Source organism: Heteronotia binoei, chromosome 11, assembly GCF_032191835.1.
Source record: "Heteronotia binoei isolate CCM8104 ecotype False Entrance Well chromosome 11, APGP_CSIRO_Hbin_v1, whole genome shotgun sequence".
NCBI lineage: Eukaryota > Metazoa > Chordata > Lepidosauria > Squamata > Gekkonidae > Heteronotia > Heteronotia binoei.
This window is the reverse complement of record NC_083233.1, coordinates 83,718,826-83,968,986: the sequence shown is the minus strand read 5'-3', so window position 1 is coordinate 83,968,986 and position 250,161 is coordinate 83,718,826. Positions and strand designations below refer to the sequence as shown.

At 51.3% G+C, this 250,161-nt stretch overlaps 4 protein-coding genes across 4 annotated transcripts; all 4 read right to left on the bottom strand.

Moving 5' to 3' along the window:
• Positions 1–12,289: 12,289 nt before the first annotated feature.
• Positions 12,290–18,472, bottom strand: LOC132579491 (beta-crystallin B2). The gene is made up of 5 exons (XM_060249892.1): positions 18,405–18,472; positions 16,902–17,020; positions 16,632–16,764; positions 15,443–15,585; positions 12,290–12,497 (listed from the first exon to the last, which is right to left on the bottom strand). Exons 1-5 carry the CDS (start codon positions 18,450–18,452, stop codon positions 12,329–12,331), a joined length of 612 nt encoding a protein of 203 aa, XP_060105875.1. The 5' UTR covers positions 18,453–18,472; the 3' UTR covers positions 12,290–12,328.
• A 16,761-nt stretch (positions 18,473–35,233) lies between these two features.
• On the bottom strand, positions 35,234–41,158 carry LOC132579490 (beta-crystallin B3-like). Its single transcript, XM_060249891.1, has 5 exons — positions 41,022–41,158; positions 38,409–38,524; positions 36,357–36,489; positions 35,962–36,104; positions 35,234–35,430 (listed from the first exon to the last, which is right to left on the bottom strand). Exons 1-5 carry the CDS (start codon positions 41,094–41,096, stop codon positions 35,265–35,267), a joined length of 633 nt encoding a protein of 210 aa, XP_060105874.1. The 5' UTR covers positions 41,097–41,158; the 3' UTR covers positions 35,234–35,264.
• A 4,815-nt stretch (positions 41,159–45,973) lies between these two features.
• On the bottom strand, positions 45,974–173,699 carry KIAA1671 (KIAA1671 ortholog). Its single transcript, XM_060249843.1, has 12 exons — positions 173,668–173,699; positions 144,864–145,012; positions 142,212–143,937; positions 137,525–137,618; positions 130,423–133,452; positions 130,027–130,152; positions 59,847–59,965; positions 57,999–58,242; positions 57,727–57,904; positions 56,569–56,720; positions 55,392–55,531; positions 45,974–47,066 (listed from the first exon to the last, which is right to left on the bottom strand). The coding sequence occupies exons 3-12, from the start codon at positions 143,882–143,884 to the stop codon at positions 46,982–46,984; spliced, it is 5,841 nt and encodes a 1,946-aa protein (XP_060105826.1). The 5' UTR covers positions 143,885–143,937; positions 144,864–145,012; positions 173,668–173,699; the 3' UTR covers positions 45,974–46,981.
• A 13,207-nt stretch (positions 173,700–186,906) lies between these two features.
• On the bottom strand, positions 186,907–249,344 carry SGSM1 (small G protein signaling modulator 1). Its single transcript, XM_060249189.1, has 24 exons — positions 249,192–249,344; positions 231,738–231,813; positions 229,196–229,358; positions 224,089–224,241; positions 223,487–223,554; positions 221,873–222,018; positions 220,604–220,735; positions 219,497–219,621; positions 217,725–217,792; positions 216,053–216,216; positions 214,181–214,310; positions 208,685–208,823; positions 205,794–205,858; positions 203,746–203,891; positions 203,527–203,655; positions 203,246–203,428; positions 201,974–202,045; positions 199,487–200,038; positions 196,840–196,964; positions 196,576–196,658; positions 195,279–195,388; positions 194,860–194,956; positions 192,393–192,560; positions 186,907–187,021 (listed from the first exon to the last, which is right to left on the bottom strand). The coding sequence occupies exons 1-24, from the start codon at positions 249,342–249,344 to the stop codon at positions 186,933–186,935; spliced, it is 3,336 nt and encodes a 1,111-aa protein (XP_060105172.1). The 3' UTR covers positions 186,907–186,932.
• Positions 249,345–250,161: the final 817 nt, after the last annotated feature.

Genomic DNA, 250,161 nt, shown 5'->3' with positions numbered 1-250,161 from the left:
TTTAATTCTGGGCATGAGCTTTCCTATGCAGGCACACTTCTTCAGATACTACCTGCGCATGAAAGCTGATAGGCAGGATAAAACTTTGTTTGTCTTAAAGGTGCCCTGCTGGACTCAAATACTTTGTCTTGCTGCTTCAGCCCAACACAGCTCTCCCCCTGAATCCATGCCAGGCGATGGAGGGGATGTTGTTCCAAACTGATGCTCATCAGGTGAGCTGCAGTTAACAGTTAATAGTCTGACTCCCTGAATTATTTTGGCAGGTGCCTGTGCCTTGGCTGGGGGTAGCAACTGGGACAGAGTGTGTCCTGGCCACCAGGCTGGGAAAACGCAGCTGCTCTTGAGCATGAACATATTGGATTTATATCCCACCCTATACTCTGAATCTCAGAGTCTCAGAGCAGCTCACAATCTCCTTTACCTCCCCCGCCACAACAGACACCCTGTGAGGTAGGTGGGGCTGAGAGAGCTCTCCCAGAAGCTGCCCTTTAAAGGACAACTCCTACGAAAGCTATGGCTGACCCAAGGCCATTCCAGCAGCTGCAAGTGGAGGAGTGGGGAATCAAACCCAGTTCTCCCAGATAAGAGTCTGCACATTTAACCCCTACACCAGACTGGGCTGACTCACCACTGCTCCCCTGATTCCTCTGAAGCCCACCAAGCTCTCTTCCCCCAAGCCAAAGCAAACTTTGCAAGGAGCCCTGGGTAAGTGGCTTTGGGAAGCGCTGATGGTGCCCCAGCCAGGCCCTGCTGAGACTCAGGAATGGCCCCCCCTCTAAGGCTTGAGCAACATCCCAAACTGTCCCCATAAAGCCCCAAGTCAGTCCATAAGAACAGAAGAGAAGCCATGTTGGATCAGGCCAATGGCCTATTCAGTCCAACACTCTGTGCCACATAAGAGCAGAAGAGAAGCCACGTTGAATCAGGCCAATGGCCCTTCCAGTCCAGCACTCTGTGCCACATAAGAACATAAGAGAAGCCATGTTGGATCAGGCCAATGGCCCCTCCAGTCCAGCACTTTGTGTCACATAAGAACAGAGGAGAAGCCATGTTGGATCAGGCCAATGGCCCCTCCAGTCCAACACTCTGTGTCACATAAGAACAGAAGAGAAGCCATGTTGGATCAGGCCAATGGCCCATTCAGTCCAACACTCTGTGTCACATAAGAACATAAGAGAAGCCATGTTGGATCAGGCCAATGGCCCCTCCAGTCCAACACTCTGTGTCACATAAGAACATAAGAGAAGCCATGTTGGATCAGGCCAATGGCCCCTCCAGTCCAACACTCTGTGTCACATAGGAACAGAAGAGAAGCCATGTTGGATCAGGCCAATGGCCCCTCCAGTCCAACACTCTGTGTCACATAAGAACATAAGAGAAGCCATGTTGGATCAGGCCAATGGCCCATCCAGTCCAACACTCTGTGTCACATAAGAACATAAGAGAAGCCCTGTTGGATCAGGCCAATGGCCCATTCAGTCCAACACTCTGTGTCACATAAGAACAGAAGAGAAGCCATATTGGATCAGGCCAGTGGCCCATCCAGTCCAGCACTGTGTCACACAGTGGCCAAAAAACCCAAGTGCCATCAGGTGATCCTCCAGTGGGGCCAGGACACCAGAAGCCCTCCCATTCATGTCCCCTCCCCCAAGCACCCAGAGCCCTCCCAGCCCCCCGAATCCTGAAGAGCAAGTTGCTGTTTTCTTTTATTGGGGGGGGGCGCTTTGCAGAGATTTCATCAGAACATCCAGAGCAGCTGCTCTTCATGGCAGTAACATAATATCCCTCGCTAGACTTTAATCCCATTATGTTGCCATGTGCTTCCTTAGAGCCCTCCTCCCCCCCCCCCCCCCGCAGTCAGAGGAACAGATGTTGCTGAATTGGCCGGTCTGTCTGCCTTCGCCTCTTCTGCCTGCTGCCAGAGGAGGGACAAAGCCGAGGCCTTGCTTGGGGGTGGGGGCTCTGCTTCTTGAGAGTTTGGACCGGGCAGGCTGGCCAACCGACCTAAACCTCAGTAGCTGGCGTTGCCAACCCCAGGCTAGGAAATTCCTGGAGGTTTGGGATACAGCCTGGGGAAGGCAGGGTCTAAGGCAGAGGTGGCTAAACTTGCTTCACATAAGAGCCGCATCGAATAAACATCAGATGTTTGAGAGCAGCAAGGAAAGGAAGGAAGGAAATAGATGGGAGGGAGGAGAGATGAAAGGTGGAAAGAAAGCAACTTTAAATGCCTGCTTTGAACAACTGCCTACCTAACAGGACACCTGCGGGCACCTTTAAGACCAACAACATTTTATTCAAGGTATAAGCTTCTGTGTCCACACACACTTCATTTATGCTGCTGCTTCAGACCAACATGGCTAGCCACCTGAGTCTGCCTACAAACAGGCAGATATTGATAAACTTCCTCACTGCATATTTTTTGTTCACTAAATAATTCTTCACCTGTGTTCATGGCAATGCAGCCTATGCAGGAGCAGTGACTCAAATCAGGGATTGGGAAATGGCCCACTCAGGTTGCCATCCTCCTGGTGGGGCCAGGAAACCTCCCAGAATTACAACTGCTCTCCAGTCCCCTTGGAGAAAATGGCTGTTTTTCAGGGTGGATTCTATGAAATTACAGCTCCTACTGTGTTCCCTCCCCAGATCCTGTTCTTCCCACCTGTCACCCCCAAATATCCAGGAATTTTCTAACCTGGAGTTGGCAACCCTAAACCCCACCCCGGTCTTTTTTAGCCCTGGCACCAAAATGTTTTGGAGAAACCCTGGTAGCTCTGATGTGCTGATGGGAAATGTCTCTCACTCTTCTTCTGACACCTGCGTGCGCACATGCACACACCCTCTCCGGCCAGCACAAGAGTCCCACACAGCTCCTTGGCCCAAGAGGGCTGCCCCATGCACCACCCACAGAGGACCAGAATCAAATGGCATCTCTCTGACTGCCTTGGCGACCAGCCCAGAGGAAGTCAGAGGGCAGCCGTGCCCGCATCAAAGCGGTTCCGCGCCCCCAGCCGAGTCACGGCTCATTTCCTGCTCAGCTTTAATCTGCAGAATTGGCTGTCATGCTCAGACTGTGAAATGGAAAATTATTGGGGGGGGGCGCTTCACATGAGGAGGGGGAAGAGGCTCAAAGCTATAAACAAAAGGGGGTTACAAAAATAGCCCTGGGCTGGGCTGCCGGGACCCTAGAATGGCAGGCCACAGTTTCGTGCAGTTTCTACATTCAGGCAGGATCCTGTTGCCCTCCTCGAGTGTCATCCCCACGGGAGTGCATCAGTGCATCGTCTCCTTCACCCTCGTGCAAGTTGGGGAGGGAGGGGGCCGCCTCGTGCGAAAGGTGAAGGAGAGCAGACCACGCTCCCCCCCAGCAAGCACCACACTGCCTCACTTCTCAAGGCAGCGGCAAGTGTTCACATCTCCTCCTTTCTCCCAACAGCAGAGTCCTGGACATTTGCAGAGTTTTCACAGAATCCATCTACTAATACAAACGCTGATGGGGTTGGGTGGGGCTGGGAGGGGAGGGGAGATGCAAGCAGCTGGGCTGTGCTACTCTGTGAGATGGCCCCGGAGCATCCAGAACCAAGCTGTGTGGCCTTGGGGGCACTCTGCCCAGCTGAATCCTCTCTCACTTGCTCTCACTACATTCCAGACCTCACAAACAGCTTCTTTCTTGGGCAAATGGGAGGGGCTCGAACCCACCAGCCCCCCAAAGCCCATTTCACCCTCCTTGGAGAAACATGGCTAGCTATTCCCTCTGCAGAAACAGGCTAGAGAAGAGGGCCTCTCCTGCCTCACCAAGCACTACAGAACTGGCACAGCTGCCCCTCTTGGGCACTTGGGATGCCCTGATCCAGGGGGACACTTCCTTCCTGCTGAAAGCACTGAGGCCCTCTGTCACCCTCTGCTAGGTATCTGGAGCTCTGAGGGAGCTGTTTTTTGCGATAGAGGCACCACATTTTCAGCATAGCAGTCAGTTCCTCTTCCCAAAATACTCTCCAAGTTTCAAAAATATCAGGCCAGGGGGTCCAATTCTATGAGCCCCCAAAGAAGGTGCCCCTATCCTTCATTATTTCCAATGGAGGGAAGGCATTTAAAAGGTGTGCCGTCCCTTTAAATGTGATGGCCGGAACTCCCTTTGGAGTTCAATCCTGCTTGTCACACCCCTGCTCCTGGCTCCGCCCCCAAAGTCTCCTGGCTCCACCCCCAAAGTCCCCAGATATTTCTTGAATTGGAATTGGCAATCCTACTTTCCACTCATTTTCCAGATTTCTCCCAAGACAAGAGGGCAGCTGTTCCCGATGCAGCCCATTCTGCTCCTAGTGACACGAGCTAACCAGAGATGGAGGGGAGCTCCAACTGCCTTCAACAGGCCCACGTTAACTGGCTACCCCAACCCAGGCCTGAAGTCAGAGAGGCTCTTTCACTGGTGGAGCCTCCCACAGTGCCAGAAAATGTTCCAAGTATATCTGTGGGCAGGCAGAAGACCTGCAAACGTGGAAGAGAACTGGCTTCAGGGACTTGTTCCATCCTGCCAGGGTAGGTGAGGGCCTGTGCCGGTTGTGGGCACCCTCTTCGTCCTGTTGCATCCCATTGCTCACGCTCAGCTGAGCCTCACAGCAGGAGTAGCAAACGGCCTCTGGAGCACCAGGCCGACCAGAAACGCTTCCTCTGTCGGAGGTCCCGGGGCCAAGGCAGGAACGGCTCACGGCTTCTTCTGCCTTAGCCCTGTCTTGTGGGGGGCGGGCTGGGTTCCACATGTCCTTGGCTCACCTGCGGCTTCACAGCAGCCCTGAGAAACACACAGCACCACCACGTGCAACTTCAGAGCAGCGCCAGAACTGAAGCCGCCTCTCCTCCCGCTGCACAAGAGGCCTCACTCACCTCGCACCAGCCTCTGTGGCCTTTGCCAGGCATGGCTGCCGCCGCCAATCCAAGAGGCACCTTGAGAGACGCTTTCTGCCAAAGCTTCCTGGCCTGTCACTGGTGGTGATGAATGACAATCCAGGCTGCTGTGCTATTTTCTGCCTCCAGACAAGACACAGCCGACCCCTCCTGCATACCAATGAAGGCCTGGCCAAAGCAATCCTGTCCAGGTTTTTCTGGCTCCGCCCCCCTCCCCCGCCGCCTGGGTGCCAGAAGGGAGGCAAGACACACAGGCAGCCTTTCTGGGAAGGGAAGAGCTGTGCTTCTTTTAACGCCCCCCCCACACACACACACTGCTGCCCTCCACTTCTGGGGTTCTGATTTTATTGACTTTCTTTGCAGCCCCTTCCACCCCCCACCCCCCATCTCTTAGAGGCAAGGCAGCTGACAGAATAGGTAACAATGCAATTGGGGCAGAGTGGTGAACTCTAGCTTGGGGAATTCCTGGAGATTTGGGGGTAATCCCTGGGAATGGGGGACTTTGGGAAGGATGTGATTCCATCGGATCCCCCCTCTGAGGCAGGCTGCCCGGGGAAGGAACTCAGCTCTGTGGTCTGGAGATCAGCCGTCATTCTGAGAGAGCTCCAGGCCCCACCTGGAAATTGGCAGCCCTAAATCAGAGGGTAGAAGGCAACCAGCGATCAGGTTAACTGTGGCGGAGGAGAGAGGCCGGCAGGTCATGAAGGGGTTGATTTTGGGAAGACCCAAAGCAGCAGCAGCAGCAAACAGCCCAGGTGCCTCTCCTGGTTCCCAGGGCTCCAGTCTGACCTCCCAGGCAGAAGGGCCGCTCTGGATGTCTCCACCCTCAAGCTGAGCTGGCCAGAATCTGCTCCTCTTTCAATCCCAGAGCCTAAAAATACATGACTGGAGGAAGCTGAACTGTTGTGTCTTGCATTCCGATCCCTGAATTTACAACACAGTGCAACTAGGTGCGCTGAGGTGACCCTTGGGAAGCTGCGGGTCACCTGACTGCAAGGGACAAAGGCATGATGCTCCGTGGTGGGAAGTTTAACAGGTCAGGATTGGACCTGACCAGAATGAAGAAGATATTGAAGATATTGGATTTATATCCCGCCCTCCACTCCGAAGAGTCTCAGAGTGGCTCACAATCTCCTTTACCTTCCTTCCCCACAACAGACACCCTGTGAGGTGGGTGGGGCTGAGAGGGCTCTCACAGCAGCTGCCCTTTCAAGGACAACCTCTGCCAGAGCTCTGGCTGACTCAAGGCCATTCCAGCAGGTGCAAGTGGAGAAGTGGGCAATCAAACCCGGTTCTCCCAGATAAGAGAGCCATTGCTGACCCAAGGCCATTCCAGCAGCTGCAAGTGGAGGAGTGGGGAATCAAACCCGGTTCTCCCAGATAAGAGAGCTCTGGCTGACCCAAGGCCATTCCAGCAGGTGCAAGTGGATGAGTGGGGAATCAAACCCGGTTCTCCCAGATAAGAGAGCTCTGGCTGACCCAAGGCCATTCCAGCAGCTGCAAGTGGAGGAGTGGGGAATCAAACCCGGTTCTCCCAGATAAGAGAGCTCTGGCTGACCCAAGGCCATTCCAGCAGCTGCAAGTGGAGGAGTGGGGAATCAAACCCGGTTCTCCCAGATAAGAGAGCCATTGCTGACCCAAGGCCATTCCAGCAGGTGCAAGTGGAGGAGTGGGGAATCAAACCCGGTTCTCCCAGATAAGAGAGCTCTGGCTGACCCAAGGCCATTTCAGAAGCTGCAAGTGGAGGAGGGGGGAATCAAACCCGGTTCTCCCAGATAAGAGAGCTCTGGCTGACCCAAGGCCATGCCCGCAGCTGCAAGTGGAGGAGTGGGGAATCAAACCCGGTTCTCCCAGATAAGAGAGCTCTGGCTGACCCAAGGCCATGCCCGCAGCTGCAAGTGGAGGAGGGGGGAATCAAACCCGGTTCTCCCAGATAAGAGTCTGCACACTTCACCACGACACCAGACTGGCTCTCCAGGGGAATGTATAGAAGAGCAGCCCCGCCCCCGCCAGGGTGTCTTTGTGATGTACTCGCCAATGAAGCGTGTTGCCTTCAAAAGGTCTCCAAACTCAGAACATTCCATGAACAAAGACTGCATCTGTCATGGGGGAGGGGGGAGGGGCTGCACTCAAAGCAAGCTGTAATTGTCTCCTCCCCTTTCGCAGGCATGCAACTCAGCTAGAGCACATGTCGTTTGTGAGCTGCTGGTTGCCAAGAAGTAGCTTTAAAGAGTGCAGCCGGATGAGACCGGAGGCCCCACCTGGGCAAGTCCCGGCAAAGCACAATCAGGCCTGAGGTAGGGAGGCTGGAGTGACACAGTGGCCAGCCTGGAACCCCCGGACTGCAGGGCAGGAGCAGCCAGGGAGAGAGAGGGAGAGCTGCAGGGGGGGGGGAAGGGTGGTTTGGGAGTGGCCCAAGAACTCCTCAGCTGGACTCTGGAGGCTTCCAGGGCAGGCTGCAGCAACCCCCAGCCCTGACTGCGCTCCGACTTGGGCTTAGGGTTGCCAGCCTCTAGGTGGGGCCTGGAAATCTCCTGCTTTTTCACCTGATCTCCAGCTGGCAGAGATCAGCTCCCCTGGAGAAAATGGCTGCTGGGAAGGGTGGGCTCTGGGGCACTGGACCCTGCTGAGGCCCCTCCCCCATCTGACTCTGCTGCCCCTTCTGCCCCGCCTCTCTGCTGCCCACTCCCTCCCTCGCCTTCAAGATAATGAGCCACTGAAATGTCAGGCGTGCAAATAAACCTCTGGGTCAATTTTAAGCACACAAAACCGTTTTAAATCTTAAGTATGTGTAAACTGTTTACTGGGACACCAAAATATTTAACAAGTATATCATATCCCATTTCAAACATACGTGGCCCTTCCAAATAATACAGAAGAAGGGACCCAGTTACAGTTCACTGAAGTAGTACTTTAGGGACACCAAAGGAGAATCATAGAATCCAAAAGGAGAATCCTAGAATCCGAGAGTTGGAAGGGACCTCCAGAACAATCTAGTCCAACCCCCTGCACAATGCAGGAAACTCACAAACACCTCCCCCTAAATTCACAGGATCCTCATTGCTCTCAGATGGCCATCTAGCCTCTGCTTAAAAACCTCCAAGGAAGGACAGCCCACCACCTCCCGAGGAAGCCTGTTCCACTGAGGAACCACTCTAACGGTCTGGAAGTTCTGCCTCATGTTGAGCTGGAAACTCTTGTGATATAATTTCAACCCATTGGTTCTGGTCCTACCTTCCGGGGCCACAGAAAACAATTCCACCCCATCCTCTATATATGACAGCCCTTCAAGCACTTGAAGATGGTGATCATCTTGTGTTCATTTGGTCCCACAGGTAATACTTCTTTAAAGCAGGAGGCTGGCCTGGCTTCCCACCTGCGGCTTCAGAGAGCCAGTTTGGTGTAGTGGTTAAGTGTGCGGACTCTTATCTGGGAGAACCAGGTTTGATACCCCACTCCTCCACTTGCAGCTGCTGGAATGGCTTTGGGTCAGCCATAGCTCTTGCAGAGTTGTCCTTGAAAGGGCAGCTTCTGTCAGAGTCCTCTCAGACCCACCCACCTCACAGGGTGTCTTTTGTGGGGGAGGAAGAGAAAGGAGATGGTGAGCCGCTCTGAGATTCAGAGTGGAGGGTGGGATATAAATCCAATATCTTATTTATTTATTTAGTGGACTTATATCCCGCCCTTCTCACTGAAGTGTCTCAGGGCGGCTTAAAGAAGAAGGGTCGGCACTTGTTTCCCGCCTTTCGCCGCCGATAGGAGCCTCAAAGCGGGTCACAACCACCTCCCCCTCCTCTCCCCACAACAAGCACCCTGTGAGGTAGGTGGGGCTGAGAGAATGTGACTGGCCCGTGGTCACCCAGCAGGTTTCGTGGAGTAGGAGACGGGGATTCGAACCCGGTTGATCACGCCAGATCCGAAACCACCGCTTTTCCCCACTACGCCACGCCGGCTCTCACGCCACGCCGGCTCTTCTTATCTTCTTCTTCTTTAGAGACTCCTTCGCCTGCCTCTTCACAAAGGGGCACCCCCAGCACAGCTTTGGAGCTCCTGGAGCCGGGTGGCAAAGCTGTGGCCTTGGCTGGCCAAGGGCTACGAGGAGGAGGGGGAGGAGGAGGATCCAGCTCCCTCCCCCATGGAACTGCGGCCTGGGGGGGGGGATTGGTCCCTCCACATTCCTCCCTCGCAAGCTGCAGCTCCTGGTCCTTGGGGTCCCAGGCTAGCCTGGCCCCCTCGGAACTTGGAGGTTCAGCAGAGGACTTGGACAGGAACCCCCCGAGAAAGTCCAGGGCAGCTCTGCAGAGGCAGGCAATGGGAAACCGCCAAGCCCCTCTCTTCATCTCTTGCCTTGGAAGCCCCGCAGGGTCACCAGAAGGCAACTGTGATCTGATGGCGTTTCCCAAATCCTACCACCATTCGCAAAGCCACTCATAAATATTAAGAATACTTAACAACAAAAAACAAGTGTTGAACCCCCCCTCCCCCCCTTTCTGTTCAGCCTCATCTTCACCTCACCTCTCCACTTCCTTCTCTCCTTTCCCTCTTTCTCCCCTTAGCAGCCTCTGCCCCTTCACTCCCCCAGACCCCTTTTTCTGTCCCCTTCCCTGTCCCTTCCCCCTGTTTTGCTCCCCCCTCCAGCTTCATTTCCTTTTCATCCTTTCCCCCTTTTTACTTCCTCTCTGCCTCTTCCTTTCCTTTTCGAGCTGATGCTCAGAACCCTCAGCCTGTTAACTGTGGGCAGCCTGGTAACATCCTCTGGTGAGACTGTGGCTGGTGGCGGCACACTTTCCCTACCAAAGCAGAAATGGCTTCTCCGATGTTGGTGTTGGTATTGACTTTTAAAGCCCTTTATGGTCAGGGACCTGTCTATCTGCGGGACCGCCTTTCTCCACATGTTCCCCAGAGAGCACTGCGTTCAGGGACAAAAAAATCTATTGTCCATCCCTGGACCAAAGGAGGCTAGGTTGCATTCGATGCGAGCTAGGGCCTTCTTGGTGGCAGCACCAGAATTATGGAATGCTCTCCCAGAGGCCATAAGGGTCCTTTCCGCAGGGCCTGTAAGACCGAATTGTTTCGACAGGCCTTTGATATCTAACCGGGAGAGAACCGCCACCCGACATCATATAGAGATTTAGGTGATCACCGTCAGAAAAGAAGAACTCGCTTATATTGTAGTGACACAGCACCACGAAATTGGTTTTAAAAGTTTAAATTGTAATTATGTTTTATTGGTTTTAAATTGAGAATATGAATGTTGTCAGCCACCCTGAGTCCGCTTGCAGAGAGGGCGGGAGAGAAATTGAAAATAATAAATAAATAAAATGAAGTTTCTTTTTTCCTACTCGCCACCACCCCCAGGGCACTTCCCCACCCACCACGGCACACCCCTCTGTAATGCTGGGGCTTCCTCCAGGCTGGTAAGAGCAACACCCCCACTAGTCCCTGGCCCCATTCGGGGGGGGGGGGAGTGTTGCACTCAATGGCCTGGGTCAGGATTATTCCTGGGGACAGCTGACTTTGAAGCTCTTGGTGCCGGAACTAGCATTTGGACTTGGTGCCAGGTCCAATTCAAGAAATCTCTGAGGATTTTGGGGGTGGAGCCAGGAGACCTTGGGGGTGGAGTCAGGAGCAAGGTTATGACAAGCACAACTGAACTCCAAAGGGAGTTCTGGGCATCACATTTAAAGGAACTGCACACCTTTTAAAGCCTTCCTTCCAATGGTCCAATATTTTTGAAACTTTGGGGGTGTTTTAAGGAAAGACACCAGATGCTATGCTGAAACATACATCTGCTCGCTTCTGGCTTACCTGCTTGTCTGCGACCCTTGACCTTTGCTAGGATCTTGCCAGAACAGGGTCGGCGGAGCACCAAGCTGGTGGGAAATGCAGCATTATGACCTAAAGAAGGTAAGAGCTGTAAGTAATGTCCTACAATGCCGTGAATTCTGCACTGACGTGTTTCTTGACAGGAGAAGTGTGTGTGTGACAAATAAAGTGACAGTTGGAGTAACAGAATGAGAGAGAGCTCCAGGTGGGCGGCTGTGTTGGTCTGAAGCAGCAGAACAAAATTTGAGCCCTGCAGCACCTTCCAGAGCAACAAAGTTTTATTCGGAATGGGACCTTTTGTGTGCACACAGACGATGTCTGATGGAGTGTGCAAGCACACAAAAGCTTCCATCCCGAATGAAAGAAGGAGAAATTGCCCAAGGAGGCCATTGAAAGCCCCGCCATCTGCTGCTTCTGCCAAAGTGTCTTTCTGTAACTGATGGAGTTTTTGTTGGGATTACTGAATGAAGGCGCTATTCCACATTTTACACCACTATTGTTTTAGAAAAGTAGGTTAACATTCTCCTAAATGAAGCCAATTGTGCAATTAGAGCCAAAAGGTGAGAAAAGCGCCTGGCATGTCTGTCCCACGCGGGGGCACTAGGAAGCCGGGCTTTTGTCATGTTCGTCGGAAATGCTGGTTCTGCTGCGTTGTTCACAGACACTTCCCTGCTCTCAGTGCCAACAATTGTGCTTGACAAGAAAACAGAAGCTTGTGACATTTTGAAATTCCTAAGAAAGAGCGTCCACGGTTAGGGAAGACAAGCATTTTTGACACATCCGTAAAAAGGCATTTGGGGGAATGAAAGTTAAACAGATCTTGTCATTTAGATCCAGGAAAGTCCCTTCAATGGCTCTGAATCATAACAGAAGCCATGTTGGATCAGGCCAGTGGCCCACCCAGTCCAACCCTCCGTGTCACACAGTGCCCAAGACCCAGGTGCCATCAGGAGGTCCATCAGTGCGGCCAGGACACTAGAAGCCCTCCCACTGTGCCCCCCCAAGCACCAAGAATACAGAGCATCACTGCCCCAGACAGAGAGTTCCAACAATATGCTGTGGCTAATAGCCACTCATGGACCTCTGCTCCAGATGTTCATCCAATCCCCTCTTGAAGCAGTCTATGCTTGTAGTCACCACCACCTCCTAAGAACATAAGAGAAGCCATGTTGGATCAGGCCAATGGCCCATCCAGCCAACACTATATGTCACACAGTGGCCAAAACCCAGGTGCCATCAGGAGGTCCACCAGTGGGGCCAGGACACCAGAAGCTCTCCCACTGTTGCCCCCCCCCCAAGCACCAAGACAGCTACATGGAACCTTCATGTCCAGAGGCAGTCTGGGTACCAGATATAGGAGATGAGCCCCATCCCAGTCATTCCCCCCCCCCCCCCCGGAACAGAAAGAATCACCAATACTCTTAGAATGGCAAAGCTTTATTCAGCCAACTGGCCGCAGTAGCAAAGATGAGAGTCACACAGCCCTGGGCCAGAAAACGAGGACCCCTGGCGGAGGGGGGAGGCAAGGGGGCCGGGAGGTCTGGTCGTTCCCTTGGCCCCCTCCCCCTCTTCTGTCTGAGGCAGGCAGGGGGAGGGGGAGGGCTTAGCTGGTGGGGTGGAAGGCACCCCGCTGGTGCCACTGCATATCCCGGATGCGCCGCACAGACTGGATCTGGGGGTGCTGAGCCCCAAAATCGGCACTGTCCTTGTAGTCCCCTTTTTCAAGCAGGTACTGGAAGCCTCGGTAGCCGGGATACTGGTACCCTACCCACCTGCAGTTGGAAGAGAAGAGCAGCCTTACAAACTGGCCCCTGCCAGGGGAGCAGATGACCAGTGCTGAGGCCGGCTGGAATGCAGCTGCCCTTGGACACCATCTGACCCAGGGAGCTTTGACTCTCTCAGAAGCTCCTGCCCCAAACATCTCTTGGGTCTCCACAGTACTCCTGGGCGGAACTCTAGTTGTTTTCCTGCAGACCGACATGGCTCCCCTCTGAATGCTTGCTATCTTGTAAAATGCCTGCAGCATCTCAATTTGCAAAAGAAGAACAAAGTCAAGGGGTAAGAAAATATCCTTCAGGAGCCCCGTGGCGCAGAGTGGCAAAGCTGCAGTACTGCAGCCCAAGCTCTGCTCACGACCTGAGTTTGATCCCAGTGGAAGCTGGTTCAGGGTTCAGGTAGCAGGCTCAAGGTTGACTTCCATCCTTCCGAGGTTGGTCAAATGAGGACCCAGCTTGCTGGGGGGGAAGTCAAGATAACTGGGGAAGGCAATGGCAAACCGCCACGTAAAAAAGTCTGCCGTGAAAACGTTGTGATGCAACATCACCCCAGAGTCGGAAACGACTGGTGCTGGCACAGGGGACTACCTTTACCTTTAAGAAAATATCCACTTGGAAAGTAAGCCCACAAAACCCTTATTTCAGGGATCACTGGTGATCTAGGCCTCTGTGAGCCTCACTACCCAGCAGGTCTCACAAGCTCTTCTTCTTCAGGGGAGGGACAGTGGCTCAGTGGTAGAGCATCTGCTTGGGAAGCAGAAGGTCCCAGGTTCAATCCCCGGCATCTCCAACTAAAAAGGCTCCAGGCAAGTAGGTGTGAAAAACCTCAGCTTGAGACCCTGGAGAGCCACTGCCAGTCTGAGAAGACAATACTGACTTTGATGGACCAAAGGTCTGATCCAGTATAAGGCAGCTTCATATGTTCATAAGTTCTAGTCAAAAGAGACGGAGTTGCCACCCAGAGCCCCATTCACACATGACGGTATGTTTACACCTTACATCAGCTGCTGCCTTTGCTTGTGCTATCTCCGTGTATGGAATGGCTTGCCTAAAGAGGCCTGGAAGATCGACGCACTTTTATCACTCTGTGGACTGCACAAAACCAAAATATCAGGAGGACATTTTTGTGAAGGTCATATGGAGGGAGTAAAAGGTGGGGGTTGCTTTTGCAGAGGTGCTGGGGCCGTAGTTTTGGGTGCTGATTATTATGGCATAGGTCCTCTAAGGCCTGAAAATCCAGTCTTATTACACCATTTATTATTTGTCCTACACAGTTCTTATTGCATGATTTTAAATTTTGTAATCCACCTTGCTAATGCTAATGATTACCGCCATCATAAAGAACAAATAGCATTAGCACTTTTATCAATTTAATTAATTAATTTTAAACTTATCAGAATTTTAATGTTAATGTTTAATGTTTAATGTTAAATGTAACTTTGTCTTTTGTATAATGGAAATTTGAATGATGTTGTTAGCCGCCCTGAGCCTGCTCCGGCGGGGAGGGCGGGATATAAATAAAATTATCTATCTATCTATCTATCTATCTATCTATCTATCTATCTATCTATCTATCTATCTATCTATCTATCTATCTATCTATCTATCTTGAAAGGTGGACTATAAATTAATTAATTAATTAATTAATAGAAATAAATATAACTATAAATTAATTAATTAAAGACCCTTATCCAGGCCTGCACTAGAATCAGTTTGCAAGCGCTGTTGAAGAGAGGACATTTTGAAAGTCCTCCGTTCACAGGGGGGCCACAGGTCAGAAGCAGCTTGAGGGTGCTTCCCATTCACACACACACACACACACACACACACACACACACACGTGCTGCTGAAGAAGATGAAGAAGATATTGCATTTATTTCCCACCCTCCACTCTGAATTTCAGAGTCTCAGAGCGGCTCACAATCTCCTTTACCTTCCTCCCCCACAACAGACACCCTGTGAGGTGGGTGGGGCTGGAGAGGGCTCTCCCAGCAGCTGCCCTTCAAGGACAACCTCTGCCAGAGCTCTGGCTGACCCAAGGCCATTCCAGCAGGTGCAAGTGGAGGAGTGGGGAATCAAACCCGGTTCTCCCAGACAAGAGTCCACACACTTCATCACTACACCAAACTTGCTCTCTTACAATCACCTTCTCTTCCTCCTTCACAACAGACACCCTGCGAGGTGGGTGGAGCTGAGAGGGCTCTCCCAGAAGCTGCCCTTTCAAGGACAACTCCTATAATAGATCTGGCTGACCCAAGGCCATGCTAGCAGGTGCAAGTGGAGGAGTGGGGAATCAAACCCGGATCTCCCAGACGAGAGTCCGCACACTTCACCACTGCACCAAACTGGCTCTCCAGGTGGTTTTCAATGCCCTTGCAAGACCCAGGTGGCCCAATTACAGGGCGGGGGGGGGGGGGCCCGACGGGATCCAGATACCTTGTTTGAGAGACCTCTGGAAATGGCTTCTATGGAGAGTGTTCAGTGGCCCTGTGAAGCTGAGGAGAGTTTTTAAAGTTTCCATTCAGTCCCTATGGATTGGGGCCATGCTGCTGAGTAAGACAGGGTGTAACTCTCCCTCCATACCCCTTCCCTAGTCAGAAAGGCCCCCCAACTCGGACCCATCTCAGGGGAAAAAGGCATCCCTTGCGGACAGTTTGTCTCTCTGGCTTCCTGCTGGGCAAGGGGGCTGTTCAGCACCCCCCCTCCCGTGGCTCCCTCCTCCTTCCCCATGCCTGGCTCTCCCTCCCAGCACACACCAGGGCAGCTGCCGAGGTCATCTGGCCTGCAGAGAACCTGATTCTTCCTCTGCCTCATCCAGGCAGGCCACTGTGTCCCCTCCCTGCCACCAAGGCCTCCCCCTGCAGAGAGGAAGCCCCAGGAAGCTAAACCGCTCAGTGCACAGACCCCAAGCTCACTTGCCGCGCCCCCAGTGCAAGACTTACGTGCCACTCTGCACACGCACAGAGGAGACCTTCTCCTGGTAGCCGTGAGCGTGGAAGCTGGGCACATCGTCGTCAATGATCTCAATCTTCTTCCCGGTGAAGCTGGGGTTCTCATAGAGGACGATTTTATGCTCCTGGCTGTCCTAGAGGGGAGCAAACCCAACCCAAGTTCTGCAGCAGCCCCCCACCCAAGGCCCAAGGCCAGGAGAGGGGTCTCAAGCAAAGGAACAGGGAGCTGCTGGGTTCTGGAGCTGCTCTGAAAGCCTCTCCTTCTCCCTGTGGGGGGGGGGGGGGAGAGGCAGCCCGAAGGTTTCTGAAAGGGAGGCTGGGGCCCCAAAAGGAGGGCGACAGGCAGGAGAGACGTCCAGCCCGTGGAAAGATGCCCCCCCCCACACACTACACACACACACTTGAGGTTTTACATAAGATGTTGCATGGTATGAACCCAGGTGGGAGGCCTTCCCTCAAGGGAAAGCACACCTGTGCCTCTGATGAGCCTGGATGGAATTTTACACTTCACTATTCACACTGCCCCGTGGTGGCGCAGAGTGGAAAAGCTGCAGTACTGCAGTCGGAGCCCTCTGCTCACGACTTGAGTTTGATCCCAGTGGAAGCTGGTTCAGGTAGCCGACTCTAGGTTGACTCAGCCTTCCATCCTTCCAAGGTCGGTAAAATGAGTCCCCAGTTTTCTGGGGGGTGGAGGTAGATGACTGGGGAAGGCAATGGCAAACCACCCCGTAAAAAGTCTGCTGTGAAAACGTTGTGAAAAGCGTCACCCCAGAGTCGAAAACGACTGGTGCTTGCACAGGGGACCGTTCCTTTCCTCTAATATAATTAGTGCCCTGTGGTGCAGAGTGGTAAAGCTGCAGGATTGCAGTCGGAGCCCTCTGCTCATGACCTCAGTTTGATCCCCGGCGGAAGCTGGGTTTTCAGGTAGCCAACTTGAGGTTGACTCATCCTTCCATCCTTCCAAGGTTGGTAAAATTAGTTGCCAGCTTGCTGGGGGGAAAGTGTAAAAGACTGGGAAGGCAATGGCAAACCACCCCATAAAAAAAGTCTGTCGTGAAAACGTACGTCACCTCAGAGTTGGAAACAACTGGTGCTTGCCCAGGGGACTACCTTTACCTTTTTATTCTTGCACAAAAGCCCCTCACCCCCACCCACCCAACCGCACCGGCCCCCTCCTCACCACTTTGATAGGCCTCAAGGCGGCGATGCTGTCGCTCTTCCGGCTGTTGGTCCAGGAGTCCCAGCGGGGATATTCCCCCTTCTCAAAGACAAACTGCTCCCCTTTGCAGCTGGGCTGCTCGTAGCCCACCCATCTGGAAGAGACACAGGCAGGTGAGAAGAAGGCTGGGCCTGATGCTGCTGCTGCTGCTTCTGGAAAGGGAAAGCAGGTTCACCTGGCCTTCCTCCCCCCCCCCCCCCCGTCTCCAAGCCCTGCTCCCTGGCCACCTACGGGCCCGAATGCACCAGGATGGAACCGACTTTCTCCAGCCCAGCCTCCTTCACATTGTTGCAGGTCGCAGTCAGCTCATGACGGCGGCCCTGGAAGTTTTCCTGTTCGAAGATGACGATCTGGAATGGGAAAGAGGGAGGCTTCTGAAGGGGAGCGCTGGGGCCTGGGGGAGAAGCCTCGGGGGGCCCCCTTGGCCCCAGGGCTCTGCAGGGAAAGGCCCCCTGCCTGCAAGGCCCACCCTCCTGTCCCACACAGCCTGCGGCCCAGTCTTAGCAGCTTCTACTCTCCAAAGAAAACCAGACCTTCGTCTTAAGTCATGCCTTTGGCCAGGGCTTTTTTGGCGGGAAAAGCCCAGCAGGAACTCATTTGTATATTAGGCCACACCCCCTAACATCACCACACAAGGCTTTTTTGGCGGGAAAAGCCCAGCAGGAACTCATTTGCATATTAGGCCCCACCCTCCTATGCCAAAGCAGCTGGAACTACATTCCTATGGATTCCTGCTCCAAAAAAGCCCCACCTTCTGCCCTGTTGAGATGTGCCAAGATGTGTGTCAGAGAGGGGGCTTGTGGTCATGGCAGGTGGGAGTCCCGGGGGATCCCCAGGCTGGCAAAACCCCCAAGAGAGACGGGGCAGCCTCCCTCCAGAGGGACAGGAGTGGAAGCAGGCAGGGTCACTCTTGCCACCAAGTTTGGGTTGCCAACTTTGGAGATCTGGAGGTGGAGCCAGGGGAGGGTGAGGTTTGGAGAAGGGAGGGGCCTCGGCAGGCACATTGCCCCAGCGCCCCCCTCCAAAGCAGCCATTTCCCCAGGAGAATTGATCTCTGTCGCTTGGAGGTCAGCTGTCTTCTGGGAGATCTCCAGGATACACTTGTCGGCGGACAATTGCAGCGCTTCGCCCCTGAGCTGAACCCCTGGCATGGGTCTCCCTCCTTCTCTCCACCCCTCCTTCTGCTCTTCCCCAGGGAAAGGGACCCCCCCCCCCCCAGTCTTTTCCTACAGAGTGGATGGGGTGGGAGAAGGGGGGGGGGCAGCTGTTCTTCATTCTTCAGGAGGGGGGTCTTCAAGCAGGAGGGGGCTCTTCTTCCTCTCCTCCTCAGGAGGAGAGGGAAGTTCTGGGATTCCAGCTTCAGCCAGTGTTCCCTCTACACTGAGTTAGTGTGAGCCAGCTCACAAATTTTTAGCCTCCAGCTCACACCTTTTTGTCTGAGGCTCAGGAAGGCTGACCCCAGAGCACGCCAATTGATGCAGTAGCTCACCACTTTAATGCCAGGAGCTCACAAAGCAGAATTTTTACGCACAAGACTCTGCAGCTGAGAGGCAGCGTTGCCTTTGGTATGCTTTTGACAAGCCTCCCTCCCCCATAACCTTCTCAAGGTGGGTGTTTCTGAAAGACCAACATGTGCAGAACTGGGAATCCAGGTGGTTCCCCTCCCTCCCCAATTAATCAGGCCTCAGCAGTGGCTGCCCCTCCAATACACCCCCCCTCACCCCCGCCACCAACCTTAGAGGCCATTGGCTGCTGCTTGGAAGCTTGGTGGTCCGAAGCCATGATGGCCCCCCCCAGCTCTTCCCTGCGGAGAGAGAAACGCAAATCATTGGATGAGGTGCATTGGCGGTGGGAGTCACATTCCACCTTGCACCTGAGTCACAACGCAATGGGGCGGTGTTTCTAGCTCCAGTGGCCAACTGAGCTCAAGCAAGGAATGTGGCACAGCTGACCGCCTCCCCGCCCCCCCGCCACAAGGACTCCCCTCTCTTGTGGACCCTGCTCCCCACTGGGTTCTAAGCCACAACCCAACACTAGCTCCATAACATTCCCCCCCCTCCAAGACAGATCATGCATCGGTAACACCATTTCCTTCCAGCTTGGGGATGGATGTCACTAGAACAAAATCAGACTATCAAACATGTCCATTTGCCAAAAAGTGGTGGTTTTGTGCTGAAATACAAACACACACATACCCAGGGGGCAAAGAAATCCTAGCTGATGAGCAAATCGCACCCCACCTGAACTTTCTAGCCTGGACAAATGGTTCCAAGCAACCCACGTCGATGGGCACAGCGGGCAAATTCCAGGTGCAGCCGTCTGGAAAACGGAGCCAGCCTCCCTCCCCAAAAATCTGCTTGGCTCCTGGGCAGTCACAGCCAGAGCTGTTGGGACGCAGGCTGCTGACCCACCACTCTCTGCCTCCCTCCCTCCCCTCATACTGGTTCTGCGTGAACCTCTGAAAGCCTTTTCCAATGATGCACCTGGCTGGAAAGTTGAGACAAGGCAGACCCTTCTAAAAGCCAGACAAAGAAAGGGCAGATCCTTACCGGTTGCACCAAAGCGCTTATGCCACTGAAAAGTGTTGTGGCTGAGTGTGAAAATTTATACCTGCCAGCCCCATCAATGTGCCAGTGGTGCACCAAGCTCAGGGACGTGTGATCCGTATGGAGAATGCTGGATTAGCGAGCTATGAAAACCAAGACCAGCTGACCCCACACTGCCTTTTGTCCTCCTAAAGACCCAAAGGCCCAGTGATTTCATGAGCTGTCACATTTGGCCCGGGCGCCTTTGTCAGGGATGAGATATCAGGATTTGCCAACCTCAGCAGCGTCTGTGCCAAGCCCCCGGGGCATCCTCTGGGAACAATGCTGCTGCTGCTGCCACGCTGGCCAGCTGGAATCTCTCCCTGTGTGACAAGACCAAAGTGCCTCCATCAGCAGTTGTCACGACACAGGGCAGCGGGGGAGTGGGGGGGATTGGGTTTTGCTAAGGGTGGGCACACCCTCCCCAGGGTGGAAAGTGCAGGCCCTGCACCGCAGGCTGCCTTAAACGTGAGCACTCGGCTCCTCGGGGTTGGCTCCAGAGAATACCCTGCTCTCCAAACTCTTCTGTGCTGTTTGAGAGGCACCCCCAGTCGGCCCCTCAGGCTCAGCCTCGCCATGGTGCCTCCCTTGGCCCAGCCCTGCAGGGGGCCTTTCTGGGATCCCAAAGCAGCTACTAGAATCTTCTCACCTTTCACAATATTTCCAGGTGGGCAGCCAGCTGCCTTGGTCTGAAGCAGTAGAACAAAGCAGGAGTCAAGTATCACCTTGAAGGCCAACACATTTTTATTCAGCATGGAAGCTTTCGTGTGCATGCGCACTTCTTCAGAGGAGGAAAGAGGTACAGTAAACAGAGCTACATATAGCTGGTGAGGTTTAGAATGCAAAGTTTTACAAAGTTAAAATCCAATAGGAGAATAGTAAAATTAACAAATTCAGAAAACCTTTGATCTGGGTCCCATTGGCGTGGGAAACCAATAAAACAGTAATATGTGAGAATGTCTGTTAATTATTCTATTGCTAATAAGCCTGGGTCAAAATAAGGGCATTTCTTTCCCAGACGTTTTTCCTGTCCAACTAATTTACTTTTTAACATGTAACATAAATACATACATCATTCTAGTTTGCCATTAGAAAAAAAATCATTAAAAATAGTGGAAGATGGGTTTAGCATATGTAATGAGATAAACAGCCAATATCCCTTTTTGAGTATGTCAATACAAAAACATTATTCTGATACACTATCCTAAAAGAGAAATACATTGGAATACTATGGATATATAGCCATACTTGGTGAAAGTTCTTTTATGATATTCATAGAATCCTAGAATCAGAGTTGGAAGGGACCTCCAGGGTCATCTAGTCCAGTCCCCAGCACAATGCAGGAAACTCACAAATACCTCCCCCTAAATTCACAGGATCTTCAGCGTTGTCAGATGGCCAGCCTCTGTTGAAAAACCTCCACGGAAGGAGAGCCCACCACCTCCTGAGGAAGCCTGTTCCACTGAGGAACCACTCTAATGGTCAGGAAGTTCTTCCTAATGTTGAGCCGAAAACTCTTTTGATTTAATTTCAACCCATTGGTTCCGGTCCTACCTTACGGGGCCACAGAAAACAGTTCCACCTATTGATACCTCAAATATTGTCATTATTGTTTAATCTATTATTTAATTTATACATAGATTCCACTTTCTCTGGGTGGCTTACAAGGCACAGCCATAGGGGAAAACCCAGAGGACACCTTCCCAAGGCTTCCGGAAGAGCTTCAGGGTCAGGGTTGCCAGTTAGGGTTGCCGGGTTGTACCTTGATGCCAGCAGGGGGATCCCGGAGGTGGTCCAGGGGTCTTCTGTCACCTGCAGCACAAGAACATAAGAGAAACCATGTTGGATCAGGCCAATGGCCCATCCCATCCAACACTCTGTGTCACACAGTGGCCGAACCCCGCCCCCCCCAAGTGCCATAAGGAGGTTCACAAGTGGGTCTAGAAGCCCTTCCACTTTGCCCCCCTCCTCCCAAGCACCAAGAATACAGAGCATCACTGCCCCAGACAGTTCTAATAATATACTTTGGCTAATAGCCACTGATGGACCTCTGCTCCATATTTTAATCCAATCCCCTCTTAAAGCTGGCTTTGTTTGTAGCTGCCACCACCTCCAGTGGCAGTGAATGTCACATGTTAATCACCCTTTGGGTGAAGAAGGACTTCCTTTTATCTGTTTTAACCTGACTGCTCAGCACTTTCATTGAATGCCCACGAGTTCTTGTATTGTGAGAAAGGGAGAAAACTACTTCTTTCTCTACCTTCTCCATCCCATGCATAATCTTGTAAACCTCCTTCATGTCATTCTGCAGTCGACGTTTCTCCAAGCTAAAGAGCCCCAAGCGTTTTAACCTTTCTTCATAGGGAAAGTGTTCCAAACCTTTAATTATTCTAGTTGCCTTTTTCTGCACTTTTTCAAATGCTATAATATCCTTTTTGAGGTGCAGTGACCAGAATTGTACACAGTATTCCAAATGAGATCGCACCATCGATTTATACAGGGGGCATTATGATACTGGCTGATTTGTTTTCAATTCCCTTTCTAATAATTCCCAGCATGGCGTTGGCCTTTTTAATTGCAATCACATACTGTCTCGACATTTTCAGTGAGTTATCTACCACGACCCCAAATCTCTCTCTTGGTCAGTCTCTGCCAGTTCACACCCGATCAACTTGTATTTGTAGCTGGGATTCTTGGCCCCAATGTGCATTACTTTGCACTTGACCACATTGAACCTCATCTGCCACATTGGCGCCCACTCACCCAGCCTCAATAGATCCCTTTGGAGTTCCTCACAATCCTCTCTGGTTCTCACCACCCTGAACAATTTAGTGTCATCCGCAAACTTGGCCACTTCACTGCTCACCCCCAACTCCAAATCATTAATGAACAAGTTAAAGAGCATGGGACCCAGTACCGAGCCCTGCGGCACCCCACTGCTTACCGTCCTCCACTGCGAAGACTGCCCATTTATACTCACTCTCTGCTTCCTATTAATTAGCCAGTTTTGATCCACAAGAGGACCTGTCCTTTTATTCCATGACTCTTGAGCTTACTAAGGCAGTCACTCGGCAGTGACATCATTCTGCTGCCAACATCATGTGTGATGCTCTAGGTAAGGGGTGTCGAACTTATTTGTTGTAAGGGCTGGATCTGACATAAAGGAGACCTTGCCGGACTGGGCCGTGTGTGTCATCAAATGTAATGCCAAGTAGCAGATATATAAACTTTATAAAGGACACAGACAAACACAAAGATTTTTTTAAAAAAACTGAAACTAAAACATGCTTAAAACATTAGCACTTGTTGGTCTCAAAGGTGCTTTCTTTGTATCTCTCCAGTGCAATCCAGGCTCTCTCAATTGCACAGCAGAGCTACTGAATCAAGCCTCTCTACCTTCTATTGGCTGAGGCTCCTCCCCCTCCTTGTCCCTGTTTGGGGGTGGGGGTTCCCCTGACTGGACTGGGGGTCTGGCATCCCTCATGCCAGTTCTAAGGACCAGTCTCACTCGTGGCCCAGCTGACCTTGGGGGGGGGGGAGCTGCTGCAGCAGCCGGGGTGCCTAATGCCCTGCTCCATGGACTCCAGGCCCTGACAGCACCTTTCCTGGTTCCCACTCAGCGTTTTCAGAAATGGGCGTGATGATCAAGAGGGGCTCTTTCCAGGCAAGGTTTCTGATTGGCCACTGGAAATTTGGCTGCTTTGACAGCAGCTGCTACCACAACACAAGGAATCTTGGAGGTAAGTTGTGGCAGCCATTTTGCAGCTGGCTCCCCTTAGGGCTGCCAAGTCCAATTCAAGAAATATCTGGGGACTTTGGGGGTGGAGCCAGGATACTTTGGGGGTGGAGCCAAGATCATGGCTGTGACAAGCATAATTGAACTCCAAAGGGACAGCACACCTTTTCAATTCCTTCCTTCCATAGGAAATAATGGATAGGGGCACCTTCTTTTGGAGCTCATAGAATTGGACCCCCTGGTCCAATCTTTTTGAAACTTGGGGGGTGTTTTGGGGAGATGCACTAGATGCTATACTGAAGATTTGGTGCTTCTACCCCAAAAAACAGCCCCCCCCAGAGCCCCAGATACCCGTGGATCAATTCTCCATGATTTTCTATGGGAATAAATCTCCATAGGGAATAACAGAGTTCCCAGCAGACATTTCCCTCCCCTCCCCCCGCTTTCTGATGACCCTGAAGCAGGGGAAGGGCCTCCAAACCAGGGGATCCCCTGCCCCCACCTGGGAATGGCAACCCAAAGGCTCAGAAAGGTTGAGGCCTCTGTCCCAGGCAAGAGGACAAATTGGGTCAGGGAGAAAGAACTGGACTCATCAGAACTCAGGTATTAAAACACAATTACAGTTAAAAATGTAATTGTGGACATTTTAGCCAACAATTTTTAATTTAAAAGAATAATGTAAAGTGCATTTTAACACACACGCCCCTTCCTTCCTCTACAGAGCTCAGGGTGGCCTTCATCTGTCTTCTCTTTTGCACTTTACCACCACCACAACCCTGGGAGGTAGGCGAGGCTGAGAGCGTGTCAGCCAGCCAGCTTCTGGGGCAGAGTGGGAATTGAAGCCCGACTCTCCACCCAAGAGTCTGACCATGAGACTGTTTAGGCAGCCTAGCGAATAAAGAAGATGAAATGCTTACAGGCTGGCCCTTGCTTCACCTTCAGATCAGAACCCCAAAGTCAAGGTCACCAAAATACAAGTGGCCAATTGATTATTGCTTTCCTCAGGAGAGCAGCTCCCCTCCATTAGCCGGTCAAAATCCCACTTTGGGGACAAACGGAGCAGCCCCACTGCAGGCACAAACTCACCCCACTGGTGCCCAAGCAGCCCGCACCTTCACAGACCGCTCTCAGCAGTGGCACCACAGGGAAGATGGAGGATTTCTGAGTTGGCCATGCAGAATGGAGGTGCTTTGGGGGAGGGACCTGGAGAAGCCTCCCTCCCAGTGCAGCCTCCACCTCTGCAGCCTTCCCACTCACCCTTAGACCTCTAAGCTGCAGAGTCTTGGGAGCAAAAATTCTACTTTGTGAGCCACTAGCATGAAAGTTGTGAGCTACTGTATAATTAGTGTGCTCAGAGGTCACCCTTCCTGAGCTAAGACAAAAAGGTGTGAGCTGGAGGCTAAAAATCTGTGAGCTAGCTCACACTAACTGAGCTTAGAGGGAGCCCTGCTGCCTCCCCAATTCTATGGCAAGCTGGTACTTGGGTGAAAGTCATGCAAATCTGTCAACCACTCTCCCTCTCTCTCAGGGGGCTTGAGGCCCAAAATGGGGAAGCAGCACTTTGGCCACGTCCCTGCTTGTGCTTGGATCCTGCCCACTTCCAGCCAGCTGGTAGAAGATGCCCAGGGAAGGCACCACCCGACCAGCAGTGGGCAAGGGCAGGCAGGCAGGCAGAGAGTGCAGGCTGTCTCAGGGACCGAGCGGCCACTGGAGCTGAAGGTCAGCTCTTGCCTCTGCTGGGCAGAGAACTCTTTGGGGTGCCCCCAAAGCTGGCTTCCCCCTCTCTTAGGGGAGGGCCAGGCAGGTTTCAGTTCTGCCTCCTTTCTATCAAGGCCCTGCAGGCCGGACAGTAGCTGCTGCTAAACCTCCCAAACAGGAAGGCCTTTGCGGGATCGAGGGCTTTTTGGGTAGAAAAGGCCCAGCAGGAACTTATTTGCATATTAGGCCACACCCCCTGGCCCCAAGCCAGCATTCCTGTGCTCAAAATAAGCCCTGGCAGGATCCAAAAGCACAACGGATGTCCTGAAGTCCCCTTGCCCTGCCCTGCCTGCCTGGCCTCAGCAGATCTCGGAAGTGAAGCAGGGTGTGCTGGCCCCCTGGCTGGTACCCCCAAGGAAGTCCCGGGTCGCAACACAGAGGCAGGCCTGGCTCACCTGAATGTCTCTTGCCTGGGAAATCCTACAGGGTCGCCATGTTGGCTACAACAATGGGGTGTGTGTGGGGGGGGTGGTAATCTTGAGCCTGCTGCTCTCTTGGCCAAGAACTGGCCTGGCAGGGTCCAGGATCCCACAGTGCCAAGCAGTCCCTGCTGGAAGCTCTGGCTCCACGGGGGCCACCAGCCCCACCTGCCAGCTCCGGAGGGCAGGAGCTTCTGTACCTTGTTTTATTTTCTAAAATTTCAGATTTTATTTTGTAGGCTTATATTCTGCCCTTTCTCTTAAACGGGCTCAGGGCGGATCACAACATGGTTTAAGTAACAATAAAACCCCACAAATCAAGACTAAAAACAATGCAATAAAACTGACAAATCAGAAACAATCATTCAAGTGCACTAAAGGCGGGAAGGGCACATTTTACAGAATAAACTATCGGCCCAAGAATAAAATGATGGTAACAATCAGGGCTTTTTTTGGCAGAAAAAGCCCAGCAGGGATCATTTGCATATTAGGCCACACCCCCTGACACCAAGCCAGCCGGAACTGCGTTCCTGCTGGGGAAAAAAGCCCCGGTAATAATAAATAAGGTAGCACAATAATACAGCATGAGGTCACAACAAGGGAGACCATCTGATGGAAGAGTAGCTGGAATAGGACGGCTGCTGCCTGGCAACTGGGCAGCTGGTCTCTCCCCCACCCATGGATCAGGCCTGCTGAAGAGGGCACTTCCCAGCAGGAAAGGAGAAGGAGGAGGAGGAGCTGTCCTTCACAAAAGGGCCCAATACTGGAGGGAACCTGCAGCATCCAGCCCCGTCCAGAGCGGGTTCTCACCACGGGGCTGCGATTCTCAGTGTGGAGGGCTGTTCATGAACATTGAGTGGCCCCGATCCTTCCTCTCCCCAATGTTTGTTTCTGGGTCATCAAGACATGGACCTCCTGATGGCACCTGGGTTTTTTGGCCGCTGTGTGACGCAGAGTTTTGGAATGGATGGGCCATTGACCTGATCCAACATTGGCCTGATCCAACACAGCTTCTCTTATGTCTGAGGCAGTGATGCTCTGTATTCTTGGTGCTTGGGAGGGGCAACTGTGGGAGGGCTTCTAGAGTTCTGGCCCTCCTGATGGCACCTGGATTTTTTGGCCACTGTGTTGGACTGGATGGGCCATTGGCCTGATCCAACATGGCTTCTCTTACGTTCTTATGACATTTTCATGGCAGACATTATTATTTGTAGGGATTCAGTTTTAACAGCAGAGAATTTAACTGCGCCACAGAATGTAATGTATTGAAGCTTTGTTATGTTATGATAAGGAAACGTGCTGTTTGTGTGATTTGCGCAGGCGTTATCTGTGGTTACGTTGACCAGACACATATAATTAATTGGCTAATGTTGGTGGAATGATGTGAGGTCATGGTTTCAATAAAAGCTGGACGGACAAAGGCAGGAGGAGTCTTCTGAGAGGAGTCTTCTAAGACTACAGATGCCCTCTCAACCTTTGTGCGCACCCCCTTTCCTATAGTCAGACGTCTCCCGGAATTTTTATTGTCTCCTAAATCTTTCTTTCCACACCTCAATGTCGGAGCGGGTTCTCTTACATTTTGGTGCCCCTCAGCGAGGCTCAGAAGAGATAGCAAGACAAGATAACCTGATTTATTGATCATCACTCACCTCCCGCCCGGCGAGGGCACCGACGTTGAATTTACCTGCTCAAGGTTCCGGCGGTGAGTTGGCTTGTCAAGTTAGACCACACACACACTGTAGTGAAGATGGGGTCTACGTTATGTGCTGCTCAGGCTGATTTATTGCTTGAAAATCACTCCACTCTGCCCGAGGAAGGGTTTCAAAGACATTTTATTCATCCGGTCAAGGATCCCATCGGTGGATGTGATTTGTCAAGTAAAGAGCACACAGACCCTGAAAAAATGGGTTGTTCCTTATCAGCTGGCCAAGCCAGCCTCAGAAAAGATTTACACTGTCTTCTTTCCAAAGAAGGACTTGTTGTTAGAAAGTCTGATGTTTTTGATTTAGTTACAGCTATTACAGATATTTGTCTGTGGGTTCCTGAGAGTAAAATTTTAAATATACAAGACTGGCAAAGAATAGGGAATGCTTTTCAGGATCATCCAAAAATCACAGCCAAAGTTCTGTGCACCTGGGGCAAAGTGAAAGCTTGTTTAGAAGGGCTTAAGCCTACCAACATTCTATTTAATCAGCAGACAGAGGCTGGAGCAATGCTTTCTGGCGTCTTATCTCAGATTCTGTTACAATCGCCTTCAGAGTTTTGTGTTACATCTTCTGGCTGTGATGAAATTCATCTACCCCCTAAATCATCAGATGGCTCAAATAAGCAGCTACTCAACAGCATTGCTCTTGTTCCAAAAATGCAGAGGCCAGCACAATTAACTACAGATCTCCAAGCTGCTGTGCTGGAGGAGGGGGATGAAAATATCAGAGGAAGCCCAGATACAGAACATCAAGGCCAAAGTGAAGTTGTTTTTCCAGAAGGCTCATGTGAGGGAGGACAGCTAGCTGTTTGTGGCAGATTTGATACATTCCAGAACACAAGCCAAGGTGCCATAGAATCCTATGCTGAATCTGTTAATGGACTTATGAGGGCAGTGCAGAGGCAGATTGACAGTACTGGGGCTGGAAAGCAATTGGCTTTTGAAAATGCTAATGAGGATTGCAAGGCAGCTTTGACACCTATCTACAGCAATCCCACCACTGATATTCAATCTATGCTCAAAGTGTGCCAAAATGTGGGGTTTTGCCTCCTGGCAGCTGCAGTTTTAACTGCTCAAGGATCATTAAATCCAGCAGTGTCATTACGTGCCCTGCCTATACACTGGAAATATGGATGACATTCTGCTAGCTGAAAGTGGACATTAAGTCATCATATGGATTTTTTTTTAGTAACAAGTGTTTCAAGAATATGGCCTTATGATTGCACCAGAAAAGATTCAACGTCAAAGTCCTTATATGTATTTAAGGCACAAGCTTTCCACAACTTTATCAATTCCAGTTTTTCTACAAGTACAGCTTTTAAAAGACATTGACATTGATACAATTACAAAGTACATTGGGAAACATTAATTGGGCTAGGCCTTCCTAGCGTTTACAACCATGGAACTGTCACCTTTATTTTTAGCACTGGCTGGACATTCATCTCCTGCAGAAAAGATTGAAGTCTACCTTTGAAGAAATTGCTGTCGTGGAATGGATTCATCTACCACATACTTTTTCAAAGAACTTGTACTCAAAGATTATAGCAATCTCTGACTTGTTTTTTAAATCCAGAAGTAATCCAATCCAGTTAACAGGAAAAGATATTAATCTTGTTTATTTTCCCTTTTCACAGGTTGTTGCAGACTACTCCAGAGTTCCAAATAGCTTTTGAGGGTTTTCTGGGAACAATTCTTTGTAACACCCCCAAAAAGATAAATGTTTGTTATTGTTTTTCCAAATGCCTTAAAACTAACTTGTTTTTTCACACCCTTTGCAAGATGTGTTAACTTTCTTTTTACAGATGGATTTCCAGAGTGTGGGAAGTGAACTTTACTGATTTACAGTCATCAGCCCAGTGGTCAAAATTGGCTGCTGTAATTTTAGCATTTCAGTTGTTTGAAAATAATGATTTTACTCTTGTAGTAGATACTTAATATGTGTTCAGATTAATGATGCATTTACCTTTGTTTTATTTGGTTCCATCTATTGACAAAGAGTTGTATGAAATGTTTTGTCAGTTGCAGTTTTTATTGCAGGAGAGAAGAGCTTTCTGTTTTGTCACGCACATTCGTTTCTGCTCTGGCCTACCAGGGATGTTGGTGAAAGGAAATGCACGTGCAGATGCATCTCTTCAGAATAATGTTTTTTCCTTATTTGACAATCCTATTCAGTCACATGCTGCATTCCATCAGTCTGCAAAGACCTTGCACAGAATGTTTTTCACCTCGATGTTACAAGCAAGAGACATTGTATCTGTGTGTTTTTCTTATTGTAAGACTTCTATTAGCTTTTTTTTTGATGCAGTGAATTTTCGAGAAGCTCAGGCCAACCAGGTTTGGCAATTGGTGATTCCTGTGTCAACATTAGCTCCTCTCTACAAGTTACATCTCACCATAAACACATCTTTGGGTTTTATCTGGACTATGCCCATGAAAGAAGAAACATCATGTCATGTTATTCAACATTGTATTTGAGCTTTTGCAGTTATGGAGGCCAGGATGTTTAAAAATGGACAATGCACCTGGCTATGTTTCTATAGAATTTGCAGATTTTTGTCAATTGTGGGGAATGAAATTAACTCATGCTATTCCTTTCAATTCAACAGGTCAAGCTATTGTGGAGAGAGCTCATTTGATCTTTATATCGTTATTGTATTGCCATTGTATTGCCAGACGGAGGGGAAAGGGATTCCAACGGCAGATGTTCCCACAGTCATGGCTAAAATGCTTTATGCTTTAAATTTTTGTTTATTCCCCATAACAGGGTCTCATATTCCTGTTGAGCTTTATTTTAGGTCAGAAGAACAACTGCCTAGATCACTTGTCACCTATCAGAAGTTTCCTTATCCTGAATGGAAAGGTCCTGTCCCCCTGATCACCTGAGGAAGATAATATATTGCAGTAGTATTAGAGAAAGGACCTCTATGGATCCCTGCTCGATGTGTCAAACCATGGCGTAAAGAATTTGGATTGTTTTTATAATCTCAATGTTAAGAGTAACACTTGGAGATGGAAATGTAATTCTGAAATGAAAGACAAACGTGGAAACAACTGAAAATTATAGTTATGGTTTGAAAGATGGTATTTTTGTTTGTAAACATAGTGCTTATAAGGTTTTGTTTTCTTATTAGAGAAGCAAATGTACTCTAATTGCTCTTAGTCCTTATGACATTTATACTGTTAAGCATTCTGATATTATGGTATCATATAATCCTCACTCACTCACACATATATATGTATAAGCAAGCACTGAATAAGTTACAGATAGTATTATTGGATATTATAAGTTTTTATTCCTACTATGATTTTTGTTAGTAATGATTTGATATTGTTAACCATTTCTAAAGATATAGAATTATTTACTAATGCTTTAAAAATAGCTATTGCTGCTTTGCTAATTGAAATGAATTTTGTAATGAATACTGTTTTTTAGAATTGTCTTGGTTTAGATTTTCTATTTTTATAGAATGAGGTTTTATATCTTTTTAAATCAATCTTGTTGTTTTTTATAAATGAATCAAGGGTTATAGAGGAAGCCATAGTTAAAATATGATCCTGGTTTCCAAATTGGGAGTAGTTGGGAAATTTTGTAATAGCAGTGATTATGATATTCATATTACTAATAGCTTGTTTTTATATTCAATGTATTCCTTCATTAATCAATGTATTTAGATTATGTAGTTAATGTTTTCCTTTAGCCTTAATAGTTGACAAAATAAATAAAAACAGAGGAGATGTAGGGATTCAGTTTTAACAGCAGAGAATTTAACTGCGCCACAGAATGTAATGTATTGAAGCTTTGTTATGTTATGATAAGGAAACGTGCTGTTTGTGTGATTTGCGCAGGCGTTATCTGTGGTTACGTTGACCAGACACATATAATTAATTGGCTAATGTTGGTGGAATGATGTGAGGTCATGGTTTCAATAAAAGCTGGACGGACAAAGGCAGGAGGAGTCTTCTGAGAGGAGTCTTCTAAGACTACAGATGCCCTCTCAACCTTTGTGCGCACCCCCTTTCCTATAGTCAGACGTCTCCCGGAATTTTTATTGTCTCCTAAATCTTTCTTTCCACACCTCAATGTCGGAGCGGGTTCTCTTACAATTATTATCTGTTTATTTATATTCCGCCCATTCCTCAAAGGGGCTCAGGGCAGAGCACAACATGAATAGTAAAATCACAATAAAATCAACATCAATCAACATCATTACAGCGAAGCCAATTCCAATATACCGTCCAACAGAATCGTCCAGCAGGACCAGATGGCATGCAGCCAAACAGCACAGTAGGATAGTACAGCAGGGGAGGCCAACCAATCTAATGACTAGATGCCCGCCACCTCACCCAAAGACCTGGCAGAACAGCTCCATTTTACAGGCCCCACGAAAGGCTAATAAGCCAGGTAGGGCCCTGATCTCCGTAGGGAGCTGATTCCACCAGGTCAGGGCCAGGACCGAAAAAGTCCCGGCCCTGGTAGAGGCAAGACGGGCATCCCTCAGGGCAGACAGCAGCCCCCCCCCCCCCCACACCAAGCCTGAGTGCTCTGAGATTCCTTAGTGCAGAGGAAAGGAAAGGTCCCCTGTGCAAGCACCAGTTGTTTCCGACGCTGATGTTGGTTGATGTTGCTTTCACAGCATTTTCACAGCAGGCTTTTTATGGGGTGGTTTGCCCTTGCCTTCGCCAGTCATTTACGCTTTCCCCCGTGTTTGCCCCGTGGCGCAGAGTGTTAAAGCTGCAGTCGGAGCCCTCTTCTCACGACCTGAGTTCAATCCCCAGCGGAAGCTGGTTTTTCAGGTAGCCAACTCGAGGTTGACTCAGCCTTCCATCCTCGGTCAACGGTCAAATGAGTCCCCAGCTTGCTGGGGGGAAATTGTAGGGTAGAGGAAAGCAGGGTATAAAAACCTACTCTTCTTCTTTGGAAAAACATTTATAGTATGAGTAGCTGAGCAGTGGAATGGGCTGCCAAGGGAGGGGGTGAGCTGCCCCTCCCTGGCAGTCTTGAAGCAGCGGCGGGACGAACCCTTGTCAGGGATGCTCTAAGCTTATCCTGCATTGAGCAGCGGGGTGGACTAGATGGCCTGTGTAGCCCCTTCCAACTCTATGATTCTACTGCCACAAGGTAAGTATGACCACTTCCTTGGGAGAACTGCAAAGTGGAGGCAGTTGATGAACAGAGAGGTTGGGGGGGGGGCACTCTCCCAACTGTCCGCCTTACCCTTGGCAACCAGAATTTGGTGTTTGGTGTCACCTGCTGGCACAAGAGCTGATGTCTAGGAGGGCATGGGTGGAGGACTCACCTGTTGAGGGGGGTGGTCTTTTCATGCCCCCTTGGCCTGGCTTAATGAGGAGGGGTAGTGGATGAGTGGCAGAGCATCTGCTAGGCATGCAGAAGGCCCCAGGCTCAATCCTTGGGAGCATCACCAGTTAAAAGCAATAGGCAGACAGCAGTGTGAGCAGACAAGACTGACTGACTGTGATGGACCGGAGTGGGGGGTGGACTGATCCGGTGCAGAGAATAATGACCAAGGTCGCTCCATGTGTTTACCAGGCTGGCTAGTGGGACACAACTATGTGGCCAAGTGCAAAGTAATGCACATTGGGGCCAAGAATCCCAGCTGCAAATACAAGTTGATGGGGTGTGAACTGGCAGAGACTGAACAAGAGAGAGATTTGGGGTCGTGGTAGATAACTCACTGAAAATGTCGAGACAGTGTGCGTTTGCAATAAAAAAGGCCAACGCCATGCTGGGAATTATTAGGAAGGGAATTGAAAACAAATCAGCCAGTATCATAATGCCCCTGTATAAATCGATGGTGCGGTCTCATTTGGAGTACTGTGTGCAATTCTGGTCACCACACCTCAAAAAGGATATTATAGCATTGGAAAAAGTGCAGAAAAGGGCAGCTAGAATGATTACAGGTTTGGAATACTTTCCCTATGAAGAAAGGTTAAAACGCTTGGGGCTCTTTAGCTTGGAGAAATGTCGACTGCGGGATGACATGATAGAGGTTTACAAGATTATGCATGGGATGGAGAAGGTAGAGAAAGAAGTACTTTTCTCCCTTTCTCACAATACAAGAACTTGTGGGCATTCAGTGAAATTGCTGAGCAGTCAGGTTAGAATGGATAAAAGGAAGTCCTTCTTCACCCAAAGGGTGATTAACATGTGGAATTCACTGCCACAGGAGGTGGTGGCAGCTACAAGCATAGCCAGCTTCAAGAGGGGGTTAGATAAAAATATGGAGCAGAGGTCCATCAGTGGCCATTAGCCGCAGTGTGTATATATATGTATATATAAATATAAATTTTTGGCCCCTGTGTGATACAGAGTGGTGGACTGGATGGGCCATTGGCCTGATCCAACATGGCTTCACTTATGTTCTTATGTTCTTACAACAGTGCTTCTTAACAGGACAGAGGGAAAAGCGGGTTGTGACCAAATCACTCCAAACTCATCTTGAAAACAGATCCAAATAGACAGCCGTGTTGGTCTGAAGTTTCCCACGCTAATTCAACCCAGATCAAAGATTTAGGGGGAAGGGACGGTGGCTTAGTGGTAGAGCATCTGCTTGGGAAGCAGAAGGTCCCAGGTTCAATCCCTGGCATCTCCAAAAAAGGGTCCAGGCAAATAGGTGTGAAAAACCTCAGCTTGAGACCCTGGAGAGCCGCTGCCAGTCTGAGAAAACAATACTGACTTTGATGGACCAAAGATCTGATTCAGTATAAGGCAACTTCATATGTTCATATGTTCAAAGGTTTTTTGAATTTGTTAATTTTACTATTCTGCTATTGGATTTTAACTTTGTACCACTCAGCATTCCAAACCCCACCAGCTCTATGTGGCTCTGCTTACTGTACTTCATTCCTCGTCTGAAGAAGTTTGCATGCACACGAAAGCTTGCGTTCTGAATAAAACTAAGTTGGTCTTAAAGGTGCAATTGACTCCTATCTTGTTCATCTTGAAAAGACCCAACCCCCCTCCGGGAATTCAAGGCATTGGTGATGTTGTGTGCACCCCAACCTCCATGCCCCAGTGGAGTTTCTCTCCAATGTTCTCACTCTTTTGTGGCATTAATAGCAGAGAGGTGGGATACTTGGGCTTATCTGGCTAATTGCCCAGTGTACTTTGCCCCTCCAGCTGCAGACAGCAACTCTGGTCTGATTGTTCTCTGCTCCAGTGGAAGAAGCCAGATGCTCCTGACATTCCATGGAAGTTTGTGCACTCACCCCCCCCCCTTCCCCCAGTCTGGTGAAGGACCCAGCCGCAAAGCCATTCTCTCAAAGAACCCATCTCCCTCCATTTGGGGCTTTTAAATAGCAGCCCTCCCCCAGCAATTCAGGCCAAGGGGTGGGGCATGGAGGGGGCTAGTTTGCCCCACATACCACAAGCTTTTCTTTTCTTGCACTCAGGCTTGGTGTGTGTGTGGGGGGGTTGCTGTCTGCCCTGAGGCAAATGTTCTTCTCCATCAGTGGAGACTGTGAAAAGAGAAGGGAGGGCTGACCTCTCCCCCACCCCACCCAGTCTGAATCCTCTCCCCTTCCCTGAGTCTGCTTAGAAGGGAGGGGGCAAAGACCAGGGGGGCCCCTGCATCCCCAAGGCCCCTTTCCTCCTTCCATCACCCCTTTCTGGACCAGTCTCCTTGGGGGACATTCAACAGCCCCCCCCCTCTTCAAACCCGAGCAAACTCAGCTCTAGCTGATGCTCCCCAGCTGGAGGAGTTCATTGAGAAAGGGGGTGTTGCTGATGGGCTGGGGCAACAGGGGCCACTCCCAGGTGGTGGAACCAGGCCCTGTTCAGGAGAGAGTCCCCTACACACCTGCCAGAGCACAGAAAGGCCGACCGGATCCTGGCCCACCCAGCCACGGCTGAGCCCTGGAAATGAGAGCAGGGTTCAAAGGCGAGGCCGGGCACCCACCAAGCCCTGTGGGGATCTCCCCAATTAGGCATGCCCCCACCCCCCCAGGTGAATTTAAACTGGAGCAGCCCACCCCGCAGCAGTCACTCCCTTGTGTGTGTTCCTAGGGCCCTAAGAAAACGCAACAGTCAGGGCGGGGGGGGGGGGGAGAGAAGGTTGCCCCCCAAAAGCAAGGAAGTGCTGGGTAGAGGGAAGTGGTTTGCCAGAGACTGCTCCGAGAGTGAGCAAACCCAGGCAAGAAGGGGCTCTTCCCTCCCCCTGGGTGAGATCCAGCACGGCCTGTGGTGAGCAGAGGCCCCCACACCCCAAAGGGGTCTCTTGCAAGCAGCGAAACAGGAAGACCACAGCCGGACAGTGGAGTGTCTGCGACCTTTATTGAGGGTCTCACAGCACCGTTTAGGCATGTCCCTCGGCAGGGGTGGGAATGGGGGGTGTCTTCTTCTGCTCCTCCTTGGCCCCGTCAGGCACTGCCCGCTTAGCTGCCCTCAAAGCAGCCCCGCCTGTGCCACTGCTGGTCCCGGACGCGCCGCACGGACTGGATCAGGGGCTGGCTGGCGTCCCACTCGTTCCAGTGCCGGTATTCCCCCTTCTCAAAGACGTACTGCCGGCCACGGTACCCGGGGTATTCGTAGCCCACCCATCTGTGCAGCCGGAGAGACAGAGGCGAGAGGGACCCGGGTCAGTCACTGCAGCTGGAGAGCCCTCGCCGCCACGCCCCCCCCAGCCCCGAAATGCCTCGCCCAGGCAAGACCCCGAAGGCTCCTCCAGCAACAGGGAGCGCCGGAAGAAGCAGGACGTGTCCATCCTATCCTCTGCTACTCCTGCTTGCAGCGTGCAAACGGGGACGCTGGTCCTGGGTTCTGAAGACTGGGATTGAAGCCCCCCTTCCTCTTTCTCCCTCACTGCACGTGGAACCCCCACCCTGGGCTGCATCCCTCCTTGCTCCTGGCCAGCTTGGCTACACTGGGCAGCCTCAGAGGAGGCGGGACAGGCCCACAGGCAAACCTCATGCAGGCTGTTGCTGCCCCGCTGGACAGCCTGGCCTCTCCCCCACTCCCAGCTCCAGAGCAAAGCAGGCAGGGGGAGGGGAAGCCTGTGTGGGGCCAGCAACTGTGGGGCTGCCTGTCCCGGGGAAGCGGCTGCACCGAGGGCTCCCCCCCCCCCATGCTCACATTCCATCCAGTGCCTTGATGCTGGCCACGCGGTCCTGGAAGCCGTGCGACCACAAGCTGGGGACGTCGTCCTCCACGATCTCCATCTTCCTCCCTCCGTAGCCGGAGCTTTCAAAGAGGTGGATCTTGTGATCAGAGCCGTCCTGCAGGGGGGAGAGAAAAGTGCCAGGGGTGGGGGGCAGAGCTGCTCTGTGATGCCCCCTCTTGCACACTGCGCTTCACAAGCGTCATCCTGCCTCCCGGCATTTACAAGAAGGCAGCATTTCGCAGAGGGCAGCCCAAGGCGGAGAGCGCATGCCTTGCCCAAGGCTGCCAGAGCCGTCTGTGCCAGAGGGCTCCTGCAGAAACCAGCCTGGCCCCTGAGATGGGGGGATGGGGAGACCCGCAGGACTTACAATGGGCAGGGGCCGGATGGAGAGGAGGCTGTCGTTGCTGTGGCTGTTGGACCAGGAATCCCAGCGGGGGTAGTCCCCCTTCTCCAGCACAAACTGCTCCCCACTGAAGGCCTGCCGCTCAAAGCCCAGCCACCTGCCAGAGGAGACAAGCCGGAGTCACTGGGAGGCCCTCAGCTAAGTGCTCAGGAAACAGCTTCAAGGAGGATGAAAGGAAACACTTCTTAAAAAAAAAAAGGTAAAGGTCGTCTCCTGTGCAAGCACCAGTCGTTTCTGACTCCGGGGTGACATTGCTTTCATGTTTTCACGGCAGACTTTTTACGGGGTGGTTTGCCATTGCCTTCCCCAGTCATCTACACTTTCCCCCCAGCAAGCTGGGTGCTCCTTTGACCGACCTCGGAAGGATGGAAGGCTGAGTCAACCTCCAGCCGGCTACCTGAACCAGCTTTCGCTGGGATCGAACTCAGGTCGTGAGCAGAGGGCTCCGACTGCAGTGCTGCAGCTTTGCCACTCTACTCCATCATTAAACTGCGGAATTCCCCTCAGTGGAGGTGGTGGCGGCCACAAGCAGAGATGCTTTTCAAAGGGGGTTCTACAATTTCATGGGGGGAAGGTCATAGTGACTGAGGGGAACCTCCACCTGCAGAGGCAGTCAAGCTTGGAATCCCAGGGCCAGGAAGCAACAGCCGGGGAAGGCCTCCACCTCGACATTCCGTTTGCAGTCCCTTCCAAGGCAACTGGGTGGTCACTGCAGAAGACAGGATAGGCGGGGCTAGAAGGGCCCTCCCAGGTCTGATCCAGCAGGGCCCTTTTTACATCCTGTGTCCTCTTGTGGGGAGAGATTTGCTTGGCTTCAGCACAGCAACAATCCGCTCTCCCTTCCCTTCATTGATACAGGCAGCAGATTAAGAACAGAAGAGAAGCCATGTTGGATCAGGCCAATGGCCCATCCAACCCAACACTCTGTGTCACATAAGAACATAAGAGAAGCCCTGTTGGATCAGCCAGTGGCCCATCCAGTCCAACACTCTGTGTCACACAGTGGCCAAAAAAACCCCAGTTGCCATCAAGAGGTCCATCAGTGGGGCCAGGACACTAGAAGCCCTCCCACTCTTTCCCCCTCATCCCAAGCACCAAGGATACAGAGCATCACTGTCCTCGGCAGAAGAACATAAGAGAAGCCATGTTGGATCAGGCCAATGGCCCATCCAATCCAACACTCTGTGTCACACAGTGGCCAAAAAAACCCAGGTGCCATCAGGAGGTCCATCACTGGGGCCAGGACACTAGAAGCCCTCCCACTCTTGCCCTTCCCCAACCTCCAAGAATACAGAGCATCACTGCCGTAGGCAGAAGAACGTAAGAGAAGCCATGTTGGATCAGGCTAATGGCCCATCCAATCCAACACTCTGTGTCATACAATGGCCAAAAAACCCAGATGCCATCAGGAGGTCCACCAGTGGGGCCAAGAGACTAGAAGCCCTCCCACTGTTGCCCCCCCAAGCACCCAGAATCCAGAGCATCACTGCTCCAGATAAAGAGTTCCATCTATACTCTGTGGCTAGTAGCCACTGATGGACCTCTGCTCCAGATGTTTATCCAATCCCCTCTTGAAGCTGTCTATGCTTCCAGCCGCCACCACCTCCTGTGGCAGTGAATTCCACATTAATCACCCTTTGGGTAAAGTAGTACTTCCTTTTATCCATTAAGATTCCACTGCAGGGCACACGCTTCTCAGATATACATCTAGGCGCAAGAGGGGGACTGCAGTTGCATGGCCTTTTCATGGCACCTCCCTTCCCACAGGGCTGCCTGTATCATCTACAGGCTCCCCCAACTGCTGAATGCACCTCTGGGGGCCAGCCGGAAGAAGCCTTTGCGTTGGGCCAAAAAAGCTGGCCAGGGCACATTCGGCTCCCTCTGCTGGTGTCTCCTGCCAGGTCACCCAAGACAACTCAGACTTGAAGAGCAGGGTTCCTAGTCCTCAAGACAGCAGACAGCTGGGCCCCATTGTCTCTTGCCTCGCCACCCCCCACCCCCCAGATCAATACTCACGGGCCGGACTCCACCTGAATCGAGCTCACTTTCTCCAGCTCCTCCGTCAAATTGGGGCTCTCGGCTGTCAGTTCACATCTCCTGCCTTGGAAGTTCTCCATCTCAAAGAGGGTGACCTAGACGGGCAAAATGGAGGAAGAGCTCCAGTGGGGCCTTGAGAGCAGCAATGCAGCCCCAAACCAAGCTGCGGCTGGAGGGCGGGGAGAGAGAGGGGGGGAATGCGCAGCTGCCGCCTGGCCCCTCCACCCAAGAACAAGCTGCTGGCCTGGCCAGATGAGACCAGGCAGCCTTTGGGCCTTCCCCTCTGCCCAAGAGGCCTACTTGGTCCTTCTGTTTAGAGATCGTCTCCAGGACAACCTCCAGCATCTGCCAGATAAAATCACAACCAGCTTCTGGAGACTCCATGAAGTTCTCCCTTGGGGGGATTTCAAGCAAGGGGGGTACAGAGGTCACCATTGCCTTCCTTGGACGTCCGGGGGTGGGGGGTCATCTCCCATCCCAGAAGCAACCAGGACTGACCCAGCTTAGCTCCCAAATTCTAGTCTGAGCTCTTGAGGCTGCAGGCAAATATAGAAGTTTAGTCTGAGACCCCCGGGGAGAAGTGCAGCTTCCCCAGGGTGGGGGTGTCTGCACAGGAGAGGCAGGGCCAGGCTTTTGCCGGAGGGGGGGTGTGGAGCTCAGAGATGGAGCCCCAGGCCCAGTTGGAAAGCCCACTCAGAGCCGGGGGTGGGGTCCTCTTTGCCTCCTGATTCAGCAAGCACAATTCCAGGGGGGGGGGGGCATACGGGTAAAGGGTACACTTTGGCAGGGTGTGCTCTGTGCCAGAGGCGGGCGGGGAGGGGAGAAGAGATGCTTTTAAAACCATGTTAGTCATGAAGTGCTTAATTGATTTCAAGTGCTGTCCACCCACACACAGCCTTGAAGGGTTCGCTGGTGGCAAGAATCTAAACAAAAAACCCGCGCAGGCTTTGCCCCATCTCACGTAGCAAGGCAGCCGAACTGGAGCTTCCGATGGCTGAGCTAAAGAAAGGAAGGACCAGGAGCGACCTGGGAATTGGGGAGGGGCTGCTGTGGCTCTGTGGGAGTCTGGCAGAAAAGTCCCCGGTTCAATCCCCAGGTGAAAGGGCAGGCAGGAGGGGATGGGAAAGACCTCTTAGCCGGAGACCCCCAAGAGAGGCTGCCAGTCGGAGTGGACAAGGCCGACCCTGAGGGACCAGAGCGGGGGGGGGAGGGGCTGTTGGTGGGAGCTTCAGGTGTGTTCACCTGTGGGAGCTCCCCAGTGCTGTGGCTGCCCAGGGTCGCTCTGTGCTCACAGAAGCAGTGGCCTCAATACCGTTGCAGGCACCATTTGTGCCAAAAGCTGAGTCCTTGCAGCCCAGTTGAAGAGACTCAACAGCCAGAGTTGCAAGTGAGTTGATCCAGAGATCCCTTTATTACCACCAGTGGCAGGAGGAAAAAGCCATATCCTTTCTGTACCACCATCCTTCCTGCGTTTTTCCTCAAACCCGTCTTTACAAAACATAGCATATTTATACAATTCCTGACAACAAAGCAGGTCTAGTTGACTGGTTACAAATCCTCGTGGCGTCTCGTAGGCTTAAGGAAACCTGTCTCTACCAGGGTGAGGAAATTCCTTGGGGATTCTTTGTCCTCTGCTCCCAACCTCCCGCCTTCCTGGCATCCAGCATTCACACAGTTTCTGGTTTGGCTCCAGAGAACGTGTCAGTAAGTACAATCTCGACTGCGCGGGCCTGACGGCTCCTTTCCGGCTAGGGGGTCCTTCCTTGAGGCAGGGAGAAAAGCTTTCCTTATCAAACGATGCTAACAGAACTTTGATGTCCTCTTGCTAGAGAAATGTGCTTTGTGATATGCAGTGCGCTTCCTTTCATATCTATTATCCTTAGCAAGGACTCTAACAGAGGCCCATTGTTCTTTGTTTCCCAGACTTTGGGCCTAGAATCCATAGGAAAAGGCACTATACACTTTAAGGCTAGTTCTGCAAAGATAATACTTTAAAGGTAATAGTTTTAAAGGTAACAGTAGAGCAAGGCAGGTTAGTGCAAATGAGTTCTATGATCAGGATTAATGGAAATCTATCTGGCACTCTGTCCGTGCTCAAGTGCAAATCTAAATTTACATTCTTCATTGCAGCCACTGTTCCTCTTCAAGGCGTGACGAGACTCAGCGATGTCTGCTGCAACAAACTCAGCATAGCAAGGCATCGTGAAGACCAAAGCGATGGGAAGAGGTGTGGGAACCAGTAACGGCAGCCTTCCTGCTGGCTGGCAACCGGTCCCCTCCCCTGGGGCAGATCCCAATGTCAAGTTAGGTCAGGTGCTTTTGCAAGAGGACGCAGGCTGTTGCACACACACACCCCCCCCTGCTTTCCCTTTCACCGCATAGCATCAGGCCTCCATGGAAAGGTTTCTTGGAAAGCTGCTTGGGAGAAGGCGGCAGGAGTGCCCCCTCCTGGAGAGCTGGCTGTGCGCCTGTCCCAGCTCCTCTGCCTCCTGTGGGCTCGTGGTGTGGGGCATGCACGTGGTGGCACAGGGGTGAGGGAGGGAGGGGAGAGACTCACGAAGCCTCCGCCAAGGGTGGCAGCTCAGGACCTACCTTGAAGTTGTGCCCCGCTTCTTCTGGGCTCTCGGCAGCCGCCGTCTCCCCCGGTGGGCTCTGCTGTTCGGCCATGGTGCCTGAATCCCTCCCCCCCACAAATGCCAGGTGGTTAGTGCTTGGCCTCCAAGGAGGAACACCTGCTCTGCCACAGGCTGCTCTTGGGCCTCACTTCCCCGGGAGGCCGGAGGGCGCAGCTGGCTTTGGCTGCCGCCTCTTGAGCATCCGGACTGCAAGGGGGCCCCACAAAGAGGAGCTCTGAGTTCAAGGAGGGAAGCGGAGCCCAGAGAGAAGAGCCAGACTGGGCTGGGGCGGCTGAAGACGGTGGGAACTCTCTTGGCCAGGAAGCGGAAGCCCTCCCCATGCCTCTTGCAGTGAGGGCAGGCCGATGTATGGCCGCATGTGACCCTCAAGCCCCCCCTCCACCTCCATCTCTTCTGGTATCCCCCTCTGGTCTCAGAGCTCTCTCTGCAGTTCACACCCTCCCCCCCCCCATGCAATGGGGTGAATACATACAGCAGCCTTGGAGATTGCACTTCTCTGCCCCCCCCCCCAGTGCCAGGCCACCCACCACTGGGGCAGCAATATGAGGACTCAGCCACAGGAAGGGGGGAGCCTCAACTTCTCCCTTTCCCTTTTGTGGGGCAGGGTGCCCACAGATTTCACCACCCAGAAGTGCTCAGTTCATCCAGCAGGATCCTTGCTAAAGTTGCTGGGGGGGTGGGGGGGCTGCAGGTGCTGGGCCCCTTCCTACCTCCTCCTCTGGGACTGGACTGGATGCTCTGACAGGCAGGCGGGCCAGGCAAATGGGCAGCGCTATTTATGGGGCCTTCTCCGCCTGCAGCTGGGCTTTGGGGGGGGGGGGGATGCTGAGGCAGCAGCTGCCCATTCCGCCCAAAGCTGCATTTCGCTTCAATCGCGAGGGCTTCAGGCCACAATACAGGGCCATTGTGCCGGGTTCTCCGGCCCGCAGTGAGGGCAGATTAGCAGCCGGCGAGGCGGCCCGTCTGCATGTTGGCTCTGCTCCTTGCCTGAGCCTCATGAAACTTCTGGGTCAGCAGCTCTTCCAAGGGTTTGGCCAAGGGCCCAATGCAGGCAAACGCGCCCCCCCCATCCTGGCACATTCTGGGGAGATGCTGCTGCCCAGGGCATGGCTCTTGGAGCGCAAAGAAGCTGGCCTTGGGCTTGGCAGACTACTCCGAAGCACCACTCTGCTTCCAGAGACCGTTTCTTTCCACAGGGGGGAACTGGGTGGAGCCATAGAGGTCTGCTTAGGGGACACCCCTTGCTTGGTGGCTTTGGTCAAGGAAGAAAGCAGGCAAGCAAAAGGAAGCTTTTTGAAGCTGCAACCGAGTGGGGAGCTCCTCTCTTTCAGGTAGCCTATGTCCAGGTGGCCAATGAGAGCCAACTTGGTGTAGTGGTGAAGTGTGCAGACTCTTATCTGGGAGAACCGGGTTTGATTCCTCACTCCTCCACTTGCAGCTGCTGGAATGGCCTTGGGTCAGCCAGAGCTCTTGTAGTTGTCCTTGAAAGGGCAGCTTCTGTCAGAGCTCTCTTAGCCCCACCCACCTCAACAGGGTATCTGTTGTGGGGGAGGAAGGCATAGGAGATTGTGAGCTGCTCTGAGTCTCTGATTCCGAGAGAAGGGCGGGGTATAAGTCTGCAGTCTTCTTCTTCTTCCACACACAGGCCAGCAGGACACCCCATGTTTTTATAGCCTAGAAGAGCAGCCCTCAACCGTTGAAACTGATAAAGTCTCTACTAGCTTGAGTGTGCGCAGCCGATGCTTCTGTGAACTGGCAGCTTCAGCACATCAAGGGCCCATCCGGACAAAGCCAAAGGGGAAACGAACCATCAGGTTGACTATGAGATTTCTGTTGCCTCCCTTACATTGTGTGGAATACAATTATGTTTGGAAGGACTGAACATTTTTCTGGAAGGCTATGGAGTCTGAAGCATGGATTTATTCCTTCTTTGGAAGTGACATTTACTCACAACATCTGCTTGTAAGTGAGGATTGCCTTTGAAGAAGCTGAAGACTATTTCTAATAAGGGCATGTTTTCTGTAAGCTTTCTAAGCGATCGGTAGCAGAGGAGAGGACTCACAATAAGGGGTTTAAATTAAGGACGGGGAGGTACTGGTGAGATATCAGGAAAAGCTTTTCTATAGTCAGAGGCATTCAACAGTGGAATCAGCTGCCTAAGGATGTGGGGAGCTCCCCCTTATTCAAGGTCTTTAAGCAAAAGCTGGGAAAGCGCTTGTCAGGGGTGCTCTAGTTCAGCGCTGGCCAACGGTAGCTCTCCAGACGTTTTTTGCCTACAACTCCCATCAGCCCCAGCCAGCATCTGGAGAGCTACCGTTGGTCACCTCGGCTCTAGTTTGATCCTGCATGGAGCAGGGGGTTAGACTAGATGACCTCTATGACCCTTTCCAACTCTATGAGATTTGATGAACCTGCCCATAGTCACAGGAGGTGGTGGCGGCTACAAACATAGCCAGCTTCAAGAGGGGATTGGATAAAAATATGGAGCAGAGGTCCATCAGTGGCTATTAGTCACAGCATTTTATTGGAACTGTCTGGGGCAGTGATGCTCTGTCTTCTTGGTGCTTGGGGAGGGGGCAAAGCGGAAGGGCTTCTAGCCCCACTTGTGAACCTCCTGATGGCACTTGGGGTTTTTTGGCCACTGTGTGACACAGAGTACTGGACTGGATGGGCCATTGGCCTGATTCAACATGGCTTCTCTTATGTTCTTAATGAAGACAGACTCAACAGTGTCTTTCGGAAGATTCTGTTTTTAATCATACTTAAAAGTTCAAACATCTCTTTGTAGTAAAACTATAGGATTTCAGTGCCCTGCCCAAGCGCACAGAAGGGACCGGGGTGTACATCGCCCGAGGGGCCTGCCCGGACCCCGACTCAAGCCCCCAGCTCCTCAGGGAAGTCCCAGCCCAGCTTCCCCCTCACAGCCACCCCCCCCACAGTAAAGAGATGCTGCTGGCCTGCAGGAGGCACACAATGTGTCGTCCCCCCCCCCCGCTGGGCTGCTGCCAAGAGCGAGAAGGACCTCGCGGGGGGGAGGGGAGGCGGTTGTGTGCACGCATGGCTAGATGTTCTCAGTATGGTCAGAGGAAAATTGCTGACATACACTTTACAGGTAAGAGGGAAGTCACACAGGCGCATAAAATAAAATGCAAGAATACAGACACCTACACACACACCCCAGCTAATGAAGGGAAAGGTGGCCAACACCTTTAGGAACATCTTGGTGTCCATATGAGGGCACACCACACTGATAGACATCTCACACACACACACACACACACACACACACAATCCTGGGCCAAAGAGACCCTCTCACTGAGCGAACAGGCGGCAGCCCGTGGAAAGGAGGGAGAGAGGGAGGGGCTGACCGGCAGCATCTCTTTAACTTTCAGAGGAGCAGCCCCCTCCCTCCCAGTGCAGAAGGGGCTGCCCAGCAGCAGAGAGGACCCAACATCAGGCACACCCGGGGGGGGGGGTGCATGCGAGGGCCATGCGTGAAAAGGACAAAGCACTATGCTTCGGAATACATTCTTGGTTCCCAGAACAAAATATATGGGGGAGGGGGGTGACGACAAAATATTGGTGGCATCTTTGGAAAAGTTCTGGTTCAGGGGAGGGAGGGGGGAGGGAGGAGGAAACCTGTGCTGGATGGACTGCAACCACTCAGCCCCCCCCCCCTCCAGAGCACCGCAGGGCTCACAGGGGAGCAGAGCAGCAGCTTCCCAAGGGGGGTGACTGAGGAAAACCCTCCCCTGGTGTGAGAGAAGAGGGGGGGCAGGGGCAGGAAGAGTCCAGCGACCAGCTGAGTGGGAAAGAAGCCTCTTCCTCCACACGGATTGGCACAAGCTTCACGGAGGCTCAGAGTCGGGGGGAGGGAATCAAGCACTCCACTGGATGACTTCAGTTCCATCTCTAAGTTTTGGGGTGGACGAGTCCTGCAGTCCACTGTGGGGGGGGAGGAAGGGAGGCTGGAGAGGGGGACATCTGTGCAATGGAAGCAACTGCTAACATCCAAGCTCTGAGATAGGAAAATATAAAATTTCTGCCAACATATAGGGGAGACTAAACGGTGTAGCCTTCAGAATGCAGCCCTTCATTCCAGAAAAGGGAAGCGGGGGGTTTCTGATATCAGGAAAGGAAACAAAACTGGGCTTGGTTCTCTTGTGCAGAGAAATCTCACCGGGGGGGGGGGGGGGGGGTTGAGAACATCTGGAGCGCTTCCTTGGTTACTTGTTCTAACAAAGATACTCCCAGTAGAGTGGGGGGGGGGTAAGGGGTCAGAGATCCAGCCACAGAAAATGGACCGGGGACCTTTGTGCAGCTGCAAGTTCACCTTTGCCACTTTGGGACACATCTTTAAGAACAAGTAAGCCTGGATTTCTCCAAGAGATCCTCAGAAACTGCCTCCAGAGACCACCAGGAGGCCACAGAGAGCAGGCTCAGCAGGCTGGGAGCTTCTCTTTGCCTCTTCCACAGGAATGAAGTTTGAGTCCAGTTTAACTCTGGGTAAAAGCACTCGTGTGCATGCGCACTGCTTCAGGTTCATCCTCCACAGGGTTAGTGATGGTGAGAAAAAAATACGCTTCTGCTCTTGAACTTTTGAAACACAGGAACAAGAATTAAATGAGTAAACAAAAAGGAAGAAAACCCTGTTATGTACAGAAGGAAGGTTCCTGGCAAGATGGCCCTGATATCACTGCTCTAGTAGATTTCCACTCCCTTCCTTTCTTTTGCTGGCCGAGCAGAAAAGAAAACTGATTAGTTACAGCTAAGTTCATGTGGGCTCTCTGACATTATTGCTTTGCTCCTCCTAGGACCGGGAAGCTCATCATAAAGCAATTACCTCTCATGTGCTGACACAATGCGCACAAGAACACAGAAAGGAAAACAAAATCTCCTTTGAGCCGGAGGAAACAAAAATCACTTTATCGTGGTCTGGGCAGCAGACCTCCCAGTCACGTTATCCTGACCCAATCCAAAATAGACGTTAAAAACAGCCAACAGTCAAAATTTCCTTTTCAATGTGGCAGTAAACGTAGCCTGGTTTCCTCCCCACCCACCCCACAGTCCCACAAGGCCACTCCAAGACATCACCCGTTCGTTCCACTGCTCTCTTTTGCAAGGCCTGGACCCCGCCGGCGCTCTCAAGGGCACCCACCCCAGGCCCCATAGCTTCGCAGTGCAATAGCGCCTCCTGCAGGCACCCGGCAGCAGCAGCACCTGCAGAGGCCCAACCCCACAGCCTTGGGGGGACCAAGAAGAGCTCTTCATCTCCCGCTCTCGCTCTTCCTCCTGTTGGCTTCCTGGGGAGAGGCTTCCTGCACCAGAAGGGAAGGCACTGAGCGCAGAGCGGTTGAGGCTGGAAGCAGCAGGCCCAGAGGCTGTGGGCAACTTAAGGCTTCTGTTACCATGTCAGTGTCTTCCCCGCAAGGAAGGCCTTCCAGCTGCTGAGGAGGGAGAGGCAGAGAGGGTGGGGGTGAAGCAAAGCAGACGTGTCTTCTGGAGGACCACCCCACCCCCAGGAGCCCAAGAGAGCCACGTTCGAGACTCAGCTCCCAGGATCTCCAGCTGACTCATCTCCTGTTTCTCATCTGGAAAGGAGTGGTGTCTTCCTTTGCCTTCCCTTCCGAAGTGGTTTGCTTGCTGGAGTCAGAAGCGGGCAAGGTGGATCACGCTAAGGGCCCACCCACACCAATGTCCTCCTTCCCATGGAAGCAAGCCAGGGAGGCCTCTGGAAAACCCGCAAGCGGGGCCTTCCTTCCTTCGTCCCCCAGATCTGGCGCTCAAGAGGTAGACTGCCTCCAAATGTGGAGGTTCCTTCCATTTAACTACCACGGCTGATCTGCCATGAATTGTCTGGAGTTCTTTGCGTGGCTGCCCCTCAGGTGGGCTCCCCACCATCTCCAGACCGCCTCCTCACACTTGGTTCTCGTACTGGCTCTGCCTCTTCTTCGACTTCAGCTCCTTCAGCCACTGCGGAGAGGGAGACGCCTCCTCCAGTCTAGAAGCACAAAAAGATGGGCTCAGCTATGCCAGGGAAGGGAGCGGTTTGCTTTCCCATCCCCTGGGGAACACAGGGGTCCGTGATTGATTTGCACTGCCCTTTGAAGAAGGGGCGGGAAATGTATTTGGGAAAGCTGGGGGGTTTTCCGGGGGGGGGGGGTTGTGTGTGGAGAGAAAGAGGCATCCCTCTGACTCAACACTGCCAATCTTGGAGGGGGGGCAGGGCTGGGAGTTGTCCAGAATTAGAGGTGATTTCCTAACTACAGAGGAGAGGTCCCTTGGAGGGAACGACAACTGGAGAGGGCAAACTCTACGGCACGGCCCCTCCTCCTCCACAGGCACCACTCTCAAGAACTCCCCAGGCCAGAATCAGCCCCCCTAACCCAGGTCAGTCAAGGAGGCCTTCCCCTCCAGACCAAGGCACAAAGGCACAGCCCCTGGCGGCACTGCCCAGCAGAATGGGCGCATTGGTGGCCCTGCTTCTATTCCTCCCCCCCCCCAACCAATGTCATCCCAAAGCCAAGCCTCATGTTGGGAAATACGACTGAATTCAGAGAGGTGGAGTGGCAATAACTGGAGACGAGGCTTAAGCTTAGCAAAAGAAATGACGTTTACTAGAAAAACATCAGGAAAAGGTACTTGGGATAAAAAGAAATACAACTTCGCTTACTAGCATGGCTAACTACGTCTGGGAACAGGAAGACAGACAGGCCATTCAGCTTGCACACAGGAGCAAAGCTTTTCACACCTGTCGTCCTCTCTGACCAATGTGACGTTTACACCCCCTGACTCCATGACATCACTGACACGGTCACTTCTTTGCACTTGCAACCCAAAGGCTCATCGAGAAATCATATTTTAGAAGAAGACTGCAGATTTATACCCCGCCCTTCTCTCTAAATCAGTCTCAGAGCGGCTTATAATCTCCTATATCTTCTCCCCCACAACAGACACCCTGTGAGGTGGGCGGGGCTGAGAGGGCTCTCACAGCAGCTGCCCCTCCAAGGACAACCTCTGCCAGAGCTATGGCTGACCCAAGGCCACTCCAGCAGCTGCAAGGGGAGGAGGGGGGAATCCAACCCGGTTCTCCCAAATAAGAGTACGTGTACTTCACCACTACACCAAACTGGCTTTTACATTCAGAATCACACCAGAATATGGAAGACATACCGATTAGGCATCTAGCATCTCTGTATTAGAGTTCCTTTTCATGTGTAATTCCAGCTGGATTGTTGAAACCATACAGATAGCTGGTACCGATGACTACGGAAAGAATATCTACAGCGCAAATCACCGGTAAACAATAATAATTTCACACTGTTTGTGTGTACATGTGTTCTTGTTTAGTGCAATATAAGACAAAATAAAGGAACACAAGGAGTTATTCCCTCCCCCAACCAGTCACTGCAACATTTCGTTAAGGCAACAGCCCTTATGCAGTAAGCAACTGTGTAGTGTTGGGTGGAGTCCTTTGTTGTTCCGCTCGTGATTTTGTGTTCCTTCATTTGGTCTTCTATTGCACTAAACAAGAACGCATGCACACACGACTTCCGAGGTTGGAAAATGCTGAGCTGAACTGCTTCTCAGAAGGGGAGCAGGCTGGAACTTCTGTTCGGGGGAGTGGAAGGCAATCTAATGCCTACTGCCTACTTTTCTCAGTCAGAGATTAGTCCAAGATATGCACAGAAAACTTTGAGGAGATTTACCTTGGCTAAAAGGGAGTCCCGGGGGGGGGGGGGGGCTCCTTTGAGGCTTTGAGGGGTCTACAGAGACGAGTTGCATTTTCATAATCTACAGAAGTTTCCAGAGTTATTCATTTGACATAAGCTCGACAGGATCCTAATCTTCTTTGATATTGCTAAACATCTAAAGCTACACAAGACCGGTGTTGATCTGGATAACTACAGAAAAGGTACAGATCGCTGTCTTTCATTCCGGGACTAATTAAAGTTAAACAAAATAAAATCAGAAGGTGGGAAATTGAAATCTAGAAGGCTTGGAAGAAGCAGGAGAGATGGGGCAAAATTTGGACTTTGTGAATTTAAAGGACAGTGCTAAAAAGTGGAAAGGAATTTATTGTTTGGTCTACTTGGGGTTTTGAGAAAAAGCTCCATTGTCATAGAACTGCAGCTCCCACAGTCAACACAGGAAATACGTCAAGTATCGTGAGATCTCTCTACCAGCGAAAACAGGATTTGGTGGCAAGTAAAGCAGGAAGCATTGGATGGAAAAGGGAAGTCATTGAAGCAGACAGCCTACTCTAGGACTATAATAGCATAGAAAAACATTGGCGGCCATTGCAAGGAGGCTAAAGTTTATATAAACTTTTAAAGTGTTTGGGATGGGATGCTTATAAAGCAGTAATGAGAGGAATATTGATTACTTTGAATAACAAAGAAAAGAAAGCAAAAGAAAAACAGATGCTGGACATTCAAAATGAAATAAAGGAAAAATAAGGGAAACTGTGAAAAAGGCCAGGGAAAAAGACATTTGTTAAATAAAGAACTGGAATGAAATCTGAAAAGATTGCAACAGAAATCTTTCAAGGGAGCCAAATAAACCTGGAAAATATTTGGCCTGGCAACTGAAGAAAAAGAGAGAAAGCAAAATTATTAATAAAATTGTGGTTGATGGAAGAGAGGTGGTAGATCAAGAAGGAATAAAAAGAGAATTTTTTAAATATTATGCCAAATTATTTAAGGGTGTTAAAATAAAGAAAGAAAAGATGGAGGAGTACTTACAAAACATTAAAATAGCACCCTTATCAGAAAATATGGGAAAAGTTTTGAATGATCCAATTGAAAAAATAGAAATTGAAGCAGCAATTAATACAATGAAAATTGGAAAGGCACCTGGGCCAGATGGATATACAGCTAAATTTTTTAAAACTTTCAAGGAGGAGTTAATACCGAAACGTCAGAAATTGATGAATATGATAAGAATAAAAGGGAAAATACCAAATACATGGAAGGAAGCTGTTATTTCGTTGATTCCAAAAGAAGATAAAGATGTCACGAATGTAAAAAATTATAGCCCAATCTCACTATTAAATAATGATTATAAAATATATACAAGAATATTAGCAGAACGGCTTAAACAGCATCTGACAAATTTTATAAAGGTGATCAAGTGGGGTTTCTCCCCAAAAGGCAAATAAGAGATAATATTAGAATTGTTGTAAATATTGTAGAATATTATGAAAGACATCCAGAAAAGGAAGAAACATTATTCTTTGCGGATGCGGAGAAAGCATTTGATAATTTAAATTGGGACTTTATGTTTGCAGTAATGGAGAAAATGGAGTTGGGGGAAAACTTTACAAGGATGATAAAAGCAATACTGTTGTTTATAATGACTCTTGAAATCTTATTGATGCAAATCCAAGAAGACAAAGAAATAGAAGGATTAAAAGTAAAAGGATTTACTTATAAATAGAGCATTTGCAGATGATATAATGTTTATAAATGAAAATCCTACACAAGTAACACCTTTGTTGCTAGCTAAAATAAAAGAATATGCAGAACTGACGGGACTTTATATTAATAAAGAAAAATCAAAACTTTTATGTAAAAATATGCAAGTATATAAACAAAAGGAACTGCAGAAACTAACGGGTTGTGAAGTTACCTCTAAGGTAAAATATTTGGGTGTGGAGATAACAATGAAGAATATTGATTTGTTTAAAAACAATTATGAGAAGCTATGGCGTAAAATGGATGAAGATATGATAAAATGGAATAAACAATTTGTCATTGCTGGGCAGAATAGCTGCAATTAAAATGAATATTCTGCCAAAAATAATGTATCTGTTTCAAACTATTCCAATTATGAAAGATAGTAAACAATTTAATAGATGGCAAAGAAAAATCTCAGAGTTTGGGTGGGCTGGGAAGAAACCAAGGATTAAAATGAAAATCTTAACAGATGCAAAAGAGAGGAGGATTTCAACTACCAGATTTAAAATTATATCATGAAGCAGTTTGTTTAGTGTGGATAAAAGAATGGGTGATGCTGTTAAATAAAAAACTCTTAGCGCTGGAAGGTCATGGAAATAAATTCAGCTGGCACACTTATATGTATTATGGAAAAAAAAGATGGATGTTTTTTTTCCTCACCATTATATAAGAAACAATTTGTTAAATACTTGGATGAAATATAAGAAATATGGGGATGAAAGAAAGCCAATATGGATAGTGCCAGCAGAAGTAATAAAAATAACAGCTGAGACGGGTGAAGAAAAGTGGTTGTCATATAATCAACTATTAAAAATACAAAATGGCAAAATAGAATTGAAAACTGCTGAAGAGTTGAATAATAAATATGATTGGTTCCAAATGCAGCAAATAAAGAGCTTGGTGGAAAATGATATTAAAACTGAAGGAATAAGAAAAGAGTAAAGAGAAATGGAAAAAGTTCTGCTTGGAGATAATGAAAAATTAATTTCAAAACTATATAAATTGCTTTTAAAATGGTCTACAGAAGATGAAATAGTGAAGTCTCAAATGATTAAGTAGGCAATTAATGTAAATAAAGAAATACAGATGGAAACTTGGGAATATTTGTGGGAGAATTCTATTAAGCTTTCGACATGTCACAGTATTAAAGAGAACTGTTTTAAAATGATGTATAGATGGTATATGACTCCTAAAAAGTTGGCAAAAATGAACATTAAGATGCCAGATAGATGTTGGAAGTGTAAAAAACATGAAGGTTCTTTCTACCATATGTGGTGGACTTGTGAAAGAGCAAAAAAGTATTGGCAGATGATTCAACAAGAAATTTCTAGGATCTTGGGATATGAATTTAAGAAAGTTGCAGAGACTTTTCTGTTGGGATTACAAATGGAAACATTTCCAAAAGAAGACAGAACTATAATTTGGTACTTGCTTTCAGCTGCTAGGATATTGTATGCGCAGTTGTGGAAGCAAGAAAAAATACTAGAGAAATGGGATTGGATTGTGAAAGTTACGCCATGGAGTGAAATGGACAAATTAAAAAGAACTTAAGAGACTATGACTTAGAAGTCTTTAAGATGGAGTGGAAAAAGTTTAGAAGACATGTAGAAAAAGAGTGGAAAATAAAAGGACATTGGGCAATTTTTGATAATGACTAAGAGGGAGCAGGATATGAATTTTGGTTCTTATTAATTAAGGGTACCTTTAATACTAATATTTTAAGTATAGTACACCGGCGGGGGTCAAGTAATGGGGGAGGGGTGGTTAGAAAGTAATATATGGGATAGATAAAAAGAAGTTATTAATGATATAAGAAATAGATATTGTTACCATATGTTACTAAATAAAATTGTTTTAAAACATAAGAACGCATGCACACACAAACAGTGTGAAATTATTATTGTTTACCGGTGATTTGGATTGCTGAAACCAGCTTCCCGACACAAGACAGCCGCCAGCATGCCTGGGGGGCCCATTGCCTGCCACAGGAGCTGCTAGGGAGCATGCCTAATGGAGGCCTCCTGGCAACAGGATAGGGTTTTTTTCATACACATTTTTATTAATTTTTCTAAAAATATCCACAAACATTGAACAGGATAGTTCAAGAGGCAAGAAAAAGGCAGGAAGAGGACAAAGAAATGTGCCACCTAGAATCGGCAAGCAAAGTTAAATTTAAAAACAGATCCAGGTGGGCGGCAGCCGCATTGGTCTGAAGCAGCTGAACAAAGCAGGAGTCAAGTGGCACCTTTAAGACCAACCAAGTTTTATTCAGAATGTATGCTATCGTGTGCTCTCTAAGCACACTTCATCCGACGAGGGGATCAGGTAACTGATCCCCTCGTCAGATGAAGTGTGCTTAGAGAGCACACCAAAGTTTATGTTCTTAATAAAACTTGGTTGGTCTTAAAGGTGAAACTTGACTCCTGCTTTGTTAAATTTAAAAGTTACATCTTGAACTTGCAAGCCGAAGTCCTTTGGGCTGAGCCATCTCGGGCCATGAGTGTCCGTTCAGTAGAATGTCCAACGGGGCGTTTCCAAGTCTACAGATTTATATCTGATTAACCAACCAAGTTTGCTTTGTATAATTTTGGGTGGTGTCATTTGAAGTATAAAACGACCTGTGCTTCCTGCATTCCTCAGAGAACGGTTGGCTCCTGAGGGTCTTTATCCCTCTGCACAGTTTCTCCCTTAATTAATGAATTAATAAACTGATTTATGCTCACAGGACACCAAGTGTGCTCTGAATTGGGCAGGGCAGCATGTTTGGTTGTGTGCAACATCATCAGGTTTATTAGGCCCTCTCAGATCACCTTGGAACGTGCAGCAAAGCTCCCAAAAGGGGCCGGAACAATCAAAAGACTGAGATTGCGAAAAAGACGAGGGGGGGGGGGGAGAAGTTGCAGTGCCGGGGGGGGGGGGGGGGCTTTTATGCCTTTGAAAGGTCGCTTTTGGTTTCAAAACATCCAGTGTGAGGATTTCTGAACAGAGAGAAACTTGCCTTCTTTGCAAGGGAACAGAGAGTGGTTCTGCTTGGGTGGGGGTGGGGGGAGTCTTTTCCCTGGGCTCAAGGTTCTACTTTAAAAAGAAATTAACAAGCTGGACATCTTGTGGTAGCAAAAGAATAATATACTTAATAAAATGTGCTTGTTCCAAGTTATATGTCGGATTTTCCATTAGAGCTGTGAGAACCAGAATCTGTGAGCATAAGTCACGTTGAAAAATGAAAAAAAAAACTGATGCTCTCCTCTGCCAACATTTTCTGGATATGGGCCATCCCCTACTGACTTTTCTTTTGTTGTACTTGAAAAATTTAATCCACATCCTTTTGTGAGAATGGATATACAAAAACATCTTCTAAAATGTGAATGCCATTGGATTTACACATTAAAAAGTATGGCGCCAATGGGTTTAAATCAGAGTTTAGATTGGTCAATGTTTCTATGAATTTCTTATGTGAATAAGCAAATGTGTATTGGATGTTAATGAGTTGCATGCTCTTGATTGAGTTGTAAGTATTTGTGATATCTCTTTAAAATGAATTGTAACAGCTGTAAGTAATTAACAGAAGCAGTAAGACAAGTAGTATTTGAGTCAGGTCAGTACCCAGCCATAGCAAGGGACGGTACCAGTGAGACGAGTGTAAGCAGGCTGAGTCGATCAAATTTTTGGACCGGTGTCCCCATTTACAAATAATTATCGCTGTTGGTGAGTGTTAGTACAAACCTGTGTAACTATTTTATGATTGTTAAGTATGGTGTTATGTTTTTAACTGTCACTGAGTCTTTGTTTTATGATAGGGCAGGGGTGGCCAACAGTAGCTCTCCAGATGTTTTTTGCCTACAACTCCCATCAGCCCCAGCCATTGGCCATGCTGGCGGGGGCTGATGGGAGTTGTAGGCAAAAAGCAACTGGAGAGCTACCACTGGCCACCCCTGTGATGGGGAAGCCATGATGCATTTGTTGCTGTAACAGTCTACAATTGAAAAAGGTGTGACCGAAACCAGTATTGTGGACTTATCTATTGAGGACATATTTCTTGTTGCATTGATGGATCCTGGATTCAAGTCAAGGAACGGCGGACATTGAATATTTCTATTACAGACTTTTCATGCATTGACATTGTGGAAATCCTGGAAATTCTGCTTTGGTGTGGTACTGTGTCTTTAAGATTACATATATTTGTGCTACTCAGTTTCTACTGTTCTTCCTTATCCATACTGAGTATCCACTTTTTGCATCACTGAATTGGGCAGGGCAGCATGTTTGGTTGTGTGCAACATCATCAGGTTTATTAGGCCCTCTCAGATCACCTTGGAACGTGCAGCAAAGCTCCCAAAAGGGGCTGGAACAACCAAAAGACTGAGATTGCGAAAAAGACCGGAGGGGGGGGGGGGAGAAGTTGCAGTGCTTTGGGAGGGGTGGCTTTTGTGCCTTTGAAAGGTCGCTTTTGGTTTCAAAACATCCAGTGTGAGGATTTCTGAACAGAGAGAAACTTGCCTTCTTTGCAAGGGAACAGAGAGTGGTTCTGCTTGTGGTGTGTGGGGGGGTGTCTTTTCCCTGGGCTCAAGGTGCCAAAGAACCTTTTGCCAAGGGAGGGGAGGCTCCCAGAAATTGGACTCTGCAACATCACAGAATAGGATACCGGGAGTTTGGCAGGCTTGTTTTTATTTTAATAAATGCCAAGTCACCTTGAAAGTGAAACCTGCTCGAACTGCAGAAGCCAGAGAGGCAACAACCTCTTCTCTGATTCTCACGCACAAACAACCCTCACAACACAGCAGGAGATGCAGAACTCTGCAGACCGGCTCAGTTCTTGGCACAGGATCTGACCCTTCCTCACAGCCCCGGGCACCCCACCCCCCGCTCACCTCTCCTCCTTCTCTGTGCCGGCGGGCAGCACTCTGACCCCGGGGCCTCCTGGCTGGTACACGGACTTCGGAGACCTGGACGCCTGTGCAGGACTGACGTCCCCTGCTCCCTCCGGCTCCTGTCTTCTCCGGAGCTGAACCTGGAAGGGGCGGGGGGGGGGGAGAACTCCCTGTAAATCTTTCAGCTGGAGAAGAAGCATCGAAACACAGCAACAATGGAGCCCAACACCAAGGCTCTTCGGCTCAAGAATGGCTAAGCCAAACTGCGGAACATCCCCTGCAAAACCATGTGCAGCCTCAAGGGCCGCCCCTCCCACATGAAGCTCCCCGCTAACCCTTCGGAGGCCCCGCTCTGCTGCCCCTGCACTCTGAAGTGAGACAAGGGGCGATCTGAGACGGGGCCTGCTTGGTTGGGGCACCCAAGCCTCAGATCTCCCTCCCCAGGGCGATTGGTCCGTCTCCCTCTATCAGCATCTCCTGCCAGCAGGGGAAGGAGACTCTTTTGTTTCGTTTGGCACATCCCCAAACACAGATCCCCCTCTCTGATTCTGATGGGTTTTTCAATGTTTTCAATGTTCTTTTTAATGGCTCATTTTATGTTCTTACATTTGCTGCCTTGGGGACCCTGACTGGGTGGAAAGGCAGCATAGAAATGCTTAAATAAACATAGCGCCCCTGGGCCAGCACATTTCAAAGGAAGTATTAAAGGCCCCTGCTTTTAGTCCTCCTGCCTCTGCTGTTTCCAGAGACTCTGAAATGTCTCTTGCTTAAAAACAAGTCTAGTTTGCCACCGAGTGGTGCATAAACTCAAAAAAGCTGCAACTTCTGGCTGCCAGACAATCTTAGGCTCTCCTGGCTATACCACAGGCAATACCATAAGATGATGGCAATGGTCTGAATAGTTAGTGGTCAGCTCTGGAGCACCCGGCCAGCCTGGCACCCCAGGGAGCAGGAATGGGCTCACAGCCAAGGAGAACACAGGCCCGCTGCCCCCCTCCAGAAATTCAGCACACCCTTCTAAAGGGCACCATGTTTTGCAGCCTGGCAAGCAAACGCCGGGACCTCGCCCAATGTAGTGTGAGCGTGTTCAAATACAATGCCCCCCCTCCACACACCACTACAGGCCCCAGCTCAGCTGCGCCTGACGGGAGGGGGAGGAGAGCAGGCGGGGAGTCACCTTGAGGGCAGAGTGGTCCAGGCCTGGGAAGACAGGCAGTCGCTGGGCTTGGGAGACGGGCGGCTTTTCTGAGGGTGGGGGCTGCTTCCCCTCCGCCTCCCCCTCCGCCACTTCAGGCTCCACTGACTTTTCTTCAGAATCCAGGTGTGGTGCTTGGGGTTATTTTTAGAAAGCAGAGATGTCAGAGAGAGAGGGAGGGGGGAGAGGGGAGAGAGAGGGAGGGAGACAGAGAAGGGGAGAGAGAGAGGGAGGGAGGGAGAGAGAGACAGACGGAGAGAGGAAGGAGGGAGAGAGGGAGGGGGAGAGAAAGAAAGGGAGAGAGAGAGGGGGAGAGGGGAGAGAGAGGGAGGGAGAGGGGAGGGAGACAGAGAGGGGGAGACAGAGAGGGAGGCAGAGAGGGAGAGACAGACAGAGGGGGGAGGGAGGGGGGAGAGAGAGGGAGGGAGAGGGGGAGAGACACAGACCACAAAAAGAGAAGCTGTCAATCTGGACCCTCACACGAAGCAGCACACGTGTCCCACCCCCTTTGGAAGCAGGGACCAATGGAAAGTCCAGTCCCCCCAAAGCGTCCCCTTCCCTGGGAAGGCCAGTTGGCCAGCTGGAGCCCTTCCTGCTGCCAGCCGATCCCCCCCCCCCAGTCTTGGGGCCACAGCCCTGACCTTCACCCCACCCCCAACATTCAGACAAGGCCCCTTCTTCTTCCCTACTCTTTCGGCAACTCCCTGCACCCAACTCTGTATGGCTTCCTCTGCTATGGGCCCCTAAATTCCGATGCTGGAAAGTGCACAGTTGCAGCCAATCAAATTTTTGGGGGCAGTGAGACTCAGATCCAGCAGAACCTCAGAGATCAACCTGAACTCTGGGAAGCTTCTACACCAAAGATCCTGCTGCTCCCTGTGGTGCTGCTGGACCTCAACTGAGCCGTTCGACTGCAGAAAAGCACAGCTGCCCTCTAGGACCATCTCTGGGGAGGGGTCTGCAATGAGTCGAGCCTTCCCACTCGCTCTGGGCTTGCTGGTCCCGGAAACAGGCCGGGGATTTCTCTGCTCTCTCTGTAGGACACAGCCAGGCTCACTTCCTTGGTCTGTTGTTTTGCTGAGTAGATGCTGAGAATGTGGGATAACTCCCCCCCCGCCCCACACCTCCTGCTTCAGCTACCTGTAGAATCCTTGAACATCCAGGCACTGCTTGCCTCCTCCGTCACGGAGGGCTGCTCCTCGGCCTCTCCCCCGCTGCTTCTCCGGAGCAGGTGGGAGATGGGAGCCCGATGCTGGCGCCGCCTTTTGCTGAGCTGCACCCGGGTCTTCAGGGCGCTGGAGTCCAGCACTGGTGTTTGCTTGGAAAGGGGAAATACAAGGCATGCCTCATTCACCCCGGAAGTGCGGCTCAGCCTGCCAAGGCCTGCGAGGGGCCCGCTCACAGCAACTCACCTCCAGGAAGGAGAAGTCCGGGCAGGCCTCAGCTGGTGCTGGGCCTTCAGTGCCATCAGCAGACTCCACGTCGGTGCTGGAACGGTCCAGACTGGTGCTCCTTCGGCCCCGGGAGGAGTCATGCGGGTCAGTCGTGGAGGCCGGGTCGGTTTGGGAGGAGAAGGAGGAGAGCCGGCTGCTGGGGGGCGGCTGCTTCCGGGCTGAGGCCACGTTGCTGTCGGAGGAAGGCGATTCTGGCACCAGGCTGCAAGGACAACGGCCCCGGCCAGTGAGCAGTGCTGTGCGGCCACCGCTTTGGGACGACAGGAGGACAAACCGCAAGTGGGTCCCTGGAGATGGGCTAGAACTCCCGTGCTGGCTCAGGGCCATCCGGAACTCCTCCCATCCTTGGAGCCAGGCGTCGGAGTGCCGCTGCTCCGAGGTGGCCCGGCACAGCCAAAAGGAAGGGGCGGCAGGCTGGCCCTGCTCGTCTTGAGGGGCTCAAGGCAAATTTAAACCCCCTCCCCTCACTGCACACTGAAGGACACCCCCACCCCCAAAAGGGAATCCCAGGAAATGGGGGAAGGGCAGTGACAGATGTGCACCAGAAGCCCCGGAGGGCTGCTCAGGAGCCCGAGACCTTTTAAGAAGGGCCCTGCAGTTCATCAGACAAGGCCTCACTGAGCCCAGAAACCTCCCCCCCACCCCCCGCCAGCACTGCACCAAATGGACCCAGGAAGCCCCACGAGCTTCTCTGCAACTCAGAGGATTCGAAATATCCACTGATCTTTCCTCACCCCAGCAAAAGGCTATATGGGAATGCCCTCATTGCCCAGCAGGTGGCACCACAGTCTCTCCTTCTTCACGCAGGGAAGAAGCCTTCCCCCCCACCCCGCCCCATGCTGCTCCTCTTGGATGGTGGGGGCATCTTCACCATCCCCCAGAGAGACAAGCAGGGCCTTGCTTCCATCCGGCCTAGGGACTGGGGAATCCCACAGAGCACCTGACAAGGCCAGGCCAAGGGCCTTTCTTTGCCAGGAGCCAGGGAGCCTGCCAGGGAGTGGGGCCAGTCACTCGCACGCCCAGGGGGCCACTGCTGAAAAGGCATCTCCTCAAGCACTGGAGGAAGAAACCCCACCGGAGCTGAACAGTCAAGGAGCTGCCAAGTGCTCCTGAAGGAGAGCCCCCCTCTTTTGGGCTCTCCTTCAGGAGCAACTCCCCCCACCCCCTCGCCCGGCAATTCCAAAGGTCTCCCCCCACCCCCGGGAGGAAGGCTGGGAGAGGAGCAGGGGCTTCCACGTGGACGTCCTCCAGTCTGGGGAAGCCGAAGGCTGCTGCAAACACACCGGGGAGGGAGGGAAGAGTCAGAGGGCCATGGGGGGTTGAGGCGGGGGGGGGGGCTTGGCTGAAAGGGAAGGGAAAGAGAAGGGAGAGGCAGCTGCGTCTGTAAGAGAAGGCAGTTCTGGAGTGGGGAGAGGCAGAAAAGAAGGGGGGTCAACCCGAGGTGAGCTATTGGGCAGGGGAGAGGCAAGCAACGTGGGTTGCTGGAAGCTGGGAGCAGCCGGCCAGGTGAGGCCTCAGGCCAAGAGGTGGTGACGCAAAGCAGGTGAGTTTTCAGCGGAGCCCCTTCAGCAGGGAATGGAGCCCTCAACCTTCTGAGGTCTGAGTCCCCAAACCAGTCGTGTGTGCCTGCTCTGCAAACGGGACCTGGAACCCAGAGCGCACGTGCCTCTCCCTCCAAGGACAGGCCAGGAAGAGCTCCTCTCCAAAGGCCTCGAAGCAAGAGGGGCCCTGCGGAGAGCGGAAGGAGAGCCTCCTCCCAGGTCAGTTCCCGGCTGCCTGCCTGCCACTCCCCCCATAGGGCTTCACCTGTCCCCACTGTGCTGCCGGTCGCTCCAGGTGCCATACTGGCTGTCAGCCTCTCGCACCAGCGTCTCGGTGTCCTTGGCCTCGGCTGCCGGCCTGCCAAAGCATTGCTTCAGCTGATCCTGCAACAGACAAAGAGGAGGAAAGTGTGAGTGGTGGCAGGGTCTCACCTGGGCACCAGCAACAGGCTCACACACACACACAAACACACACACCCTGCTGCCTTTTCGATTTAAAATTTCCACAGACCCCCCGCCCCACCTCCGTCCCAAGCCCTCCTCTGTGGCTGGGCCAAGCGAACTGCTGGAGAGCCCCTCTCAAGGCCATGGATGTCCTGCAACTACGGTTGCCAATCCCCAGGTGGGGGAAGGGAATCTCCCAGTTTGGAGGCCCTCCCCCCGCTTCAGAGTCACCAGGAAGCAGGGGGAGGGGTGGAAAATGTCTGCTGGGAACTCTATTATTCTCTATGGAGACTTATTCCCATAGGAAATAATGGAGAGTTGATCTGCGGGTATCTGGGGCTCTGGGGGTGTAGTTTTTTGAGGTAGAGGCATCAAATTTTCAGTATAGCATCCGGTGCCACTCCCCAAGATACCCTCCAAGTTTCAAAAAGATTGGACCAGGGGGTCCAATTCTATGAGCCCCAAAAGAAGGTGCCCCATCCTTCATTATTTCCTATGGAAGGAAGGGATTTAAAAAGGTGTGAGGTCCCTTTAAATGTGATGGCCAGAACTCCCTTTGAAGTTCAATTATGCTTGTCACACCCTTGCTCCCGGCTCCACCCCCAAAGTCTCCTGGCTCCTCCCCCGAAGTCCCCTCATAATTATTGAATTGGACTTGGCAACCCTCGCGTACACAGAGGCCCTGGGTGAGCCGTTCCTGGGGTCTGCCCAGGGCCTGTACAGTCACGCCCTCCCTCACACAGCTGCTGCTTTCAGGAGCTCCGGCCAGGTGAGAAATGGCGACAAACTGGAAAAACACTGTCTCACTGTCTATTTCGAATTGGTTCTCTAAAGTAACTGAAATTTGCACATTGGATACAATTACTGAGCCCCTGATCCAAAATGACTCTGAGTCATATGAGACACAATCTGCTTCACCCCATGCCAAGGTAACCAACAGGTGTGGTCACGGCTTACAAGAGAGTTAACACCAGGGCCACTCCCAGCTAGAGACACTGAACGAGGCAGCAGCGTCCAGACTTTTTGAAACTTCTTGTAGTTTCTGCACAACTTCTTCCCTCCCTAGAATAAGGCACAACAACTGCCCTTCTGTTAACACCCAACAAGTGCATCTTTTTATGCTTAGTGTCCAGCATTCCTGGGCAAAAGGCTGGAAGAGCCTTGACCCACTTCTGGGTCTCTTAACGCTGCCCCAGACGGCAAGGCAGGAGGAGGCCTCTGCAACTGGAAAGGCTTTAGGAGCACAGACCCCACACCCTGAGGGCCAAAAGGACAGCTTCCAAGGAGGATCAAACCCCTTTCCTGTTCCAAAGGCATCGGGAATCATAGAGTTGTGAGAGGATGCAGAAGATCCATTCCCCCGGGGTTCCTGGCCTGGGAGGAGCCGAGGCAGCTGAAAGTCTTTGCCACCCGAGGAGGCAGGTGTGTCAAAGAAGAGTCCTCAGGTGGTCCCTCTCCTTCGTCACATGGGCAATGTTTGCAATAGAAGAAGATGATGATATTGAATTTATAGCCCAACCTACACTCTGAATCTCAGCGTCTCAGAGCGGCTCACAATCTCCTTTCCCTTCCTCCCCTACAACAGACACCCTGTGAGGTGGGTGGGGCTGAGAGGGCTCTTACAGCAGCTGCCCTTTCAAGGACAACTCCTGCAAGAGCTGTGGTTGACCCAAGGCCATTCCAGCAGCTGCAGGTGGAGGAGTGGGGAATCAAACCCGGTTCTCCCAGATAAGAGAGCTCTGGCTGACTCAAGGCCATTCCAGCAGCTGCAAGTGGAGGAGTGGGGAATCCAACCCGGTTCTCCCAGGTAAGAGAGCTCTGGCTGACCCAAGGCCAATCCAGCAGCTGCAAGTGGAGGAGTGGGGAATCCAACCCGGTTCTCCCAGATAAGAGAGCTCTGGCTGACCCAAGGCCATTCCAGCAGCTGCAAGCGGAGGAGTGGGGAATCCAACCCGGTTCTCCCAGATAAGAGAGCTCTGGCTGACCCAAGGCCATTCCAGCAGCTGCAAGTGGAGAAGTGGGGAATCAAACCCGGTTCTCCCAGATAAGAGAGCTCTGGCTGACCCAAGGCCACTCTAGCAGCTGCAAGTGGAGAAGTGGTGAATCAAACCTGGTTCTCCCAGATAACCCCCTTCAAATATGTTAAACATTTCTCTATTGGGCACTTCTCCTCCTCCCCCTCCCTGATCTGCCACACGACAGAATGATGTCTGGAGACCCCATTCCACCCCACCCCCACCCTTGCTCTCCCTGTCTGTTGGCAACTCTCCTACGATGAGGTCACCCTCAGTAGGCTGGGGGGGGGGGGGGACAGGATGCCTTAATTAAGGCAGGCGGAGCAGCAGGAAGCTGGCTGAGTGCAAGAAAAGGGCCGCTGGTCCTGCAAGCCCCCCCCCTCCCCCAGCCATGTCTCTGCAGGGTTCTGCTCCCTTTTTCCTGCTCCGGGATGGGAAATCATGTCTCACTAGCTGGGACTCCCTTCTCGAGGGTGCTCCTTTCAAGCTCTGAAGATCCCTTTGACTGGCCAGCCTCCTGCCAGGAGGAGGAGAAAGATCCAGGAGCAGTTTCAGCTTCTATGTGCCAGCAGAAGAAAACCCATACTAATTTCTGCCCTTGTCTGGAACGGTGGCAAGCCTGCAAGGCTTCAGAGCAGCCACCCGCTGCCAGCATTCAGGGCCAGAGCGAACGGTGGACTGGCACCGCAGCCACAGCCGCCCACCTGCCACAACAAGAAGCCACCTCAGCAGTTCCACGGGGCAACGACAAAAGGCAGCACGCATCCCTCAGACTGGTTCCCACAGAACAACAAGCAAAGCTCCATGACCGCCACCACCGGCTCCAGCCCTTACTGAAAATGAGACCGGGAAAAGGGGGGAAGCAACCCACGTTTACTGGCTCTTCACATTTTGAGATTTCTCAAGTGTACAGAGTCAAGATTTTTTCCAAGTGGAAAAGCATGATTTCCATCCAAGGCAATACCCATTTCACAGGGAACAAAGCACACATCCCTTGCTGCTTGGCACTTTGAAGTTTTGGTGTGTGTGTGTGTGTGTAGGACCATCAAGTCCCTTCCGCCTGATGGCAGCCCTATGCATGAATGACCTCCAAAAAGCCCTCTCCTGAACAGCCTTGCTCGGGCCATGCAGAGGGAGGGCCCGGTGGAGCATCCTGGTCACCCACCCACAAGGAGAAGCGAAGATGCCACCTCCTCCTCCACAGCCCAGGCCCTGGAGGGATGCAGGCGCTTTGTGCCACCCACCGCAGAAGAGCTCTTTATGGAAGGCCATGCCCAGGAAATGCCTCTCTGAAAACAGAAGAGGAGAAGAGGTGCAGCCAGCAAAGTTCACACAAGAAGCACTTGCAGCAAATGCAGAGAGATGGAGATAGAGGCAGAGATGTGGAAGCTGGTGGGGGTTGGGGGTTGGAAAAACATTTGTTCATCATTTCTCCCAAGGACTTTTTTTTGGGGGGGGGGAGGGGACACTAAAAAAAACTCCCAACAAATATTTTCTCTTTTAGAATGAGTAAAGATTTCCCTAAGATAACGTTTTTCACACTTAGAATGTACAGCACACAAAAAAGGCTTTTTCAATTCTTCCAGTGGGAAAAAAATGGGAAATATGGGGGTATACGGGGGGGGGGGGGGAACCTTCAAACACACAGTATGAAAAAGTTTGTTGGTTTTCTCAATTTTTTGAATAGAAAATGTGGAAGATTTTGGAGAGCACTAAAAAACCCCTGATACATCCTTTTAAAATGTTCGTGATTTTGCCAACAATACGCTAAAATGCTTTAATGATCATACACTACTACAAGTTCATTATTTTTAATGCAATAAAATTCAGCTTAATATCCAAACCTGTGGCCAGTCTTCCTGTGACTCTAGGAGGGAGTTTCAGTCCAAACAATAAACTTCCTTTTGTTTACTCCAGATTTTGTTTTCTGCCTTCAACTTTTATTTCGCCTGCCTCTCAGATAGCAAAAATGAAAGATGATGTGCTCCAGTAGTACAGGGTGCAGCAGTTTGCAACTCCTCAAGTACAGGGTTATTCTTGTGATTTTCCTTACAGAAAATGAAGATATTTCTAATTTTAAATTCCATAACTAAGCCCAATAGTGCAATTTTCTATGCTACCAAATTTATAAATGATGCACCTAATATCATTTTGCCTCAGTCCAAGAAGTTTAGGCTTGATAGGAAACTACTGCATATATTTCAATCCCCCACTCCAAAATTTCCACCCCCCCCAAAAAAAAAGTGTGGGGGGGGGGCTTGGAGAGGACAGGTCTTTTCCATGGCTTCAAACAATTCTGAAAATGTTATGTCTCAAAGCAACCATCTTCGCATTTCCTCCTGAAAGCAGCTGTTCTGCCAGTGAGCCACAGCCCACCCCCCACAGGGGAGGAAGGAAGAGGAGGACCACCCACCTGTCCTCAAGCCCTGCCCTGCCACAGCAGCCCCATCTTCTAGGTCAGGGTCTCAGGGCCCTCCTGTACTGCCCTCAGGCCTGGAGGCTCCAACACGGACCTGTCCACTTACGAGGACTCCTCATAAGTAGAGGAGCAAAGTCAGCTTGCAGGGAATTCTCTGCCACAGGAGGTGGCGGCAGCTACAAGCATAGCCAGCTTCAAGAGGGGATTGGATAAGCATATGGAGCAGAGGTCCATCAGTGGCTGTTAGCCACAGCATATAGTTGGAACTCTCTGTCTGGGGCAGTGAGGCTTCTTGGTGCTTGGGAGGAGCACAGTGGGAGGGCTTCTGGTGTCCTGGCACCACTGGTGAACCTCCTGATGGCACCTGGGTTTTTTGGCCACTGTGTGACACAGAGTGTTGGACTGGATGGGCCATTGGTCTGATCCAACATAGCTTCTCTGATGTTCTTATGTGACACGGAGTGTTGGACTGGATGGGCCATTGGCCTGATCCAGCATGGCTTCTCTTATGTTCTTCTGTGACACAGAGTGTTGGACTGGATGGGCCATTGGCCTGATCCAGCATGGCTTCTCTTGTGTTCTTCTGTGACACAGAGTGTTGGACTGGATGGGCCATTGGCCTGATCCAGCATGGCTTCTCTTGTGTTCTTCTGTGACACAGAGTGTTGGACTGGATGGGCCATTGGCCTGATCCAGCATGGCTTCTCTTATGTTCTTCTGTGACACAGAGTGTTGGACTGGATGGGCCATTGGCCTGATCCAGCATGGCTTCTCTTGTGTTCTTCTGTGACACAGAGTGTTGGACTGGATGGGCCATGGGCCTGATCCAGCATGGCTTCTCTTGTGTTCTTCTGTGACACAGAGTGTTGGACTGGATGGGCCATTGGCCTGATCCAGCATGGCTTCTCTTATGTGACACAGAGTGTTGGACTGGATGGGCCATTCATCTGACCCAACATGGTTTCTCTTATGTGACACAGAGTGTTGGACTGTAGGGGCCATTGGCCTGATCCAACAGGGCTTCTCTTATGTGACACAGAGTGTTGGACTGGATGGGCCATTGGCCTAATCCAACATGGCTTCCCTAATGTTCTTATGTTCAGGGAAGAGCCTGATGTGAGCACCAGAAAGACACATTGGGAAGTCCCCTGTATAAGGCTGCAGAAAGGTGGAGGGATAAGCTGCCTGACCTGTTTTATACTTCCCACCTGACCTTTGACTTGCTTTTGGCTCAGCTTTTGGAACTCATAAGCTGACCCTGGACTGAGACTGCCTTCCGACATCGCTTTCGATCCTGTTCCTGGACTCAGGCCTGTGACCCCTGCTGTCGGGCCCTGTGGCTGATGGGACCTGCCTCTTGCCTGGTGGCCAGGACAAGTGGGGCTACTCATAAGAACAGAACAGAAGAGAAGCCATGCTGGATCAGGCCAATGACCCATCTGGTACAACACTCTGCTGTGTCACACACTGGCCATCGGCAGGTTCACCATATGAACTTAAATGTCCCAACAAGCAACAATAACAAAAAGTTGTGGTTAAGAAACCAGCTTCAAACCTTGGCTTGAAATACAAGTTTGGTGCCAAAGCAGGTTTCAGTTTGCTGGTGTACCAACAGGGGCACATCTTACAGTTTGTCTAAATGCAAGCTGAGCTCAAAAACTCCTTCCTTCCTTCAGCTCTCTGGACTATATCTGCTCCAAACTACCACAGCCCCAGCTTTTGTCCAGTAGATGGCACAATGCTACTTCGACACCTTTAAATGCCTGCTTTTAAATTTCTTCTGCTTGCAAGTATAAGCAATAGGAAAAGCCTGGGAACAGGAAAACGTAATGTGCCCAGGAGGCTAAAACTACAAAACACAGAACCCTGGTGATCTGAGTGATGGCTTTCCATCTGGCAAGGGAAGGCCCCACCTGTTTCTCCATGACTTTGGGCAACAGCCAACCTTGGAGAGCCATGGTTGTCACTGCAGGCGTCAAGAGGCCACGAGCAGAAAGGCACCCTGCACAAGACGCAGCAAAAGGCACCCTGCACAAGATGCAGCAAAAGGCACCCTGCACAAGACGCAGCAAAACGACAGCACTTTTGTACAGCTCCCCTTTGCTCCAATGGGGCATGCCCAGGAGATGTTTCTGACTGCTGAGCCCTCTATCTGTCCCAGGTGGCACGATGAAGCACTGCCCAGCTGGGCCAAGATATATCAGAAGTGACAAAGAAGGGAAACCATTTTAGAAGTCCTTCTGATCAAGCGTGAGACCGTGAGAAATCCTAGTGGCTTTGAACTGTTTGACCCAAATCATCTCCTCCCTTCTGCTTAGGAAAAAGAGCCAACACAACAGAGATGAGTGGCATGATGACCCCTCGTGGTTCTGGGCCTAGAGGCAAAAGCTGAATCGCCAACGTACTCAGGGTCCTGCACAAAGAGCCATCGCCGTGCCCAACATACCTCCCAGCTGAGGCCTGGAATATCACACACCTTGATATGCTTTATATCTGTCAGAGCTTGTGCAGGAAATATGGAGGGGAAGGATTTAGCTTGGTGTCATGATCCTAGGCCTAGTGAGGCCTACAGGCTCCAGAGAAGCCTGCAGTAAAGTAGCTAGAGGACCTACATTTCCCAGGATCCCTTCTGTCCCTCTGATTGGGTGGGCAGCAGTTCTGGAGGGAAAAGTAGCCTACAGGGGTGGGACTTGGGAGGAAAGGACAGAAGGCCCAGCTAGAGACAGGGAAGTGGATTTCCTCCGGGGAGGCTTCTGTCTGGAAAGGCTGCAGTAGGAGGGTTCCCTTACCCAAGGGGGTGGTGAGTCTGTTGGCATTAGAGGAAGGGAATGTTTGGTTAGTTGCATCAGGGCTGTTATTTTCTTTGCATCACCTTTACTGTTTCAACCTTTCACTGTTGCACTTATAATGAATACTCACTTGTTGTTCTTGAGCACTTATAATAAACCTGTTGTTATACTGCCTGGGTCCTCACGTCTCTTTGGGCACAGTAAAAGGTGCTTGCTAATAGGCAACATACAGGGGTTGGGCGTGTGCTCTGGGCCCTCCCAGACAGACCCTTACCAGGGTGGTGGCCAGTAGAGGACCCTCCCTGATCCCCTGCCAGTGTGACACTTGGGCACCCACCACATTCTGGCCAAACTTGGAGAGACCAAACAGACGTGGAGAAGCCTTCCAACAGCAACAGAGTAAAGCAGGACAACAAGAGGATAGGCTACCTGTCCCCATGCTGCTGTGTTCCCCATAACTGCCCTACCTTGCGGGCAATTTGCTTTGCCTCCGCCTCACCTTGGCCCCTGCCCTACTTTGACGGGAGCTGGACTGACTGTCCTACCAGGGTGATCCTGTATGCACCATCAGGAACGCAGATCTGAATCCCCGCCGGAAGAACACTGGGAGCAGTGTTCCCTCTAAGCTGAGTTAGTGTGAGCTAGCTTACAGTTTTTTAGCCTCTGGCTCACACATTTTTGTCACAGAGGTCCACCCTTATGTCCACACCAACAGAGATTCTAACAGGGATTGTGGAAGGAGATAAGCCACTCACCCAGGCTGGAACTGAGGGGAAGGGGAGATGGCCAGGCCCTCTCCAGCAGTACAGCTAGGACCTCCGTTGGGCTCCTCGCACCAGAGGTCTCTTGTAGTGGTTGTTCCACTTGAGCACTGGACAGAAGGTGGTATCGCCACCGAATTCCCACCCACCCACCAATACTCAATTCTTGTTTTCCTTTTCATATGCTGTCTTGTATTACATCATAATTTAAAAGTGTGACATGCCTTGAGCCCACTGGGTAGAAAGAATGCATGCAAATGGAATCCATCTAAGATGGTGATAAAGAGGTGATAAATGGCCTTGACTTTAGTTGGCAGGTGCTACTGAAACTGTGTCACTGAGCTGACAGGGAATGTGAAGACATGTCCCAGAAACCCCCAAGCTGCAAGTTTCAACAAAGGGACGTGCCCCCAAATTGTGGTCAAAGAACACGGAGGTTTAGGGGCACGCAAGCACTGAGCTCTGCTAAGCAGGGCCACTGCTGTTCCCTGACAGGCAAGAGTGAGGGGCCCAGAGAAGCCTTGGCTCAAGCACAGACAGACCCACTCCTTCCATTGTCCAAATGGCAAGCTGGAAAGATACTTCCCCATTTTCTCTTGAGACAGGCCGCGTTTGGCTGCAGTGAAGCTTGGAAAGGGTTAAAGTCTACTGGCTGGCTCAGGCTTGCCTGATCTTGTCAGAAGCTCAATAGAATCAGTCTTGCCTAGTATTCGGATGGGAGAGCAGCAAAGAAGTCCAGGGTTGCTTGCCTTGAAAGCCCTACGGGGTTGCCTTAAGACAGCTGCCATTTGGTGGCCCTGGGTGCGCATGCAAGCATAAAGGATAGAGGGGCGCGCACATAATTGTGCCACGCTGGTTTCCAAAACTGGCCCTTAGCTAGCTTGCCCTGAGCTTGAGAGACAGCCCGCTCTTTCAGGCCTGCCACTGACTGCAAAAAGGCACCCCAAAGTCATCCCTCTCTTTGCCTGAACACACCGCCATGTCCTCAGCATTCCAAGGCAGATGAGCACACACTTCACGGCATTCGTCTCCCCCCCTTTTTTGCTACCACCACAGAGCAGTCCAGCAGCCCCTGCAGACACCTTGCCGGGGGGTGGGGGTGGGGGGTGGCAGTGCAAGCTGTCCCTGAGTTGCAGCTCAGAAATTTGGGGGGCTGCTTTGCTGAAAAGGGATGTGGGCACCTGGAAAGGGGATGCGTGGCTAAGGACCAGCTCAGACAAAGAGCTCCTCTGTTGTGCTTCTGAAACAGGTCCAGACTTGAGGGAGTCCTTCAGCACCAGGAAGGTTCGTCAGGGGTGCGGCACACCCTCCAGGTTCTCCTGCCTTGAGCTAGGAGGTGATGCTTCCAGGTGGACCACTGAGACAAGGAAGAGGCAGCCTCTAAGGGAGGCAGAGGAGACTTCCAAATGTCTGCTAGCCAGCTTGCTCACCAGGATCTCACAGCAGGCAGGAAGCAGCTTGCGGGCAGCGGTCTCTCTTTGTGAGTGGCTGCGAGGGGCCCTTTCCCCACCCCCCACCCCAGGTTCCTGCCACTACTCTTTTATCCACTTAGAAACCTAGAGTAGGAAGGGACCTCCAGGGTCATCTAGTCCAACCCCTGCCCAATGCAGGAAACTCACAAACCCCTCCCCCTAAGTTCACAGCATCCTCATTGCTGTCAGATGGCCATCTAGCCTCTGCTTGATATACAGCTATCCAGCCTCTGCTTAGAAACCTCAGGGGAAGGGCAATCGGCTCAGCACGGCGGAAAAGGCTGTGAGGCTGGGGTGCAGGAGCCTGCCATTCAAAAGCTGTGCCCTGGAGATCCCAAATGCTACAGGCTGTCTGTAAGAGAGCCTACACCTGTTGCATTTGGGTTTTTAAGAAGATTGCTGAGGGAGAAGCAACAGAGAACTGCCCCCCTTTGTCTCAGGACAAAATCCCCACCTGAGACACAAGAGCCAGCACACGACAGCAGACACACAGTTAGAAACAAGGCTTCCCAAATACTCACTATCCGAGAGATTAACTTTGCATACAAGGAACTGAGCATCTTGCCAAGCCTCCAGAACCACTGCTGAGACTTCTCTGGAGTTCCAGGCCCTTCCTCTGCGTGCTGCTGCTGCTGCGGTGGCGGCAGATAAACAGTTCCTAGAAGTGGGCAGGATCTCATCCCCCGTGACCTCACCGGTGACAGTGGGGATCTGGAAGGATTCCCGCAGCAAGACGCCACAGCCTTTTCTTGAGCAGGCTGACTCCCTTCCAGAAGCCAAGGTGGAAAGCAGCCAGGGGGCCCTTTGAAACCAAACCTCTGCTCAGCAAAAGAGGATTCAGGGGCAGCTCGACCCAACGGGCCATCAGCTCAGCACAGCAGAAAGGGCTATGAGGCACCAATGCAGGAGCCTGCCATGCAAAAGCTGTGCCCTGGAGATCCCAAATGTCACAGCCTATCAGTAGGAGACCCAGCACCTGTTGCAGTTGGGTTTTTAAAACCATACTCTTCCTTCCCCCACAAAGTGAAGAGGCAGTGCCTGCAGCTCTCTCTTCCTCCGTCTTACCGTGCCAAGAACACCACGAGGCAGGCCAGGTTGAGAGGGCACAGCTGGCCCACACTCGCCCAGCAAGCATCAGGGTCAAACTGGGATTCAAACCAGTCCTCAGCCAACAATTCAGCTCTTAGGCCACACTGCTGCCCTACCCAAAGGCTTCCAGCGGAGCTGAGACAAGCAAAGCAGCAGGGCGGGGAAAACCAGAGTCCAGGAAGACAAAGGACAGGGAGAGCGTCTGTCACAGATTCAACCCCCCCTCCCTCCCCAATGCCTTGGAACCTTTGCTGACACCCAGTAAGTGAGCACATACGACATCTTCATCCCAGCCTCTCTGCTGGAAAAAATGTGGGTCAGACCCCTCTAAAATCACATTTCTAGACTTCTGGGTTGCTTGGGACATCACCATTCTACTGATAACTGCGAAGACAGCGATAGCAACGAAATGGAAACATGACAAAGGCCCATCACTGACACTGTGGCGCAAAAAAGTTTGGAAACTCCTTAGGCTTGAAACGTTACTAGCAAATGGGAACTCTCTCAAAATTGTGCAGACTGGACCTCTTCTGATGTTAAATGGTTCCCTACGACGGCTTATATGGAAGAGGATGTAATTGCACCACAATCCTTAATTACTCTGTCATATTTCCTGTTCTATGTATTAGACCCGATTTGTGTACTACTTAACTTGTCTTCTGCAGTCTCCTGTTGGAATTTGTGCTTACTTTTACTTATAGCTTTGCTGCATCAGTCATGAATGTAAATTGTTATTTTTGTTTTGTTTTTGGAAATAGTGTTTATACTGTTGCCTACAACATCCACTGGAGTGACTTTGTGACCAACACTGAAGTCCTCAAGCAGGCGGAGGTTACAAGCATCGAGGCATTGCTGTTGAAGATGCAGCTGCGCTGGGCAGGGCATATCCCCAGGATGGAAAACCACCGCCTTCCCAAGATTGCCCTGTATGGCGAACTTTCCACCGGCCATCGAAATAGAGGGGCACCAAAGAAGAGGTACAAGGACTCCTTGAAGAAATCCCTTGGTACCTGTTGCATTAACCATCACCAGTGGTCTGACCTAGCCTCAGATCGCAAAGCATGGAGGCACACCATCCACCAGGCTGTCTCTTCCTTTGAGAATGCACGCATAGCTGGTCTTGAGGACAAAAGGGGATCGAGGAAGAATCGTACTGCTACAGCACCAACCCCAAATCAGACTTTTCCCTGCAGTCACTGTGGCCGGACCTGCCTGTCCCGCATTGGTCTTGTCAGCCACCAGCGAGCCTGCAGCAGACGTGGACTACTGCACCCTTCTTAAATCTTCGTTCGCGAAGTCAAGCCAAGAGAGAGCGAGAGACATTTACAGACAACAAACAGAGACAGATTCAACATGGCAAATTTAAAACCCTCCTCTCCCACCCCAGTCCACAATGCTCTGGCCAAGGCAGGTCTATACAAATGAAGGATAAAATCTTGTTGCTGGACTTTCTCACTTTCCAGGGCAAGTGAAGGCACGCGTACACACACACACACACAAAACAACATGCCCCATTCCAGACATGCAGGAAATTTACTTATCAAGAGTTTTACCCTAACCTCTTCTAGCGTGGATGAAGTTTTCAAACTTGATGCTAACCTCCCTCATCACCCCCACTTGTATTGGTTCGGTCTGGGAAGAACATAAGAACATGAGAGAAGCCATGTTGGATCAGGCCACTGTCCCCTCCAGTCCAACACTTTGTGTCACATAAGAACATAAGAGAAGCCCTGTTGGATCAAGCCAATGGCCATCCAGTCCAACACTCTGTGTCACATAAGAACATAAGAGAAGCCCTGTTGGATCAGGCCATTGTCCCCTCCAGTCCAACACTTTGTGTCACATAAGAACATAAGAGAAGCCCTGTTGGATCAAGCCAATGGCCCATCCAGTCCAACACTCTGTGACACACAGTGGCCAAAACCCCCCAAGGGCCATCAAGAGGTCCAGCTAGAAGCCCTCCCACTGTGCCCACCCTGCCCCAGCACAAGAATACAGAGCATCACTGCCCCAGACAGAGAGTTCCAGCAATAAGCTGTGGCTAAGAGCCACTGATGGACCTCTGCTCCATATGTTTATCCAATTCCCTCTTGAAGCTGGCTATGCTTGTAGCTGCCACCACCTTCTGTGGTAGTGAATTTCACATGTTAATCACCCTTTGGGTGAAGGACTTCCTTCTCCCTTCATCTGCTCTCTGTGCAGAGTGGAACTTAGACTTGGGGACAGCAGTGCTGTATTTGTGGGGCAGTAAAACCCAGAAGGCATTTGCTCCCCATATTTAAAACCATGTGGGGCATGAAAAGGAAGATGGTCAGGTTTGATGGGGGGAAACTGCTGGATTCAGGCGTATGCTCAGGATGGCTGCATGGAGAAGCCAGGAACACAAAGACCTGCGAATGACCAGGTACGTGCTTCACACTTGGTCTCTGGCTATATTTAAGCTACACCAGCTCTGCAAGTGCCCCTCGTTTTCTCCACACCTAACTCCACACCCCGCCCACTCCCTCGCCTGTGCGCTTGATGCTCTCGCCGCCAAGGATATGCGAAGCTACAGCTTCACAGTTGCTATGCAACCCAAGGCTGCTTGATCGGTCCATGTGACGTATTCTCTCCCACAGTATCCTAAAGGATGCAGCGCTCTGTGGAGATCCAGGCGTGAAAGGCTCTGTGAACACTTTTTGCGTCTTAACCAGGGGTGGCCAAACTGTGGCTCTTTCACACATATTGTGGGGCTCTTGAAGCCCCCACGGTCCCTGCTCACCAGCCTGGAGAAGGTACTGGTTTATTCAAATCACTTCTCCAAGCCAAGTCAGCTGGTGGATTGGAGAATGCATTTAAAGTTGCTTTCTTTCCTCCTCCCTCCCCCATCTTATTTGCCTTCCTGCCTGCCTTCCTGTCTGTCTGCTCTCAAACGCCTGCCATTTATGTCCTGCGGCTCTCAAACATCTGATGTTTATTCTATGTGGCTCTTACTTTAAGCAAGTTTGGCTGCCCCTGCTGTAAACCCCTTTTGCAGATTCACGGCCTCCTCAGGTTGGGGCTCAACATCACTGACATGTGAGAGGTGCCCGGGGTAAATCACAAAGCCAGCACTTGCATCCCCCTCTACACAGTGCACAGAGGAAGGCCAGTGGCCAATCTGCCCTGTGCCAGTAGCCCAAGGAGTGTGTGTGTGTGTGTGTGGGGGGGGGGAACGTGGTGGTTCAAGTGGAACAGGTGGGGATGGGGCAGGGAAGGAAAGAGAGATGGCTGGGCAGTGCCAAGCCACAAACCTCCTGGCAGACAGACAAGGAGTGGTGCTGTGGAGACCCTGGTGGGCAGTAAGTGCAGAACACCTGCCCCATGGAAGGACCAAAGAAGCGACAGGTAGGCAGCAAGAAAACCACCTGGTGAACCCACAGGGACCGGATGACCTTCCAGCCTCTTCAGCAGCAGAAGCAAGGAACCATTGAGCACAAGAATGCAACAGCAACCTCTCCCCCCCCCACCCCCCGGAATCCAAAAGATCACATTTCTTTCCTTTATTTAGACTCCACCATCTTTCTGCCCAGCGAGGATCCAAAGCTGTTCCCTTCATGACTCTTCCCTCTATTTTATCCTTCCAGCAGCCCTGTGAGGTAGGCCAGGCTGAGAGGGAGTGATCCGCCCCAGGCCACCCAGTGCGCTTCCATGGCAGAGCAGGGATTCGAACCCGGGTCTCCCAGATCCCAGTCTGACACTCTAACCACTTCACTAGACTGACTCTCTAGACTCGAACATGCCAACGCGCTAGCCAAGTTGGTTTTGCAGAAGGGGGCTGCCACTCTCAGGCAATTCCAGCTGCGCCCCCGTGTGTTAACGGTGCTAAAAGCGCCCAGCCGTGGAGAGAGAGAGAGACCCCGCTTGCTGGACAGACACGGGCGGGCGGACGAGGCAGCCGAGTTAAGAAAAGGTAATGACCTCATTCATTCAGCCTTGGGAAACAGACAGAAGCTGGAGGCACGAGGGCGGGAGGCGGGTTCCACTACGCTTCTAGAACAACTTGGTCTTGCACCAAGATTCTGGCTAGAAGAAAAAGCCAATGGACTGCTTAAAAGGAGGTGTCCAAAGCCCAGCTCATCCGTGCTTGCCCACTGCACACAAAATAGTCCTCCGTATCGCTCCCGCTACAAGGGATGGTTTGTGCCTGGCGTGGCTTTGCAGAAGAAACAGCTGGTGCCGGAGATAAGGGTGCTGCTGACACACGAGTAGAGCTGGGCTGAGCAGACCTCCCCCCCCACCCCCAGTCTGAGGGAGACAGCTCCAAGGACAGCTGTTCACCATCTCGCTCCCTCCCTGTGTGAACCAGGTTCAGTGGAATGGGAAGATCCAGGCAAGGGGCGTTCTGGGCTGGCCACCAGCAGTCTCCTCCACACGCCTTAAGGAAAGAGCAAAGATGAGTCTCTGTCACCCCCCTACCCAGCCTCTGGAGCCTCTCTTGAAACCCAGACCCATTTCTCTGGGCCTGCCTGATCCATCCTCCACCCCCCACCCCCCTTCCACTCCACCTCAGGGCTGTAGGACCTGCGGGACGAGGACAAGAGGCCATGGCTCCTGGGAGGCAGAACTTCTAGCTGCCAATGTTTTGTCTGCAATTTTAGATTTCATATATTTTAATCTGGTTTTGATTGTCTTCTTCTGTGATGTAAATCTGCCCTGAGCCTGTTCTACAGGAAGGGCAGGCTATAAATCAAATAAATAAATAAAATAGCCTCCACTTATGGTTTGGCATGAACATAAGAACACAAGAGAAGCCCTGTTGAATTAGGCCAAAGGCCCATCTTGTCCAACACTCTGTGGCACAAAAGGACATCAGAGAAGCCCTGTTGGATCAGGCCAATAGCCCCTCCAGTCCAACACTCTGTGGCACAAAAGGACATCAGAGAAGCCCTGTTGGATCAGGCCAAAGGCCCATCCAGTCCAACACTCTGTGGCACAAAAGAACATCAGAGAAGCCCTGTTGGATCAGGCCAATAGCCCCTCCAGTCCAACACTCTGTGGCACAAAAGGACATCAGAGAAGCCCTGTTGGATCAGGCCAATGGCCCATCCAGTCCAACACTCTGTGGCACAAAAGAACATCAGAGAAGCCCTGTTGGATCAGGCCAATAGCCCCTCCAGTCCAACACTCTGTGAAAGGACATCAGAGAAGCCCTGTTGGATCAGGCCAATGGCCCATCCAGTCCAACACTCTGTGGCACAAACGAACATCAGAGAAGCCCTGTTGGATCAGGCCAATGGCCCATCCAGTCCAACACTCTGTGGCACAAAAGAACATCAGAGAAGCCCTGTTGGATCAGGCCAAAGGCCCCTCCAGTCCAACACTCTGTGGCACAAAAGAACATCAGAGAAGCCCTGTTGGATCAGGCCAAAGGCCCCTCCAGTCCAACACTCTGTGGCACACAGTGGCCAATATACGTGCGTGTGCACACACACACACACACACACACACACACACACACACACACACAGTGGCTAAGAGCCACTGATGGACCTCTGCTCCATATTTTTATCCAATCCCCTCTTGAAGCTGGCTATGCTTGCAGCCGCCACCACCTCCTGTGGCAGTGAATTCCATGAAGCAGCGGAATTTATATTGTCATACAACTCAATAATGAACAGCGCCCCCCCCCCCGCCCATCCCCAAGCATGCAGGGTAGAAATCTCGCGCCAGAAGCAGACTGCAGGGGTGGGAGGGGGGAGAGGCACGTTGACCAGGAAAGACAGGCTCCTTCGCTGACATCCCATTCCCAGCTCAAGGCCCATGTTCACCTTACCCTCCAGCAGAACTCAGCAGTGGCAGCAGGCAGCACCAGAGAGGCTGTGAGGCCTGACTTCAAGTTCCATTTATGAAGAGGCCCTCAAGTGAGTTTCCCACTGGTAAAAGGAGAAGGCCCTCTCCAAAGTGTGGCCCAAAATGCCCCTGGAGAAACAGAAGCAGAAGGGCAGAGCCCTGGGCGTATCAAGAGGCACCAAGGCCCAAACCGGCACAGACTCCAGCCATCCCTCACTTGGGCCAGCAAGGAACTGCTCCTTGGAAGATAAGAGCATCACCTTTGACAACTCAGAGAGTCATGCCTGGTTGCGTTTAAAAGCCTGTAGGCTTGTAGGCAATGCTTTTAACAGTATCACGCCTCACCTTAAACATTCTCCCATAGAATCTAAGACTTCTCTAATGAGAGAAATGAATCAATCCCCCCCCCCCCCATTTCCTGGCAGAACATCCAGCAGGCACTTACAAGAGCTAGAAAAGTTTTCCAATAGCGAGAGAAGTCCTGGCAATAACTAAAAGCTACAACCTCAACTGCTTTTAACATTTTTTCAACAGTACAGAAATCCTGCTCTGCTTGAAATTAGTAGCGACGCGAAACTGATCAGCAAATCAGCTGCTGCTGCTGCAGGCCAGAACAGGCCTCATTTGCACATGCGCCATCATTGTCTCTGTCTAGCCTCACAACTACCCTGCGAAGTAGGCTACAGACAATGACTGCCCCACAGTTACCTGCTGAGCATCTTGGCTGAGCAGAATTTGAATCCAGGTCACTCTGGGCAAAGTCCAGCAATTGTGCCACAAGGCTCCCCCCCACACACACGAGCCTCTCCCTCCATTTCCCCTGGGCCATCAGGCGTTCTCAGTGGCTTATAATTGAAATAAGTACAATAACCACAACAAAATGAAATAAAAAGAACATCAGAACAGCACTTCCTTCCCCAAGTTTCCTATTAAAAACTAGGCTAAGAAGAAGAATATATTGGATTTATATACCGCCCACTCTGAATTGCAGAGTGGCTTACAATCTCCTTTACCTTCCTCCTCCACAACAGACACCCTGTGAGGTAGGTGGAGCGGAGAGAGCTCTGGCAGAAGCTGCCTTTCAAGGACAACTCCTACGAAACCTATGGCTGACCCAAGACCATTCCAGCAGGTGCAAGTGAAGGAGTGGGGAATCAAACCTGGCTCTTCCAGATAAGAGTCTGCGCACTTAACCACTAAACCAAACTGGCTCTCTACACCAAACTGTCAAGGTGTTTGCTGGCTTCCTGGTGATTAGGAGGGCAAGGGGCATAAGCAGACCCCCCCTCAAAAAAAGAGAGTTCCCAAAAGGCATGGGGAGGGGGAAGAACCATCACAGATGAAACTCCAGGGCTTCATGAGCAAGGCAAACCCACCACCTGGTCAAAGTCACAGAGTTCATCTGTGGCCAGGATGGGGCCACCTTGTGCCAGATCTGGATTCAAAGCCCACCTCCTGCCTGTTCCTCACCCCATAGCAGCCTCCACTGCCTTGACCCAACAAGGCCCCCAGCAACCATCAACAACGCCACTGTTTGGGATTTTCTCCAAGACTTCTCAACAGCTGTCTGAAGGTCACTTGCTCTGCAAGGACTTTGGAATCACTCCTAATAGGTACACCTGCTGCATTTCCAGGTCCCTCTTCTCCTAGCCAAGTTCTCGGAAGCCTTTGATTCTATTAAATATCCCACAGAACAGAAAACACTGTGTGTATGCAGAGACATACAGAAATCAAACACCCAAATCAATATTCACAGGAAGTAGCCTTTTGAAACATACCTTGCCAGTAATTTAAATGCTCCGCAGCTTCCCAGTTCTTTTCCAGGCACAATTTAAGGTGCCAGGCTGACAAAAAAAGGCTTGGGATAGTTTGAGACGAGGGTACCGGAAAGACTGATCTATTCACATATGAACTCAAGATTTCTCTTAGAGGTCTCATTCTGGGAACCCCCCCACCCCCATCCGCACAGGTGGCAGCTGGAGATGGGGCCATCTTGATGGTGCCCTCCCCCCTGCCACAATAGACATCCTGTGAGGCAGTTGGTTCTGAGAGAGCTCTTACAGCAGCTGCCCTTTCAAGGACAACTCCTTCAAGAGCTATGGCTGAGCCAAGGCCATTCCAGCAGCTGCAAGAGGAGGAGTGCAGAATCAAACCCGGTTCTCCCAGATAAGAGAGCTCTGGCTGACCCAAGGCCATTCCAGCAGCTGCAAGTGGATGAGTGGGGAATCAAACCCGGTTCTCTCAGATAAGAGAGCTATGGCTGACTCAAGGCCATTTCAGCAGCTGCAAGTGGAGGAGTGGGGAATCAAACCCGCTTCTCCCAGATAAGAGAGCTCTGGCTGACCCAAGGCCATTCCAGCAGCTGCAAGTGGAGGAAGGGGGAATCAAACCCGGTTCTCCCAGATAAGAGAGCTCTGGCTGACCCAAGGCCATTCCAGCAGCTGCAAGCGGAGGAGTGGGGAATCCAACCCGGTTCTCCCAGATAAGAGACCTCTGGCTGACCCAAGGCCATTCCAGCAGCTGCAAGCAGAGGAGTGGGGAATCCAACCCGGTTCTCCCAGATAAGAGAGCTCTGGCTGACCCAAGGCCATTCCAGCAGCTGCAAGTGGAGGAGGGGGGAATCAAACCCGGTTCTCCCAGATAAGAGAGCTATGGCTGACTCAAGGCCATTCCAGCAGCTGCAGGTGGAGGAGTGGGGAATCAAACCCGGTTCTCCCAGATAAGAGAGCTCTGGCTGACCCAAGGCCATTCCAGCAGCTGCAAGCGGAGGAGTGGGGAATCCAACCCGGTTCTCCCAGATAAGAGAGCTCTGGCTGACCCAAGGCCATTCCAGCAGCTGCAAGTGGAGGAGGGGGGAATCAAACCCGGTTCTCCCAGATAAGAGAGCTATGGCTGACTCAAGGCCATTCCAGCAGCTGCAGGTGGAGGAGTGGGGAATCAAACCCGGTTCTCCCAGATAAGAGAGCTCTGGCTGACCCAAGGCCATTCCAGCAGCTGCAAGCGGAGGAGTGGGGAATCCAACCCGGTTCTCCCAGATAAGAGAGCTCTGGCTGACCCAAGGCCATTCCAGCAGGTGCAAGTGGAGGAGGGGGGAATCAAACCTGGTTCTCCCAGATAAGAGAGCTATGGCTGACTCAAGGCCATTCCAGCAGCTGCAAGTGGAGGAGTGGGGAATCAAACCTGGTTCTCCCAGGTAAGAGTCCACGCACTTAACCAACTACACCAAACTGGCAAACATATAAAACAATCCATTGTTTACAGTCAAGCTCTGAGTTACATTTACCCTTGCCTTGAGCCCAGAGACAGGGACTTGCTCCTGGAGGAGTTACCAATTTTTAAAAAAAAGAATTACATCCCCCCTCCCTGCTCTGCAACGTATAGGAGAAGATCAGAGGCAGGTTGCTGCGCCAGATCGACAATGGCTGTCACCCACAGCCCAACTCTTGGGCCCTTCAATGCATCGTCTATGGCCTACAGACCCTCCTGGATGTTTTACAGGCCTTGGGCGGGGGTCCTTTTCTCACTCACAGACAGCCCCCAAGATAAAACAGCCTCTCATCTACAAAACGGATCATGCAAGACAGACATGAACCCAGGAACCACACCCTGCCACAGACGATGCCAACCGAGTCCCCACGTACACGACACAGACTAGTGACCGCAGCATCCTGGGCTCATCACCTTGAACATCACCCGATTTAATAGCTGCCATCAGTTGCCAACAATGCCCTTCTACTGCTTACATTGTACGAGCAGGCCATGTAAACACATGAAGCCGCCTTCTACTGAATCCGCCCATCAAGTTCAGCATTGCCTGCTCAGACTGGCAGTGAAACTCCAGAGTCTCAGGTGGAGACCTTTCACATCACCTCCTACTAGGGACCACGGCCCCCCATCCCTGGCAGGGGATCCCTTGATTTAGGCAGGGCTTCCCTACTGGCCGGTCACCTGGCTGGCAGGGGGAAATCCCACTGCAAAACAATGTTTTGTGCCACTTCCAATTTTACCTGAAAATCCGGAAGTAAAGCCCCCCAAAGCAGCCATTTGAGTGGTCTCTTTTGCTTTGGAACCACTCAAATGGCTGCAAGCCTTCAGCAACCTTGATCATTGAGAAGGCAAGTTTAGCCTAACAGCCTAAACCAGCTGCAAGTCTTTTCAGAAATTAGTTTCGGTCCCTTTCCCAGCTTAGAAGCAGGGGATGAGCAAAACTGGCCATGAAATGGTTGGATGCCATTTGAGTGGTCCCTTTTGCTTCCCCCTAGGGACCACTCATATGGCTGCATCTCACTTCCTGTTTTTCAGGCCACTTCTGGAAGTCATTTTGGGGGTGGAAGATCCCTGGCTACCCCCTAGAATGCCCCCCATTGACAAGGTAAAGGGGCCTGGCAACCCTACCTCCTACCCAGCCCTCCACTAGAGGGATCAGGGGTTGAACTATCGGCCGTGCCAAGCAGATGCTCTGCCACTGAATCACAGCCCCTCCCCATGTGAGAGAACTAATGAACACAAACTGGACAGAATGAACCACAACATCCAGCAGTTAGCGGGCAGATATTTAAAGCTTCCTTAACAGATCTGAAGTCACTGTTCCCCCAAGCCCTCAAAAAAAAAAAATCCTTCAAAGAGAATATACAATGTGAAAGTGCTGAATTAGAATGCACCAAGAACCGTCTCTCACCCTAAACAGAGACTTGGATTTCGTTATTCACTATAACTGCTAGTACCGCAACAGGGCCCACGTTTTAGAAACTTTAACTGGCTTTTCTTCACATACTGCATCACACTGTAACCTGTTACTGATGCCAGTTAGTTTGTTCCTAGGTTCCTTGATTAGTTGCGTTAATCCTACAGCAGTTCCACTTTGTTTATCTGCACCACAAGAGAGAAAAGGCCGGAACCTCTGACCTCCCTCATCCTCCCTTGCGTGCAACAATCAAGTCCATTCCAGCCCCTTTGACAGTCATCACCTCAGCCTCTGCAGAAGAAGCCAGCTCTGACTCATCAGAGCTCCCTCCTGCTGGAATAGAGGTGGATCCTCTTTCCGCTGCTGCTGGACTTCTCTTTCATTTTGCTGTGATAGGCCGGCACAGGGACCCCTCTGGAATTCTGCATTACGCAGTTAGTGACGCTTTTACATTTTCTCTGTTAGCTGCCACAGGAGTCTGGGCAGGAAGACAGGAGGGAGTCTTTTTAACTGCTTTTCTGCAATGTTATACCGTGTGTGATTTCTAAGATACAACCAAAGATCCAAACTGCAAGAAATGTGCTGGAGTAAAGCAAGTGCTGGGAGTCTGAAAGCTAAGGCTGAGATCTGTGTCAAGCCTGCATATCTCTAAGCACAATGGTGGGTTCTTAGACAGAAAGGAGACCATTAGTATCCACAGCCTCCCTCCCTTCTGTTCCAAAGGTTGGGCAAATAGTAAATCCAACTAGCCCAAGGATGTTTACGCTGCAGCCGGGCTGTGAGGTGCCTCTCCTCCACATTCACACACACAGTTCTTATCAGGTTTGGAAGAAGTGTGAGAAACAGAGATATTTTTAATAACCTAAATTCCTTAGTAGTAAACTAGATACTATGTACTAACCTTTGAACCCGTGACTCAAAATGCATCTGTATGTTATCCTTTGAACTAATCCTATATAGTAACAGTATAATCATGTATGCGTCATTACTTCCAAGGATTCTGTCCCTGGTAAAGCTTCAGAGTTTCTACAATAAAGCAACTTTTGATTTAACAACAAAAGACTGATTATTGAGAAATATCGATGCCTGTGTGTCTTATTATAACAAAGATCCTCAGGTAGTATGTATAACCTTTCTATATTAACTGCTTCTGGCCAAGCAACATGAGGTTTTCGATCCAACTCCACAATCTGGCCTTCTGCACATCAGCTTATTTAAACCACAGTAACTCCATTAAAAAAGAGTCCCGTGGCACAGAGTGGTAAAGCTGCAGTACTGCAGTCCTAAACTCTGCTCACGACCTGAGTTCAATCCCGGGAGAAGCTAGGTTCAGGTAGCCAGCTCAAGGTTGACTCAGCCTTCCATCCTTCCGAGGTCGGTAAGACGAGTCCCCAGCTTGCTGAGGGGTAGGTGTAGATAACTAGGGAAGGCAATGGCAAACCACTCCATAAAAAGTCTGCCATGAAAACGTCGTGAAAGCACGTCACCCCAGATTTGGAAATGACTGGTGTTTGCATGGGGGACTCCCTTTACCTTTTAACTCTATTAAATGCTGAGAGTGGAAGGGAACTTGGTTCCCCCAGTGCTGGGCAGAATGTCTGTGTTTCAGCTCTCAGCCCCTGCTCAGGGGAGGCTCCTCGTGATGCCTCCCCTCCCAAGAGGCTCAAAAGGCCCCATGTGGCCTCAGGGCTCAAGCAGGCATTTTGTGCTTAATGCCCACTCCACTCCGCAGCCCTTTTGAAGAGCGTGTGCGGAGTGCGTGAGGTCTCTCATTCACTGTGCGCCACCAGCCTGCATCGAGTGCCTTTGGCTTTCTTGCACAGCAGAAAGGAGGAAGGCAACACAAAAGGCCTCCCCCTTTCCCTGGGAGGCCTGGCCTCCCCTCCGGTGCCAGCAAATTCCATGGCGTGATTAAGAGGTTATTAGCGGTGGAAAACCACAAGCTGCTTCCGTGCTGGTGCAAGGGCTCTTGTTAATTCCACTCGGCTGGCTCCTTTAGGCCTGGAGAAGAGGCAACCCACCCAGGTGGCTCCACCAGCCACAATTCTCCTCGGCCCAGTCTTGAAGCAGAAGCAGGAGAGGCGTGTTCTGAGCTAGGCCAGCCCATCTAGTCATTCCCAGCTCTCCTTCAGAACTGCATCGCTCAAGGCAAGTTATCAAAGATTTCAGGTTTTCACGGCTGGTAACATCATTAGGGATTGTAGAATCTTTCAGGCTCAAGTGCCGTGTTCTACTGGAGAAAGTTTTCCTTCCAGATGTTTCGTTCTCAGCTGCGGAGAACATCCTCAGTGGCGCTGCAGCCGGAGCAGGCGCTCTGACCTTCTTGGCTGCTGTGCATTGAGAGCAGCCAAGTGCTGTGCCACTCAATGCACAGCAGCCAAGAAGGTCTGAGCGCCTGCTCCGGCTGCAACACCACTGAGGATGTTCTCCGCAGCCGAGAACGAAATGTCTGGAAGAAAAACTTTCTCCAGTAGAACACGGCACTTGAGCCCGAAAGATTCTACAAGCCCTAATCAAGACAAGTTGCAGGAGGCTGAGGCAGCCGCTCTGTACGCGAGCCTGCAAAACAACGGAAAGGCAGCCAGAAAGAATCCTAAAACAAGGGCATTTCTATCAAGGAAGCTACCTTGTTCCTGTCTGGGAAAGTCGCAGGGTCCACGCAGTGCTGTCGCACCCCAGGAGCCCTCAACCCCACTGCCATTAAACTTCAGAACGCAGCCAGAGGAACCAATAGGAGGTGTTGCCACCATGGGGCGTGAGGTGCCACGAAGAACCAGGGTCCCACTTTTGCCAGGAAGCTAGTCCAGCCAAATACTGAAGATGAGTTGATGGTGACGGGGAAGAGGGACATGCAGCTGAGGCCAGGCAGGCTGGAATGGAAGACGCCGCCAAGACCAACGTGAGCACCAGAGAATCTACAGGACATGCTCTGCAAAGAGCCTTTTGCCAAAACCTGTCCTCTTGTTGAAAGCAGGAAGTTCAAACTGGAAGTCAGTTCAAGCCAGGAACCGCAAGTCAAGTTCAGAGAGATCGTGGGGCCCTGCCAGTAGACAAACCAGGCGATTGCCCAGGGTGCCAGCCTTCTGGGGGTGATGAATTGGGCACGCCCATGTGACTCAGTGATGTTATCAGTGCGGGGTGTGTGTGTGTGTGTGTGTGTGTGTGCCAGAAGGAAGCCTTGCCTGCTGGGGCTAAAAAGCAGGAAGTCAAGGGCAAGAAAGCAGGCGTGGATCTCATTCAGAAGGTGCACAGCCAAGGCTCTTGTAAGACAATTCTCCAGGGAGTTTCTGGACTAAACATATATGCCAGTTTTCTACCAATCCATTTATCATGGACTCCTACAAGGCATCCTGGGACTTGTAGTTTGGAGCAGAAGTGCAGCAATCTTTCTCAGGCTTTTTTTTTGGTGTGGGGGGGGGGCATCGCTAAAACTGCCTGTTCTCTTGCAAAGTTCCTGCTCATTTCAACAGGGCTTGCCCATGAGAACTTGGCACAGGGCAAGTGAAAAACTTTGGCCATTTCTTGTTTGCTGGATTTCAAGATCACGTGCAAGAGTCCAGCAGCACCTTAGACTAACCAGTTTGGAGTAGTGGTGAAGAGAAGGGACTCTTACCTGGGAGAACCGGGTTTGATTCCCCGCTCCTCCACTTGCAGCTGCTGGAATGGCCTTGGGTCAGCCAGAGCTCTGGCAGAGGTTGTCCTTGAAAGGGCAGACTCTTATCTGGGAGAACCGGGTTTGATTCCCCACTCCCCCACTTGCACCTGCTGGAATGGCCTTGGGTCAGCCAGAGCTCTCTTATCTGGGAGAACCGGGTTGGATTCCCCACTCCTCTGCTTGCAGCTACTGGAATGGCCTTGGGTCAGCCATTGCTCTCGCAGAGTTGTCCTTGAAAGGGCAGCTGCTGTGAGAGCCCTTTCAGCCCCACCCACCTCACAGGGTGCCTGTTGTGGGGGGAGAAGATATAGGAGATTGTAAGCCGCTCGGAGTCTCAGAGAGAAGGGTGGGGTATAAATCTGCAGCCTTCTTCTAATGAAATCTGTGGCAGGGGAGGAGGTTTTGTGAGTCACTGCTGTATCTGAATAAGTGACTCACAAAAGCTCCTCCCCTGCCACAAATTTTATTAGTTTTGAATTGCCCCTGGGCTCTGGCTCGTTTCTGCTGCTACAAACAGACGTAACATGGCTTCCCATCAAGATCATGAAGGTGACCCGCGTTTTCCAGAGAGAGCCCTGAGCAGGAACAAATATTTGCAGGTCCAAACATTAAACTCGTCGCCGCCAATAGCTAATGCTCTGCCAAGCACCACCCATATTGGTTTTCTGCAGGGCTGAGAGAGAAAGCCCTCTTCAGCTAAGAGGAAAGACAGGAAAGAAGAAGAAGAAGAAGAAGAAGAAGAAGAAGAAGAAGAAGAAGAAGAAGAAGAAGAAGAAGAAGAAGAAGAAGAAGAAGAAGAAGAAGAAGAAGAAGAAGAAGAAGAAGAAGAAGAAGAAGAAGAAGAAGAAGAAGAAGAAGAAGAAGAAGAATTGCAGGTTTATACCCTGCCCTTACAATCCCCACAACACCAAGACCACAATACCAATATTTACATCAAGAAATCAAACCGTGTCTCTTTGCTGCTGCATTTCTCCGAAGGCAAAGCCTGCAGAGACTTCTAGGCAGCCCCCATTCTGGGTCTCCAGCCAAACACAACCCCCCTTTGCCTTCAGAAGCACCTCCAGTTCTACAGCTCCTTCCCTGGAGGCTCAGCTGCATGAGGGAGACCCTTTGCCTCTTTGCTGTTTCTTTGGCAAGGGCCAAAGACCAGGTGAGGAGTTATTAAAAACCATGTTCCTCTCCAACCTCTGGGTCCAGAAGCCACCCATGCCTTTGCCATGGGACACATGCAACGGAACAGGCTTGCTTTGACTTGCAGCCCTTGCTCTGCTCACCCCTCCTTGGCACTGCCAGTTCCTGGAGGAGTCTCCTGTATCCTTCCATTGAGGTCCTCACGGTCCCCACCTGCTCCTTTTAGGGATTCCCCAGTTCCCCTTCCTGGTTCGGAGGCCTGGCCTCAGTGCCTCCAGCTACCCAGCAGCTAGTTACCATGGGAACCAATTACAACTCTGGGGCTCCCCCGTGGCTGCAGCTCTCCCAGCCTGGGGGCCCCTCCTGCACTAGTGGATCTAGGTAGCACAGAGACTTGGAACCAACCTTCAAAGTCAAAGAAGATCTACTGCAAAGAAAATATTTGCCAGTGTCCTTAAGCACAGCACTAGATCAGCAAATGGATTTCAAAAGAAAACTGGCCACAAACACGATCCTCTTTCCCTATTCTAGTCATACCCCAGCTGGTGTTAAAACAGGGCAGGGGCTAACCGTCTTAAAGAGTTACAACAAGGTTGTCTGGCCCATTACCTGGAAGACCGCATGGTCAGCAAAAGATGGCCGCCATGATGGACTGTTGCGCAGAAATTTGTTCCCTTCCAAGAATGAGCACCAAGATAAAAGCTCTTCAGAGGAAGGGCTTTTATCGCCACCTGTGTCTTCACCTCCTTTACATCCCCCCACCCTCTTGACCTCGTCCAAGTGCATCCTGGAAGGGATTCTGGGAAGTCTCCAGGAATCCTAGCACTGAATTCCCTGTTCCTGCAGGGGGTGGGACTAGATGACCCTGGAGACCCCTTCCGACTCCATGATTCTAGGATTCCCTCATTTGTTTTCCTACTAGGGCCACTAGCTGCCCTATGGAAAACAGCTGCACTAGCTCCCCACCACTTCCAGAGGCTCCACCCCATGTTTTAAAACCTCTGGGCGGGGGTGTTTCTCCACAATGTGACTACAGCAGTCCCTGGCAAAGGGGTCACTCACCTGGCTTCTCAGGATCATCCCAGGGACATGCGATGATGGCAGACGGGGCCTCAGCAACTATCTTCTGGGCATGACTGTCCCTAATGGACATGTGGCTGCTCCCACTGACTGTGACTTGAAGGAGATGGGGGGAGGCGGCTGGGATGAAGATCAACCTGGCCTGAGCAAGGAATAGCAGCAGCCAGACTTCCCAGGAGGACACTCCTCCCAGGAGCCAGTCGAGCGTTTGGAAAAGGCAAGACCTGGCCAGCCCAGGCAGAGACCTTGCAAGAAGCCCTGAGTCAACAGAGGGCACTGGGCGCCACAGATAGCAGGAAGCAGACCAGGTACACTAATTGCATTACTTTGCTGATTGTGAATTTCTTTGTTATAGTGTGTTTTGAAACTTTACATGTTCTTCCTAATTACAATAAATTCCTAAAAGTTTTGAAGAAGAAGATGATGATGATATTGGATTTATATCCCGCCCTATATTCTGAATCTCAGAGCGGTCACAATCTTCTTTACCTTCCCCCCCCCCCCCCAACACACACACAACAGGCACCCTGTGAGCTGGGTGAGGCTGAGAGAGCTCTCCCAGAAACTGCCCTTTCAAGGACAACTCCTACAATAGCTCTGGCTGACCCAAGGCCATTCCAGCAGCTGCAAGTGGAGGAGTGGGGAATCAAACCGGGTCCATGCGCTTAACCACTACACCAAACTGGCTAAAGTACCTTAGAGTTCTGTCACCCTGGAGCAGCTCTTTAATTCTGTAACCACATAATTACTCCAGGACTCATTTCTATTGCAGGTATAGCAGGAAGGGCTTGACCACTGCGCTCCAGGAAGTCTTGTGTCTGCGTTTACTGATGAACACGCTGCATGGCTTCCAGGGCTGCCACACAACGTGCTCCAAGACCATTTTCTGGGGCCGCTCTTTATGCATGGGACTCAGGGAGGAATATTCTCTTCCTGAAATCCTGCTAGAGCATGCCACATGCAACTCTTTCCTTGCACACATGGCACTGTTAGAGAGCCAGTTTGGTGTAGTGGTGAAATGTGTGGACTCTTATCTGGGAGAACCGGGTTTGATTCCCCACTCCTCCACTTGCACCTGCTGAGATGGCCTTGGGTCAGCCATAGCTCTGGCAGAGGTTGTCCTTGAATGGGCAGCTGCTGTGAGAGCCCTCTCCAGCCCCACCCACCTCACAGGGTGTCTGTTGTGGGGGAGGAAGGTAAAGGAGATTGTGAGCCGCTCTGAGACTCTTCGGAGTGGAGGGCGGGATATAAATCCAATATCTTCATCTACTTCACAGGGTGTCTGTTGTGGGGGAGGAAGGGAAAGGAGATTGTGAGCCGCTCTGAGACTCTTTGGAGTGGGGGGGCGGGATATAAATCCAATATCTTCATCTACTTCACAGGGTGTCTGTTGTGGGGGAGGAAGGGAAAGGAGATTGTGAGCCGCTCTGAGACTCTTCGGAGTGGAGGGCGGGATATAAATCCAATACCTTCATCTACCTCACAGGGTGTCTGTTGTGTGTGTGTGTGGGGGGGAGGTAAAGGAGATTGTGAGCCACTCTGAGACTCTTCGGAGTGGAGGGTGGGATATAAATCCAATATCTTCATCTACTTCACAGGGTGTCTGTTGTGGGGGAGGAAGGGAAAGGAGATTGTGAGCCGCTCTGAGACTCTTCGGAGTGGAGGGCGGGATATAAATCCAATATCTTCTTCTTCTTCTTCTTCTTCACTGTCTTTCTCATGAAGTCCATGTCGAGTCTTGCACCTAGGGTGTTCTAGGCTTTCTGTGCTCACACTGCTGCCCAGGGAGGCAAGAGGTGCCACAGTGATGCTCACATGCACTGTGGTTTCTAACTTCCCTCGATTGGAGCACATTCAACCTGTGCTGAAAGAGCTGCACTGGCTACCTATTGTGTTCCGAGTCCGCTTCTAGGTGTTCGCATTGACCTTTAAAGCCCTATATGGTCGAGGGCCTGCCTATCTATGGGACCACCTTTCTCCATATGTTCCCCAGAGAGCACTGCGTTCAGGGATGCAAAACTTACTATCTATCCCTGGACCACAGGGCGGCCAGACTGTGTTCCACACAGGCTAGGGCCTTCTCAGTGGCAGCACCAGAAATGTGGAATGCCCTCCCGGAGGCTATAAGAGCCCTGCGGGATCTTTCTCAATTCCACAGGGCCTGCAAAACTGAATTATTTCGGCAGGCCTTTAACACCTAAACTGGGAGAGGACTGCCACCCTACACTGCTGAGGAACTACAATCATTAGGCCTTGGATTCAGCGGAAGCTCACAGGAGCACAGCTCCTGAACCTTTCTGAGAGTTCTACCTCCTTGTCCATTGAATAGTAGGTGCAGCTGCATAACAATCCCTGGATGAACTCCACCACCTATTTTTCTACCAAATGACCCCTGACGATCATCATAGGATCACTGCCAGAAGAGAGAAGATCCCGCCTATACTGAGGTTGAACAGCACCTTAAAATGTATTTGCGCCGTCTGCCTTCTTCCACCTATGGCAGATCAGGCAGCTAGCGCCATACCGATCCTCCCAAGATTTGGCTACAGTGATCCATGCAATAGTCACTTCCAGGCTGGATTACTGTAACTCGCTCTACACTGGCTTGCCCCTGAAACTGATCCAGAAACTGCAGCGGGTGCAGAATGAGGCAGCTTGCCTGCTGACTGCATCACCTACCATATTCGAGTGAGCATACGGCCGGCACTCCGCTACCTGAACTGGCTGCCTATAGAGTACCGGATCCGTTTCAAGGAGTTAGTTTTGACTTTTAAAGCCTGACATGGCCTGGAACCAACATACCTAGAGGACCGTCTCCTTCCATATATGCCCCAGAGGTCGCTTCGTTCGGCCTCCCAGGATCTTCTGACAGTCCCCGGCCCAAGGAATGCCCGTCTTGCCTCTCCCTGGCTCCGGCCTGGTGGAATCAGCTCCCAATGGAGATCCGGGCCCTACCTGGCCTACTGGCCTTTCGCAGAGCCTGTAAAATGGAGCTGTTCCGCCAGGTCTTTGGATGAGGCAGCGGGCATCCATAGATCGGTTGGCCTCCCCCTACAGCCCGCTGCATCACTGTATTGTGGAGCTATACCATCTTACTTCATATCGCCTTGATGAATTAACTTACTGCACTTACTGAATGTTGAACTTGGTTTTTTTTATTATGATTTTATTGTGATTTTAATTTAAATTGTTGTACTCCATTCTGAGCCCCCCCAAAGGGGGAAGGGGAGGAAGAGAAATAAACTAATAACAATAACAACAATAATATTTTAAATTGTTATTCTATCATTTTAAATTACAATTGCAAATGTTTTTTGAATTGACTGTCAGCCGCCCTGAGTCCACTTGCAGAGAGGGCGGGATATAAGGCTGAAGTAATAAATAATAATAAATAAACTAAGGAAAGATGCTTTCAAAAAGAGGTGCAAGAAGGCAATCAAAGCGTTGTATATGCAGAAAAGGTGCATTAAGAGGGAAAGGGGGCTGTGCAGCGGTGACAGCAAGAGGGGAAGCAGAGCCAGCTCAACTGGTTAGCCACCTCTTGGAATGGCCTCCTTGCTTGCTGACAGCAGCAGAAGTTTGCCTCTCATCCTCTGGCACATGTCAGCAAATGGGGAAACGAAGCTCAGCAACACTCAGCATGTTCATGATGCTTCCAAAGGACACTGGTCATGCAGAGCTGGGCCACGCCCTCAAGCTGCACACCAGAACAGATGCCCACCTTTCCCCAGGCACACCACTAGCAGGGTGGTGCGGACTCGAATCAAGGATCTTTGCCATGGTGACCTACCATTTCGCACCTAGAAGAAATCTGGCAAAAATAAGTCATGCCAATTAATTGGACTTGGACAACTTTGCACATTTTGCATTATTGGTTTGGCTTCCAAGAGATCTGGGGAGCTATGAGAGGAAGTCACTACTGGATCACTAGAAAGTCTAACCCAGCTGCTGGGATGTCGCTAAAGACTGGAGCTGATTTCTGCATCAGAACTAGAAACTTGCTTCTTAAAAGAAATACAGATGGAGAGCTGAGATTCTGGATCCAGCCTGTTCCACATCCAAACCCAAATTCTACAGGTGCACAAGCACAGCACATGCACAGCCCCAACCTCAGCTGCAGCTTTCTGCTCTCCTCCCAACACTTTTCTACAACTAGTCAGGAATATCCCTCGGAATGGAACTTCCAGCACAAGGCCCGCTTGCTGGAGACCCCCCCCCCAACAACTTAGAGGTTGGCTGAGCCTGATGGTGGGAGTGGCAACCCTTTAAGAGGCTGGGAGCAGGCAGCCTGGCTTTCCTCCTGGCTTTTTTTTGCTGGGAAACTATTCCAGTAACCACACATGCACGAGATTGCCCTGTGGTGTTCACTTCACTAGGGAGGCCCCCAGTCGAGGTGGAGTCATTTGTGCCTCATAATGTGTCCCTCCTTCAGTGGCCAGTGGAAGAAGACGACAACAACGACATTGGATTTATATTCCACCTCCACTCAGAGTCTCAGAGCGGCTCACAATCTCCTTTGTCTTCCTCCCCAAAACAGACACCCTGTGAGGTGGGTGGGGCTGGGAGGCTCTCTCAGAAGATGCCCTTTCAAGGACAACCTCTGCCAGAGCTATGGCTGAGCCAAGGCCATTCCAGCAGGTGCAAGTGGAGGAGTGGGGAATCAAACCTGGTTCTTCCAGATAAGAGAGCTCTGGCTGACCCAAGACCACTCCAGCAGCTGCGAGTGGATGAGTGGGGAATCAAACCCGGTTCTCTCAGATAAGAGAGCTCTGGCTGACCCAAGGCCATTCCAGCAGCTGCAAGTGGATGAGTGGGGAATCAAACCCGGTTCTCTCAGATAAGAGAGCTCTGGCTGACCCAAGGCCATTCCAGCAGCTGCAAGTGGATGAGTGGGGGATCCAACCTGGTTCTCCCAGATAAGAGAGCTCTGGCTGACCCAAGGCCATTCCAGCAGGTGCAAGTGGAGAAGTGGGGAATCAAACCCAGTTCTCCCAGATAAGAGAGCTCTGGCTGACCCAAGGCCATTCCAGCAGGAGCAAGTGGAGGAGTGGGGAATCAAACCTGGTTCTCCCAGATAAGAGAGCCATGGCTGACCCAAGACCATTCCAGCAGGTGCAAGTGGAGGAGTGGGGAATCAAACCCGGTTCTCCCAGATAAGAGAGCCATGGCTGACCCAAGGCCATTCCAGCAGGTGCAAGTGGAGGAGTGGGGAATCAAGCCCGGTTCTCCCAGACAAGAGTCCACACACTTTACCACTACACCAAACTGGAAGAGTGCTGGTCACTGGTTTACATCAAACTCAGTCTAGGACATGGAGAATCTTGTGCATGCGAGGTTACTGAAATAGTTTCACATGTTATTGGTTTTAAGCTGCATTGTTTTTATGAATTGAAATGTATTGGTTTTAATGTTTAAATGTGAAGTATTTAATTGTTTATATTTAAATTGTTAAATTGTTATTGTTGGAAGCCGCCCTGAGCCACTCGTGGGAAGGGCGGGATACAAATCCCGAATAAATAAATAAATAAATAAAAAACAGTAAAAAAAAAAAGCCACAAGAAAAACCAGGCTTAGATCCTGATGCTATTTCATTCGTTCAGATTCTCAGCTCTGGATAATGGAGCAAGAACATTAGAGCAGCCTCAGAGTTCCCGGCTGCCTTATTTGGGAGTCACGGAGAAAGCTGAGAAAAATAACACTTCCACGTGGACCTGAACTGCTCATTTTTAAAACAGCCCTCGGGGAACCATCTCCCACTGATTCCGCATTAGCCTTCGTCCTGGTCTCGTTCTCGGCTCTTGTGTTTGCATGGGACAGGGAGCAAGAAGGGAACATGCAGCCCCGTTCCAGAGATGCCAGTGCAGAATCTGGAAAAAAGAGCCACTGTGAGGAGCCCCACGGAGAAGGGAGGAAAGTGCTAAGTGCAGAATCAGTGTCCTTCTTAGTGTCATAATCCCACCTGAATGCGGCTCCTGCTAGGACAAGCCGTCACTGAAACACCTTTGGGACGGGGAAGCTTCTGGCGTCAGAGGAGGGGATAAAACTATCTACGCCCTCGAGGGCTACTTTCCCTTGCAGCTGGCTGAACAGAGACACAGAGACACAGCAACACCAGCAGCAGCACAAGCATGGAGAGTCACAGAGAGACCCTTCCTGGCTCACTCTACATCGGCCACCCCCAGCCCTCGGGCAGGTAGAAAGATGCTTACAAGGTCAGGCTGCTCTGAGCTGGCTTGCCTCTTCCTCAGCGAAGAAAGCCTCTGTTGACTCCGCACGGAAAACCTCCGGAAGGACTCTCTGCTCCGGGACGCAAAGTGCCTGAAGGAGGAGGTGCGCTTGAGGGGGGCTCTGCTCGCCCCCTCCCCAGCCGTCCGCTCGTGGGTGACTGCTGTGGTGACCAGATTCAGAGCCTCCTGCAGGGACCTCCGCACCGAGCCCACCCAGTGAGTCATGTGCGTCTGGGCCACTGTCAGCTTGTCTCCAAGGTAATCCATGGCTGCCGGGACCCCCAAAGACCAAGAACTCCACGGCCACCTGCCTGGGACCTCTGTGCTTCTACAACATTCTCCAGGTCTAGAGACACTGAGGTGACGAAAAGAGTGGGAGGCTACGATTGGTACAAGCAAACAAAATAATCAGTCACTCTTGCTCAGTTGCAGGCTTGTCAATTAGCAAAAATTGCCCTATAAAAATATATCTGGCACCAAAAATAGAGACCTATAGTTTTGTTTCCTAAGCAGGGGAACATTTTGTCTTGTTCCAGCACAGCCTCAGAGAGGAAGTCAGAACTTTGCAGTGCAAAAACTCTCCATCTTCTTCTGCTGGCCCAGCGGGGCTTCTGAGGTGCCACAGCTCTCTGAGGGGCCGTTCGCTTGGCGTCCCATTAAGAGCTCCAGAGAGATGCGATCCTCTAATGCCAGGTATCGGCCGGTCACTGCAGGTTGCGTTTAATCCTCAGCTTCACCACCACCTCTCTTCATTTCTGCAGCCACATAAATCCGAGAGAGAGAGAGGGGGAGGGAGGAGGTGATGTTGGAGCAGGCTCGCTGTTGACTCTCGGCCAAAAATCTTCTGTACGGCTTGGGAGAGGGGGGCTGAGGAGACTTCTCTAGAGAGGAAGGGTTTCCTCGCAGCACCACACAGCCAGTTCCCCTCTGCCTGTGTGCTTTTCGCAGGCATCCTCCCCAGATGCTGGCTGCCACTGCCTGGGCATGCCCACCGGGGTGCTAGGAAGAAGCAGAGAGGCGGGGGAGACTCAGCACGCAACTCCCCGCTTCTGCCCCCTTCTGCTCTCCTACAGGAAGGAAAACAATTGAGCCAGGTGAAACAGGCAGGCGCAGAGGTCTTTCCAAGGAAGAGGTTGGGCTTGATTACAGTACAGGCGGGGTCGTCATGGCAACCAAAGGAACAGCATCTGCCCGGTGACTGGGCAGGCAGAGTTGAGCAGATCTATTGGAATGATTCACAGTTTGCATATCTGTCATGTGCAAACGGGGCTGATTTATTAACCATTGCCTGGAAGTTCATGGTGGCTGCCTGTGCGTTTCCTCCACTGGGGAAACAACAGCCACGGGCTTTGAAAAACTCCATCGGCGTTGCTTCGCAAAGTAATCCCATCGAACCTGGGCAAATCCGGTCCTCCTCGCCTGCACCGAGCATTGCTGGTGCTTTCACACCTGTGCTCCTTGCCACAGATACGCGTGCGACTGATGCTCTCTCTCCCTCTCTCCTAGGAACCTCACCTGGAAATCATAAGCCAACTGAGGATTTGTATGGACAAAATGCAGGGCGACCAAGGTTAGTCAAGGTCACAGACTTATATCATTTACAGACAGGCTGTCGGAAGTCTTTCACCGACAGCAGAGGGAAGTGAAGCGACCCAGCATGAAGAGCCGAACCTCGGGGATTTTGAATTCTGTTGCAAAGAACTCTGGGGAAGAGTGGGGCTGGGGTTGGGCTTCACCAGGCTGCCCCTCCCCCCCTTCCAAGTCAAAGCTGGCTGTTGTCCTGGAGCGAACCTCCCCCCCCCCCATCTACCTTCACTGCTCTCCTCGTAAGCTCCTCACAAAGAAGCTCAGGACACAGTTGAGAAGCTGCCAAGAGATAACACTGGCTTGCCCTGGCTCTACAAGAAAGAAACCACGCAATCCCTGCTCCCCTCGCCTCTGACTTGCTATCAGGGGGACCTCCAAAAAAAAGAACAGTGTTGCTGGTGTAGCTCTCAGGCTTCCAAAAAGAACAGGACTCAGGGACTGCAAATGTCAGCAGTTTCCATCGAGCCAGACTGATGAAGAGAGCGGGGGGGGGGGGACGGGGAAAGGGGGACAACCAAGAGTTCAGGTTTTCACTTCTCAGTCAAAAGGTCAAGCCCAGCCAAAGTCCTTCGGGAGTCATCTGCTGGTTGGTTGGTGGCTGGCATGACAGATATCACAAGACAAACATTTCCTTGAGCAATCAACAATTCTGTATACAGCTCTTGTGTTGGGAATTTCCACTCAGAATACCTTTAGCATCAGGATGTACTTGGCGTGTGATCTGGGTTTGTTTGTTTTTTGCCTGGCCTGGTTGTGTTATGGTATACCATACGGTATACACCTCAAGGCAGCCATTTTCTGTAGGGGAACTGATCTGACTTCAGCTTTCCATCTCCTCCCCACTCCCTGCAGCCTCTACCTAGGAAAAGTATAGTCTTTCTCACAGTATGGACCAAAACAGGAGGGAAGCAGCCTCAGCAGGGTATAATGACCCAGAATCTAGCCTGCAAAACAGTCATTTTCTCCAGGGGAAGTGACCTCTGCCATCTGGACAGCAGTTGTAATTCTGAATGATCTTTAGCCCTCACCTGGAGATGGCAACAATTCCCCAGGAGGAAATGCCTGACTTGGAGGGTGGAATCTATGGCATTGTACCTGTCTGAGGTTCCATCCCTCCTCAAACTCCACTCTCCCCAGGCGCCACCCATCAAATCTCAAGGAATTTATCAACCCTATCTCCTTCCCAGCCAACCCTCAATCTACCTTTATCTGTCCCTCTGTCTTCAGCTTTCTTTCCCCTCCCTGCAGCCTCTACCTAGGAAAAGTGAAGTCCAAAGCAGCTTACATCAATTCTCCTCTCCCCTTTTGATCTGCATAACGACTCTGTGAGGCAGGTTAGGTGGAAGTCTGTGAATGGTCTGAAATCACCCAGTCAGCTTCCACAGCAAGATCCTGCTCTGAAGCACTAACTGCTATGCCACACTGGCTGTTATGAGGGGCTGCTGCTGAACAGTAGCAAGTGGCCACACCCAGTTAAGTCATGCCAATCAGGTGGCATTAAGTCCCCCAGAGGGTGCTGCCAGGCCTAGGGTAGCCAATCTCCAAGTGGAGACTGAAAATCTCCTGGTTTCACAACAGAATTCCAGACAACAGATCTCTCTCCCCCAATTGCTTTGGAGGGTGGACTTTATGGCATTATAATCAGCTGAGGCGTCTCCCCTCTCCAAACCCTGCCTTCTGTAGACTCCACCACAAAATCTCCAGGAATTGCCCACCAACCTGGAGCTAGCAACCCTAGTCAGGACTGGCCCCAATGAGTTCTCCCTCAAAAGCCAAAATAGGCCTGGAAGGGGCCTCCCCCCCACCTTTTACTGATAGAAGCAAGCTTGGTTGCCTAGCAGTTTCCCCAGTGGCCCAGTCCTCGTCTGTCCTGGGGGTGGAGATGCTCTAAGTGACACACGGTTCAGCCAAAGAAAGGGTAGGTGGGTCATCCCCAACATGACTAGGCTTTAATATATATAATATAAACTTCCATGTACATGCAGAAGTGTGCTTCCACATGGAAGTTTATACCTTGCATAAAACTTTCGTTGGTCTTAAAAGTGCCACTGGACTCAAACTCTGTCCTGCTGCTTCAGACCAACACAACAGCCCATCTGAATCTAGCTCCTCCCCCTTAGCAAAGGGGTTAGTTCAACTAGTCCGTGGGGTGAAGGGGGCAGGATTATTTGGGCACATCCATTCCGTCCGTTTCAGCCCAGCTTTGGCCATCAAGAGAGGCAGCAGCGGAGGTGAGAACATTTCTGTTTTGGGCTCTCCTTGTTTATATAATCCCATCAAAATATTTCTAGGACATTTTGAAACATCCATTATTTCCAAAACATCCATTATCCAAAATATTTCTAGGATATTTAGACACATCCATTACGAAGGAGTAAACAAGCTCATTCAAACTGTAAACGTGTTGTGTTCAACTATCCATTTGCAGCAGCTCTGACTGATGTTCTCAGTGCATGCTTGAAAGGATCCCTGTTTTCCTCAAGAGGAGAGGTGGGGAGACACTTTGCTCAAAGCTGTAACTTAGCAACCACCAGGAAAGAAACAGACTTTTCAACACAGGCTCCTTTGAGCAGACATCCACTGCCACAATTCTCTTCCAGGGGCGATAATCTGGAAATGACTGCGTCCCAAAACAGGAAGCCCTAAGAAATGACTTGGGTTTAGCTCATTTCCACCACTAGCAAAAACATATCTGGCAAAATTTTATACAGGAACACCAGGGAAGCTGCTCAAGGCATTGCAGTTCAGACAGAGAAAAGAAATAAAGGTCAACAACATATTGGAAGAGGCAGCAGAGGATTCGTTTGTATCACTAAGTGGAACATGTGCAATAATGAGAGAGGAACATTAAAAAAAAACCCTGTGTGCAACAGGAAATGGACACTTGTAAAAAAAGACAACAAAAATAGCAGTTTTCTTCTGTAAAATAATGAGTTACACCCCCACCCAAAACACAGGTGAGCAGAAACTTCACTCCAGGTGTGTGCTTATATTTAAATGCTAGGTTTGTGCATATGGACTGTTCTCTCTTCATTTTTTCTTAACCATGGCAACATATGAAGCAAATATGAAAGATACAAGAGGATTTTAAATAACTTGAGTCTTTAAACAGAGGCTAGATGGCCATCTGACAGCAATGTGGATCCTGTGAACTTAGGGGAAGGAATTTGTGAGTTTCCTGCCTTGTGCAGGGGGTTGGACTAGATGACCCTGGAGGTCCCTTCCAACTCTAGGATTCTATGATTCTCCTTTGGAGGCTTTTAAGCAGAGGCTAGATGGCCATCTGACAGCAATGTGGATCCTGTGAACTTAGGGGAAGGAATTTGTGAGTTTCCTGCATTGTGCAGGGGGTTGGACTAGATGACCCTGGAGGTACCTTCCAACTCTAGGATTCTATGATTCTCCTTTGGAGGCTTTTAAGCAGAGGCTAGATGGCCATCTGACAGCAACGTGGATCCTGTGAACTTAGGGGAAGGAATTTGTGAGTTTCCTGCCTTGTGCAGGGGGTTGGATTAGATGATCCTGGAGGTCCCTTCCAACTCTAGGATTCTATGATTCTCCTTTGGAGGCTTTTAAGCAGAGGCTAGATGGCCATCTGACAGCAATGAGGATCCTGTGAATTTAGGGGGAGGTGTTTGTGAGTTTCCTGCATTGTGCAGGGGGTTGGACTAGATGACCCTGGGAGTCCCTTCCAATTCTATGATTCTAAGTGTGAAAATGAATTATTTGAAATTACAAATGTGAAAATGAACTACTTAAAGGTTCTGTTAAAGGGGTGCAAATGGGACAGGTTGCTCTTAATTCCCCTTGAGAGAGCTGGGGAAAAGGTAGCAGTTTCAGGAGTCTAGAGGAGGCATTCCCCGCAGGGCTAGATGCAGCCTACAAACTGTGATAAATGTGCACATACTCGAGACCACTCAGTGGAACAGACTGTATGAAAATATTACTGGGACTGAAAACCTTTTTCTGCCTTAACAACAAGACATTCCTTGCAGCTTTCACAATCCTTCTCAGGAGACCAGAAGACAAGTCACCCCACCACATTCTGTGCCATTTGCAACAGGAAGGAATGCCTATCTTTGCCTTCACAAAAGACTGGAGTCCAGAGCTTAGAAGGAAGCGACAGGAGGGGTTGCAAATACAATAGAAGACAGAAACAGGATACAAGATGATCTTGACAGGCTGGAAAACTGGGCTAAAACCAATAAAAAAGAAATTTTAACAGAGATAAATATAAAGAACTGCATTTAGGTAGGAAAAATCCCATGCATGGTTATAGGATGGGGGAGACTTGACATGGCAGTAGTCTGTACGAAAAGGATCTCGAGGTCTTAGCGGATCATACACTGAACATGAGTCAACAGTGTGATGCGGTGGCTAAAAAGGCAAATGCAATTTTGGGATGTATTAACAAAAGTAAAGCATCCAGATCAAGAGCCCCGGGGTGCAGAGTGGTAAAGCTGCAGCACTGCAGTCGGAGCCCTCTGCTCACGACCTGAGTTCGATCCCAGCGGAAGCTGGTTCAGGTAGCCAGCTCCAGGCTGACTTAGCCTCCCATCCTTCCAAGGTCGGTAAAATGAGTACCCAGCTTGCTGGGGGGAAAGTGCAGATGACTGGGGAAGGCAATGGCAAACCATCCTGTAAAAAGTCTGCCGTGAAAGCGTTGTGAAAACGACTGGTGCTTGCACAGGGGACTACCTTTACCTTTTTAGTGTCCAGATCACGTGAAGCGATGGTATCGCTTTACTCTGCTCTGATAAGACCTCACCTGGAGTCTTGTGTTCAGTTTTGGGCACCACATTTTAAGAAGGATATAGACAAGCTGGAACGGGTCCAGAGGAGGGCAATGAAGATGGTGAGGGGTCTGGAGACCAAGACCTATGAAGAAAGGTTGAAGGAGCTGGGCATATTTAGCCTGGAGAGGAGGCGGCTGAGAGGTGATAGGATCACCATCTTCAAGGACTTGAAGGGCTGTCATCTAGAGGATTGTGTGGAATTGTTTTCTGTGGCCCCAGAAGGTAGGACCAGAACCAATGGGTTGAAATTAAATCAAAAGAGTTTCCGGCTCAACATTAGGAAGAGCTTCCTGAGCATTAGAGCGGTTCCTCAGTGGAACAGGCTTCTTCGGGAGGTGGTGGGCTCTCCTTTCTTGGAGGTTTTTCAACAGAGGCTAGATGGCCATTTGACAGCAATGAAGATCCTGCGAATTTAGGGGGTGGTGTTTGTGAGTTTGCTGCATTGTGCAGGGGGTTGGACTAGATGACCCTGGAGGTCCCTTCCAACTCGATGATTCTAGGAACCATCTTCTCCTGAGTTCTCTGAGGCTCCCATGGGACTTGAGGAAAAAGTCTTCATCCAGGAACACTTTCCATAGGTGGGAAAGGAAGGTCCTGTTAGTGGCTTGGTAAGAACATAAGAACATAAGAGAAGCCATGTTGGATCAGGCCAATGGCCCATCCAGTCCAACACTCTGTGTCACACAGTGGCAAAAATTTTTATATATACACACACACTGTGGCTAATAGCCACTGATGGACCTGTGCTCCATATTTTTATCTAAACCCCTCTTGAAGGTGGCTATACTTGTGGCCGCCACCACCTCCTGTGGGAGTGAATTCCACATGTTAATCACCCTTTGGGTGAAGAAGTACTTCCTTTTATCCGTTTTAACCTGTCTGCTCAGCAATTTCACCGAATGCCCACGAGTTCTTGTATTGTGAGAAAGGGAGAAAAGGACTTCTTTCTCTACTTTCTCCACCCCATGCATTATCTTGTAAACCTCTATCATGTCACCCCGCAGTCGACGTTTCTCCAAGCTAAAGAGCCCCAAGCGTTTCAACCTTTCTTCATAGGGAAAGTGCTCCAGCCCTTTAATCATTCTAGTTGCCCTTCTCTGGACTTTCTCCAATGCTATAATATCCTTTTTGAGGTGCGGCGACCAGAACTGCACACAGTACTCCAAATGAGACCGCACCATCGAAGAAGTTATGTGGGATCTTGTACATCACACTGTGTATAAAATGTAACCGATTTAAAGCCTCAGAAATGGGAAGCCAGACACCCAAAACATTCTCTAACTTCGGAAAGCATTTCCCATTTCCATCTGCGGCAGGTACGGCAGCTGGCCCTTTTCCTGGGGCACCACAACTTTGCCATGGTGATCCATGCTACGGTCACCTCCAAGACAGACAACTGCAATGCCCTCTACATGGGGCTACCTTGGACTCTGACTTGGAAACTGCAGCTAGTGCAGAATGCTGCGGTGCAGTTGTTAATGGGGCTCCCTCGATGGGAGCACATTCAACTGGTGCTAAAAGAACTGCACTGGCTACCTATTGTGTACCGAATCCATTTCAAAGTGTTGGTATTGACCTTCAAAGCCCTATATGGCCGAGGACCTGCCTATCTAAGGAACCGCCTTTCCCCATACATACCCCAGAGAGCACTGCGTTCAAGAGGGCAAAATCTGTTCTCTAAACCTGGACCAAGGGAGGCCAGACTAAACTGTACATGAGCCAGGGCCTTCTCAGTGGCAGCACCGATGTTATGGAATGTTCCTTCAGAGGCCACGAGAGTCCTGCGGGACCTCTCCCAGTTCCGTAGAGCTTGTAAAACCAAACTTTTCCATCAGGCCTACAACAACTAATGTGGGATGAGGCTGCCACTGTTATGTCGCTGAACAATATCATCTGTAGCACCACTAATAGAGTAATATAAGGAACAGAGAACTGAGATATGGAGAAGCCGCCTCTGTTATGAAATCTTTTTATAGCACCTAATAATGTAGTTTTAAATTGCTTATATGTGTTTTATCTTTTATAATTGCATTTACATTGTTTTACTATGACTGTTAGTCGCCCAGAGTCCGCTCGCAGAGTGGGCGGCATAGAAATCTAAAGCAAATAAATAAATATCTTCCTCCGGAAACGTCTGACAGGGGGACGACAATGAGGAACATAGTCACGTACAATCCTGGCAAAAGCCACATTGTGGAACACTTTCCCTATGAAGAAAGGTTAAAACGCTTGAGGCTCTTTAGCTTGGAGAAACGTCGACTGCGGGGTGACATGATAGAGGTTTACAAGAAAATGCATGGGATGGAGAAAGTACAAGAACTCATGGGCATTCGCAGTACAAGAACTAATGGGCATTCGATGAAATTGCTGAGCAGTCGAGATAGAACGGATAAAAGGAGGTACTTCTTCACCCAAAGGGTGATTAACATGTGGAATTCACTGCCACAGGAGGCGGTAGCGGCTACAAGCATAGCCAGCTTCAAGAGGGGGTTAGATAAAAATATGGAGCAGAGGTCCATCAGTGGCTGTTAGCCACAGTGAGTGTGTATATATATCCAACATGGATATATATACATGGCTCCTCTAATGTTCTTATGTGACACAGAGTGTTGGACTGGAGGGGCCATTGGCCTGATCCAACATGGCTTCTCTTCTGTTCTTATTGTGTGGTATCAAGGCTCTACTTCCCCTACGGAGCACTGTGGCGGAACCGGCCCGATTCTGGTTTCAGACCCGGTCCCGTCAGCTCCCTATTGAGTCGCCAACTCCTGGAGGGAGCTATTTCTCCTCCTGCCCCTTGGGCTCGCTGCCACCACCTGCTCAGTCCCGGGGTTCAGATTGAGAGGAACAGGACTCCCAATCCCCCTCTCCAGCTGTGAGGCCAGGCCTCAAGGTCCTCTGCCACCCTGCACTTGGGTTTCACAGAGACCTCAGCGCTTCTTTGGGGCACCCCTGGAGGATTGGCACCTTATCCAACTGCATGCCTTCCCACTTCCCCGGGGCCCCCTTCTCAAAAACAGCGTGGTCTAAAGCGGTCTGGGGATCTAGGTGGTACAGAGATTGACTGCCAGCATTTAAACAGTAAAAATATATTTATTTAAAAAGAGAAAAAGATAGGAAAAGAAAAACAAAACAAAAACAGTTGCATCTACCAAATTAGCACAGCACAGCCCAGCTCAGCACAGCCCAGCACAGCACAGCCCAGCACAGCAACCAGTATAACAAAGAAAAGGTGATTATAAACGCATCCGGCTGGCCCTGCTCTAAACTTGCCCTGTCTTGTGAATTACTTACTTAGTCTGCCTGCCTGGGCCTTCCCAGGCAGGAGCCTCCATTGCTCACCACATGCTCGCTCGAGCCCCCGTTCAAATCTGGCTTCTCTTCCTGCCTAACACATGCAAGGAACAACAGCACTTCCTGCCTCTCTAGGAGATTTTCCCCCTAGCGTTGTTGGTTTGGCTCTGGAAGGGAGGGGGGGAGTGAGGGGAAGGCTACAAAGCCCTGCTGAGGGATTTACTGACCCCTGCCAAATGAACCACCACCAATGCCTAAAATGGCGTTTCTCCACACTTCCCCCTCCTTAAATTCTGAGCCGGAGGGGTTGCCTCCTACAGAGGTGACCCCGTAGCAGAATCCAATCAAACAAGGAGAAACCCATTAACCAAAATATTACACAAACATTCAGATATTTCTCCAATAATACACAAAGTCCCACAACCTCGGTGTCCATGTCCTTTCTGGACAAAACGTTGCATTGCTGCATGCAGAAGGAATGTCCAGTCTTTAAGATGTACTCCTCCATCTCCCAGGACCACCTCTGGAGTTTGGTGCTCTCCCTCCGTTGCTGCTGTTGCTGGAATGAGTGGTCCATCAAAGGAGGAAATTCCTGGCCCCACATATGAGTTTGGAAACTGCCCAGTTCCCACAAAGTTGCTTCTTTATCCCTCATTGGTGGAATGTTCCCTCTGTCCACTCTGTCCTCCCAGAAAACCACCTCTGGGGCTCCAAACAATTGCTGTCCCAGCTTCTTTTTGTCTCCTTCCTTCCTACCTATAGGCAACACCATGGACCTCGCAGAGAATGGCTGTGGTATATTCACCTGCACCACTTTAACTGCCTTTCCCATTTCCTCCATAGCCACCACATAAGTAGCCTCGTCTAGGTCATCCACAATCACATGGGGTCCCTCCCATTCCATTTTCCATTCACCAGTATGAAGGGGCAGGAAATCCATCACCCTATCCCCTGCCTCAGCTTCTGCAAACTCCACTTTCTGGTCCCTTGCCACCTCACACCGTGGATCCAGCCTAGGGTCACTTTGAACCTCAGAAAGGAACATTTCTGGCTCCCCCAGACTTCCTATCATCTGTTCCTTCAAGCCACCCCTAGTCCCACTGTTTCCAGAACACCCAGCCAACGTTTGATCTGGGTTCTCCGCCCCCTCAGTTGGTTTTTCAGTGTCAGCCAACTGAGCTCCTTCCTGCCTGGAAGACTCCACAGCATCCTGCTGCCCTTGCGGAAATTGGCACCCCTCTTCCCATTGGGCACACCCTCCTGCAGGGCTTGAGACAGGCTGGTCCTCCCCCTCCCTGGTTGGTGGTGAGGTGGCTTCCCTAAAGTTGCCTTCCTCCCCCCACCTTCCCCTGAGGGTTTGGCTTGGGTTCTCAGTCCCCTCGGTTGGTTTTTCAGCACTACCCAACTGACCCCCTTCCTGCCTGGAAGGTTCCACAGCTTCCCAGGATTCCTGTCTGCCCTGCTTCAAGACGACCTGTTTTGAGAGCGTCTCGGACGATCCCACTTCCTGATCCACAGCTACTTGGTGAACCGGTTCCCACCTAAGGCCGCTCCGGACCCCCTTCTGGAACCGCTCCCGTTCCCCCAAGCCTTCAGCTATGTGCTCCTCTGAGCCCACATTAGCCTTGCTGCTCTCAGAACCTCCTGTGAAATCTCCACTCTCCACCTTGGCCTCTTCAGCATGCACATCCTTTATGCTAGACAGGTTCCTTTCCTTGCTAGGAACATCGACAGCCTCTTGCTGCACTTGGGGAAAGCTACACCCCTCTTCCCCTTGGGCACATCCTCCTGCAGGGCTTGAGATAGGCTGGCCCTCCCCCTCCTGGGTGACTGCCCTCTCTTCGTCCTCAGTAACCTGGGTTATTTCCCCCTCCCTGGTTGGTGGTGAGGTGGCTTCCTTAAAGTTGCCTTCCTCCCCCCACTTTCCTCTGAGGGTTTGGCTGCGGGTTACAGCATTTATAGAGTACTGGCCAACCAACAAATCCCGGCCCAATAACACTGGAACTGTCTGTTCCTTCCTTACCCCACATTCAGAATAGGATTTACCTTCTTGTGGAGCCAGACCCCTGAACTGCTTTCGGGAGTGGTCTGGCCCCAGTTTAAACCTTTTAAATACAGTGGCTCTATAGGCCGCAAAAGTTATCCCCCCATCTTCCATAGGCATGCTGTAATAGATGGCTGAAAGCTCTCCAGTCAGGTTGCTACAGAGGTAAGACATATAGTCCTCCTCTGCAATCCCCCACTGTTTGGCTGCCCTCTCAAAGTTGGAGAGGTATATGGAGGGGTCTTCTCCCTCTTGGTACACTGCAAAGTCCTTGGGGGTGACTTGGATCTCTTTGCTTAGTTCAGCTTCCAGACGTAGCACCTCAAGCTCATGGCGACGTTGCTCTTCCCGCTCCCGTCGGCGGAGCTCAGCTTGTCTCAGCTCCCTCTCTCTTTGTCTTTCCTCTCTCTCTCTTTCCTCCTGTCTGCGGACTGCATCCCTCTCTGCTTGTCGTTCCTCTCTCTCTCGTTCCTCCTGTCTGCGGATCGCATCTCTCTCTGCTTCCTCCCGTCTGCGGTCTTGGTCCGCCTCGATACGCATTCTCTCCAGTTCCATCCGTAGCCGCAAGGTTGCGTCTGACTGGGTGGGGTGCCCTTCTGCAGGTGCCCCTGCCTGCTGATGACACTCCAACAGGAGGACTTGCATATCTGCTACAGTCAGGTTGTCACACTCCAGCTCGAGCTTTGCACACTCTTCCTGGAGCTGTGGCTTTGTCATCTTCAGGATTTCCAGTTTCTTAGCACGCTCCATCCTAACTAACTAAACTTTCCCTACTCCAGTTGACCCGAAAATAAAACAAAACCGCTGTTGCTTCCTCTGGGTGCTTGCAGGTATCAAAAAAACAAAAATGCCTGGCCAATCAAGTTCTCTGTTTGTTCTTATCCCACCGCTGCCGCCAAGTGGTGCGGAACCGGCCCGATTCTGGTTTCAGACCCGGTCCCGTCAGCTCCCTATTGAGTCGCCAACTCCTGGAGGGAGCTATTTCTCCTCCTGCCCCTTGGGCTCGCTGCCACCACCTGCTCAGTCCCGGGGTTCAGATTGAGAGGAACAGGACTCCCAATCCCCCTCTCCAGCTGTGAGGCCAGGCCTCAAGGTCCTCTGCCACCCTGCACTTGGGTTTCACAGAGACCTCAGCGCTTCTTTGGGGCACCCCTGGAGGATTGGCACCTTATCCAACTGCATGCCTTCCCCCTTCCCCGGGGCCCCCTTCTCAAAAACAGCGTGGTCTAAAGCGGTCTGGGGATCTAGGTGGTACAGAGATTGACTGCCAGCATTTAAACAGTAAAAATATATTTATTTAAAAAGAGAAAAAGATAGGAAAAGAAAAACAAAACAAAAACAGTTGCATCTACCAAATTAGCACAGCACAGCCCAGCTCAGCACAGCCCAGCCCAGCACAGCAACCAGTATAACAAAGAAAAGGTGATTATAAACGCATCCGGCTGGCCCTGCTCTAAACTTGCCCTGTCTTGTGAATTACTTACTTAGTCTGCCTGCCTGGGCCTTCCCAGGCAGGAGCCTCCATTGCTCACCACATGCTCGCTCGAGCCCCCGTTCAAATCTGGCTTCTCTTCCTGCCTAACACATGCAAGGAACAACAGCACTTCCTGCCTCTCTAGGAGATTTTCCCCCTAGCGTTGTTGGTTTGGCTCTGGAAGGGAGGGGGGAGTGAGGGGAAGGCTACAAAGCCCTGCTGAGGGATTTACTGACCCCTGCCAAATGAACCACCACCAATGCCTAAAATGGCGTTTCTCCACAAGCACCAAAGACACAGGGGCTGCTGCATTAATGCCAGGGAACAACCCACACGTGTTGCTGAGCCACTGGCAAAGAGCTCATGGTTACCGTCAGGGTCTGCCTGCAACTAATTTCACCACCCAGTGGGGCTCAACCAGGTCAAGGCATTCCAGACCCCAACTTTCAGCCACCATCCCTCAGATTTTAGTGCTTTGAACCCTGCACGGCCTTCCATTTTGTAAGCAGCCAGTTTTGCGACTGCTCGGCAGGCAGGTCAGAGAACGGGCTGGTGCCCAGGACAGCATGAGGAGCCCTCCTGGAAAAACTGAGCTTTCAAAAGGGGGCTAGTGGTGAGTCTCAGGTTTCTTGCACCGCAGCCGCATAAGCTCTGAACAAACTGGTTTTTCTTGTTATCTGCTCTCAGCCCCAGATCCCTGGCAACCAAGATGCTCAAAGGCTACCTTTGAACCTCTCCTCTACTGTGATTCACAAGGACTTTGCTCATCGAGATAAGAGAAACTGAACTCCTGTTCTTGGAACTGCAGAGAGGGTTAAAGAAGGGTCTACAGGTGCCTCAAATAAGAAACTACCCTCAGTGCAAGCTGTTACACTGATCAGACCCAGAGACCTTCTGGTCATGTTAGCAGTGCTAAACTAAGGTGGGCTAATGGCTGACTTCAGAGAATCACTCTGGCAAATGCAGCACCTCTTCGACAAGGAAACTGCACACCACTTTTCCCACCTCTACGCAACACCACCATAGAGCAGAGGTGGCCAATGGTAGCTCTCTGGATGTTTTTTTGCCTACAACTCCCATCAGCCCCAACCATTGGCCATGCTGGCTGGGGCTGATGGGAGTTGTAGGCAAAAAAAAAAACACATCCGGAGAGCTACCATTGGTCACCCCTGCCATAGGCATCTATAGTGCACATGCTGAAATGTGGAAATGTTCATGCTCTTAGAGACCTCATTGAGTAACATCTGATTTGTTAGCACCAACTGTAGATTGTTTTAACTTGTACTTTAATGGTTTTATTGATTTTATGATTGCAATCATAGTATACTATGATTTGATGTAAGCCGCCCTGAGCCCACCTCGGCGGGGAGGGCGGGGTATAAATCGAATTCACTATTTTCGGAACTGCACCACAATGATCTTAACAAATTGTGTTTAAAACAAACGTGTTGGGCATAACCTGGGGCTGTAATGTGGGGAACAGAGCACATTAACCATTTTGTTCACACCACCTCAGTTGCCCAAACAAGAAAAATGAAAATAGATATTCTTCCTGTATACAGAAGGTCCCCTCTGCTTGGTCACTTGCAAATATTATTTATTTATTTATTTATTTATTTCATTAGATTTGCATCCCACCCTCCCCTTACAGGCTCACTGGGTGATCAGACAAGAGGCTCTCTGTCATTCTGATGCTAGTTAGTGCCAAGGCAGCTTGGATTGGGGATGCCCGGGCCATACAGGGCAAGGGAGAAAAAGAAAGGAGGAGGAGACCGACAGCAGAAAACCTCAGGGAGCTGAAAACCTTTCCCCTGCTGGTTGGGAACTGTGCGCCAGAGTTCCTCTGAGCGGCAGCCTGATTTGGGGCTGGAATCTAGGCCTAGAAGGCGGCCAGAGCTTCATCACAGCCTCAATCCAGCCTGTGACTCTGGCTCTGTTCAGAGAGGTTCGAAGCCTCCTCCGCTTTTCCTTGTAAGGCTGCAGAAATCACACATTCCACAACGATCATGGGTCACGTTTATTAGAAAGATTACTTCATTCCAGCCGGTTGGTTTGGCCGGAGGCAGTTTAAAAATAGCTCACCAGCCTGCGTGGAGCTTCATCTTGGCAGAACAGGTGCTCAGAAGCCCCCGGCTCCTCCTGCGTCAACAGCACACGGGGCCACCCATATTCCACCCCCGCCCCAAGGCAGATTGAGCGCATCATTAAAAATTACATCAGGGATCTAAATGCAGGTTACAACATTAAGCCCCAGAGGATATTTGGAAGCTGTGCTCAGGCTTTTCCATAGCTGCAAGCCAGGGAAACCAAATGAGCCCATTTTTACTGATCAGTTAGATTCGAACCCAGTAGCACAAAGGGAAGTCGAATTAATTTGTTATTAGGGCCGGATCTGACATAAATGAGACCTTGCTGGGCCGGGCCGTGCGTGTCGTAAAATGTAATGCCAGGCAGCGGAGATATAAACTTTATAAAGAACACAGACAAACAAAAAGATTTTTTTTTAACTTAAAATAAAACATTCTTAGAACATTAGAACTTGTTGGTCTTAAAGGTGCTTTCTTTGTATCTCTTTCATGCAATTCAGGCTCTTTGAGCTGCCCAACAGAGCTACTGAGTCAAGCCTCTCTTTCTTCTATTGGCTGAGGCTCCTCTCCCTCCTGGTCCCCTGGGGAAGGAAGGAAAGAGCCAGAGCTTCCTTTGAAGCAAGCTATCCCTCTCTGCCTTTCCTCCCCAAGAAAGAAGCCTCAGCCAATGGAGAAAATCAAGGCTTTGCTTTGTAGCTCCTGTGTGATTGAGCAAGCCTGGCAAAGCAAGCTGTGATGCAGCAGGAAGCAAGAGAGAGGGAGAAGGAAGGAGATGACAGCCAGTTGCTCGGGGGCCTAATAGGAGCCCTCCGCGGGGCCTGATTTGGCTCCCGGGCTGCATGTTTGACACCCCTGCCTAGCACCTCAGAGATCAACCGAGTTCTCGAGAGTCAACCCTCCCCTTGCCAGATCCTAGCATCTGATGAAGGCAACCCTGACTCTCAAAAGCTCATCCCACCCCTCCAAAATCTTTCTGGTTTCTATGGCATTCCTGGACTCAAATCTAGCTGTTCCACTGCAGACCAAGATGGCTGCCCTTCTGAAACCATTTTTACTGTCCACACTTAGGCATCGCTCCCTCCCTGGTCTCCAGGCGACATGCACAGGGTCCCCAAAAGCACTCCCACCCAGGCCTGTGCAGCTCCCCCTCTCCCAGCCCTCCCTCCTCCTGAGCGTGAAGGAGCAGGCCCTGGGTATGCCCACCCCAGCCATGAAGCCAGGCTGCCTACTGACAAGACAGGGGCCAGCCTGGTGAGGACTGAGTGCCTCCTTGGAAGAGGATGGAGGTTGGGGGCAGGCCGTGGGGAAGGGGGCCTGCACCAGACCCCAGAGTTCCTAAAGGACCCGAAGGGGAGGCTGACAGGGTAGAGGGGAAATGCCAAATTGTTCTAGGATCCCTGGAGGACCCTTGCTTGCCAGTTGAGAGTCAAGCCCGCCTGAACTGCCTCCCGAGCCCCTAGCCCCTCTCCCTTGCGGGCAGCTGAGAGAGCCCCTTGTCAGAACAGAAAGGGTGTGGTGGGGTCAGCAGCAGGCGAAAGGACTTTGGACAGCAGTTAGCCTGAAATCTCTTTGGTAAACAGAAACAAAGACAAGCCCAGTTAATAGTTAAGTCAACACCAAAAAGAGATTCAAAGAGCGCCCAGGGAATCTGAAAGGGAATCCAGCCTTTTGCCCAACTGGTGGCCAGGGGCCTACAAGGTCCAACGCCATGTATTGGGTCAGGGTTCCTCAATCAGACTGATCTGCTCACAGTCAGATCCAGCTGCTGAACACTGAGTTCCCAAATGATTCCGAACACGGTTCCGATCAGGCCTTCATCCCCACCCTCAAAGATCACTTCCTCCCAAAGCCAACAGTTGTACCATTGATCCTCACCCTCTCCTCCCTGCATTAAGAAATGGATCCTATTTAACTTTCAGTGTGGAAAGGAGACATCCAACTCTGAAGGGTTGCTGCATTCAAAAAGGATCAGAAAGGACAAACAGAAGAAGATAGAAGAAGAAGATATTGGGATTTATATCCCACCCTCCACTCTGAATCTCAGAGCGGCTCACAATCTCCTTTATCTTCCTCCCCCACAACAGACACCCTGTGAGGTAGATGGGGCTGAGAGGGCTCTCACAGAAGCTGCCCTTTCAAGGACTCCTACGAGAGCTATGGCTAACCCAAGGCCATTCCAGCAGCTGCAAGTGGAGGAGTGGGGAATCAAACCTGGTTCTCCCAGATAAGAGAGCTCTGGCTGACCCAAGGCCATGCCAGCAGCTGCAAGTGGAGGAGGGGGGAATCAAACACAGTTCTCCCAGATAAGAGAGCTCTGGCTGACCCAAGGCCATTCCAGCAGCTGCAAGTGGAGGAGGGGGGAATCAAACACAGTTCTCCCAGATAAGAGAGCTCTGGCTGACCCAAGGCCATGCCAGCAGCTGCAAGTGGAGGAGGGGGGAATCAAACACGGTTCTCCCAGATAAGAGTCCACATGCTTAACCGCTACACCAAACTGGCTCTCTGCTGGAAGAGGAGAGCCCTTCCAGCTAAAGGACTGAAGCTGCAGAGTCTGCCCTCTGGTCTCTGTGGTGTCCCACCGTCATGCTAGGAGAACCCACTGCAGAAATTCCAGTTCTGCCAAGATGGACTCCCTGAGCACCTCCAAAACTGAAGTCTTCGTTGACAACCTGAAATGCTACCCATCCAAACACAGGCAATGAACAGGTCTCTTAATGAACGAACCAAAGCGGAGCCATGGGAGGAGTGAGAAAAGGAAAAATGTGTTTTGAAATGCTGTAGACCTCCTTGAGGACCTTCTGTTTGAAAAGCAGGAAACAGACACAATAAGGAGACACTCCGGGCGTTGAGGGCAAAGCTCTTTTAAGCAGGTCAACAAAATGGCAGACCAGCATCATGCCAAAGAGACTGCTGCAATCAGCACTTCCATGCCCAGGAACACAAACACCCAACAATTGTGAGTCAGGAAACGTCTGCTAGTTCCATTTCCTGAGAACTTGCAGGGAACAATTCAGGAGGCCTTACAAGCCAAGCACGCGCTGGGTGCAATTAGTCGAGGGCGTGATGTGAACCACACAACTGAATTGTTCTTTCTCCCCCCCCCCCGCCCCCACAGTGACGGAATGCCACCCTCAGTTTTCTAGGGGGGGGAGCCCCCAAGAAAGACCAAGGGCTCTCCCAGCAGGCAGGCAGGCTCCTTCCACCCACATCAACATACAAGATCACCCAGAGAAGATCCAACTGCACCAGGAGCCTCCTGACGGAAGGGCACACAAACACCCTGCCTGCGGCTTCAACTGACGTGCAGGAAAGAGCTGCCTAAAAGTGGAGGGGCCTATTTATTGATCTATCCATTTACTATTAGATTTCTATCCCAGCCTCCCCGCCAGGGCGGCTCACAACCTATAAAATCACAATAACAATACAGCTAACAATTACATTTAAACGAGTTGAGGTTAGCCATTAATTAAAATAATCTAAAACACCTTAAAACAATATGATGCTAATATCAGGATATCCTTTCAGTTCAGTTGGATGATGGATGTTCTTCCTGCTACTGTAGCGCCATGTCTGGATCAATTACTTCACTGCCACAAGAGGTGGTGGCGGCTACAAGCAGAGCCAGCTTCAAGAGGGGATTGGATAAAAATATGGAGCAGAGGCCCATCAGTGGCTCTTAGCCACAGTATGTATATGCGTGTGTGTGTGTATGTGTGTGTATATGTATGTATGTATATGTGTGTGTGTGTATATATATATATATATACACACACACACACATATTGGCCACTGTGTGACACAGAGTGCTGGACTGGATGGGCCATTGGCCTGATCCAACATGGCTTCTCTTACGCTCTTATGTGACACAGAGTGCTGGACTGGATGGGCCATTGGCCTGATCCAACATGGCTTCTCTTATGTTCTTATGTGACACAGAGTGCTGGACTGGATGGATCATTGGCCTGATCCAACATGGCTTCTCTTATGCTCTTATGTGACACAGAGTGCTGGACTGGATAGGCCACTGGCCTGATCCAACATGGCTTCTCTTATGTTCTTATGTGACACAGAGTGTTGGACTGGGTGGGCCATTGGCCTGATCCAACATGGCTTCTCTTATGCTCTTATGTGACACAGAGTGCTGGAATGGATGGGCCATTGGCCTGATCCAACATGGCTTCTCTTATGCTCTTATGTGACACAGAGTGCTGGACTGGATAGGCCACTGGCCTGATCCAACATGGCTTCTCTTATATTCTTATGTGACACAGAGTGTTGGACTGGGTGGGCCATTGGCCTGATCCAACATGGCTTCTCTTATGCTCTTATGTGACACAGAGTGCTGGACTGGATGGGCCATTGGCCTGATCCAACATGGCTTCTCTTATGCTCTTATGTGACACTGAGTGTTGGACTGGAGGGGCCATTGGCCTGATCCAACATGGCTTCTCTTATGTTCTTATGTGACACAGAGTGTTGGACTGGATGGGCCATTGGCCTGATCCAACATGGCTTCTCGTATGTTCTTATGTGACACAGAGTGCTGGACTGGATGGGCCATTGGCCTGATCCAATATGGCTTCCCTTATGTTCTTATGTGACACAGAGTGTTGGACTGGATGGGCCATTGGCCTGATCCAACATGGCTTCTCTTATGTTCTTATGTGACACAGAGTGCTGGACTGGATGGGCCATTGGCCTGATCCAACAGGGCTTCTCTTATGTTCTTATTAAAGGCGAGACAGAAAAGTATAGTCTTGCAGACCTTGCGGAACTGGGCAAGGTCCCTCAAGGCTCCGGCCATCTCCGGCAGCTAGTCTAGCCTTCCTCGGGTCGGGGATTGTTAATAGATTCTGCACACCGAATCTAAGTACCCTCTGGGGAACATGTAGGAAGAGACAATCCCTAAGGTAGACAGATCCTCAGCCATATAGGACTTTAAATGTCATAACCACCATATTGTAGCAAATCCAGTATACTAATGGCAGCCAGTGCAGTTCCCACAGCCCCAGCTGAATGTGCTTCCACCTGGCAAGGCCCAGGAACAACCTGGCCATCGCGTTCTGCACCAGCTGTAGTTTCCAGATTCGAGACAAAGGCAGCCCCAAGTAGAGGGCGTTACAGTAGTCCAGGCGACCGTAGCATGGATCACAGTTGCCAGGTCGTCGTGCTCCAGGAAGGGAACCAACTGGCTCACCCGCCTAAGATGGAAGAAGGTAGATTTAGTGGTGGCTGCTATCTGGGCCTCCACTGTCAAGGAAGGCTCCAGTAGTACCCCAAAGCTTCTGACCCTGGGCGCCGTTGTCAGTGGCGCACCGTCAAAAGCTGGAAAGAGAATTTCCCCACCTGGAGTGCTGCGACTCAGGCAAAGGACCTCGGTCTTTGTCGGATTCCGCTTAAGTGACTCAACCTAAGGCATCCTGCCATGGCTTGCAGTGCCTGATCCAGATGTTCTGGGGCACAGCCAGACTGGCCGTCCATCAGTAGACGGGTGGGTGTCATCCGCATACTGATGGCAACCCAACCCAAACCTCCAGGCAATCTGGGCAAGGGGACACATATAGATATTAAACAGCATCGGGGAAAGTACAGCCCCCTGAGGCACACTGCAATTAAGCGAGAGTCTCTGGGATGACTGTTCCCCGATCACCACCCTTTGTCCCCAACCATATAGGAAGGAGGTGAGCCATTGTAAGGCCAGCCCCTGAATCCCTGTGTCAGTGAGGCGGTGGGTCAGTAACTGATGGCCGACTGTGTCAAACGCAGCCGACAGATCTAGTAACATCAGTACCGCCGAACCACCTCGATCCAGATGCCGCTGGAGGTCATCCACCAGGGCGACCACTAAATCTACCTTCTTCCAAAAAGGGTATGTCTGAGATGGGTCGATAATGTGCCAATTTGGCCAGGGCCAGTGTTGATTTTTTCAAGAGAGGCTTGCTGGCCATTAGAAAGCAGACAGACCCCAGGCACTGAGCCGCCTTCTTCAAAATGTACTTCTGTCCTGTGTCTACCTTAAGAGGCTCTGTGGTACCCCAGCACACCTCGGCAGCAGCCTAGAGGGCTTCTGAGCTGCATTTCTCACCCTGAAACACTTTCCCCCAAGGTGCAATCTGCAACAAGGTTAACATCACAGCCCCACGGCCTCCGAGAGAACCCCAAAGGCCAGAGGGACCCCGCCCCCACCGTTGCTCCACCGGCAAAGGAAGCCAGAGGGGTCACCGTGACCACAACGCGCCACCAACACTTGGGCATTTTGTGTGTACCAGAGTGAGAGCTGCAGGAGCTTCTGTGAGCTACCCAGGGCACAATAAATCTCTGGAAGAGGTTAGGCAGAACCTTTCTGACCCAGCGTCTCACAGCCCAAGGCACCAGAAGGCAAGTTGTTGCCGTGTCCTTCAGTTCAGCTTGATTCAAATCCAGGAGCGCATGAGAGACCAACAAGATTTTCAGGGTCCACAAGCTTTTCAGAGTCAAAATTCCCTTTGCCAATCCAGCTGTTGCACATTAAGAAGACAATATTGGATTCATATCCTGCCCTGTACTCTGAATCTCAGAGCAGCTCACAATCTCCTTTATCTCCTCTCCCCACCCACAACAGACAGTCTGTGAAGTGGGTGGGGCTGAGAGGGCTCTCCCAGAAGCTGCCCTTTCAAGGACAACTCTGCTAGAGCTCTGGCTGACCCTAGAAGGCCATTCCAGCAGGTGCAAGTGGAGGAATGGATAATCAAACCCGGTTCTCCCAGATAAGAGTCGGCGCACTTAACCACTACACCAAACTGGCTCTAAGGAAGGGGGTAGAGATAAGATAGGTGGGTGGGTGAGTGAGACAGGCTCTGAAAAGAGCAGCTGCCTTCTTCACCTCATGCGAAGGCTTGCAGGCTATCAGGTCCACCAAAGGAAGGAGCTTGTGACACCCAGAGGCAGGTCCAGCTCTTTGTCCTTCACTGGGGGATACGGGACCTTGGCTGGCACAGTCCATGCCCGCCCCACGCACAGGGTCAGGGGTACAAGGCAGGCACACCTGTGTCTGCATGAACGTCCTTCACATTTATTTATAAATGTATGATTAGAGCACAGTGACTCACAGGCATCATCATCATCAACAACAACAACAACATGGGGAAAGGAGAAGAGGGAATACCATCCTTGGATTTATAAATATCTCTCATGCAAAGATGTATCATCAAACAAGAAGGCGGGAGAGAGACATCCCACACCATGCTGAGGAGGCCAACAAAAATGGGGCAGAACTGTTGGCACAACAGAAACTGAGCGGAGGAGGGCAGAGGTTCCAGCCAACCCATGCTTCCTGGGGAGGATTCCCTCACCCCTGCCAGAGTCCAAAACCTCATCGCACACCTGCAGCAGAACACCTGCCTCAGCTTTTCATCACTATGCAGAGAAAAGACACAGCCAAAGAAGAACCAGAGCTCTCCAGCTGGAACCAAAGTCATGCCCCTCCTCTCCCCCACATGCAATCACAGCACATAGAATCATAGAGTTGGAAGGGACCTCCAGGGTCACCAACCCCCTGCACAATGCAGGAAACTCACAAATACCTCCCCCTAAATTCACAGGATCTTCATTGCTGTCAGATGGCCATCTAGCCTGTTTAAAAACCTCCAAGGAAGGAGAGCCCTCCACCTCCCGAAGAGGAAGCCTGTTCCACTGAGGAATTGCTCTAACGGTCAGGAATCCTAAAATCATAAGAGTTGGAAGGGTCATCTAGTCCAACCCTCTGCACAATGTGGGAAATGCACAAATACTTCCCCCTAAATTCACAGGATCTTCGTTGCTATAGATGGCCATCTAGCCTTTGTTTAAAAACCTCCAAGGAAGGAGAGCCCGACACCTCCCAAAGAGGAAGCCTGTTCCACTGAGGAACCACTCTAACGGTTAGGAATCCTAGAATCATAGAGTTGGAAGGGACCTGTAGGGTCATCTAGTCCAATCCCCTGAACAATGCAGGAAACTCACAAACACTTCCCCCTAAATTCACAGGATCTTCATCGCTGTCAGATGGCCATCTAGCCTCTGTTTCAAAACCTCCAAGGAAGGAGAGCCCACCACCTCCCAAGGAGGAAGCCTGTTCCACTGAGGAATCGCTCTAACGCTCAGGAAGTTCTTCCTAATGTAAATATATATATATATATATATATAAGCCGCTAGGAAACCTGGCTTTCTCTATGCCATGAGGCCAGGAAGCCGGACCCTGCATCTGGGAACTCAGCGGGGGGGGGGATGTCACCAGGCTCTCTGAGCTGCCTTATGGTAAATGCTTATCACAGGCATAACACTGTTGGGTCATGTTTGCCCTAAGACCCACGTATCTCCCACTCTTTTAAAAATACAAAGATGTTGGAGAGTCACAGACCAAATTTAAGAGATCCTAAATGCAGATTTTTGTCTATTAATTTGTATGACATTCATATAACATTCTGAACCAGGCCATTCTGAGGATGCCTGCTATTTTGAAAGATCCACCATAACTAGATTTTTTAAAAAATCCAATTCAGATCTTGAAATGAATTTTTTTTAAACTATCGCTTTGCTTTAACCCCTTGGACTTTCCTAAAGCCGCAGGATGAGTCTACGGCAGAGGAGCTTTTGATCCCCAAACATGAACCCACCCCCAAGTCCGCTTCTGCCTGGCTTAAATCGGAGACGGGTGACTCCTCCCCTTCCAGGGCTTTCAGCCAATAGGCTGCTGGTGGTCCTGAGATTACAAGGCCAGAACTCAGCTGCTGAAGCCAGACAGGCGTAAACTCTACCTGCAATGTTAGTCTCTTGCCTCTTCACTCTGCTATTAACAGGTAAAAGAAGGGCTGCAGTTTCGATTGGACTGAATTTGCAGATGATCACTGAGGAATGACCTACAATAATTTTTTTTAAAAAAAAATATATATCTAACTTCCAACTGCAGAAGCACTGCTTCAGGGAGCATAAAAGGACACAAATAAAACCCAAACATCCGAGAAGCAGTGGCATTTGAAACTAGCCCCCCTGCAGCCCCCAAACAGCCAAGCCCAGGCTAAAGCACTGAAGCAGAAAAGCCTCTCTGGAAGAAGCTGGGAGTACCCAGTTTACAGGCCTAAACCAGAGAAGCCAATCTTTGCCCTAGCTCCAGAAGGCCACTCCACAGGGCGAGTGGTCCCAAAGAGAAAACTAACGACGGCCAACAGGTCTTCCGGAAGAAAGGTGTCCTTGTTGAGGACATGCTGGATTAACTCACCTGGGCAGCCCTTCAAGCAATGTGGGCCTCAGCTCCTTGAATTGCACCCCAGTAGCAAACTGGCAGCCAAAGTTGCAAGTTTGCTTTAAGGTTAGTGCAGTGCCATGGTGCCCTCTGGTGGGCAAATCACAATGTCCCTCTGCACAGATGATCACCCTCTTCAAGTACTTGAAGGGCCGTCACATAGAGCAGGGGTGGCCAACGGTAGCTCTCCAGATGTTTTTTGCCTACAATCAGCATGCTGGGGCTGATGGGTGTTGTAGGCAAAAAAACATCTGGAGAGCTACCGTTGGCCACCCCTAGTATAGAGCATGCTGTGGAGTTGGTGCTGTGGAGAGCTGGGCTTTTTTGTAGCGGGAGCTCCTTTGCATATTAGGCCACACACCCCTGATGTAGCCAATCCTCCAAGAGCTTACAGGGCTCTTCTTATAGGGCCTACTGTGAGCTCCAGGAGGATTGGCTACCTCCGGGGTGTGTGGCCTAATATGCAAAAGAGCTCCTGCTACAAAAAAAAAAAAAGCCTTGCCCAGAAGGTTGGACCAGAACCAACGGGTTGAAATTAAATCTGAAGAGTTTTTGACTAAACATTAGGAAGAACCTCCTAACAGTTAGAGCGGTTCCTCAGTGGAACAGGCTTCCTCAGGAGGTGGGTGGGCTCTCCTTCCTTGGAGGCTTTTTAACACAGGCTAGCTGGCCATTTGGCAGCAATGAAGATCCTGTGAATGAGGCAGATCATGGGAAGGAGGGCAGGAAGGGCTGCAGCAGGACTTAGTTCTCGTGGCCCTTTCTTACATCCCCAGGGAAATGCTGCTTGCCACTTTTGGGTCAGGCAGAAATTTTTCTCCAGGCCAATTTGGCCAGGGATCCTGTGGGTTTCCTGCACTGTACCCCTGGAGGCCCCTTCCAACTCTATGGTTCTTTTCTAAAAGGAATAGACATTCACCCATTGCTCCACAGGGGTTCCAGGAAGTAGCACAGACATTTTCAGACTGCACTCAGAACAACATAGTAACTCACTGGACTTATGAAGCCCTAGATGGACATTCAGACGGCAGGAAAACACCCATTTGGGAAGGGAAGGGCAACACACAGGCATGGAGCGTTATGGGACACCTGAGCCTAATGCGGGGGAGCTCCCTCTGCCCTGGGAATGGCAAGGCCGGCCATGACAGGCCCCCGACTGGACCCATCCCGGCTTCACTCTCCAGCCTCCAGCAATATCCAAAGTGCTTCGGAGGATTCCTCGATTCACTGCTGGGATTTATCATTTGGCCATTTTCATGTTGCGATTTTATGTGCTGTTTTACATTATGGTCATTTCCAAAGGTCTTGTGCAAGCAGGTTTGAAAAAAGCAAGGGACAAAGAGCGCCAAGTACCTTTAAAAGGAAGGAAGGGAGCTCCCTTTGGACCACAGCCACTGCCTTTCCACATCCCCAGTGCCTGCCAAAACATTCTCAGGCTCTCTTCCAAGCTCCCTTTGGACAAAGGGCAGTCAACAGCCCGCCATGACTCTCCACCCCCCACCGAGCTGGTTCTGGGCTCTGACCGGGGGGCCACAGACATGCCTTGGCCTAGGGGGGAGCAGAAGACCTCAGCATGGTAGATGGCTCTGCCCCACCTGTCCCAGAGGCTGCCCCCTCCCAGGAGCCTGCAGTTGAGGCTCCTCCCCCCTCTCCGCCCAGACCTTGGAGGAACCAAATGTCCCCCCACCCGGGCCGGGTGCCTGTGCCCACCAGGATCCACCTCCTCCCAGCAGGGGAAGCCAGAGGCCCTGGACCCCGAGAGGAGATGCAGTGCCAGGTTAGCCGCCTCTGTGCCAGCCGTGGGACCAGCCCAGACTTCCCTCTCTGCAGGATTCTGGCCCAATAAGAAAGACCTCCCCAGGGGGGTTCCTGAAGCTGCCTCCAGAACACCTGGGGCTCCCATCCCTCTGTCTAAGTGGAGGGCAAGGAAGGGGGGGGGACTCTACCTGCCCCTGTGCTCCAGATTCTGCCAAGTCATGGTCTGTAGGCCACGCCTTGGTCTCCTTGAGAGCCATGACTTGGCAGACTCTGGAGCACAAGCCTGAGCTCTGCTTTTAACTTAGTGTCAACAACCTTTGCAAAGTTATCTCAAAAGGTGGCCCTGGGTTGGAATATACTGCAGAGGATAAACCCTGATCTGACCACTTGGACATCATGCTGAATCTCAGTCCAGGAGGGGGCCGTGGCTCAATGGCAGAGCCTCTGCTTGGCATGCAGAAGGTGGCCCAGCTTCAATCCCTGGGCAGCATCTCCACCTGAAAGGACCAGGCAGGAGGGGACCCTGGAGAGCCCCTGCCAGTCTGAGTAGACTGATGGACCCTGGGTCTGATTCACTACAAGGCAGCTCCATGCATTTGGCTTCCTTAAGAATAGTGCGGCATTCTGCCTAGAGCCTCCGAATGAGAAGAATTGCAGATTTATACCCCGCCCTTCTCTCTGAATCAGAGACTCAGAGTGGCCTGCAATCTCCTATATCTTCTCCCCCCACAACAGACATCCTGTGAGATGGGTGGGGCTGAGAGGGCTCTCACAGCAACTGCCCTTTCAAGGACAACCTCTGCCAGAGCTATTGCTGACCCAAGGCCATTTCAGCAGCTGCGAGTGGGGAATCAAACCTGGTTCTCCCAGATAAGAGTCCGCACACTTAACCACTACACCAGACTCACTCAGAAGACACCCTGTGAGGTACATGGGGCTGAGAGAGCTTTTTGCAGCAGATGCCCTTTCAAGGACAACTCCTATGAGAGCTCTGGATGACCCAAGGCCATTCTAGCAGTTGCAAGTGGAGGAGGGGGGAATCAAACCCGGTTCTCTCAGATAAGAGTCCACACACTTAACCACTACACCAAACTGGCCAAACTGGTGGGCAAGTCTGGCTTCTTGGTTAGTAAAAACCTTGGAGCTCTTGGGCAGACGCCACTGGCTCCCTTCCCCCACCCCCTCCACCAAGGCTTGGCTGAGGCTTCCTCCTTGAGTGATGGTAAGCTGTCCAGATGGATGCAAAACCCAAAGCACATTCCCGGAGAGTCCATTTTAGGGAACACTTCTGGAACAAGGCATGACTGGAGGAAAGCAGCCTGCGGAAAGTAACTCAGGGCAGTGCAGGTGCCTATAAGTGACCTAGAGAAAGTGAAACGTCTGGTAAATTCTGCAACTACCAGGAGGGACGGGAAGCCGGCCAGCAGCCAGCCCATTTCTGCAGCGCCCCAGGCCGCTGGGAAGGAGCACTAAGCCATTCCCCCCCCAGCCGACAGAAGCCCATACCTTGCCCGGCCAGTGCCCAGAGGGTGCAGGCAGCCAGTGCTAGGAGGGGGCTCTGCTATTGCAGGAGGTTAACAAAATCCGGGGGGGGGGGGGGCGGATAGGCAAGGAAGATTGGAGACTCGGCAGTCGGGCAGAATGGCTTGCATGTACGGAAGCTTATCAAGCACAAAGCCACATCACTCTGAGCCATGGTTTGAGTTGTGCCTGGGTGGGGTGGAGGTGACGGGGACATCTACCTGATGCTTAAAGACCCCCTGAGCTCCTCTCGTTGGGAGCCCCCAGCAACGCTACAAGGTATTCCTCCACTCCATGGGTAGCATCCAGTTCAGGGGTGTCGAACTCATCTGTTATGAGGGCCAGATCTAACATAAATGAGACCTTGTTGGGCCAGGCCATGTCGGATTGGGCCGAGCCATGTTGGGCCAGGCTGTGTGTGTACCTATTTAAGATTAGGTAGCAGATATATAAATTTTATAAAGAACACAAACAAACACAAATGTATTTTTAAAATAACTTAAAAGATGCTTAAAACGCTAGCACTCATTGGTCTTAAAGATTTTTTCTTTGTATTTCTCCCATGGGATCCAGGGAACTGGGCAAAGGAAGCTCTGGCTCTTTCCTTCCTTTCCCAGGGGACTGGCGGGGGGGAAGCCTCAGCCAATAGAAGGAAGAGGCTTGGCTCAGTAGCTCTGCTGTGCAATTGAGGGAGCCTTGCAAAGCAAGCTGTTACGTAGAAGGAAGCAAGAGAGAGGGAGAAGGAAGCACGCGACAGCTAGTTGCTCCGGGACCTGATAGGAGCCCCCCAGGGACCTGATTTGGCCCCTGAACTGCATGTTTGACACCCCTGATCTAGTTCTTTAGAGAGCAGCATGCCTTTCAATGGGCTGTTTTTAGTATTCCATCCCAGTGAAGCTGCTTCCGAGTGCCCCTTTCCCCACTGAGGCATTAAGCAGAAATAGCTGCCCTCCCTCCCTCCCTCCCTTCTGACAGACTTGCCCGAGAAACACAGACATACTTCCAGGGAAGTGACCGCAGCCTGGCAGCCAACCCACCAGAGGTGAGAGAGAGAAGAGGAGGCGGGGGCAGAAGCAAGGTCCTACTCACCCACAGCCACTGCAAAGGCTTCAGCAAGTTGGGGCAATAATAATACTCCATTTGCAACTGAGCAGGGGCGGCTTCAGCCTCCCTCCCGGCCTCTGCTGGTCTTTTGGTCTTTAGAGAAAAGTCGCAAGTGGAAAAAGACCACCTGGGTTAAAGGCAGGATGAATAATTCAGAGGCCTGCCCTGCGGGGTGAAAGGCACTGCTGCGCACGGCCGGCCTCTTCAACAGGTGGGGCAGCTTCCATCGCAGCAGACAGGAGGAGGAGGTCATATGACTCCCTGCTTGCTCTGCGACCAAACTGGTGCTTCTTTCCACTCACCAGCAGTGCTGGGGGACGGCCAGGAAACAACTTCTCATCTGCAGTCACCAAAATGTGTTCAAAAAAGCACCTTGTGGAGGGAAGGCGCCCACAGCCCCGTCTCTGCTGCAGCCTTTGTGGCTGGCTGGCTGACCTCATTTCCTCTGCTGCTGCACCGCAACGAGGTCACATAAAAAGGCAAGGTGTGAATTCAGGAGGGGGTCACAGCAATCGGACAGCGTGGGCTCTTCCTCCCCCTCCTCCCCCATCCCCAAGCAAGCAGCATTTGTAAAGCAGGAACCAGCACAGTAGCAGCAGCGAGTCCTACAAATTATTTATCAGCAGCTCTGTGATCCTTGGCTGGCTCCCTCTGAACAAACAGGGGGGGGGGGGGGGGAGAGGAGAGAACAGAGCTGCCTTCTCCGTCTGCTGCTCTCAAGTAATGTGACCAGTCAGTTGTGAGAGCCAGTTTGGAGTAGTGGTTAAGTGTGCGGACTCTTATCTGGGAGCCCTGGGTTTGATTCCTCACTCCTCCACTTGCACTTGCTGGAACGGCCTTGGGTCAGCCATAGCTCTCGCAGGAGTTGTCCTTGAAAGGGCAGCTTCTGAGAGAGCTCTCTCAGCCCCATCTACCTCACAGAGTGTCTGTTGTAGGGGAGGAAGGGAAAGGAGATGGTAAGCCGCTCTGAGTCTCTGATTCAGAGAGAAGGGCGGGGTATAAATCTGCAGTTCTTCCTCTTCTTCAGCCAGGGCGGTGCTGCTGGGATTCTCTGCTTTTAACTAGTGGGTGTGTCAACAGACAGTGCTGAAGCCCTGTGGGCAGAAGCCGCAGCTTCTCCAGGGGTCACGACAGATATCCTGGGTTCAGAGAGGGGTCAAAGAAGCACAGGAAGCTGCTTCCTCCTGAGCCAGAACCTTCCCCCCCCTCTGGTCCCTTGAGGCCAGCACCCTCTGCTCAGACCTCTGCAGGGCAAGTGGCAAAGCATGTCTGCTTGGCATGCAGAACAGGGCCAAGCTGTAGGTGAACTGAAAGGTCTCCGTCTGCCTGAGACCCTGGAGAGCAGTCAGAGCAGAACATACTGCCCTGAAGGGGCCGCGGGGGGGGATGTCCGATGCAGTGCAAGGCAGCTTCTTGTGTTTGTGGCTGCCTCCCGTCTGATGCTTTCTTAACCGGGCAAGACTTGAACCAGGGGCCTCCCCCACAACACACACACACACAAAGAACCACTCCCTGCTCCACCTGCTGCCCTGGCTCCCTCTCGGATTTGGGGCACAATTCAACAACCCCACGCTGGCTTTCAAAGCCCTGCACGGCTTGGCTCCAAGGTACCCCGGAGGCCACCCGCACCCACCTGGACCTGCCCAGTTCTATGAGAACCATTTATCTTCCTGTGGATCTGAAGATAACTTTAGGACTTCTGTCGGCACAATCCATAGCGGTTTTCTCTCATCACCATATTTGTTATATTTTTTCCAAGTATTCAACAGATTTCTTCTTATGTAATGATGTGAGAAAAATCCATCCATCTTCTCCTTTCCGTAGTACATATAGGCATGCCAACCAAAAATATTTCCATGGCCTTCTAATGCCAGTAATTTTCTATTAAGCAAAGTTATCCAGTCCTTAATCCATACCAAATACACTGCATCATGATATAACTTAAAGTCAGGCAATTGGTATAGATTAAGGACCGGATAACTTTGCTTAACTGGACCTGCCCAGTTCTCATGTCAGACAAGGCCTTGCCACGGGGGGGGGCTGCGCAGGAGCAAGGGCCTGTGGATGAGGCTCACAGGCAGCTACAAGCCTGGAGGGGGGGAGGGCTGCATCACCTGTCCGTTTTTCCCCAGATTTAACCAGCTGGCCCGGATTAGTGCTTGCAAGGAGTGGCATCAGCAGGGTGGCCGTGAGGAAAGATTAAACCCTGCTGAGATTAAATTTGCCTTCTGCTCCCACTGATCCCAGCAGGCAGGGCGCAGATCACAGAGAAGTGGCCACGGCAAGTGGCAGGCAAAGCTCAGGGAGGAAAGAGCTCCGGCCCACCCTGCTTTCCTCCAGGAGAAGACCGGATGAGGGCCACAGTGTCCCTGGAAGGCCACTGCTTGCCTATGGACAGCGCTCGAAGCACATGACTGGCACCACGGAGGCCAACACGGATGGCAACACACTTAGGACATCCTGTGCACACCGACTGTTTTCAGAGGTCGTTCCATAGAAAAAAAGGTGGTGGAGCTCATTAGCATAACTTATTAGCATGTCCCCCCCCCCGCCAAAAGCAACCTGATGCAAGAAAGGAGAGCCCTGGGCAAGCGAGGCCTCTAGCCAGCACAAGCAGGCCCCGTTCGCCTGGGGCTCTCCTGCCCCCCTCCCCCAGTCAAAAGGCCAACAAGCTCTTGGGGGTGCGGCAAAGCCCCTGGTGGCTGGCTGGCTGCCCGCTCTCCTCATCCAGGGATTGTTATGCAGCTGCACCTCCTATTCAATGGACAAGGTAGGTGGGGAGGAGGAGGGGGAACCCTCAGAAAGGTTCAGGAGCTGCATTCCTCTGAGCTCCTGCTGAATCAGAGGCTTGACTGTGCTTCAAATATGGTTGTGCTCCTGCCTCTTTGGAGTCTAGGGAGCTAAACCTGGCCCAGCCCTCCCCGTTCTACCCTCATGACCACCATGGGTGGCACACGAGGGGGAGAGAAGGTGACTGACCCATGGTCTCCCAAGGAGTATCGCAACAGGAGGGGGGGGGGAGGAATGCCAGTCGTCTCCCTGCTTCAGCACCCTTAACTGCTGCACCGGACAGCTTCAACAGTCTTTTCAGTAGACCTTATTTCCTTTCTCAGCATCTCCAACATTTATCTAAGGAATTGTTACAATCTATGCTTATAATTTTAACAGAATATTCTTTTTAGAATCATAATGTTGGAAGGGAGCTCCAGGGTCATCTAGTCTAACCCCCTGCACAAGGAAAGAAATTCGCAAATACCCTCCCCCCACACAGACGTCCCCCAAGTGACCTCTGTTGCACTCCCAGAAGGTGGCAAAAACCCCTCCAGGATCACTGACCAAACTGGCCTGGAGAAAATTTGCTGAGTGATCCCCAAAGTGCCAATCAGCACTTCCCTGAGCGTGCAAGATGGAGTCACAAGAACTAAGCACCGACACAGCCCTTCCCGCCCTCCTTCCCATGATCTGCCCAATTCTCAGAATCAGCATTGCAGTCAGAGGGCCATCCAGCCTCTGTTGAAAAACCTCCAAGGAAGGAGCGCCCACCACCTCCCGAGGAAGCCTGTTCCACTGAGGAACTGCTCTAATGGTCAGGAAGTTCTTCCTAGTGTTTAGTCTTTTCACTGGATTTAATTTTCACTTGTGCACTACAAAATATTGTCACACAAAAGGGAAAACGGAGCTTCCTGACCTCTCTTTGTTGACACCTCCACACACGCCAAACAGACTCTCTTGCTTTTTTGTAGTCCTGGATGCAAATCCCTCCAGCAACTGAACATAAAACTTCTTGCAGCTGACCAGGTGGGCTTTGGATCTCTATGCATCTTCTGCAACCAATCCAGTAGACCAGGGGTGGCCAACAGTAGCTCTCCAGATGTTTTTTGCCTACAACTCCCATCACTCCCAGCCATTGGCCATGCTGGCTGGGGCTGATGGGAGTTGTAGACAAAAGACATCTAGAGAGCTACCGCTGGCCACCCCTGCAGCAGACCTTAGGGCAAGAGTTCCCATCCTTTTCAGAATGGTGGCCCCAAAGTCCAAACTTACTTGACATGGTAGCTAATCCAAGCCTTGGCCCAAAGCTCTCCTGCGCCCCGGGCCAAGTGGCATTCCAGCCCCCACAGCCTTGGCAGATGGAAGCCACATCCCAAGCTCTGACCAGCCTCTCCTTCTCCTCCCCACTCCAGATTCTTCAGTACACGTTTTACTTGACTGATGTGGCAGGGTCTCCGTTAATTACTCTCAGCATCCCACAATTAAGGACAGATCTGCCCATCCAGCTCCAATTTGGCATATTTATTGCCATGTCTCCCCCCGCCAATTAAACCCAAACAAACAGCAAAAATATAAGAAGATGAAGAAGATATTGGATTTATATCCCGCCCTCCACTCCGAAGAGTCTCAGAGCGGCTCACAATCTCCTTTCCCTTCCTCCCCCACAACAGACACCCTGTGAGGTGGGTGGGGCTGGAGAGGGCTCTCACAGCAGCTGCCCTTTCAAGGACAACCTCTGCCAGAGCTCTGGCTGACCCTTTTCCCTGCAGCCACTTTGGCCGGACCTGCCTGTCCCGCATTGGTCTTGTCAGCCACCAGCGAGCCTGCAGCAGACGTGGACTATTGCACCCTTCTTAAATCTTCGTTCGCGAAGCCAAGCCGAGAGATGCTAAGTGACTGCTCACCCTCTGCCTATATGTATGGACTGGTAACTTCCATGTTACTGTATCCGAGGAAGTGTGCCTGCGCATGAAACCTTATACCGCAAATAAAACTGTTTGGTCTTAAAGGTGCCACGGGACTCAAACTTTGAACAACATGTCTATGCGGTGAAGAAAAAATCTCACTGAATATACGACATGAACCTCTTTCCGGGGTCAGATCCTGGTTTTCAAAATACAAAACAACAACAACAATGGAAAGATCCATTAGGGAAGGCTGGCCCCTGACCCACTTTGGGGTCCTGATCCGCAGGGTTGGGAAACTCTGCCTTAGCCTCCCACAAGACACTGTTCTGCTCCAAAGGGCATCCCTGAGTCAGGAGCCATCAAGCTCATGAGGAGGCAGGATGTGATGCTGTGAGTGTTTGAGGGCTTCACCGCCGACTGGCACGATAAGGCTTTGGCTCAATCCACTGTGGGGAAAGGTGGCTGCTTCGTATGCATGCAAATACATCCAACGAGCACTTGAGAGATAAGGTTTTCAAGGGAAGCCAACAAAAACAGTGCACACACTGAACTGACAATATGCGGAAAAGTCGGGGAGGGGGTGGATTCTGGACCGAGACAAAAGACAGCCGCAGACACCTGAGGAGGGGCAGAAATCTCCCCGGTGCTCACCTCTGATGTTCTCATCTCTCCATGCCAGAGAATAGCTCATTCAAACGGCGGCTGAATAGGCCTGGCTTTTAAAAGCAGACCGGGGCTCAGGCAGTTAAGATGTGAGTCCAGGAGCAACCGTAGGCAGCAGCACTCAAAGGCAGCAGCCCTCCCCATCTTGCCCAGCACAGGGCCAGACTCAAGGGAGCTCACCAGCATCACCCTAAATCGCAAATGTACAGTGAAATAAAGAAAACCACCTGGTGCCACAGCCTGCACCCAAATGCAGAAAGGTAACCGAAGGCTGAGCTCTCCTCCCCTTCAATGCTGCAGAAGCTGCAATCTTTCCAGTCACCACATGGTGGAGTTAAACGCCCCAAAGGTCAGAAGTCGTGGATTCCTCCACATGCAGATCCACTAGCCGTGGGCCCTGCTCTGAAGATCTGAATTACGCCACTTTGGGCTTTCACAGATGAGGCGTTTTTATCACAGCCACACCAGTGACCCGAAAGAAACCCAAATGGCCACCAAGGCCAAGAAACGACAAGACACCAGAATGCCAGGCAGGGATCATCTTGGAGGGTGGCCCCTCTCTGGTCTCCACGGTGAGAAGCCAGGCGGCCTGAGGCTTCCGTGAAGCAATTTCCTGGCTAATTACTGCATTACAATCAGCACTGAAGATCAACAAATGCAAGACGTTTACCAGTCAAATCTTGATTAAACACACATTGGTTTGTAGCAAGGAGCGTAAAGAGCGTTTGCAGTTAATTGTTGGTTGTCAAAGAAAGCTTATTTTTATATAAAAAAGCATCTAAACATCTTCCTTCACTGTCAGATAAGAACTCTTTAATCATGCCATGTATATTTTACATGTAAATAGTGACCCTCTTGATCTCTGATTGGAGGATACAAAAGAGACTGTGCCTGATTTAGGGCACTGCAACTTATGTCTTTGAGAGATGTTAACATGTGTTTCCTGCAATAAAAATTAGATTAGTGTTTTTGCTCCTTACATTTCTTTTGCAAGGTTCATTTAAGCTGTTAACATTCCATGACATTCAAAGTACACACTGCATCATAAGGTATCAATTCTGTATTCATTTCGTCCCTTGATCTTTTTCCTATTTTTTTTTTTAAATCAGTTGCATTCTTCAGCTTCTTCCGGAGCCTTCATGTATAATCTTCCCTGAAACCTAAATGTTAATGTAAAGGAAGGACCCCACTTAAAATCTGTGTTTTTATTTCTCAATAGCTGCATGAAAAAAAACAAATTTCTTCTTTTGGGGGGAACATGATCGTAACAGATCACGATTAATCTTCATCAGGTGAACTTTCAAATGCTGTTACATCTCTACAGATCTTTGTACCACAAGCAATTTCTGAACTGACATGCTCTCTCAATTGCTACAAAGCATTGAAATCTGAGGACGAGAGACGTGTCACAAGACTGGAGTCAGACAGACGTTACCCCATTTTTCAAAAAAGCGAGGAGGGATGACGCAGAAAACCACAGGCCAGTCAGTCTGACTTCTGTCCCAGGAAAGAGATTGGGGCAGATCTTAAAGGGATCAATCTGCGAGAAATCCAGGGAAATCAGCAGGGATTTGTCCCAACAGGTCCTGCCAGACCAGCCTCATTTTCTTCTCTAATCAAGTGATGAGCTTACTGGATCAAGGGAATGCTGTGATGTTGGTAGCCTGAAATTTCAGTAAGGCTTTTGGCAGGGGTTCCCCATGATGTTTTGATGGGTAAACTAGAGGACCATGGACTGGACTCTAGGAGAGTTCGGTGGACAGAGAACTGGTTGGAAAACCACACTCAAAGAATAGTTGTGAATGGCATTACATCTGAATGGAGGGAGATGTCCAGTGGAGTGCCACAGGGCTTGGTTCTGGGTCTGGTACTTTTCAATATTCTTATCAGTGATCTGGATGAGGGTGTGGAGGGGCTACTCATTAAATCTGCAGATGTCACCAAATTGGAAAGAGGAGCAAACACACCAGAAGATATAGAATTCAACAAGCATGCAGATCTCTCTGCCCGCAGCCAGCTGTTATAGGACAACTACAACACACACACACACAGCCTGTAAAACCTCACAAAAGGAAGCATACGTAACACAAAAGCATTCCTCCCCCAGGTGTGGAACTGGGGTGAGCAGCCCAGATCAATAAAGACCCTCTGCTCCAGATAGTCCAACCATTTGAGACAAGCCCCGCCTGTCTCCGGACCCTCGTGCTACCTGAGCTGCGCTCGAGGGGCCCTGCGACCCTCCTGGTCCACAGGGATGCAGGTCACTGACACACAAGAGGTTCCAACTATCCTCTGAGAAGCTCAGAAAGGAGTGATTCTCTCCTCCACCAAACTTGTGAACTGAGACACTGACAGCAACAGACCCAAGCCCCACACCCCAGCAAGCTTCACAGCCAAGGGAGAATCTGAACCCCCCTGCTGTTCCGGCACTTCCACCAAGACAACGAAGCAGCTCTTTCAAGCCAGCCCTGCAGATACAACAGCAGCAGGTTCTGCTCACACTCGTGTCACCCTCACGAGCTCCTCCTGACGGTGGACTCTGCAGGGTGTCATCCAGATGCACAGAACAGAAGAGGAGCAACGGACCAAAGCAAGTGCCTACCGTTGCCCAGTGGTCCACCCTCCGGTCCCCGTAGAAGCTGCGACTCCTCCGCTGGAAAGTCAGGTGTGGAGAGCTGCTGGCTCCTGGGCTCTCAGGGTCTGGCCGGCTCCGTTCTTTTTCCAGGTCCTGGGAAAAGAAGACACGAGGGAGTCTGCACAGAGACCACATGCCTGCCTGCAATCCCCCGGGGGGGGGGGGGGAGGGGGTAGCTGCTGGAGTCTCTCAGCCACATCCAAGCAGGGCATGTGCTGAATTGCAACTGTGCCCAGAAAGATGCCCCAGGGTGGGCACAACATGGCATATACTGGGGGGGGGGACTGAAATGGAGCTCTATCAAGCGTTCACAGGTCTGCCCACCCATCCCTCGCAAGACCCAACTTCTTCCTTCATACGCACCTTTTTCTCTTCACAAGGCAGGAAGCGCTGTTGAGAGGCACTCCTTTGTCTGCTCTGCCGGGCGTCGTCTGCCTGTTCCGGTGGGAAGCTTTGGCGGAATCTGTGCTGCTCCCGCCTCTCCCATCCTTCAGGCCCACCCGGGCGGCTGCCCTCCGCTTTGGCCAGGTGAGTTTTTCCTTTTGCATCTGGGGAGGCACCTGCCGAAGCAGCCGTTGCAGCTGAGCTGCTCTTCCGAGGGCTTCCGGCCAGACTGCTCCTCCTCCTGCTGTGCCCCTCACCCTCTGGAGGAGGCACATCGGCCGCCTGCTGCTGCTGCTTTGGCCCCGGTCCTTTCTGCAAGAGGCTGTTGGTGAGCGCTGAGGAGGGGTGAGGAGCGAAGCCAGCCTCCCCTTGCAAGTCCAAAGAGAGGGGGCTGTACTCTCCGTGTTTTGCCCCTGGGGACCACAGCATGAGGCTCGCTCCCGGCTCCTCATCCAGAATGAAGGTCTTCTTCTTCTTGGAGCTGGTGGCATCTGCAGGCAAGCCCAGGCCAGGAGGCCTTGCCCCGGGAGAGGGGCTGAACTTCCCACCCCTCTGCTGGAGGGAACTCAGCTCCCGGCTGTCCAGCCTCTCTTTCTCACTTGCGCACATGGTCTCAGGCCTGGGGACATCCTGCCTAGGGCTTCTCGGGGAATCCTTCCAGCCGTGTGACTCTTTCCGGCTGTAACTGAAAGATGTTTTCTCCAAGGAACTCCTTCTCCCCTTCTCCCAAGGAAACAGGCTGCTGTCTTCCCCCTCTCTCCTGTCCCGAGTCACAGAGGGCTTCAGAGAATCTTCTTTATACTCTGCCATCAAAGCGTCAATGTCAAGAACCCTTGAGCGGTAATTATCAGCGTTCTTCTCCATGGAGCCGCCATGGCTATAGTCACTGGGCTTCCTTTGCCCTAAATGGTCACCACCACCTTGGTGGAGAGGTCTGAAATATGAGGGGGACTTCTGGTCGCCTGGTGAGGAGGAAGAGGCCACGACTGCGTGAATGAGATGTTCAGTACCTGGAGTCCTATCTTTAGCATCCTCCATCTGCCTCTCAAGAGACCTCCAGCTCTCCTCTCTCCCCTCGCTTACTGGATATTTAAATGGCCCTTTCTTCAGAAGAGCTGATGCATCTCCTCCTCCTCCTCCTGCTTCCTCCCAGTCCCTGCCAAAGTGCCTACCCAAAGAGCCTGGGGCCTCAGAAATGGCGGCACAGGACCGGAGATCGGATGATGGATGGGATCTTCTGGGAGCGCCTGCATTAGAAGCAAACGACGCGTGTTCCACCAGTGAGGAAAACCATCTGCTTTGGTGAGCAAATTCTTTGTCAGAGCTCCCTTCAGCTTCATTCGGGATCTGGTACGTAACGGCGAAATAGGTGACCTTTGGAGTCGATGGAGAGGGCTGATCCTTAAAACGGCCCTCAGGACTGCTGGGAGAAACCGAAGTCCCCTCCCTCGGCTCCAAGGTGCCTCTGGGCTTTCTGCTTTTCTTCGCAATCGAGCCCTCGTGGAATTGCAAAGAGTCTCTTCGAATCAGTGCTTTGGTGCCCTCTTCAGCCAGGGTCCCCCCCGCACCCTCAAACCTGAAGTCGTGAGACAACGTTTTCCGCCGCCATCTTTCCGATGCCTTCCCAGCAGAAGCACAATGGCCGCTTCTCTTCCCCTGCTCTTCGGCCTCGAAGTGAAGATGCGAGTGTCCTTCGGGTCTGTGACCTGCAGCATCTGATGTTTCTTGTGCACGGCGTGCAGTTGGGCATGTCCGGAGCCCAGAGACTTTGGCTTCTTCCTGCTCGTAGGTTCTCCTGTCTGTGCTATGGTGGGGAAGCACCTTGCTGCCAACCGTTTGCCACGGGCTATTCCCACTGCCAGAAAGATGCCCCTCCGGCTTCCTGGGACTGCCCGAAGCCCAGCTCTGACTGATGTCGGCTCCAGTGTCCCCACCGTCCATCCTGCCAGGTCCTGCTTCGGAATTCCCAGGTAAGTGTTTCAGCACTTTGGAACCTTCTGTCTTCCCTCTGCTCTTCTCTTTCTCCACTTCTGCAGATGCCACACAGACTCTGTCTTCCGTCGCACCTCCACCTCTGTCTCTATTTGTCAAGCATGAAACTTTTGCAGTCACATGCTTCTGTCCAATCTGATTTTTGTCCAACTCTGCTTGCACAGAGAAAGCACGCTGGCCAAGGGAGGCATTAAATGCTCGCGAAGTATCTGCTTCCGCAGTAGTTGGCACCCCATCCTTCCTTTTGGAAACAAAGCCATCCTCTTTCCAGCTGTCCCGCTTGAGGTCAAGGCTACGCGACCAGGAAGCATCCACAAAACTCTCCCCAAGTCTCCTCCTCTCTTTCAGGGACCTTCTGCTTCGCAGAGTTACCGCTTTATCCTCGCAGACTGTAGCAATGGCTTCACTTTGAGCCCTTTTGCCCACTGTCTGGAGAATTTCATACTTTGGCTCTACCCTCTGGCACACTAAGGAGTCTCCCGCGTGCTTTGGGGAGGGGTACTCCCACTTCTCCATGCTGGTGGGTTTTTTCCACGTGGTCTCCTGCAGGACTCGCTCTTTAGTTAAGGCGTTTGCTTTTCCAGGTTTTTTGGCATCCACTAATCTATCGAGCTGCCTTTGGGGCATTTCCTCGGAGAAGACTGCGGACTCTGCTGCTTTTCCCATCCAGGATTCCCTACAGTTCCCAAGCGCCTCATTCGTTGGCTGGGATGGGGGCTCAGCTGCAAGGTGATCAGCAGTTACGTTGTGCCTTTGCATGTGATGCTCAAACATCGTTGCCCTGACAGTTTTGATGCATGCTTTTTCTGCAGGGAACGTGGAACTTGTGTGCACGTCGTGACCTGCAAGTGAAGCGGGGCTGTCCCCCTGGAGAGCGCCGCTCTGCCTCTCTCGGGCCAAGCTGCCATCTCTCTGCAGCGGCAGGATTTTCACAGGCGGCTGCTGCTGCGGCCTCCACGGCACTCCTCCAGCGTGGGCTTCTCCAGAGTCTGTCCCAAACACCAGAGTCGCCTTGATCTGAAACAAAGAAGCAAACAGCCCAACGGTTTAGAAAAAGTTTTTGAGACAGTGCCACCGAGGCAGGTGGGGCAGCACCGCTTCCAAAATCCAAAACTGATGGCACCATTTAACACCCAGTGCAACCTCAGCCCCTGCTTCAGGACTCCTACTGGGAGGATTAGATCCACTGGTTTATCCCAGAGGGCTTCAGGCTTGTGCCAATCCCCTGTGACCGCTGCAGGACCTCCACAGTTGACACGCATGGCTCTCCATGATAAGCGCAGCAGCCAGCAGTGGAACGCCCTGGTCTTTGCACAGGAGACGTCAGGAACCCACCAGCCCTGAAGAAGAGGGGCAGAACTCCAGTGTGCCTTGTCGGGCAAGGCAAGAGGCTTCTATCTGGCCTGCGACCCCTTTACAAAAACAAACTCTCTCAAGCTTTATAGCAATGAAACTGTAGTTCATCCCCCTTTCTGCACTCAAAGCATTTTTTAAATAAACAGAACGCTCCAAAACTAGGGCTATTGAGGGAAGTGATTTTGATGCTTGAGCTGAAGTGAAACCCAGTGTGCAACGGTTAACTTTAGCCAACTGAGAAGCAGGAGTGAAACTTAGGGATGCTGCATATTATTGTGACGTCTCTGTGTTAGACAGAGCTCGATACATCTCAAGTCCATCTTGACAGCGAGAAATTAAAGTGGGACCACTGAGCATGTTTAATAGCTTTATGCATATTCAGCATAGGCAATTGCTTCATTTGCAGGGACATGGAATACATGTTGAAGGCGGGGCTTCATATTAAAGAGCTGATATGTAAATTGTGTGTGTGAGGTGTAACGGAAAGTTGCAAACCTTGCTGTCTCACCCAATGAGACGGCAGGGGAGGGATCTATCAGTTGGGATCAGGATAAATTGCACGGAATTTTGTTAATGAGCCCAGCTTGCCTGTTGTATGCTCCTGCTGATATCAGTAAAAACTTTAGAATGGATCTACTTGACTGGCTTTGTTTTCCTTTTGGAGGTTCAGGGGGAACCCGTTTATAACAATATGAAGGTTGGGGGCGGCGGGAGAACACCACTGACATGGGGGGAGGTATATTCCTATCATCGCCCCCCCTGGCTTCTCCACTGTTTTCAAACTATAAAAGAGGGCACTATCAAATCCTATCTTATCTTTTGTAATAAATGAAATTGTTACAGACACAGTCTGCAGACCTGCCTGTGAGGCAACCTGTGCACAGGGCGGGGCCCTGCCAGCACCATCCACCCTGCCCAAGGTGTGACCTGCTGCTGAGCACCTCCAGGTCTCCAGGTCTCTGAGGTTGCCCAACGGCCTACTGCTCTCTAGACCTCACCTGGTGGCTGGCAGCCTGCAGCCTTGCTGGCCAAAAGACGGTCTCCCAAGACCCCGTCACAGGCAGCTTCAGCCCCGCAGCACATTTCCTTCTTAGGAAGATTATCTGCATTCGCTTTTTTCTATTATTTCCATTTGGACCCTATTGTGAGGTTGGGCCCCCCCATCGGAGGGGAAAGGGGGATAAAAAAGGCTCACTTAAATAAGATGAGGCCACTGTTTCCAGTTTAATTCCATATCCAAGCCGGCTGACGGTCTCACTAAGACTGTGACTGCACGATCACTCCTTCCAAGTCCAAACAATCGGCCTTTTTTAATTACAAAATTTATAGCTTCTGTTCTTCCCACTTCCCGGAGGGCAAAAACTAAGCAATACTTGTAGTTTTGTTAAGGCATTTATGGCTTTCAGATTTCTTCCATATGCCAAATGTAACGTTGCTGCAAATGACTTAGGTTAGAGCAGTAAAATATATTTCTTTTATAAGGAAGTAAATATTGTGCCTCCTTCTGTTGTTCTCCCCGTAAACAGCCTGTTTCTTAATAGCATCAACATTTCCAAGTGTTTAAGTCTCCAGCCAGAGCACTTGTGATTTCTCTCCACAGTGTGGTGTAACTGATCAGGGCGTTGCAAGGTCCTGAGAACACGAAGTTGACTTCCACTGAGTCAGATCACTGGTCTACCCAGGTTACTAATACCCCTGCATCGTCTTGGCAGAGAAAGGGAGGGGCCATGGCTTAGTGGTAGAGCCTCTGCTTGGCATGCAGAAAGTCCCAGGTTCAATCCTCAGCATCTCCAGTTAATAAAACCAGGCGGTAGGGGATATGAAAGACCCCAGAGAGCTGCTGCCAGTCTGAGCAGACAATACTGACTTTCATAGACCAATAGTCTAATTCAGTTTCCCACAATACAAGAACTTGTGGGCACTCAATGAAATTGCTGAGCAGTCGGGTTAGATGGATAAAAGGAAGTACTTCTTCACCCAAAGGGTGATTAAGTGGAATTCACTAACAGAGGAGGTGGTGGCAGCTACAAGCATTGCCAGCTTCAAGAGGGGATTGGATCAACACATGGAGCAGAGGTCCATCAGTAGCTATTAGCCACAGTGTGTTGTTGGAACTCTCTGTCTGGGGCAAGTGATGCTCTGTATTCTTGGTGCCTGAGAGGGGCAACAGTGTGAGGACTTCTAGTCTCCTGGCCCCATTGATGGACCTCCTGATGGCACCTGGGGTTTTTTGATGACTATGTGTACAGAGTGTTGGACTGAATGGGTCATTGGCCTGATCCAACATGGCTTCTCTTATGTTCTTATGTTCATACAAGGCAACTTTGAAGGACAGCCAGTTTGGTGTAGTGGTTAAGTATGTGGACTCTCATCTGGGAGAACCAGGTTTGATTCCCCACTCCTTCACTTGCAGCTGTTGGAATGGCCTTGGGTCAGCCATAGCTCTCGCAGAGCTGTCCTTTAAAGGGCAGCTTCTGTGAGAGCTCTCTCAGTCCCACCTACCTCACTGGGTGTCTGTTGTGTGGGGAGAGGAAGGGAAAGGAGATTGTAAGCCCCTCTGAGACTCCTTTCGGTAGTGAAGGGTGGGGTATAAATCCAATCTCTTCTTATTCTCCATGTGTTCCATTTGTTAAGTCCAAAGGGATTTCACATCACCCGCTACCTTTCCACAAAAAATGCATGCAACCCAGATCCTCTGTCACTGAACCGCAAGCCCTCCTGAAGTCCTGAAGTCCTGGGTACATCTTGAGCCATAGGAACCTTCCATTAAGTTTACTGGACTACTGGGCCTCAGATCCACAGAACTGCGCACCAGAGCGAGATTCAAGTCCAGCAGCACCTCCAGGAGCAACCAGATCTTCAGGGCATGTGATCTTTCGAGAGTCAGAGCTTTCTCCATCAGATACCTAAAGCCAGTGTGTGCCTTATTTACATGACCCTATAAAGGTAAAGGCAGTCCCCTGTGCAAGCACCAGTCATTTCCAACTCTGAGGTGACATTGCATCACGATGTTTTCACAGTTTTTACAGGGTGGTTTGCCATTGCCTTCCCCAGTCCTCTACACTTCCCCCCCCAGCAAGCTGGGAAGTCATTTGACCGACCTTGGAAGGATGGAAGGCTGAGTCAACCTTGAGCTGGCTACCTGAACCCAGCTTCTGCCAGGATTGAGCTCAGGTCATGAGCAGAGCTTGGACTGCAGCTGACCACTCTGCACCATGGGGCTCCTGTACATGACCTTATATACCCTCACAAATGCTTATACACATTTGTGTACCCCCTACAAGTCAAACAGCCCTCTTTATTTACATAGCAAGACTTCTTTAGGAATCAAATGTTCCTACAAATTGAACAAAACCAGGTTTTGGGACTCCCTGCAGTCTCCGTGCCGTATCTGGAGATAATTAATTAAGGGTATAGTGGTTAGAACAAACAAAAGTAAACCATAGGAGGTATGTGGGAGGAGAACATGCATTTGGGACACTAGTTAACTAAATGAGAGATTGTTTTTTTATGATTAAAACACGTGAACAAAGTAACCACGGATCCTGCATACAATTTCCCGGCACTGTCTCGTTCAGCAAAGGGATTAGCCATCTAAGCTTATTAGGATTAGGTTGTCCTTAAACTGCAGCCGGCCCATTTCTTGTACGGCCACCTGGGTCAGCAGAGCCCTACATGACACCTAAATAGGATTCGGTTTGTCAAAAGGCCCCGATTCACCAGGCTCTCTCACCTCTGGACTCTCCTGCGTTTTGTTTGCTGGCTTCTTGTTCAGCTCGGCCAGTTTCTCAGCCTTCAGTTCGCCGGCAGTGATGTGGCTTGAAAACCTGTCAAGCAAAGAATCACACAATTCTTTTTTTAGATTTATGGAGAGCTTCACAGCCTCCCACTTGACAGCTCCATCCTCTACACCAGAAGTGCAGCATTTGACTGCACACGCTACCAAAACTGTAGGCTTCTCATACGATTTGGACCCCACAAATGCCATCTGACAACAGTTTCCTGCCGCTCAAAGAGTCTTCCCCCCTCATAAGCTGAGCCTCTTGAGACACAGCCGGGCTCCTTTCTCCTGCAGAAAAGGCCAAACTGGCAGAACAGATATACAGGATCAGACCCTTTTAACAGCCATACTTTCCCTTATTCCAAGGCCCTGGTTTCAGCCTTGCTAATGTGCCCATGGATCTCACCCTGCTCACACTTTCCCAGGCCTGGACCCTATTTGAGACGGCCTTTTTTAGAGCTGTAAGAGCCCCGTGGCGCAGAATGTTAAGGCTGCAGTACTGCAATCCTAAGCTCTGCTCACGACCTGAGTTCGATCCCCAGTGGAAGCTGGGTTTTCAGGTAGCCGGCTCGAGGTTGGCTCAGCCTTCCATCCTTCCGAGGTCGGTCAAATGAGTACCCAGCTTGCTGGGGGGGAAGTGAAGATGACTGGGGAAGGCAATGGCAAACCGCCCTGTTAAAAGTCTGCGGTGAAAACGTTGTGATGCGACGTCACCCCAGAGTCGGAAATGACTGGTGCTTGCACAGGGGACCTTTCCTTTCCTTTTTAGAGCCAACCCCCTTTCTTAGCCTTCCTCTGGACAGGGGCTGTGGCTCAGTGGTCGAGCATCTGTGAGATATGCAAAAGGCTCCACACTCAATCCCTGGCACCATCTCCAGTTAAAAAGGACCAGGCGGTAAGTGATGTGAAAGACCCCTTCCTGAGACCCTGGAGAGCCGCTGCTGGTCTGACTGGAGGAGTCCGACTTTGATGGATCAAGGGTCTGATTCAGCAGAAGCGGGGTTTTCTTTCTAGCAGGAGCTACTTTGCATATGTGGAAGAACCAAGCACCACCACCACCACACACACACCCCAGTTCTGAGCTTGTAATGGGGAGCCTGCCCTGTTTGTGGGGAGGTGAGAGGCATTCCCAGCCACATTTTGGCAGGAGAGGCTGGCAAAGTTGGTGACTGCCTCTCAAAGACTGATCCGCTCAATGGCTCTTTCAGCACCACTTGCAAACTTATCTCAACCGGAAAAGAGTTCTGAGGCACAGGGAACTTTGTTTAGCATCCTGCTCCTTTTGTTTTTAGGTGTCTTATTACATGACACCTTTGCTCTTCTTAAGCCATTATGGACTGCGCCTTTGAATACGCTGCTTCTGAGTTTTCACTGAATTTTACTGTACGTTTGTTGCTTTGATTATGAGTTTGCTATAATCTTTCTGTTGACTGCAGTTTGACCACACTCTGTGCTTTATTGCAAGTGCTCCCTCTTCTAAGCAGCCCTGACCTTGTTAGGGCCTGAAAGCCAAGCTGGGTCGGCCACGGCCAGTAATTGGATGGGAGGTCACCAAGGAAGACCAGGGCTGCTACGCAGAGGCAGGCAACGGCCAACCCCCTCTGAACGTCTCTTGCCTTCAAAACCCCATGAGGGGCCGCTGTAAGTCGGCTGTAACTTGAGGGCACGTTATTATTTCACCCTGCCCTGGACGGCCCAAGCCAGCCTGATCTTGCCAGACCTCAAAAGCTAAGTAGGCTCAGCCTGGACTGGACTCAGATGGGAGACCCTCCCAGAAGCTGGGGCTGCTACACAGAGGCAGGCAGCGGCAAATCACCTCTAAGCATCTCTTGCTTTGGAAACCCTGTGGGGCTGCCACAAGGCAGCTGCAGCCAGACAGCAGAACACAACCACCACCACCTTCTCTTTTAGGATATACTCTAAATAAGACCCAGGTGGGTAACTGTGTTGGTCTGAAGTAGCAGAACAAAGTTTGGCCCATTACACAGGCACATCTTACTGCAGGTTTTCAGAGCAGGAAGCCTTTAGCCTTAACTTCAGATTCTGTGCCCATCGTAGAATCCTAGAGTTGGAAGGGACCTCCAGGGTCATCTAGTCCAACCCCTCGCACAAGGCAGGAAACTCACAAACACCTCCCCCTCAATTCACAGGATCCTCATTGCTGTCAGAGGGCCATCTAGCCTCTGTTGAAAAACCTCCAGAGAAGAATCCTAGAATTGGGATCTCCAAGGTCATCTAGTCCAACCCCCTGCCCAAGGCAGGAAACTCACAAACACCTCCCCCTCAATTCACAGGATCCTCATTGCTGTCAGAGGGCCATCTAGCCTCTGTTTAAAAACCTCCAAGGAAGGAGAGCCCACCACCTCCCGAGGAAGCCTGTTCCACTGAGGAACCACTCTAAACTCACAAACCCCTCCCCCTAAATACACAGGATCTTCATTGCTGTCAGGTGGCCATCTAGGCTCTGCTTAAAAACCTCCAAGGAAGGAGAGCCCACCACCTCCCGAGGAGGAAGCCTGTTCCACTGAGGAACCGCTCTCAGGAAGTTCTTCCTAATGTTGAGTCAGAAACTCTTGATTTAATTTCAAAACACACCATTCTTTTCCCTCCAGCTTCAGCTACAGTTTTAAAAAAAAACTTTTCTAAATTGGGGTGGAATGTCACTTGTGATGAGTGGGGGGTTGTGTCCAATTTTTTTTTTTAAATTTACGCAGTTGCCCTATTGCAGAGGTGCTCAGCAAACACTTTCCATTTAAATCCTTGTGGTTTGGGTTTTACGTATACATTTTAGCCTTAATTTGTAGAATGAAAAGGAACAGAAAGGAAGGAAGGCAAAGGGGGAGGGAGGGAGAGGCGGAGAGAGAAATGTTGAAACTGACAGGCAGTTGCCATATTGTGGAGCACTAAGGGATTCTCTGCTGTGTTATCAGCTACTGGGAAAGAGTCACACAATCTCATAATATGGGGGGACATGTTGAGTCTACAGAATGCACGGCAGAACCTACTGGCTGACATTGCAAGCTGTGATCATTGGAACATGTGCATGTGTGTCTGTGTGTGCACATGCCTGTGCAAAGTCAACTGCAACTCCATAAGAACATAAGAGAAGCCATGTTGGATCAGGCCAACGGCCCATCCAGCCCAACACTCTGTGTCACACAGTGGCAAAAAATTTTATATATACACACACACTGTGGCTAATAGCCACTGATGGACCTCTGCTCCAGATTTTTATCTAAACCCCTCTTGAAGGTGGCTATACTTGTGGCCGCCACCACCTCCTGTGGCAGTGAATTCCACATTTTAATCACCCTTTGGGTGAAGAAGTACTTCCTTTTATCCGTTTTAACCTGTCTGCTCAGCAATTTCATCGAATGCCCACGAGTTCTTGTATTGTGAGAAAGGGAGAAAAGTACTTCTTTCTCTACTTTCTCCATCCCATGCATTATCTTGTAAACTCCACCACATTTTGCACAGGGCTGCATTTTGTACGGGGGAGGAATCCTCTGGCAGAAGCTCTGGAGCGTTTTTTAATCCTGGGCCACTAAATTGAAAAAAAAAATGGAGGGGGGGGGGGAATATTTTAGCCAATGTCCTAGCATAAAAAGATAAAGGTAGTTCCCTGTGCAAGCACCAGTCGTTTCCGACTCCGAGGTGACGTTGCTTTCACAATGTTTTCACGGCAGACTTTTTACGGGGTGGTTTGCCCTTGCCTTGCCCAGTCATCTACACTTTCCCCCCAGCAAGCTGGAAACTCGTTTTACCGACCTCGGAAGGATGAATGGCTGAGTCATCCTTGAGCTGGCTACCTGAACCCAGCTTCTCCCGGGATGGAACTCAGGTCGTGAGCAGAGCTTAGGACTGCAGTACAACAGCTTTACCACTCTGCACCGCAACTGCATAGTAATGCTAATTTTTTACCCTTCCTTGCAAATTTGTATGGTTTTCTCTTTGTGATTCTCTAATTTGATCTTGCAAGGCGGAGGGTGCAGAGTGGACAGAACGACCGCAGTGTGGGCAGGGGAGTGACCTTCGGGGAGTGGCAAAGGGACCGGGGGGTGGGGGTGGGGAATCCAAGGTTTTTGCTTTTGAATTACCTTTGGCTTGGAAGCAAAACAAGGGGAAAATTGGCACAAAGGCACTCTCAGAAAACCCAACGAAACAGTAACCAGAAAGCAAATTGAATGCTGAAAGGAGAAAAATTTGTGCAGAACAACAAAGAAAACCTGGCGGACATGCAGGGTAAAGGTGAGGGGAAACACCTGTGCATAACAGGCCTTTGAGTCCAATGGCACCTTTAAGACCAACAAAGTTTTATTCTAGGTAGAAGCTTTCTGAAGAAATGTGCATGCATATGAAAGCTTATAACCAGAATAAAACTCCGTTGGTCTTAAAGGGTGCCACTGGACTCAAACGTTGTTCTAAATAAAGAACACCAATACCATCATTAATCAGTTCTCCCTCTAGATATGCACAAAGACACAGACAACTAAGGTGTCAACTGAAGTGTTAAAAATAAAATAAAAAATAAAAAAGCCTCAAAGGAAATCGTAATTAGACCACAGAAAACCTACTAAAGAAAAACCTGATAAAGAACTGTTCAGGTAGAAGGTTTGTGTCAAACTTTCCCACAACTCACAGTTTGGTCAAGTCTGCAGAAAGGGGCCGGGACCGGAACGACAGGCGTAGACTTCCTGCCTTTGCATCTGTAGTTTCTGCGGTTAGTTCTTTGATTCTCTGCTGAATGTTCAGAATTCTGCTTTCTTCCCCAGGGCTTTCCGGCTGAGATTCAACATTCCCTGAAGTTGCATCATTTGCTGATCTATCTGGCACATCAATGGGCTTTTCAACATCTCTCAAACTCTGGTTTTCAGTGTCTGAACCGTGCATGCAGTTCTTTCTAGCTGCACCTGGATCCTTCGGACTTAATGCCGCCCTCTCTTTAACTGACTGGCCTTTGACACTGGATGGCTCCGGGACTTTTTCTGCAGTGGCTTCGGCCTCCATTTCACTTGCATTTTGTTCCTCGTGCCTTCTGAGCCTGGACTCCCACAGGCATTTTCTGTCCCTGGCAGAGACGTGGGGAAAGTCCTTCTGAGTGCCCTGGTGTGAAGAGGCCTCCTCACTTGGGAAGGGCTTTGGGTTCAGAACACTGGCAAAGCCGGCAAATGGGCCAGGACTTTTCAAAGTGGATTTTGAAGGCTCAGCTCTACCCAAAGCCCCAGTCTCATTCTTCGTCCACCTCTCGAATGGCGCGACGGAACCCTGTTTGGTGGGATCAGGGCTCACGTTCATCTCCTTGATCTCAGTGGGACAAGATTTCCTTTGTGAAGAAAGGTCTCTGTTCTCAAATTTTGCTGTAAGATCCATAGAGAGTGGCCTCGGTTTCCTAACCCAAGTCTTCTCGGGAAGAGATTTTTCATCTGAAACTTCTAAGCAGCATGGCTTTTGATCCTTTAATGATTCCAGAAAGATAGCAGACACGGGCCTCTGTTTCAGCCTGAGCTGCACCTCATCAGCCGAGCTAACGCTAGCGCTGTGCTGCCTTTCCATAACTTCCCCCTTCCCCTCAGAAGCAGCCGTCAAGTTGTCTTTCTTTTCCAGAGATATACAAGGATTCCAGGAGACTGGTCTGGATTCAGAGGACAGAGAGAGCTGCCTGTGAATTCCAGCTGTTCTGCAGAACACCTCTGACTTCGACGGGGCCAGATGCCCCTCTGGCGCTTGCAAACTGCCACATATTTGAGGTGAACCAAGATGGCTCTTCTCTGGGGTGAACATCCTGCCCTTCTCTGACTTCCCAGTTTCAAAAAGGATGACCGTATTTGCCTGGGGACTGGAATCAAAGGGCATATTTGGCACTAGCTCACTAGGGCTTTTGTCTTCAATTAATTTTTGATCTACCAGTGGGGGAACGTTTCCAGTTAACCCCTTAGTAGCTGTCATATCTTCAAAGGTTTTAGCAAACACGGGCGGGTTGGGGGCAACGTTACTTGGTTTGAATATGGTGACGGGAGGTCTCACCACCGAAAAAGTATCGAAAGACTTCTCCCGGGAAAATGGTTTGGGAGTCAGGCGCGGTCTCGAAGCAACAGGAGGCATGGTGGCCGGTCTCAAAGGGGTTCCGAATTTGCTCCTCTCTTCCAGAATCAGCGGTGACAAAGAAGTGGAGAGTTCACCGGGCTTGTTGCTGACACTGGAGAGAGAGCTGGCAAAGGTGTGCCGCAGTTTCACTTCGCCCGTGAGTTCACTTCGTGTGGTCAAGGAAGGGAGGGCGGAGCCAACTTCTACTTGTGTTGCCATCGCTCTCATTAAACTGCCAGTGGAATTAAGATGATCCCACGGAGAAGAAGAAGAAGAAGATGCTATCAAAACAGCAAAGCTAAGCATTAATCACTGAGCACAACAGTTTGACTGCAAATAACTTGTCACCGTATCAGCTGCCCTCAGCAGAGAGCCAGGAGTGGGCAAAGGGCCATGCAGAACAGCAGAATGCCTGTCTGCCTTCGCCCAGCAGGTTTTTATTTATTTATTTACGCTATATTTCTATCCTGCCTATTCTATGCAGGCTCAAGGTGGCTAACAACATAAAATACACAATAAACAATATGCAATATTAAAACAATAAAACGATAATTAAAACAAGAAAAGCAATAAAACAGCGGGCAAGAGCCATTTTTGCTGCTAGGCATGCACACTGCATAGCTTATTATGAGATTCACTCACAACAATGCATTTTATTTTACGGGTCTTATCTATGTTGAAAGGCCACCTTGAGCTCTGGAAGAAAGAAAGGCGGCTAAGAAATGTTTTACATACAATAAGAATAAAAATAACGAAATAAGCTTCAGGATGAGGCAGGCTACTGATAGATTAAACAAACCAAAGACAGACACAACAGAGAGGGCAGGACTGAACTAGTGATCAAGGGGTTCATAAGTAATTTCTCTGCTGGAACCATCTTTGTCAAGAACACTGTTTCTGTTTCCTTTTAGCTGCCTGGTGGGAGGGGGGGGGTGTTCTATGTGGAAACTACAGGCTTCTCAAGGCAGATTCAGATAACCATCTTGTCTTGGAGAGTCAGACTTCGACACTTCCCTGCTGAGTTGTTCTTCTGAATGTATAACCTACTTCTGCAGGATTCCCAACACACAGTTCACTGAGGAGTGTGGCTGTCCAAATTCATACAGTTAAGGAAACAGGTTCTTCAAACATTTTCCGTGCAGGGACTTGGTAATGTTCAAATAAGTTCTGGACATCAAGAACACCTTTTACCCACAATGCCCTTCACCTTGGTCTCCATGGTCCTTCCACTGCCTTGCCACTGGGAAAAGAGGCACGCCGAATCAGGAGCCATTCCACGGAGCGTCCTTCCCACATGGGACACAAAGGGAGGCTCAAGAGGAAACAGCGGCTCTCCAATCCACCAGGATGCTGCTCCTGAGAATGAAACAAACACCCTTCAGAGACCAGGGAAGGTGCTGAGCAAGCCTGTGTGACTGAGAGCACAAAGGGCACCGCTCCACCCCCTGGCTCGCCTTCACCCCCAGCAGGTCTCTCCTTGGGATTCTGTCTGCCTGCAGAAGGGCCCCAGGAAAGAGGGCAGGCAGAGCCAGGGTGGCGGCAGGAAGTGCATGGAGCACAGCAGGGCGAGGAGCTGCCACCCAAGGAGGAACTTGGGCTGCCTCCAAGAAACACAGGTTTAGAGGGCAGCAGGAAAGGTGGACGCCTGGGCAACATCTCTCACATCAATGTGAAAAGCTGGCTCATTCTTGCAACTTTTATTCCCGTGCATGAGAGTCTGTATAAAAAGGTAACACGTGCAAAGAACAGAGCATGCTAAGAGTGTGCAAGGGTCCCATGGGAGAGCAGCGGGGAGGGGAAGGGATGACGCCCAGCATACTTCGTGAAGAGCAGAGCCAGCGCATTTCCCTCCCAACACATGAAGACTTTTTCTTCTCTTTGGGAATGCACGCTGATGCAACGACGACAGGCAACTCTGAAATTTAACCTCAGCAAGAGAAACACCCATCTTTAATACGGGAGCTGCCAAAGACTGATGTGGGGTTAGCTGGATAGCTCCCAGGTTTTTCCTCTGAGGTCTGCTGACACCTTTGAATGCTCTCAATCCCCAGTTATAAAGTGGGCTGTGTGCTCCCTAATCTTGATTACTGTAACTTACTTGCTTATCCGTAAATCTCATTTTCTGGCGGAAATGCCAGTGCTCTCTCAGGGGCCACAGAGGCAAGAATCACTCCATAAAGGCCTCCGGCCAAAGCAGGACCTGCGCTTCCCTCCCGCCCCCCGCCCCCCAAATGCCGCACTAGTTCTAAACTCATGGAGGGAAACCGAGGGCCATGGGAGAAAGTGAACTTATGCCCTGCAGAGGAGCAAATGTCTTTGGCTGCCTAGGTGTTATAGTGCCAGACAGTAGCTAAGCATAATGGGGATGTTTTCAGTTTAGCAACATTAAAATGCTACCAGAGCAACCTGTAGCTCAGAACCAAAATAAGTGAGAAGCTGAACTGGCCTGTTCTCCACCTTGCTCAGGGAGGGGAGGAGAGACTGACTCATTCACTCACTCTCCCTCCAGGACCCCCAGTGTGGGGCCTCCAGGCGTCATGGTGCCCACCAAGTGTTTTTAGGAACTGGGTGACGCCAGCTAGGACTTTTGCCCAGCATGGTGTTTTTCAGTGGCCATGCAGTTTTTTGTTTTTTAAATGCTGCTTTGGCAGCAACTGCCACCAGCAGTGGCCATCATTTTGTGGTGACCTCCACCTCCTGCAGGGAACCATTTTGCTGCTGCATCCACCGTGCTTCCTCCAAAGTCCGAATGCACCCACAAGCTCAAAAAGGCCTTACTAGCACAGCCTCCGGGACTCTCTCCCGCACACTCTGCCGCTGGGGCTCCACAGGACATTAAGGCACATGGGGCCTCTCAGGGCACTTGTGGGGCAAAGCGAAAGAGTTAAAATGCGGCAGAGTTTGAATCCTCTGAACCGCAAATGGCCCAGAGCCCCTGAAAACCAGGTGCACATCAATTCTCAAGCAGATCGTATTAGAATCATGGAATGCTAAACGCGCTTCCTAAACACACTGGCCTTCCATCCGCACAGGAAACATCCTCTCCCTCTCCAAACACCCAAGTGAAGAGACGCAGCGGAGGTCTTAAAGACAGTGCAGAGGGCCCCCCTCTGTCTTGGTAGCCTCTCCCAATAATCTAGTTTGTCAGCCTTATGCGGCTTAAAACAAACACACACACACAGCACCCTGCATCCAACGCTGTTTCCGTTACTAGAACTTTGCTCCCTGCAAGATGTTTTTCTGTCCAGTGCAGAAACGCCCACCACAGAAAGTATGGCCATACGGATAACATTCTTTTCCCTTTCATAATCAAAGAGCTCTCAGTGTGTTTTCCATTTGTCTTTTCACCCACACTATGGCTCTCCGTACAGATGCTTTTTCCTGACCTTTTCTAGTCCATCTTCCCGGCGAGCTCAAACCGGGCGCACAATGGCACACGTGCAGGTAGGACGGCACTCCTCGTGAACTCTGCCCTTTGTTCCCAGCCCGGCGGCTGGGACCTGGGATCAGCAGCGGGAAACTATTCAGAACGCTCCACCCAGGATCACCGCACAGAACTGGTTCCCAGGCAACGGCTGCAGGCCTGCCGTGGATTGCCTGCCCTGATTACTCTGTTCCTTGTCTTCCAGCCCGGCTCTAGAAGTTTAGAGGTTTATCGCAAGGGGGGCGCATTCTGCAGCACAACTCGCCCAGCCAAATCTACTCACAAGGCAGACTGTTCCGGGGGCACCAGTGCCATACAGTGGGCACTTGCCTGCTCCAATAACCTGCTTAGATGAATAAGCAGCACTTTCGCTCACATGCCTCACAGCACAGAGCAAGGCCTCACAGCACAGAGCAAGGGGCCGGAAAGCCTTGCTGTTGTGTGTGAGGGACAGCGTATCTCAAGGGAAGCTTTCAGCTCTCTTCCTCTGACTGCTCTCTGAAGGTTGCATGGCCCGCCTGGAAAACAGGTTTTCAAACTCTGCAGCTGCCAGTGCAACAGAGGACACATCCACCTGTATCTTTTGATGCAAGACTAAAACAGCAGTGTGGTAAAATGTGTTAATTGCCTATGGAAGAAGATGATGATACTGGATTTATATCCCACCCCATACTCTAAATCAGAACAGTCACAATCTCCTTTACCTTCCCCCCCGCCCCCCACAACAGACACCCTGTGAGGTAAGTGGGGCTGAGAGAGCTCTGACAGAAGCAGCCCTTTCAAGGACAGTTCTGCCAGAGATATGACGGACCCAAGGCCATTCCAGCAGCTGCAAGTGGAGGAGTGGGGAATCAAACCCGGTTCTCCCAGGTAAGAGTCCACACACTTAACCACTACACAATTCCAAGGAAATAAAATCTTAGAAATGAGAACTTCATGGTCAACAAAGACAGGAAAGTCCCAGATGCCTGATCACCCAGACACCGAGGACAAGGAAAACAGCACTTGGGATACTCCTTGAGCTCCACATGCTGTTCCAGGGTCCACGATTTGATGCTGACCCCCATGGAACTGGAGTGAAACCTAGTTTACACATGAAGACAATACAACCTCTGCCTACCCAGAGACCAATATCCCAGCCTCTTAATGCAGTCCGGCCAACCTATCAATAGCCATTTCAGTGACTTTAACGCCATGTCACCAGGCTGCTTTCCACTCCGCTCTTGGGGGAAAGGCCTGTCCGATTCCATCCAACCAGCCTGCTCCAACAAAACCTGATCACCAAAACTGAGGTGTCCATCTTAAACTAGGAACTCAGCAAGCATGGAGTTTAACTCACAGTGAAATTGCAAATACTTAGCTGGCCAGCAGAGTGTGTTGCGTGACTCATTCCAAGACAGTCTCAAGCCACACCAAAACGCTGCCCCCGCAAACACAAACACGGGACTCAGGTAAAGAGATTTCTTGGGTTAAACATTATAAAGCCATTAAAAAGCCTTACTGGGAAATGCATTCATGTGAGGCTGCTGGGAACTGTGTGACAGCCACCAGCACTGAGGCAGGTGATATGGAGGGTGCAGGTTAATTCCCAAAGCCTTTGCTTCTGCTCAGCTCAGCACTCATGCAACACTGCTGCATGCACAAGACAGACATTGCTCTCAAAAATCAAAGGGTTTGCCCTCTTCCCACGGCACTTTGTGAAGACCTAGCTAAACCCCACAGAAAAGGAAGAGATGGCTACTGAGTGAAGGTGCCCAGCTAACCACTCTGGTGAAAGAACAGCCAGCAAGTAGGAGGAGAGAAAGTACCCAAGAACAGTTTGTTGTTTAATTGGAAAAATGAATCCTCAAAGCAAGAAGCAAAGCAAAAACCTCAAAGTTGAAGAAAGCAAGTTATTTCCTTAACGGCCCACCCAGACACTGCTGCTGCTGCTGCTGCTTCAAAGGGGTTGAGCTTTGGACTCATTTTGAGTTCCAGTTCTTCTTCAATGGGTGAATGAGGGGGAAAGAAAGGACTCCACAGACTCCCCTTACTTGAAGCCTGTAACGCAATCTGTGCCACTTTTGCTCTTTGGCAGAAGGAAAACTGATTCCTATATGATGTAATCCAGACAGAAGTTTCGGTATTCTCCCAGCTGAAAAGGAGATGTCTCCAAACATCCAAGAAGACAGTTTACATTTGCACTGAATCCAAGTCCCTTTCCCTAGTTCTGCCCTCAGACTTGCTGGTTTGTGGCATCTCACAGCTGATTATATCCTTTCCTAAAAGCCCCAGAGGCTGTTACTGTGACCGCAAAACACAACGGGAATGCCGGAAATGTTCAACCCCAACCAAGAATCCTTTTTCTGGTATTGGCTGCACCCTCCAAGCTACGCTCCGAATACCAGGCTGGCACCCAGATGGCCAAGACAACCCAAACAGCCCCCCTCGCCCCCGGCCAGTGGCAGCAAACTGACTCCAGACACCCAGGGAGGGAGACGTTGTCATGGGAAGTTTCAACCATGTTGGTCTGAAGCAGAAAGGTGAGATTCAAGTCCAGTAGCACCTGAGAGACAAGATTTTTTTTTTGGGGGGGGGGGGGTTTACAAACTTTCAAAAGTCCATTAAGGCAGCAGCACTGATTCTGGGAAGCTTCTCTCCCCAAAGTCTTGTTGGTCTCCTGTGGAAGACATATGAACATATGAAGCTGCCTTCTACTGAATCAGACCCCTCTGGGTCCATCAAAGTCAGTATTGTCTACTCAGACTGGCAGTGGCTCTCCAGGGTCTCAAGCTGAGGTTTTTCACGCCTATTTGCCTGGACCCTTTTTAATTGGAGATGCCGGGGGTTGAACCTGGGACCTTCTGCTCACCAAGCAGATGCTCTGCCACTGAGCCACGATCCCTCCCATATATATGAACATATGAAGCTGCCTTCTACTGAATCAGACCCCCCTGGGTCCATCAAGGTCAGTCGTGTCTTCTCAGACTGGCAGCGGCTCTCCAGGGTCTCAAGCTGAGATTTTTCACACCTACTTGCCTGGAGTCTTTTTAGTTGGAGATGCCGGGGTTGAACCTGGGGCCTTCTGCTTACCAAGCAGCTGCCCTACCGCTAAGCCACCGTCCCTCCCCAAGACAGCCTGATCACCAGCTGCAGTGCTCTGGAGACAACTCCAGATGGGGAACCAGGCTAGCCGAAACAAGCCAGACACCCAGTGGCATCTTAAGAGACTGACACAATTTGTTCTAGCAGAAGCTTTTGTGAGTTAGAGCTCACTTCATTACATGCATTGGAGTGCATATTAAGTAGACCTGTGCTTTTATATTCAAAACAGAAAGGTGTTGGTGGTTCACGAAGAGAGGCTGGTTTAAAACAAGATCTAAATAAAATTAATAAAAGCCAGTGAGGGCGAGAGCCACCTGCAACTCTTACAAGAGATGCAAAGTAGGATTAACGTAAAATCTAGTGCAGGATAAACAGATACAATAGGAAGTTACAAAAGGAAATGCAAGATATTCTGAGTCAGTAATTAAGCCAACAAGTGAATTCTCCCTTTGAAGCTGGCTTGCCTGAGAACAGCAGCATGGAGATCAGTCACGGGATGCCCTGGAAGATTAAAAGGATCACCCACAGGTTTCCGCACACCTGCTGTTTTAAAGGTTAGTTCTGCATCACTTGACTCTTCTGCCTTAGGCCAAACCTGCTGAATTAGAATTTATTATCAAATTCAAGACCATTTAAACCCCCCAGGGCTGAAAAAAAGAACCTGGGATTCCTCACTGTCTATGCATCTTAACATCTTGTATGTCATTCTGAAGCTTCCTGTTGCTTAGCCGGCCTCAACAACTGCCTACTCCCAGGCACCCAGTCGACCACTCCTGCTTCAGGGCGCCCCATCCTATGAGACTAGGCAACCCCCAGGGCCTTCTTGCTCATGGCCCCACCAAACTCTAGAGCTCTCTCTCCAGAGAGACTCACTTGCCCCCCCCCCTTCTGTGGCCTTTGTCCGCCAACAGGTGAAGACATTTTTGGTTCATCTGGCAGTCCCTCAGCAATGCCTCCTTCCTGCCCTATGTTGTCACCATTTAAAAAATTAACTTGGTTTTATTCATTTCAACGATGTGCTTTGTTTGGCTTAAAGATGAGCTTTTGAGAATGAAAGCTCCCTTCATCAGGTACAAGTTGGAAGGGAGGTCCCTGAACCCTTATATACATTCTCTGCTGTGAGCTTCTTATTGCTGCTGCTGCTGCTCTTGCTGTTATTATTCCAACCATTTTTATGCCTCCCTTTCCACCCTACTTAGGCAACAGCCATTCAAACAACAACTTTAAGATTATATATATCAATAAAAAAGGTCAATGCTATGCTGGGAATTATTAGGAAGGGAACTGAAAACAAATCAGCCAGTATCATAATGCCAATGTATAAATCGATGGTGCAGTCTCATTTGAAATACTGTGTACAATTCTGCTCAAAAGAGATATTATAGCACTGGAAAAAGTGCAAAAAAGGACAACTGGAATGATTAAAGGGTTGGAACACTTTTCCGATGAAGAAAGGTTAAAATGCTTGGGGCTCTTTTTGGGAGGCTCTTAAGCTTGGAGGCTCTTCAGGTGAAACTCTTGGAGAAACGTCAACTGAGGGGTGACATGATAGAAGTTTACAAGATTATGCATGGGATAGAGAAAGAAGTACTTTTCTTCCTTTCTCACAATACAAGAACTTGTGGCCACTAAATGAGATTGCTGAGCAGTCGGGTTAGAACGGATAAAAGGAAGTACTTCTTCACCCAAAGGATGATTCACACATGGAATCCACTGCCACAGGAGGTGGTGGCGGCTGCAAGCATAGCCAGCTTCAAGAGGGGATTGGATAAACATCTGGAGCAGAGGTCCATCAGTGGCTCTTAGCCACAGCGTATTGTTGGAACTCTGTCTAGGGAAGTGATGCTCTGTATTCTTGGTGCTTGGGGGGGGCACAGTGGGAGGGCTTCTAGTGCCCTGGTCCCACTGGTGGACATCCTGATGGCACTTGGGGCTTTTTTGGCCACTGAGTGACACAGAGTGTTGGACTGGATGGGCCAATGGCCTGATCCAACATGGCTTCTCTTATGTGAACACACAAAACCCATCAATGGGATACAGAACCAGTAAGAAAATGCTGAACAGACCAGAAAAGCTTTCACCCACTGATCAAGACGACGATAGGGGACAGGCAAATCTCCTTGGGATGCGAATCCCACAGTTTTGGTGCCATGGCTGAGAAAGCCCCTCTCTCCGGTGCCATCTGCCTGACCCCAGAAGGCCCGAGGGGCACCCAGTGCAGGGCCCTGAAGGGGACTGTGGCTGTCAGAGGGGTTCATAGGAGAGCAGGCAGTTCTTAAGGTATGCTGGCCGGGTGCTCCCTCTATACTGAGTTAGCGTGAGCCAGCTCACACATTTTTAGCCTCCAGCTCATACATTTCTGTCTTAGCTCAGAAAGGATGACCCCAGAGCACACTAATTTATACAGTAGGTCACCACTTTAATGCCAGGAGCTCACAAAGTAGAATTTTTGCTCACAAGACTGCAGCTTAGAGGGAACACTGGTTGGCCCCAAGTCATATAGGACTTCTAAGGTCAATACCAGCGCCTTGAATTGGGCCCAGAAGCAAAGTGGGACCCAGTGTAACTGGAGCAAGACTTGAGTTCTGTCCCAAGTGCAGCTTCTGGATAAACTCTGAGACTGCCCCACTGCAGTAGTATAACCTAGATGTAACTAGTTAAACAAAGCAGGAGTCAAGCTTCACCTTTAAGACCAACCAAGTTTTATTCAGTACGTAATGTAACTAGATGTAACCAGAGCACGCATCGCAGTGGCAAGAACACTTCTGCCCAGGAGATGCCACAGATGGCACACCAGGTGAAGCTGACAGAAGGTGCCCCGGTATCACTTCCAGCGGTTTATGCAATGTGAAACCCAGGCCCCAACTCTCTCCACAACACAGAGAACGCCCCCCAGCTTCCCTCCCACAAAAACGTGCCTCTCCCATTTTCTTCTTCCTCCTCCGTACACCACCGTCTCCACCGGAGTGAGGCTGTGCTCTCTCCTCCCAGTGAGATGTGCCTCAAGCCTCACTACAGAGACATACAAGCAAAGAATGCAGATGCAGCCATCCCTCCCTCCCTCCCAGGAGAGCTCCCCCTCTTCGCTTTCCATCCCTCCTTCCCTCCGCCAAGGAGGCCTCATGGTCGCCCTCTCGACTTCCCAGCAGGCAATGCCTCCTGCCGCCTGAAATTATTTGTGGCCTGCTAGCTGCACCAGAATTACAATTGCCATGATTTCTCCTATGGAAAGGTACTGATTTCCCAGCTTCTGCCTTAGGGTTGCCAAGTCCAATTTAAGAAATATCTGGGGACTTTGGGGGTGGAGCCAGGAGACATTAAGAGGTGGAGCCAAAAGCAAGGGTGTGACAAGCATAATTGAACTCCAAAGGGAGTTCCGGCCATCACATTTAAAGGGACGGACATCTTTTCAATGCCTTCCTTCCACAGGAAATAATGAAGGGTAGGGGCACCTTCTTTTGGGACTCATAGAATTGGACCCCCTGGTCCAATCGTTTTGAAACTTGGGGGGTATTTTGGGGAGAGGCACTAGATGCTGTACTGAAAATTTAGTGCCTCTACCTCAAAAAACAGCACCCCCCAGATCCCCAGATACCCGCGGATCAATTCTCCATTATTTTCTATGTAATAAATCTCCATAGGGAATAATAGAGTTCCCAGCAGACATTTCCCTCCCCCCCCCCCGCTTTCTGACGACCCTGAAGCGGGGGGGAGGGCCTCCAAACTGGGGGATCCCCTGCCCCCACCTGGGGATTGGCAACCCTATTCTGCCTATATTTTGCCTCTGCTTCAACCAAATTCCAAAGCTATAATCAAAGCCCAGGTACAGAGAGTGGGCAATCGCCCAGCGTTATCTAGCCCAAATGCAACTTGAAAGAGCAATAAAGAAACATCCAGGATAAAAGCAACAAATGAAGAAAGGGTTAATAGACACACATACGATGTTTTTTTCATACAAAGGCCAAAAATCCCCAAAACTTACCAACCGCAATATTTTGCACAAGGGAGAGCTATCCACCCATGCCCCAGAATGCTTTGGTAAACAATGAAGAGTCTGGGCTCCACCCAACATTTGTGATTTTTAAACATGGACAGATCAGGAGAAGTTTTAGGAATCCCAGCCCAGCCCAGCCCAGCAGAACAGCTCTGAGTCAGCTGAAGTTTCTCCAGCACACGTTGAGCTTTGCTCTGCTTTTTCTGCACGTGCAATTCTGGACTCTGCAATCAACTCAACACTACAATCTGCACCCTTCCTCACTTTTATCTGAAGCTTGAAATAATTACAGACTTCAGAGTATAAAAAAAGAAAGAAAAGCCCAGAAGTAAACATACCAGACGGGGAATACTCATCCAGCATAGGCCTGTGGCAAGCTAGAGGTAAAACTGAAGAGAATGAGAGTTCCTTGTTTGCTCTCTCTAGCAGATAGTTAGGCCTGTGCTCTCTCCCTCCCACCCACCATAAGAGCTTAAGAACCAGGGCTTTATTAAGCAGGAATGCACAGGAACGCAGTTCCAGCTGGCATGGTATCAGGGGTGTGGCCTAATATGCAAATACGTTCCTACAGGGCTTTTCCTACAAAAAAGGTTTGTGTGAAACAGTGGTGATGCCAGGGGTTTTTTCCTACCAAAAAAAAAAAAGAACTGCCAAACTGAGTCAGATGAAGAGACCATCATCCTCACAGCCAGAGAGACGCTGCCAGGCACGCCAGGAGCAAGACCAGACCCAGAGAGCAAGTGGGGAAAGCAGCAGCTTTCACACATACCTGACAACCCCTTGACACCACCGGTTCATGCCCCGGTTCATCCAATAGAGGACTTCGATGTGGTCATAAGAACATAAGAGAAGCCATGTTGGATCAGGCCAGTGGCCCCTCCAGTCCAACATTCTGCATCACATAAGAACATAAGATAAGCCCTGTTGGATGAGGCCAATGGCCCCTCCAGTCCAGCACTCTGTGTCACATAAGAACATAAGAAAATCCATGTTGGATAAGTCCAATGGCCCACCCAGTCCAACACTCTGTGTCACATAAGAGAAGCCATGTTGGATAAGGCCAATGGCCCAACCAGTCCAACACTCTGTGTCACATAAGAGAAGCCATGTTGGATAAGGCCAATGGCCCACCCAGTCCAACACTCTGTGTCACATAAGAGAAGCCATGTTGGATAAGGCCAATGGCCCAACCAGTCCAACACTCTGTGTCACATAAGAACATAAGAGAAACCATGTTGGATCAGGCCAATGGCCCACCCAGTCCACACTCTGTGTCACATAAGAACACAAGAGAAGCCCTGCTGGATCAGGTCAATTGACCATCCAGTCCAACACTCTGTTTCACATAAGAACATCAGAGAAGCCCTGTTGGATCAGGCCAGTGGCCCCTCCAGTTCAACACTCTGTGTCACATAAGAACATAAGAGAAGCCCTGTTGGATCAGGCCAGTGGCCCCTCCAGTTCAACACTCTGTGTCACATAAGAACATAAGAGAAGCCATGTTGGATCAGGCCAATGGCCCATCCAGTCCAACACTCTGTGTCACATAAGAACAGAAGAGAAGCCCTGTTGAATCAGGCCAGTGGCCCCTCAAGTCCAACACTCTGTGTCACATAAGAACATCAGAGAAGCCCTGTTGGATCAGGCCAGTGGCCCCTCCAGTCCAACACTCTGTGTCACATAAGAGAAGCCATGTTGGATCAGGCCAATGGCCCATCCAGTCCAACACTCTGTGTCACATAAGAACAGAAGAGAAGCCCTGTTGGATCAGGCCAGTGGCCCCTCAAGTCCAACACTCTGTGTCACATAAGAACATCAGAGAAGCCCTGTTGGATCAGGCCAGTGGCCCCTCCAGTCCAACACTTTGTGTCACATAAGAACATAAGAGAAGCCATGTTGGATCAGGCAAATGGTCCACCCAGTCCAACACTCTGTGTCACACAGTGGCCAAAAAAAAGTCCTTTGCCACTTGTAATCTGCTCACAGCACCTGCCTCAGTGCCCCACGTGATTCTGCCCCAGGACTGTAAAGAAGGAACGGTAGAAATAAGGCGCTGCTAATTATCATCTAGCACATCTAGCACCTGGATTGCGTGAAGTTGTTTGTTGCAGCAGCCATCTTGTTCCTGATGTTTTTAAATTTGGTTTTTAGATTATATGTTTAAATGTTATTATGCTTCCTATATGTTGTAACCGCCCTGAGCCCACTTGTGAGGTAGGGCAGGATATAAGCCTAATAAAATAAATCAATAAATAGCACAACAATGCTTGAGGCTATCAGAGAGAGAGAGGGAGGGAGGGAGAGAGAGAGGCCTTCTACTGAATTAGGCTCTCCTTGACCCATCCAGGTTCTACCCAGACTGGCAACAGCTGTCAGGCAGAGCACTTTTACATTATATCTTAAATTGTCCTTGTAACTGGAGGTGCTGGGGATTGAGCCCAGGGCCTTCTGCATGCCAAGCACGTCTCTGCCCCAGAGCCACAGGGAGACTGCAGTTGCTGGACATAAAGAACAGCACACAGAGCTGAGCTTGTTCATTCTTTGGATCAAAGTAAGAAGTCCAAGGCAAGAGCCTTTCATGGCAGTGGAAATAAGAAGGAAATGCGGAGGGAGGGCAGGAGGCAGCAGAACACGCCTCACCTCAGAACACTGCAGGTGTTCCACAGAAGGGGGTCTCAGATGCAGATCAACCTGAGAGACGTGCTGGAGTTTGAGAGGGATGGTGGCTCAGTGGTAGAGCATCTGCTTGGTAAGCAGAAGGTCCCAGGTTCAATCCCCGGCATCTCCAACTAAAAAGGGTCCAGGCAAATAGATGTGAAAAACCTCAGCTTGAGACCCTGGAGAGCCGCTGCCAGTCTGAGTAGACAAGACTGACTTTGATGGACCAAAGAGGGTCTGATTCAGTAGAAGGCAGCTTCATAGGTTCATATGTATGGGAGGGATCGTGGCTCAGGGGTAGAGCATCTGCTTGGTAAGCAGAAGGTCCCAGGTTCAATCCCCGGCATCTCCAACTAAAAAGGGTCCAGGCAAGTAGGCGTGAAAAACCTCAGCTGGAGAGCCGCTACCAGTCTAAGTAGACAGTATGGTAGGTGCCAGGCAAGCCTCAATGGGGAGGGCATTCCCCAGGTGAGGTGCCACCCCTAAAAAGGCCCAGTCTCTGATCACCAATCGCCTCACCATGGTGGTGGGAGGCACAGAGAGCAGGGCCTGCAAGGGGGGCCTTAAAGGGAGAGGGAGAGGGACTTCTGCCAAGACAGGATATGAGATAACATTTATTGTTCCAGGTGAGACACTCAGGGCACAGAGGTTCAACAGACAATTCTCTCCCACTTTAAGCCAGCCTTGCCAGGAAGTGCACAAAATACCAGCCCATTGCCACACATGCCTATGTAGATAACACGTAGCTTAAAGAAGGAAATAAAACGTTTGAAATGCTTGGGTACACAGAGGTGAATCCCTCTTGTCACAAGCAAATGATCTGCATGATTTTTTTTTTTAAGAAAAAGGATGAAAACCATGACTGTAACAGAAATCCTTTCAAGCAGCCCTTAGAACTGTGAAAAATGAGAGACGCATCGAGAGGAAGTTCTCTGGAGGAGCACCTGAACGCCAGGCCAGTACATCACTCATTTCAAAAAGACACAATTCACAGAAGTGGCTCAAGCACCCCCTCAGCGAGGCCACCAAGGACACAACGGAAAACCACCTTCAAGACGAAAGAGCTGCAAAGGAGCAGGTGGAGCATCCCCTTGCATTTCAGCAACTAGCAGTGCCCAACAGTCTTGCAATTAAGGCTAACAATATGGAAAGGACTGGCAAAAGAAGAGACCACTGCAAAGGGGTAGCTGTGCTAGCCTGTTGTAGCATAATAAAACTAAAGTTTTAGAATGCCCTTGAAGCAGGAGTGTCAAATGTGAGGCCCACAATCCTGATCTGGCCCCCCACAGGGCATCTATCAGTCCCGCTAGCAAGTGGTTGTCCTTTGCTTCCTTCTCCCTCTGCTGCTTCCTGGTATTTCTCTCATGCAATGTAGCCAAGGAGCCTCTGCCCATTTCCCCCTCCCTTTTCTCCAAGGGAGGAGGAGTCTCAGCCAATGGAGGAGCTTGGCTCTGTAGCTCTGCTGTGCGATTGAGAGAGCCTTGCACAGCTAGAGCTCTCTCAATCAAAGATGGGAAAGAGGGAGGGGGAAAGAGGAAAAAAGTGAGGAGAGGCTGCTTTGCTCAGTTGCCTCAAGAGCAGGGGAGAAATACAAAAGCACCTTTAAGATCAGCAGTTTTATTCAAGATACCAGTTTTTTGCCTTGCTACTCTGCGAATGTGTTTATTTCCAAACTTGTTATGCCAGGGCTCCTGGGTGCAACTGGGTTCCCTCTCCCTTTTCACTGTATTCATGCCCTCATGATCCAGTCTTTCTCAGTAGGAAAACAATGTGAACTATTTAGATGAGGAGTAACAAGGGTAAGGCTAAGAGTGTGTGTTAAACCTAGGCTTCCCAGACAATAGGCTAATACCAACCACTACATATTGTTGTCCTCTCTATTCTTGCACTGCCTCATAGGAGTTGCAGTTATTTTTCTGGGAAAGACTATAGTTTTGTAGACAAACACATAGCCTTCAGTATGTGCCATGGTGACTTCACATGTTCTTGACCAGCACACATAGCAACTTATGTACAAAAGCTCACAATGCCCAGCAATTTCATCTTTTCCCCTGGCTTAGAGCATTGACCATGAGATTTCTGTAATGGATGTCAATAAATCAAAAGCAGGGCTGTAACTTACAGCTACACACCTGAACAGCATACCTGTGATTGCTACAGCACAGACATTATCTCCAGATTTTGATGCAGTAATTCAGAGCAAGAGGTGTCAGTTATCAGAGACAGTTAAACAAAATATTGCAAGAGTGCTAATCTTTTAAGCATGTTTCAAGTTAAAAAAATTAGTTGTGTTTGTCTGTACCCTATAAAGTTTGGTGAGAGCCAGTTTGGTGTAGTGGTTAAGTGAGCAGACTCTTATCTGGGAGAACCGGGTTCGATTCCCTACTCCTCCACTTGCACCTGCTGGAATGGCCTTGGGTCAGCCATAGCTCTGGCAGAGGTTGTCCTTGAAAGGGCAGCTGCTGTGAGAGCCCTCACAGCCCCACCCACCTCACGGGGTGTCTGTTGTGGGGGAGGAAGGGGAAGGATATTGTGAGCCGCTCTGAGACTCTTCAGAGTGGAGGGCGGGATATAAATCCAATATCTTCATCAACTTCACAGGGTGTCTGTTGTGGGGAGGAAGGTAAAGGAAATTGTGAGCCGCCCTGAGACTCTTCGGAGTGGAGGGCGGGATATAAATCCAATATCTTCATCTACCTCACAGGGTGTCTGTTGTGGGGGAGGAAGGGAAAGGAGATTGTGAGCCGCCCTGAGACTCCTCGGAGTGGAGGGGGGGATATAAATCCAATATCTTCATCTACCTCACAGGGTGTCTGTTGTGGGGGAGGAAGGTAGAGGAGATTGTGAGCCGCTCTGAGACTCTTCGGAGTGGAGGGCAGGATATAAATCCAATATCTTCATCTACCTCACAGGGTGTCTGTTGTGGGGGAGGAAGGGAAAGGAGATTGTGAGCCGCCCTGAGACTCTTCGGAGTGGAGGGCGGGATATAAATCCAATATCTTCATCTACCTCACAGGGTGTCTGTTGTGCGGGAGGAAGGGAAAGGAGATTGTGAGCCGCCCTGAGACTCTTCGGAGTGGAGGGCAGGATATAAATCCAATATCTTCATCTACCTCACAGGGTGTCTGTTGTGGGGGAGGAAGGGAAAGGAGATTGTGAGCCGCCCTGAGACTCTTCGGAGTGGAGGGCGGGATATAAATCCAATATCTTCATCTACCTCACAGGGTGTCTGTTGTGGGGGAGGAAGGGAAAGGAGATTGTGAGCCGCCCTGAGACTCTTCGGAGTGGAGGGCGGGATATAAATCCAATATCTTCATCTACCTCACAGGGTGTCTGTTGTGCGGGAGGAAGGGAAAGGAGATTGTGAGCCGCCCTGAGACTCTTCGGAGTGGAGGGGGGGATATAAATCCAATATCATCTTCTTCTTCTATTTCTGCTACATTTTATGACTACATTACATTTTATGACACACTTGGTCTGGCCCGACAACGTCTCATTTACGTCAGATCCTGCCTTCCTAACAAATGAGTTTGACACCCCTGCCTTAAAGACTACTGAACATTTATCTCAATATGAGCCTCATGAATCATGGCTCACTTCTTCAAGAATGTGGAGAGCAAATGATACCGGGGAAGTTTACAGGAAAGCTGGAAGGGCTCTTCTGCGTTCTCCGAGCAGCAAGAGATGGCAAGCAGAGGCCTCCTCACACAGCAAAGATGTTCTTTGGCAAGGAGAGGATCCAAATACCATTTGCGTGCAAATGGCTGTTACTTATCTCATCCCATCTAAGAACACAGTGCTTTGCAAAGACACCAGCTGTGCAATTGCTTTCATCAGGGCAAAGCGCACCACAAATTAGTGAACAAGCTTGCTAGTTTCCCAGAACTACGGCTGGACATTAAGCAAAACCACTCCCTGACCCAGAGACCACGGCACCCCGTGCCAGTGCATGGTTCTCGAATGCCATCATGGAAGACAAACAACACAGAGACAATCAGCTCTGCTAGCTTAATACTCTCACGGGTCTTCAGGAGCAGAACACCCTGAAGACCACGATCCACACCCATCTTACAGCTGCAAGCCCCGACATGCGGCCTGACACCCGCCCCCCTCAGCCTACAGAATGACCCTTGGCTACAGAATGACAATTGTTATATAATTGGGGCGTTTTATTATTGTACCATCGTAATGTCGTATTTTTCGTTATGTAAGCCGCCCTGAGCTTGCTTCGGCAGGGAGGGTGGGATATAAATTAAAAATTATTATTATTATCCACCAAGCGTGTACGCTCCCTAGCAGCAATTCATTGGCTGCAAAGCAGGACTTTGTTCTCCAGACAGAAGCCTCGTTATTTCACAATTATTCAGTATGCCGACAGCGCATCTCGCCACCCGAGGGAACCAACGGAGGGACAGGACTCGGGACAGATAACTTATCCCCATTCATACACAAGCAGGCGGCATCTGGTGGAAGGTGGTCAGGTTTCTACCATACTGACTTATATTTTTAAAATTGTCATTAAAAGGCACAATCTTATTAAGTTGGCGTCCTTGGAGGTTCTGATTCTTCGGCAGCCATCATGAGGTGAAGGACAAAAGGTAGGGTTAAAATATTTTAAACAAATAAACGTGGATCTTTGCATAGGCCCACAACTGGAGAAATACTGGAACTGCCAGCATTCCACTTACCAAGCCCACGGGCCGCATCCTTTCCCAGATTATCTATCGTTCAATGACGGAAAATCACATTTCTCTCGCATTCACACACACGCAAGAACACCCTAGCCAAGGCAAGTGTCTAAAGCCAAGTACCTCTACCTTTTTGTCATATCCTGTACGAACCTTCCATGGAGGCCTGGGAATAAGGAATAAAGCGATACCAATCTGCAGCAACAGCTTTCTTCAAATGTTGTGGGCATAAACAACTGTAGCGTAGCTGCCGTCCCTGCCCAGGCAGACCACACAGGGCTCTCAAGGTCAGCAGCACTTGCTGGGACTGGCAGAGGCTCTCAGGAGGTGGCCTTTCATATCTCCTGCTCCTTGCCACCGTCTTAACTGCAGATGCTGGGTAGAGATAGCCCAGGCTAGCCGGATTTCATCAGGTCTTGGAAGCTAAGAATGGTTGACCCTGGTCAGTCTTCAGAAAGGAGACCACCAGGGCTGTGACATGGAGGCAAGCAACGGCAAGCCACCTCTGAATGCCCCTGTATAAATTGATGGTGTGGAGGAGTTCTGTGTACAATTCTGCTCACCATACCTCAAAAAGGATATTATAGCACTGGGGAAAGTGCAGAAAAGGGCATCTAGAATGATTAAAGGATTGGAACATTTTCCCTATGAAGAAAGGTTGAAACGCTTGGGGCTCTTTAGCTTGGAGAAACGTCGACCGCGTGGTGACATGACAGAGGTTTACAAGATTATGCATGGGATGGAGAAAGTAGAGAAAGAAGTACTTTTTCTCCCTTTCTCACAGTGCGAGAACTCGTGGGCACTCAGTGAAATTGCTGAACAGTCAGGTTAGAACAGATAAAAGGAAGTACTTCTTCACCCAAAGGGTGATTAAGATGTGGAATTCACTGCCACAAGAGGTGTTGGTGTTGGTGGCGGCTACAAGCATAGCCAGCTTCAAGAGGGAATTGGATAAACATCTGGATCAGAGATCCATCTGTGGCTATTAGCCACAGCGTATTGTTGGAATTCTCTGTCTGGGGCAGTGATGCTCTGTTTTCTTGGTGCTTGGGGGGGGGGGGGGCAACAGTGGGAGGGCTTCTAGTGTCCTGGCCCCACTGATGGACCTCCTGGGGTTTTTTGGCCACTGTGTGACGCAGAGTGTTGGAATGGATGAGTCACTGGCCTGATCCAAGATTGCTTCTCTTATGTTCCTATGTCTCTCGCCTTGAAAACCCCACAAGGCATAAATCAGCTGTGGAACCCCCATGCCAGGAAGAGCTACCAACCAGAAGGTCATTTTGCCACAGTCCCCTGCACACTTTGAGAAGACAGCTTGGGTCCAGCACAAAGTTTCTGTGGATGAATTTCTGTTGGCAGGGAGCAACTGTCTCACCTGCCCCTCACGGTGAGACCCACATTCTGCAAGCCAAAACTGTTCTACCCGTGGAGGTGCTGCACTGGCATTTTACACAAAGGCAGAAGGATCCATTTTTATACAGACAGCGATACACTTAAGCAGGAAAACAAAAACAGTGGAGGAAAAGAAATAGTTAAAATATGATGTCAGAATTGTACTCCATGCTTCTCAGATGACAGCCCCTCTAGGAACTGTGTGGATGGTTTTATTCAGATGTAAATTAGTAGGAGAGGAAGATAAAGCCACAAATAATATAACAATTTCAAAAATTAAATTGTGAATTCCCCTGAAATGACTGGCTGTGCAGGCCCAATCAATACCTAAGCAAAAACTCTTACACACACACGCCCCTCCTCTCACATGACGGAAGGGATATCGCAACCGCCAATTTGCTATGGAACCAGCAAGTAACACAAGTTATGCTGCAGAGACTGGCAGCAAAGTGGACGCACCCCAGTGGTCTCCATGGAAAAAGAGTGAAATTCTAATGAAACTGCTGGGTGGGCAGCCTCTTCCATGGCGTATCAGGCACAGTTCTTTGGGTGTGCTCAAAACTAATGTGTCAAGCTTTCAGTGCCTTTGGTTTTTCTCTTAAACAATGCAAGGAAGCGTGTGTTAAGTTATTTTATAGTTCTACAAGCAGTATTCCAATAAAAACAATTTCTGCATAGAGCTCTGAATGCCACATTTAAAGTACACAAGATTCCCCCTCCCCTCCCCCCCGTCAAAATGTTCAAAACTAACTTGGGAGTATTTTTAAAATTTTGTTTACTGAATACAAGCCAAAACAGCAGTAGAAAAGAGCAGGCATCCAGTGGCACCTAAATACTAACAAAATCTGCAGCGGAGAAACAAAATTTGTGTCCAGCGGCACCTTTAAGACCAGCAAAGTTTAATTATTTTGTAGAAGAAGAAGAAGATATTGGATTTATATCCCGCCCTCCACTCCGAAGAGTCTCAGAGCGGCTCACAATCTCCTTTACCTTCCTCCCCCACAACAGACACCCTGTGAGGTGGGTGGGGCTGGAGAGGGCTCTCACAGCAGCTGCCCTTTCAAGGACAACCCCTGCCAGGGCTATGGCTGACCCAAGGCCATCCCAGCAGCGGCAAGTGGAGGAGTGGGGAATCAAACCCGGTTCTCCCAGATAAGAGTCCGCACACTTAACCACTACACCAAACTGGCTCTCCAGTCTTTGAAGAAGTGTGCATGCAGGTGAACGCTTATACCCAAAGTTAAACTTTGTTGGTCTCAAAAGGTGCCACTGGGCTCAACCTTCATTCCATTTCCTCCGACTATCACGGCCACCCACCACAATCTGTGGCAGGGGGATAAGCTGCCCGGAGCTCCTGCTCCCTTCAGGACTCATAAAAGCTCCTCCTCTGCCACCACCCTTGGTCTTTTCTGCTGCTGCAGACACGGCTGCCCATCTTGACAAGTCAAAATACATATGCTAAATCAGATCGCGCTCTACTGAGAGCCTTGGACAGATCTCCAATTCAAATTTTTCTGCAAAAACCTTGGAGACCGCACAAAGCTACGCCAGCCCCTGCCTCACAGCCAGCCCACACACTGCAGATCAGTACCAGGCACAAGAAACAGCCCGGGGTGTTGCTTTCTGTTCTACAGCGGCACATTTGGAAGCAAACAGGCGCCTGTTTTGAGCTAAACCATTTAAACCAGACTGAAACGCACCCCTGCTTCGCAAAGAAATTAGTGCCAAACTGTAGACTGGAAGCTTCCAAGAACACAAACCTGCCCCTCTTGCTGGCTAATGCTGTAAAGCAGCAGTGCAATATGTGGTGGCTCTTTCACATGTCACCTGGCGCTCCTATGACCACAGGTACCCAGCACAGCACCCACTTAGGAAAGTGGGCAAGGCTTGCGGTTGGCATGTGGTTCCCATGGGGGGGGGTTGGGCAAACCACCCTGGCACTGGAGTTCAACTGGAAGGGGATTCTTAACATGGAAAAGCATTTATCTTTGAATATCATTCAGCCTAATAAAGAGTTCTGTGGAACCTGAAAGCTTTCACCCTGTTTGGTGCCATCAGTGTTGCGAGGAAGGCAGATTCTACATAACAAGTCAATCCCCAAGGCCTGGCAAAGGCCCAGCAGGGGTAGGAAGAGAAAAGCCTGCATGCTCAGAGTTACTCTCATCATCTAAATATATATATATGTGTTGAATATTAAAAGTACATCTTAGTGAATCTATCCCCCCGGTTAGTACCGTGCAGAAGATGGCAGTGGTAAACCACTTCCAGTCATCTCTTACCTCAAAAACCTACAAAGAGACAATCCAAAACCAAAAAAAGATAACAGTGCTGGAGGAAGACAGAACCCCCAGGGCAGACAGCACTCCATCAGCTACAATGCTTTGGAGGACATTAATTCACAGAGTCTCTAAGTCAGGGCACTTGTCATGCCGCATGTATGTCTTTGGTGGGGCAGAACCCAGGACATTCAGCGCTCACGCGGCTCCTTCGGTTGACGGCAACTGCAAATGTGGCTCTCCTTGAGCCATGGAGTAAGTACCGCTGCTGTAAAGTGGCACATGCCTTGTCGATGGCACTGCAAAATGGAAGACAATCTCAGAATGGCACAGAGTATGGTGCAGGTAGCTCGGCCCACTGTGTCTTGCCATGGGACTCCAGGGGAGATTCACCCTCTCTGTTGTGGGCAAAAATCAGACTCAAAAGCTCATGAAGATATCCCAGGGAAGGAAGGAAGGAAGATATTCCAGTGCAGCCCCTGGGTGTCCACAGAGCACTGCCCCACGTGAGGGGCTTGGCTAACAGCAACACCTTCTCTGGCCTCCTTTCTGATCAAGGCCAGCAAGGCCACCCCCCACCACCACCCTTGTTGCAGCCGGGCCGCTGTCTCCAGAGCAGCAGGGCAGGTCATTCTGTGTCTGACGTGAGATGCTTTCTAAAATTACCAGCACCTGCACTATTGTGAACTCCCCAACTGGTCTGACCAGAAAAACCAGAATAGCTGTCCCCTTGCCTCTACTTGCGGCCCTGATCTTGGGCCATTCAGGTTAATGGGTAATTTAGCACCGACTCGTGCGTGAGTAAATTGCTGTTTAAAAACCGCAAGGATCCCTGGCCAAACTGGCCTGGAGAAAAATGGCAACCTAACCCCAAGTCTTGCACAGGAGGCGTGGGGAATCAAACCACCCAGTTCTCCACCCAGCCCACCCAGTTCTCCACCCAGCCCACCGCTCTTAACCGCCACACCAAACTGGCTCTCCAGTTGCAAGGAAGAGGGGAGATCATTGCAGGCTCCCTCGAACTCTTTGGAGGAAGAGAAGGATATCAATGGACTACAATTTGGGCAAAAACCACCTGCATGGTTTAAAGGGTTGGAAGGACAGTGTGCCTGCATTCATTCAGAAAATTCTGTGACAGGATCGCTGAAATGTTTTTGTCATGCCCCGGACATGTAACATTTAAACAAAGTATTTTTAACCAATCCAGGTAAGACTGCTGTTTTGTACTAATCGTAGTGTGCATTTTGAAATTATTAACCACGGTCTTTATCAAGGCAGTGTGATTCAAGTTTCATGGCCAGTGAACTTTAGCGACGGCACAGTTAGCAATCAGGGAGAACCTTTCTCACCAGTGCCTTCCCTTGTCTCTTCAGATGGGGGCCAGACCAGTCAATGCAAACGTTTTCACACTAGAGGTTCCTGCAGAACACAGCAGGGGACACAAGGGCTAGGCTTTTTTGAGCAGGAACGCACAAGGACACAGTTCCGGCTGGCTTGGTGTCAGGGGGTGTGGTCTAATATGCAAATGAGTTCCTGCTGGGCTTTTTCTACAACAAGAGCCCTGCACAAGGGTATACCTTGGAGCTTCTGCACATGGCGCTGAAGGAGACTTGGGGCACACCTGTCGCACTCTTGGGCCAACCCAGTTTCCATATGGGTGTATTGGGCGGAGGGGGGGGGAGAAGAGGGAAAGTACATGCAAAGAACAGATGACAGACTCTCAGTTGCCCTGGAAACATCAGCCGCTCTTTCTCTTGCCATGAAATCTTCGCATAATTGTCAATGAGGAAAAAAATCTTTTATAACACATCAATTCCCATATGTTGCAATCCCTGAATGGCAATGCCAACTTCTGTTAATTGTTGCAATTAACAGATTATCTTCAACACATTTATGTCATTCAAAGAAAGATACTCGAAAGCATCTGCGTTAAAATTCCTCTGACTGAAGATGCTTCAGGGAGAGAAAAAAGCAAAGGCAAAAAAGTAGACAAACCGAATGCCACCCAGCACAGTGATTACATTTGCACCCTGCCATCTGCCAAAGCCCTTCCCTAATGCTTCTGCAAACACCAAGCAATGCAAAAACTTTCTGCAAGCCAGATGCGAAGACAGCACCTGCCAGCCCCTCAGATTAAAGGGTTTCGTTCATTACACAATGAGCAGCAGGTAATCATACAACAGGATTTACAGAAGCTGTCAGATAAAAACTGAAAACAGCACAAAAATAAGGGAATTGGAAAACAACCGGGCAGACTTCAGGGAAACGCTTCATTTGCCAGGTCAGAACACTTACAGAGCATCACCAAAACACGCAAATGCAAACTGATACAATTCTGGTCACCACACCTCAAAAAAGATATTATAGCACTGGAAAAAGGGCAGAAAAGGGCAACTAGAATGATTAAAGGGTTGGAACACTTTCCCTATGAAGAAAAGTTAGAACGCTTGGGGCTCTTTAGCTTGGAGAAAACATGACAGAGGTTTATAAGATTGTGCATGGGATAGAGAAGGTAGAGAAGGAAGTACTTTTCTCCCTTTCTCGCAGTACAAGAACTCATGGGCACTCAATGAAATCGTTAAGCAGTCGGATAAAAGGAAGCACTTCTTCACCCAAAGGGTGATTAACACCACGTGGAATTCACTGCCACAGGAGGTGGCGGTGGCTACAAGCACTGACAGCCTCAAGAGAAGATTGGATAAACGTATGGAGCAGAAGTCCATCAGTGGCTCTTAGCCACAGGGTATAGATGGAACTCTCTGTCTGGGGCAGTGATGCTCTGTATTCTTGGAGCTTGGGGGAGGGGCAACAGTGGGAGGGCTTCTAGTGTCCTGGCCCCACTGGTGGACCTCCTGATGGTGCCTCTCTCTTTTTTTGCCACTGTGTGACACAGAGTGTTGGACTGGATGGGCCATTGGCCTGATCCAACATGGCTTCTCTTATGTTCTTCTGTGACACAGAGTGTTGGACTGGATGGGCCATTGGCCTGATCCAACATGGCTTCTCTTATGTTCTTCTGTGACACAGAGTGTTGGACTGGAGGGGCCATTGGCCTGATCCAACATGGCTTCTCTTATGTTCTTCTGTGACACAGAGTGTTGGACTGGAGGGGCCATTGGCCTGATCCAACATGGCTTCTCTTATGTTCTTCTGTGACACAGAGTGTTGGACTGGAGGGGCCATTGGCCTGATCCAACATGGCTTCTCTTATGTTCTTCTGTGACACAGAGTGCTGGACTGGAGGGGCCATTGGCCAGTTCCAACATGGCTTCTCTTATGTTCTTCTGTGACACAGAGTGTTGGACTGGAGGGGCCACTGGCGTGATCCGACATGGCTTCTCTTATGTTCTTATGTGACATAGAGTGTTGGACTGGAGGGGCCACTGGCGTGATCCGACATGGCTTCTCTTATGTTCTTATGTGACACAGAGTGTTGGACTGGATGGGCCATTGGCCTGTTCCAACATGGCTTCTCTTCTGTTCTTATGTGACACAGAGTGCTGGACTGGAGGGGCCACTTGCCTGATCCGACATGGCTTCTCTTATGTTCTTATGTGACATAGAGTGCTGGACTGGAGGGGCCATTGGCCTGATCCAACATGGCTTCTCTTATGTTCTTCTGTGACACAGAGTGTTGGACTGGAGGGGCCACTGGCCTGATCCGACATGGCTTCTCTTATGTTCTTATGTGACACAGAGTGTTGGACTGGAGGGGCCATTGGCCTGTTCCAACATGGCTTCTCTTCTGTTCTTATGTGACACAGAGTGTTGGACTGGATAGGCCATTGGCCTGTTCCAACATGGCTTCTCTTCTGTTCTTATGTGACACAGAGTGCTGGACTGGAGGGGCCACTTGCCTGATCCAACATGGCTTCTCTTCTGTTCTTATGTGACACAGAGTGCTGGACTGGAGGGGCCACTTGCCTGATCCAACATGGCTTCTCTTATGTTCTTATGTGACACAGAGTGTTGGACTGGAGGGGCCATTGGCCTGATCCAACATGGCTTCTCTTATGTTCTTATGTGACACAGAGTGCTGGACTGGAGGGGCCATTGGCCTGATCCAACAGGGCTTCTCTTCTGTTCTTATGTGACACAGAGTGTTGGACTGGATGGGCCATTGGCCTGTTCCAACAAGGCTTCTCTTCTGTTCTTATGTGACACAGAGTGTTGGACTGAATGGGCCATTGGCCTGATCCAACATGGCTTCTCTTATGTTCTTATGTGACACAGAGTGTTGGACTGGAGGGGCCACTGGCCTGATCTAACAGGGCTTCTCTTATGTTCTTATGTGACCAGAGTGGTGGACTGGATGGGCCATTGGCCTGTTCCAACAAGGCTTCTCTTCTGTTCTTATGTGACACAGAGTGTTGGACTGAATGGGCCATTGGCCTGATCCAACATGGCTTCTCTTATGTCCTTATGTTCTGATACCCAGAATGAAATTCTGCTGGTTTTACAGGTGTCCCTGGATGCAAACATTCTTCTATTGCTTCAGACCAACATGGTGTCCCACCTGAAGGTGTACCACACTGGGACATGCAATGTTTTGGCTAATGAGATGCCAAGCCAGAACATCCATCCCATGGCTCAGTGCATGACTTCTCTGCCAACTGTGATGAAATGAACAAGGACAACTGAGCATCATTTCTACAGGTGACCACTCCTCTGGTGAGGTGAGGTAGGTCCTTGTAAGAAGGGACAACATGGTCCCAGTGGCAGGACTAAGAGACCATCCTAACCCATGCACTCCTGCAGAGACCCAGCCCTCCCCTTTGTGCTACTCACCCCCCCCCCCAAAAAAAAAAACCCCTGTGCCTCTTGGTTCAAGAAAGATGTAGCTACCACTAGGAACCCAGAGCAGCAGCACTCTGAACAAAGAGTGAAACTCTAGCAGCCCCACTGAGAGCCACAGTCCGCACAGCTATGTTGGTTTATTTCATTTATACCCCTCTTTCTCCCCAGTGGGGATCCAAAGAAGCAAATTGTTCCCCTCCCCATAATCACCGGTTAGGCCGAGAGCATGCGAATGGCCTGAGGTCACCCAGCCAGCTTCCATGGCAGAGTGGGGATTCAAAACTGGGGCTCCCAGATCTTAATCCGACATGTACCAGTCCATGTTCCCTCTAAGCTGCAGAACCTTGTGAGCAAAAATTCCACTTTGTGAGCTGTTGGCATTAAAGTTGTGAGCTGCTACATCAACTAGTGTGCTCCGGGGCCATTTTTTGGATGTAATAGTTTTATTGGCTTTCCCGGTACAGCGTATAGGGGAGGGGAATGGAAGGAAAGGGAAAAGGGAAGGGTACTTGAATATAAAAAGTTTTTGCAATATATCTACTTATACAATGCTCAATTCATATCATCATTAGTATCTAAAATCTTATAATACTCACTGCAAACAGATCTTCTCATTTAATAATACAACACAACAGTCCTTACTATCTCTTGAAGCTCCTACTAAGACATTTTTCCTGTGGCAGGCCAAAAATGTGTGAGCTGGAGGCTAAAAATCTGTGAGCTAGCTCATGATAACTCAGTTTAGAGGGAACACTGGCACCAGTGGGCAAAGAAGCACTCCGGAGAGAAGCAGTAACAGTGCTCCTGAACTGAACCGCTTCAGAGTGGAGTTGGAAGGACTGCAAGACTGAACACTCCCCAGTTTAAAAATACAATACACCCTGAATCATGGAGAAGTAGCTCATCGGTGAGAGCACTGCTTCCCAATATGCTACTTTTCTACACTGAAAGAGTTCAGGGAGGGGGATTCACTCCTGCAATCCATCAAGCCTGAAGAACTCTTGTCCGAGGAAAGTGGCAAGCGTGCACAAAGTTGCCTTCTACTGATTCCTTCAGACCTTCTGTCCATCAAGCTCAGAGTTGTCTCCTAAGACAGGCAGCTGCTCTCCCAGGTCTCAAGCACAGAAAGGTTTCCCCCCTCACCTGTTGCTACCAGATTCCTTTCCCTGGAGATTCTGCAGTGGGGTCTCCTGCATGCAAAGCAGAGGCTCTCTGGCTGAGCCACAGCCTCTCACTGGTTTGACCTCACAGCAAGGCATCTACGACCTAAAACAAGCCCAACGATGCATGGCTGAAAGGGTCTTGAAAGAGGGCAGGCCAGTGTCAGCCACTGATCTCAACTGGCTCCCGCAATGACTTTCTGGTCATAGAATCATAGAGTTGGAAGGGACCTCCAGGGTCATCTAGTCCAACCCCCTGCACAATGCAGGAAACTCACAAACACCTCCCCCTAAGTTCACAGGATCTTCATTGCTGTCAGATGGCCATCTAGCCTCTGTTGAAAACCCTCCAAGGAAGGAGAGCCCACCACCTCCCGAGGAGGAAGCCTGTTCCACTGAGGAACCGCTCTAATGGGTCAGGCAGTTCATAGAATCACAGAGTTGGAAGGGACCTCCAGGGTCATCTAGTCCAACCCCCTGCACAATGCAGGAAACTCACAAAGACCTCCCCCTAAATTCACAGGATCTTCATTGCTGTCAGATGGCCATCTAGCCTCTGTTTAAAACCCTCCAAGGAAGGAGAGCCCACCACCTCCTGAGGAAGCCTGTTCCATTGAGGAATCGCTCTAACAGTCAGGAAGTTCTTCCTAATGTTGATCTGGAAACTCTTCTGATTTATTTTCAACCCCTCTCATCTCTATCTTTCAAACTGTCAGGACACACTCAACCCATTAGCACCTTGATATCCACTGATGTAACCTTTTGAAGATGAACACCAGGTAGACTTCCAGTACAAGCCTATGCAGACGTACTCCACATCAAATCCTCTGGCTTCATGGGGCGGGAGTTACCTTTATGTAGGATGGCACTGATTACTAATTGCAGCCTTGAAGGCAACTCCCCCCTGCCCAAGTAAAGGGGACCTAACTTGCCCTCACAAGACAGATGTCTCAACAAACAGAAGCTGGCGTGCTTTCAGGCCTCAGGCAAGGTTGTCAGAGATCCGTTCCCCCTGCCAGCAGGACTTCCCATAAAAATGATAACGCTGGAACATCACAGGGCTAAAATGCTATTGACATTTGCAGCCGTTGGTCTGAAGCAGCTGAACAAAGCAGGAGTCAAGTTGCACCTTTAAGACCAACCAATTTTTATTTAGAACGCAAGCTTGCATGTGCTGATGAAGTGTGCTTAAGAGCACACGAAAGCTTACGTTCTACATAAAAATTGGTTGGTCTTAAAGGTGCCACTTGACTCCTGCTTTGTTCAATAGACATTTACTGACAGAGGTTTCAGCAACCCCTCCAAAGGTTTCACTAATCTAGATGACTGACGTGCGTCTGAAGGACTGGCCCATGAACGAATTCAGACAACTGCCATCCCAGAAGACACAACGAAAGCAGCAGGTCTTTGGTGAACAGAAGACAACTCAATCTGCCTTTCAATATTCCCTGTCGTTCCAACGCTATTTGGACAGTGCACATTTCCACGCAGGGATGCCCACTTAGAACACTGTGGCAGAGCTGAGTCTAGGCAGTGATTTATCCATGAACGCTCTTCGCTTGTTTCTGAAGTATTTCCCTGGAGGCTCACATGACCTCACGGATCCCTGTGTGAACCCTGCAACACGCACGGTTGGGATCTTAAAAGCAGGACTGGGGGGGAGGGGAAGGAGGATCTGCCAGGAGCCCCAGTGGTGCAGAACCACCAGGGCAGCGCTGGTGCTGTGCCCGACTGACCCCTGGCGCAGGTCACAAGGGGGCAGGCAGCTGAAGGTTGCTGCCCCTCCTCCAGTTGACTGTGTGGAGGAAAGAAATGAAGAAGATCCTTGGGGGCGGGGGAGGGCACACAAAAGCAGCAGCCCAGCCAAGCCAAGCCAAGGGTCAGAAACGGAAGGGGCCGAATGGCAGGGCTGCCCGGGCCATTCCCGTTGCCCCACGAAGCCTTCTTTCCTGCGACTTCAATCCAGAAGGCAGGCGCTCCACAAACAGCCGGATGTGATTTTTTCCAAGAATGGGGGAAACACCCCCTTTCTGCAAGGAAGGATGGAAGCCACACACACCCCCCCCAGCCAGCAGCCTGCCCCGTCCATCCCATCCTCTACAGGGCAGGGGGCTCCCGCCCAGTCTTGGGGGTCCCTGCTGCCCCTGAGGAGTGTGGGGGGGGTCGAAACCCTCCAGGGCGCCCCCTCCCCTCCCCCCCAGCCAGCAGCCTGCCCCATCCATCCCATCCTCTACGGGGCAGGGGGCTCCCCCCAGTCTTGGGGGTCCCTGCTGCCCCTGAGGAGTGGGGGGGGGGGTTGAACACCCTCCAGGGCGCCCCCTCCCCTCCCCCGCCCCCGAGGCAGCCAGCCCGGCCTCCCCCCCCCCTCCCTCGGGGGCTGCTGCTGGGCCTCCTCTGCTGGGGCCCCAAGCGCGGCCGCCTGCTGCTTCTCTTGCAAAGCCCCCCGGGGAAGGCGAGGCGAGGACCCCAGCCCGGGGGGGGGGGTCTTGGGGCGGGGCCAAGGGAGGCGTGGAAGGGGGTCGCGGGGGCGGGGCTCACCTCCGTCCTCGGCCAGCGGGAGCCCCCCGAGCGCGCCTCTCCGCCGGCCCCGAAGTCGCCTCTCCCGCGGCGCAGCTGAGCTTGAGGGCTGCTGGGGGCGTGGCCTCGGGCGGAGCGGCGGCGGGGGAAGGCGAAGGGGCGGGGCCGGCCGGCGCAACCCAGCCTGCTGGCCGCGGCCCCGAGTGGAGGGAAGCGCCTCCGTTGCCCGGGCAACCGCGCGGGAAGGGGGCGGAGTCTCTGGCCGTCACGCGGCAAAGGCTCGGGCCTGGGGCGTGGCCTAGGCAACGGCGGGGGGGGGGAGGAGGGGGAATGGGCGGGCGCAGGGAGGCGAGTTCGAGTCCTGCCGTCCTTCCCCGAGTGGGAGGGATGCCAGCCTCCAGGTGGGACCTGCAGCTCGTCTGCTACGGAGAGCTTTTGCCCTGGGAGAAGATGGCCGCTGTGGGTGGAGACTGGGCAGGGCGCCCACCTGGAGCAATGGACACACCGCCCTTCTTCAAGAAGAACAATAGGAAAGCCGTGCGGGGGACAGAAAAGAAAAGGCGGGGAAGGTTGTAGAAGCACATCATGTATTGCAAAGCCAGAGAATATTTTCCTTTTCATCTCCTTCTTTATAATGTTAAAGTCTTGTCTATAAATTGCAATAATTCTTATTTCTGTGTTGGGGTACAATTGTATTCATCATTTAAGTTTCGGGCGTTTAAGACTTCATAACTAACCTTTTTTGACTACAACACTGGCTTAATCGCTACTACGTATTTGATTACCATGCAGTCAAAAAAGATTAGTTATGAAGTTTGAAACTGAAATGATGAATGCAATTATTGTACCCCAACAGAAACAAGAATTATCGCAGTAATATCCGGCCCTTCTTGAGCCAGAGGAGCCAGCCCAAGAGCAAGCCAACTTCAAAAGTCCTTAATAATTATGAGAATTGTGTAATGAGCACCTCTGAGCATGTGCAGACTACTTTTGCTCTCTACAGTCCATCTTAGCCCCTCTGGGCCTGAGTGGGTGACCCATCTTTCACCTCCTTGTCCTTTTTAAAATTTAAACATAATTTCCCTTTTCTTACCCTGGCCTGCATCATCCTTTTTTCTTCTTGCTGTAGCCACGGCAGCAGCACCCAGTTCAGAAAGCATGTTGCCAACCAGCTTGTACTAAGGTTGCCAACTCTGGGGTAGGGAATTCTTGGAGATTTCAGGGTGGGGGAAGGGGTTGGGGGAGGGGAAGGACTTTGATGGGTTCTAAAATGCCGCAGAGTCCATCCTCCACAGCTGCCATTTTCTCCAGGGGCACAGATTTCTGTCACCTGGAGATCACTTTTCATTCTGGGAGATCTCCAGGCCTCACCTGGAGACTGGCAATCCTGGCTTATAAAGTGTATCCCAAAAGGCATGTTTCAGAGAGTGACTGTGAAAAAAGAAATATTATTCCAGGAACAGGAACCCATTCCTTCTGAATCCATTCGGCAGTAGTATTAAATTCCTGAATTCAATTCGTCAGTCTTTGTTTTCCATCGTGCAAATAACTACCGAGTCAACCGAAGCTGCATCTTTTGAGTGTTTAGCCACAGTGATTCTGATGCACAGAGTTGGATTCTGGCAGAACCTTTGGGGGGTTTTGAGCTCAGCCACTGTCAGTCAATCAGTCCTTGGGAGCCATGGCATACTGGGATATCTCAATGGCATATGGAAGCACTGGGTAAAGCTAGAATAGACATCCTAAGAGTGAAAATACAAAAAAAGTCAATATAAACATTTTGGGTAAATGTCTGTTCATCTCAGTCTTGAATCTACACATGTTAATACTCTGTCAGGAATATTTTTTTCTAAGGTGTTTTAATCATCAATAGCCCCCCCCCCCGGCTTTTTATTAATCCAAGAAGCTCAGAGCTGCATCAGTGTCTTTCCTTCTTTCTTTTTGGCCCCAGCCTTGGGAAACTGCATCAGGCCATGAGAAAGGGAGTGTTCTAATGTTACCCCCAGTGCTATCCCTTCATTTCAATGGCCTTAGATAGGAGCAACTCTGCACTGGCCTTTTTGAACCTGCATCTTCCCAGTCCAGCACACTGACCACTGCCCGGCTTGGCCTCTCACCATGGCACTTCCTTTTCACACCACTCGCTTCCTCTCTCTGTCATGTTTCTATCACCAAATGCTTGGAATAAGCTCCCCTCCCCCTCCAAGCAATTTAGGCCTCACAGCAACTAACTCCCCCACATCTACCAAGGAAGCTTCATGGCAGGAGTCAGAGCTAGGCTGGAGATCTCCCACTTTTACACCCAATCTCCAGCTGGCAGAGATCAGCTCCCCTGGAGAAAATGGCAGCGTTGAAGGGTGGACTCTCTGGTATTGTCCCATCCTGAGGCTCCTCCCCTCCCCAACCCCACCTTCTCCTGGCTCCACCCCCAAAGTCTCCAGGTATTTCCCAACCCAGACCTGGCAACCCTAGAGAGCAAACCTGCATCTCTAATCTCAAAGCTCAACTTTCCATTGAGTGCAGGACACAGGGCTCAGTTTGGGAACACACGCAGGACTGTGTGCACTGTTTGGGAGTGGATCTCAGTCACTGAGCGTGCTCAGACAGACACAACGCTGTCATGAGAGCCAGTCCTCAAATTCAGCCCACTTTGCCTTGGGTACAAGAAATCCATTTGCAGCCATCAAGGCATCTTAATAGGAGGAGAGTTGGACTTCTCCCAACCGTCTCCACTGCCCGTCCAGAAGAAGAAGAATTGCAGATTTATACCCTGCCCTTCTCCCTGAATCAGAGACTCAGAGTGGCTTACAATCTCCCCTATCTTCTCCCCCCACAACAGACACCCTGTGAGGTGGGTGGGGCTGAGAGAGCTCTTCCAGAAGCTGCCCTTCTGCAGTGCTGTTCAGTTGCCTGAACGGGGCCGTGTGTACCTTCCCTTTGTCCCTTTCTACATGGATTGTAGTTGTACCACCTCAAACAGCAGTCAGGGAGGGGAAGTCTGCAATCAGGGGCCAGGGAGCTGATTGAATGACAGCCAAAGGCAGTCTTGTGCACCAGCGATCCCATTTCATCTCTGAAATATCATTTGCAGATTTCATTTACAAACATCCACTGAAATTGTGTTGTCCACATACCAGAAAATGCCAAGGTGTCACAGCAAAGGTATGACACACAACCTGTTTTGGGCTGCCCCACTTAAAGACGATATAACAACATAGTTGCAGAACAAAGGAGCCAGCCGTGGCCGCTGCGTACTTGGAGTCTCCCTGCTTACCCAGAAGCTTGAGGCACCTGGTGATGTTTTCAGCTTGTCGCCTGCCGCCCCAGGATGCTGCGTGAGGTGGAAGGGCTGGGGCAGCGATGTTGTCTCCATGATCTCTCCATGAAGATGCCGCCTCCAGCTACAGAACAGAGATAAACAGGACATCTAATATTCAAGGAAGGAATGCATACATCACCATCCATTGGCCTCCTGATGACTTGGGTGTGTCTCAGGAAGCTTTTGACACCTGAGTATAAAGAAAAGAGGTCATGGTCTTACTCTGTGCCTGCCTGGGATTGCTACAGACGGCCTATGGGTAGCTTTAGAGAGCCACTGTGGTGTAGAGGTTGAGAGTGTCGGGCTAGCAGCTGGGAGACCCAGGTTCAAATCCCCGCTGGTGCCATAAAAGCTGGCTGGGGGAGCTTGGGCCTTGCCCACCTTATTGGGCTATTGTGAGGATAAAACAGGAGAACAATGTCAGCTGCATCGGGCCCCCACTGGGGAGAGGGGTGGGACAGAAGTGAACAAAATAAAATAAACAGAAGCCTCATAAGACATGGCAGAGCGTTTGTGAGAACACTGGTAATGGTGGAGGCAGGCCTTGAATTCAGCAGGAGCTCAGCTCCTGAACCCCCTTCCTCCTCCCCACCTCCCTCCCTTGTCCATGGAACAGGAGGTGCAGCTGCATAACAAGCCCTGGATTAGGAGAGCGGGCAGCCAGCCAGCCAGCCAGCCACCAGGGGCTTTGCCACACCCCCAGCAGCCCTCATAAACCCCTGGAGGAGCCCACGCCACCCTTTCTCCACCTCTTATGCGATTTTGGGTGGCAGGTGGCTTGCTGGCCTTTTGCCTGGGGGGGGGGGCAGCCAAAGAGAGTCCCAGGTGAGCAAGGCCAGCTTGGGTTTGCTGGATCTCTAGCCAGCCCAAGCAGGCCTCACTTGCCCAGGGCTCTCCTTTCTTGCGTCGGGTTGCTTTTGGCTGGTGGGGGGGGCATATGCTAATGAGTTATGCTAATGAGCTCCACCAGCTAATTTTTCTACAAAACGACCCCTAGGTGGAGGGCTCCCCCAGCATGGACTGTGGGTGCGTAACAAGTAGGGATTTGACAGTGGGGCTGCTGGTGGTCTAAGCAGGATCCATGCAAAGGTCAGAGTCAGACCACAGGCTCCTTCCTCCCAGCCTTTCTTTCCAGCATCCGGCACACAGATGGTGCAAGGCACAGTTTTCACGTGGGTTTTTCAGAAAGGCTTACACATTTCCAAGCCACAACAGGTGGACAGATTCCTTGCCACAACTGCTCCCTCCGCCTTTACTTAGCCATTTCTCTGGGGGTGCTTTTATTTGGGTTATTTGCTTTCCTTTCACAGCCCCTGTGAAGGTGCCAGCAGAAATTCAGTCTTCCAGATGCTCCCACCAGATTTGCATCTGAGTTTGAAGTCCTACCGCAGTTATGCAAATATGGCCACAAACTACAGGCGAGACGCTGCGTAAGCAGGAAGTGCAAAGTAACAACCGAGGCGGGTGGACACCCAAATGCCAGTGAGTCAGACCAGGAATGTGTGGAGAGAGGCTGGGCAGCGGGCACAGGTAGTATCTAAAGGACCAGCCTCTGCTGATTTACATATACACCTGAAGCAGCTGTGTGTGCCCAGGAATCATCACTTTCTGGAAGTATCCAAGGGTCAGGAGGGAAGGAACTTCTTCTGCAGCTTCCTTTTGTTGCCCTGATAAATTATATGCTTAAAGCAGTGGAGGGGGGGAGGGGAACAGTAAGCTGGAATGTAAAAGTAGAACTCTGCATGTTGACAATCCAAATTCTGTACCAAAAACAGCTCCGTTATGCAACCCACATAAATTATGCAAAGACGATTTGCATTGTTGCCAATTCGCATCACCAGGAAATGGCTGTGCAGATAATGGATTTCCTGGCCTCGGCTGTCTTTACAGGCAGATGCTCCCTGCTTTGGGAGCCAGAAACAGGCTTGGTTTTAAATGGAAATGAAGCTGTGCAGGAAACTGGATTCTGCGGTGCCTCTGGTGAATCCTCAGTGCCGCTTCGAGGGCCTGTTAGCCTGATGAAGAAGAACAAACTCTCCTTCCCTTTCCCGTGATATGCAAAACCTCTGCAGGGCAAAGATGCTGAAACAGAAGAGGAGCATAAGGCAAGGCTGGTCAGGAAGCTGTAGACCCAGCTGATCTGGAAGAGGACTGGGAGAATGCCACCACTAGTTTTCCAACCCAAAGAAATGCCCAGTTCTTCCCAAACCCACTTCCAAGTAACTGCTATAACCAACAATCATTTTTTTTCTTTTTCTTTATTTGAAAATACATACAACCATAGAGAATATATAGCTTTCTTTCGTTCTTTCTGGATCCACAATAAGTTACAACAAACATTTTAAAAAACCTCAAAGAACAATTAAATTATTATTATTAATATTAAAAAAAAAAGCTTATGCCACTGGCAGAAATGAAACCAGCTAAAGACTTGAGCAGCACTTGAAGCATCATGGGCCCACCATTCCACAGGGAGCACCAAACAGACTCCTTCCCATAGACAAAAGCCGCAGGGGTGTGCGGGGCGGGGGGCACAGGGACGGCTCGTCTGCTGTCCTGCATTCAGAACCCAAAAAGGCACCCACAGAACTTTCTTCAGTTGGGGGAGGGAGTGTTACTCAGTAGGTCCTTCCATTAGTACTGAATAAACCAGAGAGTCCCCCCACCAGCATGAAAAGTATGGCTTCCAGTCAAGATTGCCCCCCCCCCCAATTCCCCTTTCTGTTCCTCATAAACCCTGGCTCTTACCCAGCAATGGCCGGTGGGCAGAGAAGAAGATGAGGACGACTGCAGATTTATACCCCGCCCTTCTCTCTGAATCAGAGACTCAGAGCGGCTCACAATCTCCTATATCTTCTCCTCCCACAACAGACACCTTGTGAGGTGGGTGGGGTTGAGAGGGCTCTCACAGCAGCTGCCCTTACAAGGACAACTCCTACGAGAGCTATGGCTGACCTAAGGCCATTCCAGCAGCTGCAAGTGGAGAAGTGGGGAATCAAACCCGGTTCTCCCAGATAACAGTACGCACACTTAACCACTACACCAAACTGGAAACCAAACCACAAGGCCCTTCCCTTTAAAAGGCCAAACCTGGTGTGACTTTTTTTCTGAGCCAAGTCCGGGTGTCCCTGACTGACTCTCTCTCATGCTCCTGAATCAGACATCAGGTGCTGGGAACAAAATGCCCAGGTGCTGCAAGAGCCCAATTCAGACTGAAGAAGAAGAAGAAGAAGAAGATATTGGATTTATATCCCGCCCTCCACTCCGAAGAGTCTCAGAGCGGCTCACAATCTCCTTTACCTTCCTCCCCCACAACAGACACCCTGTGAAGTGGGTGGGGCTGGAGAGGGCTCTCCCAGCAGCTGCCCTTTCAAGGACAACCTCTGCCAGAGTTATGGCTGACCCAAGGCCATCCCAGCAGGTGCAAGTGGAGGAGTGGGGAATCAAACCCGGTTCTCCCAGATAAGAGTCCGCACACTTAACCACTACACCAAACTGGCTCTCCCCCTGGGATTGCAGCACACAGGGAGAAAAGAGGGCTTCAGTCTTCCCCTCCTTGACAGTTTCCTGAGCTGAAATGCACCCCCCCCCGCAGGCCTTATTCACCCTGCAGCCTTCTGGTTTGGCCCTGAGCAGAGCAGGCTTCTGGTCACAGGGACTGACCCCCATGGAAATTGACAGAGAGTCCCCTGGAGGGGCAGAGGCCAGTAGACTGGGGCAGGAATCGATGAGTGACAGGCATCTTGTAACAAGGGACAATGGCTCAATAAAGTTTACTATTGTGTAGTTCCTGCTTTATATTCCTTGCAGTTTTCAGATAGAATCGATGCTCAGAAAGGACCAGGGTGTGAGTTTCTGCATCCTTTGCTGACACAGAAACAGCAGCAGCCATCACAGGGCCTCTCAGGTGTTCTGAAGGGATGCACACTCATTTCCACAACAAATCTATTTCACCCATCTGTTTCTTCTAGCTATCTGTGCCAGCAACTGAGAAACTCTCTATTCTGTAGTGGGAAGGGGGGGGGGGGGTTGTAGATCTGCCACACCATTAAAAAGTATGGACGTGAGTTTGGCTCGTAGGAAGAGAGGGTTGCCATGGGAAGAGTATGTGCTTTTTTTCCAAACAGGCAAGGAGTGCCTCACCTGCGTGGGAATTTTCAAAAGGACCTACGGAAAAGCATCACCAGACACAAGGCAGCTAAAGCTCTTGTGTCTGAAGGGAGTTGTGCAAAGCCACAAGAAAACCTCAAGTATTGTGTATATGCCAAATTGGTGCTCTCTCCATGTCTGCTCCAAGGAGACTGGCATCAGACAACCCATCACCCAAAGGGCAACCGTTGATCGTCCAAAGCCATCCACTCAGCGATGAAAAGCCTGCACTGGCACAGCCGTTGTGGCAGCAGCAGCTACTTCTTCAATCTGCTTTCTGAGTTGGGCTGTTAAAACCAAGACTTTAGCAAAAGGGAAATAAACCTTTTCAAGCAGCTCTGTTCAGGAAGGCAGGGAGGGAATTGCCAGTGAAATGATTGTGGATATTATGAAAAAATAAACATTGCATTTAAAGTGCTAAACCATTTGCCTGAGTGTTGCCCAATGAATTCTAATAAAGGTTTTTTTTAAAGTGCTTTGTTTTAACCCAGGAGATGTTTGCATTGCAGCAACCCACCCACTCTTCCTCTTAGTTCAGCATTTCCCAAAGGGAGTCTTACGGATGACCCCGCCTGGTCAGGACTCAGGAGCCCCACAAGTGCTCTGCTGCCCCCAGGAGGGCTCTGACTTGCATAGTCAGCAAGGGCCCCAGGCTCCCCTCCTGCCACAGGCATGGATCGGGAACACCCCTGCTGCCCCCCTCTCCCCCCAAAATGAACACTTGTCCTTCCAGGAGGCTTTGGGAGGGAAACTTCTCAGAGAGTTTTTGGCCCATGACTTATATTCCATTGTTGGCATCAAAACGAAGGTACAGGTGTTATAAAATTCCAACACCAAAGGCACAAGAATCATATAGAAAACTGTGACTGAGGGCACCAGAACTTCCCTGTCAGATCAGACTAAAGGCCTCTTGGGTCTAGCATCCTATTTCCCACAGTGGTCAGTGGCTGATCGGATTATGACAACACAGGATGAGCCCTGCTGGATCAGGCCAAGGGCCCATCTAGGCCAGCTTCCTGTTCCTAACACTCAAGAGGCCACCAGGAAGCCATAAGGCGGGCCTTCCTGTCTCTGAATCCAGTGCCCCAGTTCAGCAATGGCTTGTAGGTCCATTACTGGCAGCTTCCAATCTCCTTTCCCTTCTCCTCGCCACAACAGAGACCCTGTGAGGTTGGTGGGGCAGAGAGAGCTCTGAGAGAACTGCTCTTGAGAGGACTGTGTGTCACCCAAGGTCACTCGGCAGGTGCAGGTGGAGTTGGGAGCCAACAGCTGCCTGTCTGGCCAAGAGGGTTTTTTGGGATTTTGTAGTGGCCCCAAATTGCTGGATCAGTGGCAACAACAGAAGGCCGGGTTGGGGGGGGAGTGGAGGGATGCCTCTCTGAAAAGCATTTTCCACTCTCTGAAAAAGGGGTCTTCCTCCAACTGCAAAAAGATAACAGAATAATGACTGGTTGGAGAAACGTCGCCTGTGGGGTGACATGATAGAGGTTTACAAGATAATGCATGGGATGGAGAAAGTAGAGAAAGAAGTACTTTTCTCCCTTTCTCACAATACTAGAACTCGTGGGCATTCCATGAAATTGCTGAGCAGACAGGTTAAAACGGATAAAAGGAAGTCCTTCTTCACCCAAAGGGTGATTAACATGTGGAATTCACTGCCACAGGAGGTGGTGGCGGCCACAAATATAGCCACCTTCAAGAGGGGTTTAGATAAAAATATGGAACAGAGGTCCATCAGTGGCTATTAGCCACAGTGTGTATGTGTGTGTGTGTGTGTATATATATATATATATATATAAATTTTTGCCACTGTGTGACGCAGAGTGTTGGACTGGATGGGCCATTGGCCTGATCTAACATGGCTTCTCTTATGTTCTTATGATTCCACAGCCCCAAAGACCATGTTGGCATCTAAAGGGCAGCAGAGGACACTCCCAAGACAAGCATAGCAGTCTAAATTCAATGCTTTCTTAGTGGCCTGCATAATTCACACACACACACACATTCTATACTGTACATATAATAATATTTGATCTATATAATCCATAAGTATATCAAGACAGATGCAATTTTATGATAAACATTTACAAGTTATGTTTTCTGACTCTGAGAAAGAGACATCTCTGTTTGCATAATGCTTCACACACACATACACACAGAGAACTAGGACACACACAGAGTCAATAAATACATGTAAATAAATAACATTTTTTTTTGTATTTAAAATCTTTCCCCCACCCCAATGACAACAACATTGCTATCAAATGGCCAAAATATGGTCTCTGATAGCTCAAGCAGCAGATACTGGGCAGGATTCTTCAGCTAGCTGGGGGGGGGGGGGGATTCTGGAAAACTAAAGGGCCACCCAAGGACAGAGTGGTTTTGTCCAGTTTCCACCACAATGGAAAGTCAAAGGCAGTTCCTGGACACCAGAGGTGAAGAGTAGGAAGAAGGAGGCCGGGCACCAGCCGAACGCTGGGGGTTGCCTTACGGGGGTGGCCCCCGCTGCTCTGAATTGGCTGCAGGTCCATCTGCTATGCAGGTGGGGGAGCAACAGAGTGGACCCAAGCTTCTCCACAGGGACCACTCATGTTGCATGAGCCCCACGCAGTCAGCCAATCCTCTCTCTTTCACTGCCACCCCTCCCCTGTTCTCCAAGGCGATCAAAGAGAGACGCCTCCTCACACAATATGGATTGATCCAAGATCTCTGCTCAGCTTGTTCCCCCCCCCCCACCAATTCAAGGGTGGGCCCTGCGCCACCAGGAAAGTCAGCTGATCTCCCTGTTCCAATGACTTCAAACCTACAAGGTCTACATTTTCGGAAGAGGCTGCTAGCTAAAGCTTGTGCTTTTAAGAAAGAAGGGCAGATTTGTTAGCATTACAGGCTGGACAGCCCAGAGTGACTGAAATGTATGCACATATCCACAGACATGCACGTTCCCTGCTTAGTTCTCCTACACATTCTTGCTGTGCCTGCTAAGTCTCCGCAAACAAGAGGCAGGATTGCTCTGCAGGAAGTTGCCAGAGGCATGCTGTTGTACAGAAGGCCCTCTTTCAGGGCAGAAGCAAAAGTGGGAGGGTCACGTCCATCAACAAGCTTTCCTTGTGCCCAGGGAGTCCGTTTCTGCCTTGGAGAGAAGCCTGGCTCTTTGTCCTGCCAAGTGAGATCTATGGAGCTTGTAGCAAAGCTTCAGGTGGCAAAAGTATTGTCTACTCAGACTGGCAGCGGCTCTCCAGGGTCTCAAGCTGAGGTTTTTCACACCTATTCGCCTGGACCCTTTTTAGGAGATGCCAGGAATTGAACCTGGGACCTTCTGCTTAGCAAGAGATGCCCTACTACTGAATCACCGTCTCTTGCTAAGCAGAAGATCCCAGGTTCAATTCCTGGCATCTCCTAAAAAGGGTACAGGCGAATAGGTGTGAAAAACCTCAGCTGGAGACCCTGGAGAGCCGCTGCCATTCTGAGTAGACAATACTGACTTTGATGGACCAAGGAGGGTCTGATTCAGTAGAAGGCAGCTTCATATGTTCATACTGAACCAGACCTTTCGCTCATCTAAGTCAGTCGTGTCTACTCAGACTGGCAGCAGCTCTCCAGGGTCTCAGGCTGAGGTCTTTCACATCCCCCACTGCCTAGTCCTTTTACCTGGAGGTGCCGGGGATTGAACCTGGGGCCTTTTGCATGCCAAGCAGATGCTCTGTCACTGAGCCACAGTCCCAAAGCCACTCTGGTCTGCCCCCTCTGCTCTCTATGGAAGAAGCTACAACTGCTGGCTGGAAAGTCACGGCTTTGTCCAAAGAACCCTGGGCTGAGAGATACCCTTTGGGCTGTTGTGAGCATTCCCTGGTGGAAAAGCGGCATATACATTTTCTGAAATAGGCTTTGCTGGAGGAGAACTTGTAGCCCCTCTCACAGATCAGAAATCCCTACTTGTTTTTTAGAAGGCAGCCATACAGTACACAAAGGGCGTTTTCGCACTGACCTTAATCGGCAGCGACGCCCCTCTTCAGCGCGCAGGATCTGCCCGGATTTCGCACCAATTGCCGCGGAGTACCCGGAAGAGCCGGAAAGTCCCGCGGCTTTTGCGGCGCAAATGGAAACTGGTTTTTGGCAGTTTCCATTTGCGCCGCAAAAGCCACAGGACTTTCCGGCTCTTCCGGGTGCTCCGTGGCAATTGGTGCGAAATCTGGGCAGATCCTGCGCGCTGAAGAGGGGCGTCGCTGCCGATTAAGGTCAGTGCGAAAACGCCCAAAGTGACTGAAGTGGGCTGCTAAGAATTTGCCACTTTGCAATGCAGGCAGGCAGAGTCATCCGAACGGCACGATTATTGACAGAGCCAAGTCAGGAAACATACCACCCCCTCCCCCCCCCCCGGCCACCTCTGGACACAAGCGCTGCCGCCTCAGAGAACAGGTGGCCCATGAAGGGCCTTCACCTTGCAAGTGAGCAGCCCTTGACTCTGCCCCACCCCCAAAGAAGCAGAGGCAGATGTGGAGTGTTGCTGGCACAGAGCCAGCCAGGTGGGAGGACAGAAGTTTGGCAGTGCAACGTAATCACAGGGCTACAGCTGGGCAGTTTCCACCCACCCAGAGACCATTCCCACGGCTCAACCAGGGTCCTGCCTAACTATGATGGGCATCTGCCTGGGGGATTTGCATCCCTTCTCTTTCTCGCAGTCTTTAGGGAAAAAACACCTGAGTTAAAAGAAAATACAATTCAAACTTTAGACCTCAGCAACATTGGTGAGGGCCTCTGGCAGGACAGAGCAGCAAGCTTACGGATTAAGATGGGGCAGGTCGAGAACAAGATGGCGGCTGGAAATCCCAGGAGCGATTCTGGGGGGACATATCCTCTCCCCCTCCCCGAGAGGCAGCAGGGGAGGTCCAGGAAGCCAACCGCTAGAGCCCAGGAGAAAAGGCAGGCGTGGGTGGGGTGGGGTGGGGTGGGGCAGCTCAAAGAAGCCCTTCCCCCCAAGAGAACAGAGCAGGATCTGTTCTCCAGCCAAGCCCCCCAAATGAAGGCCTTGGGGAACAAAACGTGATGGGTACACAACCCCCAGAGAGGCTCAGCTTGCTCCCAATCCTCAGGGGGGCTCAGGAGGCCAGAATCACCTTCTGCAGCCTTGCTCTGGGGGCCTGGCTTGGACCCAACCAGCAGCAGGGGGGCTCCAGAAGGGGATGTGGGTGCATGAAGCACCAGGAAGGAGTCCAGGCAGGGCATCAGGTGGCAGGCAGGGATGTTTCCCGGATGAAGCAGTGCCTTGGCGGGGCTTTGCTGCTCTCTTCAGGCCCTGGGTCAGGCTCTGGTCTCAGAGGAAGCGAGACTCAGCAGGGCTGCCTCTGGGGCTCAAAGGGGCCTCTCCTGGAAAGATCCCCTGAAGATCACAGGGGGAGTTGGGGAACAAGGGACCGACTCTGTCCATCTCTTCATTGCTTCTGCAAAGGGGAAGCAGCCGTCCCATCCAATCAGACCTCCACGCCTCAGGGCTTCTTTCTCAGCCCCTGTCCTCAAAGACTGTGCCACGTCAGCCTCCACCTCACTAGGAAGAGAAAGGAGATGGAGGGTGCGAGTTCTTTGGTTAATCCCCACAATGGCTGCAGGGCCAGCGAGCAGCAGCCAGAAACACAAGCTGCAAGAACCGGTACACGGCCTGGTGACCATCTCCTCCAGGGCACATGGGAGGCAAACAGCAGTTTTGTGTGTGTAGGGGGGGTCTCTCTGTCTTACACACCCTCCATGGTGGCTGCTTTTCATCTCCAATGGTGACAGACTGTGGTCTTCCTCCTCTGCCCGCCAGGGCACGCCTTCTGTGGGGTCACTTGTTCTCGATCAGGGTCTGGACTTTGTACACCAGGTCTCGTGCCAGCTTCAGGATCTGCTTGGTGTTGTGACGCTCAGCCATTTCTGCAGGAGGGAAGGGGAGGAAGAGGAAGAATGAAGCTAAACCCAATGGAAGAAGAGGAGGGACTCCAATTAAGCAAGACTGTGGAGTACTGTGTACTATTCTGGTCACCACACCTCAAAAAAGATATCATAGCTTTGGAAAAAGTCCAGAAAAGGGCAACTAGAATGATTAAAGGGTTGGAACACTTTCCCTATGAAGAAAGGTTGAAACCAGGCCTCAGATTCAGTGGGAGCTCACAGGAGCACAGCTCCTAAACCTTACTGAGAGTTCCACCTCCTTGTCCATTGAATAATATGTGCAGCTGCATAACAATTCCTGGATGAGCTCCACCACCTATTTTTCTACAAAGTGAACCTGGTTAAAACACTTGGGGCTCATTAGCTTGGAGAAATGTCAACTGAGGGGTGACATGATAGAGGTTTACAAGATTATGCTTGGGATAGAGAAGGTAGAGAAAGAAGGACTTTTCTCCCTTTCTCACAATTCGAGAACTTGTGGGCACTCAAGGAAATTGCTGAGTAGTCAGATTAAAACAGATAAAAGGAAGTACTTCTTCACCCAAAGGGTGATTAACACATGGAATTCACTGCCACAGGAGGTGGCGGCGGCTACAAGCATAGCCAGCTTCAAGAGGGGATTGGATAAGCATATGGAGCAGAGGTCCATCAGTGGCTATTAGCCAAAGTATATTATTAGAACTGTCTGGGGCAGTGATGCTCTGTATTCTTGGTACTTGGGGGTGGGGACACGGGGAGGGCTTCTAGTGTCCTGGCCCCACTGGTGGACCTCCTGATGGCATCTGGGGTTTTTGGCCACTGTGTGACACAGAGTGTTGGACTGGATGGGCCATTGGTCTGATCCAGCATGGCTTCTCTTACTTTCTTATTTCTGGGGCAAGTGATGCTCTGTATTCTTGGCGCTTGGAGGAGCACAGTGGGAGGGCTTCTAGTGTCCTGGCCCCACTGATGGACCTCCTGATGGCACCTGCGTGTTTTTGGTCACTGTGTGACCTGGAGTGTTGGACGGAATGGGCCACTGGCCTGATCCAACATGGCTTCTCTCATGTTCTTATGTTACCTGCTCAATGAGTTTGTGGCTGGGGAGAGATCTGCACTGGCGACTGCCTGCATCAAAGCAGGGGAGGATTTTCTCACCACTAGTCTTAGGGTTGCCAACTCTATGTTGGGAAGTTCCTGGAGATTTGGGGCTTGGGCCTGGGGAGTGCACAGCTTGTGGAGGGAAAGGGCTTCAGCAGGGCCTAATGCCACAGAGTCCTTCCTTGGGGTTGCCAGCTCTGGTGCTGGGAAATACCTGGAGATTGGGAGGTGGATGAAGCCTCAGAAGGGTGTTTGGGGAGGCTTAGGCAGCTTAGCAAGGTACCATGCCATACCCCCCCCTCCAAAGCAGCTATTGTCTCCAGGGGAGCTGATCTTAGTCATCTGGAGACCAGTTGTGCTAGTAGTGGGAGTTCTCCAGGTGCCACCTGGAGGCTGGCCACTCTAGCCAGCCCCAATTCCCAAGGGAAGTCTGCTTTGCACCCTCTCTGTGGACCTCACAGCACCACCAATGATTTGGAGTTGGGGGTGAGCAGTGAAGTGGCCAAGTTTGCAGATGACACTAAATTGTTCAGGGTGGTGAGAACCAGAGAGGATTGTGAGGCACTCCAAAGGGATCTGTTGAGGCTGGGCGAGTGGGCGTCAACGTGGCAGATGAGGTTCAATGTGGTCAAGTGCAAAGTAATGCAAATTGGGGCCAAGAATCCCAGCTACAAATACAAGTTGATGGGGTGTGAACTGGCAGAGAGAGATCTTGGGGTCGTGGTAGCTAACTCACTGAAAATCTTGAAACCGTGTGCGGTTGCAATAAAGAAGGCCAATGCCATGCTGGGAATTATTAGGAAGGGAATTGAAAACAAATCAGCCAGTATCATAATGCCCCTGTATAAATCGATGGTGCGGTCTCATTTGGAGTACAGTGTACAATTCTGGTCACTGCACCTCAAAAAGGATATTATACCATTGAGAAAAGTCCAGAAAAGGGCAACTAGAATGATTAAAGGTTTGGAACACTTTCCCTATGAAAAAGGTTAAAACACCTGGGGCTCTTTAGCTTGGAGAAACCTCGACTGCGGGGTGACAAGATAGAGGTTTACAAGATTATGCATGGGATGGAGAAAGTAGAGAAAGAAGTACTTTTCTCCCTTTCGCACAATACAAGAACTCGTGGGCATTCAATGAAATTGCTGAGCAGTCGGATTAGAATGAATAAAAGGAAGTCCTTTTTCATCCGAAGGGTGATTAACATGTGGAATTCACTGCCACAGGAGGTGGCAGCAGCTACAAGCATAGCCAGCTTCAAGAGGCGATTGGATAAAAATATGGAGCAGAGGTCCATCAGTGGCTATTAGCCACAGTGTATATATATATATATATATATATATATATATATATATATTGGCCACTGTGTGACACAGAGGGTTGGACTGGATGGGCCACTGGCCTGATCCAACATAGCTCCATTATCAATGGAGGCCCAGATAGCAGCCACTGCCAAGTCAGCATTCTTCCATCTGAAGCGGGCAAGGCAGTTGGCCCCTTTCCTTGAGCGCCGGGACCTCGCAACAGTGATCCATGCAACTGTCACCTCAAGACTAGACTACTGTAATGCCCTCTACTTGGGGCTACCTCTGTGCCGGACCCGGAGACTGCAGCTAGTGCAGAACGCGGCGGCCAGGCTGTTGTTGGGACTCCCGAAACGGGAACGTATACGGCCGGGGCTACGTGAACTGCACTGGCTGCCGATTATATACCGGGTCCAGTACAAAGTGTTGGTCATTACCTTTAAAGCCTTATATGGCCGAGGACCTGCCTACCTGAGGGACCGTCTTTCCCCATATGAACCCCAGAGAGCACTGAGGTCAACTGGGAAAAACCTAATGACTATCCCTGGGCCGAAGGAGATTAAATATCAGAACACTAGAGCACGGGCCTTTTCGATCGCGGCCCCTACCCTGTGGAACCGACTCCCCGAGGAGGTGCGGGCCCTGCGGAACCTCGATCAGTTCCGCAGGGCCTGCAAGACCACCCTTTTTAAACTCGCACACTCGGACTGCTAAGAAGGTCAGTAATTAAGAATCTGCCAATGCGGTCTAAAGATCTATACCGCTGTATAACTGCATTTATTGGACTGGTTTTAATTTTAAGTTTAATGTTTTATATTGTTAATCTAAAGGTTTTATTTACTATTGTATGTTTTATAGAATGTTGTTAGCCGCCCTGAGCCTGCCAAGGTGGGGGAGGGCGGGATATAAATGAAATTAATAAATAAAATAAATAAATAAAAAATAGCTTCTCTTATGTTCTTATGTGACACAGAGTGTTGGACTGGATGGGCCATTGGCCTGATCCAACATGGCTTCTCTGATGTTCTTATGTGACACAGAGTGTTGGACTGGGTGGGCCATTGGCCTGATCCAACATGGCTTCTCTGATGTTCTTATGTGACACAGAGTGTTGGACTGGATGGGCCATTGGCCTGAGCCAACATGGCTTCTCTTATGTTCTTATGTGACACAGAGTGTTGGACTGGAGGGGCCACTGGCCTGATCCAACATGGCTTCTCTGATGTTCTTTTGTGACACAGAGTGTTGGACTGGATGGGCATTTGGCCTGATCCAACAGGTCTTCTCTTATGTTCTTATGTGACACAGAGTGTTGGACTGGAGGGGCCATTGTCCTGATCCAACATGGCTTCTCTTATGTTCTTATGTGACACAGAATGTTGGACTGGAGGGGCCATTGTCCTGATCCAACAGGGCTTCTCTTATGTTCTTATGTGACACAGAGTGTTGGACTGGATGGGCCATTGGCCTGAGCCAACATGGCTTCTCTTATGTTCTTATGTGACACAGAGTGTTGGACTGGATGGGCCACTGGCCTGATCCAACATGGCTTCTCTTATGTTCTTATGTGACACAGAGTGTTGGACTGGAGGGGCCATTGTCCTGATCCAACAGGGCTTCTCTTATGTTCTTATGTGACACAGAGTGTTGGACTGGATGGGCCACTGGCCTGATCCAACATGGCTTCTCTTATGTTCTTATGTGACACAGAGTGTTGGACTGGATGGGCCACTGGCCTGATCCAACATGGCTTCTCTTATGTTCTTATGTGACACAGAGTGTTGGACTGGATGGGCCACTGGCCTGATCCAACATGGCTTCTCTTATGTTCTTACGTGACACAGAGTGTTGGACTGGATGGGCCATTGGCCTGATCCAACATGGCTTCTCTTCTGTTCTTATGTGACACAGAGTGTTGGACTGGATGGGCCATTGGCCTGAGCCAACATGGCTTCTCTTCTGTTCTTATGTGACACAGAGTGTTGGACTGGATGGGCCATTGGCCTGATCCAACAGGGCTTCTCTTATGTTCTTATGTGATACAGAGAGTTGGACTGGATGGGCCATTGGCCTGACCCAACATGGCTTCTCTTATGTTCTTATGTGACACAGAGTGTTGGACTGGATGGGCCATTGGCCTGAGCCAACATGGCTTCTCTTATGTTCTTATGTGACACAGAGTGTTGGACTGGATGGGCCATTGGCCTGAGCCAACATGGCTTCTCTTATGTTCTTATGTGACACAGAGTGTTGGACTGGGTGGGCCACTGGCCTGATCCAACATGGCTTCTCTTATGTTCTTATGTGACACAGAGTGTTGGACTGGATGGGCATTTGGCCTGAGCCAACATGGCTTCTCTTATGTTCTTATGTTAACTAAAGTAGCATCTCCAACAGCTGAATTGAATTTCTCTGTATTTGTTTGTTTCCTGGGGTGGCTCAAATCTCAGTGGAGGAGTATCTGCTTTGCATGAAAGTTCAGTCCTCAGCATCTTCAGGTGAAAAAGTGGAGGGCTGGGAAAGCCCCCTCCTCCCCACCAGCCCCAGAGGACTTTCTTGGCACAGCTTGTTTTGGGTGCTGTATTATTCCCAAAAGTTGCTCTGTTTTCTGTTGTAATAGACTGTTTTCTACCACCTTTGGGATTTTATGATGTGGAAACCAGAACATAAATACTTCAGATAAAGTATTTTGCCATCTTCTGGGCTTGGAGCAGGGGCCACTGGGTGTGTGTGAGGGGGGTAGGTTCTTGTGAATTTCCTGCATTGTGCAGGGGGTTGGACTAGATGACTCTGGAGGTACCTTTCCAACTCTGTGGTTCTATGAAATAGTATGGAGCCAACCTCTTGGGACACCAAAAGAGGACCCACTCAGAGCTTGCCACAAGAGATCTCAGGGCACAACTCCCTTAGATTGGGCCATGCGTCCTCTAAGAAGCAGCCAAACATCTCTGGCCAACTAAGCTCTGTACCGTTGAAGAACTTGATGATGTCCGTGAAATCCATATTGTTCTCAAGGATGATGTCCCGGTAGACTTCCACCAAGGCAAGCGCGATGAAGAGGACGTAGTGAGAAGAGGAGATGTGTGCAGCGGCCCAGATTGTCTCCCAGACAGAGAAGACGTCATCATAAACAAGTTCTGTGGAGAAGAAACAGCTAAAGAGCAGCCAAAGGAGCATGTCGAAAGCAGCAGATGCGGCCCATCCCTGCCAAAGCCCCGAGACCCTCCCAGCAAACGCCTCCTTCTTTCCATCACAGAAGGACTTCACTGATCTCAAAGAGTTCCTGGAGGAGGTTAACAAGCATGTCGATAAGGGCAATCCTATGGACATCACATATTTGGACTTCCAAAAGGATGTTGCCAAGATATCTCACCAAAAACTCTGGACTAAGCTTAGCTGTCACAGGATAAGAGGTTAGGTCCCCTTGTAGATAAAAAAAATCGGCTAAATGAAAACAAAGGTTGTTCTTGCAATGGGTCAAATCAAGCAGTAGGATCTCACAAGGATCAATGCTATTTAATTTGTCCAAATGTGATTTCCAATAGGAGGGTTGTAGTTTAATGGCCCCGCTTACGGGTGACACCACATTATTCCAGATGGGGAGAACCAAGGCGGATTGTGAAGTTCCTTGGGAGGATCTTCCTCATCAACTGGATGAGTGGGCAACAATATGGCAAATCAAGCTTATTCCAAAAAAGGGTAAGGTGATGCATAATGAAATACAAATTCTGGTTTTAAATATAATCCAGTGGGGACAGAACTGGCTGTGGCTGAAAGGACATGAGACTCTGGAGCTGTAGCAGACAGCTCAGCTGAAAATGTCAGCTCAGTAGGTGGCAAAAGTGAAAAAGGCAGACTCCATGCTGGGGATTCATAGGAATGGGACTGAAAATAAAACATCACTATTATAATTTCCCTGTATATATGTATGGTGTGGTGTTATTTGGACTATTCTGTATAGTTCTGGTCGACCAATCTCAAAAAGGATACTGCAGACCTAGACATTATGTAGAAGAGAGTAACCAAGACGGTTTCCAACACGCAGTTTGGAGTGCCTTTTCTAAAGACAATTAACAGATTGGAGACTGTTTCAATTAGAAAAAGGATGGGTAAGGGAGACAGAAATTTGGGGGCCAAGAAACTGGACAGTGAGAACTTTTTGTATCTATTCCATAATACTAGAACTTGGAAGCACTCAATGAAGCAGTAGATTAAAACAGCCTGAAGGAAATACTTCTTTTCTCAACATGCAATTAAATCATGGAATTCACTCCCAGGAGTTGGGATCATGGCCACATACATAGATGACCTTAAAAGGGGTTTAGATAGATTAATGGAGGAGATGTCTATCAGGGGTTCCTAGCGATCATGACTTGAGGGGAACCTCCACATTCAGAGGCAGTAAATCTCTGAATCCCAGAGCCAGGAGGCAATATCTTCAGTCTCTCTGCCCTGTTGTTGGCCCTCCAGAGGAACTGGCTGGACCCTGTGTAGGACAGGATGCTGGACAAGATGGACCCACCCTGGTCTGATCCAGCAGGGCTCTTCAGACGTTCTTCTCAGGGGAAGGCCTCAGCCTCTCTGCCCTGTTGTTGGCCCTCCAGAGGAACTGGTTGGCCTCTGTGTGAGTCAGGAGGATGGGCTAGATGGACCCTCACTGGTCTGACCCAGTAGGCTCTTCTTATTTCTCATCAAGGGAAGGCCTTGGCCTCTCTGCCCTGTTGTTGGCCCTCCAGAGGAACTGGCTGGCCACTGTGTGAGACAGGATGCTGGACTAGATGGACCCTCCCTGGTCTGATCCAGCAGGGCTCTTCTTATTTCTCATCAGGGGAAGGCCTTGGCCTCTCTGCCCTGTTGTTGGCCCTCCAGAGGAACTGGCTGGCCACTGTGTGAGACAGGAGGCTCAACTAGATGGACCCTCCCTGGTCTGATCCAGCAGGGCTCTTCTGATGTTCTTCTCAGGAGAAGGCCTCAGCCTCTCTGCCCTGTTGTTGGCCCTCCAGAGGAACTGGCTGGCCCCTGTGTGAGACAGGATGCTGGACTAGATGGACCCTCAGTAGCCTGATCCAGCAGGGCTCTTCTGATGTTCTTCTCAGGGGAAGGCCTCGGCCTCTCTGCCCTGTTGTTGGCCCTCCAGAGGAACTGGCTGGCCAATGTGTGAGACAGGATGCTGGACTAGAGGGACCCTCACTGGTCTGTTCTAGCAGGGCTCTTCTGATACTCTTCTCCAGGGAAGGCCTCATTCTCGGTGCCCTGCGGTTGGCCCTCCAGGGGAACTGGTTGGCCACTGCATGAGAACAGGATGCTGGACAAGATGGATCACTGTCTGATCCAGAAGGGCTCCTCTGATGTTCTCACAATTCTTTATGGACAAATAATTCCACTTCAACTGGTCAAAAATGGTATATGTTTATAGTGCCCCCTGTCCACACAAACCTCGCTTAAAATCCAGGAGGAACCAGCGGTAGCAGAAGTAGAAATGTGTGTAGTCCCCATTTTGGTGCATCAGTTCAAACAGCTCCGAGTCCAGAATCTGCTTGGGGGGAAAAGCTTTCAGAATCCTGTTTCTGCAAGGGAAGCATATTTCCCCCTCCCCGACTTTCAAAAAGTCCCACTCTGTCACATGCGCTTGGGATGGCGTGAGGCAGTTCCCCAGGTGGAGTCCCCATCTTCTCTACCCAGGCTGGTGTACTTTTAAGGGCTGCAGGGCAGACGGATGTTCACTTTGTCAAGCTCCCCATCACCCTCACAGCACCTTTGTCCTGAGAGGAACCTCTCTCTGCCTGTGGAACTCCTGCTTCCCAAAGGCCCCCAGAGGCTCCTCCCCTCCCCTCCCTCCCGGGCAAATACCTCACCTGGATGAGGGACCTCATGTTGGCGAAGTGCGTGTCCATGGCTCCTCCGTGAGGGAAGTTCTGATTCATCCGCTTCATGAGCTCCGAGAAGCAGCTGAAGGCCAGGGCCTCTGGGCAGGGGGGAGAGAGTATCTGGGCATCACCAGAGCAGAGAGGGCATTCCCTGGCCCCAGAGGACACTGATTACGAGATGGGACACCAGAATAGAAGCCCCTGTTTGCTCCTGGGGTCTCCCTGTACTTCTCATGGGTTGGCAGTCACAGGCCTTTTTGGGGCCACAACTGTTCTTTGCTTCAGAAGCAGCCAGGGTTGCCAACCTCCAAGTGGTGCCTGGAGATATCCCACTCTCTCCAGGCCATAGAGATCAGTTCCCCTGGAGAAAACGGCCACTTTGGAAGGTGGATTTTATCAGCATTGCACCCCATTGAGGAGGAAAGAAAAGATCCCCTGTGCAAGCACCAGTCATTTCCAACTCTGGCGTGACGTTGCTTTCACAACGTTTTCACGGCAGTTTGCCATTGCCTTCCCCAGTCATCTACACTTCCCCCCCAGCAAGCTGGGGACTCCTTTGACCAACCTCTGAAGGATGGAAGGCTGAGTCAACCTGGAGCCAGCTACCTAAAAACCCAGCTTCTGCTGGGGTTCGAACTCAGGTCATGAGCAGAGCTTAGGACTGCAGTACTGCAGCTTTAACACTCTGCGCCACGGGGCTTTTCAAAAGGAAAGGTCCCCTGGAGAAGCACCAGTCGTTTCCGACTCTGGGGTGACGTTGCTTTCACAACGTTTTCACAGCAGACTTTTTACGGGGTGGTTTGCCATTGCCTTCCTCAGCCATCTACACTCCCCCCCCCCAGCAAGCTGGGTACTCATTTGACTGACCTCTGAAGGATGGAAGGCTGAGTCAACCTCGAGCCGGTTACCTGAAAACCCAGCTACTGCTGGGGATCGAACTCAGGTCGTGAGCAGAGCTTAGGACTGCAGTACTGCAGCTTTAACATTCTGCACCACTGAAGCCCTCCCCAAACCCGGTTCCTCTGGGTATTTCCCAGCTTAGAGCTGGCCAGCCTGGCTGCCCCAAATGGCCACAGCTGCCCCTCTGAACTGCCACTCCCTGGGCTATTCACACCACTCCTGGGCACTCAAAGACACCTGCAGCGAATGGAGGGAATCTGGAGTGAGTGGGAAAGCGGGGAAAGGCGATCCAGTGCCTGGGACTGAACTTGTCAGGAGGGGGCCCGTGGCCCAAAGTCATGGGGAGGGGGCCCGGCAACCCAGGGGCAAAGCGCAGCACACTCACCGTCATCTAAAACAACGAGCAGAGGTGCCAGCAGGTCACACATCCCCTGGACGTAGCCGATGTCGAGATGGTGCCAGATGTAGCTGTGGGGGGAAACTGGGGTGAACCAGGACAGCCGGCTGCAACAGCAGACACAACCCCTGACTGTGTTGTGCACACACCCGCCGAATTCTCTTATGCCCCTTGGCACGCCCACGTGTTGCCAGCCAAGCCATGTCCTGTCCGGACTGGGGGACCCACAAGGCACCTTGCCCCATCAGCTACCTGCACATGATGTTGCGCAGTTTCTCCAAGTTGGCTGGCGTGAAGTACCAGTAGTTACGGTCACATCTCTGCACGTCCTTCTCGATGCGGTGCAGGTTCACGGTGTAGAGGTCTAGGAGCTCCGGCTGTGGACACAGGAGCGGGGTGGGGGAGAGCTGCTTGAGCCCGGAGCTGCCGGGTCTGCAGAGGGTGGGCTGAAAGTCCTGCTGCCCAGCTCTCGAGCATCCAGACTGGGGGAAGGGGAGGGAGGGATCTTGCCAGGAGAAGACTTGGCATATTGCATGGAGTTGAGGGACGTTCCACACTAATAGAAGGTGAATTCTCTGGCCTGGGCAGATCTCTCAAAGGAATTTCAACCTGCTAGATGTAAAATGGTATAATATGGCCCAGGGGTGGCCAAACTGTGGCTCGGGAGCCACATGTGGCTCCTCCACACTTACTATGTGGGTCTCAAAGCCCCCACTGCCCCACTGGCTAACTCGGAGAAGGCATTTCTCTGTTTAAATCGCTTCTCCAAGCCAAGCCAGCCAGCGGCTCGGAGAAGGCATTTAAAGTTAAAGTTGCTTTCTTTCCACCTCTCCCTCCCTCCATCTATTTTCCTGCCTGCCTTCCTGTCATGCGGCTCTCAAGCATCTGATGCTTATTCTTTGTGGCTCTTGTGTTAAGCAAGTTTATCCACCCTTAGCCCCATCTCATCAGATCTGGGAAGCACAGAAGGGCCGCTGCTTGGACGGGAGACCACCTAGGAAGGCTTTTCAGCAGAGGGAAGCGGCAGCCGCCTCTGCTTCATCACTTGCCTTGAGCACCCCGGAGGAGGGGGGTTGCCAGGAGTCAGCGGAGACTGACAGCACTTTGTGTGGGCAAAGGGCAGACCAGCTGCAGCCAACATTGGGTGACCTCCAATGTTCCCTCTAAGCTGCAGAGTCTTGAGAGCAAAAAATTCTGCTTTGTGAGCTGCTGGCATTAAAGTGGTGAGCTCCTGCATCAATTATTGTGCTCTGGGGTCCTCCTTCCTGAGCTGAGACAAAAAGGTGTGAGCTGGAGGCTAAAAACCTGTGAGCTGGCTCACGCTAACTCAGCTTAGAGGGCGCACTGGTGACCTCTGAGGGTTTCCAAGGCAAGAGGCTAACAGAGGGAGGCCCTTTGCCCTCTGACAGCACTTCCCACACACATATTTGCCTTTGGAAAAACTGACCGGAAACTTCAGCCGCTCCGAAATGTGGCAGGCAGGCTGTGGTTGGGAGCTGGACAGAGGGGGACTGGCTCATTCCTGCACCGGCTGCCCACCTGCTTCTGGGGGCGATCCGAAGGGCTGATTCTTCTCTTGAAAGCTCTGGATGGATCAGGGCCAGGGCACACAAAGCCCCCCCTCTCCCTTGCCAGTTCAGATCCTCTTCCCAAGGCTGCTCTCTGGGCCTCCATCTGCAGAGGTCGGGGGGAGGGGGGGCCAACGAAGATGGGGCTCTGCTTTTGGAATGCTCTCCAGCCTACACTGCTCTCTTTTAGGCACACCGGCTAGGAACTCAAGCAGGTCTCTGCAGAAGTGGCAGATCATTTTTTCTGAATAAGACAACATATAATTCTGATTTGGGGAGTCCTGGAGAGGAGCAGGTTGCTGTCCGGGGGTCTGAAGCCCCATCCCTCCCCCCCCCCCCCCCCGCCAGCAACCTGAGGCACCTGCTCCCCCCAAAGGGGGAGCCATTTTGATGGAGAAGATGGTGCAGCCACCAACCCCTCCTCCTGGGTCCAGACTTTCTTGGTCACACAACAACTTCCCAAGATGGAAGTCCTGGACTAAAGCTCCTCCCCTTCCCCAAAGGGCCAAGCTACACGCATGGCAGCTTCAAGAGGGGATTGGATAAACATCTGCAGCGAAGGCCAATGGCCCACCCAACATGGCTTCTCTTATGTTCTTAAGGAAGCACTTCTTCACCCAAAGGGTGATTAACATGTGGAATTCACTGCCACAGGAGGTGGCGGCGGCTACAAGCATAGACAGCTTCAAGAGGGGATTGGATAAGCATATGGAGCAGAGGTCCATCAGTGGCTCTTAGCCACAGTGTATTGTTGGGACCCTCTGTCTGAGGCAGTGATGCTCTATATTCTTGGTGCTGAGGGGGGCACAGTGGGAGGGCTTCTAGCCCCACTGGTGGACCTCCTGATGGGACCTGGGGTTTTTGGCCACTGTGTGACACAGTGTTGGACTAGATAGGCCATTGGCCTGATCCAACATGGCTTCTCTTATGTTCTTAAAAGGAAGTCCTTCTTCACCCAAAGGGTGATTAACATGTGGAATTCACTGCCACAGGAGGTGGTGGCGACTACCAGCATAGACAGCTTCAAGAGGGGATTGGATAAGCATATGGAGCAGAGGTCCATCAGTGGCTATTAGCCACAGAGTATTGTTGGAACCCTCTGTCTGAGGCAGTGATGCTCTGTATTCTTGGTGCTGGGGGGGGCACAGTGGGAGGGCTTCTAGCCCCACTGGTGGACCTCCTGATGGGACCTGGGTTTTTTGGCCACTGTGTGACACAGTGTTGGACTAGATAGGCCATTGGTCTGATCCAACATGGCTTCTCTTATGTTCTTAAGATGGCTAGGGCCTCCTCCACAAAGGTCGCTTAGCCAAGCCCCCCTCCCCACTCACAGAATATGTGACGCCTGAGGAGGAGACGGGAGAAACTTCCACAGTGGTCAGGTCCACGACGGCCAAGGAGTGGGGCTCCAGCTGCGGGTACAAGCTTTCCATTTCCGGCTCTTCCAAGAGGTCATCTTCGCTCCCCGTGGAGTTCTGCTGCTCGATGCTGTGGTCAGCCCAGCCCTCCGCCCTGCCTTCCTTGCTCATGGGGTCAAGCTCCTCTGATGTCCTGCTGGAGTCCCCTTCCAGGCTGTCCTGAACCGGCAGGCCTTCCAAGACGCCATCCTCCTTGGGGGTGGCTCCCTCCTGGGGCCCCCCTCTGCTCCCTCCGGCCACGTGGGACACAGTGGGCTTGCCAGCCTCTGCCATGCTGTCCTCGGTGCTGAAGCTGCGCTCGGAGTAGGCGGAGGTGACGGAGAAGTTCTGCGAGGACGAAGGGTGGCCAGAGTCCGGGGAGCAGGTCCCGTTGGGGAGCGCCCCGTTGGAGAGTTTGGCTCGCTTGCCCTCTTCCGGCTGGGCCTCTGCTTCCGGCTGCTCCAGCTCCTCCACGGATTCAAATACCTGGGCAAAGAAGAAGCAGGGGATGAAGAGGAGGGGCTCCCAGGGCTGGCCCAACAAAAAAGATTCTGCAGCCCCCCCCCCCACCAAATAAATGAAGAACCAGAGGACGGCTGATAGGCACAGCAGGGGCTGTTGGAGTTCCAGGCACCGCAGGAAGAGACCGCCGGGCAAGAAGGGCCCAAGTTTGTGCTACTGAGACAAAGGTGGTCATAGCGACAGAAGGTCGATTCACACATTACAGAGTCCACACAGAGAACCGGGGGCTGGATGGGGGCTCTACATTCTCACTTGCTTTCCCCCACCCCGCCCCAGTCCTGAGAGAACTCACAGGGTCACCAATTTTCTATATCAGGGGTGGCCAATGGTAGCGCTCCAGATGTTTTTTGCCTACAACTCCCATCAGCCCCAGCCAGCATGGAAAATGGCTGGGGCTGATGGGAGTTGATGGCAAAAAAACATCTGGAGCGCTACCGTTGGCCCCCCCTGTTCTATATGAAACAATTTTGAGAAATTGTGTCCTTTATTGCTTTCCCCCACAGTATGTATGTGAATGTTAAACTTTTAAAATAAAAATTATTTGTTTTATAATAATAATAATAATATAATAAAAATTTATTTATACCCCGCCCTCCCCGCCAAGGCAGCATTCCTTATTTAAAAATAAGCACTTTACCTAGAATTCTGTGCTGAGAATTTAGTTATTAGACACATGGGGTCCTCATTCAGACTGAGAGGGTGGTGTGTGAGGAGGAAGGAATCGATGCATTAATCCTGCCCCCTCTGAAATGCAACAGTGGTAGTCTGGGATACAATTCATAGCAAAAATTGGACTCAAAGATGTGAGTTTGGAAAGGGCATGCCTGAGGATTTCTTGGGAGTTTGGTTCCCATTCGGCTCTAGCCTGCAAATGGGCAAGACAGACAGATGCCTGTACAAGTGCCTTCTTCCTTCCTCCTTGGGGAGGCCAGAAAGCCCCCCCCCCCATTTCTGTTGTTCTGGAAACAACGTCCAACAGAATGTTTCAAGAGGGCGTATTTGGAAAGGGAAGAAGGTGGTCATATAACAGAATGGTCCAGGACAGCACTTTTCTAAAAGAGAACAAGACTGAAGGCTATTGAAATGTTTATTGTATGTATCATGTTGTTCTTAATACATTTTCTACTTTTTGTAATCCATTTTTTGTATTGCTTCTGGTGTGGCTTCTTGGACTGCTTTTTGTTCACACTCCCTTCTAATCTTGTAGTTCTCGTGTCAAGCATGCTATTTCTATGCATTACTGGATTCTGATTTCTTCCCCTGTGTCCTGACAACTGTCCTTTCCCATAGCTGCATATCAAAGCTCAAACCCCCCCTCTTGCCTTCTCACCTCCCTTTCCTCTTTCCCACCTCTGGGTAGCAAATGTAGGAATGCTGTAACTTTGAGGATAGAAAGAAAGGAGGCGCCTCCCCCGCCCAACAGTTCCCGTTCATTGCTTATCAACGGGGACAAGAATGTATGAGACCGAAGGAAGTTTCAACTGCAAGATAGTAGTTTAGCTGTAGCAATTCACATATGCTTGTTATGTCTTGGAGCTATCTTTCCTATACTCTTTGATGTAATCCTTAAAACACCATGCTATGAGCAACTCTGTATCACTCTCAAGGTGCTGCACCTTGAGCAACAATGGATTATCAATAAACCAAGTCTTTGTATCAAACAACTGCTTGATTACTTGAAATACCTATGCTGGACATCTAGTCCTATTGCACACTTTACTGGGTATCTTATGCTGTTTGGTTGCATTTTATACGCACACCAGGAGGGGCATTGTAACCTGTGAAGTCTCAATGAGAAAGGTGGGCTATAAAGAAACAAAATAAATACAATTTATTAAGAGGCAGGGGGCTCTGCTGGAAGCATTCAGAAGGCGAACCAGCCCAGGCTTCATGGCTTACCTGTGTGCTGCCGCTGGAGTCACTCTGCAGGCGGGCCAAGTTCTGTCGGCCAGAACTGCCGCTCTGGGAAGACTGTGAGGAGGAAGAGGAAACACCCACATGTGGCCAAGCCAACCCACAAAGGCAAGAGAAAGCGCAGCTGCTGCAGGTGTTGCTGGGTCCCCATGCAAAAGCCACCCAGAGGATCCCACGCCTGCCTTGGCCACTGCAACTGGCCTCTCTCCTCTGGGCCATGGCACAAGAGGGGCGAGTCAGGAGCGCTTCTCTCATTCCACAATCTCTTTGTTGCTAAATGTTACAGGGTGGCCACAGGGTCCCCTCACAGCGCTGAACAAGCACCGCTTCCAAATGGGGTCACAGACCACAAAGCACTTCTCTTTTTTTTTTTTGGAATATGGTTGGTAAAGCAACTTAGAAAGATTATTACAATTGCAACCATTTTTTTAAATTTTCCAGGTGGCTGGAGATAACTCAGCAACCCCACAACAGAAGAGCACAGACACCATTGCAAGAGCAGCTGCCGCTTGCTTGAGGGGACCTGGAAAGAGGGAGAAAACTGACTTGAGAGCCTCCAGGTGAGAAACGGGATAACTGTACGTAAAAATAACTTTTGGACATGTTCAGTAAAATGAACTGCATTACTATATGTGTTTTTACTCAATATTTATTGTGATTCCATGATTCAAAATGGTAAAGGTTTCATTTGAGCGCACCGTATTTTGTCACAAAGCGCAGGCCTCGCTTGTAGCGTGCACGTCAGGGATGCCAGCAGCCTCCAGGTGGGACCTGGGGATCCCCTGGAATTACAGCTCATCTGCAGACTACAGAGATCAGTTCCCCTGGAGGAAATGGAGCCTCTGGAGGGGGGGTTCTCTGGCAATGTCGTCCCCAGGCCCCCCAACCTGGGTGTGGCAACCCTACCCTCATCCTCTACAGGAGGCCAGGGGGGAACCTGGCAATTTTGTATGCAAAACATTGTGGGGGTTCTGGATCATGGCGAGAGGGCAGCAACCAAAGACGGGGCTTTTGGGGCGGTGACTTTCACAAATGGAACTTTAGAAAGTTTCCTTTGCACTTTAGAAGAAAGAATTCTGCAAGCAAATTCTGTGGCTGCGCTCATGGTCTGATCTGTTGGAAGCAGAGTGAGGGACAGAGAGGCAAAGAATCTGGAGGAGGAGAGCAGAAGGACCAAGAAAACCCACAGCAGCCCCAGAAGAGATGGCCCTCCTGCCCCCCGCCCCGGGAATGTTTCTCCCCACCAGGCAGACTCACTTCGTTGCTGACAGTGGAATCACGGTGCAACATGCGCTCTAGGTGGGAATCGAGGCTGGCCCCCGAGGAGCACTTGGCCAGGGCGGCTGCGTGCGACTCCTTCTCCCGCTGCCTGACAATGGCCTCACAGCCCAGCCACTCCGCCATGGTCTGCGCATAACAGGCGTGGGTTTGGTGGTCAATCTGTCAGCCAAAAGAGAGCATGGATCATGCCGGCTGCCCTGAGGCCCCAAGAGAAGCATCCCAACCCACGGAGTCTGGAAGGCCCCCATAGCTCTCACCTCCCTCCTCTCTGCTTCTGACATCCCAAGCTGGTAGTGGCCCAAGAGGAACGGCCAGACAGCTCTCCGGATCTCAGGCTGGACCCCTCCGAAGTAGACCAGGCGCAGCAGCTCCTTCTCCTTGTAGCTCTGAGAAGACAGGCACAGGGACAGACATCCCCTTGGGGTGGAATTGGGAGGGCAATGGGGAAGGACCCAAGGGAGGAGGGGTTGCCATACCGAGCTGTCTTGCAGGAACTCCTCCCAGACCTCTGCTGTCAGACCCAGGCTGGCATCGCACGGCATGCTGGGAGATATGATGTCGTGGTTCACCAGGGCCGAGAGGTGAGTGCGCACTGTGGAAAGATGCCGGCAATAGGCCAGCCCTTTGCCAGGGAAAGGAAGAGAGAGATTGTTCAGAGCCTGCACACACACAGACACACGCTCTGCTTGCAGTGAGCGGTCGCAGAAGACGGGCATAGAGTGGAGGCGCGGAAAGGAACCACAGTCACTTCATGGCCTGACCCACGTCAAGAAAGGTCTTCTTTGGCCCAATGAGCTGCTGGCAGTCAGAAGAGACAAGATGGCCTCCCTTGGGAGAAAGTGGGAAGCTCCGACACTCCTCTTGGCTTCCTGCAAACTGTGCAAAACTCAACTTTCCCAGAGGGCATTTCGGCTCAGGCCAAAGGGCTCCCCTGCACAAAACAGCTTTGCAAACTTCCCCACCCTTCTCTCTGAATCAGAGACTCAGGGTGGCTTACAATCTCCTCAGTCAGTCAGTCAGTCAGTCTCCTATAACTTACAATCTCCTATAACTTCTCTCTCCACAACAGACACCCTGTGAGGTGGGTGGGGCTGAGAGGGCTCTCACAGCAGCTGCCCTTTCAAGGACAGAGTCTCAGAGCGGCCTACAATCTCCTTTCCCTTCCCCCTCCACAACAGACACCCTGTGAGGTGGGTGGGGCTGAGAGGGCTCTCACAGTAGCTGCCCTTTCAAGGACAACCTCTCCCAGAGCTATGGCTGACCCAAGGCCATTCCAGCAGCTGCAAGTGGAGGAGTGGGGAATCAAACCCGGTTCTCCCAGATAAGAGAGCTCTGGCTGATCCAAGGCCATTCCAGCAGCTGCAAGTGGAGGAGTGGGGAATCAAACCTAGTTCTCCCAGATAAGAGAGCTCTGGCTGACCCAAGGCCATTCCAACAGCTGCAAGTGGAGGAGTGGGGAATCAAACCCAGTTCTCCCAGATAAGAGAGCTCTGGCTGACCCAAGGCCATTCCAGCAGCTGCAAGTGGAGGAGTGGGGAATCAAACCTAGTTCTCCCAGATAAGAGAGCTCTGGCTGACCCAAGGCCATTCCAGCAGCTGCAAGTGGAGGAGTGGGGAATCAAACCCAGTTCTCCCAGATAAGAGTCCGCACACTTAACCACTACACCAAACTGGCTCTCAGTCACAGCCAGTCAGAGGCTCTCTAATGCACCCTAATGCCTGGGTTACTGAAATGTCCCATTTTGTCCACTGCATTGACTCACTAGGTGTAATACACCTTGAGTCGCTGTAAGAAAGGCGGACTATAAGTAACAAACAAATGTTTCTTTATTTAATTCATTGACACCTGAGTCCTTCTCCGCAACGGAGACCCGAAGTGGCTTCCATCCTCCTCGTCTCCTCTGCTTTATCCTCACAAGAACCCTGTGAGGTTGGTCAGGCGGAGGGAGGGGGACTGACTCCCCCCCAGCTCACCCAGGGCAATCGCAGGTCCCAGCCGGACACTCTAGCGCTGCTCAGCCTCTCCAGGGAGCTTCCCACAAGGCCAGCCGGCCTGGACCCCCCAGAAGGACTGCTATCAACCCGGAGGGGATTCCATGCCCATCAGGCCCTGCAGCAGGATGAAGCCAGCTGTGCTTTCGTTGCTCGACCAGAGGCTGCACCGGCTTTGTATGGGCACAGAGAAGGCCCTGGTTTTTCTCACTAGGGGGACAAGCAAGACTGGACGTGCAAGAAGGGAAAATGTCCATAGGAGGAGAAATGGGACCAGCCTACCCCATTCTCCCCCATCCATTTTTCTTGAGGACAAGTGGAAACCCAGCTGTGGGGGTGGGAGGCAAGGAAGAATGCCAGCAAACCCTGCCCCCCCCAGGTAAGGCAGCCCCTCCCTCCCTCCGCTTTTCATCTCAGTCTCCCCCTGGAAGCGTTTCATTTTTTTGAAAATGGAGACTGTTGCCCAGGCCTCCTGCATCTGCTCTAGTTTGGCCCTTTGGGCTGCTTGCAAAGAGGAGCTGGTGATACTCACAGCCATAGAAGGCCCTGGAAAGGATCTGGTACTTCATGTTGTCACAGAGCAGCTTGAGGGGAGCTCTGGGGAGACAGAACAGAAGCTGCTGGAGCCAGCAAGGAAACCTCCAGTCCAGACAGAGCCCCTCCCCGCCCCCCCCCCCCGATTGGGAGGCAGTACCAAAAAGTGCTTCAGCTTTGGCATCATGTCCCCTGGTGCAAACACCTGCATACTTCTTTTTGCTTCACTGATACCCTCTGGTAAAACAGGTTTGCTAGGTTTTTGAAATAATACACAATCCCATCAAACCTGTTTCCCAGTGGGCCAAACTGGAGACACCAACCTACAGAGCCGAAGTGCCATCCAAGTATGAAGGACAGAATGGGGCTCCCAGGACTGGGCCCAGTAGCTCTAGAGCAGGGGTGGCCAACGGTAGCTCTCCAGATGTTTTTTGCCTACAACTCCCATCAGCACCAGCCAGCATGCTGGCTGGGGCTGATGGGAGTTGTAGGCAAAAAAACATCTGGAGAGCTACCGTTGGCCACCCCTGCTCTAGACTACTGGATCTCAGATCTCCCACCTTTGGGCTCCTTTTCCATAGCAAGGTACCAGTGCAGGAGTCCTGCATGTTGCAGAGGATTCTGGGAGATGGTCCAGGATGTGTGCACATGCTCACACACACACACACAGAGTCCATGCATAAGGAAAGGCAGAACTGTTGGCCTTCAGTCTTGCTCCACGTGAACCAATGTACCTCGGTGAACCCCTGCAACACTTCTTGGGGGCCCTGCCCTGCAGGGGGAGGCCTACAGTGGCGGGCGAGCTCTCTCTAAGGGGATCCGGTTTGCCTGAGAAAGGGGTTCCCAAACACCTGCTCCGCTCACTTGAGGAGAACGCACTTCTGTAATGTAATGTAATGTAAAATTTTATTTATACCCCGCCCTCCCCCGCCAGAGCAGGCTCAGGGCGGCTTACAACATTTAAAATGAACAATACAATAATAAAACATTAAGAACACATTAAAACCAATCAGTGATTAAAACATTCCTAGACTAACAGTGGCGGTAATCATTATTAATTTAGCAGTAAACATTGGTACCATCATTAATGAACGCCTGTTTGAAGAGGGCGGTCTTGCAGGCCCTGCGGAACTGATCTAAGTTCCGCAGGGCCCGCACCTCCTCTGGGAGCTGATTCCAGAGTTGTGGGGCTGCGGCGGAAAAGGCCCAAGTGCGGGTGCTTTGCAGTTTTACTTCTTTCGGCCCAGGGATATTCAGTTTATTTTTGCCTACTGACCTCAGTGCTCTCTGGGGCTCATATGGGGAGAGACGGTCCCTCAGGTAGGTCGGTCCTTGGCCATATAGGGCTTTAAAGGTTATGACCAGCACTTTGTACCGGATCCGGTATACAATCGGCAGCCAGTGCAGTCCGCGCAGCCCAGGCCGTATATGCCTCCATCTTGGAAGACCAAGTAGTAGCCTGGCTGCTGCATTCTGCACTAGCTGCAGTTCCCGGGTCCGGTATAGAGGCAGCCCCATGTAGAGAGCGTTACAGTAGTCCAGTCTTGAGGTGACCGTCGCATGGATCGCCATCGCTAGGTCCTGCCGCTCTAGGAAAGGGGCCAACTGCCTCGCCCGCCTCAGATGAAAGAATGCTGACTTGGCAGTGGCTGTTATCTGGGCCTCCATTGATAATGAAGGCTGCAAGGTGTTCAGACCTGGGCAGTTCTGAGTACTCTCTATGGTTTAGCCTCTGGGTCTGCAGGCAGGTTCCAGAATGCCTCAGGAGGACTCTGGCCTCCATGTTGCCACCACTCTCCTGAGGCTGGGCACAAACAGGGCCCCTGCTGGGAAGCTGAAACACCACTCTGAGGCAGGGGGCCGGTGGAACCTTCCTCTCCCTTCCCAGGAAGAAGAAGATATTGGATTTAAAACTCGCCCTCCATTCTGAATTTCAGAGACTCCGAGCGGCTCCTTTATCTTTATCTCCTTTATCTTCCTCCCCCACAACAGACACCCTGTGAGGCGGGTGAGGCTGAGAGAGCTCTCCCAGAACCTGCCCTTTCAAGGACAACCTCTGACAGAGCTCTGGCTGACCCAAGGCCATTCCAGCGGCTGCAAGTGGAGGAGTGGGGAATCAAACCTGGTTCTCCCAGATAAGAGTCCGTGCACTTAACTACTACACCAAACTGGCTCTCAGAAAGGAAAGAAGGAAGGCTGCAGATTTATACCCCGCCCTTCTCTCTGAATCAGAGACTCAGAGCAGCTTACAATCTCTTATATCTTCTCTCCCCACACCCTGTGAAGTGGGTGGGGCTGAGAGGGCTTTCACACCAGGTGCCCTTTCAAGGACAACTCTTGCAAAAGCCATGGCTGACCCAAGGCCATTCCAGCAGCTGCAAGTGGAGGAGTGGGGAATCAAATCCGGTTCTCCCAGATAAGAGTCCGTGCACTTAACCACTACACCAAACTGGCTCTCAGAAGACAGATACCCTGTGAGGTGGGTGAGGTTGAGAGAGCTCTCCCAGAAGCTGCTCTTTCAAGGACAACCTCTGCCAGAGCTATGGCTGACCCAAGGCCATTCCAGCAGCTGCAAGTGGAGGAGTGGGGAATCAAACCCAGTTCTCCCAGATAAGAGAGCTCTGGCTGACTGAAGGCCATTCCAGCAGCTGCAAGTGGAGGAGTGGGGAATCAAACCCGGTTCTCCCAGATAAGAGTCCGCGCACTTCACCACTACACCAAACTGGCTCTCAGTCACCAGTCAGAGGCCCCACTGCTGGTGCAAACCCTCAGCCCAGCCCGCTCAGCCTTTGCGACCCCTTCAGCCTCCTGCCCTGCCTTCAAGCAGCCTTGCACCCCCCCCACCCCATCAGACCGCTGTCCCCCACCAGGGGGGTCTTGTCCCCTCACCTTTCGTGGTTGCAGCCGTTGGAGGTCCCGCTCTCCGTCGAGCCGCTCTGGGAGCAAGAAGAGCAGGAGGACTTGCGGGTGGTCGGCTGCCAGATGGAGGGCAAACCGCTCCTGGGACCATCCATCAGGTCCTGGGGGGCTGAAAGAGAGGGCAGAACAAGACGGCATCGCGAGAAAGCAGCGGCTTCTTCTAAGAGTACAGAAGGAAAGCGCAGGAAGCCCGATTGGAAAGAGCAAGACGTCTGGAGTATTTTTGCACCGAGCCAATCGCATGATCAGCGCCCAATCACAATTCAGTCTCTGAGGCACGAGAGGGGCAACCAGAGAAGCATCCAAAGGTGGGGGGTGGGGGGCATTCTCAAGAGCATCATATGATTAAAAGACAACCTCTGTCTCCAAGGCAAACCTAGGAACTGTTTGCTGAATTTGTCAGGGTTCTTCCCAAGTCGCTGTGTGTATCTGGGGGTGGAAATGTCACTCCAGCTGCGGCTGATGTGCAGCAACCCAGAGGTTTCTGAAGGCAAGTGACTGTTCAGAGATGTTTGCCCCTGCCTGCCTCTGGGAGCGACCCTGGGCTTCCTTGGAGGTCTCCCATCCAAAGACTAATCAGGGCTGCCCTGCCGAACTTCCAAGATAGGAAAGGGCTGTCCAGCTCAGCACTTACGTCTCCAGGGGAAAGAACGTGCCCCATAATCAGAGACGCACTCCTCATCTCAGGGCTACTCGAGGGAGGAAGGGGAGGCCCCGATGCTAGTGGGGGTTGCTGGCAGAGCCATGACTTGGGGGCTGCTGGGTAAAGCACCGTCAGGGGATCCTCTTAACCTGCACAAGACAAGGCGTGTTCACGGAGAGTCCTCGCCTTCCTTGGACCTTTGCTGGTGCCCCTGGACAACCCAAAAGCAGCCCCACTGGGGAGGGCTCTTCTCCGGGCATCACTGCCAACTTCCACTCACTGGCACAACCAGCTGCATCTCCTTCCTTGTTTCAGCAAGCGAGAAGCTGAGCCAACCCAAGGTGAAGCGTGCAGCAGGTCACTAGCCCCCCTGGGCCGTCCAGCTCTCAAGACAAGGCAGCCAACATGGGGGTGGGGCGCTGAAGCCCCCAAGAACTTTGGAAGCCCACCTGGGTCATTTTACTCTGAACTGGAAGATGATTCCTACATGCAAGAAGCCCCTCCAGGGATCTATAATCACACATTTGAAGTTTTTGAAATCACAGCAGCTCTTTTCTTGCAGCCGTGTGCCAGGCCTTCCAGGTCATTCAACAGGGAAGTGAGCGATTATGGATTGCTAGAGAGGCTTTCTGTCGTCTGTTCCATCAAGGACTGCTGAGTTCTCTCCTTCCGATCTGTCCATCCATCCCATGCAGGTGTGCACCTGTGTCCTGTCAATGAGCTGGGGCAGCCCTGGCTGAGCCCTCAAAAAGTGGGTTTTCAGCCAGTCTTGGATGCCGCAAAATAAATCTGGGCTGACTTCCTCGCAGAAAGAGACCCCTCTAAATCACAGCAGTTTGGTGTCGTGGTTAAGTGTGCGGATTCTTATCTGGGAGAACCGGGTTTGATTCCCCACTCCTCCACTTGCAGCTGCTGGAGTGGCCTTGGGTCAGCCAGAGCTCTTGCAGGAGTTGTCCTTGAAAGGGCTGCTGCTGTGGGAGCCCTCTCAGCCCCACTCATCCCACAGGGTGTCTGTTGTAGGGAGGGAAGGTAAAGGAGATTGTGAGCTGCTCTGAGATTCAGAGTGAAGGGCGGGGTATAAATCCATCATCTTCTTCACCATCTGCTTTGGAGAGCTCCTCAAAGAGACAGGGGCTCCTGGTTAGGAGGTAATGGTAGAAGCAGCGGCAGAGTCACCCTGGATTGATTTCACCCATCAAAAGAATTTAAATAATAGTCATCAACCACTCCCGACAGTCCCCAACTATGCAATGGAGTCAAGAGACCCCAGAAGAGCTGCTGGGGAAGGTTCTTCTTTTGAGACACCCACAAAAAGGAGCCCCTCACTGCTGGGAGAGGACAGAGCCCACACTCACACAGCAGTTTGCAGAAGGGAGGAGAGCAGGAAAGCAGCCCTACATGGCAAAGAAGGTGGCTTGGCAGGTGGTGGCATTTGTATGGACCCAACAGCAGCCAACCAATTGAGAGATTTGCAGTGCAGACTTACACTCATCTAGGCCCATTTACTTCAATGGACTGAGAAGGGCCTACTCTGCTCAGGATGGTGCAGTTAACAGACTGACTGTTTGGGCTTCACCTCGCAAGCGGGGTCAGGCTTCACCTCCCAAAGCAGCAAGAGAATTGCACCAGCGGTTGCTCACTGGGTCGTGCAGCAGCATCTAGCAGTTCAAGTGTTATTCCTACCGGTGCTGCGATCCACGCCCAGCATCTCCATGGTGCTTCTGAGAGGCCTCAAAGCATTTTGCACAGAGCATATCTGCAGCTCTCGCAAGCACCCGATAAGGCAGAGGCAGGCCTCTTTTTCTCCAGTTGCCCCTGTAGGAGCTGGGAAAGGCCCTGGCCCTCTTGGCCAGGGGAGACATGAGGCCCACGAGAGACACCTTTGGAGTCATTTCCCCTCTCGATAAAGGGGGCTTCATAATGTGAAAGATTGTGTGTGTGTGGGGGGGGAGGGCCTTTTTGGAGGTGTCCCCTTCTCCAACAGCCCAAGAATCTTGTCCATCATTCCTGGCTCATCACAGCAGAGGTGGGGATGAGGGTTTTGCTGCAGGCCAGATGTGGGCAAGCGTTCTGCCTGAGGTCACATCTGGACCTCTCCCCCTCTTCTGAGGCCTCAGAGTGGGATGCAGCTCTTCCCATCTCCCCCACTCTGTCCCTCTCAATGGCCCTCGCTGCCCATTTGGCAAGTTTCCTGAATATTCGCCCACTAGTCATTTGCATTCCAAAAAGTTGGAATGCAAACTGAGTGCCAGATGGCAGGTTTCTGTGGGTCAGATCTGGAGGGTCATCCAGGGCTGCAAGTTGCCCCACTGTGCTTTTTCTGATTCCCAAAGCCCCAAGTAAATCTCCACACAGATTAAGTCGCTATGGGGGGAATCCCTGGGCCCCTGACCGCCAATGCCACCATGAGCCAAGCCACCCAGCCAGAAAATGACCCCAAGGCCCCGGTGGCAGCAGCAGCAACAGCATTACAGGGCTGGCAGTTGGGCCCAGATGTGGTGAGGAGAGAAGGGGGCCCTTCGGACAAGCTCAGAGACCGTTTGGGCATCACCAGAACTTTGCCGGCAGTCAGAGTCATCCAGGCCTTCTTGTCCCCGGGAGCGGCGAAGGTGCTGGAAGGGAGGGGGAGCCACAAGGGGCCCTTCACCACCACTACACATGTGGGAAAGAGAGAAGCCGCGTTGAAGCTGAGCCTGCACAGCTGGAGAGACCCTCTGAAGCTCACTGTCCCTCTTGGAGAGGGCTCTTCCAACGAGGGAGGGGTGCACATCAAAAACACCCACCGGGAAATACTCCTGAACACAGAGAGTGATTCAATGTGAAATTCACCGCTAGAGGATGCAGTGCGAGCAACAGGAACAGACAGCTTTCACAGGGGACTGGACAGATTCATGGAGGGCAGGTCTATCAGTGGCTCCTAGCCATGGTGACTCAGGGGAACCTCCACATTCAGGGGCAGTCCACCTCTGAATCCCAGAGTCAGGAGGCAACATCTGGGGAAGGCCTCAACCTCTCCGTCCTGTCAGTGACTCTCCAGAGGAACTGGTCGGCCACTGTGTGAGACCGGAAGCTGGACTAGATGGACCCTCCCTGGTCTGATCCAGCAGGGCTCTTCTTATTTCTCATCAGGGGAAGGCCTTGGCCTCTCTGCCCTGTTTTTGGCCCTCCAGAGGAACTAGTTGTCCGCTGTGTGAGACAAGAGGCTGAACTAGATGGACCCTCCCTGCTCTGATCCAGCAGGGCTCTTCTTATGTTCTCATCAGGGGAAGGCCTCGGCCTCTCTGCCCTGTGGTTGGCCCTCCGGAGGAACTGGCTGGCCACTGTGTGAGACAGGAGGCTGGACTGGTGGACCCTCCCTGGTCTGACCCAGCAGGGCCCTTCTGATGTTCTTCTGAAAGCCTCAGACTCTGTGTCCTGTTGCTGGCCCTCCAGAGGAACTGGCTGGCCTCTGTGTGAGATAGGAGGCTGGACTGGTGGACCCTCCCTGGTCTGACCCAGCAGGGCCCTTCTGATGTTCTTCTGAAAGCCTCAGACTCTGTGCCCTGTTGCTGGCCCTCCAGAGGAACTGGCTGGCCTCTGTGTGAGATAGGAGGCTGGACTGGTGGACCCTCCCTGGTCTGACCCAGCAGGACCCTTCTGATGTTCTTCTGAAAGCCTCAGACTCTGTGTCCTGTTGCTGGCCCTCCAGAGGAACTGGCTGGCCCCTGTGTGAGACAGGAGGCTGCACTAGAAGATCTACTCGTCTAATCCACCAGGGCTCCAATGTTCTTATGAAATGACCCCAAAGACACAGGCGGCCCCACGGTTAGAATCCGTGGTCTCAAATAAGAAATTATTGCCATCCATGGTTCCTCGAACCACTCACTTCTCTTCCCCCACCGAAATGAAGACTGCCAACTTGTCAGTGTTTGCTTATGTTATGCAATAAAGCACCAGGCCACTAGATGGCACTGAATGAAAAGATGAGCCCACTCGGAAGCTCCGCTGAGAAGGCTGCCCCCCATTTCCCTTGCCCCATGGCACATTCACAGCAGGCTCTGGTTGGCATTTCCACTTCGGTTGCCTCCCTTTCTTGTGTGTGTGCGAAAGAGAGAGATCCAGAGCAGGTGTTTTACCCCCATCGGCGCTCTGGGAACATGGGCTTCCTTGCCCTCCTTTCTCCCACCTGTGTGCCATCCCTCCGTTGCTCCCTCCATTGCTGGCCTAAACCGAGGTCCACAATACCAGCCGACAGGCAGCAGTGCCAAATACCAAGTGACTAGAGGAGCCTCAACCCAAACTGAATCCCACACAACAGAGGCAGTTCTCAACTGAATCACTGCAAAGTTTCCACAGAAGACAGCACCAGCAAGGTCCTGCAGGAACACGGTCAGCCTCGCTCAGCTATCATTTGCAGGACAAGTTTCTAGTCCTCAAACATGGCTGCAAGGAGTGCCTTGACTTTGTCTGTCCAGGTCTAGGGCTGTATGCTGAATAAGTCAGAACTTGGAGGTGGAGCTTCTACGCCCTGCAAACCTTCCTTCGTTGGAAAAGCCAAAATAAAACATGCAAGCCAGTTACATTTGCACAATACGCGATGTGAATTTCACTCTTCTCTAACACTCGTACAAGACAAACGAGTTCACTTGTTTTGGTGTGCAATTTTAGGTTTCTGACATGTATCACCCACAGACCATCCACAACCCATCTACAATCCGGGGGGCGGGGGGGGCGGGGGGAGAGGAGTCGGAGGTTTCCATCAGAGCCATTTCTGTACCTGAAACCAGCCCAAGAAGAACCCAGGGGGCCAGCTCTCCCAGTTGTTCTGGAGCCAGCCAACTCACCAAACTCTGACTGCATTCCAGGGTAGAGGATCCGGAAAACGTAGTCCGTGGCTTCGTCCTCCTCCTTGTCTGATGTGGACTCTGCAGATCCTTGGGGGCTGCGCTTCTTCAGCTTGGGGAAGACTTTCCCCTGCAGGAACAAAAAGCACCAGGACGTGAGGGATCCTAGACAGAGAGCCAGCCGGGGGGATTCTGGAGGGTGCCAACCAGATGTGTGGGGGGGAGGCGCAAGTCAGGCTTAGATGGTCATGGCAGCCCCAGGAAGAAGCTCCTCCCATGCAAGGAAGGGGTCTGAAATGGGCACTGCTGGCTAGTGAGGACTGTCTGAGGCTCCACAAACTACTCCTACTTTGGACTCTTTTCTAACAGATTAGGCTCAGCAGAGCTCTTCCTCCTTAATATATTGCAGGGGTGGCCAATGGTAGCTCTCCAGATGTTTTTGCCTACAACTCCCATCAGCCCCAGCCATTGGCCATGCTGGCTGGGGCTGATGGGAACTGTAGGCAAAAAACATCTGGAGAGCTACCATTGGCCACCCCTGTAATATTGGAACGAATAAAACAGATATTAAGACGGATAAAAGGAAGTCCTTCTTCACTCAAAGGGTGATGAACGCATGGAATTCACTGCCACAGGAGGTGTGCAGCTACAAGCATAGACAGCTTCAAGAGGGGATTGGATAAGCATATGGAGCAGAGGTCCATCAGTGGCTATAAGCCACAGCGTATTGTTGGAACTCTCTGTCTGGGGCAGAGATGCTCTGTATTCTTGGTGCTTGATGGGGGCACAGTGGGAGGGCTTCTAGTGTCCTGGCCCCACTGATGGACCTTCTGCTGGCACCTGGTTTCTTTGGCCACTGTGTGACACAGTGTTCAGCTGGATGGGCCATTGGCCTGATCCAACATGGTTTCTCTTATGTTCTTATTGATGTCAGGCTTGGGCTAAATGCTGCTTCATGACCTGTAAACCACAGTCATGTGGCTCCTCAAATACTAATGAGTTTCCTTCTCACCAACACTTCCACTAGGCAAAGAACAAATTCCTACCAGGCTCCCAAGGGAATTCTGCTCCCCTCTGCTGCCCCAAACTCTTCTGCTAAAGGGGTCCCTCTTTGGGTGTCTTTGCTATAGATCCAGACACCTTCCAGTTCTGATTCAGACAGACCACCTTGAGGAAGGGCACTCCTGATTCAAGAAGCGTCAAGATCAATACCTATCAACACAGATACTACTAGTTCTAATATCTAGAAACTGTCAACGGTTAGCTACTCTGCAATTTTTAAAATGTCCACAGAGCCCCAGCTGACAAAAGGGGGGAGCCAGCGGGGTGTTGTGAGGACGGTGTCGTGCAAAGTTCAGGAAGGAGCGGGTTCAGATTCTGACTCTGCCAGGATGGCTTGCTGAGTGACTTCACACCCCTCACTCATGCTCAGCTTGTCCCTTCTCACAGGGGTGTGGTTGTGAGGAGAAAACAGATGCAGAGAGAATTATGTTGGAAGCCGCAGCTTAAGCAATCTGAAGGTAGCTGCAGAAGTACCTGCAGGGACCCATGAAAACTCCTCCCCTTCCCAAAAATTGTGTTAGTCTTCCACGTGCTCCTGGACTCTGGCTGCTTTCTACTGCTCCAGACAGACGAACCCGGAGACTCATCTTGAGCTTAAGCCAACCTCAGAATCACCAAAGAGCCCAGGCCTTCACCAGCCCTCCAAGGTCCTTGAGGAGAAGGGCTGGAAAAGACCTTCTCCACCTGAGCCCCCAGAGAACCTCCGCTTGTCAGAACCGGCCAGGCTGGGCTAGCTGGATCTTAGGGAGGCCAGGCCCTCCGTGGGCAGCTGGGTGCTCCACGACAGAACTCCAGGGACAAATGCCTCACCTTCCCCCTCTGCGACCAGAGAGGTGGGTCCAGCTGGCCATGGGGCAGGAGTCCATTTTCAAGGCAAGAGAGGAACTGGAGGAGGTGGCCACCTCTGGGGAAGCGCAGAGGAGGGCGCTGGATCCCGTCTTGACTCACCAGGACAACGGTCCCCCCACTGTCTACTATTAGCAAGAGAAAGAAGGAAGCCACAAAGGGAGCAGCCCAGGTGAGAAGCAGAAGACAAGAAGGCCGGGGGACTGGGGAGCACTGCCCCAAATAGCTGCCTGGCACCCCAGGAGCCCTGGCACTGTGATGGGAAAGGAAAGGTCCCCTGGGCAAGCACCAGTCATTTCCGACTCTGGGGTGACGTTGCTTTCACGATGTTTTCATGGCAGACTTTTTGACGGGGTGGTTTGCCATTGCCTTCCTCAGTCATCTACACTTTCCCCCCAGCAAACTGGGGACTCATTTGACCAACCTTGGAAGGATGGAAGGCTGAGTCAACCTGGAGCCAGCTACCTGAACCCAGTTTCCGCTGGGATCAAACTCAGGTCGTGAGCAGAGTTTAGGACTGCAGTATTGCAGCTTTAACACTCTGCACCACGGGGCTCTTCAAAAGGAAAGGTCCCCTGTGCAAGCACCAGTCGTTTGCAACTCTGGGGTGACGTTGCTTTCACGACGTTTTTACAGGGTGGTTTGCCATTGCCTTCCCCAGCCATCTACGCTTTCCCCCCAGCAAGCTGGGTGCTCCTTTGACCGACCTCGGAAGGATGGAAGGCTGAGTCAACCTGGAGCCGGCTACCTGAACCCAGCTTCCGCTAGGATCAAACTCAGGTCGTGAGCAGAGTTTAAGACTGCAGTATTGCAGCTTTAACACTCTGCACCACAGGGCTCTTCAAAAGGAAAGGTCCCCTGTGCAAGCACCAGTCGTTTCCGACTCTGGGGTGATGTTGCTTTCACAACGTTTTCATGGCAGACTTTTCCCGGGGTGGTTTGCCATTGCCTTCCCCAGCCATCTACGCTTTCCCCCCAGCAAGCTGGGTGCTCCTTTGACCGACCTCGGAAGGATGGAAGGCTGAGTCAACCTTGGGCCGGCTACCTGAATCCAGCTTTTTCTGGAATCGAACTCAGGTTGTGAGCAAAGAGTTCCGATCACAGTACTGCTGCTTTACCACTCTGCGCCACGGGGCACTGTGACAACATGGGTACAAATCTTGCCTTGCAGAGGCAACAATTGTGGAGCTGAAAGCAGGAGCGTTGTGATTGGAGGCGGAGACCAAGCCCAGTTTCGGGCTGCCCAGCTCTCTTCCTGCCACGCTTGGACAGCAGAACACCTTCCACTGCTGCCTGTTAGGCTCCGGCACCTGACCGCCTGAGCAGGAGATCTCCTCCTCCTAGCGTCAGGTCTGGCCCCAGCCTGGGAACCCCCCCCCCTCACACACACAACACCCCCCACCCCCCTGCTCTACAGGTGCCTCTGACCCCCAAGTGGGGGCCCCTTTGGTCTGGCTGGAAGCACGATGCCCCCTCCAGGCGCATCTCAGGATGAACAGCTCCCTCCCTCCCTCCCTCCAAGGCCTCTTCTCCACCGGGAGGTTGCAGGGAGAGGCCAAGAGGAGGGGCTCATCCCTGTGGGAGGCCTGAGAAGCTTCTGGGGAGACTCTGAGCGCCCCCCTGGGTGCCCTCTTACCCTGCTGGTGGCAGTGCAGGTAGACAATCTCCTCCAGGCGGATGGTCATGGCATAGTCCCAGTACACACTGCAAGAGGGGAGAGGAATGGGGCTCAGTGCTGCCCCCTCCTGCGGGTGCATCTGAGGAAGGCCAGCCACACCCACCCAGGCCACACCCCCTTTAAAACACCAGCAGCCAGGGCAGGGTTGCGATGCTGCCCTCGCCGAGACCCTCTTCCCCCTGCCCATCAGCCAGCAGTCACTCAATAACCAACCAAGGCAAATAAGGCCTTCATGGGGTTGAAACTCTTGCCAGCCCTCACCAAAGAACAGCGTGCATTTATTTCAGGCTTCCACATAGTGCTGCTCTGTCCTGCACGCGACCAATCCCAGCCCGCCGGGATGTGTGAACTGGAAATGTACAAAGGCGTGAGGCTGCATGACCCTGCGTGAACTAGACCCCACCGGTCGATCACTCACAAGCACACAGGCCGGAGCTCTGCAGGGTCTCAGGTGGAGGAGGTCTTCCACATCAACTACCTCCTGGCTCTTTGACTGGACATGCTGAGGATTGGACCAGGGACCTTCTGCATGCCAAGCAGAGGCTCTTCCACGGAGCCACGTCCCTCCGCAGCACACATGAAACTGCCTCCTACTGACCAGACCCTCAGTCCATCAAGGTCAGTCTTGTCTCCTCAGACTGGCAACAGCTCTCCAGGGGCACAGGCAGATGTTTTCCCCATCACCTCCTGCCTGGTCCTTAACTGGAGGTTCTGGGGATTGAACCTGGGACCTTCTGTTTGCCAAGAAGAGGCTCTGCCACTGAGCCATGGCCTCCCTGAATTCCAGCTGCTGCCAGCAGTGTCATGGGGGAAAGAAGAAGACCACAGGTTTATACCCTGCCCTTCTCTGAATCAGAGTCTCAGAGTGGCCCACAATCTCATTTGTCTTTCTCCCCCACAACAGACACCCTGTGAGGTGGATGGGGCTGGAGAGGGCTCTCACAAGCAGCTGCCCTTTCAAGGACAGAGGCTCAGAGTGGTCTACAATCTCCTTTCCCTTCTGCCCCCAAAACAGACACCCTGTGTAGCAGGTGGGGCTGAGAGGGCTCTCCCAGAAGCTGCCCTTTCAAGGACAGAGTCTCAGAGTGGCCCACAATCTCCTTTATCTTCCTCCCTCACAACAGGCACTCTGTGAGGTGTGTGGGGTTGAGAGGGCTCTCCTAGAAGCTGCCCTTTCAAGGACAACTCCTACAAGAGCTCTGGCTGACCCAAGGCCATTTCAGCAGGTGCAAGTGGAGGAGTGGGGAATCAAACCTGGTTCTCCCAGATAAGAGTCCGCACACTTCACCACTACACCAACTGGCCCTTGTTGCCGAGAAAGCAACTGCAGGCTGGGTGCTTCTTCTGCTGGAGGGTCCTCTGCATCTCTCAGGTCAGGGGAAGCCCAGAGACAAGGAGAATCCCACAGTCCTCCCCTGAGAGAGAAAGCAGAAGGAGGCAAACTCCTCCACAGGATAGTTTGCTGAGGGGTGCAGGGGATCCAGGTCTGCCCTCTTCCAAGGCACCTCAGGCTGCTCTGGAAAGGAGGAATTCTGGGATACCTCACATGACTTGTCAGAACATGAGGAAACGAAGGATCTCTAAAATGATGCACCAACAACACAAGACCAGCTCCTCCCACTAGAATTCCTAACATTCTTTGTTTAGTCTCAGGAGGGCCTTAGGACAGCTCCCTCTTCAGACCCACTCCTTATCCATAAATTGGGAGGGGGGCTGCATATGTGAGTCACCTTTTCTCATAGTCCAGATCTCCCACGGAGCCGTTCATCAGCTGGTTCGGAGTCCACTTCAGGGTCATGATGTCGGCGGTCTGGTGAAGGGAGAGGTACCCGGGAATGGCTTCCATGTCATCTCGCTGGGAAGAGAGAAAACCTGAGAGGCAGCAACCAGAGGGCAGCTCCGTCCGGGGCCTTCCCCACAGAGAGGGGGGGGGGGCGCTGCGGCAGAGCATCCCCAGGGTGGAATTTGGCACCCGGCTCACTTCTTTATCTTGCAAATATTTTACAAATCTTATTTTATTTTCTCTCTCGTGATACCAGAACCTGAACTCAGCTAATGGCATGGATGGGCAATAGGTACAGGACAGGAAAGGAAGCACATTTACTCAATGAGTAACTGAACTGTGGAATTCACAGCCTGTGGAGGTAGCGATGGCCACAGCCACAAAGGGTTTTAAAAAAGAATGAGATGCATGGCAGAGAGGTTGATCACTGGCTACTAGTCATGGTGACTGAAGGGAAACTCCATATTCAGAGGCAGTAAACTTCTGCAACCCAATGCTAGGAAGCAGGGCTATTTTTGTAGCAGGAACTCCTTTGCATATCAGGCCACACAGCCCTGATGCAAAGGATATGCAAAGGAGCTCCTGCTACAAAAAAAAGCCCTGCTAGGAAGTAACATCAGGGGAAGGCCTTGGACTCCACGACCTATTTGTTCTTTTTTTTTTTTTAATTTGTTGGCCAAAACAGACCACTGGATTGGCCACAGTCTGAAACAAGATGCTGGACTAAACGGACCACCGTTCTGATCCAGCAGGGCTCTTCTTATGTCCAAAGCAAGGTTCTATATTGTGTGGCTTGAATATCTGAAATCCCAGGGCTCCCAAATATGACCTTTAAGGATCGGGAGGAAAAGGAACAGCCTTTTGGGCTCTGCAGACCTCCTCAAGAGTCTTCATGGTTATCCAAAGAATAAGTTCAACAAAAAGCCAGCAAATTTCCTGAATTTGCCTAAAGTACCAGACGCCTTAACTATGGCTTGGTGGGGGTAGAGGGAGAATCCACAGGTCTCTTCCCATGCTGGAGGCCTCCTGCCACCCCTACTCACTGGTTACTTACCGGCTGCACCAGGACGTTGTTTTTGCCATACAAAAGGGTGGCCCTGGAGTTCTGGTGCAGGGACTCCACATAGTCTCTGGCCGAGAGCGACAGCCGGTCGTCCATGCTGCCGCTGGAATGCCGTTTCTGGATCTAGGAAAGTTCAGCAGGAGGAGAAAGGGGAAGAGATCCTGACCCTGCAGCCCTTACAGCGTCAAGGAAGAATCCGGCCGGCTGCAGCTGCTCTGCTCAGAGCAAAAAGCTGAACCGCAAATCCTCCCTTCCTAGGCTGTGACACCATCATGGGGGCTGCGGGGGTGCAGTGGGATCCATCAGCTTCCCAATAAGTGGAGAGACCTCCGAGTACTTCCCCACTCCCGGCCCACCTATCCAAGTGTGATAATTTACTAAGTATATCTGTTTTGATTTCATTACATATCTGCAAATGCAGCAAAAGAAAAGAGCAGCCATTCCCTTCCTCCCCAGGGAAGTCACAAGAAGAATTTGATTCTGAGAGTTGGGTGGTTGAACAGACAACACAGTCCTGCCTGCACACTCAGCACATGGTGGGAGTATCCAGACAGACAAGCAGTGGCCTCCTTTACATTCACAACAACCCTGCGAAGCAGGTTAGATCCCAAGAACGTCCCCCACCACACACACACACACACACACACACACTAGTTCATCTTCTGCATGCAGAAGTCCCTGGCCTTTTTGAGCCTGCAGGTACTTTTGACATTCTGACACTCAACGTGGGGAGGTGCAGGACAAAATGGCTGCCCCAAACCAGCAACTGCAGCTTACCTTCAGTCACCTCGTGAAGCTCCTTGCGCTGTGGGAGCAGCAGCACTACCGACAAAGTAGTGGCTTTTAAAACCCACACAGCCAATCAAATCCCCAGGGACCAATCAGAAACCTTGGGGCCAAAGGCCCACCTGGCCCCACCCACTTTCTAAAAATTGTTTGGTGGCCACCAGGAAAGACGTTGGTGGGCACCGTGACACCCCTAGGTACCACACCGGGGACCCCCTGCTCTCCCTTGTTCCTGCCTCCGTCCCTGCTCTGCCCAGACTGACTCATGAGGAGTCTTGCTCTCTCCCTCCTGCTTCTTGCACTAATCCACAAGGCTCCCCAGAACACTCACAGGGCAGCATCAAAGTAGAAACGGACCCCGGAGGAGACTGATCGGAGAGCTGCAGGCACAGTTAAGCCGAAGGCCATCTGGGGCCCGACTCCTGCAGATCTGCTCCAGCTGGGCCCAGAATGCCCTCCCCCCCCCCCACCTACACAAAGAGCAGGGCGCTTGGTGGGCGAATCCTGGCGACAGTGAGAGCTGTGGATCCGGTGGCGCTGAACCAACTCGTCAGCCGAAGGGTCGGTCCAGAAGTGGTCGGCAGTTTTCATCTTGGTGTATTCCAGGGCACAGGGACCCACTGCGGGAGGGAGAGGGGAAATGTGGGTCAGGAAGGAAGGGGTCGCTAGGGCCTGCTCTCTCTCTCTCTCTCTCTCCAGACACGCACAGATGCTCCCTTCTCTGGCCCAGCCAGCCTCTGGCAGCTCCAGAATACAGGAAGTGCCAACTGACTGGGGAGCAACTAAGAGGGTGGGGCACCACCAAATGCCCCTCCCCTCCAGCAAGACCCTTCAGAAAGCGTGATCTGGGCAGAGGGAGTGGGTCTCACCCTGCCTGAAAGCTACAAAAAAGAGATCAGTCTGATGCTATTGTCAATAGCGAAGACACAAATTGCTGCAAAATGGAAATCTGAAAATGTGTCTACAAGCCAAACCTGGTATTCTAAAATTTGGGACTATTTCATTCAAATTTAAACTAGCTTTTCCCCTTGCTTATTCTTCACCTAACAGGTATGAAAAGAAAATTGTTCAACCTTGGTTTCCTGTCAATTCATTTTTGATGGATAATGAGTTTTTGCCTTCCAGTCCTTTCTATGCTTCTATGATTTACTTTCGACTGACTATATAGTGAGTCTCCAGTTGTTCAAGCTGCATGCATAAAATCCTCTTGTACTTGTTTTGTAATCCTGACACTGTTGTTTTATGATTTAGAATCACCTGATTGTTTATAATAAGTTGTTCTGCATTAGGTTTAACTATACAGATGTTTTCAATAAAAAAAAATTAAATGGGAAAAATTTCCATTGCTGCAAAATGGAAATTTGAAAATGTGCCTACCAGTCAAACCTGGTATTCTAAAATTCAGGATTATTTCATTCAAATTTAAACTAGCTTTTTCCCTTGCTTATTCGTCACCTAATATGTATGAAAAGAAAATTGTTCAACCTTGGTTTCCTGTCAATTCATTCCCACAAAACAGAGTCCCTTCAAGAACAGCAAAAATGGCTTCAGAGCTGCTTTCACTCTTCCAAGGCCACCAGGCTGCCTCCAGCCCCTGCTCCCACCATTCCCCTGGAAAACGTTTCCTTCCGGGGAAGAAAAATGAGTTGTACAAAAGCCCTCCAGAGATGGTGGCAGCCTGGCTCCCCCCAGCAGGCTCCCCATTCGCCTCTCCCTTCCCCTTTCCTGCTTTGGCAGCTGCAGATGCCTTCTGTCACAACAGGTTTCTGCATCAGGCCTGCTTCTTGCCCCGCGCCCCCTCCTCAGGAGCAAGGCCACTCTGCTGTGCTGCCTGGAAGGCTCCGGCTATGAAAGATCTCCACTCTGCACACAAAAGGGTCCCAGCACAGCCCTCAGCAACTTCACTTCAGAAGGGATCTGGGCTACTGGGGGCTGGCAAAGGCCACTGTCAGCTGCCTGACTCTCTGGAAAGCCACAACCACGGAGAGGGGTCGAGACTGGGCTCAAGAGGCCCGGGGGATGACTCGGCAGAAGGCAGGTAGCAAGGAGAAGACTTCTCGTCACAAAGTTTAGAAAGGCTCCACAAACCCAGCAGAGAGGCGAGGATCGGCCCATCGACAGGATCCATGAGCAGGGCTTCTTTCTCATAGTATTTGCTGGGAACAGAAAGAGAGAGGCACAGAGGGCTTAGAAGGCAGGAAGCCAGCAAGAACAGAAAGGAATCCAAAAAGGACGCTGCGTGTTCATGATATCAACCAGAGGTATTCATGTTAATCGTATGTCACTTTCACAAGCTCTGCAGGGTTCAGCAACTGATTAGGAAACGTACAAAACGGCCCTGACACCCGACAGACAGTTCAATACTGTTGCTGAAGGAAGAGTAGATTTATTGCTCTTTTTAATTAGCATGAGAGAAGCCATGCTGAATCAGGCAATGGCCCATCTAGTCCAACACTCTGTGTCACCCAGCGGCAGCAGGACACGGAAATGCTGTTCAACTCTTGCTTCTCCCCAGGGTGGAAACATTTTACAACTCTCTGCCTTCCATCCATTCTTGAGAAAAGATGGGGCAGCACCAGTAAAGGATAGTTTAAGTGGACTCCACTGATGTCCTTGCTGGCTCCCTGGGATGATGGTTTGAACAGGCCAGTCCGGTTGTCCCAACAGAGAGAAGAAGGAAGGAGCCTCACCTGCTGTTTTCTACCAAGTGGTGCACGATTTTGTCCAGGACTTTCTCAAAAAGTGCAGTGCGGATCCAGAGGTGCCGAATGGCCTGGGGAGACAAGCTGGGTAATTTCTGGACCTTGCGGGTGTTCTCCTGAGCCCCCGGGCCCTGGTTGCGCCTTGGAGGAAACAAGGGAGAAAGAAGCCCATCCAATCATGAATATATCAGGACAAATACCTGAAGAGCAGCCCCAGACCCCCCACACATACCCAGACAGTCCACTTCAGCTCCCAGAACACATATGGGACAAACTTGATATTTATACAAACATTTGCACCTGAAACCTGCAGCAATAACCAATGCAAGATATTGCAGACACTGAATTTACTTAAAGAATTAGATGGAGAAATCCCCTAGATTTGAGTCCAGTAGCCTCTTACAGACCAGTAGCCTCTTGGAGAGCCAGTGTGGTGTAATGGTTAAGTGTGTGGACTCTTATCTGGGACAACCAGGTTTGACTTCCCACTCCTCCACTTGCACCTGCTGGAATGGCCTTAGGTCAGCCATAGCTATCACAGAGGTTGTCCTTGAAAGGGCAGCTGCTGTGAGAGCCCTCTCAGCCCCACCCACCTCACAGGGTGTCTGCTGTGGGGGAGGACGGTAAAGGAGATTGTGAGCCACTCTGAGACTCTGTCCTTGAAAGGGCAGCTGCTGTGAGAGCCCTCTCAGCCCCACCCACCTCACAGGGTGTCTGTTATGGGGGGGAGAAGATATAGGAGATTGTAAGCCGCTCTGAGTCTCTGATTCAGAGAGAAGGGCAGGGTATAAAACTGCAATAATTCTTCTTCTTCTAGAGAGCCAGTTTGGTGTAGTGGTTAAGTGTGCGTGCGGACTCTTATCTGGGAGAACCGGGTTTGACTCCCCAGTCCTCCACTTGCACCTGCTGGAATGGCCTTGGGTCAGCCATAGTTATCACAGAGGTTGTCCTTGAAAGGGCAGCTGCTGTGAGAGCCCTCTCAGTCCCACCCACCTCACAGGGTGTCTGTTGTCGGGGAGGAAGATAAATTTATTTACTATTATTTATTACATTAAATTTCTATCCCGTCCTCTCCGCAAGCGGACAGGGTAGCTAACAACATTCATTTTCACAAGTTAAAAACCAATAAAATATAATTACAATTTTTTAAATTTTCTAAAAAACCATTTCATGGTGCTATATCGCTACAGGAGATCGTGAGCTGGTCTGAGACTCTGAGATTTGGAGTGGAGGGCAGGATAGAAATCCAATATCTTCTTCACAAGAGCTCTGGCTCTTGAAAGCTCCTGCCCCCAAAATCTTGTTGCTCTCTAAGGTGCCAGGAGACTCAAAGCCAGCTGTTCCATGGCAGACCAACATGGCTGCCCTCTGCACCAACGCTCCCTCTAAGCCGTGGAGTCTCGTGAGTCACAATTTTACTTTGTGAGCTGCTGGCATTAAAGTTGTGAGTGAGTGATTTGGCTCACTGCATACATTAGTTTGCTCTGAGGTCCTCCTTCTTGAGCTAAGGCAAAAACGTGTGAGTCAGAGGCTAAATAAACAGTGAGCTAGCTCACACTAGCTCAGCTTAGAGGGAATGCCAGCTCTGAACCAAACTTGGAGAAATTGGCTACTCTCGGCCAGGCATCTGGGTTGCCTTGATCCAGACTTTTCACTTCTGAAGGCAGATCTTAAGCCTGCTGTTTGTGTGGCATGGACAACCAGGGCCTCAGACAGAAGCAGAGCAAGACAGGAATAACGGAGGAGCCCTGCATGGAGGAGAGAGGTGAAGCCCTGAGGAAAGAAAAGGAAATTTGGGTGTGTGTTGGGGGTGGGCTGTCCAAGAACTTTTTCCCCAGCAGAAAAATGGGAAATTTGAGGGAGCGCTGGGGGGAAAAACCTGCTATGAAATATCTTCTATTTTGGAATGAAGGAAATCTTTTTTCAAGAGAGGCAGAGCAGAGATGTGTTTGGAGGGTCAGGCCAGAATTTGGGTGACCCATGTTCATCTCCCCATGAAGCTCCCCACAGAAGCTGGGCCAGTCACACACTCTTAGCTTAACCCACTTGACAGGGTTGTTGTGAGGATAAAATGGAAGAATGGGGTGGTCCCCGCTGAGGAGACAGGTGGGGTCTAAATGAAACAACTCAACAAAGCAAAGTTTTACTTGGAATGCATAGTCTGAAGACAAACATGTAAGACAATTCACAGCATTAGTTCTTGATGATTCTTGTGGGTGTTGCAAACATATTTTTTGCAAGCATATATTGTTTAAATGTGACAAATTCTGCCCAAAATCAATATGTCATAATTGTATGATCATAACACTACTGAAATGTTCAGTGCTTTCAATGTTACGAAGTTCAAAACATGGTCAGATACCAGGGGTGGCCAATGGTAGCTCTTCAGATGTTTTTTTGCCTACAACTCCCATCAGTCCCAGCCAGCTTGGCCAATGGCTGGGGCTGATGGGAGTTGTAGGCAAAAAAACATCTGGAGAGCTACCGTTGGCCACCCCTGAAATTCACCATTAGCCCCCTTATGAATCCACAGGATGGTTATCTGTGCAGAGACTCACTTTATTTTCTTTACCACACGGAGTGAGTCTTATTTTCCCCGGCCTCTCTAAGATGCCTGCGCCAAGGGGCAGAGGTTGCAGGAGGCTGCATCTCTGGTGCTTGAGCATTTGGGGTACCCACAATTCTGCTTGCAGAAAATGATGCTCTTCAGAGTCCTGAGCAGTGTCCCCTCTAAGCTGAGTTAGCGTGAGCCAACTCAGTTTTTTAGCCTCTGATTCACACATTTTTGCCTTAGCTCCAGAAGGACGGCCCCGGAGCAAACTAATTGATGCAGGAGCTCACAACTATAATGCCAGGAGTTCACAAAGTATAATTTTTGCTCATAAGACTCCACAGCTTAGAGGGAACTTTGGTCCTGAGTACACCAAGTAGTTTGATTTGGTATCTTATCCAAGTTATACATGATGCATTTTATATTAAGAAAGTGAACTAAGTTTAAGCTTCGGTCTGGAGAGAAAGTCTTACAAAGAAAAGTGGGCATGTTTAGCTTGGAGAGGTGGCAGCTGAGAGGTGATAGGATCACCATCTTCAAGGACTTGAAGGGCTGTCATCTAAAGGAGGGTGTGGAATTGTTTTCTGCGGCCCTGGAAGGCAGGACCAGATCCAATGGGTTGAAATTAAATCAAAAGAGTTTCCAGCTCAACATGAGGAAGAACTTCCTGACCCTTAGAGCGATTCCTCAGTGGAACAGGCTTCCTCGGGAGGTGGTGGGCTCTCCTTCCTTGGAGGTTTTTAAACAGAGGCTAGATGGCCATCTGACAGCAATGAGGATCCTGTGAATTTAGGGGGAGGTGTTTCTGAGTTTCGTGCATTGTGCAGGGGGTTGGACTAGATGACCCTGGCCATTAAAGAGCAGTTCCTCAGTGGAACAGGCTTCCTTGGGAGGTGGTGGGCTCTCCTTCCTTGGAGGTTTTTAAACACAGGCTGGATGGCCATCTGACAGCAATGAAAATCCTGTGAATTTGGGGGGAGGTATTTGTGAGTTTCCTGCATTGTGCAGGGGGTTGGACTAGATGACCCTGGAGATCCCTTCCAACTCTATGATTCTAAAAGAGCCAGAGTCCAGCAGCACTTTAAAGACTAACAACACTTGTGGCCACAGGGGAGAACATAAGAGAAGCCATGTTGGATCAGGCCAATGGCCCGTCCAGTCCAACACTCTGTGTCACACAGTGGCCAATATGTGTGTGTGTGTGTGTATATATATACACACACACACACACACACACACACATATATATATATATATATATATACACACACACACTGTGGCTAATAGCCACTGATGGACCTCTATGCCATATTTTTATCCAATCCCCTTAAAGCTGGCTATGCTTGTAGCCGCCACCACCTCCTGTGGCAGTGAATTTCACATGTTAATCACCCTTTGGGTGAAGAAGTACTTCCTTTTATCTGTTTTAACCTGACTGCTCAGCAATTTAATGGAATGCCCACGAGTTCTTGCATTTTGAGAAAGGGAGAAAAATACTTCTTTCTCTACTTTCTCCATCCCATGCATTATCTTGTAAACCTCTGTCATGTCACCCCACAGTCGACGTTTCTCCAAGATAAAGAGCCCCAAGCGTTTCAACCTTTCTTCATAGGGAAAGTGTTCCAGCCCTTTAATCATTCTAGTTGCCCTTTTCTGGACTTTCTCCAATGCTATAATATCCTTTTGGAGGTGCGGCCACCAGAACTGCACACAGTACTCCAAATGAGACCACACCATTGATTTATACAGGGGCATTATGATACTGGCTGATTTGTTTTCAATTCCCTTCCTAATAATTCCCAGCATGGCGTTGGCCTTTTTTATTGCAATCGCACACTGTCTTGACATTTTCAGTGAATTATCTCCCACGACCCCAAGATCTCTCTCTTGGTCAGTCTCTGCCTAGTTCACACCCCATCAACTTGCATGTGCACCTGGGATTCTTGGCCCCAATGTGCATTACTTTGCACTTGGCCACATTGAACCTCATCTGCCACGTTGACGCCCACTCACCCAGCCTCAACAGATCCCTTCGGAGTGCCTCACAATCCTCTCTGGTTCTCACCACCCTGAACAATTTAGTGTCAACTGCAAACCGGGCCACTTCACTGCTCACTCCCAACTCCAAATCATTTATGAACAAGTTAAAGAGCATGGGACCCAGTACCGAGCCTTGCGGGAGGAGCTTTTGTGAGTTATTGCAGTCATTTGGTATCTGAAGAAGTGAAAAGTGACTCCCAAAAGATCCTCCCTTGCCACAGATTCTGTTAATCATTAAAATGCTATTGAACTCTTGCTGTTTTCTGCTGGTACAGACAGAATAACATGGCTGCCCATCCTGAAGTATAGCATCTATTACAGTTTCCCCCAACATTCTGCCTCCAAATCCCCCTCCCCAAGGCGTCAACATTTCCAGAAATGGGATGTTTCTGCATACAAACCTCCTACTCTCCCTTTATCGAGGGTCTGGACCCCCAGCAAAACCCCCACCTCAGCAGGGCTCAGTCCCATCACCCCACCCGTGCCCAGCCCCCCTGAACTCACGCATTCTCGATGAGCTGCTCCAGGTCCTGCACCTTCCGAGAAAGCTCCTCGGCAGGAGGGAAGCTCTTCCCCACCTTCATGAACAGAGCGGCGATCTTGTTGCTGCGCAGGAAACCAGCCGCCCGGCGCTTGAGGCCGTGAAGGACGCAGGCCTCGACTGCAGCTGTGGGCAGAGGGGGAGCAGAGCGCATTGGATGGTGCAGCAGCAGCAGCTTCCTGACCACCAGGAAAAGCCAAGAAATGGAAAGGTCCCCTGGGCAAGCACCAGTCGTTTCTGACTCTGGGGTGATGCTGCTTTCACGTTTTCACGGTAGACTTTTTATGGGGTGGTTTGCCCTTGCCTTCCCCAGTCATCTACACTTTCCCCCCACCAAGCTGGGGACTCATTTCACCGACCTCAGAAAGATGGAAGGCTGAGTCAACCTCCAGCTCGCTACCTGAACCAGCTTTCGCTGGGATCGAACTCAGGTCGTGAGCAGAGAGTTCAGGTCACAGTACTGCAGTACTGCTGCTTTACCACTCTGTGCCACGGGGCCACTAAAACCCAACCAGAAATGCGGGCCCCAGAGTAGCACCGCAAGAAGCCTTCCTCTGGAACTCCCCCTCGCCGTATCCATAACCTGGGCCTTGCCTTTCCCAGCTCCGCAGTGAGCCAGGCTGGAGGCGGGCGGGGGTGGGGGGGAGAGAGGTTTCTTCCAGATAGATGCAAGCTGAAAACATAACTGAAATTGACCATTTCAGCCAGCTGGGGTCTGGGCCCGAATAAACACAAATACTGGGAGTAATTAAAAGTCTCCAAAAGGCTTCTGAAGCCTCTCAAATCCAGGCGGGCCACAGGTCAACCCAAAGGTCTGGCAGCCGTTCTCCAAATTCCAGCCCAATGCAAAGCGAGCCCTGTAGAAGACCCACACGGGAAATTCAAACAAAACGTTTGCAGCGCATGCCTACTGGCCGGCAGCCTGGCATGGCTAATGACCCAAGCCACGGAGGGCAGTCACTCTGCCTGCCTGCCGCTTTCTGGACTCAGATCTGCTTCACTCTCAGTCCCCTCTCTCCCTCCTTCCGCTCCAATCATCCCCTGGTGCAGAACGCCAAGACTGAAGGCAGAGACCTTGCTCTGAGGCACCCCAACAACTGTGTGGAGTCCAAATGTGGGCCCCTGAACTAACAGAGGCTGGCTGGCTTCCTGGGAAGCAGGACTCTTAGCCAGGATGGGACCCCAGGGCAGCGGTGGCCTGCGGTAGCTCTCCAGATGTTTTTTGCCTACACCTCCCATCAGCCCCAGCCAGCATGCACTCAAGGCATCCCTGGCAGCATGCTGGCTGGGGCTGATGGGAGGTGTAGGCAAAAAACATCTGGAGAGCTACTGTTGGCCACCCCTGCCCTAGGGGAAGAATCCCTGGGGGTTGGGGGAGAAGAAACCAATGCATTGGCATGCCCACAGTGTCTCAAGCAGCTGCCACAAAGAGGTTCCTGTTTGGGTTTGCACCCACTCTCCTTTCTCCCCTCGGGCCAAAATGGAAGACAAAGGAGATATTGGATTTATATCCCACCCTCCACTCCGAAGAGTCTCAGAGCAGCTCACAATCTCCTTTACCTTCCTCCCCCACAACAGGCACCCTGTGAGGTGGGTGGGGCTGGAGAGGGCTCTCACAGCAGCTGCCCTTTCAAGGACAATCTCTGCCAGGGCTATGGCTGTCCCAAGGCCATTCCAGCAGGTGCAAGTGGAGGAGTGGGGAATCAAACCCGGTTCTCCCAGATAAGAGAGCTCTGGCTGACCCAAAGCCCTTCCAGCAGCTGCAAGTGAAGGAGTGGGGAATCAAACCCAGTTCTCCCAGATAAGAGAGCTCTGGCTGACCCAAGGCCATTCCAGCAGCTGCAAGTGGAGGAGTGGGGAATCAAACCCGGTTCTCCCAGATAAGAGAGCTCTGGCTGACCCAATGCCATTCCGGCAGCTGCAGGTGGAGGAATGGGGAATCAAACCCGGTTCTCCCAGATAAGAGAGCTATGGCTGACCCAAGGCCATCCCAGCAGGTGCAAGTGGAGGAGTGGGGAATCAAACCCGGTTCTCCCAGATAAGAGAGCTCTGGCTGACTCAAGGCCATTCCAGAAGGTGCAAGTGGAGGAGTGGGGAATCCAACCCGGTTCTCCCAGATAAGAGAGCTCTGGCTGACCCAAGGCCATTCCAGCAGGTGCAAGTGGAGGAGTGGGGAATCAAACTCGGTTCTCCCAGATAAGAGTCCGCACACTTAACCACTACACCAATCTGGCTCTCTAAACTGGAAGTCCTCAGCCGACTCCAGTAATTTGTCAAGATGCCAGAGCAGACCAGGGTTCATTTCCTTCCCAAGAACTGGGGTTCAGCTGTAAGCAGGCAGCCCAGGGCTGGAGGGGGGCAGCAGGGGTCATGAGCGGAAGGCCCACAGCCACCCAGGCTTGACTGAGCTGCCCAAACCAGAGAGGAGCTCCAGACCGGAAGGAGCTTCTTGCGGAGGGGGAGCCAAAGGAACAAAGGAGCCCCAGCCCCCCCCCCTCGACTCACCGCAGAAAGAGATGATGTGGCTGCTGTCCTCATGCACGAACTTCCTGGTGACGGCTTCCTCCATGATTTGCTTCACCTGCCGAAGAAGACAAGACCGGGAGGAAACACTTTGGCTAAACAAGAGAACCCCAGAAGGCCAGACTGAGCACTTTCCCCTCTTGGGGCTTAAAGCTGCGCTGGGGGGGGGGGGGCAGGGTGTCATGTGACATTTCTGATGAGGCTTGGCCCCTCCCCTTCCCCAGGGCCCTAATCCCGAGAAGGCTCCTGTGCTCCAGATTAGAGACCCTCAACAACGGTTTGATTTTGATGTTTTTCTATCTTAATGTGCTCTTCTGTTCCATGTATTTACGTGAGTGTCTAAGCCGCCCTGAGCCTGCCTTTGCGGTGGGGGGGGATACAAATTGAATAAAACCAACAAGCTGCAGCCTCTTTGGTGCTGAGTCAGCTCTCACGGCCACAAAGCAACCTGCACTTTGCAGGCATCGCAGGCACTGCCCTTTTCTAAACAGCAAATGAGTAACGGTGCATCATTTTATTTTTTAAATGACCCTATAAAGAGGAACACTTTACTGAAGAGGCGCTCACTAAAACCCCCGCCCGTGTATTTAGTCCCTTCTGCTACCCTGTGCTTCCTCCTTCCACGGTACTCCTGGCACCATATCTGCTGCTCTCCCCTCCTTGACCCTCACACCAGCCTTGCGAGGGAGGCTAGGCAGCCACAGAGGGTGGCAGGCTGAAGACCACCCAGGGAGCTTCCATGCCAGAGTGGGGATTTGAACCCGCGCCCCACAGATCCTCGCCCAGCACTGCAACCTCTGCACCACACTGGGTAAACACTTGGCTGCCGGATTATAAATCAGCTTGAAAAAAAGCAACTCCCCCCTCCACCAAGCGTCCTGAGTTACAATCCAGCCAGCAGCTATCAGCCACCAGGCTCTTCCTGGGGCATGGGTCGTTCTGGCCTTTGCAGCACAAGCGACCAAATAAAAAGCTCTTGGAAGGGTCCCCCCCCCCCCACCAACAAATACACACACACACAAATCCAGGAAAGAGATTGTGTGTTAAGAACATAGTGGCCAAAAAACCCAGGTGCCATCAGGAGGTCCACCAGTGGGGCCAGGACACTAGAAGCCCTCCCACTGTGCCCCCCCCCAGCACAAGAATACAGAGCATCACTGCCCCAGACAGAGAGTTCCAACAATACGCTGTGTTGTCATCATGGGCAGAAACAGACAGGGAAGGAGGGAGAGAGGGGTAACTGAAGGCTGAAGGTTAAGAGCCGTGGGGGGGAGAGGAGTTGCCTCAGGCTTTGAGCACCTGCATCCTTAGCCTTTAGAAATCCATTCAAGACCATTCTGCACACTCGGCCCATTGCAAGCATGAGAGGGAGGGGGGCATCTGCGAAGGATTTAACCCCCCCCCCCACTTGGATCTGCCACCCATCTTCTGGCTCATCCCCCCCCCCGCTAATTTTCAGTCCCTAAAGCTGGCTGGGGGGGGGAGGGGAATAAAAACCACTTTGGATGAGAAGTGTGTAGAGGGGGGGATCAGCATCTCATTCTACCTGCCAGCCCCCTCTGCAAGTGGATAGCCCCCCCAGCATCAAAGGAGTCTCAGAGCAGCTCACAGTCTCCTTCCCCTTCCCCTCCCCTCAACAGACACCCTGGTAGGTAGGTGGGGCTGAGAGAGCTCTGACAGAAACTGCTCTTGAGAGAACAGCTCTGGGAGAGCTATGACTGACCCCAGGCCATTCCAGCAGGTGCAAGTAGTAGGGAATCAAACCCGGTTCTCCCAGATAAGAGTCCACACATTTAACCACTACACCAAACTGGCTCTCTGGTATGGGTGGGATGCAAGCTTCTCTCCCTTCCTCTCGCAACAGCCTTACAAAGGCTGTGATTCACACGTGGAATTCACTGCCACAGGAGGTGGTGGCAGCTACAGGCATAGAGAGCTTCAAGAGGGGATTGGATAAACATCTGGAGCAGAGGTCCATCAGTGGCTATTAGACACAGCATATTGTTGGAACTGTCTGGGGCAAGTGATGCTCTGTCTTCTTGGTGCTGGGAGGGCAGCAGTAGAAGGGCTTCTAGAGTCTTGGCCCCACTGGTGGACTTCCTGATGACACTTGGGAGTTTTTTGGCCACTGTGTGGCACAGAGTGTTGGCTGGATGGGCCATTGGCCTGATCCGACATGGCTTCTCTTATGTTCTTAGGAGATGGTGGCGGCTACAAGCATAGCCAGCTTTGAGGGGATTAGATAAACGTATGGAGCAGAGTTCCATCAGTGGCTCTTAGCCACAGTATATTGTTGGAACTCTCTGTCTGGGGCAGTAATGCTCTGTATTCTTGGTGCTTGGGGGGCACAGTGGGAGGGCTTCCAGCCCCACTGATGGAGCTCCTGATGGCACCTGGGGTTTTTGGCTCCTGTGTGACACAGAGTGCTGGACTGGATGGGCCATTGGCCTGATCCAACATGGCCTTTCTTATGTTCTTATGCCAGTTTGGTGTAGTGGTTAAGTGGGAGAACCAGGTTTGATTCCCCACTCTTCCACCTGCAGCTGCTGGAATGGCTTTGGATCAGCCATAGCTCTTGTATGAGTTGTCCTTGAAAGGCCAGCTTCTGGGAGAGCTCTCTCAGCCCCACCCACCTCACAGGATGTCTGTTGTGTGTGTGTGTGTGTGGAGGGGGAGACTAAAGGAGATTGTGACTGCTCTGTGACTCAGAGGATAGGATGGGATATAAATCCAATATCTTCTTATGCAAGGTAGGTTAGGCAGTTAGGCACTAGCTCAAGGCCCCCTACTGAGTCTCCTGGGGGGGATCCCTGGTGGGATTTGGAGCTGCACCCCAGGCCCCAACCCAACTCTCTCCCCTAGGTCTCACTCATACACCCCCAGGACCACCTATTTGTGCCAGGGGGAGCTGGCAAGAATGCTTCACTCTCATCAGTTGCTTCCCGCCTGCCCACAGCTTCTGAGGACCATGTGTGGAGAGGAGAGAGAAGGGAGCAGATGGCAAGCGGAGGGGGGGGGGGGGATGTGCACAGCTGGCAGCCAGGCAAGGCTCCACCTGCTCCTCTCCTCTCCCTCTCACCACAGAATGCGAGAACCTTAGAAGAGCTTAGCCCTCCCAGCCCAGCTCCCTGCCCGGTCTCCGAGGCCTCCATGCCGCTAAGCAGGGGTGGAATTCTAGCAGGAGCTCTTTTGCATATTAGGCCATGCCTCCCGATGTAGCCAATTCTCTGAGAGCTTCCAGGGCTCTTCTTCCAGGGCCTGCTCTGCTCCAGGACTGGCCCGTTCCCAGGGCAGACAGTGAGATTTTTTAATGCTATCGGTGCTAGGCAGAGTGAGTAAAAGACTTTCTCCAAGAAACTTTGCCTGCAATTTATGGTGTCCTTTGTTCTCTTGGTAAGAGCCCCATAGCGCAGAGTGGTAAAGCTGCAGTACTGCAGTCCTAAGCTCTGCTCACGACCTGAGTTCGATCCCAGTGGAAGCTGGGTTCAGGTAGCTGGCTCCAGGTTGACTCAGCTTTCCATCCTTCCGAGGTCGGTCAAATAGTCCCCAGCTTGCTGTGGGAAAGTGTAGATGACCGGGGAAGGCAATGACAAACCACCCTGTAAAAAGTCTGCCGTGAAAACGTTGTAAAAGCAACGTCACCCCAGAGTCGGGTGACCTTTCCTTTCCTTGTTCTCTTACAAAGAAAAGGGAAATTTGATCACAAGCTGCATCTGATGAGACAACACAGAAATCTCTTAAATACATAAATTTAAAAGATGAGCGTTCCTATGCATAAGAATATCTTATTACTGGAGGCAGGGGGTGGGAAGAAATGCTGCCAGAAATTCCTCCCTCTTTCAGCAGTCCCCGCAAAGGGTTTAAAACAAGACGTGTCTGAGACTTTTGTCGCACTCAGACACCTGAGGAGTTATTTGTGCAAGAGTTACAATCAACATTTTGAAATCTGGGGACCAGTTTGATCACGATCAGTTAAAGCTGCACTGTAGGCTGGACAACTTCTCTCTTGCTTGTAGATTCCTATTTTAACAAGTTTGTAGGTGAATTCTTACAAAAAGAGAAAGAGAAGCAACATGCTGTAGAGCCTGAAGGGCTGGGCCGGGACTCTTGAAGACCACCTCCTCTGGAATGAGCCTATCTATTTGCTGAGGTCCTGGGCTAGTTGTCCTTGGCTTCAGAAGCTACATGGACAGCTACTAGGGCAGAGCCTTTTCTATGGTGGCCTCTCACTTGTTGCGTGCTTCCCCAAACACACTCACCTCTAGCCTTCCCAGCTCTCCTTCAGCACCAAGCTAAACCTGTCCCAGTTCCCCAAACTTCTGAGCTGAAGTCTTTGACCTATTTTTAAATTTGATTTTATGCTTTATCCTTATTCTTGTATTCTCATTTGCACGGAACGCCCCTGGAGGCCAATGGTGAGAAAGCAAGGGAACCCTTGGAATTAAAAAAGAAGAATACTTCAGGGGAATAATTTTGAACTTCTTCATTAACTTGCAAGGAGTGCTGATGGAGCAACTGAGCTCTCGCAAGGCTCAACAACTACAAAAGTGCTCCCTAACAATGCAGAGGGGCTGTGGTGGCTCAGTGCAGAGACTCTGCTTGGCGTGAAGAAGCTCTCAGGGCGTTCAACCCCTGGCAGCATCTTCAGCTGAAAGGCTCAGGTAGCGGGTGATGCTGGAAGTCCCTCCACCTGAGCTGCTGTCAGGCTGGGTTAACAAGATTGCCCTCGATGGTCAGTAGAAGGCAGATTCACGTATTTGTGTGCATGAGAATCCTAGAATCCGAGAACTGAAGGGACTCCAGGGTCATCTAGTCCAACCCCTGCACAATGCAGGAAACTCACAAACCCCTCCCCCTAAATTCAGAGGATCCTCATTGCTGTCGGATGGCCATCTAGCCTCTGCTTAAAAACCTCCAAGGAAGGAGAGCCCACCACCTCCCAAGGAGGAAGCCTGTGGAAACTTAGAATCATAGAATTGGAAGGGACCTCCAGGGTCATCCAGTCCAACCCCCTGCACAATGCAGGAAATTCCACAAACACCTAAATTCACAGGATCTTCATTGCTGTCAGATGGCCATCTAGCCTCTGTTTCTAAACCTCCAAGGAAGGAGAGCCCTCCACCTCCCGAGAAAGTCTGTTTCACTGAGGAACCGCTCTACCGGTCAGGAAGTTCTTCCTAATGTTGAGCCGGAAACTCTTCTGATTTAATTTCAACCCACTGGTTCTGGTCCTATCTTCTGGCACCACATAAAACAATTCCACCCCATCCTCTGTAGGACAGCCCTTCACGTATTTGAAGATGGTGATCCTATCACCTCTCAGCCGCCTCCTCTCTAGGCTAAACATGCCCAGCTCCTTCAACCTTTCCTCATACGACTTGGTCTCCAGACCCCTCACGATCTTCATCACCCTCTTCTGGACCCCTTCCAGCTTGTCTATATCTTGTTCCAGCTTGTCTATAAAGCATGAGGCTGGCAGGCTGGCCGGTCGGCCGCCTCCTCTCCCCATTATGTATCACAAGGAGAGAGGCCAAGTCCTTCTGTTGCTCTCTGTCTCATCTGTCAGGGGGGACAGCCCGCTCAGGGTGAGGCCCTGGGGCCAACGTTGGCATCTGCGGCTCTCTTCTGTTTCCCATGGAAAACTCAGCTTTGCCGCTTCTTTGCCCACAGCTGAGGCACCTGAATCAATGCCGATGACTCATCCTTTTCAGGCCTGAATTTTACCACCAGGCTGCTCCCCTCCTCCCCAAACGTCCCTCTTGGGCGAGAAGGAAGGCATTCAGTGTCTTTGCAGTGCTCCCTGCTTCTCATTAGCCGAGCCAACTCATAGCAGCCAGGTCTTGTGGGGGGACTTCAGCCCCAAAAGCTGCTTGCAATGCCAGAGCTCAGCTTGGGAAGCCAGAATGAAGCAGAGCGTACTTTGGGACATGTGCAGAGTGTCTCTCAGGCACCGCGTGTGGCACCAGAAGATTCCATCCCACACAGGCTCCCAGCGAGAGCTTCTAGCATCAGGCTGCTGTTTCTCTGGCTGCCAGGATCCATTTTTTCGGCCAAGGCTCCCAGGCAGCTCAGCAGCCTCTTTCTGGATTGGCCCCCTTCACTTTGCAGGCGGCAGCATTGGCCACTCACTATGCAGTTTCACCTTTTCTCAGACAGGGACAGTTTCCAGGCTAGAAGGAAAACAGCGCCGGGCCCCACAAAGGCATTCCTCTGCTCCAAGTCCCCCTCCTTCTGCAGGTGAGCCACCCAAAGGACTGCGAGGTTGCACAACAATGGCGCAAGGGCCATTAGTGGGCGGGGAAGGGTTGGCACCGCTCCAGGCCCAGGCCACTGCCAGTCATGCCCAAGACAAGCCCATCCTGCAGCCTGGCCCAGGAAGGGATGATGAGTGTACCTGGCATGAACTAGCCCCTCATACCTGAGGCCTTTCTTTGCGTCCTCCAGCAGACGATCCAAGAGTCCCCTCACGTCGCCATTTCACCCCCTCCCTGTGATCTTATGGAACGGAGGACTAGCAGGGACTCATTCTGCACGCTGCTTCTCCTTGGAGCCAGGAGGAAATGTTGACCATCCAGAATGCAACAAACAGCTCTGCCTCAAGCCGAGGTGGGCTCTGGCCTTATACCCCTGCATGGAGTTATGACAGCCAGGCCTGCCCCATGTGCAAAAAAGGGGGGAGTCATCACTTCTGGGGGCTCACAGGCAACAAGGGGCTGGGCTTCCCTTTGAGGTCCTACCAGCCCAGGCCTTGGAGGTCACGTGTGCCCTTCCTTTATGCCCAAGCCTCTCCTTGCCAGAAGCAAATTCTCTCCCCCAGCCCCACACTCCCCCACATTCCCCTGCTGAGGATGCGGGTTGACAGCCCCATCGCTTTCAGCCATGCAAACTACACCTTGTCCAAGGCCCAATCCTGGCTCCAAGCACTCCTGGGAAGGGACCAAGGCTCTGTGAAATGTGAGGTCAGAAGAATGTCACATACCAGGCAGCCCAGAAGACCCCCCCCCCCACTACACAAAACCTCGGAGGTGACAGACAGCTGGAAGGGCCCAGGATCTCACTGAACACCAGACAGCTTCACATAGTCTTGCTCACTTGATGTTTGCCCGCATTTTGTGGTCCAAAGCACGGCACCCTTAGAACTTCTGTTATTCAGGCACACAGGGCTCCAACTGGCTGAAAACTGAGGGAGGGGTGGTCTTGTAGAAACTTCCTGCCCATCTTGGACATTTCAGCACCAAGTTCTCTGCAAGGCCACGTCCCCTCCCTTCGCCTCCCCATCCAAAGGGGCTGCCTCAGCCCAATGGACTCTTTTCCAGAGATGTAGTTTATTTTTTTTGCTATATTTATAGCCCACCTTTCTCATGGATACTCAAGGCAGGCTTCACAGTGTAAAACCAGGCAGCCAAATAGCACAAGGCATCCAATCCACAGTGTCACGGGATTACAATGTTGAGAAACGGGGTCTGCACAACAGCTAGAACTGAGTCCAGCAGCCCCCGAGAAACAAGCAAGATTTGGGTGGCAGGAGCTTTGGAGAGTCACGCCACTCCCTGCCAAATGGGGGGATTTAGCTCTCCAAAGCTCCTCCCCCCATCTGGTGGGTTTCTCAGGTGCTTCCGGATTCAGTTCCTGCTGTTCCACTGAAGACCAGCTCAGCCGCCCTCCTGAAACTGACGCAAAAATAAGTATCAGACTCGATGTGCCCTGGAGAGCGCAAAAAACAAAACCACAACATTAGAAAAGTGCAGAAAGATCCACTGAGGTAAGGCAGAAAATCCTGCCCCCCCCCCCAAAAGTCTCATGCTATATTTTCCCATGGAAAATTTCCTGCCTCTCAGAAGTCAACACCATCTGTTTATTTATCACCAGCACTGCCAATCAATCGTGGCCAAGGAGCTAAATGCAGGATATGAAGCACAGACAACCCCCTATTGCTTGCAGATCGCCTGCTGGCCTCCTTTTGCTAATATTATTTGAGCTGGAACATTTTCTGATTCCTGTCTTCTTGGGAAGCCCACAGACCCGGTAAGAGCAAGATAACAGGTCTTCTGTTCCGTGCATACAAGCACTCTGGCTGCCTCGTGCCAGGCCCGTCTCTCCGCAAATTCTGCAGACGCCCACAAAAAGCACCTCTCGGCACATTCATGCCTTCAGGGGCAGAGCTCAGACTTTCTTTCAGGACATGGAGCCCTCCCCAACAACAAACACCCTGTGAGGTGGGTGGGGCTGAGAGGGCTCTCACAGCAGCTGCCCTTTCAAGGACAACCTCTGCCAGAGCTATGGCTGACCCAAGGCCATGCCAGCAGGTGCAAGTGGAGGAGTGGGGAATCAAACCCGGTTCTCCCAGATAAGAGAGCTCTGGCTGACCCAAGGCCATTCCAGCAGCTGCAAGTGGAGGAGTGGGGAATCAAACCCGGTTCCCCCAGATAAGAGAGCTATGGCTGACACAAGGCCACTCCAGCAGGTGCAAGTGGAGGATGGGGGAATCAAACCCAGTTCTCCCAGATAAAAGAGCTATGGCTGACCCAAGACCATGCCAGCAGGTGCAAGTGGAGGAGTGGGGATCAAACCCGGTTCTCCCAGATAAGAGAGCTCTGGCTGACCCAAGGCCATTCCAGCAGGTGCAAGTGGAGGAGTGGGGAATCAAACCCAGTTCTCCCAGATAAGAGAGCTCTGGCTGACCCAAGGCCATTCCAGCAGGTGCAAGTGGAGGAGTGGGGAATCAAACCCAGTTCTCCCAGATAAGAGAGCTCTGGCTGACCCAAGGCCATTCCAGCAGGTGCAAGTGGAGGAGTGGGGAATCAAACCCAGTTCTCCCAGATAAGAGAGCTCTGGCTGACCCAAGACCATGCCAGCAGGTGCAAGTGGAGGAGTGGGGATCAAACCCGGTTCCCCCAGATAAGAGAGCTATGGCTGACACAAGGCCACTCCAGCAGGTGCAAGTGGAGGATGGGGGAATCAAACCCAGTTCTCCCAGATAAAAGAGCTATGGCTGACCCAAGACCATGCCAGCAGGTGCAAGTGGAGGAGTGGGGAATCAAATCCGGTTCTCCCAGATAAGAGAGCTATGGCTGACCCAAGGCCATGCCAGCAGGTGCAAGTGGAGGAGTGGGGAATCAAACCCGGTTCTCCCAGATAAGAGTCCACACACTTAACCACTATACCAAACTGTGGTGCTGGAGGGGAGTCTTACAGATAACTTGGACCACCGAGTAGACAACATAAGCAAGTTCTAGATCAAGTCAAGCTTGAACTCCTCTTGGAAGCTAAAATGACTAAGCAGAGGTTTTGACTAAGCTGAAATGACTAAAGAGAGGCTTGTACTTTGGTCGCATGAGGAGAAGACAAGAGTCCCTGCAAAAGACGATCGTGCCAGGAAAACTGGCAGGCAGCAGGAAATGAGGACGATCCAGAACAAGTCAAAGAGGGGCCTTTCGTCTGCAAGCTCTGAGCAAGGCTGTTAATGATCAGACTTTTTGGAGGTCATTCATTCACACACACAGAGCTTGACACACGCAGGCCAACGGCAGGGCTTCCTAATAGCCAGTAGCAGCCCTTTTCCAGATAAACACTGGCAGACCAGCCCAGGCAGCCCTGAAAAACCTGTTCTCTGCCCTTCATGTTTGCGTATGTGTGTGTGTAAGTCAAGATCAGATCTTTCAGCTTGCAAATACATCACTCTGTTAGCAAAACACACTCTGGATGCTGTCACCAGCAGGCAACTCCAATATCCTGTGGGGAGAAACTGAAAAGCTCCGCTGCAGATAACTGAACAAGCAACACCCAGTTACTAATTAAAGCAGAAACACGGCTGCGCAGCATCGCCGGCCTTCGGTCTGTGTTTGCTCTGGGTGATGCCAAGGGGAAGATCACCCGGGAGGAGCCAGGTAAAGGCCAAGCCTGCTCAGGTGCCTTCCACCCCACCCTGCTTGTGTTTTTAAAGAAGAGAGTGAACTCCTGTTTCACTTTGCTTTGCTTTCTTCTTAAATACCAACCGGCTTGGCTATGTACCTTTTTTAAATGCGCAGGCCATTGACGTCAAACTTTTAGAAGCAGGGGACATATTTTCAGCAACTCCCCGTGCACAGTTCAGAGGAGAGGGGCGGGGACACGCCTCCTGTAAGTCAACATTCTGAGCACTTGGTAACCCAGGTGTGGCACTTCCCTTCCCTTCCCTTCCCTCCTGCAGAGGTAGGAAGTGCCACGGCCAAGGCTTAGGGTGTTGTTATGGGATCTGCTGGTTTGCAGGCCCAGGGGGTGGAGGGAGGCCCCGAAATGGGCCAGCTGCAGCCTTTAAAGCAGCGGCAGGCACCTCGCCTGGCCCAAGCACTTCCCCGTTCAAGGCCAGCTCTTCCAGCCTCAAGAAGAGCCCGCAAAAGTGGACACAGCCAGGTGTGGCCCAAAGCCCACCCTGCTGTTTCCGGGATTATCAGCTACTCACAGACGCTGTGGCTGTCATGGGTGCTGGGGACCCTTCAGAGGAAGTTGAGTCTGATGCGGAAACTGTGCCCCTGCCACCTGCACCAGTGCCCCTGCCTCCTGCTGGAGAAGATCCCAGCCCCCCTGCCTCGCCCTCTCGGGTGGCTCGTGTGCGTGACCGCCTCCGGCAGGACCTCAGGGATCGGAGGAGGGCGGCACACTCACAAGCAAGACGCTCCCTGAGCCCTGAGTTCTGAGAGGATTCTGGCCCTTCTAAGAGCAAGGATGCTTGAGTGGTAACAGGATCCTGGCTGCCTCCCTGAGCCAGCAATTAGCCCAAACGGGCAACAGCCAGCAGAGGGCTATATAGCTGTGGGCTTTGGGAGGAAGCTTTGTGGAAGCAACTAGTCATCTCCCTGACATTCTAGCATCCACTCCGGCTTGACTTTGGTTCCTGACTCCCTGACTTTGGCTTTGGACTTCTGGACTCCCTGACCTCGGCTTCTGGACCTCAGACCTGTGATACTTCTACAGTGATTCGGATTTGGCGCCTCGGACCCTCCTGCTTACTGGCTACAGACCTCGGACTGCCTCTGGACTTTGCCTGACCCGGCCCCAGCCGTGACAGTGGCCCAGCAGGCTGGAGCTTCTGACAAATTATCATGCAGCCTGAAGACCAGAGGAAGACTTCCCCGGTGCTGGAGGTGTGTGTTTCCTCTCAGCTGAGTTAGCATGAGCTAGCTCACCGTTTGTTAGCCTCCGGCTCACACATTTTTGCCTTAGCTCACAAAAAAATGGCCCCAGAGCAAACTAGTTTATGCCGTAGCTCACAACTTGAATGCTAGTAGCTCACAAAGTAGAATTTCTGCTCACAAGGCTCCACAGCTTAGAGGGAACATCGCCCCCCACAAGGCCTTGAATTCAGCAGGAGCTCCCAGGAGCCCAGCTCCTGCACCTTTCGGAGGGTTCCCCTTCCTCCTCCTCCCCACCTACCTACCTTGTCCATGGAATAGCAGGTGCAGCTGCATAACAATCCCTGGGTGAGCTCCACCACCTATTTTTCTACAAAATGACCCCTGCCCCCAGCCATCATCTGGCCCCCTCAGTGCATTAGACGTTTCCCTGGACCAAGCAGCATGCCCTCGGAGGCTAGCAAGGCTCCCTCTGCCAGCTGCCTGCAAAGACCCCAGCACCTATTTCCCAGCAGAGGCTGCCCTCAAGGACACCGGCTGGCTCCACTCTGCAGGCCCCCTCCAGGTGCTCTACGGCCTCCCTCCAGACTCCACTGCTATTACCATCAAGCGGAAGGCCTTCCTCTTTTCTGGATGTGCCATATGTTGAATTGTGAGCCACGTGTCCACAAGACAGACCCACGTGACCCGCAGGAGCCTTGCCAGGGAGCAGCTCCAGCCAACTGCTCCACAAACGGGACATAACTCAAAAGAATCCCGGCCGGGGGGGGGGGGGATACTGGATCCAGCAAAAAAGAAAGACGGGCAGTGAGAGCCACAGAAGATTCAGTGGACTGGGAGAGCAGCACTCCTTCACAAGTACCGAGGGTCACATCCTGACCCAGGAGGCCCGGGGCACTGCTTCTGCCCAACTAGCTGTGTCCGCAGCAGATGTCTGGGTGAGCAGCTCTCTTGGCTGCCTTCATGCCTAGCCAGGGAGGGGAGGTGGAATCCTCCTTTTGGAGGCTGGGAAAGGAACGGAGTGGCGAGAGAGATGCAGTTTGGATGAGCCCCCCTCCCCTTGCAAGACTCCACGCAGCAAGAAAAAGCAGCGATCCCTTGGCAGTCGCCCGCCTCCCCTTCCCACCCACAACAGTGACGCTGGGCGGATGGAGCTGCTGCGTTTCAGCTTCCGTCCTCTCCTCCGCACCCACCACACTCCTAACCATCCCCATCTTTGAAACTCTGGTGCTCAGCTCAGGAGGAGGCTGCGGTTTCCCTGGAAACAAGCCGATGCTATCAGCGCCGGAGGACGAGTTCTGAGTTCTCACAACTGGGCCAGCAGGGGAAGAGATGGCTTCTGACCGGAGCCTCGCTCTCTTCCTGAATGGCTATCAAAAAAGGATGACTCAGAACAGGGTGGGAAGAACACGGGGTTCTCTCTTGCAGGTGCTCGAGAGCTGCTAGCAGCAAGCCACAGCCTCCACCCCCAAACGGAAAGAAAACGTCTCCCCCTCCCATTTCATAAAACAGCACAGCACAGAGCCTATGAAATGGCCCATCTGTTTCAAAAACACTTTCAAGGGTGACTGGCAGCTTCAAATCATGGCTCCTTGTACCACTGGCTCTTTTTCGTCACCTTAATTAAAGCCAGGTGGATTTTTTGGACAGACAAGAGTTGTCACTGGGGCCTTGCATCACCACTAAATTCCAAGCTCAGTCCAACCCAGATCAGCCTCATCTTCTAATTCTTGTCAGTCTCCAGACAGCGGCAGAGAAAGACGCTGTGTCTCCCAGAGCTGGCATGGATAGCTTCACATTCCTCCCAGGGAATTGTACAAACTGTAGCTTGTGTGAGCCTAGGATCTCCAGCACATAATGCTTAGCACTCGAGCAGGCGTCATTTTGCAGAAAAATAGGTAGCGGAGCTCATTAGCATATTCCCCCCCAGCCAAAAGCAACCCGATGCAAGAAAGGAGAGCCCCAGGCGAGCGAGGCCTGCTTGGGCTGGCTAGAGATTCAGCCAGCCCAAGCAGGCCTCCCTCACCTGGGGCTCTCCTGGGCTGCCCCCCAGTCAAAAGGCCAGCAAGCCACCCGCCACCCAAAATCACATAAGTGGAGAAAGGGTGGCGTGGGCTTCTCCAGGGGTTAATGTGGGCTGCTGGGGTTGTGGCAAAGCCCCTGGTGGCTGGCTGGTTGCCCACTCTCCTGATCCAGGGATTGTTATGCAGCTGCACCTGCTATTGAATGGACAAGGTAGGCGGGGAAGAAGAGGGGGAACCCTCAGAAAGGTTCAGGAGCTGTGCTCCTCTGAGCTCCTGCTGAATCTGAGGCCTGCACTTGAGGCAACCTACAGTTCCCAGGATTCTGAAGGGGAGGGAATCATGACCTTTACAGTGGTGCAAAAACCATGCATTTTAAGGATCATTACAACTGCATAAAGCTTGTCTTTTTTTAAAAAAATACAGTGATTCACATCAGGTTCACGGGCAATTGGACATTAACTACACCACGCAAGAGATAATAAGGTCCATGAATCTGATTTTAAAAATGTGTGGGAGAGGCCAAAAGCAATCCAATTCTCCTAGTCTGCGCCAGCCTTCTCCATTCAATGGAGGCCCCCTATCAGCCATGCCCAGCAGCGGAGGCCTGCTCAAGGCATGACTGTGTCCATTACTGAGGAACAAAAATGTCTCCAGCCGGCTGCTGGCAGATCAGACAATTAAAAGACATTCACAGCCCACTGCAGATGGAGCCCCCCCCCACTGCAATTAATGGAGGAGGAGGGGGCCCCGGCAGGGCTTGCTGATGGCTTGAGCATCCTGAGCGTTAAGTGACTGCCTTACTTCCAAAATCAGAGGCGGTTGCCCAGGCAACCCAAAGAGCTTCTTCCTGGTCTGCCATCACAACAAATTTGGAAGTTCTCAAAATGGTTGCCCTGAAAGCCTTCCCGTCAACGAACGTATGAAGCTGCCTTCTACTGAATCAGACCCTCCTTGGTCCATCAAAGTCAGTCTTGTCTACTCAGACTGGCAGTAGCTCTCCAGGGTCACACCTATTTGCCTGGACCCTTTTTAGTTGGAGATGCCGGGGATTGAACCTGGGACCTTCTGCTTACCAAGCAGATGCTCTACCACTGAGCCACCCTCCCTCCCAAGGTGGTGAGCTTTCTCTTGGTCATATTTGGACATATGAACATATAAAGCTGCCTTCTACTGCACTTTCTCTTGGTCATTTTTGGACATATGAACATATAAAGCTGCCTTCTACTGAATCAGACCCTCAGTCCATCAAAGCCAGTCTTGTCTACTCAGACTGGCAGCAGCTCTCCAGGGTGGGTCTCAAGCTGAGATTTCCCACACCTATTAGTCTGGACCTTTTTTAGTTGGAGATGCCAGGGATTGAACCTGGGACCTCCTGCTTACCAAACAGATGCTCTTCCACTAAGCCACCGTCCTTCCCCATAGTTGAACATAATGAACACATACAAACATATGAAGATGCCTTCTACTGAATCAGACCCTCAGTCCATCAAAGTCAGTATTGTCTACTCAGGCTGGCAGTGGCTCTCCAGGATCTCAGCTGAGGTTTTTCACACCTATTTGCCTGGACCCTTTTTAGTTGGAGATGCCGGGGATTGAACCTGGGACCTTCTGCTTACCAAGCAGATGCTCTACCACTGAGCCACTGTCCCTTGCCTAAGTCAGATCTGCAAAGGTATGCAGGATGGCCCTTGGGGTCAGGGCAACTCAATCTCCCCAGAACCCGACAGCAGAACCCACTGCATCTCTTTCTAGAGAGAAAAAAAGGCCAACTCATACGTGCCCCAGATCAGCCTTTGGTTTGTGCCCCTGTTTGCACAGCCCGTTCCTTCAGTCCCTACACGAGGTTATCCACCTCCGTTGGGCTTCTCCGGTCAGGGGTCTTAGGAAACCAGCTGGAATGAGCAGCGCAGTAAAAACGAGGCCTGCAGGTCATTCTCCCCACCACCACCTCCTGCTCCTTAAGCGGTGTGGCCACAGGCAGCCGAGAAGAGGCCGACTACAACGGCCACAGACCGCCTGCTCTCTACTCAGCTAGAGGCCCTGAAAGTGCCTGATTCCGACATCCCCAATTCCAGGTACGAGGAGGGGCCTGCGTGTCAGAACCACTTCCCGCTTGCAAGAGCAAACAGGCGGAGGGGCCCAAGTGCTGCCCAGGGAGGCCTCTGTGGCCACAACGCAGCAGCTGATTCATCCCACACCGTTCCCTTGGAAACCACGTAACCACCCAGGTGTTCACGGCATGTTCCAAAATGGCACAAATCCCAGAATACGCAGCTAGCCTTGAAGGTGCTACGGAATTTTTCACATTCCCGTCCCCAAAGAGGGTGGGGAGCCTGAACAAAACTCATCTGTGGCCTTTACGTAACATCGTCAGATGCCGCGTGAAAGAAAAGCACAGCGATGCAGCAGCCCTTCCCTTCCGGACAGGAGAGCAGTGACAGGGGAGGGGGCAGGGGAGATGGAGAGAGAAGCCCTCCTGCCCAAGCCCTCTGCTGTCCCCCCACCCCCACACCCCTATATCACCAGGCAGAAAGTAGTTCACTGGTTTCACAGAGAGCAGGGGTGGCCAACGGTAGCTCTCCAGCTGTTTTTTGCCTACAATTCCCAGCCATTGGCCATGCTGGCTGGGACTGATGGTAGTTGTAGGCAAAAAAAAACCCTGGAGAGCTACCCTTGGCCACCCCTGGCATATAGGCTTCCTAGAAGAACAGACCCCAATGCCTTCTCTTCTCCACAGGACCTGAGTGGGATGCTGGGATGGTCTCTTGGGTGGGGGCAACAGAGGCAACACAGCCAGCCACCAGCTCCCCCCAGGGGCCACCTAGATGGAGCCACCAAAAGCAGATGCCCCTTTTGAGCCCCTCTCAAGAATCCCAGGGGCTTGCTGAAATGGAGTGGGGAAATGACTTTGATGAGCCTTCAAACCTTGCTTCATAAGAATCTCAGAAGAGCCCTGCTGGATCAGATTAGTGGTCCATCCAGTCCAGCCTCCTGTCTCACACAACCAGTTCCTCTGGAGGGAGCCAGCAGAGAGCACAAAGAACCTGAGAAGAACCTCAGAAGAGCCCTACTGGGTCAGACCATCTCATCCAGCATTCTGTCTTCTCACTCATTTCCTCTGGACCACCAACAACAGGACATAGAGACTGAGGCCTTCATAAGAACATCAGGAGACCCCTAATGGGTCAGACCAAAGATTCATCTAGTCCAGCATCCTGCCTCACACAGTAGCCAACCAGTTCCTCTGGAGGGCCAACAACAGGCCAGAGAGGCCAAGGCCTTCCCCTGAGAAGATCAGCAGCAGCAAAGCCCCACTGGATCAGACCAGGGAGGGCCCATCTAGTCCAGCCTCCTGTCTCACACAGTGGCCAACCAGTTCCTCTGGAGGGCCAACAACTGGGACAGAAAGACCAAGGCCTTCAGAAGAGCATCAGAAGAGCCCTGCCAGGTCAGACCAGTGAGGGTCCATCTAGTCCAGCCACCTGTCTTCTCACACGGTGGCCAAGCAGTTCTTCTGGAGGGCCAACAATAGGGCAGAGAGGCTGAGGCCTTCCTCTGAGAAGACCCCCAGAAGAGCCCTGCTGGATCAGAGCAGGGAGAGCCCATCTAGTCCAGCCTCCTGTCTCACACAGTGGCCAACCAGTTCCTCTGGAGGGCCAGCAACAGGACATAGAAGCCAAAACCTTCCCTGAAGTTGCCTCCTGTTGCTTTTGGCCCTGAATGTGAATTTATGACAGCTGCTGGTACTGAACAGCCCAGACATCAGCTCTGGGTTTTGACCCTTCATCAGGGCAAGAACCCTGGAGGTCCAGACAGAGCCCTTGGCCACCGGATAAGGCAGGAGGCAAACGGCCGGGGAGGGCTACATGCAGTTGCTCTGTCCCTTCAGTGCTCATAGCAAATGCGGGTGGGGCTCTTGGCATAGTCTGTGCATACTCAGAGGCACTCTTCCTCCCTAATTCTCCCCCTATTGCAGAGCTAAGCCAGAGCTTAATCAGAGTCTGAACCCCACAGCCCCTCTGTGAGGTCACTGGGCCCCAGTTCTGGAATACAGAGGGCCAGGACAAAGCCTCTGAGCAGGCGAAGAGTGCCATTCCACTCCCTAAGACTAGAGAGAAGGAGGTCCCCAAATCCCCCCCCCCCAACATTTCCTCTTGGCTTGTCACTCACAAGCCCCAGAATAAGCGGGGTCTCCCCAAGACGCCCCAGCCACCATCAGCCCCTGAAGCCCCCCCACCCCTCCCTCCGCAGCCCCTGCCCCCTCCTGCCCGGGAGCCCCGACGGCCCGAGGAAGCCCCTACCTCCTTCTTGGCGGTGCGCAGGAGGCGCTGGCGGGTCTCGGCCTCGGCGGGCAGCAGCAGCAGCGAGGAGGGCGTCAAGGCGCGCAGGGCGGCCGATCCCGGAGCCCCCCGGCCCGCCCCGGCCCCCGCCGCCCCCCGCCGCCCAGCCGCCATCCCGCCGCCGCCTGCAGCCCTCGCCGCCGCCAGCAGGAGCACCAAGACGCCGCCGCTAAGGGGCGCTCCCGCCAGCCAGCCAGCCCGACGAGGAGGAGGAGGAGCCGCCGCCGCCGAGGCCACGCCCGCCCGCCCGCCCGAGTCCAGCCCCAGCCCGCCGCCGCTCCCTCCCTCCCTCCCTCCTTCCCAGGCGGGGCGGCCGGCCGGTTGCCAAGGGCTGGGCGGGGGGTTCCGGGAGATTGGGAGGCGGCGGGGGGGAGAGAGAGCGAGCCCGCCCTCCCCCCCCCAGGCGGCCTGCCCCCCCACGCCTCTCTCGTGGCAGCGGGGGGGTGGGGAGGGCGATTCGGGGCAGAGGCGGGCGGCAGAGGGAAGGCTTTCAATGGGGAGGGGCTTGGGGGGAGGCCGAGAGCCCTCCTCCCTCCCAGCCCCGCGGCGAGCTGGCCTCTCCCAAGCAGGCTTCCTGGAGCCTGGAGCCCCGGGCCTGGCTGGCGCTGATCCAGCAGGGCTCTTCTTGCGCGGCGGAGGGGCCACCGCAGGAAAGGCCAGGCTGGAGCGGGCGGCCTGCTTGGCTCATGCAGCAGGGCCTCTCTTGGCCACCGGGGCATGGCGCAGACACCCGCCGGGGCCTCAGGGCACAAAGTCAGCCTGCTGCCTCCCTGCGAGGGGGCCCTGGCCGCCCCCACGTGCATTCCGAGGCTCGCAGGCAGCCAGGAAGCGTCGCAGAGCGCCTTGCCCGAAGAGGAACCGGCTGCTTGCGGGGGACTCTCTAGGTGAACGGGGGCGAGGCCAGCGCCTTCTCCCGATGCTGCGCTGCAAC

Bases quoted from the DNA above. Each gene is read 5' to 3' on its own strand.
- LOC132579491 (XM_060249892.1), bottom strand. From the start codon at position 18,452: ATGGCTTCGGACCACCAAGCTTCCAAGCAGCAGCCAATGGCCTCTAAG. The intron at 16,765-16,901 runs GTAGGTGGCCAG...TGTCTCTTCCAG, and splicing joins ATCCTGGTGCATTCGGGCCC to ATGGGTGGGCTACGAGCAGC. The intron at 15,586-16,631 runs GTGAGGAGGGGG...GCTCCCCTCTAG, and splicing joins CCTTGAGGCCTATCAAAGTG to GACAGCCAGGAGCATAAAAT.
- LOC132579490 (XM_060249891.1), bottom strand. From the start codon at position 41,096: ATGGCCGAACAGCAGAGCCCACCGGGGGAGACGGCGGCTGCCGAGAGC. The intron at 38,525-41,021 runs GTAGGTCCTGAG...TTGCCCGTCTAG, and splicing joins AAGCGGGGCACAACTTCAAG to GTCACCCTCTTTGAGATGGA. The intron at 35,431-35,961 runs GTGAGCATGGGG...CCGGCTGCACAG, and splicing joins ATCAAGGCACTGGATGGAAT to ATGGGTGGGCTACGAATACC.
- KIAA1671 (XM_060249843.1), bottom strand. From the start codon at position 143,884: ATGAGAGCGATGGCAACACAAGTAGAAGTTGGCTCCGCCCTCCCTTCC. The intron at 133,453-137,524 runs GTGAGAGAGCCT...TCTTTGTTTCAG, and splicing joins AAACGCAGGAGAGTCCAGAG to ATCAAGGCGACTCTGGTGTT. The intron at 57,905-57,998 runs GTGAGTTGCTGT...CCCCTTTCCAAG, and splicing joins CGGACTTCTCCTTCCTGGAG to CAAACACCAGTGCTGGACTC.
- SGSM1 (XM_060249189.1), bottom strand. From the start codon at position 249,344: ATGGCGGCTGGGCGGCGGGGGGCGGCGGGGGCCGGGGCGGGCCGGGGG. The intron at 208,824-214,180 runs GTGAGTTGGCTG...CCTCTCTTTCAG, and splicing joins TGGAATGCAGTCAGAGTTTG to CCCCCCAGGACCTGATGGAT. The intron at 196,965-199,486 runs GTGAGTGGGGAG...CTGTGTCCACAG, and splicing joins CCTCAGGCGTCACATATTCT to CCGGAGCTCCTAGACCTCTA.